Source organism: Platalea leucorodia (assembly GCF_965183815.1).
Source record: "Platalea leucorodia genome assembly, chromosome: 3".
In the NCBI taxonomy this organism is placed as follows: domain Eukaryota; kingdom Metazoa; phylum Chordata; class Aves; order Pelecaniformes; family Threskiornithidae; genus Platalea; species Platalea leucorodia.
This window is the reverse complement of record NC_138825.1, coordinates 14,538,487-14,817,227: the sequence shown is the minus strand read 5'-3', so window position 1 is coordinate 14,817,227 and position 278,741 is coordinate 14,538,487. Positions and strand designations below refer to the sequence as shown.

Sequence of the window (278,741 nt, the reverse complement as noted above, 5' to 3'; positions counted from 1 at the left end):
GGGCAGCGTGCGGCGGCAGCCTGGGGGCTCAGCTCTGCTCCATGGTGCTCCCCTCGGTCCCCGAGGAGGGAGCCCTGGGCTTGGCGTGCGCAGCTCTCCCAGGAGAGCGTCCGACCGTCCTGTTTCTGGAGCCTGGCTGCATCTCCTCCCCTCCCCCTGCTGCAGTGTGGTTGGCTGCTGAGCGCCTGGTGCCTGCGCTTCTGCTAGAACCGGAGGGCAGCGCGGCAGACGCCGTGGGAGCCGTGCATCGCCGCCGCGGCCTGCGCTTCTCCGCGGTGCTGGGGCCTCCAGGAGTGCCAACGCTGGACAGGCCACTGCAGGCAGCCAGGTACCACTCCTCTGCGGTGCGGGGTGGGGGAGGATTCCCATCCGGTGACTGGGACGGGCAGGGTGCCCAGCCTCTCGGTAACAAAGGACCGCTTTGAAGTGCAATTTTGGGCAGAGCTGATGAAAACTTTTCTCCTTGGGGAGCTTACAGTTAGCCAGGTGGGCAGAGAATTTCTCTGGCATGATACTGAGGAGCGATGAAGGGGTTTCTCTGGCTTGCTTGTCCCAAGGATACGCAGCGGGCGTGCCTCCTGCTGCCAGACAAAGCCGGAGGAACGATGACGGAGGCAGCTCCCAGCATACAGCAATGGCTCTCAAACTTTCAGAGCCTTGTTTCCCCTAAAACCTTCCTCCCATTAGTAAACTGCTTACTAAGCTGTTCCGAAGCAGAGGTGCACCCTACCGAAGGTGGGGGGGCAGGGGGGGCAATTGCTGGTAAGCTTCTGGGAGGGAGAGGATGCGGCTGGGAGGAGGTGTCTGAAGAAGGGCTGGGGGATGGCGTTGCAGCAGAATGCTCTGGCCAGGCAGCCGGGAGACATTTGCACAATGGTGGGAGGCAGCAGCGCATTACCAGCAGCCGCAGGCTTCCCTGTGCCTCGCATAGCTGGCATCTGGCACTCTCTTGCGGCTCCATGGGAGGGTCTCCTCTAGTGCCCTTGGTCTCCCGTCTCCCATGCCACCTTGGAGACATGGAAGGCACCCGCCTCTGCGTGAGAGGAAGGAGGGTGGTGTTCAGCACACATCGGGTCAAAGATCTGGCCAGCTCAGACACAGGGTAAATAAACATGGCTGAGCTTTGCTGTAATTGGCAGAAGGAGCAGGAAGCGCGTGTTCTCTCATCTGCTGTTTTGGAGGAATGTCCAGGTAGGAACAACAGCATTAACCCCAAATACCAAAATGGCTCTCAGGGCACAAAGGACACGTGGCAGGATTTTGACCTTGGCAGAGTTGCTGGATAAAGGCTTGATTCTCTAGGAAAGAGCGATGTAGCTCCTCAAAGAACTCCAGCTGGCGGGCAGAGCCAGAGGTAAAACAGATCCTTTGCTTATTATGCAGGTAGAGCTTTGTCTCTGTGAATTTGGCTGCCTTGTTACGGTTTACGAGACCCGTTTGCTTCTGGAAATAAAACCCCAGTCTTGCTGCCTGCAGTCAGCTGGTCTTTGCAGCTGCCCCAGGTACGCCGTGGAGGGAGTGGGGGCACTCCTGAGCCCTTCAGGCTACACAGAGTGGCTCCGGGGCACTTGCTGGTCCCAGCTGCGCCCTGGCCATCTCCCGAACTCCTGAGGCACATCCAGTGCATAGCCCTCACATTAGACAGATGCCTCCAGAGGCACTGGCTCCTGGGAATTATTCTGCCTGCTTTAATACTACTTCATGCTGTCAGGGCAAGGTAATGGCTCTCACTCTGTCTTTTATAGAGCAGAGACTCCCAATCAGATTCTGAAGCTAGGAAGAGATGCTTGTCCTGGCTTTGTTCCAGCTGCTTAGCTCTTTTCTCCACTAGCCTGGAAACAGGTTTTAATGGTGTTCCACTGTAGTCCCAGGCACGGCAGATGCAGAATGGATTTGGTGAGCCACTGCAGACATGAGCAAGAGTTTAAAAACAAGGTCTTATCAGCTGATCTGGAGGTGCTAGCACAAGCTTGCTGGTGGGGGTAGTGAAGACTGCTGTTCTGGTTCCAACGGCCTGCTGAAAGGTGCGTGTTTCCCTGGCCAGCTGGGGTTGTAAACAGCATGAACTGCAATAAGGAGCAAAATGGTTTTCTACTAATGGCACATGTCGGTGCTGTTTTTTGGGGTTGGGGGCTTTTTTGGGTTGGTTGGTTGTTTTGTTGGTTTTTTAACCCTTGTTGCCTCCAATGTCTGTATTCTTTGATCTCTAATGAATCGGTCTTGAAAGGAATAAGTGATCTGATACAAAGACAACCAGACGATCTCCTCTGTCTTCCTCAGGGCACATATGCTTATTGGAATTGGATTGTGCTTTGGTAACACAGGAATTGCTTGCTCTGGTCAACCAGAACAAACCCTGGTAGCTTTTGACTTGCCATTTCCAGCTGTGGGCTGGAAAGCGGGAGGGGAATGGGAAGCTCCCAGGTCCTTCCTGTCATGATGTGAACCTGAGTCACTGTGGCCAAGTCCCTGTAAAGCCAGCTCACCGCCTTGCCCTAGGTTTCAGGAAGGTTACCCTACGGTGCGTTTTCTGTTAGAGATTGTAGGTGGTGGAAAGCTGAAGCTTCTGGGACAGAGAGGAATGTTTAGTGCTGAAGTGAAAGAGCATGAAGGGAGCCTCCCATCTCCCTGCCAGAGAGCCCTTCCACTTGAGCTGCAGATCTAGCTCCTTAGTCCTAGTTAAAAGCCTCTGGGGCTCTTGCAGCCTGCTGGTTAGCACAGACTTTCCCGACACAGGATTTCTGGTATCTAGAAAAACCCCTGGAGCTTCACACTCAGCTAGAGCTGGCATGTGTCAGCTGCTGCTGAAAGAAGCAATCCTGGCCTGGATCCGTGTCCAGGGGATAGGGAGGGCTGGGCTGTTTCCAACAGCACAGTCAACTTGTGCTGAGTTACACATGACTCTCAAGCTTGGGGAAGGTGGTTGGGTGAAACCTTTCCGGGCTTGGAGGTTGGCTTTAAAGCCATCCGAGGGGGTGCCTGGATAGTAAGGAGAGTCCTGGTTTTTGGGCATGGGAGAATGTGGATGAGACAGCTCCTTGCCTCCACTCCCTCCTCTGCTGCTGGAGGTGGATTGCATTGCCTCTCTTGCTCTGGGACAGACAGACCCTGTCCCCATGGAGCCCTGCTGAAAGGAGGCTTGTGCTACATTCCCTTCCTCTGGGCCTAGGGTGAGTTTCTAGTGCTGTGGTGCCTGGCCCATTTGTCCTGAAGTGGTGTTCAGCAAAGGCAAATGTAATAAGGAGTTTATCTAAGGAATTCAGATGAGAATTTTGTTTTCTTTTCTTTTTTTTTTTTTTTTTTTTTTCTCTTCCACATGAGGATGGTTAAGCCATGGGACGGGGGTCTGAAGAGCTTGTGGGATCTCCATTTTGGGAGATACTCAACCCTTGACTAGATGCAGATACCCAATCAGATACCTGCTTTGAGTGAGGGGATGGACCAGAGACCTCTAAGAGACCTCTAGGCATCCTTTCCAAGTAATACAACAGCCAGACTCTTTTATTAGGGAGGAAGTTGCAAGGCAACAGTCTCTCTATGGTACTTGAAGCCATCTGTGTGTTGGTTTGACTCTCTAGACAGTCTGCAGTGCAAGAAAGGTCCAGGCTGGAGGCTGGGGTTGGGAAAGAACTTTGGGCAGAAGATGGGGCTCTAGGTGCCCCCTTTTTTGGCAGTAGGGTGGAGAAACTCATGAGCCAGAGACAAATGGTGGCAGAGGACCTCATGCACGTCAGAGTTTGAGTGACATCTTTTGGCTTTGGGATTGCAGCTCGGAGATATGCTGGGTATGAACTCCCAGGGTGCTGACCCCTCACTGATATCTCTGTGCGTTCTTAGTGGCTCTAGGGAGCATGAGATGTACCAGGCATTTCTGGCAATGGTAACAAGCATCACAGAGACCATTCCTGCTCTGTGCCTCACGTGAACCTCAGCAGGAACGTGTCCCAGGATGGAGCTGTATACTGCAATTATTCCAACAGTTCTTACTTTTGGGAGTCCAGCACTTGCCCTCTAATTTCTGGCTCTTACTCATGTTGCAGTTCTTAACGTGAAGCTGACTGCACACCCATCTGTCCCTTCATTTGCAAAACATCCTTCTCTTGCCTTTGTTTCCAAAGCCTTAACATGTGTGTGTGCAGCTGCTCTTAGCTGTGAAGTTCTTGGGCACCATACAGAGCTGATTATGTTTCTTGTTTTACCCATACTGAAGTGGCTCTGGAAATGCTGACTGTCGGGTGTGCAGCTCAGCAGCACCAGTTTGTCCCTTTTCCGTGGCCCTTTTACTGGTGATCCTGAGCACAGTGGCTCTTCTGGCAGTGATGTGGCAGTGTGCAAGTTTCCTGGCAGTGTCAATATGTCCTGGCTGTGCAGGGGAAGCCTCGGAGCCTCTGTGCAGCTGACTGTAGTCTCCTACAGTCTCTGCTTGCTTTCTGACACTATGGTATCAAAATAAGGAGAAAACTTGTGTTCATGACATAGCCTCTGCGATGGTTGCAACCTTGGCACTCTGTTTGATTTTTACTGCTTTTATTTTATTTTTCAGCATCCAAGGTATTAGGTCTAGGTTTTGTTGCAGTATCCCTTAGGAGCGGAGACTCAGCTGTATATTGGTGATCTTGCTTCTGGCTTCGTTGGAGGTCAAACAGTCTTTCCAGAGACCCTTTATTCTGTTGTTTAACAGTAATGAGCTGGCAGAGGTCCAAAGAAAAAAAACAAACAAACCCTCCTTGCTTTTATCAAGTTGTTTTGCTTCCCAAATACATAACCTTACTGTTTCTCCAGGTAGCAAAAGCATGTCTCACAGTATGAGACTGGGATAATTATTGTGAAAATAAGACTTTAAGCCCTGTGTTTCCATTTCTAAATGCTACCATTGCTATCTATCTCCCAAACACTCATTCTTGCTGTGGGTCAGACTTACTCTTTTCCACAGGAAGATCTTTTTCTGGAACCCAGCTCTTTTTCTGCAAATACCATATCATTAGATCACCTTCTCCTACAGAAGAGTTTGCTGCTAAAAATCTGTGCCCACTTCTATATAGAAAATGCTGGCAGGCTACCTGCGGTTTGAAGGAAGCTGCAATTATTGTCTTGACAGTATCACTTGTGCAAGTTGTGACGGTACCCTGTTTCTCACATATACTTGGTCCAGGAACATGCAGAGAGACAGTGAAGTGAACTGAATTTGTTGAGGCATGTGTAGACCTGAAGTCTCTGTCCTGTTGTAGTTGACTCCTGATTTCCCTGGTGCTTATTTATTTTTTGCTCTCTGTAGTCTTCTAGCGTTAGGCATCATAATCTAAGCTTTAAGATTCACTTGGACCCATTTAGTCTGTCATCCTTGTTTCTGTCGTGGCAGCTGTTGTGGGTTTAAGATAGAAGCAGTGAAGCTTCCAGCTCTTTCCTCCTAAAGCTCTTGCATGTGGGAGCATTTTTTAGAGGCAGAAAAGTGGGCTGCTGAAATTGCTGATGCTCAGTGATTTCCCGGTTATGCACTTGAATACGGGAGGAAGGTTTCTGCCTGCCAGGATGTGCTAGCTGATGGATTCCCAGCTGACTGCTGCAAATGCCACAAAGCTCAGTGCATGCATGTTCCTCGCCTGTCTTCCCGCAGCACTCCTCCAAATGGGAGCAGGGGAGGGGAGATGAGATGGGTGTTGCCGGAAAGCCAGGTTATTCTAGGAGCTCGCTGTGAATAGGGAAGACATGCCAACTAGAGCAGAAACATGCTGGTGGAGACCTGGGCTGTGACACCTGCAGAGCTGTGAGGAATGCAGCAGGATAAACTAGGAGCTGGGCACTCCAGCTCCTGAGGAACTCGTTGGAAAAGCATTCTGCCTTCCTATTCCAGTCTGAGCCTCCCCCTGCCAAAGGCAAATGATGATGTCTCCCCTCCTCTCCGCAGGAACCTCCGAGTGTGTTTTCTGCCTGAATAAGGGACACTCAGTGCCCTTTACTGAATGTGTGGGAGTAGGAAGAGTGCTTATACAGCAGCCTCAGCCTGCCTGACCTTGGCGTCGGTTGCCGTAGAGCGTGCTTCCTCTCTAGAGGGCTGGGCACTGAGCGTGGACCTGCCAGCGCTGGGGAGAGCTAGAAATAAGGCTCTGTAGGGAAGAACTGTCGCTTTGGAGGGATAATAAGTCAGCTCCTACCAGTATTTGTTGGTTTTCTTTGCTGTGCAAGAGCTGTGCAGCATTTAAGCGGCTGCTGTGCAGCATTTAAGCGGCTTCTCTGCAGTCTTCTCTTTGTTTTCTTGTTGGTACTCGAAAGTGAACAGCCTGTGTGCTGTTCTCAGGATTTGCACCCTGTGTCCAGCCTGGACAATCCCCTGTCCACCCTTGAACACTGGAAGCATGTTGGTACCTAGCAGAGCTGTGCTTCTAGGATGCCATCTGAGGGGAGAAGGACTAGGGTTGTGCAGAGGCGTTTGCACAGCCAGTGAGAGAAGAGGAGCCTGTATTGGTATGCCTTGAGGATCTGAGGATGTAGATGCAGGGTAGGATGAGTCTGATGTGCGATGGGTCAGGATGTTTTGATTATTTTTTATTATTTTCAGTCTGAAATCTTTCCAGTTCTGAAAAACAAGTTGATCGTGGGGACTGTGAAATGCTCAAAGCTTTTTCTGCTGGAAGGGCTGAAGAAAGACAGGATGTTGCTGTAGTAGAGGCACTGGTGGTTTAACACACAGCTCAGCGATTTCTCAGTTGAGGAGTAGTTCTGTGAACAGTGGAATTAATGAGGCTTATTTCCTATGGATCTGGGTCTTGTCTGACTCTGTTATCGAGCAAGGTGCAAGCTCTGGTGGCTTTTAATCAAGATGTGTAACGTGTTCTTCTTCCCAATGTGTTTGTATTGTACTTTTTAAAGATGGCAGCAAGATCTCTGTATGGACATAAGTAATGCTTCCATGAAAACTGTTGGCATTTCACAGCTGACCCGGTACAGAGAGGGACAGATGAAGAGGCACTTGTGCTGCACAGCTGTGTGAGCCTTAGGGCAGAGCTCTAGTTTTGTTGAATGCTGGGTGTGAGGCTGCTCCTGTGGATCTCCTTGTGTCCCAAGCATTGCCTATGCTCCAGAGGACTCCCATCTCCTGATTTCCCTGTTTCTGAGTCTGGGGCTGTGTTTCCTTACGAGCTGAAACCAGTGACAGGGCCATTTCACCCTTTAGCCGTTGTTACCTCAGCTTCTGTGGAAGCAGGTAAGTGCCTGTTGAGCCTTCCTGGGAGGCTGTCTGGACCCATTTCGGAGCAGGACAACAGTGCTTTGCCAGACGTGGCAGCGCTAGCGGCCTTTGGGCTGCCAGCCTCTTCCTCTGGAGCTGGGAATTGTTGCACATCTCTTCCTGAATTGTGCTCCCCCACAGAAGTCTGCCTTGGGCAGGGCTTCTCTTGTTGCTTTAGCACTCAGTCACTCCCCCAGGTGTGTTATAAAGGTGGGAAAAAGAATAACCAGGGGAACTGTGGACCAGAACGCTTAGCTGCCAGTTCCTGGAGAATCAGTTTGGAAGACGGGATGCGAGTGGCAGCCAGCTCTCAACAGACCTATTATTTTCTTCGAAACAGTAGTCTATGCCCTCTCTCTTGATCTTAGCAAGGTTTTCCATGCCATTCTTATCATATGGTCTTCTCTAAAGCAAACTGGGAAATGTCACGGTCCAGATGACTTTGCGGTGTAAAATGCACAAGGCACAGGGTAACTGCATATGGAGCATGGCAGATACCCAAAAGTGAAGGATAGAGTGAAGTGTGGCTCAGGGTTGGTGCTGATGCTGAATCACGAAGTGAATGTGAAGTCAGCATCGTGACTCTGGGGTGGGTGGGGGAGGACTCAGCTCAAAGGTATGAACAGGAACCCAGTCTTCAAGAGACATGAAGTGTTTCTGCCCTGCTGAGGTTCAGTAAGGTCTCCGCTGCGTGTCGAGAGCTTGCTGCCCTTCCTGAGGGATGGATGTGTATCACTGGAACAGAAACCAAAGAGGACCTGAGAGGAGAGCTCAGGCCTATAAAAGAACTCAAGGAACTTCTGGAAGAGTGAGGCTAAGGAGGAGGAAATGGGTGGGTATAATGAGATGTGTGTACTTACAGCAACTGCCCCAGCACTGTTCGCCATCTTCACTTTCAGTGCTGCAGCGAGGAAGAAAATGGACCCTTCTATTGCTCAGGGCCCACTCCCAGGCAGGGATAGTGGTAGCTGAGCTGGGGGATCGCCCTGAGCCCCACTGGGCAGAGCACACAGCTGGGGAAGAGAAGAGCCCCACCAAGAAGAGGAGCTCTGTTCTCCCCGTTCCTGTACCTGGGGCAGCATTTCTGCTTGCTCAGTAAACCAGGCACAAGGCTGCTGCTGAACAAAGAGCTCAAACCACGCAGAGGTGGGTCCTGCAGGAGGACAAAGACAAATCTGTTGGCAGCTTTTCCCCTACCTCCTCCTGCCTGGTGCCTGGGCAGTTTGCCAGCTCCCTGATGGCAAGGCCCTGGGTGCTCCGGTCGCAGTGCCTCCTTGCCGCCTCCTGCCAGCTCTGGGTGGGCGGCAAGGAGGTGCTGCTGGGAAGGTGCTGCCTGCGCAGGGCATGGCAGCTGCCTGCCTTCGGCCCCGAAGGAGACTGGCCCTGGAGTGACCGATAGCGAGGTGGGTGGTGGCTTTCCTGCCCTCCATGAGTAATGTGAAGAGGCTGCTGGGGTGGCCCAGCTCGGGGGAGGCTGAGAGAGGGTTAGGTGAGTGAGTCGTGGAGCAGCCAGGGTACTGTCAACCTGCTGTAAGAGGTCTTGCCTGCTTCTTATGTCTCTCGCCCTCTTGCCTGCTGTGTTTCCCTAGCTCCTGGATTTTCTATGCAGGGATCTTGCAGCCACGCTGGCACTGTGGGTTGTAGCACTCGGTGTCCCTGTGCAAAGGCAGTAGCTTGGTACTCTCCTGTTGTATATCTGGGGGGAACGGGACAGGGAAGGAGTACAGAGTCCTTACACCATCCTGAGCAGTCCTTGGGCTGGCAGCAGGGTGAATGGAGCTGGAAAAGCTGTTAGTGTTTCAAGCTGACACCCGCGCAAGGGTGTAGCTGTAGTGTAACTGTAGCAGTTGGTGTACCTAAGCTTTCCCACACAGGCTGATTCAGTTCACGTGGGCGGTGCTATGTCCCTTATCGCAGCAATGGCCGCTCTGCGCCGGGGCCGGGCTTGTCAGGGCGTACTCTTCTGGTCAGGGAATTTTTTGTTTGGCCCAGTAAGGCCACTGATGCCTCCCTGTCCGAGGGATGCTCTTCCAGGAGATTTTCCATTTAGGAAGCAGAAAGCTTTGAGCTGGCATCCCTCCACTTTCTATTCCCTTTCTTCTGCAGTCAGAAGAGGTGTTGAGCTCTGACAGCCTCCTTGCAGCAGTGGCCTGTGGGCAGGAGGTGTATGCATTGCAACCCCAGCTGCCAACTACAAATCTCTGCTCTTAAATGGAAGCTAAATCAGCTTTCCCTGCTGCTGGGAGCGTGGGAGTGTTGGAGGTCAGCACTGATTCTAGCCTTTTTGTCTCCTGTCCACGTGTGCCACCTGCACTGGTTGCCAGCGCTCTGTGCCACAAAAGCGGAGACACGTGCCCTGACAGCTGCCTGCTGCCAAAGAGAGAGGGGAAGACGAAGGGGAAGGACTTAGAGTGGGCAACCAGTTGAACGCTGTCTCCGGCTGTTTGAAGGAGGCCGTGACACTTGTGTCTGGTTGTGGCTCTCTGAAACAGCACCGAGGCGCTCAGGTTTTCTCTCTCTCTCTCTGTGTAGGGCTGCAGGAGCAGGACTATGTCCACCATGGTGTACCCAAGGGAGGAGAAACTGGACAAGCTGAGCCAAGAGGAGATCATTTCCAACACCAAGCTGGTGATGCAAGGGCTGGAGGCACTCAAGAATGAACACAACTCCATCCTGCACAGCTTGCTGGAGACCATCAAGTGCCTGAAGAAAGATGAAGAAGCCAATCTCGTGCACGAGAAATCCAACCTGCTCCGCAAGTCAGTGGAGATGATTGAACTGGGGCTCGGAGAAGCTCAGGTGAGAGTGGTGGGTGACCCCCTAGGTGTTACCCAGGATGGACGGGAAGGTGGGCATGTGGCCATTCCCCATAAGCTGCAGGGGCAGCAAGGGGCTGAGGGTGGGCCCTAAGCGTGCGTGTGAGGGAGATACAAGATTGTGGTAGTTACTGACTGGGACTCTTGACAAGGTGATGATGGCACTGTCCAACCACCTGAATGCTGTGGAGTCAGAGAAGCAGAAGCTGCGCGCTCAGGTGCGGAGACTGTGCCAGGAGAACCAGTGGCTGCGTGACGAGCTTGCCAACACCCAGCAGAAGCTGCAGCGCAGTGAACAAACTGTGGCTCAGCTGGAGGAGGAGAAGAAACACCTTGAGTTCATGAACCAGCTGAAGAAGTATGATGAGGATGTCTCACCTTCGGTATGCCCTAATCCTGTCAAGCAGCCACCTTTGAGGGTGGGGGAGGTTGGACCAGCAGGATTGCCTAGGTGTGATAGTATTGCCCTGGATTTTGCCCCTTCCCAGCTACAGTGCACAGCAATGCCTGTAACTAAAGGGAGCCTGCATGGGGCTGAGTCTCTGCAAGAACATGGAGCAGCATGCCAGGATGTGCTGGGGAAATTTGGCTTTATTAGTTTTGGTGTGTGTGGGGAAGATGCTGGCAGAGACAAAAGGGGAAGTTGGGGGTGTTGGTGGGCTGCAGCAGGGAGGAGAGTTTGGCATCTGACTCAGCCCAGGCTGCTGCTGTCTCCTCTGAGAACCAACAGTATTGTGATTCCCATCCTCTCAGGAGGAGAAGGAGGGCGACTCCACCAAGGACTCTCTGGATGATCTGTTCCCGAATGAGGAGGAGGAGCATGGTCCTGGATGTAAGTGTTTGCTCATGCATGGTTGCTCGCTGTCTCTGTTCAAGCCTGCTGTGCCAACTGTGCCCCTGTTTATTCCTCTGTGCCTGCAGTGCCCCACCAGCACAGCAGTGCAGTGGCAGCTGCCCAGCAGGGAGGCTATGAGATTCCCGCACGTTTGCGCACCCTCCACAACCTTGTCATCCAGTACGCCTCACAGGGACGCTATGAGGTGGCTGTGCCGCTCTGCAAGCAGGCGCTGGAGGACCTGGAGAAGACATCAGGCCACGATCACCCTGATGTGGCCACCATGCTCAACATCCTGGCACTAGTGTACAGGTGAGCATGGTGAGGAGGGCAGGACTGGGTCAGGACAACTTTCTGCCTCTCCTGTTTACCAGGACAGCACATTCTGGTGACAGGGAGCTCCCCAGCTTCCAGTGGTTTGCATTTCAAGAAGGTTTTGGCACAGAGAAGGTATTTGGACTGCCAAACTCCCTGATATAACTAGGGAGACTGGCTAAGGTAGGGAGGAATGGAGAAATGAAAGGGCTGTGGGGACTGGATCTGCATGGAAGGATGACCGTTGTTCACAGTTCTGCTTGCTATGGGCTGTGGTGTCCAAATCCTGAATAACTGGTTGGCTTTGCACTGCAGGGATCAGAATAAATACAAAGAGGCAGCACACCTCTTGAATGATGCTCTCTCCATCCGTGAGAAGACTCTGGGCAAAGACCACCCAGCGGTGAGTGTCTTCCTCTTTCAGTCACTCCCCTTGACCTGTGGGCGGCACTGGGGATAGAACGGTGCCCTTATGGTGTGTCCGCAGCCGGACTACCAAGGACAGCAGTGTGCTCTGTGATGTGAGGGGTGCTGTTCACATGGTGTGGGGCTCTGTTTTACTGCTTCGATATTTCCTGCTGTCTTGTTCAGTATGGCCTGCCAGGAGCTGGCTTCTCCTGGATCCTGCGATGTAGGCAGGGTAGCCTTCTGCCTCTGGACCTCCTTCTCTTCAGAAGCAGCTGTACTGCAGGCATGAAGGAAATGAGACAGTCACTTACTGCTGCTTGCACCCCTTGTTTGGTCCCACTGGATTCTGCTTCGTTTCATGGAGAAGCTTATGTCTCTGCAGGTGGCAGCAACTTTGAACAATCTGGCTGTTCTCTACGGCAAGAGAGGGAAGTACAAAGAAGCAGAGCCACTGTGTAAGCGAGCCCTGGAGATCCGTGAGAAGGTACTGGTATCCCACGCTCTCCTTCCTTCCAGCTCTCCCTGAGGGTTTTCCCCCGTTACCTCACTGCACCTGGGAGATCCAGGACCTACCTAGTCTCTTCAGCTGCTGATTCTGCCACCACCTTTCCTGTCTCTCCAGTGTTTGCACCCTTAGAGAGGCCTGCCAGGAGGTGGAAGCTGGAATTTCTCCTCTCCACCTCCCTAGTCCTTGGCTCCTGTCTGACATAGGCATGTCCTGGAGGGACTACAGTGTCTACTAACTCCAGGAGTCCACTGCAGTCTTTAAGTGTTGACTTTTTGTGGCTTCTCTTCTTTTGTTTACCCAGGTCCTAGGCAAAGACCATCCTGATGTGGCCAAGCAGCTGAACAATCTAGCCCTGCTGTGCCAGAACCAGGGCAAATATGACGAGGTGGAGTACTATTACTGCCGGGCCCTGGAGATCTATGAGAGCTGCCTGGGTCCTGATGACCCCAACGTGGCCAAGACCAAGAACAACCTGGTAAGACCCTGGGGAGAGGCCATGTGGGGATGGGGAGTGGTGCCATGGGAAAGGTGATCGTTGCCTGGTGCTTGGAAGATGCAGAGAGATAGCTGCAAGAGGGGGGCAGAGTTAATCTGTGTTGCCCAGTGGGGCTGGAGCTGTTTTCTTGGTTGCAGGCCTCCTGTTACCTGAAGCAAGGCAAATACAAAGATGCAGAGGTGCTGTATAAGGAGATCCTGACCCGTGCTCACGTGAAGGAGTTTGGCTCTGTGGATGGTTTGTACAGCAGAAGCTATTGGGGCTGGGGAAGGGTGAGCAGTTTGGTCTCCTGGCTCCCAGCCCAGGCTTGGCTGGTTCTGGTATCCCCCTGGCAGACGGATGGGATGCCTTGCGGGGCCCCTGCTTTGGGCAGCCCTTGAGACACTGCCATTCTAGTGTGTTATACTGCTCCACCTCTTCTCTCAGAAGGGGTCTTGGAGAGCTCTGGCTGTCAGTCTTTACCAGGTTGGGAATAGTTGTGGCTAAAAGGGGGAATAGCAAGTGGTACAATCATTCCCAGGCATAGGCTGAAGTCTCTCCTGTGCACCTGGCAGAGGTATTCCCCCATGGGAGGACTTGTTCCTTCCTTCCCCTGTCCTGCCCTTGCAATGGCGGTTGCCATTCTTTGGGCTCTGGCCTAGGGAGCAGGGGGGATCTTGAAGCCTTGTCATTTACATCTGGTGAGCTGCTGGCTCTGGGGGCAGAGTGCTGGGCTGTGCAGGAGGCAGAGCTCCTGTGGAAGTGGCAGAGCAACAGGGTGAGGTGAGCGGAGCTGTCTTGCATTCTTCCCCACACAGATGAACACAAGCCAATCTGGATGCACGCGGAGGAGAGAGAGGAGATGAGCAAGGTGAGTCTGAGCTGGTGGTGCTGCCTGTTGATAGCAGCAAGAGCCCTGGGAGGGGAAGGAGATCCAGGGGTTTTGATCCTCTCTTATCACAGCCAGACCTTCCTTCCTGCAGTCTGAAGAGCTGCCATGGCCACGGATGAAGGCCAGAAGCGGTCTGGAGACTGGGGAGAGAGCATGGCTGCTCCTTGGGGCAGCAGGGAGGGAAGGCCCATCAGAGAGCTTGATGCTTTTCCTGGGGCAGGGGGTTGTTCAGCCTCTCAGCTATGGCTGCATGCTCCCTCTTTTTGCTTTAGTGATCCCTCTAGGGCACGCAGATGATGGAAGATGGCAGATGGCAGAGGGTTGTGCTGCACGGCCTTGGCACTCTGTTCCAAAGAGCTGCTAGTACCCAAAGCACAACCCACTTCTGAAGCAGCCCTAAGGCTGCCTGGGGAAAAATGGAGGTCAAGAAGAAACTGCTGCTGTCACCTTGCTTAGGAAACAGAGCCAAACCTCCTGAAAAAGATCTCTGCACAGGGCAGGCCCTAGCTGTTCTGTGTCCTAGCTGGCCTCTGAAAGAGGATAGACATGATTGTGTTTGCCTTGGACTAGGCTGAGAGGCAAAGAAGCTGTTGCTCCTGTTGCCCAGGCCCTGCTCTGTGCTCAGCTGATAAATGCAGCAGAGTCCTGTCTCTGCTTTTCCCAAGCCGAAGACCTCACCTGCTTTTTGGCAGGTGGGCGAAGCAGTTGAATCAGGCTCTGGTCTAGTCCTCTAGCTGCAGTGGGAGCAGACACTGGCTCTCTCCTTTTCCTTTGCCCTCAGAGCCAGCCCCATCCCTACATGGGCACAGACAGCAGGCTGGCAGGCTTGGCTTAGTGACTTATCCGTCTTGCACTGCTCCGGCTCTGCTGCAAAGAAATTACACTTGCTGCGGCACTGTCCTATGCAGGACAAATCAAAGTTGGAGACCAGGCTCCCCTTGCCCCCTCTGGGATTGAGACACTTCTGATGGTATCTTTGGAGAATTAAGAGGTCAAAAGTAGATAGTTGTAGTGTGGAGCTATGCTCCAGATAACGCAAGCTTTGCTACTAGGCAAAAGAACAGGCTCAGGGACCTACAGTTGGAGTGAGATTCGTTTTACAGCCTGGGGCGAGGGCTGAGCCTCTTTCCCTGCCCCTGGGGCTCCTGTCCCCCGGGCGGCTGTGCATGGCCCCCGTGGCATGGTTGGCATGGCCTTCCTGGGCAGGCGGCGGTAACCACACACCTGCTTGTACTGCTGGCCCAGGGGCTGGGGCTGCTGCACTCTGTGCTGTGTTTCCACATCTCCTATTATAAAGCATCAACCCCCTCTTGCAGAGCTTCACTTCTTTTTTCCCTCACCCCTCTTTCCCTCTGCTCTCAGTGGCAGCAGGGGGAGGCCAGCTCGTGCCAGCAGCAGGGCCTTGGGCACAGCTGGCAGCCCTGGCCTGCAAGGCTCTTTCTGCCCCAGGGGATTTGACACCTTTTCCTTCAGGTTCAGCCACCTTCTTAGGGCTGCCTCTACGCAAACTTCAGAGGTGTTTTGAGTCCTGAGCTCTCCTGTCCCTGGGGCCTGCCCAGGCTGTGTAGGCTTTGGCACAAGGAAACCCACGTGTGTCTATGGCTCAGGGAGACTCCAGCATGTGGGGTAAAGATCTGAGAAGTGCTGTGGGACTGAGCTGGGTGCTCCCTGCCCCTGTGGGTGCAGAGCCAGTGGCATGGCACACCCCCAAGTGCTCGCCATGCACCAGGGTGCACGGCGTGTGGACAGGCAGCCCTGCTCCTGCAGCAGTGGCCATTCCTGCCTGCAGGCGCCATGGTCCCTACTGACCCAGGGCAATGCTGGCTAGCAGCTAGTGCCCTGCAGGGTGCGTTGTCCTGGCCCTAGATCTTTCTCCTTGGGCATCAAGCTCTGCCTCCTCTCTTGTTGCTCTGGCCAGCAGCTTCTTTGCCCCTGTCTGATTCCTTTGCTAGCCATGGCTGAGGGGTTTAGTGCCCATGCTGCCTGGCATGCCTGTGGGGTTTTTGTCGGTTGGGGTTTTTTTGTCTCCCTTTTGCATGCTGGGGAGGGTGGGATGTTGTGTCCTCCAGAGTGCCCTGAGGATGGGCTGTGTTGTCCCTGCTGCCTTTGGTACCATGGAAGGGGCAAGGAGATGGGATTATGCCCCTTGCTGGGGTGAGGACATCACTTCTACCTGTAGACCAAATCTGTTGCAGCAAATGGGCTTTCAGCTTTCCCTCCAGGAACCTGCTGGGCTTCTTCACCACATTTGCACTTTGTGTTTCCAAAAGCTGGGCTGGTGTGGGAGTGCAGCCTGGAGCCTGACCCTGGCGCCAGTGGCGCACAGGCCAGAGAACGGCAGTAGGCATGGGGCTAACAGCTCTCATCTCTCCTTACCCTGTAGAGCAAGCACAGAGACAGTGCTCCCTACGCTGAGTATGGCGGCTGGTACAAGGCCTGTAAGGTTAGCAGGTAAGAAATGGTTTGTGGGCAGCTGTGGGCTCTGGAGGGGGTGGCCCCAGGGCTCCTGCTCACCTTCCATCTATTGCTACAGCCCGACTGTGAACACCACTCTGAGGAACCTGGGTGCGCTGTACCGACGCCAGGGCAAGCTAGAGGCAGCTGAGACCTTGGAGGAGTGTGCAGTTCGCTCTCGGCGGCAGGTAACCCCAGAGGGACCTTCCCTGGTGGAGGGGGCATTGTGGGGCTTGGGGTGGCAGGTCGTGGCACGGCATTTGGCTTGGGGTGTGGTGAGGGACTCTGCTGGGCCTTGCAGCCTCTGACATCTTTGGTTTACATTCCCACGACACCAGAGCACCTTGGTGGTTGGGGTTGCATTTGTGCAGGGGTATATACGTGTGAGGTTGTGCACGTGTGCACGGATGGAGCAGATGTCAGTGTGTGTACATGTGAGGAAGAAGGCATGGCTCTTTGAGTGCAGAAATACTGCAGCTGGGTTAGGGCAGGTTACCGGGCTTTGTCAGCTACTGAGGACCTCTGCACTCACTGGGATGTTTTCTTCCCACTAATTTTTTTGTCTAGGGAACACACTAGGGATTTCTTAAGAGTGCCTCTCACCCTAAACTCCTCTCAATCCTCAAACAGTAAAGCAGGAGCTGTAAGCACCTAGCACAAAGACTGAAGGCAGCAGAAACCTTCACACACCAAAATGTGAAGGAAAAAAAGCTGTCAGCTTTGGAGCAGCAAGCCCTTGTCTCCCAGGGTGGTTTATGGCTTGGTGGGGAGCTCACTGAGCTGGGAAGCCAAACAGGGACTGCTAAGTGCAGGATGGCATTTGGCTCCATCCTTCTTGGGCTGGAGAGTTTTGGCTGTGATGGGGCAATGGCCAAGAGAGGGGACGGGACCAAGCACAGTGATGGCACAGCAGATTGGTAGAGGGAAAGAACACAGAAGGGCAAAAGATGGTGCTTCCTTATCCCTTTCTGCTTGCAGGGCATTGACCCGATCAACCAGACGAAGGTGGTGGAGATCCTGAAGGAGAGTGATGGCACAGAGAGACGTCGGAGCCTGGGGGGCAGCGTCAAGTACGAGAATGCCACAGACGGTAGCGAGGAAGTGAGTATGGGCGTGGAATGGAGCGGGGTAAGTACAAGACACCATCAAGAATGGCCTCAGCCGGCTGCCAGAGGGAAGGGACAGCCTGGCTCAGGGCTGTCCCCGCGTGGCCTGTCGTGGCATCCTTGTCTGCCTCCATTCGTTCCCTGCACACTTCCTTCCCTTCTTTCTTGGCATGAGCCAGCCAGCCCACAAAGGTGCGTGTCTGGGCCTGGCTTCTGGTATACAGGCCAGATATTCCCCACTGAGGAGTCCTGCTTCCAGGGGGCTGCCAGGCCCCGGCAGTGCACAGCATGAGCTGGTCCTGGTCTGCCCTTAATCTTGGCCTTGCAACCTTATTAACATCTCTCCCTGCTGCTCCCCTCTTGAGGCCCTGGCTGAGAGCATCGGCCCCATCTCAGGCCCACGCAGCCTCTGTGAGCAACTTGGCTGCCTGTCCCGCACTGCGCCACAGGTTGATGCTGAGCCTGGGGAAGGTTGTGTGTGTGTATGAGCCTGGTGTGTCTGTGACTGAGTGACTGCAGGGCATGGGAATAGTCCGCAGCCAGCGTCTTTGCTGTCTCCCTCTCCTGGTCTCATGCCCTCTGTGGGCTCTGGCCAAGCAGAGGTGGTAAAAGGCAGGTCTTTGCGGGATGCCAGGCTGGGCTGACCAGTGGTGGTGAAAGAGGCTGGTGTTAGCTGAGGCACAGACAGGGCGACCTGAGCCTGTCTAGGCTGGCTCTGAGACTGAGGGGCACTTTGGTCACTAGCGCTGAGTGTGGAGGAAGGTAGTGGTCCAGGTCTGGGACAGGTGCCTTTTGTCTCCTGCAAGGAGGAGAATGGAGAAGAGGCATCAAGTGAGCATGGTGCTGGTGGGTGCTTGGCTCGAGGGCTGCTAGAGCTGTTAATGCTTACTGTTCCTACTGCGAACTCTAGTTGAGAGCGTAGTATAGCTGGGTACCCAGGGGTTGTTGGGCACAGGCGACACACTGAGCACGTGGAGTCCTTCGCTCCCCCCTCATGTCTGCTGTCACTAACCCTTCCCCACCTGGCTCTGCTCCATCCCCACCCGCATGAGCTCCCTCCCTTCCTCCTTCCTCTTCCCTGTTGCCATGACAGCCCCTCAACACCCAAGCCTGAAGCCTGCTGGCTCTCTTGATTGTGGATTGTACCCAGGAGGTGGCTGGAGGGGACCTGGGGAGCAGACCTTTGAGGGGACCCGGCAGCTCTGCCAGATGCAGGGCTGTCCTTTGTCCCAGCTCTTGGCATCAGGAATGAAGGGGGTCCTAGCCCTGGCAAGGCACCAACCCTGGGCCCTTGCAATCCCTCTTAGTAGAGGGGCTAGACAAGCACAGAGGGAGGGCTGCAGGTTTGGATTAGCATCACCTGGTCCCTGTCCTGGCTGGTGTCTCTCTGCGGTTCCTCCTGGCTGTGGTTGCTGTTGGTGATCGCTTTGCACTGGTGATGGTCTGGGAGACCTTCCTTGACAGTCTCTGAGCTGATCATCCCAAGGCAAGCAGGCAATGCCGCCCTTTCCCCCAGCCTGACCCAGCCAAGGGGGATATGGTCCCTGCTCATATGACCAAACCCAAGGGGCTTGGCAGGGCTTCCCTGGCCCAGCCAGCTGTAGAGAGAGGGTTTGAGGGCTAACCCAGCACCCTGGGGGACACGGGGGCTGCCACGTGATGCTCGGTGCCTTTTCCACCCTGCTGCATGCATAGCCAGCCTCCTCTCCCCAGCCAGCAGCCCTGCACTGGGCTGCAGCTCCCCCAGGAAGAAGGCTGAGGCAGCTCCCGCTGCTCCTGTCTCTCACCGCCAGTTGTTCCCTGTGCTGGTCTAGAGACCTCGGACGTGCTGCCTCAGGGCAGTCTCTGCCGCCATCCCTTAGCTGTCAGCTGCTGCAGGCAGGGCCACGGGAGCCCCCAGGGTGCCAGCAGCCTCTGTGCCCAGCTGCCAAGGGCAGCTCTTGGAAGCACCCCAGGGCCTGGACCAGCTGCTTGCTGCCCAGGTAACTGGGCTGGGAGAGCCAGGGTCTGGTCCGTGAGAGCAGGGACGTCACCAGCTCATTGGTACTGATGCCTTGGCAGGCACCCCATGCCCAAGGCCCAGGAGCAGGGATCACTCAGAGCAGGAGGCCCAGGCTGTTCCTCCCAGCCTGCTAGAGCGCGCTGGCAAAGACGTGAGCCCGCTGTTTCAGCCTCACAAGACTCCCCCCCTGCCCAGATGTGGCCCGTTGTCTCTGCATGCAGCCTGGGCCCTGCCCCACCTGCTCCCTGGGTGACCTACAACCTCACGGCCTTGTAAATTGTGTCTTTCTCCTCTCTGTGCACTAGGCTTAAATGCCTCCCGAGACTCCCTCTTTCCCCTCCACCGCAATCACCTGGATGTTTGTGTTGTATCTTCCGACTTTTCCTCCACACCATCCCTCCTTCCTCGGCAAGAACTCCACGCCAGTCCCCCAACCCTCCCGGCGCGCGAGGGCACCGCGACGCCTGCAGAGGAGTCCCTGGCCACGTGGCCCAAGCTCCAGTCCCGTGGCCCGCAAGAGCAGGAAGAATCTGCGAGGAGCTGCCCGCTCCCCCAGGCCAGGGCGACGGACCACCGTCCCCTTGCGTGCCCCCACCCCCAGCCTGCCCTTGCACATCCCTGGGGACCAGGCCTGCGGGGGATTGTCTTCACTCCAGGCGTGCCGACTCCACCATCATTAGACATCCTCAACCCTCCTAGCTTGTTCCCTCCATCTCTGCAGAGGCCAGGACGGAGGCACGAAGATGGGGGGGCTGTTTTGGGACAGAGAGGCCTGGCCTTGGCAGGGCTGTCGTGTGCCCAGTTGCTTTTCTTCCCTGTAGGCTTAGCTGTTGTTAGTGCCCCGTAGCAAACCTGCGCTGGCCACCGGTGAGCTGGGCTCTCCCTGCAGCACAGGGCAGTCCCTGTCTTGCTAATCCTCCTCCCTGCTGAGCTCTGCAACCCAGGGGCAGCATGTGGGTCTCTCTGCAGGGGCACAGGACTGTAGGGTGGCCCATAGCTACTGTACATCCGAGACAAGGAGAGGGCTTGACAACCAAGGACCATGCATGGAACAGGGAACTGCCAGGACAGATGTGTTTGGTTGAAACCTCCTGACCTGATGCTGTAGCCAAGTTCCTTAAGGGGTGAATTGGCTCCCCAGTGCTGCAGGGTCCCCACGTGTGGCTGCTGGGAGTGGGAGAGGTGGGGGCGAAGCTGTTCACTGTTCCTTGAAGGTGGAGGAAGGGTAGGAGGAAAGCAGAACTTTTCTGCAAGGGGCCAGGCCCCAGGCCATTAGAAGTGGCTGAGATGGGGAATGAGCTGTTTTGGAGCAGAGTGGTTGGGAGAAAAAGGAGGTGCAAAGAAGGATGCGAGGAAAGGAAGAGCTGGGGCTTGGGGTGCTCTGAGCACGTGGGGGCAGATGGGATGGCTGGAGGGAGGTTTCCACAGGAGGAGAAGGGGCCAGGTTGCTCATGGAGGAGGGCAATTCTTGAACACAGGACCTGGCTTGCCAAGTGTGGTCCCTGGGGCTGTGACTCACCGTCTGGCTGTCCCTAGCCAAGCGGGTGAGAAATCTGTGACCCTGTTACTGCTAGGAAGACAGCGCTGACGCTGGGCGCGTGTGGGGGTGGCTCCGTGCCTCTGATGGGACTCCAAGCCTGCACGGGGTCTGGCGCTGTCGGTCACTACTGGGAAAGGGGATGTTTCCCAGGGCCAGACCACCACTGCCTTGAGCCTCACACCCTTGAGTGCACACCCTCATCCCGCCTCCCATAGGCAATGAACCTCCCTGGCCCTCCTATCTGGGAGGAAAGCTGGGGAGGCTGCAGCCAGCAGGACAGAGCCCAGAGGCCAGCGCAGGACACGCTCCCCCCCCCCCCCCCCTTATTTATTTAGCTAGATAGTTTCTCTCATGCTAGTCATCTGGCAGGTTGTGATACTAAATGTGCTTGTGTCTGTCTGGGCCTGGCTTTCCCGTGGTGGTGCAGAGGCCTTGGGGCACGTGCATGCTGCTCCCCTGGGAGCTTGTGCTTGCTGAAAGGAGGTTTGTCCTCAGGACCATGGGGTGTGGAGCCCAGGGCTGAATGCTCTAGGGCTGCGCTTTCGCTGTCTCTCTCTCCCAGCGCTGCTCCATGTTCCTGGAGAGTGGCAAGTCCCCAGTGCAGGGTGCATTCAGGCCTCAGTGCCACCTGCCCCTGTGCTTTGCCATGTCCTGGTGCTGTAACAACCGTACCTCTGATTAAAGGTAGACAGACCCGAACTGCTGCCCTGTGCTTCTTTCCACGCTGTGTAGGCCAGCCGTCGGTCAGCCCTGGGGTGGCGGGTGCAAACGCTGCTGGAGCTGGTGTGGGGGTGCTTGGTGTCTGTGTGCGTGCAGGGGGGGCGTGCTGCCCCCAGGGCACCTCTCCTAGGCTGAGCGTTGGAGATGAGGGACCCAACTCCACCGTGCCTCTCCCTAACCTCCAAACTGGGGTTGCTACTAACCTCAGTTCTGTAGCCATGTGTGGCAGGGCTGCCCTGGGGCATCTGAGCTTGGGCTTTCCCCAACAGGTGTTTCCATTAGCCAGAGAAATACCCCATTGCGTCCCCCAGTGCTGAGCTCCACGTGCTGCCGAATCCTGCCCGAGTCCTCTGCCTCCACGCAGCAGGCAGGGTGGGAGTATGCAGCAGAGAGCAGCTCAGTGGCAGAGCTGCTTCTTTTTCTTTGAGTGCTCTCATCCTGGTGGGTGCAATGGGGTGGGGGCTCTGCGGTAAACCAAGCCCCATAAATGTTCCGAGTTAAAAATAACCCTGCAGAAAAGGGAGTGGGGAGAGAAGGGAGGCTATTTTTAACGCAGCATGCAGCAGCATTTGGTTCTGGTGTTGGTCTGCAGTCAGCCTGTATCACTGCAGCTGGGGAAATGTGGCTCCATCCTCCAGCTCTGTCCCCAGAGCATACTTACTGGCCGGATCCTGCTGCCCTTGTACCATGGTCCTGCTCCCCTGCCCCAGCTGTGTTCCCTTCTCCACCCCTGGCTTGTGTGCCCTGGCAAAAGGAACAGTGCGTGGCACAGCAGTACCCTGCAGGGAGGGTGGTGACCCAGTGCAAGTCTGGTGGGGAGGCAAAAGACACCCCAACCCTGTCTTTGCTAGTGCCACGTACTGATGGCCAGCTCCTCTAAAACCTGCCCAGGATGCCTGGCTCAGGAGCTGAATCATTTACCTTGCTAATACTTGTGGTGCTCTCTGCATTCCTGGTGAGTGGGTCCCTTGCAGCAACAGCACATGGCTCCCATCATCTCCTGATGAGAAAGTGAAGAGGTTCAATGCGCTTGGCTTATCCAAGAAGGGATGAGATGAATACCAGGAGAAAGGTTTGCTGGTTGGAAAAGTCCTGTTCAGCTGTTGGAGAGGGGTATAGGGCTGGATCAGCTTTGGGTAATCGGAGCAGGGAAGTGTTGGAAAAGCCTTCCCCAGGGCCACAACCCATAGGGGTCAGCACAAGGGGGTGACTGGCCTAAGGCAGAGGCCCTGCTTACCTGCAGAGCTGCATGGACAGCCCTGGGGAAATCGCTGCTGCCAGCCTGGGCCGCAGGGCATTTTGATCATTTGGAGTGGTACAAAGGGGCTCCCACGCATGCTCGTAAGGAGCAAAGGGCTTTTGCCGTTGCCTTACCTCCATTTCTTCCACCCTGATGTGCCAGGGGCCATTGGGATCAGGACCAGGGAGGAGTGCTGTTATCAGGCAATCAGAACAAAAGTAGCTCCACATCAGCAGTGGTGCCACAGCCTTGTGTAATGAGCATGCCTGGCCACAGGGGAAGAGCTTGGTGCCATGATAGCACAGTGGCATGAGATGGTGTCATGCTGGCAGCCTGTGCCTTGCATGCATGTGGAGCTAAAAGCAGGAGATGGGCTAGAGCCTGTCGAGGGCTGAGAGTGCCTTTTCGAGTACTGGGGACTTTTGGGGGCATGTGGGAAGCAACAGGCTGGAGAACAAGATTTAGGACTGGTTTTGGTCTTTGGAAAAAGCAGGTAGCCGTAAAGAAACCCCTGCAAAGTGCCACCCCGGGGCAGCTAGTGGGGCTGGGTGCAGCTAAAGTTGGGGGGCTGAGGAGAGTGGTGGCTGCTTGGCAGCACAGTGTTGGTGCAGCCAAATGAATGAATCCCAGATGGAGCTGCTTGAATTGCTCAGCAGGCTCAAAGCTAATCGTCTTCGGGGTGTTAGAGGTGGGACAAGGCTGTGTGTGCGTGTGAACTGGTCTTGTCTGACATGAGTGAGCCTGCAGGCCCAGCATGCAGGACCAGGATGTGCATCAGGACGAGTGCTGGATGGAGAGGAGGAATAGCAATGGCATGGTGAGGAAGGGCAAGGGGAGGGGGATGATATTCTCCAGCCAGCAGCAAATGAGGAGGGAGTCCTTGAAATGAATGTCCCAGCAGCATGTCCTGGCCTGACAAAGGTACCCCCAAGCTTGGGGCTCCCATCAGGGCTTGGTGCTTCCCTGGCCACTGGGACCTGCTTGGTAGCTGCTGCCTGAGGTGTCGCAGGTGATGGAGCTATGCCATGTTCGAGCAGGGCTGTGGGGATGCCAGTGCCATATGTGCTGGTGGCCTGGTGCAGGTCAGCAGCCTGGCTGGGTGTTGGGCTTGCACCGGGCAGGAGAGAGGATCAGTCTGGATGAGCCAGGCCGTGGTGGTGGGGGTCCCTGACTCCGTGGTCATCATGTCCTGTGGAGAACCAGGGTGAGGGGGAGCCATGTAGTGAGCAGTAAGCCTGCTCTGGGCCAGGGCTAAATCCTCAGCGTGAGCAAGAGGGTGTTTGGAGCCAAGCCGAGTTCCTGGCCACTCGTCTGCAGCATGCCAGAGCCCGATCGGTGCCACTCAGCCGCCACCCCGGCTTGTGTCTCTGTGTCCAGGATGGCAGTGGCACCCTCCAGCGCAGCAGCTCCCTGGGGAAAATCCGGGAGGTGATACGGAGGAGCAGTGAGATGTTGGTCAAAAAACTGCAGGGCAATGGTCCCCTGGAGCCCAGGAACACCAGGTAGGGAAGGGACCAGGGCTGCGAGGGCCAGGCGGGGTGCAGGGCGGGTGAGGGCCCTGCCACCTTGGGGGTTGGGGTCTGGCCAGGCTCAAGATCACACCTGCTCTCCTCTGCTTTCTTGTAGCATGAAACGAGCTGCGTCATTAAATTACCTGCACAAGTCTAGTGATGCTTCGTTTGAGGTAAGCACCGGGTGGGTGGCAGGGCTAGTGCAGGCATGGGTGCTGGGGTGGGGGCTGAGTGGCCACAGCTGGCTACGGGGGCTGTGGCCAGTGACACAGGGGCACAGCAGGCCACACATGCAGTGCCCGAGACCCTACCGGAGGCGTTCATCCATGCAGACGTACTCTGCTGCTGTGCGGGGCTGCAGCTACTCTGCCCTCCCGAGGCGGGTGGCCTGGGCCAGTGCCCCCACTGCAGCCCCTCTTCTGAGATCATAGCTCCAAAACTGAAGGTGTTGCCTCCCAGTAACCACCTCCCCACCTGCTGAGCTCAGCAAGCCCTCCAGCCGCAGAATGGGAGCAGGGAGGGCAGAGGTGGCACCTAGTGTGGCTGGTAACAGCGACGGGGGGGTCCCGGCTTGCAAGGCGAGGGGTGCAGGAGGCGGGTTGGCAGCTTCGGGGCGTGGCTGTGGACTGCAGGTACCGGTCCTCACGGGCCGTGTATTTTCCAGGGCACCCAAGGCCTCCGCGCAGAGAGCAGAGGCCTCAGCGCCAGCAGCATGGACCTGTCCTCCCACAGCACCCTGCTCTCCTCCAACTGACCGGCCTGCAGGTGCCCCCCAGCATCTGCCCGCTCCGCTGCCGGCGCACCACCGCTTTGCGCTGCACCGGGCAGCGCCCGCCGCCCTCCCCACCTCCACCGCTCCCTTTTCCCTGTCACCGGCTCTTATGCCACCGTCTGCCCGTCCAGCCTGGGGTCCCGGGGAGGGGAGGGGGGGGGGGGGTCCCACGGGCACCGGGAAGGCCCCTAGCTAGTTTGGGAATCCGCAGCCCGCACGCATGCTCCTCGGCCGCCCGCCCAGGGCCGGCAGCTTGGGCGGCAGCACGCTGGGCAGCAGCCGCACACGCTAGGCAGGTAGGAACGCCCGGCCGGCGGGAGCGAGGCGGCCTCGCACGCCGGGGGGCGGCACCCCCGGGCCGGGGCAGCGGCGGGAGGGCCCCGGGCCGGCGGGGAGCGCGGGCGGGCGGCGGCCGTGCGTGGGTTCACCCCCGGTTGGTTGATGGCTGTACTTTATTTTATTAAATAAAACCGACCCTAGAAGCGACCGCGCCTCGGACCGTGGGGGGGGGGCGGGGGGGACGGGGCGGGGGAGCCGACGGCGACACGCAAGCGGGCAGCCGGGCGCGCGCTGGGGGCGGCCTCGTGACGCCATCGTGACGCCACGCCGGGGCGGGGCGCCGCGCTGCCCGCCGCGCCGCCGGCTTCCGGGTGCGCGGCGGAGGGCGGGCGGCCATGGCGCGCATCACCCTGGAGGACCTGGACGGGCTGGGCGAGGAGGCCGCCGGCGGCGGCGGCGGGGAGGATGGCGGCGAGGGCGAGGAGGAGGAGGAGGAGCGGGGCCGGTTGTTCGCCCACTGGGAGGCGGTGGCCAGCACGCACCGAGTGAGCCTGCCCCGAGGTGAGCGCCGAGCCGCGCCGGGGGGGCCCTCCCGGGGCTGACGGCGCCCTGCGAGCCGGCCTCGGCCTCCGCCTCGCAGCGGGGTTGGGCGGGCCGGGCCCGGTGCGCGGCGGGACTCCCTCTGCCCCCAGCCTGGGCGAGCCTCGCCTCTCCTGTGCTTTGCCTTGCAGACATGGCGGGACCCATCGTCCAGATGACCCGGCACAACCAGGCCCGCGAGCCCGTCCCCTACGTCAGCCTCTCGCAGCGCGAGAAGGTGAGGCCCCCTCCTCGCCGCACACCCCGCTTTTCGTCCCCCGCCAGCCTGGGGAGCTCGCCGACGTCGGCTTGCCTACGCCGGCCTTGCAGAGGTGTCCGCAGAAGCGCAGCAGCCAGGATGGCCGCTCTGGACCGGTGCAGCGTTCTGCCGTTCCTGCGTCTCCTCCTATGCCGCGTCGCGGCAACGCTCAACTTCCCAGCCTTTATTTTAACATTAGTGCTTTCTCTGGTCTCCTGGCTTCCAGCTGCCTCCTTTACCGACCTATCCCCTGCTGGGGTGGGCACATCCAAGAGCGTGAATTTTCAGTCCAGAGCCTGCTCCCGGCCTTGCTTAAAACACCTTGTTGCATAGCTCAAAGCCCTGCCGGGTTTGTATTTGTGCTCGTTATGCGGCTGCTGGATGAGCTGGCACAAGATAAGGATGCTCCTGTGGGGAGCACAGGGCCTGTGGCCCTGGCTGTTAGACATGAACATGTGTTGTCGTTTGTAACAACTGCCAAGCCAAATGTGGTAGCTTCTGCGTGAAGATCTCCGGTTCTTGCTGCCTAAGTCGCACACCTCTCATCTCTCACGCTAAAGGGTGCTTCTGAGCTTTGAGAAATAACTGTGAAGGAGTGCTTGTCAGACCGGTTCCTGTGTCTCTGCAGGCTTGGTTGGGCTTGCTACCAAGAAGACATCTGTCAATTGTCCTCTATATGAGGAGAGCTTAACCAGTTTCTTCTGGGCTGAGGTCCAGCACTCCTGCCTGTAAAACACGTCTGAGCCTGTGGGTTGTGCAGCTCTGAACCGGGGCGTCACCACACCCCCTCTTCCCCTGTTCTTCTGGGTCCCAGGGACTTAGTCTGGGCTCTTCCCTACCTCTGCTGCTCCCAGTCAGCAACGGGGCTCCGAGACGTTGTGGGGCCTGAAGATCTTTTGTTGCTATTGGCATCCTCTCTGTGCCTGCGGAGGATTCTTGGAGTTTGGCTCTGGGGCTGGGTGAGGAGACAGGAGCCGCTTCCTGGCATTAGTGCTGAGGGGTCTCTGGAGCTGGGGCCCTTAAGGACACGCTTCCCAGGCTCAGGCAGGTCGGTAGGTAGTATTTGGTTGCTCCTTCTGAGCTATCAGCGCTGCAAGCCCTCATCCTCTTGGAGGCAAGTGAATTGCTCTGTCAGTACTTGTACTGTCAGTACGAGCCTTGCTCTGTCGTACTCAGTCAAATTCCCCAGCTCACATCGCAGGGACCTGTTGCCACTGGGTCTGCGTGAAGCATCTTCATTCTTTCTCTTGGTCAAGTCTCATCTTCTAGAGTGGTGGTGCTTCATATAAGGATCAGGCTGTGGAAGGACCAGACACCATGCCTTGCTGGGTTGATAGGTTTATTTGCAGATGGCGTGGCAGATGAGATTTGCAAATAGTCTAGAGGGACTGGCAGTTTCCTTGCTTGGAAAGTGTTCTTGCTCTGCTTTGCTTGGTGGGACTGTAGCAGGCATGGCCCCATCTGGAGGGTGGCCTGCAGCGTTTTGGGGCACTCTTCTTCCTGGCACCCCACTGATGCACATGAGCGGCCCAGAGGCCTTCCTTCTGCCTTTGGTTTGGCTTTCTGAGTAGAGACCTGATTTGGGTGGAGGCACAAGGAGGCTGCACTCAGCGTTGGGGCTGGTCACAACTTCCTGGCTCACTCACTGCCAGCACAGCTGTGGAGCACAGAAGTTGGGACAGGTGCCCTGGGCTCCGTGGAACAAGGTCGTCTCATGACCACTTCAATCTGGCTGAAGAACAAGCTGAGAGCAGGAAGATGGGTGCTGGCTACAACGTCCCAGCCCCTCTTTATGCGGTACCTGGCGTTATAACCATGCCATGAGCTGAACTATGAGCAGATCCAGATGCAATTTCCCCACTGCACCTGCCCCACTTCTGTGTTGGGCTTGTCCAGAAGACTGGGCATCTGTGATGGAAATAGAGATTCTGACCCATCCCACAGAGCTGTCCCCTCTGCACCAGCTAAGTTCATGTCTCTTCTTCCTCCTGTCACGTCTTGGTATGTGAGAAGGATCTGAGAGGAGTTTTGTTCGAACCTCCACAGCTCCTCTGGGTGCTAGAGCTCTTCTGCCAGACTTTTCCTTCTGCTGGGCAGGAGGGTTTTTGCTTGTTATTCTCTGTGCACACAGTGATCTGGGGAAAAGGCACTGCACCTAAGAATCACGTCAACCTTACTGGAGGCCTTTGGGTGCCTGGAATCAGGAACATCCTTGTGAGTAGGCAGAACAGCGACTGGAGAGGAGCAGAAAGTCCTGTGCCCCCTGCTGAGGATGTGCTGCATTCCTTGTGCATGCCAGGAGCCTCCAAGTCTCCCTGCACCCTGTCCCCTGTCTGTGCTTTTCCTTTCGCTGACTTTTGCCCGGTGCCGTTAAATGTCCTTGTCTGAGGTGCGTGTGATGCCAGTTCCCCTCGCCTTCTCCGGCCTCCCCTGCCAATTCCTGACTAGCAGGGAGGTCTCATTTTGGCAGGGTCCTGTCTCCCCGCTTCCTGCCTGTCAGTGTTGGTTTTTGCCACCCAAGTGCTGCAGTGTTGTCAGCGTGCTTAACTCTGACCTGGCTTGTCTGTGGCCTGTTTCAGTGCGAGGAAGCAGCCTACGAGGAGCGGTGGTACCCAGCTGGGAAGTGGGCGTGTGTCACCAAGGGGGAGCCCATGTATGAGCAGAGCATCTCCATGAGCTTCATGAAGCTCATGCGCTACATCTGCAAGGAGAACTCTGTAGGTGTGTGCAGGCAGGGGCTGGAAGGGGCTGGCAGGCTGCGCAGCGGGAGGGCCCTGCCACTGTTCGTCTGGAGTGGGGAGGAGGGCTGACGCCACTGACCCAGCCATCTCACTGTGCCCACTGCCTTCCTGCCTCCTTCCAGGTTGCTATCTGGGCATGACAGTCCCAGTGCTCAACGAAATCCACTTGACCAAGGAGGGGACCGAGCTGGAGCGTGAGGTCGTAACTGCCTATTATCTCCCGGGAGAGTTCCAGCAAAACCCCCCTGTTCCCACGGACCCCGAAATCCACATCACTGAGAGGGCACCACTCTGGGTTATAACCAGGTGACCCCAGCACCAGAGGTGTTTCCTCAGCTCAGCAGAGGTGTATGAACTCCCTGCACGGCTGCTGTGGTTCCTTGGGCAGAGGGATGGGAGCCCTGGCTGTGGGAAGGGGGAATGTGCTGGCTCTGTTGCTTACGTTGCTCCCTTTGCTGTAGGGTTTTCTATGGGATGACCACTGAGGAGACGATTCTGCGAGAGATCAGTCTCTTCTGGGAGCTCTTGGGCTCCACAGACACTGTGCTCCGGGAAACCTACATCGTGGCTGCTTATGAAAATCCCAGCATCCCTCAGCGCCGCAATGAGATCTGGTTCATCTGCCGAGCAGAGTGAGTCCCCTCCGTGACCGCAAACCGTCCTGTGACTGGACCTGGTGTAGATGGCAGTTCTGACCCAAAGGAGACGAATGCACATCCTGACCCACCGTTCACCCACAAAATGACAGACCGGGAGACTGCGGGGTGGGTTTGCTCTCTGCCCTGCAAGGGCCCAGCCAGGGGAAAACCTGTCTGGTCTGCACTTCGCCTGCCCCCGCAGGGGCCAGCTGAGGCTGGAGATGGCACCGGGGAGAGTCTCTGCAGCAGGCTCCTGGTGGGAAGCACCTGGTGGGGGCTCATGTATGGCAGTAACTGTGCGGGCCTGTGCAATGTGCTAGCCTGGCCTGGGCTTCTCTCAGCTCTGCGCTGGGGTTGCAGAGCTGTGCCAGGCATGCTCGTGGGGCTTGTGGTTGGCAGAGTCACAAGCTGACGGTGTCTAGAAGGCAAATGACTGTGTACGAGTTGTGAGACTCTGTCTGGGCTCTGGCCTGCTTCCTGTGAGAATGGCTGCCTGTCCCGAACAGAGGCACTGAAGTACTGCTACAGGGACAGTGGGGTTCGAAGGAGGAAAGGGCTCGCCACAAGCGAGATGTGGATCTGGAACGTTTCCTGCCGGGGTGGCTCTCTTTGGACTGTTGGGTGCCTCCCTGGCTGTCAGTCACCATCCCTCAGCCAGGACCGGGGCGCTGGCAGCCTTCATCCATCAGTTGTGGGTGCTGTTTTGTGGACCTGCTGCAAGCTGAGAGGGACAGGTCCTGACAGCAGCAGCAGCGGCGGCACCGCTGTGTGTTGTGTTGTGCATTGATCAGCGAGTTTCACATCCATGAATACTGTCATGCTTTCCTGGGGGAAGCTGGCAGTGCCAACAGTAAATAAACCCAGCTCAAACCACTGCAGCTGCCGATCACTGGTGGTGGGGATGGGGGGTGCCCAGGTTGACTCGGGAAGAGCCTTGCTCTCCTTCCTCAAGATGCTCCAGGCTGCAAAGCTGTGGCTAATCAGAAGGGCTCTAATGTTTGCCCAGGTTACGGCCTTGTGCTCAGGCAGGCACACCCTCTGCTTCGCTGCACAGGGTGCTTACGTTGCTGCTACAAACAACTGTGGCCACACTCTCCTGCAGGTAAGGTGGTTTTCTGTTGGATGGGGTCTGCTCTAGCCTCATTTTGCCCCTGTGTGAACGTTGGCTCCTTTGACTGTACTGCACATGGGCACCTGATCTTGGGGGCTGAGAATTCGAATGTGACTGCACATTGTGCTGGTTGGCTGCAGGAACTGGTGTGCTTTTGCAAGGATGTGCTTAACTGGCTCGGTGTGGGACTTCTGACTGCTTCTGACCCAGTTCCCTAGGATTTTCCTCCTGCTGTAACTGGAGGTGTGCGGTGTGGCTCACCTCCTGCTGCTCAGACTCTGGCCCTTTGGCCCTACAATGCAGCCGGAGCGGGGGAAGGCCAGGGCCAGCTCTGTGGTCTCATTGCCCTCGCAGTGCAGGTGGCTTCTGCCACGCCATTCTCCAGTCAGATGCTGTTCGCTGCCCTGTCTGGGCTGGCTGGCAGCGACGGCTCCTGGCTGCCCAGCCTGCGGCTGTGGGGAGAGCAGGGCCAAGCACGTTACGCCCTCCTCTTCAAGGGAGCGAGGTAGCTTCAGGCAGAGTCCAGGCAAGCACAGCAAGAGCCGGCGGTGGTTTCCTGGGTATCTGGTGGTGCGGTTCTTGTCCCTGGGGCACTAAAGGCAGGCAGGGCCGGGGAGGTGCTGTGACCGCCTGCAGCTCTGAGGGCTGATGTGGCAAGCGCTCCTCAGATAAGAGTGGCGATGCCTGGATCAGCAGCGCTGTGCTCACTTCCCTCCTGGGGAAGGAGAAGCAATTGCCTTGTGGGAGGCTGGGATCAGGTGGCTCAGCATCAGTGGGAGAACAAAGTCAGCCAGAGTGTGTGGGGCAGAGACCCTCTTACTACACATCAGCTGCTTTTCTTGCTTGCCCTCAGCTTGCAGGTGGAAGTAAAAGTTGCTTTCTAGAGCTTGCTGAACAGGCTACCGCTTCCTCTGAGGCTGCTTGGTCCCCAACCACAACCAGAACAGCTTTCGGTGACAGGAAGCGGTGGCTTCCCTATGGGAGAGGACTGGTCTGAGGCTACCGGCAAAGCCGCGCGGCCGCGTGCCCTGCCGGGGCGGCTCCGTGGTCTCCCAGGCCCTGCCGGCGGTGGCGAGGGAAGGGGCTTCTGGTGCGGCTCCGGGCTGGCACGGCCATGCAGGGCAGCAGGCGCGCCCCGATCCTGCGCCACAGGTTTTGCTGAGTCAAGGCTTCAGCATCCTCTGTGATCCATCCAGCAGCACTCTCGGGGATGCTGCGGGCTGTCTGATGGCGAGCCTTCCACGCGGTACCAAAAGCAGCCAGCGTTTTGGAGCTTCGGCAAACCGGCTGGAAAACTGGTGGAACGCAGCAGGGCCGCGGCGGGCGTTCGGGCGGGCCGGGAGGCCTCCGGCCTGCGCCGTGCGGGGGGCCGGCCGGCTTGCGCCGCTGCACCCCGGCTTTCTGGGCGAACGTGGAGGAGCAGCGAGGAGCAGGCAGCGCGTTGGGAGGAGCAGGCAGCGCGTTGCAGAGGAGCAGCGAGGAGCAGGCAGCGCGTTGCGGTGCTGCAGCTGCGTGCCCAGCCCTCTGCCCGCCGCGGGGTGCAGAGCTGCCGGCTGCCCCTGCGGGGTGCGGAGGGGGCTCCCGCCCCCGGTTGAACGGCCGAGACCGTCGCGGGAGCGGGGAGCCCGGCGGCGGGAGGGGAGCTCGGCCGCCTCCCCGCCGCCCCGGACCCGCCGTGCCCCGCCGCCGCGGCGGGGGGCTGAGCCGGGCGCTGCCCGCGGGCCCCCGCTCCCCCCGGCCCCGCCCGGTTTCCGGTGGCCGCCCCGCCCCCGGAAGCCCCTCCCGGCGGCGGCGGCGGCAGGCGGGGCGGCGGCATGGCCACGGGACGGGGCGCGCACTGACCGGCGCGGCGGGGAGCGGCGCGGAGGATGGCGGCGGTGCGGGCGCTGCTGGTGCTGGGTGAGTGCGGGCCGGGCCGGGCGCCGCAGCCTCCCCCCGCCCCGGGGATGCGGGTCCCGGTGCCCGGCGGCGGGGCTTCGCGCCCCCCCCCTCCCCGGCGCGCTGGGGGGCGGAGGGGCTCCGCGGCCGCCGCCCCATCCTGGTCCGGGCCCCCCGGGTTCCCCTGAGCCCGGCGGTGATGATGGAGCCCGCAGCCGCGGGGGCGGAGCAGGGGTTTCGCGGGGCCCCGTCGCTTCGACCCCGGAGGGCGGCCGCGCCCCCGCCTCGCCGAGCCCCGCCGCGCCGCGGGAGTCGCGGAGCGCCTGGCCGCGGCTCCCCCTCCCCGGCGTGCGCCGGCTCGCCCTGCCCGCCCCTGCCGAAACGAAGCGGGATGCAAATGCGCCAGGCGTTCGCCGCCTGGGAGGGGGACGGACAGGCGCTCCCGGAGCCCCCTCTCGCCGGGCTCGGCCCCGTCTCGCCGCCTCCCCCGGCCCCGGGGCTAGGAGACAGCAGCGAGGCTGTTTGCGTGCAGCGGTGGGTGGTTTTCCCATGAAATCTGAGCAGATCAAAGCTCGGAGGCAAAAAAAAAAAAAAATCACACAGCGGGCTCCCCCCCCCCCCCCCCGTAGAAATTGGCCTCCCGAGCGCTGAGGGGGTTTTGTCCCTTGCTGAGCGCGCTGGGATGAGCCGTCCCCGCTGTGCCAGCCCGGTGCTGCGCAGGGTGCCAGCCGGCCTCCCTGCCCCTTCCCGGCTCCGCCGTCCTCGGCAGAGGCTGGGGGGCGGCCGGTTGGTTTTCCTGGCTGCTGCTTTTCACGGTGTTCGACCGCAGCCGCAAGGCCCCAGCCCGCCTTCCCTCCCTCTGCTCCGTGGTGCTTCTCCCTGCTGGCTTCCTAGCGCCATTTTCCTTGCCTGAGGAGCCCAGGGTTTTGGCTGTGGCACGAGAACCACGGGGGCTGTGAGCGGGTTTCCATCCTGGCTTTGAAGGGTCCCACGTCCGTCCCACGCCACGCCGCCTTGTTTCTCGCCCCCTTCGGCTGGAAACCCTGCATGCAGGGTCCTGGACATCGCCAGTACCCGCCTGTGGTCCCTTCTGGCGTCACCGTGCACAATTGTATGGTTTGTAGTTTCTGCTGCAAAACCAAGAGCAATCTTAGTCTAGCACCTGGGGACGATACTGCCTCTGAGGGGAAGGTATTTATAGCGCTGCTGCTTTTCACGTGTCTGGAGCTGTGGCTGAGCCCTGCTGCCAGGCTGCAAGTAATGTCCAATTTACAGCTGATAAGCACGAAAAGCAGCACTTATTTAGCTGATTAGCACCGTAATTGCCGATTGCCTTGGCAGCCTTCTGGGAAGGCTGTTTCTGGAGCGGGAGTGCACGCTTTGCTTGGGCTCTGGTTTGGAGCCACGGGGCCCTGAGGACCTGCTGCAGCGTTTGCCTACCTGCCAGCCTGCTGCCAGCGGCAGCTGGGATGTGCAGGCCTGCCCGTGAGGGCTCTCCGCCGCCTCTCCTGCCGTCACGCTCCCCTCTCCAGTTGCTGGAGTTTCTCTACTGCTCCAAGCACGTACTCTCCTCCTTGTTTCTCCTGCTTGGCAGGACCACGTCCTACAGCACTGGGAGGAACGTGCTGCCGTCTGGCTCACGGACACTGTAAAAAAATCTCAGACACCAGCAATGTGGCTGAAACGTAGTTTGATGTCTAGGTTTTACGGGCCAGTGGTAAGTTTTGCAGGTTGCGGGGCAGCGTCTCCCATTGCCTGTGGATGCTGTTTGGAGAGAGGGCTGGGGAAAGACCTGTGAAGTGTGGGGTATCCACGCCTCACGCGGGTCCTGTCTCTGATCCTCCTTTGCCACGTATATGTTCCAGGAGTGCTCGGTGCCTGAACTGCTGGTCCCATTCCTCCATTTCCGTTGCTCAGCAAAGCTGTGATCTTTCTGGCAATGACACTGCAGCGTGCCAGATGTGTGCTGGCTTCTGCTGGAACATGTGGTTGAAATGCTAGCGGAGGAAATATTTGCTGAGTCAACTCTTCTTTAAAGCTAAAAACCCCAAAAGGTCTATTTTGTTCTGGAAGTGCCTCCATGTCCTGTGCTGAGCTGTATGTTTCTGTGTGGCGGTGCTTTTCTTGTGCTCGCTAGCAAGCCTGTTCCTGAAGAAGAAAAATCTCTGAAAACAGGAATGATCAGATAGGATCGGAGAATTTCTCTTGGCTTTAAATAAATTTCCGATAGTACGACTTGGGTGACTTTCACTCTTTGAGCTGAAGCTGCCATCTGTTTTCCAGCAGCTCCGAGTCCTCTGCAGCCAAACCAAGTACTATGATAGTTCATCTGAGTGAGCATCCCTTCAGCAGCTGAAAAGCTGTGCTGCTCAGCACATTTTTGGGCTGTTTTGGGGCAAAGCGGTGACAAGCCAATACCATTGTTTTCTTATGAAGCATGCGATCCCCCTTGGGACTTAGCTGTGCTCAGGCAGTGCTCCGGGCAGGCTGTAACCCCGACGTGGCAGGAGCTTCAAAGGCACGGCGACTCCATAGTCATGGCCATAGGCACGTCTTTGTCTGCACAGTGGGTCCTGGACTACTGAGAGCTGGCACCGACCAGAGGGTTGTCATGTTCTGCATCCTTTAAAGATGTTCTCTGATCTCTTAATTGATCTGGAATGAGACCGTCTTCTAAAGGCACATGGGCAGATGTTTAAACTGCAGCGAGCACCTGTATTTAGTTGCGTGCTGGGCGATGAATGCTCTTGCTGATGGGAGCGTGTTTCCTCCCGGTCTGCTGAAGCCCTCTTGCTCAAGGGAGGTGGGTGGATGGCACCGCACATCTGTGTGTTGCTCGGATGGATAGGTCTCATCTTGTTTGACCAAAGGCTAGTCCATGTTGCATCCAAGCAGGCATACGTGTCTGGGGAGGGCAGCCTGCACTTTCTCCAGAGGCCACAGAGCCCAAGGGGAATGGAGGGAAGAAGGTAGGAAAGGACTGGGAAGAGAAGAGCCTGGCTTTGGGGCAGCGGGCAAGAACGCAAGGGCCAGTCTGTCTGTAAGCGATAAGGCACTTAAAAAAGATCTGAAGGCTGTGAGGCCTGGTTACAGGTATTTACTAGGGGAACTTTACACTAATATTTTTCTTCCCTTCATTGCAATTCATCTGCTATTTGAGCTGCAAAGATCAAAGCTGTCTTCCAGCAAGCACACGTGGACTTAAGTAAATAGCTGGACCTACACCTCTCTCCAGTGAATAAACACTCTTTCCTCTCTGAACATTTTCAAGCATAGCTCTCAGGCCTGGAATGCAAAATATTTCACATTAGCAGTGGGTGTTTCCACTGCTTTCGATATTTGGGAACTTGGAACAAATGCTTATTTAGCAGTAGACAGACCTGGGTACAAACGTGCTCTTTGTGAAGGCAGTTGCTGCTGCGGTGTTTGCAGGGAAATTCCCCTGAGATCAGAGGACATGCGATTGTTTGTCCAGACCCCAAGGAAACAGGACTCGTTCTCCTACCATGAGTGGCGGTCTCATGGGCTGGGACAGGCAGCTCTTTGGAGGGCAGTGAGGCTGACAAGACGCTTGGCAGATGCACAGGAACATCCTCCTTGATGAGGATTTAAGTTGCATGGGCTGTTAACATTGGATTTGAGGGGGTTTGCAAAAGCCATGAACTAGCACAGTGGATTTTGCTGTGTAAGTGAGAGAGGCAGCTGTACCAATTCACCTCCCCAGGCCCCTGGTGAACGCCTTTGGCATGGAGATACCTCCTGGAGAAAGCTGGTCATGCCCGAGGTGGGAGAAGGGCTAGTGTAGTGTCTTTTACCTTTACAAGAAATCGGCTGTGTCTTGGGGGAGAGGGGGAAGGGAGATGAAGAAATGACGATTTGACAATTGGTAACACGTTGGTTCTTGGGCATCAGCCTGCACGTCAGCATGGCAGAGGTGCCACGCTGGGTGGCCTGTTTCCATGTCCTGCTCCTTGCCTGGAGGACGTTGGGAGGTGGCATCCAAGAGCTGCTTGCAAATGCCTTTAGTCTGCTAGAAAAGCAGATGTTATATTGCGCAGTGGGGTTAAAGGGCTGTGCTGTGAATGTAGCATACCTTCTGTGCCACCTTGCCTGGAAGAAGCAATCCCACTGCTGAGCATGGGAAGGATTTGTCCTCTGAGAGAGACCTGACAGGGAGCAGATAGGGTTGCTGCAGGTTTTCAGGCTCTTCATGTAGCTGCCTGCTAGAGCAGGGGCTGTTCCCTGCGCTTTGTCGTGGTTGGGAGGCTCTGCATGTGGTTCATGTCTTGTTCCTGAGGTCCTTGTGGGCTTTCGGCAGTCCAGATACATTGTACATCTCTTGCCTCGTAGGGAGGCTGTTCAGAGGGAGTGCGAGTAAGGTGGGGGACCCTGGGGTCTTTTAGAAGCTGTTCGCTCACTCCCTAATGCCAAAGCTATTGAACCACAGCATAAGCAAGCAAGCACATGGCTTTTTGATTCTGGAGGATGTGGCCTGGGCACGGTCCTGCTCTTTCACCTCCTCCATCCTACCCGACCCTGTCAGGATCTGCTGTGCTGGTTGTGTTGATGAGCTGTCAGCTCTCTGTCTCTCCTCTTCCTTGCCTGTTGCTGGGGGATCTGATCCAGGGGCTGCATTCCTGCATTGCTGGCGGGTGCTGTGTGAGGGAGCAGTGTCCCATCGCCTCTCAAGTCGCACAGTGCCAGCAAATCCGCGTTGCATTGTAATGGGAACTGTTGCTATTGCTGTTTGGTTTAGACTGGACAGCTGGTGTCCCTAAACAAAAAAAGGCCAGACTGAAGGATCATCATGAGGAAGACCATCTCCTGCTTCACTCTTCCTGTGCCTTCTGAACGTAGCATTGTGCAGGCAGTGGGAAAGAAGAGAGGCTTGCAAGGCATGGCTTCATATGGATGTAGGTTAGTTTGGGAACTAGACCAGAGTGCAACAGAGGCTTTGCAGGATGCTCACGAGTGTCTGCAGTCTCAAGGAAGAATAGTTGTCTGGGGTTTCTTCTGGATATTCTCCTCCACGGGAGATGGGCGCAGGCTGGTTATAGTGAAGCTCCTCTGGGCTCTTGAGGTTGGAGACACATTCAGTGCGTTAAGCAGCTGCAGCTCTCCGGGTCCAGGCTGTGTGTCTGGGTGCTGCTTGAGTTCAGGTTGAAGAGTCCTGTCCAAAGGTTTGTCCCATGTTTCCTCTTGCCTCTGCCTGCTTTGGCACGTTGCAGCACGGTGAGGATGGACCCACGCCACCCTGTCAAGGCAGCAACTCCATTTCGGGTCATTCCTTTGTTCTGGGGAAATGCTTGGCAGCAAGCGCTGTTCTCCTGTGTTTACCTGTGTCTCCTTTTAATCTGTGCAGTCCCTGCCGAGTAGCTGTGGAAGATCTTCAAGCCAAACACAAGTGGTCTTTGTTTCAAAGCATCAATTTGTGTTGGCAGCCAGGTCTGCAGCGCATGTGCTTTTCATTGACTGCTGCTCCAGCTCTGTTCCTCACTCTTGCCAGTTTTTTTTTAAATTTAATACAAAAATGTTTTTCCTGAGCTTAAAAGGCTGAGCCGTACAGTACTTCTAGTCTTAATTTAAGCCTTGCCTTTTTCGGGGAAGCAATCTCTGTCTGTACACAGAACAGACTGCTTTCCTCTCCTCTGAGAGGTAACTAATACGTGCTGTCTGATCAGCAAAGAGAGAGGTGAGGGGGACTTCAGAGTGGTTTGCAGGCTTCTGAAAGCCTGGTCTGTGTGCCTGGAATGAGGAGTTTTGGTGTGCCGGCCCAGCTCGGGCCGTTCCAGGGCCTGCTTGTCTTAGAGCACTTTGGGAAGGTTGATGGGTAGGTGCTTTTGTTGATACTCTTTGCAGACTGTTACTGCCTGGGGCTGCTCCTTTGATTTGGTCAGCTTTCAAAAATCCATCCTCTATTCTCCGATTTTGACCCTCTGAAGTCGTTCTGCAAGGACTTCTCTTGAAAACGCATTTTAATCTTTAAAAATACTAGGTGGCATCCAGGGAAGGCCCAGGTCCCTACTTAAAATGTTCCTGTTGATAGTGAACAGATGGATGCTGGGGTGTCCAGGTGCCCCCGAGAGCAGAAATGAAAACTAGCCAGATCCAACCGCAGGAGAATTCAGACTGGGACTTGCCAGGGTGGAACGTCGCAGTGATGAGTATTCGTGAACTCCCTGTCCCCTTGCACAGCGGGTGCGCGCAAATTGTGTGTCTGGTGAGGAGGCATGGCTGTTTTTAACCGATGATTCCTCGTGTGAGATGGAGCTTGCCGGTGGGATACCAATGGCCTGTCTTCTCCTTGTCAAATTGAGCTCTGATTTGAATGGAGCAGGGAGGAAGTTTGGCATTTGTGGACTGGGGTGTGCACAGGGCACCTGAATGTGTGTGAATTGAATCCACCGCTGTCAGATGGTCTGGACCTCTGTGAGGTTGGGATGTCTTGGGTCGGTGTTCATATTGTGCAGGATGATGGATGAGGAAAACTGATACGAGCAGACTCCTGTCTGGAAGGTGGCGTGGCGCATTTGATTTTGGGTGCGTGAGCCCTCCCGCTCTGGAAAACGAGATGTTGCAGGCTGGGAGAAAGCGATGATGCACGCAGGGTTGCTGCCTGTGCTGGGAGCTGGTGCAGGAAGGGGTTGGGGTTTAAGTGAGTGATTATTAGAAGTCTACTTGTATTTCAGCCCCTGGTTGACATAGGTTCAGTTCCTAGATGACTTCTGTCCCGGAGGACAAGAGTGTCTGTGAGTGCTTTGCACTCAGACATCAGTGGTAATGACAGATACTTGTTTTCAGGGTAGCTCTAAGGTGACAGGCTTTATAACTTTTCCTCTCCTGCAATGCTGTTGAGAGATGAAGTTTGTCCCAGCATCAGGATTTTACACCTGGGTGCAGCTTGGGCCGCCCTGAAAAGCAGCCAAGCCAGCGCCCTACTGCCGTCGATATGGGCACGCCGGCGAGTTGGCTCCGTCCTCCGTCACCCCAAGCCAGAGGGCTCTGTCCCCAGAGCCACAGCACGGGGAGGCCAAGCCCTGCTCCAGCTGCAGAGGGGAGGCTTATGTGCCTCTGGGCAGCTCTGTGTAGGGTTGTTCTTGCTGTCGAACGTGATGCTGGCACAAGATAGGCACAGTATTGCTTAAGACCAACTATAAACGCTCTCCTCATTACGGTTGCTTGTTGGCCTCTTTAGGAGCACAAAGGAAGCCTTTGATTCCAAAACATATAGTGACTCTCCAAATGGTTAAAGGCAGGACAAGCAGCGGCTTGCAAGTGCTTTATTGCTCTCCACGCAGCATGCTTTGGTGTGTGTCCTGGCTCTGCTGGGGAGGCCCATCACTTGCATGGCACAGAGCTGCTCTGTGGTGTTGGCTCTGTTGAAGTCGCTGGCAGTGTCTGTGTCAGCGGGAAGCTTTCATGGGAGGAAAGCTTTCCCAGCAAAGACAAGATCAGAGAAGATAAAACCAGACAGTCTTGTAGGGTACCACATAGGGCAGTGCATCCAGCTCTCCTGAACCATCCACGGGAGCATAGATGGGTTTGTGGAGGACGAGTCGTTCAGTTGCCTCTGCAGCTGCCCTGCCAACACTGAAAGCCTCCTCCAGCAGTTGAAGAATTGTGCAAATCGTCAAAGAAAAGAAAGAGCTTCCTGTGAGTTACTTGGCGTTCTTCTTTGTCCCTGTCCCTCCACGCTGCCTGCTGTGAACACTGGGAGCCTGGGAGACGTCTGAGAGCACCTGGCAGGTGCTACAGGAGCAGCCAGTTCCTGGGCTGAGCCTCCTTCTGTTGCAGTGAGATGGCTGGATGTCAGCCGATGGTCTTGAGATCACCCTTCCCTCCGGCCAGGTTTGAACAGATGTTTACCCACCATATTCCAAGCAAAAGCCGAGCTACGAAGGCAACACGTGTGATTTTTTTCTCTGCTGAGTTAGCTCCTGATGGCTCTCCCTGCATGTTGTGTGTGCTTGCAGCCTTCAGATGCATAAATGGAGGAGCTGCTTGCTGGGTCCTCACCTGGCGCAGCAGCATTGACCCTTCTGCCCGGGTCCTGCCTCTGTCTTGCTGCCTTGTTGCTCTGGCCCGGGTGCAGCTGTTCCTTTTCCAGTTGTGCCTCCTGTCTCCCCTCTCCCTGGTTCCTCTCCTGTATCCAGACCCCAGCCGTGGCATGCCACACGTCCCTTCTCGGGCTTTCCTGTTGCTCGGCCTGTCTCCGGTGCCTGGCTGTGAGCACTGCTGTTTTGCCAGGTGTGGCTGTGGCTTCCTCAGCCCATCTTGAGATCGCTCTTGCCTCCTTGAGCCAGGCCCCCAGTTCACAACAGGTGGTGAGAAATCGGAGCAGAGCTGGGGCAGGGCTGCTGAGATGTTCAGGTGGTTCTTGGAAATCAGAGGCTTTTTTGATAGGAATTCTTCCACTCAGCTAAGGAAAAGTCTTGAAACCATGTGGCCTGAAGCAGAAAACACTGATCTGAATGGTTAATATTTTGACAAGAAAATAAGCGCCCAGGAAACAAGAGTGTCGTGCTGGGCATCCTTCAGTGTCACACTGTTCCTGTGGCCTTGCTGGGGTTTGGCCCTGCCTCTCACTGGCTGGAGATGGTCTCCTGCACGGCTGCCGTGCAGGCAAAAACATGCCGTGGGTTTGATGGAGCAATGCATTTTACCTGGATTGCCGAGTGGCCACGGTGAGCAGCCAGGCACCTGCAGATGTCTCAGCACTTCTTACTCTCCAGGACCTGGTTGTTGGGTGTCTGTTGCCACTGTTTCTGTGCTTCCTTGGCATTTGGTTGCTTAGGATGTCCTGGTGCTCTTCCACTGGTGGATTAGTGACCATCCAATAAGAATTATTTGTTCTCCAGATACATTGGGAATCAGCTATCCTGCCACTATTGAGAAAAGCACTTGTTTTTCAAGGAGATTTGGTTAGTATGAATTTCTGTCTTTTTGAGCCTGTTATACCTGAGCTTTTCCTTAATTTGTCACTGGGGCTTTGCCTTAGATCTATCTGTAGCAAGCATTCTGCCTAGTTATTGATTTGTAAAAGTATTCCAGAAAGTGCTCTGCTTGCGTGTTCTTCCCACTCAGTGACTTTTCTCCATTTTTAGCTGAGAGGTAATGTAGCAATGTCTCATAGAGAAGCTACCTTTTAATTAATATTGCATGAGCAGAGGAAATATTAGCTTCTCTGTCTACTTTCCTATTTTTGTGGCTTTTAATATAGATTCATTAATGGCTCTAATGAAAATAAACAAGGAACTGTTCCTTTCTGTGCCCTCTTTGCTTTTAGAGGTGATACTGCAGGTCCAGCCTCCCCGGTGATGTTTCCCCCAGGAGGCAGGGCCGGGGCTGTAGCTGGGCAGCAGTGCTGCCCTGCACAACCATAAACGGTGATTGTGAAATGGGGCTGGTCTTCAGCTTTCCAGCAATGAAAAGAGAAGGAGCGGGGTGAAATCTGCAGACCTGTAGGGCGTAGTTGGAGACGGATACGGGGAGTTGTGGATGGTGCTTTGTAGCCAGGAGGAAGACAGTGCCACATAGACTGAAAATGGATGTGCAATGCAGAGTAGGCAGTATTAACTAGTGTCCCTGAAACACTCATGAGGGGTGACACAGAAATGATACGAACCCAGAGAGAACCCCTGGGCAACCAGTCCCTCCTCTGCAAGCTTCAGATGCAGGGAGGTCAAAACCCAGCAGCGTAGAGCCCATATAAATAGGAGAGGCACCAATGCAGCTAGTGGAGTGAGGCCTATTTCAGGTGTCTCCTCAATGCCTTTTGGCAGCTCCACTTGTCTCTGGCACTGCTGGATGCATGGGGCAGTTTTTAGCTTGCAGCACCGTGGTGGCTGCTAGGAAAAGCTGGTGTGTGTTGTTGGGAGCACCTTTCCTGGGAGCTTCTTCCCTTCCTATGGGAGGGGAGCAAACAGGTCAAACCTGCAGTAAACCAAGTGGCGAAGCAGGATGCTCCGGAGGCTCACTCACCTCAAGCTGGACCCACGGTGCAGCCTTGCTCTGTGGAGAGTACGGCTGCAGGATTGCCCCTGATGTGGTGCTGCATGTGGCATCCCCCGGCCTCTGTGCCATCCCCTTGCTCCTGGGAAGGCAGAGTGGCTGGATGTGTGCTTGTGGGTGGGCCGTGCCGAGGCAGCTGCATGCAGGGGTGCAGAACTGAACCCCTGCAGCAGTTGCCACGGCATGGGTGTTGCTTTCAAGGCTGTGGCACTGGATGAACCGTTTCTCCCATGAGCTATAAGCTGTCTGGAGAGCTTGACCAGCTGGATCTTCCTGGCTTCGTGGCAAATCCATCTGAGTCTCTACAGGCAGATAATTAAGGGAAACTTAGCTGTAAATATACCGCCATGACCTGGAGAGAGATTTAAAATATTTATCCCAGAGCAGGGCTTGCGAGATAAATAAGCTCCCTGTCTGCTTCCTTGCACGCAAAGCTCAGGAGTGCAGCTGTCCCTTTGTCCCCAGCTCTCAGACTCCTCCTTGGCGCTGGAGGCTTGTTTATGGGTGGCCTTGAAGTCCCCGTGGATAGTATGAACTTATAGCTATCAGCAAAATGGAGAGGGGCATGCCAAGGGTATTTGCGCTGGTGTGGATGTGAGTTCTTGTCTGCACCCTCTCTCCCCCCGTCGCCCCCCCCCAGCTGCTGTCCCTGCTCTGTTGCTCTCAGGGTGTTTGTGGAGCTTGCTGGTGAACCATGTCTGGGTTGGGGTCTGCTGGGTAAAGTTGTAACCCTCCCACCTGGCCCCCTCAGAAAGCAAGATCTACAAGACATCCTGACCAAGCACATCCAAGAGCCAGCACAGGTTTAGGTGGTACTGGGGAGGTTTTCCTCCTTCCAGTGGGTTTGGTGGCAGCATGCAGAGAAGCAGCTCACTCAAGCAGCTTCAGTGCCAAATCTGCTTCATTCTCCAAGAAACAGTCCTGGGAGAGCAAGGAAGGCTTGCTGGCAGGAGTGCGCCATGCCCAGCGCCGCCTTGGCTCGGGTGCTGATCCGACGGCCTCGCTGCACGGAGAGGAGCCGGCTCTGAGCAGCAGCCTCGTCTTCTCTGACGGTGCGCTGATGAAGCGGCTGGCTTTGCTCGGAGGCCTCGTGCGCGCGCTGCTTCGCTTCGCGCTGCTTCCCTTGCCCTGGCCTCCTCCCCCCCTCCCCCCACCTCCCTCTTTTGTCTCTGCAGCCTGAGTTTCCATTCTCTGGGCTGGCTGGGGCTCCTGTTTGCTGAAGGGAAGCGCCAGGCAGCTTTATGGAGCTTGCTCTGTGTTTTCCCATCATCTCCTGGAACGGCGTTTCAGCTCGAACAGGAAAAACGTGAAGCCCTGGCCAGGGGCTCCCTCCACACACGCAGCGCTGCTGTGGAGGAATCCCTCTTGGCTGGGCTTGGGATGGCAGGAGCAACGTCAGCCGTCGGCCCTCAGCCTGAGTGAAGGGGCGTGAGGACGTAGCGGTGAGTGCTGGTGTGATGGCTGGAGGTGCTGGCCCCAGCTGCCACGGGATGAGTTCTCAGCCGCACGGACCTTGTGGGTGAAGCAACGCAGCCTCATTGCTGCAGGGTCTCGCCTCCAGCCCCAGACCAAGGAGCGCTGAGCCCTGAGCCGGCTCTGTCGCAGCTCTTCCCCGCTGGCAGGACCTACCTGGCTGTTCAACACCGCCTGGGCTCTCCTCTGCCACCAGAGGGGTTTTGCTTCGTAAAGACCTTTGCTTTCTCGCATGCCCCTTGCTTAAATTATGGGGGAAGCATGGTCCTTCGAGGCCGCTGCACTGGGAGCATGCAGCTCACCCTGGCTCCATTTGGCACCCATCTGCCATGTTTCCTTTTGTGGGAGAAAAGTGCAATACCTTTGTTGTGTCGGCCGGAGAGCTCGGCCTCCAGATCAGCTGCGTCTCCAGCCTGCCCTGCGCTGCCAGTAGCACACGTCAGCTATAAATCAGTGTTTCTGAGGAAGCCAGAGAATTGCTCAAGGGCTCTGAGCAAGCCTGGGAGAGTCGGTTGGCAGGACCGGTGGGTGCAGCAAGCTGTCGCTGGTGCTGAGTCACCCTTGAAGCATTTCTGTTTCTCACTGGGGCTTGGCAACGCAGCTGGTGATGTCTGCTTGGGAGCCTTTGGCTGACGCACCATTAAAGATGGTTTAATTGAGCCAGCAGGATTCCCAGCTCCTGTACTGGGCTTGTGGCCTTCCTCGTTCCTCTGTCTCTGTTTATCTGCCACCAAGATATTGTCCTGGCCTTCCTGGGGGTCCCATGGCCACCACTGCCTGCACTGCTCAGCAAGCAGGTGCGGTCCTACCTGCCAGACCAAAGCAAGATTTCTTCTCTGCAAGCCAGAGGCCGTGTGGTGCAGACAGCTGCCAGCATGTGCCTGTGCCCTGAGGATTTGGGCAGGAGAAGCTCTGGTCTGGCTGCAAACTCTGCCCTGTCCCCCTCCCAGCTGTACCACCCTGGCACTGCACTCATGGCTTGGGCTGATTCTCCGGGGTGGGGGCTCAGGAGGGGTACGTGGGCTTCTCTTAGGAGCCTGGGACCACCTGGTTGCCTCAGTGGCCCAAGAGAATGGCATCCTTTCCCTGGAACCAGGCGTGTGTGTCCCCCCAGGGATGCCCATGCCTCCGCTTGCAGCGGATGCCAGGAGCACAGGCTCAGCCCTGTTGTAGAGCATGGCTCAGAGCGGTGTCGACCTGCTCCCAGGACAGACAGGGGCCTCCTGCAGGGCCAAGGCCAGTTGTTCTGGTTCAGCAGCCCCAGCTGTTGGGGGAGCCCAGGAGCTTGGCTACCACTGGGACTTCCCTGCCCTGCTCTAGCTTTCCTCTGTTTGAGCAAGGTGCTGAGATGTCAGGAGAGACTGTGGGGCAAAGGTACAGCTAACAGTTCAGCCCAGACATATCCTCCATACCTTAAAGACACCACTAGCGAATCCCTCAGCCTTGGAGACAAGCTGCACAGCATGGTGGCTGTCCCACCAGCCCGAGTAAGCCTGCAGTGGGGTGTTGGTTGGCAGCAGCCCTGCTCTGCTCGGGAATGGGGAGGAACCTCCTGTAACGTTCCCATTGCTCTGTGGCTGCAGAGTAGCACCCTTGTTGCTGTTCTTGCTCATTGCCAGAGCAGCAGCTAGCTCGTGCTGTGGGACATGCCCTGGCCCTCGCTCCCTACCACTGCCCTGTCCCTGACTGCAGAGATTATCATGTCATGCTCTTCTCTTGTCCTGCTGCCTGGCTTTGAGCACACAAGAAAGCAGGGTCTCTGCTTGCTGCCAGTGCAAAGATGAAGGCAGGGAGCTGCGGAGGATAGAGGCTGCAGAGCTCCTATGGCAGAGTTACGAAACTGAGCGTGGGATGGTCTTGGAGGAACCAAGCCCGAGGGGTGTGTGGCTGGGCAGGGGGCTGGGTTTCACAGGGTCTGTGTTGGGGAAGCGGGATGGGAAGCGGGATGGGCAGCGTGAGGAACAGAGGCTGGGAAGCCCCAAACTCGCTTGAACTGGGTGGGTGAGCGAGGTCAGTGCCAGGGTAGCCTGGCTATCCTGGCATGTGCCGGCAGCCATTGGGAGTCTGCAGCTGGGTACCTGGGCTCACTGTCCTTGTGCTGAGCCTTTTTCTCAGTTATACTGGCTTTTCTCCTGCGACACATGTGTGAGCAGTTCCTGCCTGCTTTGGGACTGGGGCTGTGTGCGATGGAGGCTGCAGGCACCTCCCCGCTGCGTGTGGCAGCGAGCTCTTCCCATGGCCAGCTGCACCCCAGCGCGTTACTGCAAGCACTGCCTCAGCGTTTTCTCCAGAAATTGATTTACAGTGTTCAAATCCAAGTGGCTTTGTTCTGGTTTCTTGCGATAATTGCTCAGAAATTGGGCTTAGCCGTTCCCAAGTATGGGATCCTGGGCCTGGAAGGGCAGGGAGAGTTGCTAACCACGGGGGAGAGAATCCCGCACAGCTTGCAGCCTCTCTGAACATTTCTGGGGATGCTAATGGGAATTGTGCTAAGTGGTTGCGGCTTTTCTTTTTTTAATTCTAAAGCTTGTTTTGAAGGGCAGAGTTGGCTTCTCAAGGATTGCTTGGAGCCTGTGTTTAAAAGCACCTCTCCATGCAGAGGGGAGTGGAGAGAGGTGCTGTGGGCCACCAGGGGCGAGCTCAGGCTGCAGTCCCGTTGCAGAGCAGTTGTCACTCACTGATAAGCCAGCAGCCATGATGTTTCCAGACAAGGGCTTGCATCTGCTGTACCTCATAGGGCTCCTGGTGGGGTCCATGAGGGTGGCCAGGGTCTGGGCAGATGTAATCTTGCATTGGCACACAGGGATGGACGTGAGGAAAGAATGGACGAGCTCTGCAGTTTCTATTTGGGACCCAAGCAAAACAGCCAAGTACTGTGGGATAAGCAGATGCCCCCAGCTGTTACAGGATGGGGATGCCTCTGTGCCTACTTTCATCCTGGGTTGCTTCTCCTCTGGATCAGTAAATCCCACCTGGAAGGTTGCATATCTGGGTGCTTTGCAATTGAAACTTTGCTCATGGATGCAAATGGCTGCGCTACAGACCGATTTGACGTGGCCCTCTGTGGAGCATGTGGAGAAGAACTAGATGCAGGGCCTGCGTGGTGGCGTGATAACTGGCGTGAAGTGGTGGTGTCCAGGCATCGTGTCTCCTGCAAGTCTGGAGCAAACCGCCACGAAAGGGAGGGGCTGGGTGGTCGTCTCAGCAGATCCACACTCTCAGAGCAGGGCTGTTGGATCCAGGTGTGTGGTACAACTGTAGGGGCATAGAGACGGCGTTTTCCTAAGTCCCTCATCGTCTTGATCCACCCCAGTGCAACCATGCTGTGTTTATCCCAGACCTGGAGCTCCTAGGTGCTGGTGCAGTTCCTCCCGGCTCATGAAGCCAAAGCCACTCTAGCTGAGCATTTCTTGGAAGCGCTGTTTTGTACCCATCCAGTTGTGCTGGGTACTCGAATAGGAATGACTTTTTTCCTGGATGCAGAGTGAGTTTTTGGTTTTACTTTAACTGGAATGGGAAACGACATAGTTTTAAAAGGCTTATATGATGGGTGCCCAAAGACTTTCCAGATGTTGGGCTTGATCAGACCAAGCCTGCCGTGTTCAGAGCTCTTTGCCTGCATCAAACCATTTCCATCTGGCCTGGTGGGAGAGAGTGGTTTATTGCAACTCTACCCGTCTGAGAGGCTTTCTCAATTCGAACCTCTTGCACAGAGGAACATGCTGGCTGGAAATCATTTGGAGATGCAGATCTCTCTGGGTGTTTGGCTTGGCTGCTGTTTCCGCGGTATCTGCTAAGCACTGGAATAGGCTGTGTGTGGAGCAGGCGTGCTCTGAGCAGCTGCTTTATGTGGCTATAGGGACCGACCCGTGAGGCAGGGGGGTTGCTTGTGTTATTAAGCATTCATGATATTTCTTACCTGCTTCTACAGCTTCAGCTGGTGCAAATGAGCCTTTTGGCTCTGTGTTTGTGACCAGGAGGGGAGGAAAAGCTGACCCATGTGTTGTTCCCAGTCCTGGCATGCCAAAAATCTGCTTTTATAGGAGCATGTTCATAATGAACTGTGCCAGGAAACACATGGCTTGCTGGAGCCATGAATGGGAGGTCTGTATGGGGCCCTGTGCTCACCGAGAGCCTCGCGAGGACAAAGAGCAGATGCTGGCGTGCGTTACTTGCTCTGTGGCAGCCTGCATCCTCTGGGCTGCAGCGGATGGGAGCAGGAGGTGGGATCAAGGTACTGAGTCCTTGGCTGGTCCAGTGACAGCAGAGAGGGCAGGACAAGAGGCCAGGCGATTGGTTTTACTGCGTGCTGCTCTTTGTGGCTCCCCTGGCCTGGGGAGGGCTGGCTTGCCTCTCTGCAGACGTGGCTGTTTGCAGCGGAGGCTGGGTTGGAAGGAGCCTGGGTGCTGCAGGCAAGCAAAGAAGTGCTGCTGACAGCTGGGCATGACGATTGTGGATGGGGAAGAGAGGGAAAAGAAGGGATGTGTGGAGTCCATTGGGGCCCAGATGTCATAGGGACAACGGGGCTGTGCATGCTGTGCCTGGCTGCAGCAGGAAGGAAAGGCTGTCAGGTGAGAGTTGCAGCCCTGAGCATTAGCAGCGCTTCGGTGTCTGGAACGTCGCTCCCTTGTAGGAGCTGCTGCCAAGCCTGCATGGGCTAAGCTGCTGGTGAGGAGTGCACAGCCAGCACATGAGGAGTTAAACCTGCCTGCAGTCAGTGGAGCCTTGTTCTCATGGGGGGCTCAGTGCTTCCTGTGGGCCAGCAAGCTCAGGATGCTCCCGCCCCGGTGATTTGATTGCCCAGCCTTCGGAAGCAAGCCGGGGCTTGAACCCAGAGTCTGCTGCTCTTTGATCCAAGAGTGGCTAAAAGCAAAGCCCCAGCATTGGAGCCATTCCCGAGGACTTGGCAACAGAAGGAATTGCTGCTTGCAGACAATGATGTTTAATAAATCGCTCCTAAAGACAAGACCTGCTTGATAACGCTTTCTGGGAATGCGTTATTGAAACCTGTGAGAGTCCAGGACCCCAAACCCTAACATGATCCCTGCTGTGCCTTTTGTGGCCTTGGGATGGAGCACAGGTCATGGTCTTTTCTGAAAATATGCCTATGGTTGTCTCTGACACCAGACTTCTGCTGTGGCCCGATGTCTTTCCCAGAGAACATGGCGATAAATCAGTCCCGTGTTTGGGGCTGTCTGTGTCTATCCCGTGTTGAGCTCCTTTGGACTTGGGACCTGAGTGTGAGCTTCTCGGTCCCTTCTGCTGGGGTTTGATGCTCTTTTCCTTCACGGGCTGCCTTTCTTGTGGCCCTTAGCTCTGCTCCTGGGCTTGCAGGGAGCCAGGTGGTCTTTGTAGCTGTGGCCTAGGTTGTTGGTTTTGCTTGGGGTTAGCAGCAGCTAAGCATGCTGCTGAGGAATGCAATGTCAGCTTTAAAGCAATGCTCTGCCTGTGTCTTCCTTGCCTTGTTATAGGTCTGGGGAACTGGGAGCAAGTGCTGCAGAGTGATAGGAGTCCAGAGTACGTTAGCTCATCCAAACCTTCCTTTTCCCTTAGTGATTCCTCATCAAAGAGGAATAGCCTGTGTTGCTGCTGGGTTGATTGCAGAGGCTTTGTTTCCTCAATGGTCTGAACAATGGCAGTGGCAGAAGCATAAAGGTCATAGAGTAGATATGGTGGGGTGGTAATACATCCGCAGTGGATTCCCAGGTGGCAAAAAGCTATCACTGCCACCTTGCTTTGCTGAGGTTTGTTAATTAGCTGACACATCCAGAGTTGGTCGCTTGGTAGAATAGTGGTGAAAGTGTCTCTTAATCCTGCTCTTTCAGTCTGAGGCTGAAGGGCTGCAGCCTGGGGATGGACTTGGGCTACTCCTGCTGCCCACCTCAACGTAGTGCGGGGGCCTAGGGCATCTCTGGCCAGGTCACCCTCCTCTCTCCCAGCTGTATCCCCAGCCTCCTCTCTGCAGGAAAGTGCACTGTGTGGTTGCTGGAAGGTACCCAGGGCCTTCCCTGGGTGAGCTGCTGTGCTCCTTGCCCCTTGAGTGTTGCAAAGGGCCCTGCAGTTTTGGGGAGCCAGGGAGAGCAGGCTCCCCACCTGTGTGCTGCAGCAGGGCCTTCCTAGGGAAGATGGCATCTTTGCTAACTATTAAAGAACACGGATAGGGAACAAATGTTTAGCAGTGTCTTACCAAGCTCTCCGTCTAGTTAGGTGCTGAGCTGGTGGTGTAAATACATCCAGCTCCCACCTCAGGGCTGAGACTTGCAAGCAGTTGTGCATCCCCAGGGCTCCACAGTGGAGCTGGGGCAGCTGTGAGCTCCCGTGCTCTGGCTTGGGAGGATTTGAGGTCCTCTCTGCTTTGAGAGGCAGGAACAGATGCTGGCCGGCCACGTCCTCTGCCAGAAGAACTCCTTGGGGGAGCTGGCTGTGACAGTTTTTGCAGCTAGCTCCTTGCATTGCGTCCTGGTACCTGTGGGTCTTCGTTTTGTTTGTTTCCTGTAAGCCAGCTGTCCCCCTCCACAGCTGGGGCAGATCCGCGGCCGCCTGCTGGCAGGGGAGAAGAGGAGGAGAATGGTTCCCCTTTGGAGAGGAAGGATGCAGTTTGGGTGCTCAGGGCTTTGCTTGCCCTAATCTGCTGTTCCAGATGCAGAGCATTAAAGGAGCTGGCTTGCACATCTGGCTGAGCTGGGCCAGGGTGAACTTTGCTGAAGTGTCCCTGGAAGCAAGTCTGCAGAATAACGCTGCTGGGGCCTGGCTGGAGAGTGGGGCTGGGCTACAAGCTGCAGAAGCCCCGCAGTGCTGGGCTTGCTTTCCAAACCAGGAAAACTTAAACTTGCACAAAGCCCTCTCCCAAACCCCATTCCCATGCTTTTAATTCCTTGTTTGGTTGCAAGCAGCTTTGGGATTACTCATATCCTTGCATCAGCTGTGGTGTCTCAAGAGGTTGGTAACCTAGGCTCTTTTGGGTACAGAGTGAAATGGATCCTTTCCTTTTCCCTTTCTGTCCCATCCAGAGCTCTTTTAGCTCGGTGACGAGGTGCCCAGGAGCTGGGCACTGGGCATGCCTGGGGGTGGGTGGCTTGGGGTTGAGGGGGAGCATGGATCTCCCACGGGGCTGGGGATATGGAGCGCTGCAGCGTGCTTCTGGCTCTGCTGGCACCGCAGCCATGGCAAACGCCTGCCAAGGCTAGCCATCGCCTGCTGAGATCTGTGCCACCTTTCTGTCCTCCACAACTGCCGCTCGGTGCAAGTGCCCCGGGCAGGCAGGGGGCCGCCATGCTGCGGCACACGCCACCACCAGCCAACTTGCCTGTTGCTTCCCCAGCGTGGCTGTAGGTGAGTGAGACGGCTGCGGCAGCAGCAGGGATTGGGGGCTGTGCAGCAGCTGAAGGCCTTGTGGTTGAGGCTGCATTCCCAAGTGATGTCGTTAGGCAAGGAGACAATGATTTTTGGATTGCTTCAAGATGTAGGCGACTCGGCCTGTCAGGCGGGGCAGGAGATGTGCTGCCTGGTCTCCCCAGCTTCCACAGTTGCTCTGCGGCTCTGCTCTGGGCTACTGGAGTGTCCCCAGGCGAGCGCTCGTGTGGGACTGGCACTGATGCATTAAGCAACGGATGGCAAACCCGGCTTGGGTCGAGGCCTGGCTTGTAATGCTGCGCCATGCCCTTGCAGCCTGAAAGAAGAGCATGAAGGTTTGGGGGCTTGCTGCCGTGTCAGGGACTCACCAGGCAGCATCCATGGTGCTCTCAGGCCTCTGGTATGGTGCAGAAGGTGGGCTGGGTGCTTTCACTGCCAGGCCTGGCCAGGCTGTGCCAGGGTCCCAGACTCTCTCGTTGGCTGCAGCCCTAAATATAGCCTTAGAGATGGCTGATCCCCCAGGGGTGAGTCCTGCCACCCCATGCATTTTCTGGCTGTGCCTCCATGATTACAAAGCCCAGGACCCCACGAGGGTCTGCAGTCCATGAGGTTCGCTGCCTGTTGCATGGCTATCTCCACGGCACAGCACGGGAGGACAGTATCCAGCCTCAGAGGTGAGCACTGAGACGCACAGCTGGGTGGTTTGCTGCCACCTCCTTCCCCAAGAGCCCTGCAATGTCTCTGAACAGGGATGTGGGATCCCCCAAAACTTCAGCCCCAGTTTCACAGTGCTAGACCCCAGCTCTGCCATGGCTCAGATCCTTATTACTTTTTTGGTGCATTTTCTTACAGCTCTGGCTGATGAAAACAGCAACACTGATGTCTCTCACTTTTCTAGCTCTGGAGAACGGCCCCAGACCAAAGCCATTCCCAGGCTGTGCTGCAGTCTGCTGCCAAATCGCTGCAGTAATGTTGGCTACCATGGGGCTGGGTCTCTGTTGCCAGAGGTGTAAAGAGCCCTTTGCTCCCTGGCAAGCTCATAGGATTGAAAACTCTCTCTGCAGAGCTTCAGGCAGCAGTAACTAACTTCATAGGAGTGCTCACAAAGTCTGTCCTTTGATGCGGCTTTGCTGGTTTTGTCACCCTGAAATGCTCTGTCTGTGCTCAGCCCACTGTGGCCTTTGGAGGAGGCTGCAATGGCTGAGTCCTGGGGACATCCCAAGCCGAAAAAGTGAATTGAGATACACTTGGTAGAAATTCAGGCTGGCAACGCAGGTGTTAGTGTGAGTGTTTTTCCTGGGAAGCTGCTATTTGCCTCCTTAAATAAATGAAATGAATTTTGAGCAGGGGGATACCTCTGCATGAAGGATGCTGTGTTCCTGCATTCATATCTTTGCCATGAGAATGCTCTCAGAGCCGGGATGTGATCTGAGCCTCCTCTTCTCTCTGTCCTGTGTGTCCTGCTGGTGCCTGTTCCCTCCCTGCAGATGATTTACTCTGTGGTGTGTGGGAATGATACCCTGGGGACCTGTAGGTACCAGTGCGACTTCCCTACACAGTTCACTTAACCTTCATCTATTACCTCAACAGGAGGGTTTTGCATTTCAATTAAATATCCTCTGGGTAAAACACCACTGGGTGTTTTCAAGTGTGCTGCATTTCAAATGTGTTTTATCTAATCTGGCTGAAGCTTTCCTGAAAAGCTTTCTGTAGCCACAGTTGAAATGGTTTTAGGCCAGAAACATGTGTTGAGGGTTTCTTTTTCTCCCAGCCAGGGGTGGCTTGTGTCACACACATATGCAGAGAGCGGGTGTTTGCCAGCGCACACATTTGGGATTGCTGCTTGGCATTGGCTTTGTGGAACTGTGGCTGGCCCAGCTGTGTTACTAGGGGAGAGCTCTGCACTGGCTTGGGCTTGCTAAGCTGACTTCCAACAAACTTGGTGTTGCTGGGTATTTTTTGGGATGGCTTTTGCTAAGGGAAGAAAAAGAGTCATTTTGCTTCTTTCAGCAGCTCCTCGCAATGCAACCCAGCGCAGATGAGCTCATGAAATCACAGCAGAATCGTGCTGTTGTGAAGGTGTCCGGTCAGACTGAGCAGGGGCCGCCTTTGCTCCCCACCAGGTTCTGCAAGAGCTGTCTCATCTGCCAGCTTGGGCAGTTCTGGCAGCCTCCAATGGCTAAGCCATGTGTGACCGTGGCTCTGCCACACAGTGGTGCCAGGAGGTCCTCTAGCTGGGTGAGTGGAACAAGCAGAGGCATTTTGTTCTTCATTCAGTACAGGTGGTGATGTCTGTTGGCTTTATACAGGTTTTACCCAAACTCTGGCGTAATGGCATCCCACACAGCCCTCTGCTTGGACAGCTTTCTTGAGCCTCTGTCCCAAAAGCCCAGATGAGGTGGAGGGGATGCGTGCACCCTGCTGGCTGCAGACATTTCCTGGACCAGGGCTGTGCAACTTTTATGGGCAAGTGCAGCACTTCCCGTCTCCAAACACGGGGCCCTGGTGCTCTGGATTTAGAGTACTATGAAAAGCTGTGTCCAGATCTGGGCTTCTGATGTCTTCCACCCCAAAACATCTGGACCACATCTAGCTGCTACCAGTCTTTCCTTGCCGCCCAAATCTGATATACGGTTGGGACAATGGTTTCTAGCATGTGCAGCCAGTCCATCCATGGCACCTTGGATGCTATTGTCAAAACAAAACACGAGTTTATGGCTCTTACTGAACTTTAAAACTTATTTATCCCAGTTTGCTTTGGCACTTGTGCTCACGAGACGTTCATCACAGGGATCTTGCTTGAGCTGAAATGGTTGTGTCCGTTTACCCAGGATGGAAGATAAGGACATAGTTTCTCCTGTTTCACAGGGGAGCTGGATCCCAGTGTTTCCTGATACCTTCTAAAATTCCTGCTTCCCTTGTGGAGCTTGTGCCAAGCCTTCATCATGTCCACTGTCCACAGAGCCACGTCCTCCTGCCTAGACATGGGGGATGCTGAGGCAGCAGGGTGCATGTGATGAGGCTGCTGAAGCTCTCAGCTGACCAGCGCTGAGTGAAATGCTGGCAGTGATGGCGAAAGCAGTTCTGCTGCTGTTTAGTGTTATACTGCTGTATCATGTCTTGATACCCTAATGGCCTACACCTTTGGAGAGAGATGCTTCATCACTAACTCCAGCACTAGCGTGACTAGTAGATTCTGAAAGGTTTTGGGATGCTGAGACCCGAAGAGGAGAACCAATCCGTCTCTTTCATGAGCTCTCCTGATGCACACTGCCACCTTGCACGTGTTTTGTACCATACAGGTATGGTTTGATGGACATGTGCCTTGGTGTCGTGAAGCATATCTGTGCAAAAGGACAGACCCAGCTCCTGTAGGTTCAAACCTGAGTGGATTTAACTGTCCTGTTCCCATTTATTCCTGTCTGTCTGTCCCAGCAGCCTGTTTTGGCATGTGCTTGGCTCCTGATACTCTGGAGCTGTTGTGCTATTGAGTGCAGAGCTGTGTTTGCGTGGGGTTGGGTGGTTGCTACCCTGCTGAGTGGTCTTGGTGAGACAGATCTGATGTGTGGAGGACTAGATGCGTGTACCTATGTAAGAACATGTTCCCACATATTGTGTCGCCTTGGGGCACGTGTTCATCTTGTGGTGTTCATGAGACAACTGTCACAGACTGACGGATAGTTCCTGCCTTTTGGGGAGGTGCATGGTAGCTGACGATGGAAACTTCACTGGACATGCTGACCCTTGGAGCACAGCGTGCTGATGGGGCTTAGCTCAATACGAGAGCCAGGAGATAGGACTTCAGGCAGTGTCTGCAGCTCTGTCATTGAGGCCACAGGGGTCAGTCTGTGGCTACTCCTGGTGACCTTAAATGCTGTGAGTGCAGTTGACAAGTGATGTCCGCGCAGGAGCTGTGGGACTTAACCTGGCTGGGGACAGTCCCCTGGTGATGTTGCCTGCGCAGTGGCACAGTTGGGTGCTGAAGGTAGAAAGCCAGGCTGCAACGAGGTCCTCATCCTAGACCCTGTGGTATGTCGTTGTGCACTGCTGTTCCTGTGACCCCCCAATTCGTTGCTGCCCCCTTCCCGGTGGCTGAAAATTAGAATTGAACCCACAGTCCCATCTTGGAAAGGCTGCAGGCAGGAAAGACTTCTGGGCTCTCGACTACTGTCTCCTCTGCCCCAGTGTCTTTGGGAAGAGGCTTCTGTGGTTTTCACAACGGGAGGACTTTGCTGCTCTCTGTGTGGGCTGTGGGGAAAGGGTGTTAGCAGACACAGGCTGACACTGCCCCTGCTCCTGGCTGACGTGTGCTTGGAGCGGGGAGACTGGAGCCTCATCCTGGGGAGCAGCAGTGCTGGATGAGCACCTGTGTCTACGCCTCGCTGCCACTGTGAGCAGGAGAGCTCAGGCTAGCTGTGCTGGAAATGTGTCACTGGCACTGGGGTGCCCATGAGTGGCTGCAGGCGGGAGAGGCTTTGCTTGGTGCTTGCACTACGCGGCAGGCTCCAAAGGCTTTCCAGCATGGAAAGGGCTCTTGAGGCTTTCTGGAATGTGGTGATCTAGATGCCCCCTTTGAAACATCCTCTGCAGAATAGGATCCCTTACCTCTAGGTGACTAAGCTGTCCTGTCAAATAATGTCCCTTTACCAGGCTTTTATACAAACACGAGGCAGGAGGATGTGGCTGAGCCTCCAAAGAGGAACTGCCCTTCAGCTGGGCTTGGATCCTGTTCGTGTAACTCGTCCAGGCAACCACTTTCTGAAGCCATTTTCCTTGCAGTGGTGGGAACGCACTGTTTTGACCACTTTTTTGTTTGCCTTCATTGGAGACTGCTTCTAAGATGCTCGAAATCTGCCTGGCTTGGCCTCTTTCCCTGCAGAGCATGGTGCTGGGAATAGAGTCCAACAGCAATCGGCGTGTGCTGAATTGCCCTTTGTCTGCTTTCCTTTCTGCGGCCAGCTGGTAACCGGAGCAGAGCGCCTGCATGGCTGGCTGCGGCCAGGCAGCAGCCAGATTTAGGAATACGCTAGCACGGTCCCTCGGCAGCCACGTCAGGCAATGCCTAGGGAAGTGCTGGCTGCTCTGTCCCCAGGACCCTGAGCTCTTGGGTGGGGGTTAGTGTGTGGAGGAGGATTCTTCAGCTTTTCCACCGCTGCAGAGAGATGCTTCCAGCCTTCCAGAGCCACCCCACGGCCGCTGTCAGACCCTGGGGTCAACCATTGCAATTTCTTGTTTCCGCTCCTACTTGCAAGTGGGCTGAGTCCCCAGCGCAAGCTTGGGCTGTCGCTGCTGCATCCTCTTGTGCTGTGCTCCAGCAGCTGCTGTGTTTATTCCCGAGGGCAATCCTTGTTCTAGACCAGTTTTTTTGTGGGTAATTTCTAAGGATGTGGAGGTGAAACGGAGACATGATCCCAAGGAGAGAAGCTTTGAGGAAAGCCTAGAAACAAGTCTATGGGTGTTTCTGATCTGGGGCAATCTTGATGGATGGCTGGGACTTAGGATGCATCCCAAAAAACAGGTCAAGAGGAGCTCAAAGAAATATCTGAACTTCCCAGGAAGCTGCTTGTTCTCCCATGTTTTGGTGACTGACTTCCCGGCTCACACACTGCGAGACACCTCTCTGTTCAGGCTAGAAGTGCAGCATTCAGCAGTGGGTCACGGGAGCTCCCTCCTAACACCCCCGGCCCCAGGGAGCAGAGGGCTCTCCTTGGCTTGTGGCAGGCTCAGGCATCCTTGTTCCAGTGATTGTTGGAGAGACAGCCTTAAAGCGGCTGCACTGGAATCTGAGCACAGATCTGTAAACTCCCTCATCGGGGATTGCTTTTGGCAGCTGTGCTTTGGGGTGTGTTTCTCCTAACAACGGCGGTTTCGGCTGTCTGGAGACCCTTGAGAGCAGCACATGCTTGCCTACTCCCTTCTCCCCATCCCCATGCTCTAAACATGCCCTCCTTTTTCTGTCTTGCAGCTGTGGGGACTCGGGCAATGATCCTTTTCACCAAGGAGCCGTACTCCCAGGATGCTCTGCATGGCCGCAGCGCCATCCTCCGCTGCGAGGTGCAGGAGCCAGCGGATGTGGAGTTTGAATGGCTGCAGAATGGGCTCCCCGTTCAGGACACAGAGCAGCGCTTCAAGGAAGGCAGCAACCTCCAGTTTGCTGCTGTCGATCGGCACCGGGATGCCGGGGACTTCCAGTGTGTAGCGAGGAACTTGCTCACTGGGGAGGAGGCCCGCACAGCCAATGCATCTTTCAATATCAAGTGTGAGTGTGGGGCGAGGGCAGCCAGGCATATGCCGCAGCCTGGTGCTGCCCACCGTGGCCAGGGCAAAGCACTCTTTTGGGAGGGCCTGAGACTGGAAACAGCTTTGCCAGGCTGCCTGCTAATCTGTGTGTGGGTGGTGGTCAGACAGGGATCGGACAGCATGAACTGTGCAAGTAGGATTCCTCTCCAGCTGGCATGTCCTTCGTGCCCTCTAGGCCTCTTGTATCTCCTGATGTCCCCAAGGCTGTCAGAGATGCTTTCTCCTGCCGCCCTCCCCATTTGTGTATATGAAACAGGGATGTCTCTGCACCAAGTGTGTCCTGAGCACTGCAGATCCTTTCATAGCCCCTCTTATCCCTCAGAGAACAGCTGCACGGGGCAAAGTGGGATGTTTGCAGGGTGGGTGTCCCTTTACTCCATGCTGGCTTGAGGGCTTATGTGTCTCTAAGCATGCTTGTGCCCTTGCTGCCTGTTCTGGTTATTAAGAGGTCGGCATCCGCCTGGGCTCAGTAGGTTTGAAGAGCCAGCTGTGTTGATATTCTTTGATCCCACAGGGATTGAGACAGGCAGTGTGGTGCTGAAGCAGCCGGCCAGCGTAGCTGAGATCCAGCCCTCCTCCACAGTGGTGCTGCGGTGTCACATCGACGGCCACCCGCGGTAAGGGTTGCCTCCTGAGGAGTGGACCCTGCCAGGGGTCCCCCTGCACCTTTGCTGCGTGCTCTTCCCCTCTGTCTCTCTCTCCTCTCTCCTGCGAGGATTCAGTAGAGTCTAGGGAAGGCGAAAGGCAGGATTGAGCCTGTGGCTGAGCACCGGGGGAGAAGGCAAACGGCTTCCTCAGAGCCGCGTAGCAAGGAGCACAGTAAGGACGGGCTGTCACAGTCCAGTCGCTGAGCTGCTTGGTGTGCTGCGGTCACTCTCCGTTGCTTTCCAGTCGTGTGCCGTCCACTTGGCTGCATGTCTCATGGCTTCGTGTCTGTGTTGGGGCCAGCAGTGGGGATGGAGAGCCCGGGAAATGGGCCATCTCTGGGCTGTCTCCTCTGCACACATGCTCTCTGGGGAGCCCTGCCGGTGCCCTGCATCCGGTCACCCTTTCACCCCTATCTTGCAGCCCCACATGGCAGTGGTTTTGGGATGGTACCCCCCTCCCTGATGGCCGCAGCACCTATTCTGTCAGCAACAAGGAGCGAACGCTGACCCTGCAGAGTGCCAGCCCCGATGACAACGGTCTGTACTACTGCTGTGCCCGCAGTGCCGTCGGCTTTGTCTGCAGCCAGAACAACTTCACGCTGAATATCATCGGTGAGTTGTGTCCCAGCTGCTCAGCTGGGGGCTGGGGCTCAGCTGTTTTACTGCTCTGCTAACAGCCTCCCCTCTGCTGCAGGGCGGGAGCCAGGCTGCAGGGGAGGTGTCAGGCTGGTGTGACTTTCTCTGTGCAAAGCCTCCGGGTAGAGACAGGCCTGACACACCTGGCCGGGTTTGAACCCTACCCTGTCTACAGGTGTTAGTTTGCCCCTGCATCTTTCTGGAGCAGGTCTATCCTGTCGCTTCTGGTTCTGGAGCACCAGGGTCCTCCCTCCTTCAACAAGGTTTGGACCCTGGAGGCTGTAGGTGCTGCTGGTTTTGCTAATACCAGTGCCACCGCGGTGCTGCATGGGTGAGATGCCACGTTGGCCTTTGGAGGCAAGGCCCAGGGAGGGCAGGAGATGTTGGCCTTAGAGAGTTATTTGGAACTGGAGAAGGGAATTTGCAGTCTGGTGACAGGTTTGATCTGTTTGCTAGGAGCTCAGGGTGCTCAGGGCCTTGCTGGAAGCAGAAGGGGCTTTCCCCAGAGCAGCTACCGCATGCAGTCCTGGGCTCTTGCTGCGTAACTACAGCCGTGCTGGCATGTCTGCCTCCTTCAGGCTCGCAGGGTGCGCCCAGCTCTTTTTTGAGTTTCCCCCAGAGCACTGGTGAAGGGACACCATGGACCACTCTGCTATTCTCATCCTCCTGTGGTCTCTGCCATTGCAGATGAGAGCTTTCCTCAGGCGGTGATCGTCCCGCAGGACCTCATCGTGACCAAGAACGAAGAGGCCATGTTTGACTGCCAGTTTGCAGCCGTGCCCCCTCCCACACAGGAGTGGCTCTTTGAAGACAGCCCCATCACCAACAAATCCAAGTAACAGGGACCCCGGTGATGTGGGCAGGGCTGGGAGGAGAGGGGGCACCGTGTTCTAGAAGCAAAAGAGAGAAGCTGTGCCCAAGGGCAAGCATTCAACATCAGGCTGGCCATTGGGATTGGTTTCTCAGATTGGCTGGCTTGGGTTTAGCAGGGCCTTGGTACTTGTGCATGGCCTTTATCTGCATAGGACTCAGCAAGCAGTTAGTCCTCTAATGAGTCTGTGGGGCTGTCAGTCCTAGATGCCCACGCATGATGATCTCCAGAGTTGGGGATGTCTCCCAGCCCCAGACGTCCGTGTGTGACGATTTTGTGGAGCCAGGGACAGCTCAAGCCCCAGATACCCACTTAGGACAATTCCCAGATTCAGGGACGTGTCCCAGTACTAGATACCCACAGGTGGTGATCACCAGACTCAGGGACGTCTCCCAGCCCCCAACATCTGCACAGCAGTCACCGGGTCCATGGCTATCTTGCACCTCCAGATACCAGTGCATGGTGATCCCCAGAGCCAGGAATGTTTCTGAGCCCCAGACACCTATGCATGGGGCAATCCCCAGAGCTGGGGACATTTCCCAGCCCAGGCTGCCCGTGGAGAGTGATCCTGGAGCCTGGGATGTCTCTCAGCCAGACTGTGCAAGGCCAGTGGTGCTGTCTGGGTGCCAGATGCCCGGTGGCCTGGCAGCTCCCGGGCGCCACCTTGTGCTCCCTACCCCCTTTCCTGGCTGTGCCAGCTTTCAGAGCTGGCCCAGTTTGGTGATGCATCTTTTGGTGGGAGCCAGCTCTTCTCCAAGAAAGAGACTTCTGTTAGCTCATTTCCTCCATGAAGCATGTGTCCCACCATCTCCTTGTTTATGTGCGCTGCTCCTTCTGCACTGTGAAGCTTTGACTCGGCACAAAGTCTCCCTCTTGGTTCCATGGGCTCATGTAGGGCATCACGGGGCTGTGGCTCTGGCCCATGTCCTGCAGAGATGCCCACTGAGCCCTGCCTCTCCCCACATGCCCAGGACCACCGTGTTTGCCAATGGCTCCCTGCTGATCACCCAGGTGAGGGCTCGCAGCACCGGTGTCTATAAGTGCATTGGCCGTGGGCAGAGGGGGAAAGCTCTTGTGCTGAAGGCGACTCTGCGGCTAGCAGGTGAGGTCCTGGGGCTGGTGGCAGGGCGGGCAGTGTGTCCCAGAGTTGCAGTGTCACTCTGGAGCTATGTGACAATATAGCGATAGGTCATTACATGGAGAACTGCTTGGTTCATCTGTGAAATGGCTCATCCTTGCTGCCTGGATGAGGGGAGCAAACATAGCTTGTGCGCTCTCTCCCTTGGCTGGTGCCTCCCATGGGAATGATGATGCTGGTGGGTTGGCTACATGTTCCTGCCCTGTTTGAGCCCTGTTGTCTATTGCTCCTCTCAGAGATCGAAGAAATGGCACCCTTCTCCCCGAAGGTGTTGACGGCGAACCAGGGGCACCGTGTGGCCTGCATTGCCCCGCGAGGCGTACCCACGCCCCAGGTCTGGTGGGAGAGGAACCAGGAACGAGTTCCCACTACTGGCAGGGTGCACCAAGAGGCAGAGCAGCTCATTTTCACCAGTATCACTGAGTCCGATGCGGGGACCTACACGTGCCATGCTGCCAACAAGGCTGGAGAGAAGAAACAGGATCTGAGCATCACTGTGGCTAGTAGGCAGCTTTCGGAGAAGGGCTGGGAGCAGAGAAAGGGGCTGGATGGGGGGTTGGGGTGAGCTGGGGTGGGATGGGACATCACCTCACTCATACAGAGAGGCACATCTCTCACAGCTGGGCTGCAGGGCCCCATGGCTGGCTGCACACTGCCTGTCTGGTCTGTGCTGGTGCTGGCCAGAGGGGTGGTGAGCAGCCCTGTGTAACCCCTTACCTCTGTGCCCAGCGGTACCCAAGTGGGTGGAGATGCCCAAGGACAGCCAGCTGGAGGAGAGCAAGCCAGGATACCTGCACTGCCTCAGCAAGGCCTCCCTGAAACCCACTGTCACCTGGTACCGCAACGGTGTCTCCATCTCTGAGGTGAGGTGATGGGGCAAGCCCCTGCCACTCATGGGTACTTCTGCCGGGCACCTGCTCAGCTCCTTCCTCTGCTGCTGCAGTTTCTTGCCTTGCTCCTAGGCCCAGCATCCCTCTCGCCCCCACTCTGGCCATGTTCGTAGCAGCATCTCCATCCTGCTGGTATATGGGTGCACAACTGGCTGTCCCTAGCCACTTGGCTGGCAGCCAGCCCTGTGCTTTTGGGGCAGTGACAAGAGAGATGTCTGTCAGAGAGATGTCACTGCAGCTTGGCTCAGTTCTCCATGTGGGTCTCAGCGGGGCTGTGTCTATCTGAGGCATGGTGTGGGCGTGTGGAGCGTCAGGAGTGCCACAAGCAAGGTCTGAGCCCAGGGCTGGTGACATTGTCATTTCTGCCCCGCTCCCTCCCTCCCTCTGGGCAGGACTCACGGTTTGAGATCTCTGAGAACGGGACGCTGCGCATCAACAACGTGGAGGTATACGATGGGACCATGTACAAGTGCGTGAGCAGCACGCCAGCGGGCAGCATCGAGGGATACGCACGGGTACACGTGCTAGGTATGCTGACAAGCACTCCGCATCCTCCCCCTGCGGGGAGCTCTTTTGCCTGGCAGGGTGCAGGCGTGATAACCCTCAGCTCCGTGTCTCCTGCAGCTGAGGGGGCCTAACAGCACATCTGTCTTTTGCAGAGAAGCTGAAGTTCACCCCGCCGCCCCAGCCGCTGCAGTGCATGGAGTTTGATAAGGAGGTTACAGTGTCCTGCTCAGCCACAGGCCGGGAAAAACCTACCATCCAGTGGACTAAAACAGGTAAGGGGGCTTGGATGCAATACGTCTCCTTCTGAGCTGAGACCTCAGGAACTTTATATTGGCCCACATGCAACATGGGCGAAGCCGCGGTGCTGCGGCTGCCTGGGAAGCCGCCATGTGGCACACTGCTTCATGCATGACTGCTGCATCCCTCTTCTTGCGTCCTGCAGATGGGAGCAGCCTGCCATCCCACGTCAGCCACAATGCTGGCATCTTGTCCTTCCACAAGGTGAGCAGGAGCGACTCAGGGAACTACACATGCATCGCCTCCAACAGCCCGCAGGGCGAGATCCGTGCGACCGTGCAGCTCGTGGTAGCAGGTGAGGGCTCTACAGCAGGCAGGTGGGTTTCCTGCTGTGCTGGAGTTGCAGTGGGTCTGCCTGGGTGGCACCCAACTGGCATGTCCCTGCAGAGAGAGAAATGTCTGGCCTGACCCTGAGCTCTGCCCTGTGGCACTTGAGTGTCTGGTTTGTCAGTGCTTTGCGTACAGCCTGAGAGGGCATGTGCCACTGTGCCAGTGCTGGCCCTGCTCCCTTGTGGGAGCTCAGCACCGTTCCCAGGAGCTGACAGCATTTGTGTTGGCCTCTCTGCCTTCAGTTTACGTCACCTTCAAGCTAGAGCCAGAGCCCACGACAGTGTACCAGGGGCACACAGCCATGTTCCAGTGCCAGGCAGAGGGGGACCCCGTGCCGCACATCCAGTGGAAAGGGAAGGACAAGATTTTGGATCCCGGCAAGCTCCTGCCAAGGTACACAGCCTCCACTCCAAACTGAAATGTGGCGCAGCACGGTGCTCCCCATGCCTACCCAGCATGCGGGTGCTGATGGTGTGGTCTCGGGTTCCCAGCTTGGGGGGGCACACAGTCAGTTGTCTCCCTGTCCCAGGGCCTGGACTCTCCTTTCCCCAGGGTTACCCTTTCTGCCGCAGCCTGCCAAGCTGCAGTTGAGCTGCAACCATTTGTTGTTGAACATTACACAGCCTGAGATTCAAGATGATTGCACTGGGGACATGGGGCTGAGGCTGAGGCATCCTGGGCAGATGGGGCTGCAGGTGCCCCGAGCCTGCCTCTGCCCTCTGCTGCTTGCAAAGGGCTCTATGTGGTTGGCAGGATTCAGATCATGCCCAATGGCTCCCTGGTGATTTATGACGTCACCACCGAGGACTCTGGAAAATACACCTGTATCGCCGGCAACAGCTGCAACATCAAGCACCGTGAGGCCTTTCTATATGTCGTAGGTAAGGGAGGTGCCCAACATCAGGACCTGGCCTCCTGGTATCCCCGGCAGCTCTAGGCCCTGCTTCTGGCCCCACCAGTGGGTGCTGTGTGCCAGGTCATGCCTGCTAGGGAGTCACGGCAGCATCCCTGTCGGGATGCAGCGCAGCGTGCTGTGAGCTGTGCCCGGCATTCTGTGGCTGGACAAGGAGGCAGCCACGGGCGGGGCGGGGGGGGGAGAGCGCTTTTCTCATTCCTCCAGCGCATTCCTGAGCTGGATTTGGGAAATTCCTCTGCACCCTCATGGGTTTGGTGCTCTCTGCCCCACAGACAAGCCGGCAGCGGAAGAGGATGAGGGACCTGGCAGCCACACACCCTACAAGATGATCCAGACCATTGGGCTTTCGGTGGGAGCAGCCGTTGCCTACATTATTATCGTGCTGGGGCTGATGTTCTACTGTAAGAAGCGAAGAAAAGCCAAGAGGCTGAAGAAGCACCCAGAGGGCGAGGAGCCCGAAATGGAGTGTCTGAACGGTGAGGCCAGCACCCCTGGGGGTGGGGCTTCACTGCCAGCCCCTTACTCCTGGGCTGGAAGGGCTGAGGAGCAGGGAGCTCCCAGGGAACAGGGGATTCCTCCTTACCCTTGGAGTCTCTTGCTCTTGGTTTTGGTTATGGCTGGTGGCAGAGACCTGCTGCCAGGTGAGAAATAGGCAAGTTAGTGTGAAACCTGCATCCCAGCCCCACGCTGTGGCTGTCTCTGCTGAGTTATGTATCAGTCCTGCTTTCCAGCACCTATACATGGCATCACATATACCCTTTGCCAAGGGGAGGGGAGCATCCCTATTGCAATGTAACGAGATAGTAGTACTCTGCCAGCCTGTTCAAATCGCAATTCGGCAGCTCCTGGTGCTGGAGGGAAGACTTTTCACTGAACAGCCCTGAAATCTGCTGTGAACTCACCCTGTTATCTCTGAAACCCATATAAGCTTTGAGCATCTGCAGCATCCTCCAGCAAGGACTTCTGGATCATAACAGGTTATCTAAAAACTGTCTCTTTGCTTTTCAAGCTTGTCACCTATCAGCTCTGCGCTGGAACACACAGCTCTTCTGTATGTCTGATTGTTCCTGCGAGTGCCTTTTCTGGTTGCACTATTGCCTTTCTGAGGTGGGGAGCCCCAGGCAGGACTTGGTGCATCCAGCTTTGCAGAGTGACGCAGCTGTGCTGTGTCCTGTTCCCAGCCATGCCACCGGCTTCAGTTCCCTGTCCGCAGAGCTCGCTCTAGAGAGAGAGCAGGCAGCTCAGGGCTGAGCCCACCACTGCGGATGGGACATCGGGGTTGCTTTCCCCAGGCCTCGCGTTGTCTCTCTGGCTGCACCTCCTGTGCTCAGCGTCCCTCTGCAGCTGGCCACAGCTGGCCTGTACCTTTGCTGCTAGCTAAGTTGGCGGTTTTGGCAAACAGCTGCCAGCAGCTCCCCTTCAGTGCTGGCAGCATGTTGTACTACCTTGGTTCCTCCCTTCTCTGTGTCCGTTGGAGGATGTTCCCTCCTGTCCTGTGGCAGCTGAGCTGCTTTTTAACAGCTGTTTCCATGAGACCCTGCAAAGAGACTAAACTGGATCCCCATCGTGCATGAGCTACATGATTCCTTCAGTGAACCCAGGAGATCTCTGGGGCATCATTTTCATGCTTCAGCTCTTTCTCCTGACGTCATGGTTGTCGTCGCATCACTGATACCAGTGAGGACTTGTAAGTGATGGCGTGCAGTTGAGCTTGCTGCCCTTATAATTCCCTGGATCTCCCCCTGCACCACTGTAAATGCAGACATCGTGCTTCCCCCTCCCAGTTCTCCAGCACACAGCCAAGTCCTGATCGTGTGGGGGTTGCTGTGAGGTTCTGGCAAAACATCACCGCTGGGTTTGTCTCCTGTTTTTCCTCTTGTATTGGTACTGTGAACAGAGCCAAACCTCCAGAAGAGAAGTCTGGCTGTGGGGAACCTCCTGGGAGCAGGGATGCAGGAGCATCTCTGCAGCTTTGTGCTCTGCTGCTGTCACCACTGTGAGCTCTTCCTCTGGACAAGTAGCAGGCAGCTCACCTGTGCCAATAGGCTCTGGCCAGCATCCTCTTCTTGGCAAAGGATTTGTTTTAATCTTTTTTGAGGTGGTCTCAGATTTTTATTTTGGCCTATCTTTATTATATTTTTCTTTTTATTCTGCCAGAGTTTGCCTCTTCTTATCCCCTTCATTTGGAACCAGTTTAGCTGTCAGAGAGATGCATCCTCACTGCTACAAGCAGACCCAGCTGCCCAGATGTCTACACTCCTTTTTGGTACTTCCATAGCCTCTCTGGAGAAGTGGTTTGTGTTTGCTGTCAGCTCCAGTGGAGTCACCCCCTTCACCATGGTCTTCAAAGATTTGGCTCTTCTTCCTTTTGATGTGGTCCCTCTTTAGCTGGGTGACCTGAAGTATCTCGGCACCTACAAGTACTCCCTGGCTGGCCACCAGCTGACTTTTCCAGTACCCTCAGGATCCAGACAGATTTGACCTTCCTATGGATTTGCAGTGGATCCTTCCTATGGATTTCCTATGGATCAATGCACTCCTAACAAGTCAGTCACCTTCCAAGGTCACGTCCTTGGTGTGCCACATCCTCTGTAACAAGGGTGCTTGCTCTCAGTGTCCCTCTGTCTGACTGTGCTGCTTTTTTTGGGTGAACATAGACATCGCATTTGGGGAGATTAACGGCTGTGGGGACTGAGGGGAGCATTTGATTTCTGTGTTGGCATGTGCTAATTTCTCCAGGGCAGCATGGCTGTGTCTCTTTCTCCAGGAGATGCTCAGGTGTTACAGGCAGGTGGGCAAAGCAGGCAGCTCCTCTACAATTGGTTCCCCTCTCTGGACTGCTGGATACATAAATTAAACTTCCCGTTCATTTTTGCGGTCCCTTTGTTATCAACTATCTTGTCAAAGCTCCATGAAACATGGGGATGTCTGTTCTCAAAAGTGTCTGTCGTTGCTGCCCGCTGGTGCTGTCTCTCAGTGGCAGCGTACTCATGCTGCAGCCTTCGGTATATTCTTGGCACAGTTACAGCAGTCGTCTAGTATTATCCTCTTGGCTTCAAGCTTGTAGTCTTGAGACACTATCCGTCATGAGTGCAGACAGCACAGGGCCAAACAGTGTTGCTAATAATTAGCATAAAACCGGGGAGAGCGTAAGTAGCATCGAGCTTTGATTTATAGGGTAGATGGTGTTTTTTCACTATGGTCTTCTGCAAATGTTACTCCAGCATGTGAGAGAGGACAGCTGTCAGTAGCCATGGCTCTTAAGTCAGCATATCTGAGTCTTCACAGCTCCAAACCTACCTGTGACAAAGCCGCGGTCCCTGTCATTGTGGCCAGACCTGCTCAGGATGTGCTGGCGGGCTGGTACCTCTCTTGTACGCATGCATTGTAAGCATGCATGTACACACGCTGCTGTACAATACCCCTTGATGGAAATTACGGGCAGTGGGATTCCTGTTGCAGTTACCTCCTGTTGGGTCAAGTCTTAATTTCGTGATTAAGTCCTTTTGCATGGCCAGGTGTTTCCTTAACACTTGCTCCTGGACTAGCTGAAACGGAGCATGCACAGTAATGCAGGGTGATGCTGCACATGTGTCAGCCACCTTAGCTCAGTGCTGTGCCCTGCCTTACATTCAAACTCCTACCTTCAGCTTACGGAAAGTACCGCTGCCTAGTGACAAGTCTGATCCAAGCAGTAAATGCATTCAAAATCAATGTTTACTATCTATACAGCTATCTATACAGTCTTTCCCTCACAAGCTGCCTGTAAAATGCAGGGTTCTCTGCTTTCTTAAGGCAATAATGTTTTGTCCTGTTCACTGGCTTCTGTTTGTGCCAGGGGAATTTCTAGTGGAGTTCCTGAGCAGAAAGCTTGCTGGGGTTGATTGCAAGGACAGTGCTTCCTAGCACTGCTTTAACCCAGGCAGTAAAGGAAACTCCAGGCTGATCTGGTCTGACAGGTTCAAGATTACCAAGGACATGAGCATCGCTGGCTCGCTGGGAAGTGAGCAGGAGCACGGGGGTCAGGCTGCAGCAGCCGATGCCAGATAGACTTGAGAGCCTCTTGGGCATCAAGAGGCTGCGGTTACAGTGAGCAGGGGTCCTCTCTGCTCTGTCTCTTCCTCGCACATCTGATCATCTGCTGCTGTTCTGCGGAGTTTTGTCAATGGTAGTTTGGATGTAGCCACCCCTTTGGGTGACTGAGTGGCGTGGGATGGACAAGGCCAGATGGGGCTGGTTGGCTCTGGGACCAAAGCCATTGCTCAGCATCTGATTTCAAGGGTGGCAGCAGGGCTGCCAGAGATGGGGCCAGACGTGAGCCCAGAGGGAACAACTGTGTGGAGGCCGCTCCGTTGCCTGGAGCTAGACATCAAGCTGGGGTGCTTGGAGCCAGTTGTGGGTGCTTGGAGTGTCAGCCCCAGAAGGGGCTGATCCCCAGCACGACATTCCCTGCACAGCCTGGCAGGATGCTGAAGCCGTTTCTGCTTCCCTTGCAGGTGGTGCTTTGCTGCAGAATGGGCAGATGACAGCAGAGATCCAGGAAGAAGTGGCCTTGACCAACCTGGGCAGCAGCTCTGGGGCCAGCAAGCGGCACAGTGCTGCTGACAAGATGCACTTTCCGCGTTCCAACCTGCAGACAATCACAACCCTGGGTATGCTGGGCCACCCTGGCCCTGACCCCGCTCCAGCAGGAAACCTGTGGCTGAAACCCCAGCATGTCCTAGCCAGAAAACTGGATGTGCTGGGGTACAGAGGGCCCTGCAGGTGCTGGGCTGTCAAATACATATGTTGTCCTAATGTATGCTGTCTTCCCATGTGCTGCTGTACACTTCCAGGCAGGGGGGAGTTTGGTGAAGTGTTCCTGGCCAAGGCAAAAGGCGTAGAGGATGGCGAGGGTGAAGCACTGGTCCTGGTGAAGAGCCTGCAGACGAGGGATGAGCAGCTGCAGCTGGACTTCCGCCGAGAGGCAGAGATGTTTGGCAAGCTGAACCACTCCAATGTGGTGCGGCTGCTGGGGCTGTGCCGCGAGGCAGAGCCACACTACATGGTCCTGGAGTACGTGGACTTGGTAAGGGCCCTGCCAGCAGTCCCTGCAGTGAGGAGGAGGAGGGGTGGATGGTGGGCACAGGGCCTGCAAGTGTGACATGGTCCAGGCTGGCAGCACAGAGCAAGCAAGGTGTAGGGAGACCAGGCTGAGCTTGCCACTGTTCGCAACGTGTGGAAGAGTCTCAAGGAGAATGGGGGTCTCCTGAAAGACCTGGACGTGACTTCATCCTCTTCTGCATCCTCCTGATTTCTGGTTTATGTCCAGGACTCAACTGAATAAGTTAAGCTGTGGCACTCCATGCTGCAGAATGCGTGTGAATGCTAAGGGCTGCTCTGAGGAGCCTGGAGCTCATGGGAGAGAAATCAGTTTGGGGCATGAAAAATCTCCTGGAAACATCAGGCCTGCTTGCCCTGATCTTAGCCAGTTGAGGCCCAGAAGTGAGATACTGGCCTGCCCTACAGGGCAGGGACCAGGAGGACAGGTGGGGACTATGGCCTGGGAGATGAGGATCCATGGGGCTCTCAGTGGGCCTGCCAGATCTGGGCACTGCAGGGACCGATGTGGCTGGCAGCATGGAGAGGTGCTGCCTCTGAGTTGCTGTCTGTCTCCCAGGGGGACCTGAAGCAGTTCCTGAGGATCTCCAAGAGCAAAGATGAGTCTCTGAAGCCACAGCCCCTCACTACCAAACATAAGGTGATAGCACAGCTTTGGAAGTGCTGTGGGGCTGGGGACCCTGAGGAGGGCAGCCAGTGCTGACATCTCTCTGGGGTCAGGTGTCTCTCTGCACACAGGTGGCCCTGGGCATGGAGCATCTCTCCAATGGCAGGTTCGTGCACCGGGACTTGGCAGCCAGGAACTGCCTGGTCAGTGCCCAGCGGCAGGTCAAGGTCTCATCCCTGAGCCTCAGCAAGGACGTGTACAACAGGTCAGCCGGGAGCCTGGCAGGGGAATGGGAGGGGATGGGATGGCGCCAGTCTCATTGCCTGCCTGTCCTGCCTGCAGCGAGTACTACCACTTCCGCCAGGCCTGGATCCCGCTGCGCTGGATGCCACCTGAAGCCGTGCTGGAGGACGAGTTCTCCACTAAGTCAGACGTGTGGTCCTTTGGGGTGCTCATGTGGGAGGTCTTCATGCATGGGGAGATGCCCTACACCCCACTGGCAGACGATGAGGTGCTAGCAGGTACGTGGAGTGCCTTGTGCTGTCCCTGGCATTGTAGTCTACTTCCTTTTCTTTGTGGTAGAGGGGGCCAGCCGGGCTGTGTGATGTCCCCCCTCTTGACATGGTGCTGGTCTGGCTGGGGAAGCTGTTCCAGCCCACGTGGAGAGATGCTGCCCTCCTTGCACCCCGCAGAGAGGATCGCACCTCTTCCCAACGGCCCTTTGGACTTTTCTTTCACGCCAGGTCTGCAGTCAGGAAAGACGAAGCTCCCGCACCCTGAAGGCTGCCCTTCCCGCCTCGCCAAGCTGATGCAACGCTGCTGGGCCCCCAGCCCTAAGGATCGACCCTCCTTCAGCGAGCTTGCCACCGCCCTCGGGGACAGCCCAGCTGACAGCAAAGCCTGAGCATCCCGGCCCTTGCTGGGGAAGGATGCGGCGGGGTGGACAGGGGTCTGTAGGTGCCTGGGGAGCCCCTGGCACTCCTGCGGCCCCCGCTGAGCCCGACCCCAATGCGCCAGCGAGCAGCTCGGCACCAGCAGCTGCTGGACTCAAAGCACAAGCCAGTGTACCCCAGCCCCTCCACCCCTCTCCTCCACGGTTCCCAAAAGACAGCCCTTGCTGCCTCTTGCTCTCCACCTGCCCAGCCCGGCGCCCTTGGGCTGCTGGCATAGATGGAGCGCAGCTCCCCCTCACCCAGCGAGAGCTGGGCTCCAGCGCCAGGCTCTCCGTCCCTGCTCGCCACGTGCATATCTGCCAGCCTGGCCTGGCCTCTCTCTCCGTCCGTCTGTGCTAGGCATGCCTGCCTCTCCCGCGCCCCACGGGTACAGGCCAGCCAGCAGGAACACAAAGTGCCTGGCATATGAAGGAGCTCACTACCTTTCCCAAGTACCCTGTGCCTTTTTTTGTACGACTCGGGGCAGCGCCCCCTTTCTCCCTCTTCCTCTTCCAGAGCGCTGACTCCTCCCTACCATAGTATTTCTGTTACTGGAACGCAGCCTAGAGTGGGTTAGTTTGTTTGCTTGAGCGGAGGGTACGGCAGCCAAGAAGGGTTGGGTTTTGTTGGGTTTTCGTGTGCTGCTCTCAATAAAGAAGGCTTTTTTTTTTTGTTTTTTTGGTCTTTGTAAGACGCTGCTGTCAGATGGCTGTTGGACTGTTTTCCTCCACATGGTTCCTGGGAAGGGCTGGGGGCTGATTCCTCAGGCATCTGTCTCCTGTGTTTAACCCTTTTGCCCCCTTCCCAGCTGGATCTGAGATGCAGTTCCCAGCCTGTCGTGCCCCGAGGGAGCGCTTTGCCTCAGGGCTTTTTTGTCTCTCTGGGCAGTCATGGGTTGTTCTGCAAGAGGGACATGTGTCTCAAGAGAAAATGTCCCTCTTGGACTCCCTGCAAGCAAGAGCTTATGGACACATTGGCTGGCTCCCCCCGCCCCAATTCAGGTAGCCAAGCTTTTGTGGCAACTTTTCTCCTTTGTAATTGGGTTTGTGCACCCACCCCTGCAGCAACTTTGCAGCTGGCACGGCGTTGTGCTTTTGAACGGGAGATTTCAGCTGCTGCTTCTTACAGGGCTGAGGAGCTAGCAGGGCCAGGCCTGGATGTGGGGGGACTCCTGCTGTCACACGTGGACTGCAGCCCTCTCCCGTGCGCCAATGGCCCTGAGCAATGGCAGGGTCCTGGCAGTCTCATCCTGGGGAAGGAGGGGTGGGCAGATGTTATACAAGTAAGCCCCAGTCCCCACAGCATGAACGTGAGCCAAGCCAGCACGGGGTAGGCCTTTTCCCTTGGAGCCAGAGCGGGACCCTGGGTTTGGCCAAGCTGCAGACCAGCAGTTTTGCTTGCTGCACAGCTCTGGGTTGGGGGCTTGTAGAGAAAGATCTGAGCTTTTCCAGGAGGCCTACTGGGGCTGGACTTGAGGTGAAGGGCACAAGCTGCACAAGGGAAATTCATACTGGGTATTAGGAAAAATGCTTCCCCCCCAAAATTCGTAAAGGTCTGAGACAGTTCCAGAGAAGCTGTGGGATCTCCATTGTCAGAGATCATAGAATCATGGAACCGTTTGGGTTGGAAGGGACCTTAAAGACCATCTGGTTCCAACCCCCCTGCCATGGGCAGGGACACCTTCCACTAGACCAGGTTGCTCAAAGCCCCATCCAACCTGGCCTTGAACACTTCCAGGGAGGGGGCATCCACAGCTCCTCTGGGCAACCTGTTCCAGAGCCTCACCACCCTCATAAGTGAAAAACTTCTTCCTTATATCTAATCTAAATCTCTTTCAGTTTAAAGCCATTACCCCTTGTGCTATCACTATGTGCCCTCGTAAAAAGTCCCTCTCCAGCTTTCTTGTAGGCCCCCTTCAGGTACTGGAAGGCTGCTATAAGGTCTTCCCGGAGCCTTCTCTTCTCCAGGCTGAACAACCCCAACCCTGGACCAGATAAGCTCTCAACAACCCAATCTAGTTGGCTCTGCTTTATGCAGGGATGGACCAGAAATGTCCAGGATCCCCTTCCCACCTCTGCTACCCAGAGAGGCTATGCAGATGCTGGAGGGTAAAGAGGGCTCATTTCTTGGAATGTGCTAGCTGGCTCTGAGCTTAGATTTGGGCCAGGGCTTGGGGATGGGGTCAGCTGGGCCTGTCTGGGCACAAGCAAGTTTGCTGGCTATAGAGCAGAGCTATCAAAAATGTTTGTCCCTTTTCTGACCCTCATGATGTGTCTTGCAGCTAGGAGCTGTGGAGTCTCCCCAAGCCAGCACCTCTTGGTGAGCTAAGATGTGGCTGTGGCTGGCTGTTGGGCCCCTCTCTCCTCCCTAGACCTGGTGCTCCTTTGCAGAGCAGGCTTGGCAGCAGGTTATCACCAACCTTGAACCCTTGCTGCATCCATGACCCTTCTCCAGATGGCCTGGCCACAGCCTGGGGCTGGTGGCATTGTGCACACTGGGAGGAGCTGTTATGGGCAGAGGTCTCAGCATGTGCCTTCTCTCCCCCTTGCAGCTCCACGTCTCTCTCGTCGCTGCTTCCAGTCTTTCCCAGGGTGTACACAACCCTTTTGAACTGTGCAAGTGCCATAGCACTGCTGCATGCATGCTCTCCAACTTGCAAGTGACCTCTCACATGCATTTGCTGTTGTTTGATGTCCTTTTTTTCCACCCCTCCCATCCATCCCATTCCTGTGGACTTTCCTGCCTGCTGCCCTATGTCTCAGGCATCCTGCCTGATTCCTGCTGCCAAGTCACTAATGAATGTGCCTTGTCTTGCCTGTGCGTCCCCGTGGTATTCTTTACCTCTAGAGGACATCTTGCCCCAGAAATACTCCCAGCTGGTTCTGCAGCTGCTTCCTTGGGCACTTGTGGATAGATCATATCGGAGCATGTCACTCGATCCTTCTAGCTGGACTAGCATTCCTACGCTGCAGCATCTCATCTCATCCCTCAGCAGGGGCTACCTACTCCATCCTGGTCATTGGTGCTCTTCCTTCGAGGCTGTCTGGGAGGTGAGGGGCAGGTAAGGGCAGTTGTACACTGTCAGCCGACAGACAGGCCAGCGAGTGACCTTGAGTCTCTGCCCCAGGTGAAGGCCACCTGCATATTGGACACAATGAATGATCCCTTCTCCTCCCACCTTGCTGCCCCATGTTGGACATGACGGGCAGAGTAGCAGGGCTATTGCTGTGCTCGCTTAAAATGCTCCTGGGTGGGCTGGAGGTGGAGTCAGGCACCATCACTTGTGGCAGCCTAGCCAAGCAGTATCTCTGTGATGCCATGGCTAGCGACAGAGATGCCAGGGACTTCTGGAGTGACATCCTTGCTCTGCCAGCCTCATGCGTGCAGGAATCTCTGTGTACTGGGAGGGAACAACATAACTGCGGTGAGCTGTGAGCAGTGGCAGGATGGGGTACTCAGCTTTATCCCCCACATCCCGGGGACTCAAGTGCCTGTTTACGCAGTCAAGACCTGGTGACTACAGGGAGCACCCAAATGGAAAGGCACCAAAGCTAGGACAAACTCCAGACCCAAAGGGTGCAGAAAGATGGGGGTTGGGATTGTGTATTTTTGGGAGTGATGTCATGAAAAAGTTCTGTATCCTTGGGGATGGGACAGATGTTGGCCAAACTAATTGGAAACAGTGAGCTGAGCAAATGCAGTCCCAGCTAAATGCGGTGGAGGAGAGCAGGAAATCAGAGCCCCCGCAGGATAATGGGAGGACTTGGGCAGCTTACAGAGGTGGGATCCAATTGCCTCAGCCCAAATTGAAGGAACATCTTAAAAAAAAAAAATTGAGAAAGGAAGATAACCTGTGGTATCCAGGGCCAGAAAGAACAGCACAGCTCCATCAGAGCAAAGGTCCACCTAATGGGCCATCAGCTGTGGCTGAAATTGAATATTTACTGAACAGTGGATACAAGGGGATAGCGAGCAGGTATGCACTGTCCCAGCTAACAACTCCCTAAAGCATAAGGACTTCTAAACCAGGCATTTCCAGCAGTCCTTCATGTTTTCTCTTGCCAGAAAGTTATCCAAGTTCCCCTTACAACTCTGCACGCTTTGAGCACCCCAAGGCAATGAGTGCGCGGATCCACTATGCAGCTTGAAGAAGCGCTTTTTGGTTTGCTCTCATTTCATCTGCTGCCCAGTGGCTCTCAGGCAGCTGTGTCAGGCACCTGTGGGGGAACTAATGGGCCTTAATTGTCCTAAGCAGCCTCACCTGGAACCTTCCACTCTTGAGCTGCATTTAAGCTCAAGCCTGGAGCTTCAATGTTGTTTTGAGCAATCTTGTAGGTGTTCCTGTTTTGGCCTTGCCTCTAGCCCTGTCTTCTAGGCATATATTGTAGCCTTATTACCTAGTCCTGATTTTGGCCCCATCTCCTCACCAGGTGGATACTGGACTTGGTGGATGGCTTGCTCTGTGGATGGACCGTGTTACCAACACCTGTCTCTGCTCTGCTCAGGTACTATGGGACTATACCTGTTGGTGAGGGCGTGGGGTCACCCTTAGATACTGGCTAGTCACCCCTCACGGAGCAACCCTACTCATGCTGTTTCCTGATATCATGTATGAAGGGCAGAAGCATCCCTCTGCTGACCAAAAAAAGCACATTAAGAAAGGCCCTAACCTCATTTTACACGTGTAGCAGTACCTGCAATCTAGTTGTTACCGCTCATAGAAGAGATCTGGCTGTTAAAAGAGCATCTACCTGTACTCAGCAGCAGTCAGTGAAGCAGCTGAAGTATCAATGGTAAGAAGATCAGTAACAGGATGGAAACCGTCACAGCCCCAGTGTTGAGTGCAGAAGGTGTTTAATAGTTCCCCAGTTGAAATACGGATGCAGAGCTGGAAAAGGATGAGAAAGGGCTTGTTGCAACGACCTAGAGGAGGGATGCAAGGGGGACGTGGAGGGCTGGGGTAATGCTGGGGGCATCTGGCAGTAGGGCCCGCGCTACAGGGGAGCTGGCACAGGCAGCAGCTTTTCTGGAGGGATCCTTGGGGGTAATCGGGTAGGAGGCTTTTATGGCATAGTGCCAAGTGCTGTGCCCACAGCTATGTAAGGAGAGGGTTAGAAATGTGAATTTTATGACTGGGGGGCTATAAATGAGAACAGTCCTGATGATGATGAAATGGGACTGTCAAGTGGCCAAAATCCTGGTTTAAGCTGCTTTCAACTGCCACTGGCTGCTGGCTTGGTTAGGGAGGTCCAGTGTTGCTGGAAACTTGTGTCCTGTGGGTGATGATGGCCTGGGGACAGGGCTTGGCTCTACAGCATTCATCTGGCTGCCTTGGTGAGAGATTAGCATCCCAGGATGCTCAGAGGCAGACTGATGCTCTAGTCCATTCAGGGCACAAGTGGGACAAGCGTCTTGGAAAGCATCCCCAAGATGAGGCTAGGGAGGGAGAGGATGGCAGCAGAAGGGATGAGCCAGCCCAAAATGAGCCAGCTCTCACCTCTTGCTTGTGCAGGCTCTCCTGCAGCCTGGGAAGCAAAAGGCGTCCCGGTGGCCCTGCAATCAAAAGGCCCAGGGGGAGGGGGAAGGAGGGAGCGTGTAGCAGCCCCGTGGGCAAGAGGAACCCCCATCCCGGTACCCGCAGTGGTTGCACACTTGCGCTGAGCAGGCGAACCAGCCTGGCTGTGGCTGTCAGATTCACGTGCCAGTTGCCCTCAGCCAAACTGGTTCCTCCAGCCACGCAGAGGGTCTCGCTGACCCTCCCTCAGCCTGGCGCGACGGGGCGAGGCCTCGGTCTCACCTGTGCCAGGTGTAGTTTGCGCGCAGCTCGAAGGGAGGGTGGCCAGGGCATGTGATGGGAGGCATGTGAGTCCCAGCAGCCCTGCTGGGAGCTAAAAATGGCATGTGTGCTCACTGGAGGAGCATGGCTGGCGGGGAGGAGGGGGAGGCAGCGGTGGCGGCGAGGGGGGTGTTTCGTTTTGCGGTTACTCCCTTGCTCTGTAGGAGGTTGGCCCTAGGGAGTGGGAGACAGCTGTGAAGGCTGGTGGCAAGCATGCACGTCCTCTGAGTGATGAGGCAGATATGGAAAGGGCTTGTGCAAGCTGCAGAACCCTCCCTGGGGTGCCCAGGAGGCAAAACGGGTCTGTGGCAGGGCTGGTGCTGGCAGAGGCGAGGTCTCGCCCTGGGTTGCCGTTCCTGTTTGTAGGACGGGGTGTGGGAGAGCCCTTTTCTCGGCCAACAATGTGGCTCTGTCTGTCCTCGCAGCTTCGAGCTCTGGGGCTGCGTGGTGCCTCCTGCACCCTTGCTGACCCACGTGCAGCCTGCCTGGCACCCAGCTGTCCTGCCTGCGCCGGCCGCCCCCCTCCTGCGCAGGCCCTGCCTCGCGCCCGAGCAGAGGACGTGGCCTGTGCCACCCGCTAGGAACCCTCTGAGCTGGTCCTGAGGCCAGCCCGGCCATCTCCCAGGGGACAGGCGTACCGGCGGTCTGTCCTACCCTCGGATGGCTGTGGTACGGGACCCAATTCTCTCCTCCTGTGGACCCAAAGGTAGCTGTGGCCCATCCTGTTAAACGGAGCCCCTTTTTCTTCTGACCGGTGGCCAACTCGTGCTTGGGCAATGTGTGTTTTGGTCGTACCCGCCCAGTCCTGCGCCCTGCACACCCTCGAGCCCATGTGGCCCCCAGACCCTCCCAGTGCCCCTGCAGCCCCCCCTCCTCACCCTAGGCAGGCCCTGCGGCCACCGGAGACAAGCGGGCGGCAGCCTTGTCGCCTGCGGGGCGCGGGAACAGCCGGGGTGGAGGGTTGCCTGGTGGCACCACTGGGAGTCGGGCAGGTAGGCGGTGGTGGCGGCGGTGCGGAGCTCATCCCGCCTGCACCCGGAGGACGGCGAGGCCGGGGCTGAGGGCAGGGCGGGGGGTCTCAGCCGCGTGGTGCGTGCCCCCTGCGGGGACGCGGGTGCCGGGAGCCGCCAGCGGCAACGGGGGAGCGAGGGCTGGAGGAGCGGGCGTCTCCGCCGGGCCGCCCCGTCCGCGGCGGCGTAACGCCCCCGGTGCGCCTCGCCGCCGGCCGACCGGCCCGCCCCGTCCGTGCGCCTGGGCGCGCTGCCCCTTTAAGAGCCTCCCTGCGTGTTTCAATCTGGGAGTGACGCGAGCGCAGTCGGAACGTATGCAAATCAAACGCCAGCCGCCGGCCAATGGGCGCCGGCGCTTGGCGGCCGCTGGCCAATGGGGTGGCGCCTCCCGGCGGGGCGCCGGCTCGCCCCATATAAGGAGCGCCTTCGCCATAAAAGGCAACATTGTATCGCTTTATATGGGGGCGGCGCGGCGCGGCGGGGGCGGCGGCGGAGCGGGGCCGTGAGCGCGGAGCGGGCGGCGGGGCCATGGCGGGGCCGGCCTGACCCGACCCGACCCGCGCTCGCCGCCGCGATGTTGCCGAGCCAGGCCGGGGCCGGGAACGGCGCCGCCGCCGCGCTGGCCCGCGGCTCGGGGCTGGGCCGGTCGTCGGTGCCGGCGCCGCGTGGGGCGAACGGCGGCGGGGCGGCGGCGGCGGCGGCGGGGCCGCCCGGGGGCCGCCTGGAGCGGGAGGCGCTGTACAGCGGCAGCGAGGGCGACTCGGAGTCGGCCGAGGAGGAGGAGCTGGGCGGCGAGCGGCGCGGCGTGAAGCGTGGCCTGGCCGAGGCGGCAGCGGCGGCGGCGGCGGCGGGGCCCGCGGCGGGAGCGGCGGCGGCCGCCTACGGCGTCGGCGGGGGCGGCGGGGCCGTGAGCGGCGCCAAGCCCGGGAAGAAGACGCGGGGCCGGGTGAAGATCAAGATGGAGTTCATCGACAACAAGCTGCGGCGCTACACCACCTTCAGCAAGAGGAAGACCGGCATCATGAAGAAGGTGCGGCCCCGGGGCTCCGGCCGGCGCGGGGGCGGGGGGCGGCCGGGGGCGGCGGCTGGCACCCGCCCGTCCCCGGCCCATGGCCCCCGGGCGCTGCGCGGCCGGGCCGAGCGGGGAGCCGGCCGGCGGGGCCGTGCCCGGAAACGGCGGCGGCTTCCCGGTCCCGCGGGGGGGTGGCCCGGCACCAGCTCCTTCCGGGGGGCTGCGTGGGAGCCGCCGGCGGGGCCGGTCCCCGGCCTCCGCGGAGCTCCGGGCAGGGACCCGGGGCAGCCGGGCAGGGCGGTCGCGGTCGCGCGGCCCCGGGACCGGGGGATGCCGGCTGCGCCCGCCCGTCCCCAGCCGGCCGGTGCGGCCCGTCCCGGTGCAGCCTCCAGCCCCCGGCCGCAGCTGTCCGGCGCCCCGGGAGCCCTCGGGGCCGCTCTCCGCGAGTCGGTGCCGGCTGCTGCCCCGGTCCTGCGGCACGGCTGGGCTGCCCCGGCCCGCCGAGGCCCCCGCAGGGCTGGCTCCCTCGGCCGCGGAAGGGGCCAGCGCCGCGGCTCAGTCGGTCCAGAGTCCTCTCCGTGGTTCCTGGTGGCTGGAGCCGTTGTGCAAAGGCAGATCAGGAACTTGGGGGATTTTGCGTGCAGTTGGATGCTGCTGGCTCATCTGCATCCCTGACGGTGCTCGTAGCGTCCTCTGAACAACCGGGCAGCGCTGCATCCCGGCTGAGCTGGGCTTCGCGCGCCCTGGGAAGGCGGGAATGGTTGTGCGGTGCCGCTGGGCTCGTCCTGGCTGCGCGGGATGCAGAATGAGGCCATCCTCTCTGTGGCAGCTTGTGCGAGACCACCGAGTGTGCCGTGATGGCATACGAAGAGTGTTCTACCTAGCCCCGCAGGTCAATCCTGGAGGATGGTAGCCTTACTGCAGGGGTCTTTGAGTGCAGCTCTGGACTGTGAAGACTGAGAGGGGAATCTGGGTCCCAGCCCAGCTGGGGTGTCGGTGAGGGGAAAGAGGTAGCAGAGACACGTGGGCTGAGTAGCATCCTCTCACATGGCTCAGCAGAGGTAGACGTGTCTGGAAAAGCAGGTGGGATTTCCAGAATGGGGACAGCCCAGTGTCCCCGTCTCCTTAGGCTACTCTCCTGAGGGGACTGCTCTTTTCTTGCGGCCTCTTGGCATGCACATCCCCTAAGGGCATGCTAAAGGAGATGGGGACACAGCATGGGGCACCCCAACCTGCAGGGAACCAACCTTGAGTTGGTTTTAGATGCCACAGCTCCTCTGGGGTGACAGGGAGCCGGAGCTGGTGTGACCAAAAGGAGGACCGTGCTGGGAGCGCAGGGACGTGTCGGGGACTCTTGTCCTGCACTGTATGTGTCCCTGCTGCCTGTGACCCCCTGCTCTTCCCTTGTGCTGCTGGCAGGCCTACGAGCTTTCCACGCTGACCGGCACTCAAGTCCTGCTGCTGGTGGCCAGTGAGACGGGCCATGTGTACACGTTTGCCACGCGGAAGCTGCAGCCCATGATCACCAGCGAGACGGGGAAGGCGTTGATCCAGACGTGCCTCAATTCCCCAGACTCGCCCCCGCGCTCGGACCCAACCACTGACCAGCGCATGAGCGCCACGGGCTTTGAGGAGACGGACCTCACCTACCAGGTGTCTGAGTCAGATAGCAGCGGGGAGACCAAGGTAATGTTCCTGTGCTCGGCCGCACACCTGGGCGGCATGGGCTGTGCCCGTGGGGCTGTGCTGGGAGCCCTGATCATCCCCAGCCCTCCTTGAATAGTAGCTTGGGAAGCTGAGGACGGGTCCCCTTTTGCTGCGACTCCAGCGAGCCTGTGCCCTGGCCTCTCAGGGCTGGCTCCTTCGCTTGGCTGGCAGTAGTGGTGATTCGGAGAGGGAGGGAGGCGGGTGGCAGGTGTCCTGGCCCTGGCCTTTGCAGCGGGGCTCCCCGCTGGCCCAGCCCACCCCCCTGGCCAGCTCTCAGCGCTGTTATCTCTCCCCGGGCGTCTCCATGCTCTTGCACTCATTGATAAAAATTTGATTCTGCCTCCATGGCCTTATAAGGCCTGGTTTCCCTCGCCAGAGTCCCTGGCAGGGCCCCTCACATTCCTTATAAGCTGCAGCTGTCTCTTGCTTTGGTGCTGTTTTGGAAGGGGGCAGGGAGGACATGGGGAATGGAAACATTTGGCTGGACGGACCGTTTCTGCTCCCTGCCTGGCGTCCCTGCCGGTGCTGGCCCTTGCCTGCCAGTGTTACTTGTGGCCTCTCACCCAGGGTGCTGCAGAGGGCATGTCCGTGGGTGCAGAGTCAGGCAACGACCCTTTTCTGCTGGGAGTGCCCTGTCTTGCCCCTGCATCCCGTGGTGCTGTTCCTCGGAGCTGTTGCGAGAAAGCTGGCTCCCGTATCTCCGCTGCTTCCTTTGCAGGCTGGTGCTTGGGTCCGCAAGCGCTTGGAGGTGGGAGGTGGGGGAGTTTGTGGTGCAAGGCTGGAACGAGATGCTGAACTGGGGGTTGTGCCGCAGCTTCCCGGGCCCGTGTGGAGTGCCGTTGGGTGCTGCGAGTTGCTGCAGCTTTGCTGTACCTGTGCTCGTGGCATGGGTACTGGGCTTGCTGCAAAAGCGTCCTCCCAGATGAACTGTGGTGTTGCTCTAGGAGCCTTCCAGCCAGCTGTACGCAAGCCACAGCAGCATCCTTGCCATACAGTAGCCGCTAAATGTTAAGCAGACAGAACCTGGAGAAGGGTGTTTGAGATCTCTGTGCTGTAATCCCAAAGGCAGCGAGTGCAGCCCTGAGACGTGCCCAGCACGTTGTCTGGGGCTGCCGGGGTGTTCAGCTGCGTGTTTGTGTCCTGTGGCAGCCCAACAGCTCTGGTCACAGTGCTGCTGGGTACCCGGCAGCCACGATTCCTCCATGCCCTCTTCGCCACGTGTGTGCAGTGCTGCACCAAGCAAAAACTTGTCACTGCTGAGCCCTGAGAAATATCAGCAGTCCCAGACATCCCTGCAGGCAGAGGAGCTGTGGTGGGCCAAGGTGTTGCTGGCTGGAGAGCTCTGTGCTGGAGCCCAGAAGAGTCCCTGGGAAGGCTCCCTGCTGATGGGAGCCCAGCAACAGTCCTGGCTGTCCCAGCCTGGCGTGACTCCCCTGGGTGCCTCTGGTTCCTAGTGTCAGCTGTGCCAGCCCTTGCCAGCAGGCAGAGGAGCCCACTGTCGCCAGCAATTTCTCCCTTGTGCAGCCTGTGTTTGTAAGGACTTGTGTCTCTTGGCCTTCTCCTGGATGAAAAGGCAAGTCCTGTGGGCATTTTGTAATGAGTCAAATTACCTGTGCCTGGAGTAATTCGGAGGCGTGGGAAGCGCCGTGCATGGCAGCTGACCTGTCCCTGGCGTGGGGCTTGTCCACATCATGTCCCTTAAAATTTTCTTTGGAAATACGGCTACGTGGCTCCAAAGGAAGCGTGCTCTGGGGGTGCAGTTACTCTGCAGAGATCTTCTTAACACAGCTTCTCTCTGCCCACTTTTTGATGCAGCCCCCACTTAGTGCCCTGCAAGCTCCATCCCAGTACCCATGAGTGGTAATGCTTGGTGTGGGGTGCCTTGTGGCCCCAGCCAGCATTTGGTGTGGGGCTGGAGGAGCCCTGTGGCCCTGTCTTCTGCTTGGCGTTCTGGCTAAACCAACACCTGGCCTGCTAAGGGTTCTCATCACAGCAAGCCCTGGGGCTGGGGACAGTCCCCACCCTGACCCTCCCCAGTTCTGCTGTGCCTTCTGCAAGGATGGAAGCCTGGTTTGGTGCTCTGGCAGAGATCAGCCCAGTTCAGATAGACCAAGAAGCCCTCTGAGGACGAAGGGAGCCTGTGGATGGGCCATGCTGGGTGGCTGGCGTCCTTGCCGAGGGGTGGGTGGTATGCAGGGCTGGGTTACAGGTGCCTCATTAGAGGAGGTGGCAGGAAATTAAGTGCCTGGACTGTCACGTCCAGCCACATCGGATGCTCTGAGAGGGCTGGGCAGTCGCTCCCTGGCCTTCCTGTGAACTCTGCTTCCTGGACCTCTGTATGGACAAAACCTGCTTGTGTTCAGCTGCTGCAGCAGAGGAGGGAGCAATGCAGCCAGGCTGTTACCTGCAGTCAGCATCGTGCTGGTATTCCTTTGCGCTACAGCCAGCAGCAGTGATGAGATCCTCCTGCTGTGCCAAACCCAAGCTCCCTGCCATGGAGCTGAGCTCGGACTGCAGCTGGGACCGGGGCATGCTATGCTTTCAAGACAGCAGCTATACTCTCACAATGATACTGTCGTGCATTGACCTGTCTGACCTTTTGTGGGCCCCAAAGGGCACACTTCCCTCATGTAATCTTCTGGGTGGGGTTATGTGGGAGAGGGGATTTTGGAGGGAGCTCAGGGGCTCTAGACTGGGGTGAGAACATGGGAGTAGCCCTGATCTGATCATCTCTTTTTGGGGTGAGGGAAAGGTGGGACTTTCTGCCCCATCTGGAATACAGACCAGGTGTTGAAGGCCAGATGGGGATTTCCCATGTACCTCCAAGACCGGTTGTCCTGCAACATCTGCATAATAATGCTGGCTGGGGGCTCTGGGCCATGCTGAGCAGCATTGTCCCAGGCAGCCCCCAGAAGCTGTGGAGTGGGATTGTTTCTGTCCCCAAGACCCTACTACGGTCTGGGATGGGCATCAGGTGGCCTGGGCCATGCCCTGTGATCCACTCATGCTCTATAGCATTTATCAAGTATGCAGAGTGGCGTGGGTCTGTGCAGACATCTCCTGCTGCTGTGCTGCACCTCTCTGCTGCATGTTGATTCCCCAGGCACTGCTCTGCAAACTGAAGTTTGCAGTGAGCTATGGTGGGGAATGGATGTGCAGCTGGATCAGGAAGGGAAGGGCCTTCAGGGCTGCTGTGTTGCCTCAGGGCTTGTCCATGGCCCCTTGGGTAGTCTCTGCTGAAGGTGACCCATGACTTGGCTCCTGTTGAAGGCTGGCCTCGAGCATGTAGTCTAGGCTTTGCAGGGTGCTGGGGGGAGCGGAGATGCCCAGGGGCTCTGAGGCATCCCAGGCAGGCATGGGGAGAAGGCAATGGGTGTCCAATCCCAAAGTGTCTCCCACCTCTCTTTCTGTACTGGGAGCTATTGCTGCAGCCCAAGAGAAACAGCAAAGATGGGAGGAATCTGAGTCTCACCTGTGGCAGAGTAGGGAGGGCAGAGATGGGGCGTGCATGGTTTGAGCCTGCCAGCACAGCATCCTTCCCAAGCACCTTTGCTCTGATCATACTGAGGTTTGCCCTTGTGCTTCTAGGGAGCCCTGGGAATCGCCCGAGTAGGGTGCCGTAAATCTTTTGGGATGCCTCCTCCAGCCCTGAGAGTAGGGAATGTGGGGGGATGCTAAGTGCCCTGGCTGCTTGGGGACTATATCTCAGGGGTGTGTGGCTTCAGGGTTATGCCTGGGGATGAGGGAGCCTGGCTTTTCCAGCTGGGAGCAGGACCCGCCCCGCCCTGCTCTGCTATGGCTCCCATGGCCTAGTGGGTTGGGGGGAGCTCTGCCCCATCACCCACGTGGGGAGGGTGCCCACAGCCTCCACGTCCCATGTGGGCTGGCAGGAGTTTGTGGTTGAGCTAATGGAAAGTGCCTCTGCTGGGCTCCGCTCTGTTATCACGTGCCTCTTCTAATTCGGACTTCAGGGACTGCGGTGCCAAGGCGGAGGGGCGTTACTCTCCTCCCTCCCCAGGCCCTGGGGCACGGCTGAGTGCCCAGGATTGGCTCCCCCTGTCCAAAATGGGCTGCCTTCCCTTTTTTAGCTGTTCGTTGAGCTGTGAATTCCTCGTTCCTGGCAGCTTGACAAGCTGGGAACAAGGCTTAGCACGTGGGAGAGCTGGGCCCACCAGCCTTCAGCGGGAGGGGTGGGAGTGTGGCAGCCTTAACTCTTCCCAGGCGTGCCGGCAGCCGTGGCAGGGCACGGGGACAGCAGGTCCCGTGTGGCGGGTGGCATGGTCTCCTGTGGAGCAGTGTATTTGCAGTCTGCGCTTGGCCAGCTGAGCAGGGCAGGAGAGGAGCCACGGAGACCGTGGGTATCCAGAAGGGGATTTGGGGGAAGGAGGTGTGTTAGGTAAAGTGTGACTGCCAGGGGCAGGATCATGCTGGGCTTGGTTGGTTCCTGCAGGTCCAAGCCACATCCATCCACATGCTTTGTGGCTGCAGAAACTGGGGTGTTATAATGCCCTGCAGCATGGCATACATGTTCCTCCTTCCCAGACCTAGGAGGCCAGCCTCTTGGGCTAGCATTGGCCCAGCGCAGGGCCCTTTCTCTCCTGGTGCTCAGCTTCCCTGGTGATGCTGTGCTCAGACAGGCATAGAGCTCTGACGCTCCTTGCACGACAGTGGTGTATGCTGGCTGTAGCTAACGTGCAGGGTCCCTTGGAAGCATTTGCCTCATGCCCATCTCTTGCTAGCGGACTGGCAAATGGGTGCTTCCCCTGGCCGGGTTCTCCCCTTTGCTCCAGGAGGTTTGTGGAGGCATTCCCCAGGGCCTGCCAAAGCAGCTGTCAGGGCTGGGTTTGGGCCTCCCTGGTGTCCGGGTTTGGCCTTACTCACCTCTCCCTTGCTGCTTTCGGTGTACAGCTGCCTTTAAGAGCCAGTTCTCGGCTTGTTCTTGGCCATGTGTTTCCTGCCGTAAGGGAAGTGGTGTGTGTTCCTGACAGGAGACAGTGTGTTTGCCTTTACGTCTGTCCCTGCAAGGACTGCTTTTGCCTGTTGTGTGCCAAGAAGAGGCTGCTCTCTTCCTAGAGGCTATGGGGACTCTTGGGGAGGGGAAGGGTTGCTTCGTCCCCGGGTGTCTTGCAGGGAAGTCTCTCAGGGGACCTGTGTGGCCCTGGGCTTGTATCCAAGGTTTACGCTGAGCTCTTTCCAGCTCTCCTCATGTTTGTACAAGCAACTCCTCTCTGCTACCCTGGCTCTGCTCCATGTGCTGGCAGCAGGCTATGGGGGTATGGTTTAGCACGAGGATGCAACCTATGGAGCCTGGGTTGGTCTCATGGGCACATGTTGACCAGATCCAAGGGCTGGTCTGAATTGTCACAATCTCTCCTTCCCCAGGACGCACTGAAACCAGCGTTCACTGTCACCAACCTGCCGGGGACAACATCCACCATCCAGACAGCCCCCACCACCTCAACCTCCATGCAGGTCAGCAGTGGCCCGTCATTCCCCATCACTAATTACCTGGCGCCAGTGTCTGCCAGCATCAGCCCCAATGCCGTCACCAGTGCCAACGGGACAGTGCTGAAGACTACTGGAGCCAGTGCAGTGACATCTGGGGGCCTCATGCCAATACCCACCAGCTTCACCCTCATGTCAGGTCAGTGCCTTTAGGGGCTGAGGGCTGCATCCGTCCGTCTCTGCACCTGGAGTGTGTGGCTGCCCTCTCCAGAGGAGAGGAGGCCTAGTGGCAGGAGGAGGCAGAGTGGTTGCTGCTGTAGGGTGAACCTGGCTGGGATTCCTTGCTCCAGCCCAGCCAGGCCAGTGACTGGAGAAGGGTCATGTAGCGACTGTTTCCTTAGAGTGCCGCTAGCTGGCCCTGCGGCTGGGAAGGGCATGGTGGTAGGGAGCTGAGCTGGGACCCCAGGGCAGCACCGAGAAGCCTGGAGGGAGTGAAAGGAGCTGGTGGTGACAAAGCCTTTCTTTCTCCCTCCTTTCGGCAGGTGCTTCCCTTTCTCCGGGGACCCCTACCATTCCTCTCACTCAGTTACAGCCGCACTCCCTGGCTCTTTCCAGCCAGCAGGGCCAGGTGGTCACGGGTACGGCTGGACAGCTGCAGCAGGCACAACAGACAGTCTTCCGCTTCCCTGCCAGAGCTGGAGGGCAGATCGTGTCGCTGACAGGTCAGCACTCGCTTCTCCTCCGCTTGCTTGAGGTGGGGGGATGGAGGCGTCTGTGGGGGTCCTGGTCAGGGAGCTGACCCCCAGCTGAGGTGGGAGTGCAGAGGAGGCAGAGCACAGGGCACCCTGGCTGTGACTGAAGGGGAGATATGGGAAGACAGGGCAGAGAATGCTTGGCATAGGCAGGAGCAGCATCCTGGGGGATACAGACCAAAGGAAGCGGCGGGTTGTCAGTCTCCTGCCCCAGGGTTTGCCCTGCAACTAGCAAACGCAGAGGAGACAGGTCCCTGGTGCAGCTGTGCTGAGGCTGAACTGTGCTGCTAGGAGGACTGATGGAAGGACTGAGGGAAGGAGCTCAGATGCCCAGTGGATGTTTTTTTGAGTGCTGGCATTTGGCTCTGAGCAGCTGCCCTTGGTTTTGTATTTGGATCTGCAGTTAGTCACTGAACCACGGTGCAGAGGATAGATTAGGAGAGACCAGAGCCGAGCAGGGAGCAGTGCTGCTGTGCTGCCTTGTGTGCATTGTCCTTTGCAGGAATCTCTGAGTCAAGGCTCTCCAGGTGTCATGCTGGGGCTAGACAAGCTCCTGGATAGAGTTTCAGAGCAGGGCTAGGCTCTCTGTTTTGGGGGCAGCCATCATCTGAGGACCAGCACTGAGAGAGAGAGTATTTCTTGTGTCCTGCCTGTTTGTGCCCAAGTCGATGAGTCTTGATAGCCTGCGTGCTTTCTTGGAGCCCTTATGGCTCCCGTGGGCCCTGGCAGACAGCGTGACCCCATGCGAGGGAACTGGATTTCCCTTTGATCTGGAGGAGCCAAGAGAATAACAGACGTGTGTCTCTGTGGTGTGGTGCATGGGGAGATGCCCAGTCTGAGCGAGGTGGCCGGTGATTCCTGCTCTCTGGCATCCCTTGCTCTTCCCTCTGGAGACAGGACCTGAGCCTGAGGGGAGCTTTCTGTGCCGAGCTCCATCTCTGGAGCTGAAGAGCTTTGCAGCGAGTGGGCTCAGCCGGAGGCTGTGTGGCCGTGTCCCCGCAGCTCTGGGATGCACACCTTGTGGCCCAGGGGTCTGTAATCCCTGTGTAGAGCACTGTGATATCTTGAGATCGCAAGCTGAGTGAGACAGCTGTTCCCCGAGTGCCCTGTGGAGGATGGAGCTGGGCTCCAGAGTGTGAAGGCAGCGGGGCCCAGCTGGCCTGGGCATTTGGGCTCTCGCAGTTGTGCTCGGTGCGGTGAGATGATCCTTGCAGGGCTGGCTGAGCATGGGCAGTGCTGGGGGCATGTGCTGGGCCCTCTCCTCCCAACATCTTCTGTGCTGTGTCTTGGCGGAGCCAGGAATGGTGAGGAGGGCCCCAGACATTCCTGAACCATGCCTGGGAGCTGGACAAAAGCTGCTGTGGCCTTTCCTTTTCTCTCTGGAACCCTGTGGGCCAGCTAACCCCTCCTTGGCCCCTGTGTGCCAGGAAACAGCAGGTTTTCGCCTGCTCTTTGGGGCAGGGCCTGGTTTCTGCCACGTGCTGCTCTTGGCTAGCCTTCCCCAGCGCAGTGCAGAGCCACGCTGTGGAGCCGTGTGCGGCCAGAGAAGGACTGGGGGGCTTTCACATGGCCCAGAGTGCTGGTATCCCTGCTGAGCCACAGGCTCATGGGCTCCTCTCTCTCCCCAGGTGGTACCATGGCTCAGCAGGTCCCAGTCCAGGCGATCCAGGTGCACCAGGCACCGCAGCAAACGTCTCCCTCTAGTGACAGCAGCACTGACCTTACCCAGACCTCTTCCAGCGGAACAGGTAATTGGGACGTTACGGTAACCACGTTCTGTCTTCCTAACCACTGCTGATAACAACCCACGCTAACAGACCTCATGCCTGCTCCCTGCCCAGGATCTGTCTTCAGACCAACTCTATCCCAGTCTTTCTGACAGTTTCCCGGGTGTATTTATCCCTGTTGCCAGCCCCTGTGCTACGCTGTATCTAGGTAGATGCTGCCATGCGTAGGGCACCTTACAAGGGATTTCGGAGCCTCTCCAGATATATCATCTGCTCTTACTTGCAGTGTGGAGTTGGGAACAGGTTGTCCAGTTCTCAGGTGGTTTCTTAGTGAGCATTGGCTCACATCTACTTGAGATTTTTACTGTATATGCAGAGGACACCTCTGTTGCCAGCAAAATCTGAGTTCAGGTGCCTGGATGCAGGCTGAATCCAGTTCAACAGCTTTATTAAAGCTTCATCAGGAAACTTGTATCTCAAGTTGAATTCAGTCCTGGGATATTTGGCTACTGTGCTTTTCTGCCCTCTCATACTCACTCATGAAAGGAGAGGTTTGAGCTCTCCTGCCTGTTCCCTGGGGCTTTTCCCCAAGAGCTTGGGAGAACAAGACGGGTTCTCCATGCACCTGCTGCTTCAGGACAGCATGCCAAGGGTGGCTGAGGGAGGGGTGCTGAGCAGGCGTTTGAGTGTAGCAGACTCCTTTCGTGTGGCTCACGTGTAGTCTGTCCTGGTGCCAGTGACCCTCCCAGCGACCATCATGACGTCGTCTGTGCCAACCACTGTGGGTGGCCACATGATGTACCCCAGCCCACATGCGGTGATGTACGCGCCCACACCTGGCCTTGCGGACGGTGGACTTGCAGTCCTCAACGCTTTCTCGCAGGCGCCCTCAGCGATGCAGGTGTCCCACGGCCAGGTCCAGGATCAGGGTAAGACAGCTGTCTGGGTCAGTGCTCCCTTAAGTGCTCTGACACCCTGATTTTTCTTGTCTCGCATGTATTTGTGCTGTATATTAATTTCAAAGAATTTTCTTCTAAGCAGTCCTAGTGGCTGTACAAAGGCCCGGCAAGGGTGATGCTCGATGCGCGCATTTAGATTGCCCCATTCTCCTGTGCAAAGGATTGCTTGAGCCGCTTGCTGGGGAAGAAGGGTGAGGGTTGCTGGGATGGGTGGCATATGGGGCAGGCAGTAGAGGGAGCTAGGAGGCTCTGGAGAGGACGTGTGGTTGCATGAGGGGGCAAAGCAGCATGAAGCGGGCAAGACTTGGATTGAGGGCTTGTGCCTGCTTCTCCCAGCATTTGGAAAACTAGCACATGCGGCTTTCTACTGGGATGCCTCTATGCATGCGAACAGGCATCTTCATCTTTGTGAAGCTCCATGGAGCTCGGAGAAAGGACCCGTGGGGGAGCACTCTTTGAGGGACGGTGTCATTTGTGCTCTCTCTCTGTGGCAGGTGGCGTTCCCCAAGTGTTCCTGACAGCCCCATCAGGCACCGTTCAGATCCCAGTCTCAGCTGTCCAGCTTCACCAGGTAGGCGCAGAGTGGTACTCGCAGGTGTTCGGGGGGTGTCCTTGCTCTGTCCCTGCCTGCACGTCCTTTGTGGGTCTGGGCAGACCCAGGCCCTTGGCTAGGGCCAGTCCTCAGGTCTGGGAAATCTGTCAGTGCCACCCACTCTTGGGTGAGGAAGTCTTGCCCTCCTTGGACAGGTGCCCAGAAAGGACAGTGCCACTCTGGCTGCTGGCACACATGGTCTCAGGGCATGCTGTACCCCAGTGCTTCCTCCTCCCTTTTCTCTCTAGATGGCTGTCATCGGGCAGCAGAGCAGCAGTGGCAGCAGCCTGACGGAGCTGCAGGTGGTCAACTTGGACACCTCACACAGCGCCAAGAGTGACTGAGAGGCCTCTGCTGCTGGCCTTGTGCTGTCCCTGGCTTGTCATGCCAGTGCCGGGGCTGGCGGCAATTCCTTCTCGTACAGACTGCACCAGTTATTTATTGTTGCCTTTTCACGTTTCCTTCATCCACACATGCACACACACACACACACGCACCCACCCACCCACACACACACATACACACAGGCATGCGCGTGGGGCTGCAGGACCCACCTAGGGTGGAGCTGTGCTGGGGCCGTGCAGGGCTTGGGGGCGTTTGGATGCTGCAATAGCTGTGCTTGTCTCACGCCAGCCAAAGAAACTTGTCTCTTGAGGGGAGGACTGCTCTGCGCTGTAAATAAATACTGCGGGCCATTCCCAGCTGGAGGCTCTGGCTCCTTCTGGGCGCTCCGAGTCACCTTGCCCATGAGTGTTTGCTCTGCGTGAGGCTCGGCTCAGACCCAGAGCCGTCCTGCAGGCGCAGCTCGGAGCGGAGCGGGCCGAGGCTGTGCTGCTGGCCTCAGCAATGTGCCTTTGTGGGGGTGACAGGTCCTGGCCGCAGCAACTCGCCCTGGGCTCTGGACAGGGGAGAGTGGCCAGCTTGCATGTGCATCTCTGGTTGGGCCTGCGCGCCCTCCCTCTGGAGGGCAGGGCACAGCCTGTGGCCCGTGGCCCCGTCCTCCTCGTATGCACTACAGTGAGCCCTCTGCCCTCAGTGCCTCCTCGCTGGGCTGCCTGGCAGATTTGCAGCCTGCCTGGCTCTGCCCCGGTGGCTGCCCTCGCACAGCTGAGGCAGTCGGTGGATGCCCAGGAGCACGACGATGCCCTGGAGAGCTCCTGGGGGGCTCTGTGGCCGGCCCAGCCCCACACTCTCTTCTCAGCCCTCGCACTGCTTGCGGACTCCGTACACCCAGGGGAACGTGGCCGGGTCTTTCCTGCATCCCCCTGCAGCTCCAGCCAGCGCTTTCTAAATTTCTGTGTCTGATGCAAGGTGGAGAAACAACTCAAGTGTCAAAGGGAAGAGCCCATGGGGCACTGAGCTGCTGGGCAGGTGGCAGGCTCTTCCTACGAGCACCAGGGTGACCTGCAGGCCATGCTGCGCTGTGGAGGAGCAGCTGTGATGCCTGTGCAGGCTCAGGAAGGCCGGGGGAGAAGGGCTGGAGCATGCTTGGTCCTGCATGGGAGTTGCTGTGAATGGCTCTGCTACCTAGCCCTGTCCCTGGAGGGAGAGTGAGCAAGTGAGAGAAGCTGCTGAATCCTTAGGGGAAGAAGCGGCTACTGTAACTTTTTTTTTTTTTTTTTAAGTTAAAGACAAAAGAAGCCTTGGAGAAAAAAGAAAAAAAAAAAAAAAGAAAAAAAAAAAAAGAAAATGACTTTATTTTTCTAAGTGTTAAACTCAGTATTTATGTAATTCTTTAAGGAATAAAAGTTTGGCTCCTGTACAGTTTTCATGGGGTTTGTACCAGGGGGATGGGAGAGGGGTGGGTGGGCATGGAGGCAGGAAAGGGGCCTTGCTTTTGAGTTTGTATTGTAATCTTGGACATGTTCCCTCAGCATTAGCGTTTAAGCTGCGCTCTCCACCCACCAGCATGTGCCAGGGATCAAGCTGAACCAAGTGGGATGCTTGTTTCCCACTGAGCTGTACTGAGGACTCCATACCCATCATTTTGGGCTTACCGGGCAGAAGGCAAGTGAAACAGTGGCTAGTCTCTAAAAGTGGGAAACCCATCCTTCAGGAGCAAGGGGCTTGCAGTGTGCCTGGGAGCCAGAGATGGGCTGGGTTTTCTGATGGCTGCCCTGTTCACCTCTGGTCCTGGGACCTGCAGTTGTTCTGTCACTGCTCTTGGTGTGGAGCAATGCTACCTGTGACTGCCTAAGGGATATGGGCATCCCCACTCCTCCCTGGATGGCGAGCAGCCAGCGGTGCTGATCCCTGCTCACTGTGCAGGTAGCATCTCCTGAACTCCTCGCTGATGCTCTGGGCTGTAGTTCCCCCTCTACAGCCGTTCCTTAGCGCACAGATGTGGATGGGTCCCCTCCAAGCCCCCTGTGCAAAGAGCTCCCAGAATGGTTCTTCAGCCCTCGGTCTGTTATGCGGCCTGGGAAGGGCTCGTGGGGAGCAGGGTGGCCCATCTGGTGAGGGTGACGTTTCGTGCTGCCTCCCCTTAGTACCCTTGCTCTAAGAGTGAGGCGTACTCCGCAGCTCGGAGCACATGGGAGTGCTGTGCCATGTCCCATTGCTAGGCGTACGAAAGCTGCTCAGTGACGCTTCCAAAACAAGGCTGGGTACCTCGGAGTTCGTCCAGGGAGAAAGATGGGGTTGGAGTTTGCATTGTCCTTTGCCCCAGCACATCACTGTGGCCTGGCTTTGCTCCGCTTTGCTTGTGCCAGCACTGTGGAGCAGAGCTGCTGGGCCGGGATGGCAGGAGCGCCCCTGCTCGCTACAGGGTGTCTGACTGCATCCCCTCCCTGGCTCCCCAAAGGCAACTGCTGGTTAAACGCTAATGGTGTATTTTATTTAAGTGCAGACTTGTAAGAACACTTGTGTATCAGGGATGAAATGGCATTTATTGTGTGGTGACATTTTTAGTTCATTTTACTGGTTTGAGGGTTGTGTGTGTGTGTGCGTGTGTGCGCGTGTGTACGCATAAGTGTGTGTGGGATTATTTTTTTTTTCCCTCCAGTTTCCAGGGTTGTGTTTCTGGAAGGATGTGGAAGTAATCACAGTACTATGTACAGAGCTTTCTTTTGTATTAAAAAAAACTTACTCTTTCAATAAATGTTATCATTTTGTGCACAGATTTGGGATCTTGGCCGTGCTTTGCGGGAAGGGATGACACATGCACCTTAGGGCCAATGAATGGGGATCAGAGGCCGGCTCCTGCACCAGTTTGTGTACTGCGGAGGGTGGGGGGCTGTCTGGCCATGATGTGGCAAAGAGGGGCTCTTTGCAGAAGTCTCTGTCCCCACTGCCTCCTGCACAGGTGAGACCTGACCAGCTGGACTTGTACTCTGGGAGTCCCAGAGCCAGCGGGTGGGCCAGAGGGGGCCCGCGGTGGACAGCAGGGCTGTGAGGGCTGTCCCTTCTGAAAGCTCGGGAACGGTGCTGGTGAGCAGGGCATGGTGTCGAGTCAAGAGAAATAAAAACCAGGAATGAGGAGGAACGGGGACTTCTGAAAAAGAAAAGAATTGTTCTAATTCATGGGTGTTAACAGGGAGGAGCAGGAGGACCTCACGCAAGAGTTGGAACAGGGAGGACAAACAGCCCACGTTGCTTATGGAGTAGCTAGGCAATCACGAAGGCCTAGGAAGAGGAATTTTTGCCATTGCCATCAAAGAAAAGATGATCCCTAGGCCCAGCCCCAGGTGCATTATATATATTGATAAACTACCCCAAACCAAAGGAGGACAGAGATACTTTTTAGTAGTGACAGGTATTTCCAGGGTAGATAAAAGTTTTGTATGAAGATGCTGCTGTTAAGGTAGTGTTTATGTGACATGGGACTTGACAGATAACTGATGCTGGCCAAGGCCCTGTCATCATGGGAGATGTCATCGCAGCTGGTGTCTCAGAGCATCCAGACATGGTGGTTGGTACGTGCAGTACCATCCCCGGGCCTCTGGACAAGGAGAAAGAACAAACTGGGCTTTAAAATAAACCAGTTGGAAGGCTGCAGGCAGAACAGCTTCCTCTGACATTGACAGGCATCTGATCCAGGTCTCAAATGAAAATGAGGTTGTTTCCCCTCCCCTCTTCCAAGTCCATTACTTTTAAGGATGGAGCTCAACTTTATGAGGCCCAACACCAAGACTGTTAAATTCCCTGCAGAAAACTGCTATGAGAAGATACGGCAATATTCAAAGTGCAAACTGGAGAGGCATTACTTAAACTCAGGTCAAAGGCAGATGCCCGTAGGCTCCTAGAAGCCAGCTCAAGGGCACATGGGGGCTCAGTAAAGTGCCTAAAGGTCGGAAAGAAACCAAAGGGAGAAGGGCTCGTTAGAATCATCAGTGCTGCTGGGTCAACAGTATGCCAGCTAAAAATGCAACTACTAGCCACTACATAGCATCAGGTCCTGGAGCAGACACCAGTGTAACATAAGGAAAGCTTAGCACTGATAAAAGTCTGTGCAGTGGAGGGACTGCACTATTCCTCACAGTACAATTTGGAGAAAGTATAGCTCAGTGTAGCAGGAGAGAAGGATTGTACTGAAAGTGCTTAGGAGCAAAACACAGCTGAAATGGCATTTTCCCCATCGGGAGGGGAGGTGCTTCACTTTTATGGGTTACACCACAGCCAGCCCCATGTTCAGCATGCCTACACGTGCCATGTCTCGTGGTTCAGCACCACAGAACCCGTATCAGCACAAGTAACCCCATGTTACTTGTGCTCAGGGATCTGTGTATGACATGTAAGACTCCTAACATGGAGCAAGATACCACAGACATAATCTTTATTTTTAGGAGAAATGACTGACTAAGTATGGTATCAAGACCATCAGAGCCAAGACAGGGCATATGAATACCACAGAAAACCTTTCAGTGTCACAAAGAAGATGCCTGTGTCTTATCCGGCCACTGCCATTTATTGTTGGTGACAATTTTGGCTATGGGATGCTGCCAGCTGATGTTACCAGCCAGGCTGCATTTCACACTGCAAAGCATTATCACCACCTCATGTTTGTGACATTAAACACAGTAGCGTTGCAGGTGCAGTACATGCACAAAATAACAGCTGCCAAGAACAGAAGAAAATAGCAATAGTGGTAACAGCTTTTATGTAGTTGTGTGGCATTTAGGAAGTTATTTTCCCCTTCATTAGTGCAAAGATACTGTGTTTATCTCTACAGGAGATGAAGGGACTTGTAAAGGCAAAGCATGATATAACTAAATACCAGGTAGATCCTCTAAATTTTAACAATGCCTTGGGAGTTAATGGGGAAGGAAAATGACGTGTTAATGGAAAACACAGAGCTTTCAAGAGCATCCACGGGATTCTGGAAAGAGAGCATCAATAGCATCAACAGAGGTTACATGTGCTAATGGAGAAATCAAGAGGCTGGCTTGGAAACACAAACATTTACAGTGCACCATGGGTGCCACAGCTTTAGGGGATGGTCCCCACGGGCTGACGCAGCACTGCACTGATTTATCCAGCCTATAGTTATTTGTGATTATATTGTTTGCATTAATTGCTGATTGCTATTGTAAAACATGGAAATTGTCTAATCAGTTGCATTAGTACCAAGGGTAGAAATGAGGTTGGGCACACACGTGACGTTGCTCCAGGATCAAATATGAAAGCAGACTCTCATCTGCTCAGCCTTTGATTTCCACATTTGTTTATAATTTAAAACAAACATTAACAGACCGATAGAAACCTGCACCTACTGGATCGCAGCTAGCCGCTGTGAGGCCTGCCAAGGAAGGGAAATATGGGCAAAGGCTAGGAATTTAGATTTAACGGTATGGGCATTACAGATCAGCGCAAGACCAGAGCAGGAAAGGAACTGGAGACAGGCCAAACTTGTGCGTAACCGGCTTCGGTTGCCTCTCTGGCAACGCTGAGAACGGGGCAGCCCCAGGCCGCCAAGCCTGCCGAGAGCGAGGCGAGGCGAGGCGGGCCGAGGGAGGCCGGGGCGCGGGCCTGAAGTCACCCCAGAACCCCAAGCCTGAAGCTGCTGCGCCGTCATTTCTGGTTAACGCCGCGTTTGCGATAACGTTAGTGCTGACGTTACCTGCTTTTGGCCTGCCTTCCGCCTGCCCTGCACCGGTCCTTAACAAAGCCCGTTAACCCCGGAGAAACCTTACCAACGCCCCGCCAACCCAAGCGCCTTCACCTCCCGCAGCCGCAGCCTCCAGCTCCCGACCTCAGTTTTTTCTCGCGCCTAATACCAGCTGGGAGAATCAGGAGATATTCTGATTTTTCACGTTTTTCACGTTCTTCTGTCGGGGGGCAGGCAGCAGCCCTGTGACAGACGCTTGGGGCGCGCCACCGCACAGAGCCCTCCCCCCCCCCCGCCCTCAGGAGCCAGCCCAGGCCCGCCTCCCCCGGCCCCGCTCGCCACCCGCCTGCGGCCCGGCTGGGTGCTGCCGGGCAGCACCGGGGCTTGCGGGGCCCGACCGAAACGCCGAGAACGGCGGGAGGCGGCCGAGCCGCGGCGCCAGCGGAGCGCAGGGGCGGAGCGCGCAACCGCCCCTCCCGCGAGGTCTCGTAGCCCTCGCCGCCACCCGTAGTGGGCGTGGCCTGCGCGCCCGTGCGTCTGGGGGACCCGGAAGCGGAGTGCGCCGCTGCTTCCGGTCCCCTCCCCTGGCGGCGGCGGAGGAGGGAGCGGGCGGGCCGGTGCCGCTTCGCGCCGCCCTTGGTGGAGGCCGCGAGTCTCGGCTGCTTCGTCGCCCCGGGGCCATTAACGGTGCGGGAGGGGAACTGAAACGGCGGCGGGTGGGGACGGGACCTCCCGAGGGGGCCGACGCGTGAGGCGCCGCCTCCTTCTCCGTGTCGGGGCAGATCCAGGGGGTGAGCCGCCTCCCCGGGCCGCCTTGTCCCCCGCCCCGCTGCGGCAGGCCTCGCAAGAGACCGGGAGGCGGAGCAGGGGCTCGCTGAGGTGTCTGGAAGGGCCCGGAAGAAAACCCGTCTTTCCCTCGGCGGTCATTGCCCGGGCAAACCGTTTGTAGCGGCCCTGCTGCTTTCCGTGTGCAGGCGGGGCTCGGGCCCTGCCCTCCCGGGGCTGCGGTGGGGTGCTCGGCCTGCCCGCGCTGGGCTGCCCCACTGAACCGGGTGCCGCGGTGCTGTGTGGGCTCGGCATCGTAGCTGGCCTATGCATTTGCCACAACTCTGAAACTGACTGTTAGCGCATGGGTTTAAGCAGCCGAGCAATGCAGCTGTGGCTCTAGTGTGCCTCATTCGTCATACGTGCTGCAGCTACTTCTTCAGGTGCCCTAAATCCAAATTCTCCCCTACCTAGCTACAAATCCTTTTGGGCCCCTTCTGATAGCTCTGCTCTAAAGAGGTTTTTTCATGCTAAATGCGATGGTGTGGGGATGGGGTGAAATTATCAAACAAAATAATGCTTCACAGAGGCTTGTTTTACTATGGGTTTTGTTTTATGTGAACCTCTTGGGGTAGGGGTTTTTTGTGCACTGTACAAGCACAGTTAGGGAAAGCAATTGTTTGGCTTACGGTGTGGCATCTAAACACTGTTACAAAGCACAAGAGAATGACTTGGTCCTTCTATTACAGAGAGACTGCAAGAAGATTCCCAGCTGGCTTGCTGCAAACTCCAGGGAAGACACAGTTGAAGGTAGGTATGAATTTCTCAGGAGTTCAGGCTTCTTGTCTCTGCACCTGGAAAACATCTTTAACGTGCCTATTATCATCTTTGATGGTCAGCATCTTCTTCAGTTGTGCATGGATTGACTATTTTCTATGTTTGTTAACTCATTTTTTAAGAATGACTTGTGTTACCATCAGCTGAACAGCATGTTGCTTCACTGCTTCTCTTGCTAGTATGTGTAAGTGACAACAGGAGGGCCTGTTCATGTGTTTCCACTACCACCTGCCTGAGCTCCTCTGAGAACCTTCTTATCAGACTCTGCTCTGGCATCCTTTGTAGTAATGAAGTCAGTCTGTTGTGTGTGGTGTCTACAGTTGGCCAGCTGATTGCTGGCACTCAGACAGCAAATTATTTGTATGGGGTTTGCATGGCAAGGTTTTGGTAGCAAGGGGGCTACAGGAGTGGCTTCTTTGAGAAGCTGCTAGAAGCTTCCCCCATGTCTGATAGAGCCAAAGCCAGCCGGCTCCAAGGCGCACCCGCTGCTGGCCAAGGCTGCGCCAATCAGTGATGGTGATAGCACCTCTGTAATAACATATTTAAGAAGGGGAAAAAAACCCAAACCCCTGTGCAACCGCAGTCAGAGAGAGGAGTGAGAACATGTGAGAGAAACAACTCTGCAGACACCAAGGTCAGTGAAGAAGGACGGGGAGGAGGTGCTCCTGGTGCCAGAGCAGAGATTCTCCTGCAGCCCCTGGTGAAGCCCATGGCAAGGCAGGCCGTCCCCCTGCAGCCTGTGGAGGTCGACAGTGGAGCAGAGATCCACGTGCAGCCCCTGGAGGACCCCGCGCCAGAGCAGGTGGATGCACCTGAAGGAGGCTGTGACCCCGCAGGGGACCCACGCTGGAGCAGTCTGTTCCTGAAGGACTGCACCCCGTGGAAGAGACCCACACTGGAGCAGCTTGGGAAGAACTGCAGCCTGTGGGAAGGGCTCACGATGGAGAAGTTCATTGAGGACTGTCTCCCGTGAGAGGGATCCCATGCTGGAGCAGGGGAAGAGTGTGAGGAGTCCTGCCCCTGAGGAGGAAGGAATGGCAGAAACAACGTGTGATGAACTGACCACAACCTCCGTTCCCTGTCCCCCTGTGCCACTGTGGGGGAGGAGGTAGAGAAATGGGGAGTAAAGTTAAACCTGGGAAGAAGGGAGGGGTGGGGGGAAGGTGTTTTAAGATTTAGTTTTTATTTTCTCATTACCTTACTCTGATTTGATTGGTAATAAATTAAACTAATTTTATCAAGTTGAGTCTCTCTTGCCCGTGATGGTAATTGGTGAGTGATCTCTCCCTGCCCTTATCTCAACCCATGAGCCTTCCATTATATTTTCTCTCCCCTGTCCAGCTGAGGAGGGGAGCGATAGAGCGGCTTTGGTGGGCACCTGGCATCCAGCCAGAGTCAACTCACCACATTATTTCTTGCTCCTCTTTGCATAAATGAAAGCAGAGAAGTGTCATGGCTTCTTTGTAGTCCTAAGATACGCAGAACAATCAGGCAGCAGAGAGTAGCAAACTTTTCATTCTGTTGAATTTGCCCATTGACTAAACGTTTTAAAGGCAAAGAATATCCGAGAGGAGGCCAAGAAGGGAATACTGAGTACTTTTAGAAAGTGACCTGATTTGATATACATGAACTTGATCTGAGAAATTGCTGGTTATTTTCTTTAGGGCCTGGTGACTCAAGTTAGGTTCGGCTCCACAGTGAGAGAGAATGTGCCTGAAGCCTTGAGCTCTAGCTAAACTTGCAGTCTAAACAGATATAAATGGTAAATAACAACAGGGAGCACAGAAGTGCAAAAGCACCAACTTGCACAGGGCCATGTTGTGGACAGTGGCAGAGATGAGAACAGGACCGAGATCTCCTGTCGTTATTTGCTGTCTTATGAGAGGATCTGAATGGGCCTATTTTGCCTTGGGCTTTTTGAGTAGACCCTCCTTCTGTTGTGTGCAAGTAATGTTGGGAACAGGGTTTGTATATGAAACACTGGCTCATTTTCTTGGAGGGGGGAGGTGAGCTTCTGCAAAATGGGATTTCCTTCAGAGCTTTATCCTGGGTGAGGATCTCAGGATCAAAAGCTGTGCCTCAGCCACTTCTACTGTCAAGCAACTGAGGTGCTTGCTCGTGCTTTCCTTGGCATGCAGCTCAGAAATAAAGGCTTGCCTCTGCTTCCCCTCTGTCTCTGCAGGCACATTTCCTGTCATGGTGAACGAGAGGCATAATGGCAACCTGCTCGTGCACCTGGGACCCAAACTGCAGGCCTACCCGGAGGAGCTGATCCGGCAGCGGCGGGGCCACGATGGCCAGCCTGAGTACCTGATCCAGTGGAGTGTTGTCAGCTTGGAAGAGAGAGCAGTGGGAGGCAGCGGTGCCTCCTCTGCAGAGACCAAGCCGGAGAACATCTTGATGTGGATGTCTGCAGAAGAGGTCTGTGCCAGCTGCCCGGCGCTGCTGGGCCAGAGGAAGCTGGAAGGGCAGTGGGTGAAAGAGGAGAAGGCAGCCAGCCCGTTCGCCGCAGATGTCCCGCTGGAGGAAGCCTCGCTGCTGGAGATGAAGGCTGATGTCAGGAGCCTGGTGCAGCGAGCTGGCCGGCAGATGGCCGAGGCCGGGGCCCCCGAGTCCTCCATCCTCAACACCATCCACGTGCTGAGCGCGTACGCCAGCATTGGCTCGCTGGCGGGTGCCTTCAAGGAGACGGGAGCCCTCGACTTGCTGATGAAGATGCTGTGCCACAAGGAGAAGCAAATCCGCCGCAGTGCCGGCAAGATGCTGAGGGCCCTGGCTTCGCATGATGCAGGTGGGGGCTGCTACTGCTCAGTGGCACTGAGGAGGTGCTGCTGGGCAGCCGAGGGGTGCCAGTCCTTCTGTGGGCGTGGGATGCCGGGGAAGCAGCGTGTCTTGGGGCTTGTTGGCAAAAGGGGAAGAATCAGACTGGAGCTTCCAAGCAGCTCCTCGGTTGTAGTTGTCTGGGGTGCTCTAAGGCTTGGGAGCTCTTTCCCCTGTAAGGTTCCTGACCTGGGATGCTGATTAACTGTTAGGAGGACTTATGCCAAGGGGCTTGGCAGAGTGTTGGGGTGTCTCTGCTGCATGCTGTCAATTAGAAAGGCTCTGGTCTGTTCTTGGCAGGGAGCCTTTCCTCAGGCCCTGCTGGGTAGAGGCCAGTCCTCACCCAGTCCCCTCATTTGAGAGGAGCTGCCGTGGCTCGGAAGTGCCTGATGAGGCTGGGGTGCACCTGGGAGGTGGCTGGTGGTGGTGTGTCCCACAAGAGATCTTTCTCTGTCCTAGTGCCCAAGTTCACGTGGCTCTCCAGTGGGGAAGATGGGGGGCTGCTTCAGGTTAAAACTTAACTTTTTTATCTTCCCTGGAACCCTGTTCTGGAGTCAGTTATTTGGGGTTGCTGTGTTGGGGGAATCTTGCAGCTTTAGGGGTGGAAAAAATGCAGTGTTATTTGGTGGAGCACAATGTTGCCAATCCAGATTAAAGGACAGAACATGGTTCTGGGTTATGCTGAGCAGCAAAGCTGTTCCTTGCCTGCGAGTCCATCTCGCACGGGGAGGGTGGGGTGAGGGTTATCTTTATGGGCCCTGAAGGGTTTCTGTTGTTGTTGCAGGGGGCCGGGCCTATGTCCTGCTGTCCCTGAGCCAGCAGGATGGCATTGAGCAGCATGTAGACTTTGACAGTCGCTACACCTTGCTGGAGCTGTTTGCTGAGATGATGTCTTCTGAAGAGCAGTGCATGTCCTTTGAGGGGATTCACCTTCCCCAGGTAGCGGCAGGCCCTGCCAGCCCTGGGCCTGTGGGCTTTAGGGGTCAGGAGGGGTGAGAGTGGGGGGCCAGAGCTGGTGTGCCTGTTTGGGAGAGGAGGGTAGTCGGCAGCGGGCAGCTGAGCAGGGCTGGGTATTGGGAGAGCTGGGACAGGATCTGGGCCTGGCTTGAGGCTGGAGGGAGGTGGAGAGGCACCTGGAGAGTCTTATCTCTGAGGAGGGAGACTAGGGTGGGCTGAGAGGTCTGTGCTGCTGCATGCTGGTCCGGAGCTATCCCGGGGGCCTGGCTGTGGATGAGCTGGGGGCTCAGAGAGAGCTGGGGGCTGGAGGCGCTCTGCAGGCTAGAGTCTGACAGCCGTGCTTGTTGCAGATCCCTGGGAAGCTGCTGTTTGTCCTGGTGAAGCGCTACCTGTGTGTCACTTCTCTCATGGACAAGCTCAGCAGTGGCGTGGAGCAGGGAGGAGAGCAGCAGGACTGCACTGTGCCCGGCCCGCTCGCTGAGGAGAGGAGCCGTGTGAAGCAGGAGTTTGATTTCAGCATGGCTATGGCAAATCTCATCTTGGAGCTGGTGCACGTGATGGGCTGGGACCACAGCCACAAGCCAGAGCTGCTGCCCCAACAGGAGCTGCGGCCTCGCACCACCCACTCCATCTTTCAGCGCAAGACCCCAGCCTGCACTGCTGCCCAAATGCCTGTGCTCACTTCAAATCATGGTCCCCACAAAAAGCAAGGTCGTGCCTTCCTGACCCCGTCAGACTTCACAGACCGCAGTGGCTATGTGGAGTACTTACAGGCAAACCTGGTGCGTGGCATGAAGGTGCGCTTGCTGGAGGACTGTGGTGATGTTAGAGCTGGGGAGGAAGGCGAGTTTCTTCAGAGCACTAATAGCACGCGCACGGTGCAGGTAGGTCACTAGTGGAAGCAGTCTGGCTGGGATGGCAGAGGAGGGGAGTGAGGGGTGACTGATGATTTCCTAATGATGTCTTCATGTGCAGAACGTTGGAATAGGCATATCACAATTAGGACACTGTCTACATCTCTCCTAGCAAAGAAGTCACCTTTCAGAGCTGGAAATGCAGGTCCTGAGGAAAGCTAGTCTGGTTTAGCATGTGCTGTCCTGCTGAGGTTTCTTAGCCTCTAAACCAGGTGGCTGTATTCTGCCTCCCAGGAATGGTCCCTAGCCCTGGTTTGATTTTGGGGGTGGTTTGGTAACAAGCTAGCTGGCACAAAGGAGTAACACAGCAAAAGGTGCTTGAGCAGGGTCTTAAGCCTTGGTATGTGAGTGACAGTACTTGTGGCATACTGTTGTTCTCACTGGGTTGGACACAGCCTACATAGCTGTTTCTTTTGATCTGTGAGTATATGCCAGGATCTGTTTCCTTTTAAAAATGCCCTTTGGGTGAGTAGACATTAAATGAGAGTTTATGTTGAAGAGAGCTGTTAGAGCTGCACATTTGCAGTTGAGTTGCTAAGTTTGTGCCAGAGATCAGGGAAGAGGTCTCAATATTTGAGGAGGGGGAGGAATCATAGAATAGTTTAGGTTGGAAGGGACCTTTAAAGGTCATCTAGTCCAACCTCCCTGCAATGAGCAGGGACATCTTCAACTAGATCAGGTTGCTCAGAGCCACGTCCAACCTGACCTTGAGTTTCCAGGGATGGGGCATCTGCCACCTCTCTGGGCAACCTGTTCCAGTCTTTCACCACCCTCGTTTTAAAGAGTTTCTTCCTTATATCTAGTCTGAATCTACCCTCTTTCAGTTTAAAACCACTACCCCTTGCCCTGTTGCAACAGGCCCTACTAAAGAGTCTGTCCCCATCTTTCTTAAAAGCCCCTTTAAGTATTGAAAGGCCACAATAAGGTCTCTCTGGAGCCTTCTCTTCTCCAGGCTGAACAAACACCAACTCTCTCAGCCTTTCCTCATAGCAGAGGTGTTCCATCCCTCTGATCGTTTTTGTGGCCCTCCTCTGGACCTGCTCCAACAGGTCCCTGTCTTTCCTGTGCTGAGGGCTCCAGCGCTGGACGCAGTACTCCAGGTGGGTTCTCACCAGAGCGGAGTAGAGGAGCAGAATCACCTCCCTTGACCTGCTGGCCATGCTTCTTTTGATGTGGCCCAGGATATGGTTGGCTTTCTGGACTGCAAGCACACATTGCCAGCTCATGTCCAGCTTTTCATCCACCAGTACCTGCAAGTCCTTCTCTGCAGAGTTGTGCTCAATCCCTTCATCCCCCAGCTTGTATTGATGCCGGGGGTTGTCCCAACCCAGGTGCAGGACCTTACACTTGGTCTTGTTGAACCTCACAAGGTTCACATGGGCCCACTTCTTAAGCTTGTCCAGGTCCATCTGGATGGCATCCCATGGGGTGTCAGCTTCACCACTCAGCTTGGTGTCATCTGCAAACTTGCTGAGGGTGCATTTGATCCCACTGTCTATGTCATTGATGAAGATATTAAACAGTACTGGTCCCAGTACAGACCCCCTGAGGGACACCACCTGTCACTGATCTCCATCTGGACATTGAGCCGTTGACCACTACCCTCTGGATGCGACTATCGAGCCAATTCCTTATCCACTGAATAGTCCATCCATCAAATCCATATCTCACCAATTTAGAGAGAAGGATGTTGTGGAGGACCATGTCAAAGGCCTTACAGAAGTCCAGATAGATGACATCAGTAGCTCTTCCCTTGTCCACTGATGCAGTCACTCCATCATAGAAGGCCACTAGGTTGGTCAGGCAAGATTTGCCCTTGGTGAAGCCATGCTGGCTGTCTCGAATCAGCTCCCTGTCCTCCATGTGCCTTAACATAGCTTCTAGGAGGATCTGTTCCATGATCTTCCCAGGCTCAGAGGTGAGGCTGATGGGTCAGTAGTTCCCAGGGTCCTCCTTTCCCACCCATTTAAAAATGGGTGCCATGTTTCCCTTTTTCCAGTCACTGGGGACTTCACCTGACTGCCATGACTTTTCAGATATCGTGGAGAGTGGCTTGGCAACTACATTAGCCAATTCCCTCAGGACTCTGTGATGCATCTCATCAGGTCCCATAGACTTATGTATGTTCAGGTTCCTCAGGTGGTCTCGAACCCAATCTTCTCTTACAGTGGGAGGGATTTTGCTCTCCCAGGCCCTGCCTTGAGGTCCATCCAGTCGAGAGGTGTGGGAAGAGAGATTACCAGTGAAGACAAGGCAAAAAAGTTGCCTTCTCCTCGTCTGTTGTTACCGGTTTGCCAGTCTTGTTCATCGGGGGGTACGCTTTCTTTGACCTTCCTTATCTGGCTGACATACCTACAGAGGCCCTTCTTATTAATCTTTGCATCCCTTGCCAGGTTCAGCTCCAGCTGCGCCTTGGCCTTCCTGACCCCATTCCTACACTACCAGGCAGCATCCTTATACTCTTCCCAGGATACCTGTCCCTGCTTCCACTGCCTGTGCATTCCATTTCCTTCTTGCCCTTTAGTTTGGCCAGGAGGTCCTGACTCAGCCATGCCAGTCTCTTGCCTTCCTTTCCTGATTTCTTACACTTGGGGATCGAGAGCTCTTGTGCTCTATGGAAAGCATCCTTAAAGGTCTGCTAGCTCTGTTCTGCTCCCTTGTCCCTGAGGGCAGTTTCCCAAGGAGTCCCATTGACTAACACCTTGAACAGCTGGAATTTTGCTTTCCTAAAATTCAAGGTCCTGACTTTACTCTTTGCCTGTCCCATATCCCACAGGACTGTGAACTCCACCAGTGCATGATCACTGCAGCCCAGGCTGCCTCCGATCTTAATGTCTGCGATTAGCTCACTTGCGTTGGTGACCAAGAGGTCCAGTAACGTATCTCCTCTGGTAGGGCTGTCTATTACCTGGCTTCAATGCACTTTAGAAGTCTCCTGGATTGCCTGCAGCTCACTGTGCTACTTTTCTAGCAGATGTCAGGGTGGCTGAAGTCTTCCAGCAGGATGAGAGCCTGCGAGTGCAATCCCTCCTGTAGCTGGAGTAAGAAGGCTTTGTCAATAGGCTCCCCTTGATCGGGCAGCCTGTAGTAAACACCAAGCACAAGGTTCACTTTCTTGGCTTGATCTCTAATTCTTGGCCTAAGGCATTCAGCTCTTGCCACTACCAGAACATCCTGCTAGTGCATGGATCAGTGCTGGAGCAGCAGGGCTTGGACTCAGGCCTGGGGGCGGGAGAGCGTTTGAGTGCTGTTCCAGCCTTTTTGTGATCATGGGAAGGTGTTTTCTCCTGCTTAGACCTTTTTCTTGAGACTTTCTTCTCAGTCCTGAAGGCTGGGCATATTAAGTGAGAGCTGAGCTTTTGTTTTGACTATGTATGCAGTGGGGAGCTGGTGGGCTTTCTGTGTTACTCTAATCTTTGTATGGCTATTTCTGCAGGCTGTCTGCTGATCTTGCACTTTGGCCATGCTTTTGAGCTTCCCAAACACTGCAGCTACAGGCACGATTTCTGTTCTTTTAAAAATCAAGCTTTAGCTGGCTGTCATCCATAGATAGAGGGTTGTCTCTGCTCATGTCCTCTTCTCAGTCCAGCATTGTGTTGGCTGCAAACAGAGCTATAATTCAGTTCATGAAATCTTTAGTAAATTGAGATAGTAACCAGTAAAATGAGAAACTGTAACCACTGCACACGTTAGTGTGTGCAATTGTGGGTTTGGTTTGGGTTTGTTTTGTTTTCTCTCCCCCAAGTAATTTGCAAAAGTGCATACTCTGGTTTTGCAGATGATAAATGGGGAGAGTGAGGCCACTTCAGCTGGTCATATATGTCCTTCAGGTGCCACTTCAGCCTACGCTCAAAGGCTTCCCTACTTCAGGCTGATTTCTGTGGGTATGGACGGCTTGCGAATAGACTTAAGTGCCATGCTAGTGCAAAGCTCTGTTTTGCTGATATTCAAAAATCAATAGCTGAAAAGCCTCACTCTGGTATCTGTAGAAATGCATGACTTCCTAATGCTCTTTCCAAATCTCTCTTGCTGTAACTTAAAGTTCATTACCAGCCTTTCCAGAAGGGAGGTAGAGAATTTGACGTTACCTTCTGTATGTTTGAAGGCCATGTTCTTTAAATCTACTGTCAGCTTTTGTTAAAAATGAGATTCTCTAGCCTTCTTGGACTACAGCCCATTTTATTTTGTGTAATGCCATTGTTTTAATTTACAGCCAAATAAAAACTAGCCAATTAAGAACATTGAACACTGACTTATTTCTTTTCTCCTATTGTCTCTCTTTGCTTTCTTGTGCACAGGGTAATTGTGTGAATATTCTTTTGGTTTTTTTCCTTAGCCACTTGCAGACTGCTTCTTCCTTCTAGTACTCTCCTGTTTATTCAGTGAGAACTGGTTTTAGGATTAATTTTTCCAGTCACCTTCCAGTAACTTTAACTTACTCAGGTCCAAGCTTCTTAACTGCCTTCTGGTTTTGGAGCACTTCTTGCAGATATAATTTAAACCAGCAGCTTAAAATGCTCTGAAATGTGCATGTGCAAGACGGACGCTTCCAGCCTTATCTGCTTGTTTGGTGGTCGATATTACCAGTATGTGCTTGTATTGGGAGGGCATAACTGTTAGGGCAGCATGTGCTGTGCAAATATGGCTTGCCTGTCTTATTTGCACTTTCTTCTAGTCCCATTTTTTCCCCTTCATACTCCTAAGTTCTTGGGTTCTGTTGAGCAGATTTCTTGCCCACAGTTCCTCTACTTAATCACTTTCTTCGCTGGTTTAATAATTTACTGTTTGATGCTCTGTGCTTACTGAACTTGACAATTGAAAAAGATTTTTTTTTTTTTTAATCTAGAAAATCAGTTACTTCAGCAAAGAAAGCTAATGCATCAATCTGTTAGAATTGAAACTTGAAGCAGGTTTACCTGTTAATTCAAATTTATTGTTTATCTTGAACACCTTTAGTTGTTCTTTCCACTAAAATATGCTTTAAAGGTTTGCATACTACTGAAGCCAAAGTAGTGAAGCTGTAGTGATGATTTATTTAATCTTTTTTTTTTTTCTCAAATTAGAAGCACTGGCTTTAGTGTTCATCAGTCACACAGAAACACCACTGAATAACCTAAATCCTTCCCACTTTCCAACTGTGCTTCTGGCAGATGACTTGGCATGTCTTTTGTCCCTCTCCTCTCCGCAAAAAGAGAATTTTGCTTCTCTCTGTTGTAGCAACTTCTGGATTTGTATCCCTCTACCCGTTATCAGTTTCCTTTGCTTTCTTTTGTTGTTTACTCAATATTAAAGTAAAATACTCTTCTAGTTTTGGACCATGCATAGATGGTTTTTCATTGCAGGCCCCCTCAAGTGAATAACTGCTTTGCATCTTATTTTTAAGTGGTTGATAAACCTTTGGTCTTTTATAACCCAGTCTGTAAAGATAAAGTGCAAAGGAATATGTTTCCTACTGATTCTCTCTTTGTCCTTATGCTCCTTCATTTCTAAGATCTGCATTTTTCTAAAACTCTGTTTTCTATTTCTTACAAGCTTGTACTTGCTTTTACTCTTAATGTAGCTGGGCACTTGGAAAGAGCACCAAGATCCTGTCACATTTTCCTCCTGTTGCCTGTGATATAAATTTCAGAGGGTTTTTTTTACTCACTGTTGAGCTGAAGTGTACTGTTAACTTCCATTCCCTTTGTCCAGTTGGTCCCTTGGGTTCCTTCTGTCTATTTTTCTATTTAATTAGGTTGAATGAACTTGCAATTGCTCCATCCAGAATTATTTTCAATAACAGTCTTCTGTAAGGCTGACACTACTGGCAAAACCAGATCTAAATGGTAATAAATATTCAGCGAAGAAGTTTGTTGGCTGTTATGTTTGGAAGTACCTAATTTCTGCTGCTATTAGTGTTCCTCGCCCTCCAGTCTGTCTAGGAAGTTGGGAATGTACATGGGAATGTCTTTGGGGGTGTTAATTTTTACCCTGCTCTTTATGTTCATATCCATGTATGTGTCTGTAGCAGTCCCCCAGAGTTATGTGAGAAACTTGTGAGTCAAACCATTCAATGAGGGCTTTTTTCCACAGGGAGATACCAGGAATCTGACATCTCAAAATCATCTTTGTAATGATAGCTCTTGGTGTCATCTCTTGCTTTTCTGGACCTTTGCCATCAGTCTCTCTTTGAAGGGAAACTTGATTTTTATCTCTGTTCCTCTTTCTTATGTGTCACACTTGCTTTGTATTGACAGTTTATCTGCTGGTGACTAGTGAGTTCAAGTTACAAAAACTACCTCTCCCTGGTCTTTGTTAAAATTTTGATCCTTTCCTTTTCAATTAGTTCTGCTTTTGCAGCTCAGCCTGCCTGAGGCTTGCTGTCAGTCTTCTGTGTGCAAAATGCAAATTCATGTGCATTTTTGATTGGGGCCAGTCCATCATGAGTCTCTCTCTTACCTCCTCTCATCTTTTCTTTGTTGCTCTGTTTTCTGTTGCTTTCTTTGCCTCTCCAAAGAAAAAGTTTCACTGTTGTGTCTGGTCCTTCAGTCATATCTTTCCATGACTCCTTTGAGATGATATTTGGTACATAACTAGTTTAGGTCAGGGATTGCTGACTAATTGCTGTTATGTGTAGAGTTTAACTCAATTTCCTTCCAAATAGTACTTTTTGAAAGTTTTTCAGTATCTAATCTCTTTAGCTCTCCAGCACAATGGAGTCCTAGTAGCATTGGTGTAACTCCAAAAGAGCTGAGCGAATTGGGCAACCCCTATATTTTTCTGCTGTTTTTTTTTTTAAGTTATTGGCATGTTGTACTTGCTGTTGCTGGGTCCTCCTTCTGCTTGGAAGGTTAAATGTAAGACTACCATATGGGAAGGCATAAAAAAATCCTTTTGATTTTGAGAGGCAACTTGGACAAAGCACAGGAAACAATTGCCTTCTTTGAGACATGCTTGTCAAGAGCCCAAAACCTGAGAGGGCTGGTGAAGGACCAAGGTGTTAAAGTATAACCAATAGAAGGTGACGTCAGAGTAGGAAAAATAGTTTTCTTTACATTTGCATTCACCAAGTGGTTTTTGCCTCAACACCCTTTATATACAGTTCATTTGCCTCGAGGTAGTGTCAGTTAAGTTCTTCCTTTTTATGCTTTTCCCAAGGCACCTGCTGATGGGCACTTTTGGAAAGGGCATGCTTAACTAGGTGCGCTCCTGTCACTGCTGCTGTGCTAGATGAGATCTGTAGTGGCTGCAGGCAAAGTTGGTGGTTTTTTTTAGTAAAGATCCAGGTGTAACCAGGGGAACGAGTTAATAAAGATGGTATGCTTAAAAATTAGACAATGTGTGTGTTGAAATCTGTACGTGAATTAGGTGGTCTTCTACTTGAACAGTGCTTGCTGTCTCCATGCATTTGGGAAATGGGAGGACAAATGTAGCATGAGGATTGAATGAGTGAGCAAATCTGATCATCTAGATCTGTTTCACGCACAGGTTTTGTGGCAGTCAACAGGTCGGACCTACTGGATGCCTTGGCACATGTTGGAGATTATTGGCTTTGGAGACCAGTGGGAAGATCCTGCTGCTCAGGAAAAAGAATATAGTCTGATAGAGAGCTTTAATCTAGACACAGGTGAGATTATGTGCTGCATGTGTGTGGCTGTATCATCTCTTTCTGATTCTGCTGTGGCGTATTTTTGGGTGGTGAACTTTATACGGCTAAGCGTATAGCAACTGGCGGGTTGGATTCAGAAAGCACTATGAGCTTTTAGTTTGTATGACCGTGTAGAGCTGGTTAAGTAATTACATGGCTTGTGGTTGCATGGAATGTTTTTGAATCCTAGACTTCTGTCATGATATAATAAAAGTCATGGTATAAAAAGCATAAAATTTGATTTAAACTGTGACTGTCAAAAATGTGTGTTTGAATTAACTGAACAAACTGCCAAAATAAGAATGTAGAATCTCTCTGAGATGAAGCTGCTTTAGGCACCCTCAGATCCCCTTAAATAAGTGATGTGGATTTTTAAAAGCATTAACATGCCAACAATTTGTTTCACTTCATACCACTCAGTTTTGGGCAAGGTGAGCATTAAATGGACTGTTTTCATAAGACATCTGCAGAATCTCCTAGAATCCTTTGACATTGCCCTTGTACTGGGAGAAAAGGGAAAATCCAGGCTTCAGATACCCCTTTCCTGTTCAGTGTCTGACATGACTCTGGCCAGGGAAACCTGTTAAAGTAATTCTTTTATCATGCCCGTGATCTTGTAGGACATCTTTTGGGTAGAGTGATTTGGATTTAACTGCTGCAAGAGACAGAATATACATAAGATCAGCAGCTGGGGTCTCCTCCCAGCATGTTCCCCTTCTCCCGCTGCCCTCCTGTCACCTCCCTTTCCCACAGCAGGCTGTGGGACGGCAGGGATCTCTTCTGCCCAGATGGTCCACATGAGCTCTTTCCCTGGGGAACGGGGTTGTGCAGCAGGGGATGGGGGAACTGGCAGAGCTGACAGTGCCCTTCCTTGCTCTGCTCTCCTGCAGTTGCACAGCCGTTTTTCTGCAAGCCCTTTGGGGGGCTGTACTCCCTGCCTTACCTGGGGGAGCAGCCGGCCAAGGCTGCAGAGGCCCTGAGCCGTGCCGAGTGGTGGGAGCTGCTCTTCTTCGTGAAGAAGCTGGAAGCGCAGGAGCAGAAAGAGATCACCTGTCTCATCCAGCAGGACCAGGGAGGGCAGGTATGGGCCAGAGCCTGCAGCGGGGACACGGGAGGGAGGGAGCGAGGGAGAACATTAGGGAAGGGACCGGGCCCGGAGGAGGAGACGGCAAGTGTGAGCTGTGCAGGGAGAGTCTGAACGGGGCAGAAATGGGACTGAAATGGGAGGGTGAGCGGGGGACGGCGAAAGCGTGGGGAGCTGGGCACAGGAAAAGGGTGAGGAGAGGCGAGAGGAAACGCAGCCTGCCAAGACCCTGTCAGAGTGACTGTGTCCAGCGAGGTTTGGGTAGGCGAGGCAAGGCCATGGGGTGATTCTGCTGGTTGCGGTTGGGTGGTGGGTGCAGGTGGGAGGTCTGGTGGTAGTTGGGTTGGGGACAGCCAGGGGAGGGTGGCACGGGGGAATGGCCCTGGGGGCCTCCGGCAGTGCAGCCTTTCTGTCCGTTCTGGCCCTGGCTGTCACAAGGGGCGCGGGGTCTGTGGCAAGTCCGTGAGGGTTAACTTGACCCCATCTGTCCAGCTGTCGGAGGTGGATGAAGAAGCCCTGATCCAGCTGTCGGTACCTGTGGAGCTGGCCCAGAAGGTGCTGCAGGTCTTGGAGAAGCGGTGCCAGGGCAGCACTCAGCGTGACCTGCGCGGCTCCCACATCTACGTCAAATACTTCCTCGGTAAGGAGGCCGAGCAGGATGGCAGGGGGAGCACCGCGGTGTCCTCAGGGGATGCCGGCTGCAGGAGCACCGGCCCTGAAGCCCCGAAGGCCAAGGCAGCGAAGGAAGACCTTTCTGCAGCTGCAGTGCTGCCCCAAGACCCCGCTGCGGCAGCGAAGTTGGATTCCCAGCTGTTCAGCGAGCTCCTTGAGAGGGAAGGGCTGTTCTTCCCAGAGGTGACGGAGGAGCAGATGAAAGGTAATGGCCTACTAGGCGCTGGGGCACACGCACGGTGCTGGAGGCGGCTCCATTGCCTCGATGGAGGAAGGCTCTGGGCAGGGCATGGGAGGCGAGGCACCCGGAGGTTGCCTGGGGAGGGGGGGCCTGTGGGTGCTGGGTCTGTGGGTGCATGGCACCCTGGGAGTTGCTGGGGGTGTGCTGCTGGCCTGACACCCGTGTCCCTGCCTCCCTCCCGCCAGTGCTGGGCAGCTCCGAGGGGGTGAGCGAGGGGGGCTCGCTGGCCAAGGTTGCAGCCGTGGTGGACGCGATCCAGAGCAGCAGCTCAGAGGTGGGGCTGCGCTTAGCTGGGCTCAAGCACATCATGAAGATCCTGGAGGAGGAGGCTGAGCCTGATCAGCAAGTCAGCAAAGCCCAGGGCAGGCTGGGGACCAGGAGTGTTGGGTGAGCTATGGGGTGCTGTGCACCCCTCCCGCTGGCTGGGGAGGGCCGTGTCGGCAGGGTGGGGGCCAGTACTGGAGGTGGGAGTGTGGGAGGTGGCGGTGGGAGTGCAAAGGCTGGTATGTCCCTGGGTGCTCGGCAAGAAGAGGGGTGGATCTTGTGTCCCTTTGTCGCAGTAAGTCTCATTCCTGGGGCTGACCCAGCTGCCATAGAGCCATGTGGGCAGGGAGGAGGTGGCTGGCAGGGCCTGGGGTGCCGGCGTGCCAGCGGCAGTGCCAGGAGGCTCCTCCTGAGGTGTCCTTTCGCATGCAGGGAGAAGCTGGTGAAGGTGGCAGTGGAGCTGCTGAGCACTGAGGTGGCAGAGAAGGCCCTGGTGGCGGTGACGCTGCGGCTGCTGGCCGTGCTCATGGCGAAGTATGACTGGCGCGTGCTGTTTGCTACGGAGGGCGGCGTGCGGGCTGTGCTGGCCTGCATGCAGCAGCACGCCTCCTCCGCCCTGGTGCAGCAGGCTGGCCTGGCGGTGAGTGTGGCAGAGGGGATGCTGTAGGTGGGCGGGCAGGGTGCGGGCTCGCCCAGGCGTGGCAGAGATGCCCGCTGCCCTCCTGACGGCTGTTGACCTTGCAGGCCCTGAAGGTGCTGGTGGGAGCTGTGGCCAGCGAGCCAGGAGGTGCCGGTGGGAAGCCCTTGCCCCTGAACCATGCTGATGCGCAGATGATGCGGGAGATCTTTGCCAGCATCGGCTCTGCCTCCAGCGAGGGCTCGGCAAACCTGCTGAGTGCCATCCCTGCAGCCATGAGCACCATGCAGAGGGTCCCAGGGTAGGGGCAGAGCAAGGACAGCGGGTGGGGGTGGGGGGACTCTCGGGGCGGGGGGGGAGGGGCAGGCAAGGCAGGTGGCTTGTGGGTGCAGGGGAGGCTCCGTGCTTGAGGGAGGAAGGTGGCCACATCGCTCTGTCCCTGCAGGGGCTCCTCAGGCGTGCAGAACGGCTTGCTGGTGGTGAACATGCTGATCGACAGCCACCGGGGCCTGGCGGAGCAGCTGGCAAGCTGCGATCTCCCCACGGTGCTGCAGAGCTGCTGGTGGGACGGGCAGAGCACCGGCTGCCCTCACGCGATGCTGGCCCTGAGCGTGATCAACCGCCTCGCGGAGCACCGGCTACCCACGGGCCCGAAGACGGCAGGTAGCGTGCCGCCTGCACCGCCTGCCGTGCCACGGCCCCACGGATGCAGCGGGCAGGGCTGCCTCGCCTGGCAGGGCAGAGCACCCCGCTGGCGCCTCTCAAGCGAATGCCTGGGCTGGGCCCATGTGTCCTTGTCGTGGCAGGCAGAGAGGCCCCGCTGGACCTGAGGGACGTGCGGACGCTTCTGGGCGGCCTGGGGGACGGCGTCTTGTCCAAGGACGTGGTGGTGGCCCTGGAGCGGCAGCTCTGTGGTGAAGGCCCCATCCCCTCTGGCGAGGCGGCCCAGCTGCTGCAGGACCAGAGGTGCTTCAGGCTGCTGCTGCGCAGCTTTGAGCTGCTGGGGGCGGAGAAGGCCGTGAGCCTGAGCATCCTCAGGTGGGTGCAGGGGGATTTGGTGGGGGTCTGGGGCCTCCGCAGCAGGTGTGTGAGTGCTGGTGGTGATGTTGGGGGGATGTGGCGCATGTTTGTGGGTCCTGGTGGGGCTGTTCTTCTTCACCGGCACAGAGGCAGGTGCACCCCAGCACCTATGCGGGTGCTGATTGGGGTGTCCTGGGGCGCAGGGCCACGTGGGGACAGAGCGGCACGTGCCTGGGTGCTGGTGGGGACACGCGGGGGCAGCGCAGCACGTGCCCCGGTGCTGTTGGGCTGTCCGAGGTGCCTGGGGAGCCTTGGCTCGCAGTCCCTGTGGGGTGCTGGCCTTCCCAGTGGGGCAGGGAAGCAGGGCTGCCTCTGGCACCGCTGTCTGTGTGCCCCGGCGTGAGTGGGCCCCCTCCATCACTCAGGGTCCTGAACAAGTTCCTGGACGGTTACCAGGAGGATGTGCTGCCCTGGCACGAGTGTGTGGAGCCCTGTTTGTCCTCCCTGAGTGCCCACAGCAGCGACCGGGAGGTGAGGGGGCCCCGGGACTCCTGGCGAGCAGGGGCGGCTTTGCTGGCTGTGCCGTGCATCGGCCGGGCCTGGCATTGGTGAAGCGGGGTCCCTGCCTGCAGCAGCCCGGCCTTGTTGTGGCCCAAGTGTTGGGAGAGTTGGGGAACGACTGGCCCGGCCGTGGCCGCGTCCCGGTGGCAGGCGTGCCAGCCGGGCTCTCGCAGGCGCTGCTGCGGTGTTGGGGCGGAGGGGATGGAGCGTGGCAGCACCCAGCTGCTGGGGCCTGGCGGGTGGCCGGCGCCAGCCCGGCCGCTCACGGCTGCCCGCTCAGCAGGTGGTGCAGGAGGTCGTTGGCTTCCTGCACCGCCTGGCCACCGCCAGCAAGGACTGCGCGGTGGTGATGTGCCGCGTGGGCACCCGCGAGGCTCTGTCCAAAGCCCTGGCCAAGCACAGCACGGCCCCGTCGCTGGCGCCAGCCCTGCTCGACCTGGTGATTGACTGCGAGAAGTACGCCAGTCTCTACAAGAAGCTGACGACCAGCATCTTGGCTGGCTGCATCCAGGTGGGCGGGGAGGTGTGGCTGCGCTGGGGCTCTGGGTCTTGGGGCCCTGCAGCTGTGCCCTGCACCGAGGGGCAGCCTTCTGCTCTCTGCCTGCCGCAGCCCTGCGGTGAGCGAGGGGAGCAGGACCCAGGGCCCCCGGTAAGAGCCTCGCCCCATCCCGTAGCTGGTCCTGGGGCTGATTGAGGAGCACCGCCGGAGCCACCGGCCCATCAGCATCCCCTTCTTTGACGTCTTTCTACGCAACCTGTGTCGAGGTGAGCGTGGGGAGCGGGAGCTGGAGCCCTGTGTCTGGCATGTGCTGGCCTGGGGGCTGGAGGCTCCGTGTGCTCTCCCCGCAGGCTCCAGCGTGGAGGTGAGGGAGGACAAGTGTTGGGAGAAGGTGCAGGTCTCCTCCAACCCGCACCGGGCCAGCAAGCTCACGGACGGGAACCCCAAGACGTACTGGGAGTCGAACGGCAGCACCGGCTCCCACTTCATCACTGTCCACATGCAGTGTGGTGTGGTGGTCAGGTGGGGCTGGGCCGGGAGGGCCAGCGGCTGCGCGGGGAGGAGAGGGCTTTGGGGACCTGTGCGAGCCCTGCCCCAGTGGTCCCCGTCCTGGGGGTTGCTGGGTGCGGACAGCGGCGCGTGGGGCTGGCAGGGGCCAGGGCAGGGAGGAGGGGACTGGTGGGCAGCACGGTGTTTGCTGCGCTGCAGGGAGATGAGCATGCTGGTGGCCAGCGAGGACTCCAGCTACATGCCGGCCCGTGTGGTGGTGCTGGGGGGAGACAGCCCTGCCACCGTCAGGACTGAGCTCAACGCGGTGAGTCTCGCACGGGCTGCTCAGGCCGTGGGGCCCCACGGGAGCGGTGGGCTGGTCCTTGCTGTGCCCCGTGAAGGTCTCGCCCTGGTGCCGGGGCCTTGGGGGTTCCCCGCGGGGAGGTGGGAATGGCCGGAGCTGTGCTGCGGGAGCCTCCTCCTGGCTGTAGGTAGCAGGCGCTGGAGATTTGGGCATGGGCAGCCCTGCAGCCCAGTCTGCAGCAGTGCTGGGGCTGTGAGCCAGAGGTGGGACCCTGGCAGGGGGTGCCCTGTGGCTGCGTGGGCTGCTGGGGGGGGACAGCGGCCATGGCTTTAATGGGGGTGGCCAGGGGAGCCTGCAGGGTGGCTGGCGCTCGCTGCCTGGCGTGCTGAGGGCTCGCTGTGTGCCTGCAGGTGACCGTCCTGCCCTCGGACAGCAAAGTGATCCTGCTGGAGAACATGACCCGCTTCTGGCCCGTCATCCAGATCCGGGTGAAGCGGTGCCAGCAGGTAGGGGAGCAGGGGGCCGGGCCAGGGAGCGGGCAGCGTGGGGCGTCAGGGCTGAGGAGCTGAGGGTTGTGCTCTCCCGTAGGGCGGCATTGACACACGTGTGCGTGGCATCGAGGTGCTGGGTCCCAAGCCCACTTTCTGGCCCATCTTCAGGGAGCAGCTGTGCCGGCGGACGTTCCTCTCCTGCACCGCTCGGGCTCACGCCTGGTGCCAGGAGATCTGCCGGGACCGGGGGCAACTGCTGCAGCTCTTTGGCAGGTGAGTTGTCTCCTGGCTGCGCCATCGCGTCCCCGCTGTCCCAGGGCCTGGGGAACGGTGCTGGCAGCCCGCGAGGGGCCTGCAGGGCCAGGAGAGGAGCAAGCGGGTGTCCCACCTGGACAGGGAGGGTCCCTTGCTCCTCCCTGGCCACGAGTGGTCCCAGAGGGCCAGGGCCACCTTGGGGTCCCCCAGGTTTAAGCTGGGCATGGCTAGCGCACCACAGAGGTGCCCCGCAGGGGCTGGTGTGTCCTGACCTGGTGGAGATCGGTCAGGAGCAGGCAGGATCTGGGTGCCGCACAGCCCCCGAGTTTGGCGGGGGCTGCAAGGGCCCCAGGGCCCAGTGCAGGCAGGGTCTGGGGGCAGCGAGGGGCCCTGGCTGCTGGGGGCGAGTGGGGCTGCTGAGCCGTTGTGCCTGGCAAGGGGCAGGGCAGGGAGCAAGTGCCGTGCTCTGCTTTCCTGGGGGAGTCCCGGCGGCCGGTGCCCAGCACCCCCGTGTGCTGCCTGGTCGCTGTTGCAGGCTGAACCGGGCGCTGCGGCATGAGCAGGGCTTTGCCGACCGCTTCCTTCCTGACGATGAGGCGGCCCGGGCCTTGGGCAGGACGTGCTGGGAGGCCCTGGTGAACCCCTTGGTGCAGAGCATCACCAGCCCAGGTAGCCCGCGCTCTCCCGGGCCTGTCCGCGCCATGCCCCAGGCTGAGGCACCCCGCTCTGAGTCTGGTTGGCCTTGCAGACCCCCATGGCGTCAGCCCCCTGGCCTGGCTGCTGAGCGAGTACCTGGAGAGCATGGAGCCGCCCCACCGCGCCACGAGCCGCGGTGCTGTCTTTGGTTCCCGTGTGCGGCGCCTGACCCAGCTCCTGGTGCACGTGGACCCCGAGGGCCCAGAGCCAGAGGAGGCAAGAGCAGCTGGTGAGCGAGGGGCTGCTCTCCCGTGGGGCTGGCAGGACTGGCAGGACAGTGGTCCAGAGTGCCAGGCTGCGGCCATGGGGATCTGCTGGGGAGCTCTGGGGAGGGCCCTGTGGCACAGGAGGCTCGCGAGCCGGGGAAGGCTCATGGCTGTGCCCCCGCAGTGGCCATACCTCCCCGGCATCTCCTCTGCCCTGTGACCCCAGGGAGAGGGGGAGGCTGCTGGCGGTCAGTGTGCGGAGCCTGCCCACGGAGCCGTGCTGAGCCCGAGGTTGTCCCTTGGTAGGCGGGAAGGAGGGGAAGAACAAGGAGGTGCCGGCCAGGGCTGTGAAGGCGGTGGCGGAGAAGTCGAGCAGCCTGTGGAGCATCTCGCAGTGCTGGCGTGGCGTGGTGCAGCAGCAGGTAGAGCTTGGAGGGCCGGGCGTGGGGGCCGGAGAGGGCGTGTGGGACCCCGCAGCGGGCGGGCGTAGCGGGGAGCGGGGCCTGGTGGTGCCCTGGGAGCGTGGGGAGGGTGCGGGGCTGTACCTGGCCTCCGCTGAGTCCGAAAGGGTGTGGGGACGGCCCTGCCACGCTTGCCACCCTGGCAGGGCTGAGGCGTCAGCCTGGCCCTGCGCCCAGGCTGGTGCTGCAGGCTGGGAGACGGGTACAGTGTCGGGCTACTTGTTCCCTGCTGGGCTGCTGCTGCGCTTCTGTCCTGCCCCCGCAGCCCCTGCCCAGCCCTCGGGGCTGCGCTCCCGCCTGGCTGCAAGCTCTCAGTAGCCCACGGCAGCACCGGGGCCTCTGGTCAGCCCCTGGCCGGGACCTGGGCAGTTGGTGGTGGCAGAGTGAGGCCAGGGCTGTGGACATTCCTGGAGCCATGGGTGCATCCCGCTATGGGGCTCACCCCTCTCGTGCTGCATCCCGCAGGTGCAGCAGTTCCTGGAGGCGGTGGGGCAGGCGCCGGACCTTGTGGAGCGATACTGCGGGCTGTACAAGCGGCTGCGTGGCGCCACGGAGGAGCTCTTTGGGCAGCAGGCTGCCTTTGTGCTGGCCCTGGGCCAGGGCTTTGCGGGTGCTTTGCTGCAGCTCTCCTTCCTCACCACCCTGCACGTGAGTGGAGGGAGTGTGGCACCAGTGCCGGGGTCCTGGGCACAGGTTGGGGAGGCTGCCCTGGCCCATGGCCTCGGGGCGAGCTCCGGGTGGGCGGTGCGGTGGCCCTGGACGGTGCCCAGCTGCGGGTGTGCAGCGCTTGTCATGGAGTGGCCCCAGCCCCAGTGTGCTCGGGCCTCAGGCTGGTGCCTGGGCGCCCTTTGCCCCTGCCCGAGAGCCCCAGGGTTTCACAGCTGCTCCCCCCAGGGACATTCCCCCAGCCCGGCCCCGCGGGCACCCTGTGAGCCCCCTCCGCAGCCAGCCCTGTCCCTCTGCAGGTGAGCGAGCAGTTTGCCCGCTACCTTGATGGGCAGATCCAGGAGCTCCACGGGGCTGCGGGCAGCGCAGGGCCGCTGCAGCGGCTGCAGCAGATCCTGGAGCCCTTTGTCGTCTTCAGTGGCCTGGAGCTCGCCCACGCCTTCGAGCACTTCTACCGGTGAGGGGTGCCATGTCTCCACGGGACCAGAGGGCCTGGTGCGGGGTGGTGTGGCGTGGCGGGGGAGGTGCAGGCGGCGCTGAGACCATGGCCGAGCCTGCCCTGGTGTGGCAGTGGTGCTCCCGCTTTGCTTTTCCCGGCTCTGGCGTGGGGAGGGAAAGGCTGTGAGGGGCCCGTGGGCGCTGCCAGTCTGCGGAGGCACATTCCCTGCTGGCGGCAGGGAGGGGAGGCGGGCGCTGCCAGGGCCGTGCGGCTTGGGGTGAGGCCAGGGCCGGGGCCGTCTCTGTCTCCTGGCGGGTGGCTGATGGCCACGGGGCTCGGGCCGGCCCCTGACCTGACGCTGGCGGCTGTGGCAGGCACTACCTGGGGGACCGGCTCCTGGCGCAAGGGCCGTCTTGGCTGGAAGGAGCCATCGTGGAGCAGATTGGGCTGTGCTTCCCCAGCCGCTTCCCCCAAGAGATGCTGCGCAACTTGGCCGAGTCGGAGGAGCTCCAGCAGCAGTTTTACCTCTTCCGGCTGCAGGAGCAGGACAAGCGGCTGCTGGAGCTGGACGCGGACCTGGACGAGGTGAGCATGTGGGTGGGGAGGCTGGGGACCGCCTGCGTTCCTCACAGGGACCCTGGGGCCTGTCCTGAGCCGCCCGCGTGTCCATGTGCCCAGGCACCGGGGACGGCCTCGGTGACAGATGTGCCGGAGGTGAAGGTGCTGGCCCTGTCCCCACGCTGCTGGCCCGTTTCCCCGTCCTGCTACATGGATGAACCTGGGAGGTTTTTCTCGGCGGCCCTGAGCTCCCCCCTGGATGAGTTTGCCGTCTTCTGCAGGCGGAGTGAGTGCCGCGGCAGTGGGTGCATGCGGGGGTCTCGCCGGTGCCCAGGCCCTGCACAGCAGCTCGGGCGGGAGTGGTGGGAGTGCTGGGGCGAGCTGGGAGCGCCCGGCAGGGCTCGCCCCCGGCCCTTGCGCTGATGCCGTCTCTGGCAGGCCAGAGCCAGCTGGGCTGGGAGTGCACGAAGCCCCGGCGGCTGCAGTGGACGTGGCTGGGCCATGCCGAGCTGCAGTTTGGAGACTGCGTCCTCCACGTGTCCACGCTGCAGATGTACATCCTGCTGTGCTTCAACAGCGCCGAGGTAGGAGCTGGGGCCGCGGTGTGGTGAGGGAAGCAGCGGCTGCTGGAGCGTGGCAGGGCCATGCCCTCCCTTCCGGTGGGGTCTGCAGTGGTGTTTGGGGCACAGCCCCGCCGTGTTGGGCTGTGCCTGCGGCTGGAGGGTCTCGGCTGGCCATTCCCCTCCATGCCCTCCTGCAGGAGGTGGCTGTGGAGGCCCTGCTGCAGGCTACGGGGCTCCCTGCTGACCTGGTGCACCACGCGCTGGCACCGCTGACCGGCGGCGAGGGCGTCCTGGTGCGGAGCTGCACGCCGGGAGGTGAGTGTGGGGCTGGGGCACCCCGGGGAGGTGCTGGTCTGAGCCGCAAGTGGGTGTGGGGGTAGGGGTGCTTGTGGGGCGCTTGTAGGGGAAGCGAGTGGGCTGGGGTGAGTCTGTCCGTGGGTGCTGGGGGCGTAGGTCTGTGTGTCGGGTTGGGGCCTGAGGCCACGTGTGGGGCTGGGGGTGGTGTGTGGGGCTGGGGCTTGGGGCCGTGCGTGAGGTGTGGGTCAGCGTGGGTGGTCGGGTCTCAGGTCCGTGTGGGGGGGTGGGGAGCGGGGCCAGGGGTTGTGCGTGTGGCTGTTGCTTGGGGCCATGTGTGGGGGAGAGGGATGGGGCTGGCAGCAGCGGGAGGCCCAGGGTTGGGTCCTACAGCCACATGCGTGTCCTGGGGCTCCTCCAGGGCCCAGCTTGGGGCTTGGCTGACCCTGGGCCGGGTGCTAGCTCCAGGTGCGCTGCAGCTGAACCGGGCAGCCCTGGCCCGTGCCTCTGGCCGCCACCTGAGGCTGCTGCCCCAGCAGAGGTACCTGCGGGCGGAGAGGGCTGAGGTCAGCGCCCTGGAAAGGAAGAGGAACGTCCTCTGCTGCCTCATCACCCGCATCCTCAAGGTGGAGAAGCAGCTCCACATTGACAACCTGGTGTTTAGGGTATGGAGGGCTTGAGGGGCAGAGAGGGGCCGCCTGGGTGCTGTGCGGCGCTGCAATGTGGGGCTCCCTTGCTGCTGTAGGTGATTGATGCCTGTCAGAAGGGCGAGTTGGGTCCAGGGCTGCAATTCCTGAGCTTCTGCTGCCACAGCGTGGACGTGCTGTCCTGTGTCCTGCACCTGCTGAACCAGGGCTACCTCCGGCGCCAGGAGGAGAGGCCTCATGTCTTGGAATACATCTCTGCTGAGCCCACAACACCTGTCGGGGGCCAGGCACAGATGGTTTTCCAGAGCAGGCCACCAGAGGTGTCTCCGGATGAGGACAGCATAGACTGCCTGTCTTGGTAGGAATGCATGTCACCAGGTGTGGAGGGGTGTGCATCTCCACCCTGTATGGACATGACACATTTCTCCATATCAGGTTGAATCCTGGCACAGGCAGGTCGGAGGATTTTCTCATGGCAATGCTGCAGATGCCAATGGGGCAGACACTTAGTCCAGAGGAGGCGAAGCTGCTCATGAACCAGACAGTACAGCAGGTCCAGGATACTCTGAGCATCCCGGATGATGTTGCTCAGCACCTCCTCATGCACTGCAGGTGGAATGTGGATTTCCTGATCCAGTGCTATGTGGAGAACCGTGAGAACCTGCTCATCTCCTCAGGGCTGCAAGTGCAGGATGCCCAGCCCCCCCCGAGTCCAGGAACCCACTGCCCAGTCTGTGTGAACCAGCTGTGTCCTACTGAGAAGCCACCAACCCTCTGCTGCATGCACTACTGCTGCAAGGTGAAGGTCCTGCAGTCTGTCTCCTGTAACTTGGTAGGGAATTGCTGCTGCCTAGTTGGTGGCAGTTGGTTGGCTTTGTCTGAAGCTGTTATCAGGTGATTTTCATAGAGCTCATACATTCTCTTTTCTCAGCTCCCTTGTTTGTTGTGATCCTTCAGCTCCTGATTAGTCTGTTCCCATTTCGTGCATTTTGAGTACTTATCCACGGCTTGTGGTGGTTTTTGTTCACCTTCTGCTGGGTGGGGTGCACTTCCAGGGTCCCATTACCCAGGTGGTGCAGCTCCTGCTTAGCTCTGATCTCTTCTCCTCTGCCTTCACAGCCCTGTTGGAGTGAGTATCTCACGACTCGCATTGAACAGAACATGGTTGTCAACTGCACGTGTCCCATATCTGAGTGCCGTGCGCAGCCAACTACAGCCTTCATTTGTTCCATCGTTTCCTCCGAGGAGATTATAGCCAAGGTGAAGTAGGAGAGGTGGTTACTGGGTGTCCAAGCTCTGTTTCATTTTGGTCAGCACTAGCAGATAATCTTGCTGCTCCTTTTCCCCTTCTCTTTACTAAGACTGTCAGTGTGATAATTGAGGCAGACCAGGTTTCTGCCCAGCGATGTCTGTTGTCTCTGATCATGGTCAATACCAGCTATTCAGGAAAGCATAATATCAGCAAAAGAGCACAGTGGTATTTCCTCTAAACATGTCTCCAGCAAACAACATTTCAGGTGCATGTTGCATTGAGGACCAGGTGAGTGCTGTGGTAGCATCTCATGACAAGTATCCTCTCTCTGCTGGTGTGCTGGAAGCAATTGTAAAATCTAGGACAAATGAAGAGAAAACGCTTGAGCAATTTCATTTTATTGCTGCATCAATGACCCCAACGTCCTTTCTCTTCCATCAGTCTCTGGCTTTGAGCATCTCAGGTTTTTGTGAATATGACAGAAGTTACCACATCAGACTTAATCTTCACTCTAAGTCTGTGTGGGTCTACAGACATCTCTAAACCAGGCTTCCTGAGCTCTGCTCACATTAGTCCCCAGTCAGCAGGGGGCAGCAGGAGCTGCTTGTTCTGAGGCAGAAGCTTCTTTCTCTCCCTGCTCTTTCAGTTTTTAGTTATCACTTAGAGCTGAATGCCCTCCCCACCTAATGGCAGAGCTGTGGCTGTCGCATGACAGACTCTTTTTGTTAATTGCTGGACAGAGCAGGTGTCTCATCTGTTTTCCACCGCTCTGTGGTCTCCACCAGCTACTGCTTCTCCAAAAATATTCTCTTCCTCTTCCGGCTTGTTACTGTCATTATGATCCTGTGTGAACAGTCATAAGGAGAAATGAACAGTAGTCATAAGGACTGTTCTGTCTTATAATTTTTCTTTACGCTTGCAAACTGGGAACCAAAATGGGCAAGGCTACAGAAAAACATTTCCTTCAATGTATCTCTTGTATCTTGTTTTCTATAAGAAGTGCTTGGAGAATTAGTGCATGTATCTGGGCAGTTAGTTCTCACTGGCTTTGCAAATCCTGTAGTCACACCTGTCTGAGAGCAGGATTTAATATCCTGTTGCTATGGCTATTTTATAAAAAAATATCATTGCAGGTCAACATAAATTGCAGCCAAGTTTAACAAGTTGCTCTTATGTTCTCACTGAAATGTTATCTCTTTCCCTTTTTGCTCAGCAAGTGGTATGGCTGGAGCATTAATGCCTCTTGCAGAGTCACACATACAGTCATAGAATAATTTAGGTTGCAGTAATCTGTGGAGATCCAACCCTGTGTTCAAAATTGCCAGATTATTGTGTGAGACCTGACGCTGAAGTTAAAACACACTGCTCCAGGTTCAGTCTTCTCTGCATCTTACATTTAGGTAGCTCTAGGCAGTGGTAAGATCCCCCTCTGCTGCCTTCTCCATATGCTGAACAAACCCAGCTCTCTCAGCCTCCCCTCATACATCGTGTGCTCCAGCCCCTGACTGTCTTGGTGGCCTATGGATGACTTTCTCTAGTCTGTTAATGTCTGTCTTGTATTTGGGAGCCCAAACTGTTCCCAGTATCCAGTTGACACCAGTGCCAAATAGCTGTGAGAAATCCCTTCCCTTGCCTGCTGGCTGCACTCTTGCCTAATACAAGAGTATTTGAGTTTAAACTTTTCATGCTTGTATTTCTACAAAACATAAACCCTGTCATGTTTCTGAAAGAGGTTTTCTCTGACCTTGTTTCCCTCAAGTTCCTTGAGAGTCTGTTTTTCAGAGGTGGTCTTTGATTCTGCCCCAGGGATTCTTTGCTGGGAATCATGCCATAGGCTCCATACTTGGATTAACTCCAGCGTATGCAAACGTTCCTCTAAGATCTGTTGGTCAGTGTCATGTGGTACTTGGCAACTTCTTGATTGTACCTGGGTAGTTTTCTTCCCAGACTTTCATTGGACACTTGTTCCCTCTCCTTTTAGGCTTCCTGAGAGCAGCTCTTTCTCTTATGGTTCCAGTAGTTGCATCTCTGTCTCCTCCTCACCAAGAAAACAGGATAGAGCAAAACTCCAGACATCACATGTTGTGAAATTCAGCCTCTGTGAAGGCTGTGATTTGGTGCTGTCTGTTGACTCAAGTACCCATTTATCTCTCTGGGTACTGGTGTCTGGGCAGAAATGATTGCATTGCTTATCAACAGGATGACAACAGACACAGATGTTGACTCTCTTTGAGAAGAATGAAGTGGTTTTGTTGAGACTTTGCCTCCATGAAGCATTTTGCTGTGATGCAGCCTGACGTCCTTGCAGCCAGTCAGTGCATGCTCTTTGGTTTACGTTGTCGGAGAGAGAGAAATGAATGAGAGCCCTGTCTGAGCCCTTCGGTGTTCAGGGCTTGCGCCTTCTCTCTCTAATGCTTGTTGTGACCTGTATTGTCCTTTCTGTGCCGGGTGGCTTTAGAGCAGCTCTCCAGGTATGCAAAAATCTCTGCAGGAGGGCTGTGAAGACTACAGGATTTCTTCTGAACTTCCTCTAGCTTTGTGTATGTTTGCATAGTCCTTATGCTATAGTAACTGAGCATAGAAAGCTAAGCTACTATTTGCAGTATAGTTGCATCCCTGGGTCCCTACCTGAACAGTCCCTTATTGATAACCAATTTGCGTTGTCCTCTGCAGTAATGTCTAGGGGCTGTGGGCAAAGCAAGTCTCCTTCCCCTTTGCACATCATGTAACTAAGCAAAAGTTTGCTGAGGAACTTTAAAATCAGAAAAAGTTAAAAAGAGCACCTGATAGCTTTCTATGGTGAGATGATTGGCTTGATGGATGAGGGGAGATGTTGTTTATCTCAGCTTTAGGAAGGCTTTCTACACCATCATCCACAACATCCTTGTAGAAAAAAACTGATGAAGTACAAGCTGGATGAGTGGACAGTGAGGTGGCCTGCTGAGCTCAAAGGAAAGCAGCCCTGCGGAAAAAAAAAAAAAAAGAGATCATGGTGGACAACAAGTTGAACATAAGCCAGCAGTGTGCCCTTGTGGCTAAGAAGGTCCGCTAGCATCTTAGGTGGAATTAGGAAGAGCATTGACAGCAGGCTGAGGAAGGTGATCCTTCCCCTCTACCCAGTGCTGGTGAGACCACATCTGGAGTACTGTGTCCATTTCTGGGCTCACGAGTACAAGAAAGACATGGACATACAGGGGAGAATCCAGCGAAAGGCCACAAAGATGATTTAGGTTTTGGAACACCGCTAGGAGAAGCTGAGAGAGCTGGCTTTGTTTAGCCTGGAGAAGAGAAGGCTCAGGGACGGATCTTATCAACGTGTGTAAATACACAAATGGGATTAAGGAGCCAGATTCTTGGTGATATCCAGTGAAAGGATAAGAGGCAGTGGGCACTAATTTAAATACAAGGAATTCCATTTAAACATAAGAATTTCTTTTTTTAACAGTAAGGGTAAGGGGACATTGGAACAGTTTGGGCAGAAAGGCTTGTAGTCTCTATCTTTGGGTATGCTCAAAACCCAACTGGACATGGTCCTGAGCAGCCCTGCTTTGAGCTGGAGCGGTTGGACTAGTTTTTATCTCCAGAAGTGCCTTCCAACCTCAGCTGTTCTGTGATTATATGAAACAGCCGCCAGATCTGATACAAGGGGTGGGGAATTTACACAAAGGGTATGAAAGAGTAAACTAACTTAGTGCTGTTTTATTATGAGCGGTTTTTCAGTCAGATGTAGAGCCCAGAGGCACCAGACCCCGTTGTAAGGCCTGACCGTGCAGCTTCTCTGCCTTAAATCTCCTTCCTGTCTTCTTATTACAGTATGAAAAGGCCCTCCTCAGAGGCTATGTCGAGTGTTGCTCCAACCTGACATGGTGCACCAACCCTCAGGGCTGTGATCAGATCCTCCTTAAGGATGGACTTGGTTACGGGGCAGCCTGTTCCAAGTGCTCCTGGATATCCTGCTTCAACTGCAACTTCCCAGAGGTAAGGCTGAGCTGAATCACGGGCAATACTGTCTTGGGTTTGGCACACACCGTTCCGCTTTTGTGTGGTTGACTGGCTCTCTCTTTCAGGCCCATTATCCTGCCAGCTGCAGCCACATGTCTCAGTGGGTGGATGATGATGGGTACTATGAGGGAATGACAAGTGAAGCCCAAAGCAAACATCTGGCTAAGCTCATTTCGAAGCACTGCCCAAGCTGCCAGGCTCAGATAGAGAAAAATGAGGGGTGCCTGCAGTGAGTATCTATTTTTGTTTGCTACTGGAGACAGGAGAGGGTGAAGACATACAGTTAGGTCCATTGTGTCTTTTTTTTTTTTTTTGGCTGTGGAGTAAGAGTTAAAAGGTCTGTTTTATAGTTTTAGAGGAATGAGTGACTGCTTTTAATTCCTAGGAAAAGCAAAATGTTCCCCAGCATTCAGAGTTAAATCCATTGATAGCATCCAACTCATTTTGCAGTACCTTTTTAGAGCGCACACTTGTCTGCTTTCAGAATCTGCTTTAGACATATAGAGGTGCAGGTTAGGGGAGTGGATATCTCAGCAACATTTTTTTTCTTTCACACTCACCTATTCCTGTTACTTAAGTAATTTTCTTTTAACTGTCTCTTTTGAATTGGCTTGGATCTTTGGCAGCTTTTTACATGATAGGGGAGTTACCTTCAGCTTTGAAGCGAGGGCTTAGGAGTCACCATTTGTTTCTTTCTTGCACTGGCACAGTGCCCAGCTGGGATTTGTCCGCACGTGTTGTGTGTGGCCCTAGGGCTGTGCAGTGCCTTTCTGCACTGTGGAGTACTGCATTACTGAGGGAAGAGGTGAGGTGTGCTCATGTGGATCTTGCTTCAAACTGTGGAATGCTTAGTTCACCCTTCAAGTACTTGGTAAGTTGGTACTGTGAGCTCGTGCTGCCAATTTACCCAGCTCATTTTTGGAGACACAGTGACTGGTTTTAAGCATCATCTGCTTCCAGCAAAGGCTTTAAAAAATACATGCAGGGAAATGCACAGTACTGAGTGAATGGGAGTGACTGGGTCGCACGCTCCAGCCCTGTGATGCAGGGGAGCGCTGGGAGGAACTGTCTGCAAGTGGCTGTTAGCACTGAGTGATTCCCATTGTTCTTCTCCTACCATGCAGTATGACATGTGCAAAGTGTAATCATGGCTTCTGTTGGCGTTGCCTCAAGCCCTGGAGGCCGACTCATAAGGATTACTACAACTGCTCTGCTATGGTGAGTGGTTTGCTATATCCCAGTGGCTCATGCTTGTGTTCAGATGCATCTGGCCTCTCAGAGAGAGGGCAAGGATCTCCGCTTGTGCCCTTTACTCTGGACTTTGTGCACTTGCCAGTAATATTGATAGTATCGTCAAAGTCTGTATGTGTGGTAGCCATTTCCAGGCAACCCTGGTACTTGAGGGAAATTACTACAGGTTACTTCTGCCTTTCCTTTCAGGTGAGTAAAGCAGCTTGGCAGGAGAAGCGTTTTCAGGATTACAATGAGAGATGCACCTTTCATCATCATGCAAGGGTAAGGCCTCCTCCTTCCTTTGCAGATGCTGGCTCTGTTGCCTTAGCCTTGGTGAGCAGGACAGTTTCTGTTGTGTCTCAGTGTATTTCCCCTGAAGCTGAGAAGCAGGCTTTGGATCCAGGTGGAGATGCCTGGTCATTTCACCCTTGCTCTGACGTAATGGGTAGTTCTTGGCCTGCTTTCTTCTACCAAGTCTGTTGTGGAAACTGAACACCTAACTTGTGGTGTTTACATGCTCAAACTGATGCAGTACTCGGAAGCAATGGCAACTGAAGGCTGAATTCTGTCATGAGCTGAGGTACTGTAAAAAGTTGAAGTGATGGCACAGTAGAGATGTCATAGTTGGATGCAGTAAATGCTCTCCTGCTACCTGCATCTCCTGGGATGGCACTTCAGGATGTTTAACAGTTATCTGTGTGGAAGGTGCTATTTTTTCAATCTTGTGGAGTTTGACATTGACTTTTTTTTTCCCTCCTGTGGTTATTGCAGGAATTTGCTGTGAGTCTGAGGAACAGGGTTTCTTCCATCAGTGAGATGCCAAAAATTAGGACTTTGACCTTTGTTCTTGATGCCTGCAAAGTGCTAGAACAGGCACGGAAGGTAAGGCTGGATAACAGGCTGGCTGAGGTTTAGGCCTAATTCTGTTGGTGTGGTTTATGCGCTCCTTAAAGTGAGGAGACGCCAACCTTGCTCTACTCCAAAGAAGGGGAGACAGAAAAACCTTGAGGGGAGAAATAGCATCAAGACAGGGGAGGAGCTCATGTCTGCCTTTCCCTGCTCTCACTCTGAGTTGGGCTCTGTGTGCAGTGTTCCTCACAGTCGGGTCACAGGATTTGGAGCTTAGCTCAAGTTGGCACCATGGAATCAGCACAAGGATCTAGATTTAGGGTTTGCATATACTGGGTTTGGTCCATTCCCATTTGAAATGCCCCAGTGGTGGTACTTACCTTTTGAAAGTTCTCCTGATGCTGTGTTACAGTTAGGAAGTCCCTCTTGATGCTCGTGTTATGATTTTCCTTTCTTAACTTCATTTTGTGAGCCATAGGTGTTTTGGGAGCACTGAGTTACCTACTGCATGCCCTGATAGCCACATTACGAAGGGTTTGCAGTGCAGCCACTGGATGTGTGCAGTAAGCCTGTGACAGCATAGGCCTACAACGTCTTCTGTCTCCTGAAACACAGGAAGGAGGTGGGAATTGCCTTTGCAATATACCTTGTTTGTGCAGGCAGACTTGATTTTGAGAGAGGCATGTGGAACAAGGGTGTCTGACCCTGTTTTGTCTTTTCAGTGTGGTAGCCCCCGTGTTTGCTAGGATTCATATCACTGTTACTTACTGCTGCTGGCTTTTCTGGCCCATTTCTTTAAATGGAAACAGTGGTCTTGTTTCTTCCTGGGTGCCTGGATGGCTTTAGGGGTCATTCATTCATAATAGGAGTTTGTCACTTGTTGAAATGCCTTTGTCTTGGTGCTGTATAGCACCATGCCTGCTTCCCTTTGGGCTCAGTTCTCTCAGTTCATTGCCACTTGAGTTCAGCCTGGGCTGCCCAGCAATGTGTAGATTCTCTTTTGACTCTGCCTGCTGGTCAGTCACACTTGTTAGGCATTTACAGTCTGTGTTCTTGTGGTGTTTTGCAGGTGGGAACAATCAGCTATTTCAGATTTCAGTACAAAATAATTACACATTAATTTCCAGTCCTACGAGTAGCTCTAGGTAGCGTGCTGTCACTTGGCATAATGGTTCACTGGGCTATCGCCACAGACCAGAAGCACTGCCAGGCTTCTCTCAGCCATTGATACGTAATGAAGTCTGGAAGGGTTTGATGCTACTTTCTTCTTGCCCACTCTGAAGCCGAAGGAGGATGCTTACAGCATGATCTGTACTGCTCCAGGTGCTGGCCTACTCCTGTGTGTACAGCTACTATAACCAGGACACTGAGAGCATGGATATTGTGGAACAGCAGACTGAGAGCCTAGAGCTGCACACTAATGCTCTGCAGATCCTTCTGGGTAAGTCCCACAGCCTCTCCCAAGCAGAGACTAGCATTCCCAGCTGTCTGGTTCAAAGGATGGCAGCTCTGTAGTGGGACAATAACATACACACCAGCACCCAGCTGGTCTCTCTCACTTCGCCCAGCCCATTTTTGCCGCCTTGATGTAATTTCTGGGAAGTCCACTGAAGCAGTTTGGCTGCCAGTGGAGACTGATGCAGTAAGGAGCAACACGTTCCCTTCTGAAAGAGAAATTTATGTGCACAGAAGACCTAAGTAGCTGTGACTGGCTTCCTAATCAGAGCCAAGAGACTCGGTCTCTGCTTAAGAGTGTGGGAAGCAGTGTAACTTTGTTGGTCTTGAATTGCAGAGGAAACCCTGCTGCAGTACCAGGACCTGGCCTCTTCTCTTCAGCTTCTGAAAGCAGAGCATTTCAGTGCTGGTTTGGAGTTGGTACACCAGATCAAGGAGCGTCTCTTTGCAATTCTCTGGCACTCCACACAGGTGAAGTCCCCATGCCCATTAGTGGCTTGTCTTGCTCTGGGCTACTTTGATCTTGGGCAAACCTAGAAAGGGGCTTGATCAGCTGAGGGGATAGACTCTCGGTGCTGTGTGTATGTAGGGAGGGGGTTGCAGCACAAAATACACCCCAAATCACATATTGTCTCTCTTTTCTGGCTGTTCTTCCATGCTAGCAGGATTTCCATGTTGGGCTCCAGACTTTGGCAGATCATGGTCAGAGAAAGGTGAAACACTCAAATGTGCCTACTTCAGCCCCTGCCTGTATAGGGTGAGTTTTCTTAGTGGGGTAACAAGGAAAGGTGGGCAGGTGCAGACAAAAAGCAGTTGACCAGAGTTTTCTCCTGTGCTTGCTGACATACAAAAGAGTTAATAACAGATCCTGATTACTTGCATCCTGTGTTATGGTTTGAGATAACAATGTAAGTGACATAGTGGTGTAGGGAGACCAGCAAAACCTCCGCTTGGTATGCAGCTATGGTTGAGAAAGCTCCATCACTGGCAGACCCAGTTATGGAAGTTGCTCTCCCTGCACTCTTGGGTTTCTGTGGAGAGTCACACTCTTTCTTCAAAGGTGCATCAGAGATCTAGGAGGTGTCTAGATGAGAGAAGCAAGAATAAGAACATACATGGGGGAGATGGAAGGGCCTGACATTTATTTTAAGAAAGGAATGGAGAAGAAGTGACACAGCTGTAAAATAGTGTGTTGAGAGATGAAATGGATGGTTTGTCGTTTCCCTGTCCTAGAGTACTGAGCTGGCAGGTGTTAAGTATGATAGGAAGGTGATGAGTTTGAAACAAAGTCCATTCCTGTATGACATGCTGTTTAAACCAGGAAACATAATTAGCATCTGCTATCCCAGTGTGACCAATCCCCTCTGACAGCTGCTGTGTTTCCAGGAGCTGAACAGGGTCCTGAGTGTTGCAAAAAAAAATGACAACTGAGTCAAGAGACACTCTGTTTCAGAGCAGGGTTTCTGGCCTCCTTGGAATGAGGCTGTGACACCAGAGCTGGTGGCAGGCTGCAGCTTGTTGGCTCTCTGACACAGCCCTGTGCTGCATGCATGGATAAGGACATTTAATCACCTTCTCCTAGGTGCACCTGCATGGCTGCTGTGTCCCTGAGGCACGGCTTTGGAGGGGGATGCTGAGGTGATGGTAGCAGGGAGGATGAGGGTGGTGTGGGGCTGAGTTGTGGTTGCTGGTCACAGCTGGGGCTCTGCTCTGATGCTCTCCTCCTCAATAGGCCAAAGCGTACCATCTTGTGTGACTCCCCCAACACAGACGAAGGTGGCAAAGAGGCTGAAGATGAGGAGTATGAACCGCAGTGGCAGGAAGACTATGATGATGATGATGATGACCTTGATGAAGACAACTTTCTCTTCGATGACGACTCAGATAACCTTGATTGTGACTCCTACTTTGATGATGATGATGCCTATGACTAGAAGTGGGCTGTCAGCCAGCCTGCCAGCCTGGACCTCTGCCTCTACTTGGTCTCGACCCATTTATATTAGTGTCTTTCCTCAAAGACAGTGAGGAGCTCTCAGGCAGAACAAAGAAACTTTTCCTCTGGGGGCTACTTGCTCAGTGACCCCTCTTTAACACACAGAAACATTGCTCTGGACAGATGGGCTATGTTACTGTGGCCACCTCTCTCAGAAAGACATCTCCTCACCTTTCTCCCTTGTCTCCATTTCTGCCCATAGCTATCTAATTGAGTTAGAAAGTCACAGTCCAATGTGAGGACTGCTTGCCACCTGTTAAAGGCCTGTTCAGTGTCCTTGGGCGTGCTCTCCCCAGGGACTGGGCACAGGTGAGTGTGGCACGTGTCCTAGCATGGCACTGTCTAATCCAGCCAGTGTCTAGAAATACTGTAAAGCGATGTGTTTACACTCAAGTCAAAGCCTCCCATCTGGCGCTGGTGGGATTCCCTCCACAGCCGCAGATGGATGTGGTTCAGTGCATTCCTCTAGTTGGGGACAGCTTTTTTGCTGTTTGTTGGAGTTGTTGTCTTCTCTGCTATGAAGCAGGATGGGCTGCTATGAGTGGCACAAGTTTGCAGGACTGTTTTTAAGTGTATAAATGTATGCACGCGCACACACACTATATGATATATATATATATAGATATATATATATGCAGAGGTTGTTCAGATAAGACTTTATCTTTGCAAAAAAGAAAACCCTGATAAACAAGGGCTGAAAAAAGTTCTGTTTAAAAAAGAAACAGTTTTCTTCTAGCACAAGCCTCCTTGTTGTCTCTGGGGAATATGGGTGTGAAGGGGGAGCAGGACATTCTCAAGTGAGGAGGATGTGACCTGGATGTGCTCATCCTAGGAGTTAGCTGTGAAATTGGCGTGGGTTTGGGATCCTCACCCAGGCCACGCAGTCTGCCCTGCAAAGTGGTTTTTCCTTCCTGGGCAGTTCAGGGAACAGTAAGAGGGATGGGGAGGAAGGAGGGCAGGGGACTGGACGGCACAGAGAGATGGGGCTGGTGTTTCTGGGAGCAGGTGCAAGACAGAATGCCTGCATGTTGATGAAGGTGGTAATATCTGGTGCCCAGCAGGAGGCAGATGTGGGCCTGCTACTGGGGCTTGAAGGGTGATGTAGAGATTTGTGGGATTGTTGTGGAGATACAGGGCTCTCCTCAGGCCTTGGGTATCATCTGGGAGGGATGTGGGGTTGTTAGGGGATGCTGGGCAGGGGATAACTGCCAGGGGCAGACCAGGGAGAGAGGACTGATTTTTCCAGTCCCCCGCACCCCCTTGCATGGGGTTCAGCCAGAGTCTGTCATGGTGGAAGTCCCAGCCCCGCTCCCCCTATGTGGCAAATGGGTTCCCCACCCCACAACCAGACAGTGACACCTCTCTGGGCCTTCTCCTCAGGGCCACGACGGGGAGAGGTGTGGTGGGGATGCCCAGACAGCCTCTTCCCCAGTGTGACCAGTCCTTGCAGCAACAGCCTGAATTCCCCAGGACGCTGGGGGACAGAGCAGAACATCCTAGACACCCGAGTTCCTCCTGTGGAGACTCATGCCTGGAGTTCCTCACCCACTGTCTCCTGAATGCCTGCTTAAAACCCAAAAAGTCAGAAGGATCACAAGGCCCTGCTTTCATGGGCAATATTTGTACTGAAAATCAAGATTAAGCCTTGATCATCTGCTCCGTGGGAGGTTTCTGTCCTGATCACACATAAATTACACATTCCTTTTCTGGGCTAAGTAAGGTGGCCTGTACATCTAGGTAAAGCAAAGCCAGTTAATTTTGTAGGCAGGTAAGGTTATGTAGTGTAATTACCAAGTTCCCTTTTATTCCCTACCTACTGTCCCTTCTACCTCCATTACTTCCAAAGAGCATCCGTTTCCCTAGATCATGACTACCCATAAATGTAATTTATTTACAGTCAAATAAGTTTGCACGTAACTTGCAAAGATATGTACAATATCTACAGATGTGCTACCTGCCCACCTTCCTCCTTTTACATTCTTCCCTTCCCACCTCCTTTCCTTCCCCTTCCTCCCTTCCTTACTTCCCTCCATCCTCACTGCGCTTTCTTCCTTCCTTCTTCCTTTCTTTTTTCCTTCTATCCTTCCTTTATTTCTTTCTACTTTCCTTCCTACTTCCTCCTTTCTTTATTGCCCTCTGTCTTCACTTTACGTACTTATTTATATACTTCAATTCCCTTTTTCCTGCCTTCTCAACTTTCTGCTTTCCTCTATTCTTCCTTACCCACTTCCCTGCCTTCCTGACTTCTTTCCTTAATTACCATCTTTTCTTCTCTCACTACTTTCCTCAGTCCTTCTTTCCTTGATCCTTCTTGCCTTCCTCTCTACCTGCCTGAACTGCTCTCCTTCCTTCTCACCTTCCTGCCTGCCTTCCTCACTACCTGCCTGCCTGCTTTCCTTCCTTAATTCCTTCTCTCCTGCCTGCCTTCTTTCTTTTACTTTTCTTCCTTCCTTTCATTCCACCCATCATCCCTTCCCCATGCCTTCCTCTTCCCCTCACCTTCCTGCCTTCTTTCTTTCCTTCCCCCATTCCCCCTTCCTTATTTCCCTGTCTTCAGTTTCCTTCCTTCCTTCCTTCCTTTTTTCATTCCTTCTTCCTTCCAGTGTTTCCCCATTATCTCCTTTCTTCCCCATTATTTCCTACAGTTTTCCCCTTCTTTGCCCCCCTCTTCTTCCCCCCCCCCCCCTTTCTTTTCTTTCCCCCTTTCTTCCCCTGGTGTGGGTCTGCAGCCTTGAGGGCTCGTGTGCCCAGGTGCTGGCAGCTGGGGAGGCCCCCAGGGACCTGTGCCCATCGGCGGGGGCGCTGGCAGCATACCTACCTGCATCCGTGTGTCCCACTGACAATTCTTTATCCTGATTGGCCAACGAGAGAAACAGGATGAGGCCATTGGTGCTGCTTGGTTTTGCGTGAGCGGAGTGTTTCTGTCTGTGTTGATGTGCACGGCTGGCCGTGTATTATTTCTGCTCGTGTTTTACACTCATCCGTGTGCCTACACAGAATACACGCTCAGCCTCACTACTGGTTGGACCTGGGGGCACGGAGCTGCGGCAGCCTCGTCTCTGTTGGGCTATCAGATTTGGCTTCACCTAACACACGGAGGACAGAAGCAAGGGCAGATTACCTGGGAGGTTTACAAAGACCTTACATTGCCCACACATGTAGGAGGGGACTTATGAAAGTCGAAGCTCACTTTCCACTGGTAAGATTTGCCCTCAGGCCTCCCAGGTCCCCAGGCCTGTAGAGTGAAGCAGTACCCACAGCAGTGGAAGACAGAATTAGGGACCACCCAAGTCCATTAGGCAAGCGTAAGTCGATGGTACCAGGTGGGATGCATCCGAGAGTACTGAAAGAGCTGGCAGATGCCATGAGGCCACTCTTCATCATCCTTAAGAGGTCATGGCAATCGGGGGATGCTCCCAGTGACTGGAAAAAGGCAGACAGTATATCCGTTGTCAAGAAGGACAATCCAGGAAAGGAGAGGCCTCACCTCAGTCCTTGGGAAAAATATGGAACTGCATTTTGGCTGCACCAAATAGCCAACTCCTCTGAGGACATTATAAAATTGATAGTTCACCGAGAAGGTATTGAGAATTGATTTAGAAAGTTGCGGATTGCTCCAGGAGGAAGAGAAGAGAAAGTTCCATCAATGTGGGACCCAAAAGCAGTCATGGTGATTGCAGAAGCAGTTTGTGGTGAGACCCTAGTCTCAGAATGGAAGATTTCCACTCCAAATGTCATCTTTCTGAGACCTAGTGACTGGAGGAAGGAAGAATTTTTTTACATTGGACTAGGCTGCTGTGTAAGGGCCATGGAATCGCCAGATTTGAAAAGGACAAAATTAGTAACAACTGGAGTGAATGTTATAGGGGCATTCCCCACAAGAAGCTCCTTAGTGCCTTACCATTAAGACTGAACATCTACCCCACGAGGGAATTTCTAGCACGGGCTAGACAGGAAATTCAACTTAAGATCTACCGCCATTGTCAAGCTGAGAGTGAGTTCCTCACGTATTTGTGGGTATTGCCCTGCAGATCAGGAAGCCAGGATCAAAAGACATACTCAACAGTGTGTTCTACTGGCTGAAGAAACTCAAAGGAAGGATTGGCAAAATTTTAACAAGCCGCTCCTAAGCGATCACCAAAATGATCCTTCAGGAGTCCCCGCAGAGAGGACTGTGTTACACATGCACCAAAGCACTCAGCATCGTGTCCAACCCCATGCTGGTGGGGCTGGGGGATGCCTGCCCAGCAGACTGTGCTCCTTAGTCCCGGGATACTGAGAGCCTCAGGGATCGCAGTCCCAAGGATACTGGTGAGGCACATAGCCACGTGCAAAGCAGGGTGCTCTGGCCCATTGTACAAGCGGGGCTCAGGGACCCTTCCACAAAACACCGTGCCCAGCACTGGTGTATTGGTGGGGCACTTAGGCTATTGAAAATGCCACCTCCCCTGGCAAGGAAGTTAGGGTTAGGAATAAATTTACAGTTCGGGTTAGGAATTAGGGTCATTAGGTTTAGGATTAGTGTTAGGGTTAGGTTGCAATTAGGATTAGGATTAAGTTTTAGGGTTGGTGCTGTGGTTAGGGTGCTATTAGCGTTAGGGCTTTGGTTACGGTTTAGGGTTAGGGGGTTTAGGGTTAGGGTTATAGCCATTAGGATTAGTGTTAGTGTTAGGGATTAAAGTGAGATTAAGTGGTAAGGGTTAGTGTTATGGTTTGGGATAGGGATAGGGTTAGAGTTATTCATCACCCTCACCCAGATACTAATCCCAGCTAGAGCCCAGGTCCAAACCCAACACCCATCAGCTAGGCCTCACATTGAAAGCGGCCAGGACCAATAGCTTTTGTAAGCCCTCACCTTCCCTTTGTAGTCCCTTTGTGTATGGTTTAGTTTAAGGGACATTAGGTTTAGGGGTTAGGGTTAGAGATAGGATTATGGACAGGGTTAGGGTTTGTGTTATCCCTCACCCTCTCTTGGACACTAACCCTAGGGGGTTAGGGTTAGAGATAGGATTATGGACAGGGTTAGGGTTTGTGTTATCCCTCACCCTCTCTTGGACACTAACCCTAGACAGAGCTAGGTCCAAAACAGACAATCACAACCTAGTAAGACTACTATTAAGGTTTAGGGGTTTTTTGTTCATGAGGTTATCCTTGATAGTTTTAGAACTTTGGTTGTGTTGAGGGCGAGGACTATTGTGGCAGTTATTAGGAAGTACAAGTACAGAGTTAGTAGAAGAAGTTTGGGGCTGCAGATAATAATTATGGATATTCAGCCTAAGTGGGAGATGGATAAGAAGGCAAAGATTTTTCGAATGTGTGTTTGGTTTAGTCCTATTCAGTGTCCTAGGGCTGCTGAAGCAACGGCTATGGTGGTTAATAGTGTTGGGTTGAGTGAGTTAGGAAGAGAATAGTGATTGTGGAGGGGGGGAATTTAATTATTATTGATAGTAGTAGAGCAGTGATTAGGGATGAGCCTTGGAGTACTTCTGGGAATCAGAAATGGAATGGGACTAGTACTAGTTTGATTGCAATTGCTATTGTCAGTAGGAGGCAGGATGTTGTGTGGCTTAGTTGGGTAATGTCTCATTGGCCTGTGGTTCAAGCATTGGTTATGCTTGAAAAGAGGACTAATGCTGAGGCGGCTGCTTGTAGTAGGAAGTATTTGATTGTGGCTTCAATGGCTTGTGGGTGGTGGGATTTGGAGATGAGGGGAATGATAGCGAGGGTGTTAATTTCTAGTCCCGATCAGGCTGTGATTCAGCGGTTGCTTGAAATTGTAATGGTTGTTCCTAGGAGTAAGCTTAGGGAGGAGATTCATTCTGCATGTGGGTTCATTAGTAGGGAAAGGGGTTAAACCATCATTTTCAGGGAATGGGACTGATAGCTTTTTAGCTGACCCTACTAGAAAATAATATAGAGAAAGTATGGAGAGTTTTGAGCTCTTCTGTCTAGGTTCCATTTCTACTTTTCTAAATCTTTCTTAGGAAGTGAGAGGGCTGGTATAGCTCTGTGTTCACCTTACCATAGTGATCCTTTATGTTCAGGCGCATTTCCTTAAGTAATGAGGCAGGCCTGCATAGCAGATTGGTACGCTGGTGTGCCAAAGGCATAGTGCTGATGTCAGTGGCAGGAGGTTATTCCAGAGGAGGTGTATGAGTTGGCTGTAGAGCAATCGTGGACAGGAAGCGCATATTCCTAAGAAGCCTGAGGAAAGGAGCAGGACTTTTGTAGCCAAGGCCACTGGAAATAGTTCAGGTCGGGAGGAGGTTTAGTGAACTTGGGTTTAGGAATAGGATAGTAGCTAGTGTACTAATCAGTATGATATTTGCATATCAAGCTGAGAAGAACAGGGTGACTGGTCCTGCAGCACACTCTGTATTGAAGCCTTATAGTAGCTCGGATTCACCTTACAAATAGGCTCCTTAATGAATAATTTTACTCTCTTTGCTACTGGCCGTAATAATCTGAAGGGACCTACAATGTTCAGGCCTTTTCAGACTTGTATGTAACTTAGGATTTTTCATTCTAGTAATGTTAAGAAGGCTACAGCAATTAGAATTGGGGTAGCGTAGGACAGGGATATGATAAGATATTTTAAAGTAGAGGATCAGGTCATGAGTAGGTGTGGTGGGGAAAGAGGGGAACTAGGGAGAAGATTTGAACCTCTGGGTAAAGGGCTTAAGCCTTTTGCATTTGCTGAGCTTGGCCATGCTAGCAGACCTTTTCTAGGACAAGGGACGGTATGGGTGCTCTCTTGGTAGTTTAGTTGAGCTTGTTATTTAGAGGGAGGCATGCTTGTACTATTGGCCTCGCTTTTCCAGTCCTTTTGTACTAGGGAAAGTTCATCATAGAAACTGACCTGGATTGCTCCAGTCTGAACTCAGCTCACATAAGACTGGTAACCATTGAACAAACGAACCCTTAATAGCAGCTGCACCTTTAGGTCGTAAACTTCCTTGTCTATATGGGCTCTTGGAGGAGATTGCGCTGTTATCCCTGGGTAGCTTGGTCCATTGGTCAACTACAGTGGGTCTGGTCACTATTAGTACTTTGAGGGATTGCTCTTGGTTAAGAGGTGTGGTCTCATTTTTGCAGGATTTGTTTTTCTACAAGGTCGCCCCAACCAAAAAATGCAGGCCAGCATTTTGGGGTGGAGGGGGATAGTGAACCTGGTGGGCTTGAGCTTGTGTGTAATGGCTGCTGATTTTTAGGTTCCACAGGGTCTCCTCATCTTTATATATTCCTGCTTTTTCATGGGAAGATCAAGTTCACTGGTTATCTGTAAGAGACAGTTAGGGTTAGGGCAGGCATCACCTTCAATACTTGGTCAGCTGAAGGCTATGTTTTTGGTAAACAGTCGGGCCTTGAGTTTGCCTAGTTCCTTTTACAGATTTTAATCTTTCTAATAGACACTCCTGAGTTGGGTTAACAGGGTGGGTTTAATATCGAATCCTGTTAAAATTGAGATATTATTCGTAATCTGTTAATAATGTTAATGATGTAAGCTTGTGCTTGAGAGGGGGAGGCCCCTAGTTACTCATTTTAGTATTAATTCTCCTATTATTATAGGTTGGCCTGTTGGTGATAAGGGAGTCTTATTGTTCCTGGACTTCTGGTGTGGAGCTTTGAAACACTCTTTGTGGGTGGCTGCTTAAAGGCCTACGGTGTGGGGACTGAGAGTTGAGTAGTTATCTGCTAGGGGAGATTGTGTTCTTTTCTAAAGGAGCTGCATCCCCTTTAAATTGCTGGTGATTTACTACACGGGGCCTAGATTGAATGTCTGTGGAGGAAAATTGAGAGAGGACTTAGACTCATTGCACAGGCAAGCAGCTATCACCCAGCGTGATTGGCTTTTCACTTCTACTAACAAGTCATCCCATTCTTTTGCAACAGAGACGGGTTCGCTCAGTGATAGCTGCTTGTAAGTAGCTCGCTTGGGTTTTCAGATGGCAAGCTTAAGTTCATTTTGTTGTTCTTGCTAAATCATGATGCAAGAGGTACAAGGGTTTATCTTTGCTATTTATTGCTTGCGTTTTCATTACTATTTCATCATTGCCTTACAATACAAATCTCTATTGCACCAAGGGCCTCTTCTATTGCCTATACTAAGTGGAAAGAAAGTTTTAGTTTGGTGATCATTTCTAGTTGTGGTTTGGCTGGGCTAGAGTTGGGCTTCAAGAGGGTCTGGTGGGTAGCAGACATCTTTCAGGTGTAAGCTGAAGGCTTTCAGGTTATAGCTATGTCTTGATATGCTAAGTACACCTTCCAGGACACTTATGTTGTTACAACTTACTTCACCTTCAGCTGATGGGCACGTTAGCTATAGGGTTTTACGGCTTGTGAGGCACATGGTGGGCTGTATGTATGTGCCCCAGGGCCATTTTAAGGCGGCTCTATTGTCCTGCTTTACTGCTAATCCATCTTCTAGGGATGATTTCACATCTCTCTCGGTAGGTTTTCTGTTTTAGAAAATGTAGCCCATTTCTTCTGTCTCATAAGCTGTACCTTGACCTGCCTTGTTAGTGGGGTTGAGGCTATTATTTTTACTGTCATGCTCTAAGGGGAGGTGAGCTGGAGACAGAGGTATGTAGTCTGTCCTGGCGAGGGACGGCTGGGTGGATAGTTAGCAATTCTAGAACAGGCTCTTCTATGTACGTTTGGGGCACCACCAAGTCCTTAGAGTTTTAAGAGTTTGCGTTCGTATTTCTTAGGCAGATACTTTGGCAAAATATCAAGATTTAGGGCTAGGCATAGTGGGGTATGTAATCTCAGTTTCTGTGTTAGCTTTCGTGGGGTTTAATTAATCATGGATGCTAAGATCATCTTGAGGATGGCTTTAGGTGCGTCTTAGGCTTATGACAGGTCAGTTACATTTTGATCTTAGTTGCCTTGATAACATTATCACTCTTTACACCATATTATAGTCAGTTTGGGTCTCGTGTGTGACTGCGGTGGCTGGCACAAGATTTACCAACCCTAGGTGTTGTTACAAGTCAAATTTACACTTATTGCTTAATGTTAGTTACTGCTGAGTACCCATGGGGGTGTAGCTAAGCAAGGCATCTTGGGCTACGACTTAGGTGTGCTGGTGCCTGCTCCTTTTGCCTTAACAAGGCGATCAAGGGCATTTACGCCGCACTGCAGATAGTTACCTGTATATGTCTAGGAAGAATTAACATTAAAGTTAGGACGATGTCTTTTGTCCTTGGCTGTTAGTGGCGACCATCTTGGCAGCTTCAGTGCCATGGACACGTCAGTGCTACAGGAACAGTTGTTTGTTTGTTTCTTCTTTGCTTTTAGTTGTTTGTTTGTTGCTTGATTTTTTTTCTTGTTTGTTGTTTGTTTTTATGTTGTTTGTTGATTGTTCATTGCTTTGTTGTTTGTGCATGTGTAGGGCAGTTTCTTTAAGTTGTGGTGCACTGTGTACAAAATGTGTATTTAATTTATTAATGTGATTCCAGTGCTGATGATGTGTGAAAAAAGTGTAAATAAAATGTGTGTTAACAACACAGTGAATATTTGGTTGAAAGTTACCGGTGGTGGTTAGGATTTTAGAGAAAGTGTGAAAGTAAGAAATTATGTCCTGCAAGCATTCACTAAATACATGCATCTGATCGCTGATGCGCTTGTCTGGAACTCAAGCCTTTTTCACAAGGTCATGGCCCAAACAAAGCTCCAGGTAAGGCATTGCCCTATCTGGGCAGACATAAGGTACTGCTGCATGGTTAACCTACACTCATCTGGTTAATAAAACACACCACTAGGATCGCTTTTTGTAACTACTGTTCCTGAAATACAGCCAAAGCACATTCAGTTGTCAGGTATTACAGCCCCAAGGCCTGTTTCTGCAAAACCGTTTCATAAAAGCTGATGAATAAGGTAGCTGGTTACTCTTCACTTCATAGAATACAGCTAATTACACGTTATTGCATTTCTTTTAAATTATTTCTCCCGCTTGAGATCATTATATATATATATACTGGATACCAATGTAACGTACATACTTACTATTCCCTGCGCCACGCTGAGGCGGAGCACTCCGAAAAAGCCCTGGGGTGGACTGCTCCCAAAAAGCCCCAGGGTGGAGCGCCCATTTCACCCGGGAGCTGCTCCTCTGCTCCTCTGGTCACTCTCACCTTGCCCTCGCTGTTCGCCTGCTACCCAAGAGATAAGCAAGCAGCACCAAGTCCACATCTGCGGCAGCACAGAAGGCTCAGCCGAGCTCCCCAGGCTGAAGCTAGAAGACATTCAGACAGCAGAGACTCAGCAGACGGACAGAAGGGTTTGGACTGTATGTCCCTGCTTTCCATCTATAGCTTGCATAGAACTCGACAGTATGTTTACTGCCTACACTCAGAAGAGTCTGGCTGAGGTTTTTGCATCTGTGAATGGGACATAAACAAGAGAGTATGCATTTTACATGGAAACAAAAAAGCCTCACCTTGCTTAGCTGAAGCTTTCTTCATTTCATTTACATTATCTGTAAGCTGCGTATATTCTACATACAGAACAAGCCCTGCGTTGCCTGAGTGAGGCAATTTCTGTCCAGATATAAAATTCACACAGCTAGGACACCATCTAGATATCTTTATATGCATAGAATATATACAGAAAACATGCAGCAAGTATAAACAGAATAAATAGGGATAGATGTATAGAGATACATGTAAATACATGTCTTTCGAGAATACACCCCCCCACACACACGGTCTATACAGAACATCCACAGCCAGGAAGAAAAGCCTCAGCTGATCTCATCTCGCTGAGGCTTTTTTCCTCTCTCTAGTCAGAAGATGATACATTATCTACGCATAAAAAAGTATATGGACACAGGAAGCACAACCATGTTTTTCTCTCCGTACATGCACTCTCTACACGAACACATACATAGACCATACAGAATAGGCATACTAACTGACATACAATAAGCCCTTACTGATTTATGAAGATAATCTCTACTTTATTTATCTGAAACGCCTTGCGATAATGACTACATAGCAGGAGCTATGAGAGTCATGAGAGACAAAAATCCAGCCTACCACTATCTTTTACAGACTCTGTCCTGTGCTACATTTTTGTAGGCAAATACATCAGTCAGCGTGCATCTTCAAAATGCCTGTCATTTTGCCGAAAATTGATCTGTTTCCAGGATTGTTTTCCTGGAACATGCTGAACCTCAGAAGTAACTCTCACACAAATATTTAGATAATTCAGGAAATGTCAGAGTGGGGTAGCACTGAGAATGAGACCTGGGACTTTTTTTAGGCTGTTCCCAAGCTCCATTGCTTTTTTCCTACTCTAGTAACATCACTTCATCTTTCTTTTCTGTACTTCAAAATATGAAATACAACATAGCTTTTTTTTTTCTCTAACAGCCTAAGGCATTGCTATAGGGATATAAGCCATCTTCAGCTCTTGAAGTATTAGCAAATTAGATTTGGATATAATTCATAATTTATGTTGTTTGCATAGTGAACCATACTTAATCCTGGTATGCATTATCACTGCATCTTGCTAAACCTCTGAAAGATTTATAATCATGAAGATGTTATTCATTTGGGATAGTTGGTAATGGTTTTTATTGTGCACTAAATCCAAATCACAGCAGTGTTATAGGTGAATTTCACTTAAAATCTGTGCCTGCTTTCCCAGGAAAGGAGGGAGAGGACAGGAACGTTAAGGAAGATATATAACACCCACTCCAGGAGGAAAGTACGAGCCTTTTAATTTCAGGATTTTAGAAGTTGTTCCCTCTTTTTGGATGTGATTCATTTATGCAATATTAAAAGCAATAGAAAATGTGTTGCAGAAAATGCCCTCGCAAAAAGGCACAAAATACTTACTTAACTGTAGTCGTAGTTTTGTATTGAGATGCTGTGCTGAATCCTACAGTTTTGGTAATTTGGTAAATAAACAGGGGCATAAACACTTCTCCATATTCGCGTTCTTGGTATACTCCTCCTGCAAAGATCCATCCTGAATTCCTGCAGCACGTGTCTACATCTTGTTATGAATAGTGGGAATGGTTTTGCTTTCTTTGACAGTCTTTCTCATCTCATTTTTTGACTTCCATTAGAATGCTTAGTGCAAGGATTCAAAATCTGGAGCTGCAAGCTTCAAAGTTCTGATAAACTTCCAAAGATGGGGATAAAGAAGGAAATCTTGGACAAGAGTTTTGTCAATAGCTCCTAAAAGGCTTGCATGTTTAAAGTTAACACAGAGATGTACTTGTATTTAAATATCTGTGAGCATCATAATTCAAGAAGGGTACCTGATCAGCATTTCTGGCAAAAGTTCTGGTCTTTACTTTCTTGGTTTTGGTGTCGTGGGCACACTTGGGCCAGTTTACTGAGTGAGCTGAGGTTACTGTTGGAGCTATCTCTTACAGCCCATGGAATTGCTGAAGTTTCGCATGAAACTGTTAAGATAAACTATTATTACGACTGTCCCAGACTGTCCCTTTAGCACCTCAAGGAGCCTGCAGAGCAGAGGTGTAAGCACCACTGCATGAAAGGAGACCTAGGTGAGCTGCAGTTAGGGTCAGCTCCCGAACCTTGTAAAGGCTGGCTGTCCGTCATTCACAGCTTGGTTCAGTGCTAACCATTCCAGGTAGCAGCGGATTATAAAAAAAAGTTCTTCTTTTTCATTCTGATAAAATATCTGGCCATCTGCTACTGAATCTGGGTAAAATCATAACATTTTGGATTATACAGCAGTTGAACTGCAATGGATTGTATTTCAAGAGGGGCAATCACTGAGAAGTCAGGCATTAAAACTTCAGTCTTTTCAAATTAATGGGAAAATCTCAGAGGCTTTCACCACATAGGGCACTTACATTTGTTGGACAATAGGCAATGAGCAGAAATTAAAGAATATGAAATCCTGTATGAACACAAGAAAACACTTTTTTTACTGTGACAGTGGTCAGAGACTGGCGCAGGTTGCCCAGAGAAGTTGTGGAGTCTCCACCCACGGAGGCACTCAAAACTCAACTGGAGACAGTCCGGGGCAGCCTGCTCCAGATCAACTTGCTTGAGCAGGGGGTTGGACAGATGGTCTCAGAAGGTCTGTTCCGACCCCAGGGACTGTGATTCTCTGTTGTCTGGACTTTTTTCCGTTAAATAGAGTGTCACCCAGATCTGTAGTTAAGTAGTTACAAGGCAAAATTTGTGCTTTTCCTGCCCTATCTTGCTATCTGTCTGTGTACTTCCATTTCACTTATAATGTGTTCCTAGAAATAAAAATATAAAAAAGTAGCATTTAACAATCACTATTCAATTAAAAATGCCGTTTAACTTCGAGTCATAGTGATGTTGTACTCAGCATGTGTAGCCATACAATCTTTTCTACTTCTTGCTGGTGAATTTGTCAAGTGATGAGTGAATGAGCCTTGGGGTAGGATGTCCAGTCTGAACACATTAGTCTTTGAAGGTTTTAGGACTATTAGGATTTTTAGGAGAGGTGGGTGGAGCAGACTGTACTGGCCTTAAATTGGTTGTGAGTACTGAGCAGGTGCTGGTGGTTTTTTTTAATCAGCGTTGGAGCTGGTGATAGTTAACAAAAAAGGAGACAAGGGAAATGATGCTGGGCATTTGGGAATATTACAATTAGAGCTAAACAAGCCGAACAGATCAGAGAGGAAATGCAGGTCTTTTAGCTGCAAATTATGTCTAGCTGTTAAAAATGTCTAGCTGTTAACACGTAATGCTCTTCCTGCTGATTTTTTTTATTGTCTGGTGTGTGAGGATTAGATTCCCAGGACACTTAATGTCCAGAAACTTATTCTAGGGGACACCCTGTGCAAGCAAGGAGTGGTGGCTAGTTAATTCATTAGTGTAAAAATAACAGATAAGTCTATCCATATTGCTATTCTACTTCCATATCTGCCTGTATTCTAAAGGCAGAGTTGCTTTGGTTGTTTTAAAAACAAAACATAAAAGCTCTGATTTAGTTTACATTATGGACATCTTTTACAGATCTTTTGTCACTCACTCCTCCTCTCCAGTATGACAGTGTGGGACTAATAGCGTCTGACTCTGGTATATATATGTGTGTACGTGCTTTACTTGAAAAACAGATGAGTTGGTATATAAGTTCTCCAAGAGGATTGTCTTAGAGGTAATTCTGGAAATGTACTTCACCTTTGTGACTGCAGAAGGATGCAATGATAGGACTTTGTTTTATCTTGGGAAGGCTGATAAAATATTGGAAAGCCGTGTTTTACTGATGCATTTATCCAACAACATTGTAACTTGTATTTGTATGTCTTTTGTTCATTCTCTGTACCAAATTTCTGCAAGCAGTGGGAAAAATAATAGAACTGTTGTCCCCGATGTTCAGGAACAACAGTACAGAATGCAAAAACCAAGTTAGAGAATGTGCTAACTTGAATAGATCCTATGGCATGCATAGAGATTCATTGTTCTTTCTATCTGCTAGTTGGTACTTCTACCTCTTATGTTGAAACCCTTTTTAAAATAGTGCTATGTATTCTAAGGCAAAGCCACATTTTTTGGTTGTTTAAAAAACCCCCTGTTTCTGTTGTTTAACAGAAAACTTGAATTTGGAGGTAGCAATCTGACTTGACTGATCCCTAAAATAAATTGGTGTACTTCATTTTAAAAGCAGGACCATGCAGAGGTGAGAGTGATGAGAAGACTGGTGAGCTCAGTGTAATGTGTCTCTCTTTCTGCTGCGACTTATTTAGCAGTACTTTATCACCCACATTCCGAGACTGCACCTTTTCTGGGGGACAGATAATTAAGAAGAAGGGTATGCCAAAGACCATTTAACCCCGTTACAAATGCAGGACGTAATCAGAGTACCCCATGCTCCCATCCTGCAATCAGTCATAACGTTACTTGTGCAGTGAGGATGGGAAGATTCATGCTTCCATTCCTGGGAATATTCAGATAGTTAAATATGTGGGTCATGTCAGGTGCGTAAGAATACTGAAATTAGGAAAGGAGCTACACCTGTAGATTAAATAATTGGTTGTAGAACAAAAAAATGTTCTGAGGATGGATTGAGTGAAGTAAGTTGATAACAAGGGATGGAGCATCTTGCCTATGACCATAAGTTGTCCATATATTTGTTTCTTTTGTGCCTCCTTAAAGTATTTCAATTAATAATAAGCAATCTCTTGATGTGGCCATGTTTATTGATAAGTGGAAATCAGAAATTGTCTCAGGGGTGCAGAGCAAATTGCAAGTGAAGAGGAACAGCAAAAGCCCAGGTTCCCTGAGTAACTTAAACCTGATGAGGATGGCATTAACTTGAGCATTAGATTCTTAAGCAGCTCAATATTTGGCAAAGAGCAGATACACACTGGACAATTACTTGCACTTCTGGAAGGCTTTACATCTGCTTTTTAAAACAACACCTTGGCAATAAAAAGGGAGGAAGCACTTGAGCACATGTCATCTTTCCCACATGTAAGCACATGGTGTGAATGCTTCACTTCTGTTCCACACATGATAGGAGCCAACCCTGACATTCAAATCCAATGGTATGCAACATTTATTTCCCGCGAAATTTTAATCTCTCTCTTCTGCCTTTCTTATATGTGGACTTCATAATTTTATTTGGGGCAAAACAATTTCTGCGATCTTTTCTAACACAGAGTCTAACAAATACAGTCGTGGCAGTTTTTGACCCTATTCCTTTGTCTCATTTACTTTTGCTTTTCCTCCTCTTTGCCTTTCATTTTGGGCTTACACAAAGATGCTACTGCTGATTTTTTTTACACAAAAGTGTTTCTGGATAATAATTCTGTATGCACTGAGCCCTCCTGCATATTTTACCACTGGGATCTGCTTTAATTTCACGACTGTTGCTATGCAGCTGTGTAGATTTGCTTACTTGACCTGCCAGCACAGGGAGTTGTTAAAGACTCGGCCTCCATGGGTACTGGAGGATGGGGGTGTGCATGGCAGGGAGATGAACATGCACATCTTGCCCTCCAGGAGTGAGGACACTGTGTCCGTGTTCAAGCCCGTGCTGTCCTCAAAGGATCTGGCATGCTTACAAACTGCTGGACTCTGCCTCTGTTGAAAATGGAGATCACCTGAGCCATCGCTCTCTACAGCTGCCTGACAGGAGGTTGTAGTGAGGCGGCGGTTGGTCTCTTCTCCCAAGTAACAAGCGATAGGATGAGAGGAAACGGCCTCAAGCTGCGCCAGGGGAGGTTTAGATAGGATATTAGGAAAAAATTCTTCACCAAAACCATAGTCAGGCACTGGACCAGGCTGCCCAGGGAAGTGGTTGAGTCCCCATCCCCGGAGGTATTTAAAAGACGGGTAGATGTGGTGCTTAGGGACATGGTATAATGGTGGACTTGGCAGTGCTGGGTTAACGGTTGGACCTGATGATCTTCAAGGTCTTTTCCAACCTAAACGATTCTATGATTCTATGACTGAGCAGCTCGTTTAGCCTCTGTAGAGGAAGAGAGCGAGCAGCAAGGTGGTGTTCTCAAGGCACTCGCCGTGAGAATGCCGTTTGTGGGAGAGCCTCCTCCTAGACCCTGTCCCTGACGAGCAGCTTGCTTAAGACCCCCTGTGTGGTGCAAGCTGCCTGGAGCTCTTGGAAAGGACTCCTTGCTCTTGTCAGGCTGTTTCTCCATCCCTGTGCTTGGCCTATGGAAGCTGCTCTCGGCACTGACGCCGGGAGATCTGAGGCCTTCTGTAAAAGCTCTGAGTTCATCTAGTGGCTCTGGTTTTCCCAGGCTGTGCGTGAAGCATGGCTTTGTCGAGCCTCAGATGGGGGTCTCTTGTTCTCATCCAGATTTTTGCTCTGAAACCATTCAAGTGCTGAGGACTGGGATTTTTCAGAAGGATCCTGTTTCTCTTTGGGCTTTGTGGGGAGGGATTGCAGTCATGCAAGGCCTGTTGGGGAGCTCAGTCTTCTTTAGAGATGCTCTCTGTGGGACAGGAGGACAATGTCTTTGAGCTGCCTGTATTTCTGGAAGGACTACCCACATCTGCCTTCCATCTCAAATGCCCCTTAGTGGCACTTTTTTTTTTTTTTTTTTTTAAAAAGGTGTATGTGCGTAGCTGAATGCTTGTATAGAGTGAATCGTATTCTCCTGCTTAGAATGAATGGGTTTATGATGAAAAATATCTATTCAAAGTTACAAAACTTGGTTCCCTCAAAGATTCAAGTGCTTGCTGATGGATTCTCAGCTGACAAAGTCCCCTCCCAGCTTGCTTACGTAGTAAACCCTCTTATAAGTAATGTTCATGTTATCTAGTGTGATTTCTTCCCATTAATCAGAATTGTCTAAAGCGTGTATTTTTGTTCTTAAAAGCTAGGATCATGGAAATATCTTCTGTGCCTGGTTTAAGTGAGTTAAAGCTATGATGGCTTGTAGTGTTCTTTTTTGCTCTTTGAGAGGGAGCTGAACGTGCCCGTCTCGCCCTGCAGGAGCGAGGATGCCGTGTGCGGGTTCAAGGCCGTGCTGTCCTCACAGCTTGCGCCCCGGAGCTGAGGCTGGAGGGGCATCACCCTGCGAAGGTTTGGTGTGCTGTGGCAGTGGGCACTGGGAGGTCTGGAAGGCCACCAGCGCTGGGAGGTCTGGTGGATGGCGGTGGGGTGGAAGCGGCTGTTGGGGGGTCCGCCATGTGCATAGCCCAGCCCCCCCGCGTGCTTCAGAACGCCTGGGTCCCGGTGGCGGTTGTGGAACGGTCCCTGCCAGTTGGGCCAACGGACGCGGCGCAGCCAGCAGATGCCCTTGGAGCTCCTCTGTCTGGCATCAGTCCCTTGGTAGCTGTGATTCAGGAGAGGTGAGATTTGAATCTGTAGGTCTCCTGAGAGGACCTTGCGGAGCTGTGGGCTGCGGCTGGGGACTGGCTCTGTGTCTCTGCTCCAGAGCCTGGTGCCATCGCTCGTAGGAAGTGGAAGAGCTTTAACGGGTGAATCTGCCCTTTCCCTTCTTCGGGGGGCTACGGGAGCTGTTTTGGAGGTGAGGGAGATGGAGGTTGACCGTCTTGAGCCAAATGGGCTAGAGCAGGGATGGACTGTCATTTCCCTGACCTCAGTGGTGTATCTGTAAGGTAGTTGGAATCGTCTCCGCCTGCACAAGTGGACTAAGGTCCTATGTTGTTTGAAAGGAGACAGACTGAATAAAATCCATGACTGTAGTGCGCGGTCTTTCTGACCAAATATGTAAGCGTTTCTTTTAGGATAAGATAAACAGTGCCTTGAATTCACTGGTTATACTGACTAACTCTCCTTTGCCTACAAATGGGCCCAAGGTTGGCTCGGACACGGGTGTCTACACTAGAGACATCCACGTTTGGTCAGATGAATCCCACCCCAGTCTCCTGTGTTCCTCATCAGGTCTCTGACAGCTCTGCTGTTAGCCCTTGCCGAGGCCAAGTACAGTCTCTGCCTCTCTTATTTCTCCCTGGTTTATTTTGGTTTGTTTTGTTTTTAACAGAAAGGAAAGTCCGTCCTAAACATTGAGTTGCAGAAGAACGTTTGTGTTGGAGGCTTGTGCTTGGATCTTCAAGTAGGTCTAATGAGATGCCTTTTCCTCTTCTGTCCATCCCTGACAAGCTTAGGCACTCTCTGTTTGTCCTGTTTCTGAGGACCGCTGCCCAAGGCGCCTGGCATTGCACAGGGAGATTCTGTCGCTCATGTCGCACCATGACTTCTGTTAGCCAGCAGGAGTGCAGTATTTTCAGGACATAAGCTAAGTGAATTGCACTGAAGTGAAAGAAGTGCTCTCTAACTTCTGAGAGATAAACTGTAGTCTAATCAGAATAGACAGATTTGGAGCAAAAGACGCTTAAAAAGTAAGGTAAAAATGATTAGCATAGCGCTATTATTTTTTGTTTGGATTTCATATGTTTTAGATTTAAAGTTTGAATTTCAACAAATTCAGCTGGATTGATGTGGAAAACATGTTCCCATAGCCAAGTATGTCTTTCAAAGGCGAATAAGCAAAGTGTAGCAGCCACAAAGACTGTTTTGGCTTGACAGTGTTTTGTGTTTTTGGAACCCAAATCTACAGGTTCCTGTTGAATGAAAGTGGCCTGGGAAAGTGACCTTTTAATTCTGTGTCACAAATGTTATGGTCCACTCCCTTCTAAAGAATTCTTGCTGATGTTACTCAGTAGAGGCTTAGGCAATTAGGAGTTGGGCTGTGGCCTCTAAAGGCCACAGAATTCTATAATTCTATTCTATAACAGCAATTCTATAATCATAGAATTGTTTTGGCTGGCAAAGACCTTTAAGATCATCAAGTCCAACCTTAAACCTAGCCCTGCCAAGTCCACCACTAAACCACGTATCGCTGTTTGTTCAGCAGACTCTCGGGTTGCAGCAAGTGCCCAGACGTCACGGCGCAAATGGAGGATCCAAAACAGAAGTCATCAAGTTACAAAGGAGGAATGGGCAAGTAAAAGGCGAAAGCCTGAATCCCCTCTGTCCCAAAGAAGGACCTGCTCAGCTCTAGGCTGGCGGCACGGGCCACCTGCAATTCAGGGTCTCGGGCACAAATCTTCTGCACTTAGGCACTTGTCTCCTTCCTCACAAAGAGAAAAAAACAAATAAAAGGAGATCCCTGTTGGTTAGTTCAGTAAAGGGAAAAGAAACTTGTACTTAGCTCTGTTTGCCTGCCTCTTTTGGAGGATGGACTTGAGCCCGAAGGAGAAGAGTGGCCTAATAGCAGGCTGCTGAGCAGGCTGAGGGGATGCAGGGAGTCTGCTCCCCGGGAAGCTGTTCTGCTTGGTGTAATTTAGTACCTGTCTTCCTGGGGGTTTGAAGCCCAGTTCCCAGCAGGCACACCATAACTCCTTTCTTTCTCTCTCTGTCTGTGGCCCATGAATTGTATCGTCACCGCTCCAGGTTTACAGAAAGTGGGACGGCCACCGTTCAAGGGAGATTGTCGCCTCGGGACGCCTGCAACGTCGAGCTTAGCCTTGCACTTGGTCCGTGGGAGAGCCGCGGCTCTAACTGCCAATCTGCGTGAGTAGGGGATGCGGATATGGGACTTTTGCAGGGAGCGCCTGAGCCTCTAGGCTGTTGGAGAGGCCGAGACCTGTGCCAGCCAATTCATCTTTTAGCTGCAAATGCCTTTTGCTCGAGCTGCAGGTCTGCTGGGGGTTGTGGGGACGTGCTCCTGCAAAGATGGCTGAGTTCCTGGCGTAGGAAGGGCACTGGGGTTTAGAGGTCAGCGTTGAGGCAGGTGTGGAAGATGGCATGCGATGTGATCTTTAGTCAAAAAAATTTCTTTCTGTAGACTCAAGCAGGTTTTTTCCTCTCCTCTGCTAGTCCGGTATGGAATATGAGTCAAAAAAAGAGAAACTGATGCTGTACACACTGCACACTCTTAAGTATTTGTTTCAAAATGGTGTGAGGTCAGGCTAGAACATGCTTTGCAATTTGTGTATTTGCTGCAGCAAATTTTCTGCTCTTCCTAGCTGTTTTCTGTGGTTTTCAGCCCACTGCACCTCCACAGAAAAAATACGGAGCATATGAATGAGGCCACTCTGAATCTTCCCTTAGGAGTTTGGGTTTTTTTGGTGCTCTGCTTTTAAATTAAATAAATTCAGTGGTCTCTGAACTTTGGTTTTTGGTGACCAAATTACCCACCGCAAAGTTTTTGTTTCCCTCAGAGTGATTACTGTTAATACTTTTGGAGCAGTATTGAGTGCATACGTCTGTATGTTCCTTCTCTTTCTATATCTGGTTTTATATGTAGGCATAGAAAGCTGAGGGCATGTCTTGATCTTAGTCATGCAAATCTCACTTGTTTGATTTCACTGTGGTATGAGGGCATCGGGTAAGTTGGTGGTTACTGGGCTCCAAAGTGGAAGCTCGACCATAAACTACTGAGCGGGTCTTTGCAGATCGCGGTGGCCTTTTGGACATTTGGCCTGTTGAAACAGTGGTCTTTTGCTGGCTTTTCTGTACCTAGATACCTAAATCCTGGGGAAGCTGTGTTTTAGGTGCCTTCACTCTGTTTTGGTTCTCATTTGGCATTCCGATGCTGAGCTCAGGAAGAGCATAGGAGAAGGGAGAAATGCACGTCCAGTCCCTGTTCCAATAAGTAATAACCCACCATGAAGAAAAGAAAATAACAGCCAGCATCTGGCAGAGCCACTAGATGGAGGTTGCCCGACTTTGCCCAAAAGTGTAGACTGTCGAGCCTGGTGTTGCCGAGCGTGTTGGGTGCAGGGGCTGGGCAGGGTCTCCTGATGGAGGCGGGAGCTGTGGGAAATTCAGGCCTGTTTGGATTCCGCCCTGTAGCAGGGGGTGATGAAGAGAGGCAGCATCCTAAACTGGGTGGATTTACAGAGGAGCTGGAGAGGGTGTGGATCAGCTGAGAGGACGGGAACCCCGTCTCCTCACCCGGTTCTTACTGCTGGATGCGGTGCGTGTCCCAGTGGTGTGATGGGGAGATGCTGTGCAGCCTCCTCCCAGTTGAAAGCTAAACCTGGCCCTGCAAGTGCCAGGTGGATCCTTTCCCCAGGCAAGCAGACAGCAGAAGAGAGCTTTCCTTGGGCTGCTTTTGTGTGGCCCCTGATGTCTTTGGTGTAGCGTGAAAGACCCATCCCGGTCTTGAGAGAGGAGCCAGGCACCGAGCTGTTCAGCGCTTTTAAAGCCGACCTGCTTCTCGGGATGCTCAGAAACAGGAGTTTCACGGAGCTGAGAAGCTTTGCTGATTGAGACCGGGGCTTCCCGAGGGAGGTGGCAGCTAGGGAGAGTGCTACTTCCAAAATTCCCCCCTTGGAGCTGGGGACCTGGCATCCTTTCCTAAACCCAGCCTCCAGCCACTGCAGGGTGGGCATCGCTTCCCCAGGGAGCTGGCAATATGTTGCCTTTCATGTGACATAACAGAAGAGTAACCCTACTTTATAACGGCCTGTCTTAGATATACCGTTACGAAGAATGTATTTAAAGGAAATGGAAATTCTGCAGGGTTTGTTTCTTATTTTATTGGTATTCCAAGCCTTATCTTGCTTCCACGCTGAGGTGCTTCATTACAGGTCTCCTGTTCCTCCCTTCTGAAATTCTGTCGGGAATAGCAAGCTGTTGGCTTTCGAAATTTGGGCACTCGACAGGCTGTGAGCGTTGCTAGAGTTGGCAGAATACAGTGTGACCGCAAACCCTCTAAGGATGAACAGGCTGCAAAAGCCCAGGCTTCACATCTGTCATTAGTGTTTCTTAATGATAAGAGTGCAATTGGGGGAAAAAAGCAGTCATAACTTGAAATGCGTTGCCCTCAGACCTGCCTTGGCTTTGTTACTATCAAAAATATAGTTTAGGCAACCAATCAATATACTGGCTAGGGTATTGCTGTTCTTGTCAGTAGATGACACTTGAACTCTCTTCGTTTTTTGCAATTATTTCAAGGTGTGTGTTGCAGTAAATATACTTGATTAGCTTCTGACCAATTTTGCCTTTCATCCTGGGACTATTGCAGGGTTGTTTAATTAGTTACCTCCCAGCTATGTTTGTCGTTGCAGTGTTTTCTCCTCCCTGTTGAAAACAGGCCAAACTGATTTGAAATGTTTTATGCCTGTTATAATGAAAACCATATGTCTTACATTAAGGGTGACTGTGCAAAAGCTTTCAGCTGCATCAGGTATAGCGTGAGACTCGATGCATTTGCATACATGCTGTGAAGGCGTGCCTGCACGGTTCGTTGCTGTGCCCCAGCCTCTCTCCTCCTTGCGCACTGGGAGCAGCTTTAGGAGATGTGTTGAAGGGGCCTCTGAAAGGCCTTTGTTAAATTCTGCCACCACCGTGATGGGTGGGCTGGGGTGTTTTCCTAGTCTGTGATGCAGCTGGCTCCCTTTCTGTGTGCTGCTAAGTCATCCCTGCCAAAGGGGACATTTTCCAGCTCCTAAAAGTGCTTCTGACCAGCCTGTCCCTTTCCCTTCAAGCAGACCAAATAGCGCTGCCAGGGCTACGAAAAATCTCCTGAGGTGCCACTCGGTGCTTCCTTAGAAACGATACTTGTCCCTTGGTGGATTTACAGATGCATTTTAGAAAACCGTCGTAGGGAAGTTGAGTGTCATGTTCTACAACTCTCTGTATTTCCTCCAGTCTCAATGTTTCTAATGAGGTTGGTGTAGCAAAGTAGCATCCTTGCGTCTCTGTTGGAAAGAGCCTTTTGTTTTGCCCTTGAAATGGGTCATTTTTAAGGGTGTTATCTGAAGAAAAGCCTGAGATGTTAAAGCAAGACTTCATCACTTGTTGGCAGCTTTGCTTTCTTGCGCTTGTCAGTGCACGTGAGCAGTGTGGTTTTCTTTCCTATATGGCTTGTGGTGTACAAAACAATCTTGCAGGAACAACCCCATAGTAAATAAGAATGGAACTGGAGACGTAGCTGTGAGTTAATGGTTTTAACATAACTTAAAGGGCATCTCTTAAAAATACAGGTCCTTTCAATAGTGGGCATTACAACTGAATTCTCTGAACTTTTCCAGCTGCTTCCAATGGCTTTGCTGGAACTTCCTATGCAGCCAGGCCCTCTCTCTTCCCCTGGGGTCTCGAAATAAAGCCATCCACAGAGACAGTGTGCCACTTTTTCCTCTAGTTGCTGCACGGGAGTGGTGAACCTCTATGTTCGTGTTTTGGTCTCTTTGCCGTAGAACAGGATGCTTTTGAAGGCAAGGAAGCGCAGCAAATATAAGTGCTTTCCATTCTGAGGACAAGCTGTCTCTGTCAGCCCTGGTTTAGTTACAGCTCTGTTTCACTGGGGGACTATATGCAAAACCTGGCATCAAGACTGATAGACACACACACACACACATATATATATATGTAAAGGGGTCATGTTTATGGAGTCAGAAGATAGGGAAGTTCTGTGGTTTATATACTTTGGTGCTTGTCCTCAGGGATGTTTGAAAATTCATGCAACTGCTGAAATTCACACGGGATGGAAAAAGGCAGGATTCATTGTGATTCATTGTTATTTTGAAAACAGTCTTTGAGGTATCACTTCCATCATGTTTTTACTCTTCCCTTTTCCTTTCCAGGGAGCAAAGCCGATGTCAGCTCTTCAAGCAGCACGGGTGGTATTTCAGCGCCTCAAGTCCATGCATCTGCTGCTGGAAGCAAAAGATCTTCTTTTTCTCACAAGTAAGCACAGCAGTTTTTCCTGCATAGCTCAAGCGTTGCTAGTGCAAAACCTGTCAATGCGCCAGGTCAGCCGACTGGTATTTTTTTGTTGTTTCTTCCTAACAAGTATGGGGGATCCAGTCCGGTATGCCAGAAAAGGCATGGGCTGGAGTGGAGGAGGAGACAAGTGGGTGTCCGTTAGGTAACAGGAGGGCTTCTAACCAGTGAGCCTTCACCTTTTGGTCTTATCCCTGTTTTCTCTTTGTAATAACCTGTCAGCTCGGCATGTACTTTTCCAGGTCATGACCTTATTTTCTGTAGGAAGAAGCAGACAATATTGCCTGTGGCGCTTTCCTCTTCAACACCCTTGCCCAACTTTTATAGAACTAAAACTAGATGCAAATGAAAAAAATGATCACAGTCACCTATGGAAATGAACCTTTCCTGAAAGATGCTCTCTCTGTCTCAGCAGAAAGCAGTCTTAGCAAACCTCCACGGATGGGAATCTATCCGCAGGCCTGGAAGGGAAAGGCTGAAGCGTGGTTCTTTTGGCACTGGTCCAGGCTGCCGTCCTCTCCTTATTTCCTGGAGTCAGAGGTTCAGGGAACGGGGATGACCTGATGGAGTCACTGGGAACCGTGCTGTCCAGACAGAACCGTGAAAATGGCCGAGGTTTCCCTAGATGATGTGATTCAGAGTGAGAGCCCCGCAGTCAGTGCAAGAATGTGCAGTGACTGATGACTTTGGGACTTTCTTGCTTCCCGGCCACTCACAGTTATCTGTCTGTCTTAGTGTTTAGACAACTTGGTGTGTAAAATAAGACACACATAAGGGGTTGCGTGATGAGGATCGCGCAACGTGCTTTAACCATGTTGGTTCCCCTCCAGCCGTGGCCCCGATGGTCGGAATATTGGATCCTTCTGCTACAAGTCCAGAGCCAGCCCACCTGCTTCCCGCGGAAAGGACCCTTTGTCATCGGTGTGCAAAACCCAGCCGAGTCCTGCTAACATCCGTCAGAATTATGGGGCTTCTTCAGCCAGCAGCAGCAGCTCGGGCTCATACAGGTGCACGCTCGCTCGCTCAACTCAGCAGCCAAGCCTGTTAGATACACACCTAAAGCGAGATAGGATGAATCCTGGTTTCAGGGTGCTCAGCTTCGTAACTGAGGTGTGGAGCTGAGCTCGGTCCGTACGCTGCCTCACCTGGCCGTGCCTGCAGCTGGGTGCCCTTGCCCGTGGCCTGGCCGCCTGCTCTTGGGCACAGCACCCGTTTTGGGTGAGGGGATGGCTGGGTATTTCAAAGCGCCATGTCTCATTTGATGGAATGGCACGGAAAACAAGGCCAACAAATAGTACATTTTGCAGTGTAGCCGCAAATGAGCCGTTGCCTCAGGTACTTTGCTTTGCCAGAGGCAGTCCCTTGTGCGGACACTGAGGAGCCCCAAATGAGTCAAGCTTTGTATCCGTCTGTGGGATGTTTTTCATTTTGGCAGGGCTGAAGAACCGTAGGAGGGATGTTATGTGGTGGTTTGGTTTGTTTATTTTCTGTACAGGCGATCAGGGAGATCTCTTTCTTGTGGTGACAATCCCAGCATCAAGCCAGAAAATCCAGGGCGGCGTTTGACTCCTTTGCAGCAGAAAGAAGTTACAGTACAGCGTTTGAAAACAAAGCTGAAGGAATCTGAGAGCAAGCGTCAAGAAAGGTACCTTTCACTTCGGAGATCAGAGTTAGAAAGATTTATTGAGGAGCACTGAGGAGTGGGAATCCTGAACGTTTCTCCTCATTTCTTGAGCACATCAAGTTGTCATTAAGAAATCTGAATTGTGATCAGTCTGATTAGGTTGGTTTCAGGTATTTCAGGTTTCATAGTGTGCGCAGTGACTACGTACCGTGCAGTTTAGTTATGAATACGGCTGTCTCTTTTCCCTTTTTTGAACTTTCCCAATTGAATATTTTTCAAGGATAATTTTTTACCTGTCTGATTTAGCACTGAGACCTTTTAGACATAAACCAGTTTCTACCTGCAAGCATGTATTACCTTAGTCTCCTGTTGTGCCTCACTCGGTGAAATATGACTACAAATGTCCCCCTTCTCCCCTAACGAAAGAAACGCTCTCACACCGACCAGTGTGCCCACTTGTGTTTTTGTCGGCACTTGGATATTGCATGTTTCCCGCTAGCCCTTTGTATGGAGGCTAAGCAAAGAAGTGACCCTGTGCATTAGACAGCAAGAGCTGTCGTCTCTTTTCCTAATGCTGCCCTTGGAGAGCCGGCTCTCCAGCACACACGAGGCAAGTGGGCCCACAGGGGTGTTTGAATGGAGCCCCAAGGCAGAGTCCCAGGGACCCCTTGGTGCAGCTCGGGGCAGCCCGACCTCTGCATCGGCGAGGGCTGGATCTCTCCCTCTCCCTCTCCCCCCTTGCTTGCAAGTCAAGGCAGCAGCCTCTGGCTCCGTGCTGGGCTGGGTGGGTGCAAAGCAAGGCAGTGCCTGCAGCCCCGAGCCGTCCTGCTGTGCGAGGCCAGCGCTGGCTCTGGCTGTCCGTGAGGAGCTGCTGGAGGGCACGGGGGATGCCTCCAGGCGGCTGTTTCTCATTTGCTCCAGGGTGAGGCGGTAGGGGAGATGTTAAGCGCTGTGCTGCTTGGACCTAAGCTGGAGGCCACCACTTGCACCTCCAAACGTGCAGGATGCCAGCACAGCCCACAGGGCTGCTGGCTGTGTGGTGAGGTGGGTGACCCCAGTTAGCAAGCAGCTGGCGTGTCTTGGCAGCCGGCTTACACCTCTGGCCGCTCTCTCAGGGGCGGCAGCAAACGGTGCCTGCAGGAATGTGCTTCCTTCTTGGAGCACCTCTGCCGCACAGCCATGCCAGTGCGGTGGAGCCTCACCTTGACTCTTGAACTGCCCAGTCAGCACAAGCGTTACAACCTTTTTATTTTGCTCCAGGGAAAGAGAAATAGAGGAGCTGAAGGCTCAGCTGGGACAGATGCAGGAAGAGTGGCTTGAAGAAGAGTGTAATCGTGTGGAGATGGAGCTGGCCTTCTTGGAAGCAAGAAGGGAAATGAAAGAGCTCCAGCGGGTTATTGAAAGCATGAAAAAGAGCTTGGCTGAGAAAGACAAAACAATTCAGCAATACTTCATCGGCATAAGCACTGAAAACAAGAAGCTGGAGTCTTTGCTGCAGAGGATGGAGATGGCTCGGAACAGCTCTGAGAGAGAGGAGCAGTGCCTGGAGTACACGTGTGCCTCCGAGGGGAAGCCGTCAGCGCTGCATGCCGTGGTGCCGGGCAGCCACGTCACAGAGGACCAGGCTCGGGAGGAGGTGGCAGATAGTGGGCTGCTGCTTAATGAGGAGGAGGAGAAAATCAGCAACGTGATGGTGGAACAGGCCGTCCAGACGGATGCGGTGCCACATAGCCTGGATGTGGAGCAGCTCATTCAAACCATCTTCCGCGCTCAAGGTGCCTGTCCTCTAAGCCCACCTTCATCACCGAATTCCCTGGGTGAATTTTCTCTGGGAAGCTTCGGTGATTCTGGTATCCTAGTGGACTTAACTCCGGGGGATCCAAGCTCTGCCATCCTTTTGTCTCCTCTGGAGTCTCTGTGCAGGAAGGGGGAGCACGGAGTTAATGAAAACCGTTTTGTGAAAGACCTTGATTTTCCAGAACCTCGTGATGCTGCAGCCTGTGGGTATGTCAGTTCTTTCTCTCAGGCGGGACTAAGGAGGAGATACTAGAGCAGCAGTCTCCTCGGAGATCTTCTGGCTGTAGCAGCCCCGTTTGTACCAACTCTCCTGTGGGCTTTCAGTGCTGACAGAGGAGGAAGAGATCCCGTTTCCAGTGTGGGAGCATTGCTTTGTGGTTGCGGCCTGGTCTACCATTTTGCTTTTGACTCTTTGACTTGTGCTATAAATCGGTTCAAAAACATGTTCCTTGTTTCAAAATTAAAAAGCTGAACCCTGTAGTTCCACAAGATGTGTGCTGCTGCAGCCAGGAAGGCCAATGGGATGCTGGGTTGCATCAAAAAGGGCATCACCAGCAGAGATAAAGAAGTCATTATCCCACTGTACTCAGCACTTGTCAGGCCACACCTGGAATACTGTGTACAGTTCTGGTCCCTGCTATACAAAAAGGATGTGGACAGGCCGGTGGGGGGTCCAGAGAAGGGCCACCGAGAGGATCAAAGGTCTGGGAATCCTGACATATGAGTACAGGCTGAGAGAGCTGGGTTTGTTGAGCCTTGAGAAAAGAAGCCTTAGCGGTGATCTCATCACCATGTACCATCATTTAAAGGATAGTTACAAGGAAGATGGAGACTCCCTTTTTACAAGGAGTCACGTGGTGAGGACAAGGGGTAATGGGTACAAGTTGCGCTTAGGGAGATTCCGATTGGACTTGAGAGGAAAATTTTTCACAATGAGAACAGTCAACCATTGGAATAATCTGCCCAGGGAAGTGGTTGACTCTGCTACACTGGTCACTTTTAAGACTCAGCTGGACAGGGTGCTGGGCCATCTCATCTAGACTGTGCTCTTGCCTAGAAAGGTTGGACCAGATGATCCTTGAGGTCTCTTCTAACCTGGTATTCTATGATTCTATGTTTTTAACTGGTGTTTTTAACAACACTGCTGTATATATATGATTGGGTGTCTTGAAACCTGTTACAATGATAAGTGTAGGCATGGGTACACTTTGAATATTAATGTTTTTTGAGAGTCTTAATGGAACCTGATAGTCGTTCAAGCCCTTTGAAATACTAGGTATAAATGTATTGTGTATTGCGAGTGTTTTCTTGTAGCAAAGCTGTAAAAAATAGCCCGTCCCAGCTGAGCTATCGGGCCCCGGCAGAGCTGGAGGAGGCACTGTGTCAGGGCGTAAGCTCTGCCTCCAGAAGCTCCTAACTCCTCATTCCTGCACTGCCAGAGAGGATCAGTCTCCTGGCACGTAACAGACGTCCAGAAGGCCTTGTTTAATCCGGCCCAGAGTCCTGCAGTCTCGGCGTGCCCACTGAGATGCCACCGTGAGCATCAAACCGCCAATTCCCCGTGTCCAACCCTTGAGAGCTGTGCATAGATCAGAGGAGGGCAACACCAACCAACAGATGCAATGGTGGGGTTTGTCTGGCTCCACCCGGCCTTGCCACAACACCTCTGGCCTTGTGTGAGCCAGGGCAGAAGAGGTCAGGTGAAGGCAGACACTGCCATGCCTTGCTCTGCGGCTTTTGGGCAGAAGGGGGCTATCAGGAAGCCACAAGGGAGAGGGACGAATTGGCCAGCAGGCAGGGAGCATTTGGGGACCTCAGGAGTGTGATAGGCACCGATGCTCACAGAGGCGACTGAGAGACCTTTCGCATCCCTACAATGCCTGCATCCTGAATTACTTGTGTTTGCAACAAAGACTCAGGAGGGTTCGTTAAGCGTGATTTTACGGAAGAGAAATGGAAGGGACAAGTTGATGTAACATAGTCCGCAAGAGTTCACAAAGATGGCTGTGAGCGCATCTTGTTTTCTCTGCCAGTAACTTCCTCGTCCATGCTCTCCTGCTTTCTGGGGTTCCTGTAGGCCAGCTGGCTTGCCTTATGACGCTATTGCAGTACCTAGTTGCCCCAAGGCCACTTTCAAAAGCTTTTTCTTTGAAGTACACGGACACAAGGGCCAAAATTAATAGCTTGGGGGGGGGGGGGGGGGTTAATGTCAATTTTACCCAACCATGGAATTCCATCATTCCGAGATATCTCCTCTTGGGACTGGAACACATTACAGAAGATGCCTTATCCCTACTTCCACGTATGTCTGTTCAAGGTCAAGACAGCATTATTTTCTACCCGATGTTACCAACTTTATTACCATTTTGGATTTCTCTTTTACATCCACTATTGTTTGTGATGGTGATGTGTGTTTGTGAGTGGTGGTGAAATGGAGCGTAATTTAGAGGAAAAAGTGATCTTCAGTTCTAGGAGAGACATCCACCTGCAACTACACGGGTTTCTTTTGCAGCAAGCAGGCAACAAAACAGCACAAACCTACACTTACTTTTAAAATTTCAATAGACCGAACTCATTTCAAACCATCTTTTGGGCAGGCTCCCTTTAGCAGCAGTGGTTTTAAACATGCTGCTTAAGACGTGAGGTGCTCACACCAGAATAATGTCAAAGTTGCTTCCTGCCCTTGGAAATCTTTCTGTCCGCTCAGCTCTCATAAGGCATTTAACTATGCTCAGCGAGAGGTGACAAGCTTCTAGCGCATTCCTGATAAAAGTCCTTGCTCTGATCTCTACCCAAAATTCAGCTTGCTTCCAAGCCTCCACCTTTCCGCCTCCCTCCTGCAAGGACGTGGACAGCTCAAGGTGCCCTTTGTAAGAAGAGGCCTGAAGAACCATGAGAAATGCTCCAGTCCCAGACTTTGGGGGACTGGCCTTTGTTCCCCAGTCCACAGAGGATATGCCAGTTGTTGCTACAAACACACCATCTTAATTTTTTCCCCATCTAATATTTGGCTTTACTCTTAGTCACATCTCACCTGGATCCCACTGGTGCTGTAGGGAGGAGCTAGGGGAGGACCATCAGCCTCCAAACAGTTCAATAGAAACTCCTATCCTTTTTTTTCCGAGTTGAGAAAATGTTCCTACCCACACCCATACCGCACTGGCAAGTCTTGCCTCAAAGCGTGCAGGTGGGGAGGACGAGCAGCGCATAGGCTAAGGGTCAAGTAGCAGGTGTCTGCTTGAATTCAGGCTTAGAGGATAGCGTAGGAACCAAGCCAGCTCCTTCCCGGGCTGAAGCAATGCCTGTGGATAATCCCATTACACATTTTTCTTTCTAACCCATGAACGAAAAAGCCTTTCTTTAATATTCAGCTGAAGAGGTACCCAACATGCCCCTAAGCTGCTGAAAATGCTGAGGCACAGGCACTGCCCACCTCCCCACCAGAGATTCACCTGCACCCTTACTTATGTCTACCCTCTCACAAGGCAGCTCTTAACTTTGGATTACTTTTACTCCTTTCTCCTTCCTTTCTCCCCATATCAACTACCTCTCCTAAATCCCAACCTCTAGAAACATGCTAAAATGAAAGCACTGGTTTATTCATGTCCTACGGGAGCAGAACAAGTGAGCATCTTCCTCCAAAACCCTTCAGACAAATGAACACAGGGCAGTGCATACACCAACAACTCTAGCACAGGAAAAAGACAAAACAGATAGCAATGCATGGGTTTTTAGCATAGAATCATAGAATCATAGAATCGTTAAGGTTGGAAAAGACCCTTAAGATCATCGAGTCCAACCGTTAACCTATCACTGCCAAGTCCACCACTAAACCATGTCCTCAAGCACCACGTACACGATACAAGAGCACCGTACCCTTACTGGCACGATGTCAGCACACGGTAGAGGAGATGGTAGCAATTCCTAGAGCAACTGTGCTCAAGTACGGGCAGGGAGCTGGAGGGCAGAACAGGAAAACAGTGCGAGGATGCAGCAGGAGAGGGGAAAGTAATGCAGGAGGGCTGACATGCAAGAAGGCGGCAGCACCGAATGGTTTTTAAAACAGCCAAAGGCTCAAAAAGCACATGCAATTTCATGATGTATTCAGAGGCTTTGTTTCTAACTTTTTGTTCACTAGCCAATGTTTTGTTACTTTTAATAAATAATATTTCTTTGCATCTATTTTACATTGTCTCAGAAATAGCAACAGTAAGCACTAAACTAATCATATTTAAAAGATGAGCTGCAGCTTCCAACAGGTTTTACCTTAAACAGGCAAGAGATATTAGGTTTCCCTGCCCTGTGTCAGCAATAGTGAAAGAATTATGACTTGTACCTCCTCGCTTCATCAGTGCGGTTAAAAGGACAGCCACATGGTTATTAAAGCTTATTCACAGACTTTCTCCTTGTCTCCCATCCACCATCAGATACTTTAGAGGTGTCTACTATGAGCATCCATTCTACTCCAGCCAGAACACTTGTGCAGAAAATATGCACAAAAGTGCATGTTGTTGCCTTCTAAAACAGTTTAAATTTTAACATTTCTCAGTTACTTCTTTCATATCTGAAAATTGCTGTCAAAGCAGTTGACTTGTGCAAGATTTTAAGCAACGTGACAAGCATAGTAAATATTTTAAAAAACTTTTCCCCATGACTAAGGCCGTTAAAGGTAATTCTTCCTGTCTTGCTTGCTCAATTACTTCTCTTTTAAGCAGAACTTGTGTCAGAATCTGCTTACAACTTAGTTAAAAATTCTGTTTTTCTAGGCAGCTCCCCAGCCCTTCCCATTCTTTTACAACATCACTGTTCCCTGCGTGCCCAGGGAACAAGTCTCAGGCACAGAATTTGCTCTCTTCCCTCATCTGTTGCAAGATAAGAAATCCATACAGCCCATGAATTCAGGGATAATAGCATCGACACAGCAGACGATGGAGAAGGTATTCACTGAAGCTCTGAGCTGCACGTAGGAACCACATGGACTCCCCTCCTCCCACACACCTTTCCTTCCAGCAGACAGTAACTTTTCTTCTTCATTAAAGCGCTGTTGTCTTCTACTGCATCTTTACCTTGCACACTTTTCCGAGAGGAATTCCACTGGACATACAGACAGTAAGTGTACAAAAATGGAATTTGAGAAGTGCTGAAGTGAGAACTTTCACATGAGCTTTATTAACAGGAGGGCACAATTTTTTTCAGTTATACTACCTACGCAACGAGGATAAGGTGTGACGAATTTTTTTTTTCCTAACTGTAGGAAGTAGAAGAATTTCTGCTAGAAATACAAATTTACCAATACAAGTACGTGATTAAATCGCTCCCCTACGTTCACACATCAGCCTTCACAAGAAAGGACACACCACTGTTGTGTAGCGATGCCCAAGCTGGCAACCGCTGCAGTGTTGTCATGGGCATGGTAGCACAGGAGGCTGCAAGTGACAAAGTGACAAGAAATCCACTTTAGTGGTCAGCCGTACCTTGTGCTCTGCCATAGCGTACTCTATCAGGAGCACACTTAGAGTTGCAGGTCATCCGTAACGAGTCATTTTCTTCTGCACAGGTCAATATGATCTCCCATGGAAAACTGTGAAGCCTTTATACGTGCTTTTATAAAAAGGCAAAAACAGACATTCTTTATCAGGCAGGAAGCAAAGGGTTCTTTAAAACTGTTTAATTACATGTTTCAGGCAAGCACAGACAATGCAGCAGATTTCCCACCACTGAATATTTACATTCTTTTCTCTAGGCTTGAACTGTTCATTGAGTGTCTTTCAGTCAACATCCTTGCTCAGTTGCTTTTGCTGCTAAGAAGGGTGCTGGAAGAGAAGTATTGCAGGAAACATCATTCCATCAAGGCATGATTTTCTGTGGGTTTTTTCTCCTTTAAGAACCACCTGCTAGTAGTTCAAGATAGTCTGGGAGAATCCTGCCTTCCGAGATGCCATCGAGAATGCATTGAAACCAAGCAGTGTGTTGAAGTCCTAGAAATACTTACATCCATACCAATATGAATGTTGTAGAGCTGAAATTCTGTTTTGCACTGGCACTGCCACTGATGCCTGGTTTCTGTTAGGACAGTTTTACACCAGTTTTTTTGTTCTTTTTTCATTAGCCTTTGGGCCTCTTTCTCCATTTTCTTTCATCGGTGTGCTGCTGCTCTTTTTTTCTGCTTTCTGCTATCTTCTGTTGTCTGTAATTAAAGAAAACAGGAATTGCTAAAAAACAGGGGTCCAATTTTCAGCACAGTCGTACTTTAAGCTCCTGTCAATAAACAGGTTATTATAACTAATAAAAAGAGAACCTCAGCCTACTGTAGTTAGGCTCAGAACGGTTATTCTTTCATTGTGCTGAAATTCCTCAGATTAATCTAGTCTTAGGCAGTATATTTGTCCAAATATTTTACATTCTCAAAGCCACTCAATTCTCAAAGATTCAGAGTAAGTGAATCAGGGAGAGTGCAGGACAGTTAAAAGACCTAAAGCTATTTAGACAAATCTATCTAATGCTTCGAGGAACAAAATTATCCATCTTTTCCAATTCAGACCAAAACAATTTGACTTGTCTAGGACACTGACTTGTGTCCCCCCTTTCCCTCAGCAGAGGCATCAGTAGCTATCCTCTTTGTACTGCAAGTACTACAAACATTTTCCTCCTGATCAGATGAGATGATAACTTCTAATATTCCCTTTCACGTCTTCAGGGTTGGTGTTGTACTCTATTGTTCAGTGCAAATATCAACAATAGCCTTTAAGGAAATAAAAAAAATAATTTTAAAATCTTCGGTTGTGTATCCTTTTAGCATTATTTCTTATCACTGCTATAAAACCCCAGACGTCATTATCTGCTAGCTCAGGGAATCTGCCTACAGAAATAGGTTTCCAATTTCAACACATATATAGCTGACTAGAGTGAAGGAAAGATATCAACCCCAAAATCCACTCATTCCCCCACTTCAGCAAGAACAGGGCACTGAGCGATCCATACTCCAAGTGGCACATCGCAGCTCTCCCTGCATTGCATAAGGAGTAATAGAATGGTGTAAGGAGGTCACTCCTGCTTTGGATTCAGCTCATTTGGTATGAAAAACTTGTCAAATTGCTTGCAAGAGCACTTAAAAATGAAGCTTCATTAATTTGAAAAGGTGAAATTCAGCACAGATTCGGTAAGAATAAAGAATTGCTTCTGAAAAGAGAATAAAGAATTCTAATTGACAAGGCAGTAAGCAGCTAACTTTCAACATATCTAAATTACCTGTGCACATCCACTCCAGTGTGTAAAGCAGACAGAATTAAAAACTATCATCACCTGAAGCAACTTTCTCTGACAGATTCCAACAGTGGAAAAACTGGACACACAAAACTTAGAAATATTTGAGGTACAAAGACTACACATTGTCTTTGCATTGGACAGGAGACGGACTGCACTTCATCAATAACTTCATGGCTTCCCTGGATTGATTATTAATGGCTAGAAGTTTCCCTATACTCTATTAAGCTGCTCTGCTGTCTGTCATGGAAGAATGAAATTAGTCGTTCGCATCAGGAGCTACCTCCCAGGTTAACAGAAGTCCCAACTTTCTTTTTGAGCTCATGACCCCGCTATTCTACACTCCACCAGAAGGCCGGAGAGGTGACAGTGCTGCCAGTCCAGCATACGCAGGGTAATAATATTTGCCACTTTACAGGCACAGATTTTCTTAGACTCCCCACCGCTCTGGACTGATGCAGAAGGGAAGAAGCTCCGTGTACACTAGCCGGCGTATGGAGCCAGGGGAGCTCCACGAAGCCGTGGGAGGTCTTAAGCAGTGCTGCTATTCACTTGCAGTCCCGACGGGAGGAAAGCCATAGCAGACCATGTTTCTTCTCCCCCCATAAGCTGCACGACACAGAATTCCTCTGCACAGAGAAGTGGTTTCCATGCCCTCTGCTGGCTGAGTCATTTTGTTGGACTTCAGTAGCATCCAAATGAGAGGAGACCTTCACATTACCTCAGACAGAGGAACTGAAGTCACCGAAAAAGAAATACAAGTAGCTTACCACAAAGTGATTACCTTTTCACTTCTCTTTTACTTGGTCATTATTGCAAACACTGATCTCTATTCCAAACTTCCTGTGTGGATTCAACATCAAGTTACTACCTTTCAGGCTTGGAAAGGTTTCATTTCTCAATAAAGAGGCTCCTGTGACGAACTGCAGCAATACCTGATGCCCTTTTTCTGGGTTCCAAAGCAAGGAGTTCAGCAGAGTTTGGATGGAAAGATGCCAGGTGTTTAAGCCAGGGAAGTATTCATTCCTGCATCAGCCTTGCTTTGCATTCCTAACACAACTTACGTCCAGAAAAACCTAACTCATTGGTTAGCAGAACGCTAATCATCAGCAGCACACTCTTAGCAGACCTTCTTATTCCAGCATGTTTTTACTTACTGTATACCTTCTGAATAACTGTAAGAAGAATGATTTCATACTGCTGTTTTACTTAAACACAATTAAAAATGCACAAAAAAACACGTTCACACGCTAGACATTTTATACATAGCTGCTTATTAAACCAAGGAGCATTTAGCTTAAATGTTCCAGCTGGGGAAAAAAAAAAAAAATCATTGGTCTTAGAAAGTCTAAAGGTGCAGACAGGTATCTACAATTTGCAGAAGAAACCAAGTTCTAACTAACTTCAATTAACTGAAAATCCAACTTACGGGAAAATCCTGCTTATTGTCCACTATGCTGATTCATCACTGACTGGAAAATTTGGATGCATCCCAGCCCAGAACCTGCTGGGGAGTGGGGAAGAAGCAGACTACAGGAACGTCTCAGGCACCGGTAGCCTGCGCCTCAGCACTGCCTTCCAGCAGGCTTTGATTGCCAGGAAGCCATATTTGGCTTCCTCTACATGCTTATTTCAGCTGTTACACATGCATTTGAAGCCACCAGAGAGAAGGCCACAGGATAGACTCTTCCCTGCTACTCAACAGGCCACAGCCCATTTTTGCAGGATTGATCAGCACTCCATTACTACACAAAAACTATCCCAGTCTAAGACACTTCTGAATACTAACTGAGCACCAGCAGGTACCCAGACACAGCTAGCGAAGGGAGATCCTTACTTTTTCTGCACATTCATTTCATTCTCAATAAGCACTGCTGGACTACAGTCAGCATTAAGACTCTGGAGGGTTAGGGGGACTTTGTCCCCCATTTAGCAGTCTGAAATCTGCAGATCATTTTGTAGACCGAGAGGCAGTCTTCTAGCATTAAGCTGAGACTCCAGGTCAGTTCCTTACTACAGTCTGTTGAAAACAGAGCCAGGCCTATCACGTACTATCCTTAAGTTTTATGCTAAATGTCAGATGTTAATTACACCACAGATGTTGACAAATGGAGTTTGTGGGAAAACTCCACCGCTATCACCCCACCAGAGATCTCTCTCACTAAGTATTCTAGAGCATGAACCTGGCAATTGGCAGACAAAACACCTTGGACCATCCTGGGAACAGCCACTACACCAATTTTACACTCCACAAATAAGCCGGCATATGCACACACCAGATTATTTTTAGTAGCTAATTTGTGTGAGACAAGTCCCTGCTTCGGAAAGCATATGTCAAAAAACCCATGTAGACTTCAGGCAGGCAGAGGGCCATTCAGTGTTGTGATGGGGTTGGAGTCTGACTCCTACCTCTTGAGAGCCTGATGGTGTGCATCTGAATATGCTCCACCTCTGTCCTTCCATGTATACTGCTCATTTTATACTTTCATATTTCATCCTGCTTCTTTTACTCCGGTGCTTTGTGTTGCCCAGTTGTTCCAGAAGGATGTTGTGACTCTCCTGTTAGCAACGATTCTGACGGGGCGGTGAGCCCTTGCACCTCGCTGGTCCAGCTGCCCGAGTCAGAACGGTGGTTGTGCTTGTCAACGGAGAGAGGTGAGATCCTCCAGACAGCGGCTCAGAGTAGTGGGATGACTGGAGGAAGCCTAAATTGGTCTGTCCTTCTGACTCATCCTCCAGAGGAGCCTCCTTCTCTCCATTTAAGACAGAAAGAGCCTTAGCAGGTGGAAGCTAGGTGATCTCTTCCCTTTGGCGTCTGTCAGCAACTTTCATTAATGCATAAAACGCCCCGCAGTTACAAGACCAGTCACGCAAAGAAGACCAAAGCAACACTTAGGGGGTCAAAAAATGTGGGGGATACAAGCAGAACAGGAGATGATCCTGCAACATTCTGAATTTCTGAATTCATTGCATGTCTATTCCGGGTGGCGGCGGCGTGGGCTGTGCCGCTGCCTGCATGGGGCCCCATGGGTCAGGTCTGGGTCTGCGTCTGGGTGGGAAGGGACCCCTAAGGCCTGTCTGGTGCCGCCCCTACCGTGGGCAGGGACATCTGCCCCTTGGCCAGGCCATGTCCCCTCGCCACCCATGGTGAGCTGGGGTCTGCGCTGCCCACCTCCCTGCGGAGGGGCGAGCGGGTGTGAGGGGCTGCGGGGCTGCTGGCAGCGCTCGCCCAAAACACCCTCCTGGGGGGGTCTGGTTGCGGGTTTCCCCCGGTGGCGGACGGCGTCTCAGGAAAGGTCTTCTTCAGCACAGCGGCGGAGCGGGGCGAGCTGAGGCAACGCGGCTCTGGAGAGCAACCGCGGCGGCTGCTGAAGAAACGCCCCCGCTTGCGGGTGCTGGAGATACTGGTAGGGCCCTGGCTGCTGCCCTCGGGGCACCCTCGGGGTGCTCACGGGGGGCTGAGCGACGGGAAGCCCCTGTGCAGGTCCTGGTGGTAGAGTTAATATTGGATGTGTCTGATGTATTTCCTACAGCTGTGGGTGTAATTGACAGGAATCAACTCTGAAGTGTCCTTCGGCTGGAGCTGCACGGCTAGAAGGCGCGTCCCCTGGGTGGTGGATAGGGGATCCCTCTCTGGAGGGTGCACCGGATAAAATTCAAGAAGGTGCCGCGAACCAACGCAGCCTAAGGGAAGGCCACCCTGACAGAAAAACCACTGGCCCTCCAAGTCATGGGGGCTGGGCAGGAGGCCAACTACCTCCTCCCGGAAAAAAAATAAAAAGTTGCAGAAACGACGAGCATCAACTCAGAGATGGAGAAAATCAGTAATGAAGTGAGGAGGAGGAGATGGAAATGGATCGGTCATGTCTTGAGGAAAAAACCAACAGAAGACTGCGCTGTGGCCCTTGGGACTCCAGAGCACGCAGCCGTAGACCGATCGAAGTGGAAGAACGATGTTCACGCCTTGTGTGCCTCCTGGCACTGAGAGAATTCAGATTCAGAACTCTGAAGTGTCCTTCACCCAGATCTGTTTCCAATTCTTTTTTTTGTGCTGAAGAAATCTTACCAGCGTGTGTTCTGCTGGCACTGTACATGCATGTGTAACACCACCCCCACCACCCCCGAAAAGAAAAACCAAAACCCCACCCCATCCTGAACTTTTCTGGGTGGCTGTACCATTATCTTACATTGATTTTTTTTCTTTTTTTTTTTTCCTTTTTTTTTCTGTCTACAGACTTCCATTCTCAAACAGTATATCAAAACAGCAGGACTGCAGTCAACAGTTGCATGGGCCATGGCATCTCTGGCTGAAATAATTTTAAGTGAACGTTCATGGCAAAGATGTAGGGTCCCAAATGAAGTGGGGGTTGCTGCTCATTAGAGCTGGAGCTGGAAGCTTTGAAGAAGTGGGGTGATTTAATACCCCATGCTCTAATGCATGTGACCAGGGTTTGCCTTATCTGGGATCAGAGTGCACTGTCACCTGCTGTTCAACCAGATGCCTGGTGTCATCCCAGGTCCTTCTCAGGAGAGGTGTTTTTCCTTGGATGGATATATGTCTAAATGGCAAGGGTTTTTTTCACTGTCCAGGCTTCAAACCTTGGTTGCGGTTATTCTCCCAAGGGAAAACAGAAGCAAGTGTGATGTTTTCCACAGATTAATTTGGTACCATTATCCGCCTGCAGTCCACTCATAATTTGTTTCCCTCAATGTCACCTCAAGGCTGGATGCAGCAATGCATTGTCTTTACTGAAATTATCCATGGTTTTTACCATATTCTCTTAAAAGCAAGTTTGGCCTGGTAAACCAGTGATTATTTTTACCTATGTTGGATTCAGTGGGAATATGTAGGTGATCTGTACATCCCTGAGCAAGCTTTGTCCCGGGAGAGGAGTCTGTCTTGCTTGGGATGCAATAACCCTTTTGTTTCTGTAGGCGGATGCCTTTGTGCTGGATCCCATGTGTGGGCTAGGAGTGATACTGCTGGAAGCTGCCAAAGAGTGCCCTGTGAGCATCACAGTCACCATAGGCAGGACCTTTGCAAGATGGCATGTAGTTGCACCAAGAAAAAAATCTGTCCCACAGTTACACCAAAGTCCATTATTGGAAAGCTGGAATCAACCTGATCTTTCTAGATAGTTAAAAGCATTTTAGTGCAATCATTCTTCCACAGGAATGTGAAAATCCTACATACTTGCGCAGGCGGGTGCTGGGAGCCCTGTATTTATACCGCAGGGTTTGTGTGAGGCAACCGTGGACTTTTAAAACTGTCTGGGCTTATCCTGGGTTCGGAGGTGTCAATGCGACAGTACAGTCTCAGTATTAGAGGCAGCGTGGCTGTTAGCTGGGGTCTTGCTGTTAGGACATAGCCTCAATATTTCTGTAAGTTACAAGTGTCTTGAGCAGACCAGAGCATGAAAGGGGTGAAGACAGCACATACTTCCCCCATTCCTCTGTCCTCTGGGTCTGTATATTGCTCTGTGTAATGGTACGAGATGTCGCAGGAAGAGATTTGTCTTGGAAGACATTTAGATTTTATAAAATAAACACATCTGCTTGTCAACTAAATGACTTTTCTCTTTTTGTCTGAACAGGAAGCCTGGGGGGTGCTGATATAAGTGATTCACTTACTTATAGAGGGTGCAGACGTGAATATTAGGACTGCAGGCTTGATGGATAAGATTGAGTTACTTAAAGCTTCTGTGAAAGGTATGTCTGTAGGCTTTCCAAGTGAGACATGTTTGAAGCTTTTTGTGGTTCTGGGATTATACGGGTGGTGTACGTTCTCTTGAGGTGGTGTGTAGTAGAGCTAACTCTCAACAAATAGCTGAGTAGTGATTCTGTAGTGCTAGCGAATGGGTAATTATTTGTTGTCCCCTCCCCACCCCTGGGAACTTCAGCAAGAATAAACTCAGCAGAAGACAATGAAAATAATAATTGTCAGACGTGGGCAGGAGTTGTCTGTGTCAAAGTTAAATGTGTGAATACCACAAAGAGTACATACCATGTGAGAGTTTTTTGTGTCTTACGGGAACACAGCAATCCAGATAAAATGTTGCTTGTAACTTAAATGTACCAAATGAGTAATAGTGGGGACTCATTAAGCTCAGTGTTGAATTGTTAATGTTTCGCAGCAGAAGTATTTTAAATGCTGATGCCTTTTTCCTGGAGAGGGAATCTGTTTGACGTCAGTTCATGAGCTAGTCTGGGGAGAAGGTAATAATTTTATGACCTTATTCTGGACCTCAAAGCCTGAGTCTAAATTAGTCTTATATGAAATTCATGACAGACAAAAGCTGGGTGTTTTTCCCTGTGCATGGGTGATGAAGTATGCTTTTTTTTTTTTCCCTTGCAATATCTATTTCTTAGAAGAATGGTAGGAAATATTACTATTTATTTTTTATAAGAATATATATAGCTTTATTTCTTCCTTAAAAGCTGTGATTGGCCTTGGCTTCTAGGATAATGGAAGGTACTTTGATATAAAGCTTTTCTAATACTGAACAAGTAATTGGTGTCTTTGTCACTGGTCAGAAGCTGTTTTTTCTGCATGTTTTGAGAAGGACTGTAGGTTACTTGTCCTTCCATTTAGAGATAAAATTATAGTGCTGCAAGTGTGGCTCCAAGGATGGTCCAAGAGCGATCTCCAGCTACTTCTGCAGAGGCTGGCATAGAATCACAGCAGGGTTTAGGTGGGAAGGGACTGCTGGAGGTCCTTAGTCCTGTCATCTGCTCGGAGAGGGGCTACCCCAGAGCTGGGTCAGGTTGCTCAGGGCCTTGTCCAGTCGAGTTTTGAGCATCCTGAGGGATGGAGAACCCTTTCCCATGCTGGCAACGCTCTGGCCAGCACAGCCTGGTATGTGGCCAGCCTTCGTCACCACAAGGGTGCAGTGCTGCCTCATGGTCAAGAAAACTGACTGTTCCCAGGATGCAGAAACTCTGGGGAGACAGTTCAAAGACACTAGCTCCGACAGAATCCAAGTGATTCTGGCTGTAACCAGATTCTTGGGGGGGGGGGAAAGGGGAAAGGGGGATGGAGACGAATTTAACACATGGTTCCTTGCCATTCATACATGTGCATCTGGACATCTGCGCTAAGTGCTTGCAGGCTTAGCTCTTCTTTTCCATTTTGCTTGTAAAGATGTACTGTGTGTTGAGAAGCCTCAGTTAGTTTGGAACCATGCAGTCCCCTGTTTGGAGAGTCGTGCTATTGGGGCAAGCATATCACCAGTAACAGTGAATCTATGAGCTAAACCACACTCAGGCATTTGACTCTTCCCAGGTTGGTGGCTTTGTAGTGCCATTTGTGAGAATAAGTACAGAAGGAGCTATGAATCTGAGTGCATAACCTGCAAAAGCTCTGGCAGACAGTTTTGTAAGGTGAATGAGGGCTGCTGTTCATTTTTCACGTAGTCAGATGTAAAGACCTGCCTTTATTCTGCTGCATTGCTGCTGCCTTCAGAAAGCTTTAACACTGTGATTTTGGATATTCCGTTTGGGAAGAAGTTCAAGATCACAAAAGACATACAGCTCCTTCCAGATATGATCCAGGAAATGAAGAGGTACGTGTGGCCTTTGACGTGCTTGGGGTTTGGTGTAAATGTCATGGTGGTTTGCGATTCTAAGCGTTCAGCCAGCTTCAGGTTTGCTTTATTCCAAACATTCTCCAGCTCTGTAATCTGATCCTGTGGAGGCTGTGAAAGTCCGAGTCCTTTACTTGTCCCTTAAAGGCTGTTGTGTCTTGTCTTGCAAGCTGTGAAAGTGCTGATGGCAGCACAAGCTGACAAGGAATAAGCTTGTTGTCTGAGCCATGCTCATGAATAGTTTTTTACAAGGCACGATGGTGACAGAAGGGAGAAAGAGGAGAGAATGACCTAGACAAAGTTAAAGCATGGTCAGGCAAATAAAGCAATAATCCTTTCTTGGTTGAGGTCTGCTTGTATGAAAATGATAGGCTTTCCTTTTGGGTTCACAACCCAGCTTTTATCAGCCTGCCTTGGCAGGAAGGCTCTCAGACCAGAAAATGGTGGTATGCATTTTCCTTTCTGTTAGCGTGTACTGGAATATCCAGCTAACCACCTGGTCTGCTTTTAGATGCCTCCTTTCATCTCTCACCCTGCCATTTTGCGGCAGAGTTGAGCCAAGCTGATAGTGGGCTGCTTCTAACAGGCAGTTCAAACCATCTGCCCCTTTATTTCTTTTCTTGGCTGAAAACAAGCCCTTTCTGCAGGATTGGTCTTCAACGGGTGCTGATCTCGCTCACCCAATGCAGGAATGTGGTGGGAAGATGGTGAGGAAGGTGAGGCAGCTCCACAGAATGGCAGGATAATCTTATGTCAGCTTGCGCTGAGCATCCCTCCCTTTGGCTGTGCCTCTCTTCTGGTTTCATTTGCTCTGTTGGGCCATCCTAAGCAAAATATTTCTTTGGGAAGGTGGAGGGGAGGAAGGGACCATTACCATGAGAGCTCCACCAGTAAGACTGTTCAATCCACTTGCTGTGAACAGAGCCAGGACAGTTTTTTCTTTCCCCTCTTTCAAGGCCAAGTGTAATGTTTCCTTATGTACTAAGAAAAATGGATTGCAAACAGTGGTTAATTTTCCTGTTTCCTGAGTTTGAAAGTCATTAAGGATCAGTGGAACATGGAAAGGACAGACCTTTCAAAGTTTCCAAAGGGAAAGGCCAGCTTCAGAATTTTGCCTTACCAACCTGAAAAGCTCTTGCTGCCCTGGGAAGCTGTTCCTTTGCAGACTGGTGGGAGGTTCGTGCAACCCAAAAATGGGGTTTGAAAGTGACACTGCCCTCGATCCTTGGAAGAATACCAAGAGTGAAAAAACTGCCTCCATATTCCTTGCTAACCCAATGGAAAGAACTCTTGAGGTTGGAAATGTTTGGGAGTTAGGATAGGTTCCAGTTCTCCCATTTAGGAAGAGTTATGAAGATAGGGAATTTAAATTCCATTTGGAGATGTAGGTTACTGGGTTGAACCATGACCCTTAACATGCTTATGTGTTCTATCAAATGCAGCTGGCATCTGAAGCGTCAGCAGTGTTGAGTTCTGCACAGATAAAAGAATGCCAGGCAGGATGAACACCTCACCTTTATTTTTCCTGCAATTGCCAGAGTAATTCATGTTGGAGGCACTATTGTATTGCTGCTGAGCCAAGATCTCCATAAGCGCATGGATGGCATCACCAAGTGTCCTGAAAATGACTCTCCTAATGCCATTTCTGATGGCAGAAGTGAAACCGCCACTACAAAAGCCCTGACTATTGATGGGAATTCTTCCTCCTTGGTGAATGGTGTTGAAGAATCCTTTCTTAGCAGCAGACAGACACGTTTTGGGTCTCTGGTGCCAGATGGCATCTGTGGAGTTAGTCTTGGAAAGATGGATACTTTCAATGCAACAAATACAGAAAGATCTCTTCTGCTGGCAATCGGTAGCTTTCTTGCACTATGCCTAAGTGAACTTGAATCCTGATACACTTGAAAAGCAGCATGGCAGTGATCTGATGGAACTCTGCTGATCCGAACAAACCCTGTGCCGGTTGTTAGCTCACCTCATTTTCTTTGGATGTCCTAAGGCATTGCTTTTCTCTCTTTGGTTTTTAGGAGAGGTAGAAGATGCCTACTAGTGTTTCAAATGTTTTTACTGTAATATGTTGTGATGAGACAAGAGTTCTCAAATCCTTGTTTAGGCAAAGCCTCTCAGTGTTGGGAGGAGTTTCTTCAGGAGAGAAAGACTTCATTTGCAGAACTGCAAAAACGAATGTGGTAATATTAAATGTAAATGGATTTTCACTTTCAGCAATATTTTTAGGAAGCACATCTTGTCTGAAGAAGTCTCCAGCTCTTTTTGAAGGCTGGATGTATGCTTTACCATGTGCCTTGTAGTATTACTTTAAAGCTTGTTTCTGATGAGTTTGAAACGTCGCTATTGAGATCTCTTGGAGTGGAAAATAAACTATGTTCTGTGTTAATTCTTTGCAACATTTGCATATATCTAATGGGTATGCTTTAGCTTTTTAGGGTGAAGAGACTTGTTTCCATCTAAAATAATGCTTTTCCTCACTTGGTAATGTTACTCCAAGGGCACAATGTGGAAGATGGAAAAAATTGCCAAATTGATGAACAATTAATGGTGACTTCTACCTGCGAAGAAGCACATGGAAAAATTCTCCTGAGAAGAGAGAGGTCTTAGCAGTTCTTTTAGTCTATGCAAAAGGTATTTGGAGGGGGAGGATGATCTAATTCAAGGCTTTCCCATGGCTGCTGAGCTGACAGGGAAGTATTTTTATAGAGAATTACTGCAGATTGCTTTCAGATGCTATTTCGGACAAGCATTTGCGACTTGGCAAGCTGGGATGGACTCGTGCATTGTGTTCCTCTGCTGTGATTAGTATGGAGATACGATTAGTAGTGTGTCTGGGGTCTGGGTTTTTTTTTTTTGCTTTTGTTTTTTTTTCCTTGATTCTGACAAGGTGCTTTGGCTAAGTAAGGGAAGAGACTTTTATTTTAAAGCTAATTGTATTTCAAGAGACTAAAAATTACTGTTGTTGAAAACTGCTTGTGGAGACCCCCCAACTTCATACAATGCTGAGGTGTCTTTTCAACACAGTTGTCATCCCTGTGGGAAGGGGCCTCTGGTGGCCTCCAGCCTCCCCGTTGGAGCCAATGCTAGATCACGTCAGCTAGGGCTTTGTCTAGCCAAGCCTTAAACCTCCAAGGATGGAGATCCCTGCCTCTCTGGGTATGTGTCCCAGGGGACACCACCCTCCTGGGGGAGAAGCTTTCCTTATGTGTGAGCCTCCCGAGCTGCAATCTGTGGCTGTTGTCCCTCGCTGCATTGTCTGAAGCTGCAGGCGTTTGCCTCTCTCACGTCTATAACTGCCTTTCAAGCAGTCACAGGCTCCTGGTAGATGCCCCCTCTGCCTCCTCTTCACCAGACTACCCAAGCCCAGCTCCCTCCCCTCACAGGCACTGTGCTCCAGGCCCCTAACCATTTTTGCATCCTCTGCTGACCCCTCTCCTCTTTTCCCACATTCCTCCTCTACTGGAGGACCTAACACGGGACACAAATCATCGTGAGGCCTCGCCAGCCTTGAAGAGAGTGGTTAAAAACTGCTCTTCTGGCTCTGCTAGCCATGTGGCTCCTAGTGTAGCCAGTTTGTCTTACCTGCAATGGGAACATGCTTCTGGCTAATGGTCAGTCCGTTGTCTGCTGTAACCCCAAGCCCTTCTCAGCAGGGCTGCCGCCCAGCTTGAATCGCCCAGCCCGGCCGAATGCACGGGGCTGTGTCACCCCACGCACAGAGCTCTACTCATCTCCTCCTTCAACATGGCAAGGTGCTACTTGTCATGCTGACTAAGGCCCCTCTGGGCAGAGGTTCTGCCATTCATTATGGTAGCCATCCCCCCAGTTTAGTGTCACCCATGGCTATTTGTGCTCTTCACCCAAGGTGGAACCAAGTTAAACCTTCTTGGTGTTATATCAGATGTATAAACCATCTGGAGAGAGTATTTCTGCCTTGATCTGTGTTATGACAAGACACCCACATAAACAGGTACAAGCTGACTCCAACAGGACCCAACGGTTTGCTGAGAAACACTGCTCTGTGCTCCGCGGTGAAGCCAAGCACAGAAATCCAGGCCCCAAAGCTGTGCTTAGTGCTGCTGTTGGTTTCTCCTGCCATTACTTCCTGGCATCTTGATTGCTCCCAGATCAATTAATTGATCAGTTGAGTTTTAGTCTACTTTGTATGATTGTGTTTCTTAGCCTAATTTGGCACTGACTTTTTCTGCTGTCATTTAATTGATGGCTATTGCATTAAGGCAATACTTCTCTGTTCCACCACCCTTGGTTCTCACCTCCCCTTCCTTCCTCTCCCACCCTTTTGCCCTGCAACCAATCTTTCTCTCACATCTCCCTTCTCTTCCCAGCCCTATGCTCACAATATTCTGTATCTGACCCTTTCCCCCCCACCATTCCCTTTTGTGTTCCTCTTGTACCATCCACCCTTACTGCAGAACTGGCTTTTCTGATCGCTCTGCTCTGTCAGCAGTGTCTGCTCTGTTCCTGACAGAGCCTGTGCCCTCTGCAAGGCAGCCTGGGGGACCTTCCAGGGGCCTGGCCAACTCTTTCCCTGTGCCCAGCAGGTATGAAACACTGCTCTGGCAATGAATGTATGGATGCTGTGCATCAGGGGCAACACTGGCTTTTAGGAGATGGCAGAGGATCATAGCTTTGGATGAGTTGTGACATGCATCAACATAGCACCGATGTCTCTCTGTCCGACAGATCAGCATGGCGCTCTCATCTGTTAACTCATGTCCCTGCCATTAAGCACTGGAAAATGCAAAGCCGCTCCCCTTCGAGCATCTCCCCATCCCTCTGTTGCCATGGGTGGCTTCTTGGCCCAAGTAGGAGAGATTCTCTGGAGCTCTAACCCCAGCATGCTGCACTGCCCTGTAGGGATGCTTGGTGCAAGCACTGTCCAGGCTACAACCCTCCTGGTTTATGAGCTTTCTCTGCCTTGCGGGAGACACCATTTCCAAGCCATGAAATTGCAGTTGACACAAATGCTTTTGACAGAGGCAGGCATTTTACTACAGACACTGTAGCTTGACAAATGCCTCATAACCAGAGACCATCCAGGAATGGACAGGAGTAATTTAATCCTTCTCACAGTGCAGCTCGGGTGCTCAGAATGGAAATCTTAGTTATTTATAAATTATACAGGAACTTCATATACAAAGGATACACAAAGAGACACGGGTATACACTGATTTAAAAGAAAAATATCTGTTTGGGCATTTTGGGAGGAGAGGGGCACCAAAGCCTTCCTTTAGGGTCAAGTGTGCAAGGTGCTGAATTAAAACATTACAAATGATGCCCTGAGGAAGGGGGTATAATTCTGACTAGTATTCATTTGGCAACAGTGACTTTTCCTTAATTTCTTTATGTACAGATCCTTGAGAAATAGAAATGTCCCTGAATTCTTACAGCAACTTTCCTCACCCTTTTACCTTCCAGTGCAAGTATCTTCCTCTGCATGGACTTGGCATGCTGAACTGAAGCATCTGATCCTGAGCCATCGCTGTCCTCTGAGAGCTGTCTCCTTTTCAAATCTCTCTGCTGGGCAGCATGGGAGAACAGCTTGCTGAACCGGTAAAACGTGATGATCAGATTTTGAAGAATCAGACTTTTGTGCTTGGAATCCTGAGTTTAGTTTTCTCTTCACTTCTGCTTCTTCGAGTAAGTCCTGAAAAATACTGTTCAGCCATCACTGAAGGGTGTTGGTGGCAGGTGGGCAGTCATACAGAGGAGTCTCTGGTGGACTTCAGCTGCATAATGTTGCCCCTGCTAACAAATGGGTAAGCTGTGAAAAGACACCCAGCCGCCACTGTAAATCCCAGACTGCAGCAAGCACAAAATACAGTGGCCGTATCCATGTTCTACACCATTGGGAAGATTATAGACGTATGTGGGGAGGTGGTTTAGGTCATATGATATGCTGGCTGCATAAGTGCACAGAGATATAGTGCAAAATATTCCTGTAAATGAAATAATCGCATTATTTTGAGATGAAGCATAGCATGAATAACAAAATAAATGTTAGGCCTTACTAATCAAATAACTTGCACCCAGCTTTGTTGGTATAAGTTATCTTGGGTAGCACACAGGTGATAATTACCGGCATTCATAAAGTTTTCATGTATTACCCAGTTATGCAAGGTTAAGCCCTAGCTCTGCAGTTGTGAACTTCCTCCAGCAAACTTCTTGGTTGCTACTTTTAAGAATAAGAAAGTCTGCTCTGCGACTTCAGTCGTGCCTGCCCTTCAAACAGAGCAAGGTAGCCAAAGCCTCCATCTGTGATCAGATCTGACCCACCAGACGCAATCACGTCGTGCAAGCTGGCATTGTGATGCCGAACCCCTTCTGGGGGAGCAGAGCCTGCTGCACGCCTCAGAGCAGCCAGGGGAAACTGTTTTGCGTGTGCTGCATGTAATCTGATCTGGAGGTTATAGACCAGGTAATCTACCCCCACGGGTGGCCCTCCGCATTCCTCTGCAGGGGAACCCGTCAGGCTAAGCCGCTCCCCAGCTCTCTGCTGAAACCCTTCTCCCAGCCTAGGGTTTCTGTTGGGTCACTTTTCCTTAAGCGTTTTTCATCAGGCTATGTTTTTCATTAAGCAGCTAAATTAGCCATGCACAATGAGGCTTTCCTCAGGCCTGTGCTTTCCAACTGTATTAAAAAATTATAGCTCTGCTGTGTGTTACAGCTGCTCAAATCAAAATATTTCCTCCCGGCACAAGAGAAGGTGTTGTGCTTAGCCCCGTGAGTTTGGATGGTTCAAACTCATGCTGGCTTCGTGTTCATGGATTTTACCTTCCTCCCACTCTAAAGAACCTCTAATTTTATGACTAAACCTTTTTTTTTTTTTTTTTTTTAAAGTATTCCCCTTTCCTACTTCAGTGTTAAAAGAAATATTTAGTCTACCATCAAGGACTGCAAACTGCCGCAAGGGACCATTCTGTTCTGGAAAAGAGAGAGAGCGCTTCGTATGTAAAGAGGAGGGAGCGGTTGTTTTAGCCCCGTGGTCCTTTCCTGCTGCTGCATGAGACCTAGAGCATTTTTCACAGGTTTTTTGTTTCTAATTATTGGTTATTCCACTTGTATGAGTAAGCGACTCACTTCATGCAAGGCACAGTAACTGGAGATCAGAAGGAAAAGTGTGCTCTACTTACTGGCAGCACACGCTGCCTACCCAAGGGAAACCTGGTGAAGCCTTCATCCGTAATTAGCATGCTAGAATGACGCGTTACCTGTCGTCAGGAACAGCAGACCTGCAACATGCTGGGTGGGGCTTCCCTCCCAAAAAAAGCTGACTGCTGCCACGATGCACCCACAGAGAAGAGCAGCAGCAGCCATGCCCAGGAATCCGGCTGTGATCTTTCTCAAGTCTGTTTCCACCAAACCCAAGAAATAAAGAGTGGGTGTTACCACGGACAAGCCTTCCGCTGCAGGAGAAAGTGGAGGGACACCTAGAAATAGCTGGCCCATGCCAGGCAGACCCACAGTAGGAGTAATCCCAGACCTATGAGTGAGTACCTGCAAGTAGAAAGTTATCCTGTAGCAGAGCTGCTACAAACCAGTGGTTTTGAAGTTGTGCTATAAACTTACCACTTTCATATGAACTATATAATCATACAGCTTCAGCCATATGACCTTCAGGATGTGGGTACAGCATGGATTTATGCAGACACACCGTGATACACTCTCTGTTCTCTACTTCCTTCTGGAGTTTAAATTTAACGTAACTTGGATGGACAGAAACACTCCGGTTTCTAAATGCCAGGGAGTTTCCATGCAGACAGGTTCTGCCATAATTGTTTAGCACGTGGCTTCTGTCGTCCGCTTCTGACACGTCTCCTGCTGGACCTTTTCCAGCGACACCAGAACGCAGCTTTTCAAGCTGGTGCCTGCAGACCCCTGGAGAGGCGAGGGGAGAGGTGATCTGCCTGTGAAAGGTGGCTAAGAGCAGGGTACATTGAACAAGCTTAAAAACCCTTGTGTGTGGTGTTCACGCTTTCCTGGACAAACTGTAGCGGCCTGCAAGTAAAAATGAGGGTGAAAATTGATGATGGCTGGGTCCTGGTGGGATCCTGCCTCCTCAGCCCCCTCCTCTGCAAACTGGTGTCTTATTGCTGCATTTTTCACGTGAAAGGGAGAGCACAAGCTATGGGCCTCGCCAGGGAGGAGTGGGCCATGCTGAACACTTAAGGGAGCAGATGCCATTCATCCTGGTGGATCATCTTGGCAGGTTGAAGGCGAAGTTGCGCAAGCGTACTGGCTGGGAAAAGTGGTACTTGATAGCAGCGCATCTCTGAGTGATGCCTGCCGGAGAGGAAGGCAAGGCGTTCCCATACCAGGTGACCAAAACCAGCACCGGTCTCCCTTCCCAGCGCTGGGAATTACCCCCCTTTCCCACAACTAGTCCTTGTCAACTGCCCTCCTTCTCCCATCCTTTTACCATTTGCTCAGCTCCTGCCCACTCTTTCTCTTCTAAATAATCAGCTCTGCCCAGCTTCTCCCAGTACCAGCACCCATGTCCTGGATCATCAGGAGACCACCAATGGCCAGCAGCACTCGTAAAACATTACCTATTACACGGGAACCTGACTTCTTCCCTCCCCCTTGCCCTTTCCAAAAGGATACTGCTTCTCTCTGAAAGACACAGATGAGTCTTTCCACACGGAGATGTAGAAACATGAGGAAATGCTTACTACTGGGCTGCCGAGCAAAGGCAATCAGTTTTTTTCCTCTCACACTAAACTCGTGCCTCTCCTGGCAAAGACAAAACCTTCCCAGAAAAGGCCTGTGCTGCAGCAGGAGAAACAATGCTCTGACTAATGCAAAATCGCAGGCAGGAACCCTGCCTGCTGGGAACTGGCTATTGCTAACTTCTCCCAAGCAGCCTGTGCTGGCCGGTGGCAGCGCTGGCTGAGCCACGGAACTTGCAGGGGAGAGGGAAGGAGGGGGGAGACAGGCTAGACCTCACGCAGGCTTTATTTTTCGCAAGAGGGAAGGGGGAAAAAAAAAAGGAAAAAGCAGTGCGGGTGTCTGGCTGGATTCCAGTTCCCATATGCTGCACCACCGATTGGTATCCCCAAAGGGCCACTGTCTGGCAAACGCCACAAAGACATGCCCTACCTCGCCCCTGCAGCCATCGCTGCCCTGGGACATCATTTCCCTAAAAAAAGGCATTTTTGCCTTCTGCATTCTTCACCGAGCAAATGCCAGCATGAGCTGTCACTGGTACCTTGCTCCTCGGCATGACACCATGGAGGTGGCTGCTTTAAAAGGCAGTCTTGGGCCATGCAGCCGCTTACAGATAAACTAGGCATGCAGTGCAAAGGGTCTCATCCTGTGGGGGTGCCCCTCCTTGAGCCAGGGTGCGGGGTGCTTGGGAGAGTGGAGCTGGGCTCGCTCAGCTGAATGGGAAGCAACCAGCAAAAGGCACCCCAGAACAGACGGAAGTCGATGTGGGATGCCACAAGGAAGTGGTACCCAAGAGATGCTGGCTGCGGTCAGGAGAGGACGGGGGGACAGACAGCTGCTCTGGGGAGGCGTTAAAGAGGAAGAGAGTAGGGAAGAAGCCAAGTCTTCAGACTGTCAATGTCATGCTGGAAAGATTTATTTTCTTTTTTCTGTGAAGCACAATGTAAAAGCCTCATGTTTGAGGAGAGGGGAAAAATGTCCAGGCTGCACTGCTGCTTTTTTATACTCTTAGAGTCATCCCTAAAAGTTTGAGGCTTAGCTCTCCTCCGTGGACATCAGAAGTGACTGCAACAGGAGTATACCAGTATGGGACTTGTGTATGTGGGCCTCCCACATCTGGAGCCAACTGGGCCCTCTAAATTTAAACTTTCCTTCATACGCTTTCTTTGGGGCACAGCTTAAGACCACAACCAACCTGCCCTGGAACTGACACAAACCACAGCTCTTCACCTGACCAAGGCAGCCTTCGGCATTCCAGAAAACACTTTCCTGCCTCCATATCTGATCCCACCGGGCTCAAGCAGGTGCTCTGCGGCCCCTGTAAGGACACCCTCCCTCTCGTAGAGGCTCCAGTCCCATAAACAACAGGGACAGGCTGGCCCCAGGCCACACCTTCCCTCCGCAGCACCAGCAGATGCAGCGCCTTGCCCTTTCATCTGGCATGGAAAGATGCTGGAGGGGTGGGAAGAGGTCTCCAGCCACGGCAAATTGCACTGGCGTCACCTGGCTGGAGCCAGCTGGAGCCTGCCAATGCATGCCGGCTGAGGAGCCAGCACTCCTGCTTCAAGCAGTGGCCAGGATTTAGGGCTGTAGAGCATGAAGTGGCATTTCGGATCTAAGCAGCAGCAGCAGGATGGATGGATTGTGAGCGCAGCTGGAAATAACAAGGCATCCAGCCTCAGCAAGGTATTTTCTGTGGCTGTGAGGTGCCACTGACTACAGCTGGGGCTTGTGATCCCTGGAGGCACAGCAGTCAAATGTCACAGTGAATCCCCTACCATCACCAGAAGAACTCTTAAAGCAAGAGCAGTGGCTGAACTGTCACAAAAATGCTTAACACCCAAATGCAGTTTTACTGAATTCGTTTGACCTTTCTGAGTGGTGCAGGAGCCCAGCCTGCCTCCCTGCAGCATACAACTCGGCTGTCCTACCAGAGCCATGTCTAAGGAATAGGAGGAAGAAGAGAAAGCGGGAGAAGTCGCCCCAAGGCTTGGGGAACCAAATGATGCCTGATACCTATTTGATCTGACCTGTTCCTGAAGACAGTGGAGGGCACATCTCTCAGCTCCATCTGTCTGTCTTACCAAGGAGAAGGGACACAGATACTCCTGCAGAAACCCGTGGGTGTTTTTGCAAGAACAGAGGAAGCACAGGCAGCTGCCATGGGTAGAAAGCAGGATTTAAGGGGAAAAATAACCCTGCTTGCTTCATTCATAACCATTTCTACCCAAGAAGAACTTGGCAAGGACATAACATGGGAACAACTATAACCCATTTCCCCTCTAGTGAGACAAAAATGAAGACTGAGAGGCAAGAGCAGGCGGGTGACGAGGTTATCGGTGCTCCCCAGCAGGATGTCCGTTAGCCTTTCCGGACAGAGCTCAAACTCCCTGGCATTTCCTTCCGTAACTCATTCAGAGCTGCTGCTACTCCCGAACTTGTCACAGGGCCCAGTTCCCTTGGATCGGCTCTCGGAGCATCTGTGGCAGCCCCGTCCAGCTAATATACGCCTGCCGCCTGTCCTGGCTCTTCCGCAGCAAAAAGCAGCACAGTGCGCCCCAAAAACCTCGGTCATAGGCCAGGAAAAATCACAGCAGCCTGAATCCGATTCTGGAAGGTTTGAGACCATTTTACTTGTGAGAGCAAAAGTCATAAAAATGAAGCCAAGGACAGGGATGCACAGCCCAGGGTGGCTGGAGGGACAAATACACAGACAGACACTATGCGATTTCACAGCCATCATTGCTGCACCTGCCAGAGCTCAACCCCCTCAGCTCCTTCTTTGCTCTGATAATCACGCATTGAAATGGGGCCATGCCCAGCTCCCTGTCCCCACGCACCTTCTCAGTGGAGAGGAGGGTCCCCCATGCCAACATCCTTGTCAAGGCACACAGGGGCGGAAAACAGACGGTGGCTCTTTGTGCCCAAAGTCCCCCCTTGTCCCACTCTCTTTATTTCACCCATGAGTCACTGGCAGCAGGAGCGTGGTGGGAAAAGCCATGCCTGGTTCACGGGCACAGAGCCCAAGAGGTGCCCTAGGACCACACACCGCAGAGTCACACTCCAGGAGTTGCACATCTGGAGAGAAGGGTTCCCACAGCTGCCTGGCACTTGCTCCCCGCACAGAGGGTGGGGGCACAGCCAGGGATGGAGGCAAGCAGCCACATACCTCCTCCACGCTGGAAACCCACGTGCCAAGATGGGAGCAGAAGCGGAACTGGCAGTGCTGGTGTAAGAGGAGAGGGGGCCACACTTTATCCCGCAGGCGCACGCACAACACTCCAAAAAGCCAGAAAATAAGGAGAAGCAGTCCTGCGGACGAGGGGAAGACTAATGTTGCCCAGCCAGGGTGCATGGGATGGGCGTGCACAGCGGCTCCGCCAGCGGTGCAGGCGACTGGCAGGTGCACAGCTCGGTGCACATGTGGGGACATCCATAACGCGTGGTTCCCACGCCCCGCTGGGGAAAGAGGGATATCCCACAGGAGCCGGTGAGGGCCCCAGGAGCTCCCGCGGGAGCTGGCACTGGAGGCAGCGGGCCCCTGGGCAATGCTGGGATCCCAGCGGGGTCCCAGTTTTGTGCACTGGGGCAGGGAGCGCCAGGACAGTGCCCTGTCCTAAGCTGGAGACCAGGGTCGGGGCGCCGGGGAGAGGGGAGGCGGTCCCCGGTGCACCGGGCCAGCATGGGGGGTCCTTGGCCCCGGGTGCTGGAGGGGCCCCCAGCTGCAGGCACAGGGGCGCGTGAATTTGCGAGTCCTCGGCTGCATACGGGGGCTCCGGGGATGGATGGCGGTTCCCGTGCCAAGGGGCTGGCTCTGGGGGTGCCGGCTGCACGCTGGGGTGCTGTCTTTGGGGCGGGGGGGGGGATGCCGGTGAACGTGCACGGGGCTGGCTTTTCGGGTCCCCGGCTGGACGCACAGGGGCTGAACCCGGGGGGTCCCCGAGCCGGCAGCGCCGCCCACCCCTGCGGACGAGGCTGTCGAGGCGGGAGTCGATGCCCAGGTGGCAGCAGCTCCGCCACAGCCCGGCGTGCGCGGCCAAGACCGGCGGGGCGCAGCCCGCAGGCGGCGGCGCCGGCGGGCGGGAGGAAGGGGCGGCCGCCGGGCGCCCTCGCAAGCGCTGCCGGTGCCGCCGCGGGCCGGTCTCGCACAAGCTGGGGCACGGCCCCGGGGCCGGGCGGGGGAACCGGGGGGACCGGGCACGGACCCGGGCGGTGCAGCGCGGCTGGCGCATGCGCAGGAGAGGCCGCCCCGCCCGGTGCCGGCCCGCGCAGGCGCAAGGGCCGCGGCGGGGGAGCGGGGCGGGGCGGCGCCCCTTGCGCCTGCGCGGTGCGGGGGCCCGGCGCCATGTTGCCGGAGCGGGCCGGGGGGAGGCGGTGAGCGCTCCGGTGTCGGGTTCCCTCCCCCTCTCCTCACCCTCCCCTCCCCCGGCCCAGGGGGCCGCGGCCGAGCGGGGCCTCTCCCGGCACCATGAGCGGCGGCGGCGGCGGGCGGGTGTGCGACCTGTCCCGGCGCAACCCCCAGGAAGACTTCGAGCTCATCCAGCGCATCGGCAGCGGCACCTACGGCGACGTCTACAAGGTAGGCGCAGCACCGCGGTCCGGGGCGGGGGGGGTCATCTCTCCCCCTCTCCCACGGTGGTGGCTTCCGTTGCCAAGCAACCGGGTCATACCCCCCCCCCCCAAAATCTGAGGGGGGCTTCTGTTGCCAAGCAACACCCCGCCCCCCCGCCCCCCGCCCCCCGCCTTGAGGGGTCACCCGCCCCCGTCCCCCCCCCCAGCGGGGTCTGCCCCGCCGCACCGGCCGCGCTCCTGGTGGGGACGGGTGGGCACCGGCCTGGCCTGGCCGCCTCCGGCTCCCCTGCGGCGTGGCCAGCCCGTGCGAGGGGGCGACTCCCGGGGGCCGCCTCGGCGCTTGGGGAGGCCCGGGCCCTGCTGCGGGCGCGGGGCTGGCGGTGCGGGACCGCCGCGCTCTCCCGCCTTCCTGCGGCCGCGGAGCCGCCCCGGGGCCGGCTCTTGCCGCTGCTGGGGGCCGGCTCGGGCGTCTGTTTCACGGGCGGAGCCGGGGGGTCGGCTCCCCTCCGGAGGGAGCCGGGGGGGTGCGGGAAGGGCGCGCTTGCTCGCTCGTTTCCAGCCCGAATGTCACTTTAAATCGCGTGCCTGCAGGCGAGCAGGGCTGTTTATTCGGCTGCTGCTCCCGTCGCTGTCTTGGGTGGAAATACCAGTGTTTTGTGCTTGTGTCGCTGTAAAACGGGAGGCTGACCAGTCGGAGGGCAAACTGGGGCGTCAGGAAGGGTGTCCTTAAGATCGGAGTCTTTCACGATCCCGTCCTCACTTCGGAAACGTAGGGAAAGCAAAGGTAAAGCAACAGCAGCCAAACATAACTTTGGCTTTTTGGGCTTTGTGGCGTGCTTTGACATTTTTCTCTGTCCTGCAACCGATGTTGTTCGTCGTGTATCCAGCTGAGCTCTGGCCCGCCGGGCTGGGGCAGCCTGCCCCTCGGGTGGGAGGACACCGGTGGCTGCCCGCTCCCCTCGGGTGGCGGAGCGGCGGGGGGCCGAGGTTCGTCGTGTGCAGCCTCTTGGAAGCATCGCTTTAACCGTGCGCTTTCCAAGTTTCTGCTGGTCTGCGTTTGTCATCACAGGGTGGGCGTGCGTGTTTAAGAAAACTCGTGTTGGTAGGCAGGGCTGTAGGGAAACACTTAGAGCCATTCCACAATCTGAGGTGCACAAAACTGGTGCTGATGCTGCATTTGACTCTAAGTGAATGTGCCCAGAATGAAGTCTTGTTTTGGGTTGGGGCGATTTTGGTTTAATCTCAGCTCCCTTAAATGTTATGGAAGTTTCGGGACATAAATCCTCTTGTTACTGGGCTCTTAGTGTGTTAACTCCCTGCTTTATTAATTGTTCAATTGAAAAGGTTTTTTGTGTTGTTTTCCCCACCTTGCGAGCTTTCTTTGAGTGTTTGTGTGCAATGCTGATCTTTTAATTATCCAAGTCTACTTGCCTTATTCTCTGGGTTTTTTTTGTTTTTCTGCAAACTATTATCTTGATCTGCTCAGCTCTATTTCTGTTGCAGTTTTTAACTGGCATATTGACTATGTGATACCTTATCAATCAAATTTTTTTCAGTGCTCTGTACATGATTTCGATGGGTGTGAATTAGCCAAGTCACACCATGTTTACCAGTTAATTTTAAGGATGTTACTTCCAACCGTAGAGTGAATATTTACATTTGCAATACCACTATGCATCTGAAACCTGTTAATTTTCATTGGATTTGTCAAGGTTTTCTTGATGATTATTGTATTTACATTGCAGTAACCTTCAGTTCAGTGCCCTGTGAGTGGCCAGTGTTTAGCACTGCTTGTGACTTTTTGTTTGAGGCACAGAAATTCTCTCCTCCCTCAGAGTGGATTTGTTGATGTTTGCAGTCTGTCTGTGACAGCTGAGATAGAAGGTGATATATCAGGACCAGGATACACTCGGCTGCTATTAAAATTATATATTTATTCCAGATGAGAGAGAGGTAAGTGCCTTTTGATTAGGTTGTGGACAGTGTAGGGAAAATGAGATGTGCTTTTCTCTTGGATGGATTATTGCCTGTTTCATTTTGAGGCACGGTCTTGCCCAAGGCGCCTTCAAAGTGGAGTATGAAAGTAGCCCAAAAGTAGTAATGAAAGCTGGTTACTTCTAATGCGATGAAGAGGAAGTAATACAGTCCTATGTGTCATCCACACGTGAGCTTACTAGGGCTTTATCTTAAATTTGTGAGGGGTTTCATAAAGCCTCTTTCATTTGCTTCATCCTGTTGTCTGTAGGTGAACTTTGTGGTTGATGAAATAATTGTGTGAAGTTGAGATTAGCCGTGTGAAGATGAAGTCCTGCCACTGATGAGCATCAGCAGAGTGGATCCAAGCACTGCATGTACTTGGACAGCTTTAAACTATTCTTTGTAAATTGTGGTTTTTCCCCCTTAGCAGGGAGAGCCATGTAGGGAGGTTTTTCTGCTGTTAGTAGGTAGGGATTATTGCCTTAATAAGATGACAATCTTGTTATGTTGACATTCTTGCTAAATGCTGACCTTTCTGTAACCTGCTTTCCTGGCAAAGTGTTGAGGAGCTGAAAGCAGAACAGACTGGCATCTACTTCCTTGCTCTGTTTTAGTTGAACTGAGCTACAACAGGGCATGGGTTAAATGTTTGACTTGTTTAAAAAAATAAATTATATATTAAAAAAAAAAAAAAAAGAGGCAGAGTCTCTACTCCAAAGATTTCTGAATTTGAAGTAAAAGCCCATGGTGCAGACTGAACTAATGAGACTCGAAGGGAATGAGGATATGGGTCAGATTGATACTATCCTGCTGCTATGAGTCCTGCTGTTTAGCTGGTACCTGGAAAGGCGCTAATGCACTGCAAGTACAGTTTTTTGTCTCAAACTAATATTTTGTAATTATCTGCCCTCCCACTGAAGTTCAGCTTTCGAAGAGGCCTTGCAGAAGATGATAATGAATTCATCACAAGAAAGGTAATGGGTGACTTGTTCATGCCATTAGCTCTCTATCAAATATGCACAGTCAACAATCATGGGTCTCTTCTAATTAGTACTGGTGCAAGTTGGTTGTCGGAGATGAGGCTTCATCTGGGTTGCTTAGTTCTTAATGTATCCCAGGGACATAACACTGTTTTCCGTGAGGGTCTGAAAGAGAGATGATGTTTGGGTTTTTAGAATTTTTTTTCATTGAAGCTATGTTGCCATGATAGATAGCTCAAATGTTAATATTACAAAGTTCTCATTAGAAGTTTAAGTAAATCTGTTCCCTTGTCCAGAGAGGTCTCCTCTCAAGACTGCTAAAGTTAATGGTGAAATCGAGTTATTACTTTGTTGGATGGTTGATGAATCTGTAACAAAACACAGACAGATGATGTGCTAATAGTGGGTTTTTTTGGAGTTGAATTTTCTTGAGTGTTGCATATCACATTTTCATTTGCATGGTTTTGTTTTCTATGTCTCAGTAAACTTACTTGTCAAGTAATTTAGCTTCATCTAAAGTCTAGTTTAAAGACTGATAGGAAGATTGCTTTTCTGATTGCAGTTACATGTCAGGAAAATTCTTGAATTTCACCTTCTGTTTCTGTCAAATATTCTTCTCAAAAATGACATCTGCTAGGAAGGGTGAAAATTAGTTATCCTGTTGTACAAGTAATTTGTCTTCTGTGTTTCTGTGTTTTACTGTTGCAAAGAATTTAATTGTGTAGGGTGGTCAGCAAAGTGTAAAAGAGGAGTTACAGGTTTTTGGTTGTGAAAAAGAGACACTGTCCTGTTCTGCTCAGTTTCAGGAAATATTCCTAGAGTTAAATGAGGTGGTTGCTTAATTTAGTTTGCTCTGTGTTTACTCCATCTCTCATTTAGAAAGACTTCTCTGTCTCTTGGTATGAAATTGCCATTCTAATTGTCCCTGTTCCCAGGCCCTCTGTAATTTATGCCAGTCTTTTAGGGTTTGGCTTACAAGTGCTGCACGCGATATTCTGACAGAGACAATAATAATAATGCTATAATGTTCCTGTTTGCCCCCATCCTGATACCTTTTTCTTTGCTAGTAACTGCACATAGCTTTGAAGTATATTCTGAGGTGATTGTAGGTCCATTTCTTTTGTTCATATGATTAATTTATATCACAGCATATCTTGGGGGAAAAAGAAGACATTGCTTTGGCTTAATAAAGGTTGAACTTCATTTGCCTCCTCACAGGTCATTCATCTAGTGTGGGTGGACCCCTCCAAAGGTTTTCAGCATCTCACTAAAAGAAAAGCCCTTCTTTTACTTTCCCCTTTACTGAAATTCAAATAGTTGTGATAATAAGTGAGATTATTGTTCCTGCAAAGGTATCAGTTATACCATGTCTGCCTTATTTTGGTTCTTTTCGTCATTTATGGCTTCAGCTAGTTAATAAATGAAGACACAGAACTTGGTAGGGTGCGCTTTTCTTGATGTCTCATTTTAAAAAAGAAAAAGCCTGATGTTCTGCTCCCCAGCCCTTTGGCATGGGCGTTGGTTTTGGTGAGGGAAGTCAGGTATCTACCAGCTCAGCTGCTTCATGTTGAAACTCTCAGATTCTGTGGGTATCTCTAGGGAACACCTGGTGACTGTTTCTCCTTTCTGCTGTCAGCTGTGTTTCGGAGTCTCTGGTTTCTGGTAGCACTCCTGTGTGTTGCTGGAAGAGAATGTGTCCAGAACAGATGAATCTGAATTTTGATGCACTCCCATTTTGCAGAACCCTACGCACAAAGCTCTTCTCTCCGCGTGTGTGCCCTTGCTTTTCTTTCCTGGGGTGATCCAGTAAGGCATCAATTCTTCTACAGCTTTGATGCTTCTGAAATATTAAAACCGTGCCTTTTAGTTGTGTGCTTTTTGATAGGCATTTTAGTCTTCCTTTCTCCTTGATTGACCTTACAGCTGTTGAAGCTCCTTTTGACTTTGCTAGAAATAAATGTCTATGTTTTGAAGGCTCTGTATTTCAGCTTTAATTGTCTTTTGAAGCTTGTCAGGCAGGCAGAGAAGGGTGGATGTTTTGCCATCCTGTTTTTTAATGCGCTGAGTAAGTACTACAGGGCTTAGTTTCTGTGACTGTGGTTTCCTTAACCAACAATCCATGCCTTGTGTAGGGATTTTTGTTTGCCTTAGTTTCAGATCTTTTTGTTTAACATCACCTTTATCAAAGCATTGCTTTCTAAAATTGTAGCTGTCACATTTTGGTGTCAAGCCTCCTACCAGAATGTGGAACCTAATTATTTTTACTGTAATTCTTAGTAGTTCAATTCCTGTTAATTACAGCTGTAACTTCGTAGGATGGGCTGAACTGACGTTACAGCTCACTGTCGCCCGAGAGGGGCGATTCCCTGCCCTGCTCCTGGCTGTCTTGCCGCTTGCCTCGTGTCAGCTCTGGCGCACAGCGTGATGCCTGGGCCAGTGCGGTTAGTTAACATGGCAGAACACTAATCAAAAAAAGGGAGGCGGGTGGGTTTCTGCTGGCTTGGAGAGTTGAATCCGCTCCTGGGGCAGTCGTGTGGGTTTGAGAGAGGCTGAAGGGGAGGACTGTAGGGCTGGAAGCAAGGGGGCTGGGAAGCCGTTTGGGTGCGTTTTCCTGAAGAGCGGAGCTAATCCAGGTCAGGAATCCTGTCTGTGCCCTGGGACCAGTTATCCCGTGAAGGAGCAACTTGTTTAGAAATCGCTTATCTGCATTTTGTTCAACAATTCACATAGGAAGTAGTCAAAACCAGAAGTGCCCTGTTGTTACTGTCTTAGGCTTTGCTTTTTGGCCTAGTTTTTGTTGCAGCATTATATGCTTTATATTACCAGCTTCCATTTGAAGGACAAATATAAACTTGGCGAGAGATTTACCTCCTTGGATCTTGGATTTTATGTCTGTACTGGTTCAGCTGCACAGACCTCTCCTCATGAATCTACTGTTGTGGCATATATTAAGGGCAGTGCTAAATACTGGCCTTCCTCGTCCTTCTTTCCCTTCCTTTTCAGACGCACACCATGCGCATCTTTTGCTTGGCTGATGTTTCCCAAATAGAGCCCATCTGAGTACTACCCCACTACATTGCTCTTTCCTTCTCGTTTTCAGAGTAATAAGGTCTTTCCACTTGTGAAGCATTTTGGTTAATGAGTTTTTGTATAATGCAATAACAACAAAACCTGGATTTTTCTGGCTTTTATTTCTAGTGGGTGGCAGTTTCTTATATAGCATTTTGACCTGATATCCTACTGTTGTCACAGAGACAGTAGCAATTATTTCCCATTTAATTAGGTAGTGCTTCTGCAGCTTAACTTAGTGGTCGGTGGATTTTTTTAAACTCCTCGCCAGGTATGGCGATCTAGGTCTCTGGAAGAGTATTGCTCTTTTAGCCTCTGGTAGAATGAGGATCTCCATATGGTTTTCCAGAGCAGACATTGTATAAATGCTGTACACATTTAGTAAAGTGACTGCATGTAGATGCAGGCATTGTAGGCCAGTTTTTGCTTCTGGAAAACCTGTGTAATGCATTCCCATTGACATAGTGAAATCTGCATGTGAAGGAATTAATTGCAGGCTCCTGCTCATGGAAACAGGGATGGGAGGAAAAGCTCTTGGCTATTGCTGTTATCTCATCATCAGAAAGGCTGGGAGTTAGAGCACTTACAGCGCAACAAAAAATGAACATGTGTTTTCTTACATGAACCTCTCTGAAATTTTTGGTAGCATTTGCCAAATCAAAAATACTTGTTTGAAATTTTTCTTCAGCCAGCTACTCCTTATTGATGCTCTAATCTCAAAACCCATAAGTAATTGGCAACTTTAGTGTGATTATGCTAAATGAAAGCATAAGGCAGTGTCCTCAACATACGGAGCTATTGTATGGTATGTACACAAGCACCCTCAAAGAAAGAGTCAGAGGCAGCTCCAACCCGTGTTGAAAAGGATGCGGTACTTCGGTCTTTTTCCGTCTCTCATTCATGTGAGCTTAGGCAAGGAATTTTTTCACAACTGATGAGTTCAAAGGTATTTGGTGAGATCTAGTAAAACCTGTGAGGGGTACCGAATCCTCATCCTTATCCTTTGCAAGGAACTCTTGTGTCACTACAATCAGAATAATCTCTTTTATATATACTCAGATTAACAAAGGCAATTCATATTCTTACTTGTGACAACACCTTCAATGCTGATAACCCAAATGGAATAGGATGCAAAGTGATTCAGATTGTCTACTTCAAGTCATGTTTTCTTAAGTAACAATTCATGCCCTTAAGGAGTTGGTAGCCTGCTGTTCCTGAAGGCATTGGTGACCTGCATTAAATCAGATTTTTTTCCTCCTTTTTGGCTTTCATGAGCCCCGGCTGATATTGGTCCAGAGAACAGCCAGCTGGCCAAAGAGTCCCACTGCTGCTGGTGTTGAAGAAAGGAAGTAATGCTTAAGCTGAAGGTGAAAAGACACAACGCTTGTTCTTTCCTGCCCATGATTTTGAACAGTTCTTTTGAGAACACGACATCGAAGAAGAGATCCCTTTGCGATGGGAGCGGGCGAAATCAGCCACGAGGTGTGGAGAGCGCAGGTTTCACAACGCTGCCTGCTGCTCGGACTCTATTCCTTTGGCTGGGATTTTGCATATCCTGCTCCAGATGTAGACAGACAAATCTACAGATACTATTGATAGTTTTTTGGCATCACCATCGCATAAGACTTTGTGACCAGTATCCTCATGTGTTTTAATCAGACTTGTTCTGAATTTGTCACTAGCTCCTACCCACCTTCTATCTTGCTTTAGTTGCCATAGCACTCTGCAGAGCATAGTGATCTATGGAGCCATACTCAGAGAAACAAATTCCTGACAGCTGGACACAGTATTGTTAAAAATACATAAAATTAAAAAAAAATGACCAAACACTTTTTTGCTAGACTACCAATGTCTCCAAAGCCTGTGAAATTTTTCCATCTTGGCTTGCATGTCCTAGCTGCATGCAGGATGCAGAACTTCAGGATCTCATCACTTGTATCTACCACAGTTGTGTCTCATTGATTATCTTGCCTAGTACAAGTTGCCCCAAAACAGGTCTTTAAGTTTTACTAAGACTCCCTGATGATGTTAGGTCTTCGTTAAAGCTTCAGTAATTTTTCTTGTTAATCTTGGAGGTTAAAAAATGCTGACCTTTGATTCATGAACATCTTGCTTCTGTGTTTGTTTCTCGTTGGGAAAAGAAATACGGAATAAAAATCCTAGCTCATGCTTCAGTGGTGCCACTTTCTCATGTGTTGCCTTCATTCTCTGGTACAGATAAAAGGAACGCCTATTTTTGCTGTTAATGTTTTTAGTGTCTTTGTTCCACCATACAGTGATGAGACCCTGCTGCCATCAGTGGGGTGAGCAAATAATGACTTACAGGGAAGACTGCCAGAGAAAACTTATTTTTTTAACTGTTTTTTTCCACAATCTATCAAGTTTGGACTACTCTCTGACTTCTATAGGATTCCCACTGGTCTCAGATCTATCCACAAGCATCAGCTTGGAAATTATTTGCAAATGCCAGTACTCCCAGCATTGCAGAAGAGCATTGCCACACCAAGGAGCAGTGAGAGGTTTGAGATCAGCCGTGCTAGGGTAGATCTCTAGGTAGCCATGCCGGGGTAGATCTCTAGATGCAGGAATACACACTGCATTTATTTCCAGACTTTTATTGCTGGCTATTTTTTATAGTCTTAATGTTTTTTTTCCCTCCACTTGTGGTTCCACAACCAGCTCTCAAGCTGCCATGTTAAGAATTGATACCTTGCAGTATTTGGTGAGTCTCATGGCCAGTCAATAAAAGGTGTGAGCCCTTGAGCTCCTGAAGTGGCTTAAATGAGACCATTAGCCACTGTAAAGGTGGGCACCTATCTGCATCATTAAATTCTGTAATTCTGGCCTTTTTTTGACTTGAAGGTGGATGAGGAAAAAAGCAAAATCAGCACTGGTCTCACCTTTTGTGCCCTGTGTAGGGGGTAGAGCGGGCACTGCATTCAGTGCAGCGCTGGTCCAGCACAGTACAGCTCCGGGTACCGGGCCTCCCCTGGGGAGAGGAGAGGCTGTAGCTGAGCATCCTTCAGGAGCTGCTGCTCCAGCGCTGGGGAGCAGCTTTGCAGGGGCACAGAAGTGTCCTGCAAGTATGGGGCAAATGGCTCCCTGGTTTTCAGTTAGTAGTCAAATGCAACAGTTCTAGAAGATAAATCATTATTATCGTAATTTATGTTGCTTCTTAATGGCTTTTTAAAAATTTAGCTTCCTTCGTTGCTCAGTAGAATGTAGGCTTTAGCATGACAGAGCCCCATACAAAATGGAGTTAAGCTGCTGAGTAATTGCTGCTGAAGTTGGCTACAGAGCTGCTGTGTATACGAGGGGAATGCTTTCAAACTCCTTTGTTGCTGGCTTGTTTTCTTTGCACCCTTGCAGCAAGGGGAGGATGCTGTCGCCGGCGGAGAGTAAGGACCAAGGGGCATGTAGTGAAACGAGCAGGACGCGTTGCATCGCTCTCGTGGGAGTCTTGGAGGCAGTCACATACGCTGCAGGGTGCAGCCCTTGATGCTCCCTGGGCCCTGCTTGTCTGCTGTGAGATCCGCGTATAACTGCTTCGCAGTCAGTATCTCGGTGGTTGGTTTGTTTATGGATTTTAATATGGAAGTACAGCACAGTCGAGGACTTGCGTAATGTAAGATTGTTGTGTGGCAGCACAAGGCTTCCTGAGCATACTTAAAGCTTCAGATCTTGGTACAAATTAGCTGCCTGGTGGTTTTTTTTTTGAGATAGCTTGCTGTGTTGTTAGAAAATAAATCCAGGATGAGAAGTTTTGTTGGAAGAGTGTTTCCTACAAATGTGGACTGGAGAAGAGCACGCTAGCTGCAGAATTCTTACTGTTTGGTTCACTGTCATTAAACACAGACGTGGATTATTTTAAATAAGTGTTTTGGGTATAACAGAACTCAATAATGATACTTATCAAATGAAAATATATGTGGTAACCCCGATTTCAAAAAAAAAAAAAAAAAGGCATGGTGTATTTGGGAAAAAAATTCTAACCTTGCATGAAATGTAAATATACAAGATGTTTTAATTTATTGGCTCCTCCTGACATTTTTGCTTCAAAAAAAAAAAAAAAAACCAACAAGCGGTTTCACTGTTTTAGACCTTTGTATATCTCAGTTGCTCTTTGACTCTGTGTTGTCAGAGAATGTCGAGTTGAGAATGCAGAGTTGGTTGCTGTGTTTTGCTCTCTAAATATTCTTCTTTTTTTTTTTTTTTGTAGGCTCGAAATGTCAACACGGGTGAGCTAGCAGCGATTAAAGTAATAAAACTAGAACCAGGTAAGTGTTTCTTAACTGAAATAGGCCACGAAAATGAAACGTTTTCATGCTTAAAAAACAATTGTACAAAATCAATTAAGTCCACTTATTGAAAGAAGGTTGCCTTTTAGTGTAGGACAAAATACACTGTTCTAAAAAATAACGTGCATGACAAGCAAGATGTGAGGGGAAAAAATGTAACTGGAGAACAGTTAAAGGAAAGATGATTAAAATTTCAACCAGAGTTGTGTTTTTCTGTCCTAAGTAATATGTTTTCAACCCATGTGATAGAAAAAAAACTGTATAGAACAGAAGAAATGAGGAAGACAGCAAGGCAGAAAAGAACTCACCTGGAAAAAGCGTTGAGGGAGAAATAAAAAGAAGGAGGGGTGTAATAATAGGTGAGCATTAGTATCCAGGAATTGAGTACATTTCCTGAAATTCTCTTGGAGACTCTGATTAGGACATCATTGTATGCTAGATTTATGCTTGAACTGTGCTTGCGTTGTGATTTCACAAAGTATGTATGGCCTGCAGATCAGTTATCAGCCTGCAACTGTCGTTCTGTTAATATGGCTAGACTTGTTGAACAAGAGTACAGTAATCTGGGAAGTAAAATGTCCAGAATTTTTGTTTAACTTGTAACTGTTGGTGTTCCATTTCAAGATTTAATGTTGCCGTGTGAGCAGGTTAATATTTTAACTACTGCCTGGTTTGATTCTTAAGGTCTATGCAGGCAGGAAGGGAAAGAAGTTGCTACTTTCTTCCATTTCTTCTCTTACAATTCTGGAAGTGATTAGAAAATTTGTGTTTATGTAATGCATGCACATTTAAAAAAAAAAAAAATCAAGACAGGTCAGTATGTTAGTATGTAGTTCCAAAAGTGTATGTTCATCACGCTTATTTGTACTCAAAGTCCTGGTCTCGGATTATCTTGTCTAGTTCTGCTGCTTTGGCTTTTTATGTCACTTCTCATTGCTGGAGTACTTGGCTGTGCGTGACGTGGGTTACCAGTCCAGCTAAGACAAGCAGCCGTGCTGTCCCTATGGAACTGTAAACGTAAAACAGGGAAGGAGACTTGTGTAGTGGGGAAAGAACCATAGGACTCAGCAGACTCAGTTCATGTCAACCTTTTAAGATAATGCAACTTTCTACTTAGCTGACGACTTCCACTCTCAAAACTATGAAGTGACTTGGTTAAAAAGTGTTGTATGGGTAGTGCTGAGTAGGACTCAGAGGACCATGTTGTGTGTGTTATCTGAGCTGTGGACAGAGCCTGGTTATGCACCGCAGCTGGAGTAACTTGCCTTCATGCTGTGCTGATGGTGGTAACAACTGGCATCTTGCAGCCGAATCCAGTAGTTTTGGCAGCCTTTGGATACCTGAGTGGTGCACAGAAAATGCGCTCTATCTACTCTCTGTTTGCTCAGCTAGCTCAGTTTCTCTCTGTAGTTGTCGCTTCCAGTTGCGGTAGAGGCTTGACTCACAGCTTCAGATGGGCAGGGTCCACATTCCAGAACTGTGGCAACGGCTTTCTTTGCAAGTTTTGCAGATCGGGGGAGAGCGTGAAGATTAAGGGCTAATAATGTTTAGGCACTTACTCCAAAGCTTATGCTTCTTTAATATTTTGGATGCAATGAAAACACTGGTCAAATCCTGGAGGAATTGTGTCCTTTCATGGAGATGCCCGTCTGTATGTGAAAATAATTTCTTGTTTGTTCTTCAGCGTTCGCGTTTAAAGGTCTAGCCAGGATACAGCAAGCCATCAGCAGTACACCACAGATACTAGACAGTCTGTTGTGACATTAAACTTGCACCTTGTGGTTTGAAATTTGCTTTCAGTTAAATAAAATACACGTGACTATCGGATTTCTGGTTAAAAAGTACCAAATGGTTAGATCACCACTATGTTGATGTGTTGGGAGGAACTTAAAACATATTTTCTTAGGTAATAGCTTGGCCAGTTCTGTTGGAATTTGTTGTGTTACATTTGAAATTTATTAACAGCCATATTTGAGAAGTGATTTTGGGTTGCGACAATTGATAAATATGAGCTTAGTGTCTATATTCAACTCTTTAGACAGTAGCTTTTGAGTTATGCTGAAGTGTGCTACAGCAGTACACTAAAAGGAGAGTTTTGACATACTTTGAATTTTCCTGTTTTTTCAACTTGCTTATAGAATCTCTTAAATTATTCATGAAGTTAAATGGTTATTTTAGGCCTTCAGGCTTCTTTTACCTGTGAAGTCCTTAAGTTAGTAAGAATGAGTTGTTTTTTGTGAACTGTGTGTGTCTAGTAACTAAACAAACTTCAGAAGAACTTCTTTGGAAATAACATACCAGGCTAGCTATAATTTGCCCTTATAACTTAAAAAAATTCAGAGGAGACCCAGTGTAAGATACTGAACTGCAAAAGAGCATTTGACATGTATTTCTCCCCCCCCCCCCCAAAGAAAAAAAAAAAAAAAAAAAAGGCTGTTGAATATCTGTTACCAACATTCTCTTACATCTTGATGTCTTTCTCGCCTTCCCTCTTTAACTTACCTACAAAACCCCTGCACAACACCCCCGAAACAAAAATGCCTTTGGGAAACTTGTTGGGTTTTCAGTTTCATACAGGATTTTGTCAGTGTACACATCTGGTAAGAACCTTTTATAGAAAGACAGGGACAACTGAGATACGAAATAGTAAGACTCAGATTTATGCCACATCTATGTCAGTGTTTTATCTGGACATAAGCTATGCAGAGTCCATAAATTTATGTGCTTACTGAGTTTACTGAAAAGTTGCAGCACCAGTGTACTATTGAATGTTTTTTGCTCAGGAAGGTGAACTAATGGGTGTTGGACATGTGGCCAAAAATAGCAAACTTTTTTGGGTTTCTAAGAACCTTGGCTATTGGTAGGGCATATGCAGATGGAGACAGTGGGTTCTTGGGGAAAATAAAGACTTTAGAAAGAGCTATGGCCAATATCATAAAAGGTATCAGCAGATGTGAGGTCCACCTGGTCCAGAATGAAACTTCTTAAGAATATAGTTACTTATTGCTAAACCCTTGCTAATAAGTATTGATTTACAGGTGCTTTATATGTCTGTGAAACTGGCAGATAATCAGTTTTAGTTACTCAAAATGTTTATTTTATAAACATGTACTGAAAGTCTAGTTGAAATGTGAGTATGATTATTCATTCTTCTGCTTTTCAGGAGAAGATTTTGCTGTTGTGCAGCAGGAAATCATTATGATGAAAGACTGTAAACATGCAAACATCGTTGCTTATTTTGGCAGCTATCTCAGGTACAGTTTGTTTCTTTTGCTCACTGAAAAATACCTCTCTATCTCCTTGTAAAGGACAGGTCTATAAGGCAAAACATAATTTACCAAATAATATCCACTTGTATATTAAAATCTGTTCTGTTTACCACAGTGTCTCTCTATAAATAATGTTCCTTGTAGCAAAATCTTTCAGTGACCATGTAGTCATGTTTCCTTGGAAATGAGTTGTCGTTTAAAAGCTTTGAATTTAATACATAAATGGAAAATTAAGCAGAAGTATGACACGTATGAAGAAAGGGTCTGTGTATATAGTATCGTTTGAATCTGTTTCAGTAAAATGTCTCTTAAATTTGCAAAACTTTGGGAAGTATAAATATTGCATAATACAGATAGAGTTCTCAGAAATGTTCTGACTTAATTTTACATGCCAACACCAGTTGTCTGAGAACTCAAAATTGAATGTTATGGGGAAATAAGGAGGAAAAAAATTGTTGGTTTTTTCCTTGCTTAAGAGTAGTAGTAGTGCTATGTTAAGCTTTAAGGACAATTTCATACTGAAGTACCTAAGAGTATAAACTGTGCAGCCTTTAAAAAGCGCACTGGTGATTTGTGTTTTGGATTTGTTTTGAAATCTAAAAATGATTAATATTTTAGCTCTTTTATCTTTGCTTTTCTCTGTTGAGCTGCAGAGTTGTTTAGGGCACTTAATGTAGTATGTGTAAATTGTTCTGTCTCATTATCCTTTTGTGTAATTCCTTTTGTAAGGTATTATGCTTACTTGTTACAAGTACAGTAAACTCATACTCCATACAAAGTCTCAGTATTGAGAAAATTGATGGCTAGCATCTAATAACATTTGCTATTTATAATTCTTTTTAACATATCCTGACAAATGTTTTATGCTAGATATAGCAATTGCTTGATATTCAAGGACCAGACCTTTTAATACTGGATTTTGTGAACCTAATGTCGTAATGTTATGTATATCATGCCATGTAATAGCTTTAAAAAGACTCTGAAAAGTCATGATGCTCTTTATGGCAGAGGCTTCTCATTCCTTTCAGGTATTCCCATTATCTTCTATCTGCTTGAGGACAATAGAGGTGGGACATGGTAGCTCTGCGTGTTGTGAAGGTTTCTAGACCCTATTCATAATGGGAAGATGCCAAGTTGAGTTACTCATACGTGTACTGGACCTCAGCACCTTCAGCTGAAATTTTCCATAATGGCTATCTACTGCAGCCAAAAGCTTTTCAGCAATATAGGCCAAGTGCTTTTGGATTGGGGGTGGGAAGATAGAGGTGGTATTTTCACATGGAAAATCTTGGTACATGAGAGCCTTTCAACAAAATATTACTATCTTTGAGGCAGGAGCATATGACAGAATTTCGCTCTTGTATTTGAAAGTGCATGTTTTCCTTTTAAAAATCTTTCAAATTTGACCAAGTTATCTTCTGAAATACTGCATTTCTTTTACTTCTATTCTGGATCCACTAGAGCTTGGGAAATCCCAGTTACTGTTTCTTTTCTAGCCAGCAGTGTCTGGTTTGCTGCGTGTTTGCAGTGCTACAGAAGAGCTAAGACGTGCTCGCTGGCTTGCTTGGCCATTGTTGAGCGTTCCTTGTTTTGCTCTGGGCTGAGCTGGGACAGGACGTTGAAATGGCAGGTTTGGAGCGCCTAGTGGTGCTCTTAGTGACCTTGACGCTGAACCTCTGCATAGTTGGAGCAAACTGAAATCAGACAAGTTGAGTGTGCCAGAACTTAGGAGGCAGTGTTGGCGAAGAGAGAAAGTCCTGGCAATAAATGCTAGAGAAGGAGATGTCTCATGCAGAAGCTCATCTGACTAATGCTGTCCCGAGGAGTTTCATCTCCCTGCCTCTTGTATTCAGTATCCTGAATAGCCCTGGATGCTTGCTGAAACCATGTTTTATCACTGGTGGGGTTCATTGCATCTTTCTCAGTATGAATATCTTGTTAGCTTTTGTCTGATGAGTGAAAGTATTGCATGCTGACAGATGCGATTCAAATCCATAGAATCTGTGTTTTGAATGATGTTCACTTTATATTCACTTTTCAAAGGTCTGTAGTGGAAAAGCTGGTCATATTAGTACTTCACAGACATAGTTTAGTGTGGAGCATGAAGGAAGTTTCCAAGAGCAAATGTATTTTCAGAATAAGATTAAGTGGAAATGCGCTGAAAGTGTGAGAACGAAGAGGAAAGCATGCAGTCGACTAGCAGTCGACTAGCCCATTAGCCATCCGCACGCTACACTGAACGAGGCTGGGAGTGTGTGATTGTGTACTGCTTGCATTATCATGTATACATGTGCAGGAAGGGATCAAAGTCTGAAGATTAAAATCAACAAGCCATGCTGTTCTGGCATCCCATATCTTGAAGGGTGCTTGTCTTGGCAGCCTGAATGCTTTTTTCAGGCTGGTCTGTGAGCTGCATTATGCACAAGCTTGTGCGGGTGTGCATACAGATAGAGCGTGTGTACATGTAGGGACTTCGTATTCCAAACTAGGAGTGTCTGCACTTCAGTTTTGAATGTTTGAGGTTAATTTGAAGGTTAACCTAAGTTGTGCGTTAGTTCTATTCTGTGCAGTACTGGCAGGCTTTTTCTTGTGCATGAACAGTCAATTCTTAATACTGTTACATACCACGAAGTCATGATAAAATTTTATTGAGAATTTGTGGAGTTACTAGTCTGTTTGACAGCGGCTTACAGATTGTCAGGTGGTAAAGTTGTCAAGGGATCTTGTGATCTCCTAAAGGCAGTATTTGGAAGCTCCATGTTATGTTGACTAAGCTTCTTAAATGGATGTTGCATATTCTGAAAGTTGTGTGGCTAGGACCATATAGTGTCCCATCTTCCTGTCGTGCCTCCTTAATCTTCTTCCCTGCCTCAAAGCCTACCTTTGTTTGGGAAGAGAGCACCTTTTTGTATGTTAAGGTGTCCTCCACTGCACGTGATTACTTTATTTGTACCTGTCTGCCATACGGGGAAGGAAGTTGTGTGGACGTTTTTCTTGATGCGTGACATTAAGTCTGGCGTGCTCCAGAAACCTGAAAGTCATTGTTGTAAACCTTTTCAGAAGACAAATTTAGAAGAAAGAAGTAAGTGAGGAATGGCAGAGGGGAGGGCTGGGGCTCTGCAGTCCTGTTGAAGTTACCCTGAGCTGTTTTTCTAACATAGGAACTTCTGACCAAGAATGCGAGGGTTCCATTTGTGTTTGTTTCTGGAGGTGGGATTATTTGCATTGTAGAAGCACTGACAAATGTATCCAGTTGTCTTACCAGCTGCTTCTTTTAACTAGTCATAGTGGGAACAGATTGCTTAGTATAGCTAATAAAAAGCTGTTTTTATGACTTTTTAAGATTTCATGTGAAAACAGACTATGAACAAATATTATTGTTGCATTCAACTTTCTTTAAAATTTTTAGGTTGAAATGGTACCTCTTCTCATGATGCTGTATTCAGGCTGGGGATGCTTTTACTTTAAAGAGCAGTTTTCCTCTTGTCTCAGGGTATCAAAATAAACCTTTGTAGACCCAGAATTAAATTTTGGCAAATATAGTACATATTTTGGCACTCTCTTGTGCTCTTGCTTGGTCCTCTCCCCTTTCTTTGGTGCAGTGCTTCTCTTTTGTTTGGGCAATCGAATGGCTGTCTTTGAGGCCTCTCATTGTCTGACCTTCTGTTTTCCGAGTATCTTTCAATGCTAAAAACAATAAGAAAAATAACATCATCCTATACGTGGCACTTATCTGCATATTGTTCCCCATGCATTTCTTCTGTTTACATATGGATTTTTCAAGCAGTCAGATTTCTGCCTTGCTGTTAGCCTAGGTGTTAAGTTGCAGGCGCTAAAAGGTACTGTTGATCCTGCCTCTCTTTTGTTTGCTGCACTCGCCATATGCTCTGCAGAAACAGACAACTCTGTACCCTGTTACTGTTGATTACATGGATCTTCACCTGTCTCAAAGCACTTAGGCACAGTAATAAAAGGCTAGATGAGAATTAGTAATGCAATCTCCTCTTTTGATCCTCTTTTTTTCCTGGTTTTTTTTTTCTGTTTTTTTCCTTTTCTGTAGGGTTTTTCCACATTGGGAAGTTAATGCTCAGTAAGCGGTGTGAATTTACAGCACTTACCTACTTCGTGTCTCTTACTTTGCGGGTGGTCCGCTGCTGTCCCAAGGCTGCTGGGGTTGTCCTGGATTTTTCCCACTTCCACACTGTTGGCATCAAACGGGATGCAGCCCCATGGGAAAGAGTGGCTTTCATGAGCCCAGTGCCCCCAAAAGTGTCCTGCCTGAGTCCTGCATCACTGTGGGGAATAAACAAGGGGCTTGCAGATGTCTGTCTCTTCAGTGCTTCTTTCTCACTTATGTTCCCCTGCTGCCACTGCTAATTCTCTTTTCTTTCACAGGTAGTCACATTGCTTCTGTGTCTGACTTTGATCAGTTATTTCAGTGGAAAGCCTTCATATTATTTCAAGCAATGCTTTAACCCCTAGAAATGTATGGAGTTAACAGTTGCTTAAAACCTCTGTAATACCTGAACAATACCTTTCCTACCACTAGAGGAAGCAGCCAGGGTGTAGCTTTGAAGACCGTGTGGACTATGGATGTAAAAGGGGAGGAGATCCAAGCAAGACAGTTCTTCCTTAGAACAGCAGCTATTCTATCTGTTACCTGCTGGTGAGAAATACTTGCAATTTGCAGCTCAGGCTATAAGCTCAGCACTACACCATTGCCTTGCAAAACACTTCCAGAATTGTTGGCATTGCCCACGGGAGTGTTTCAGCTATTCTAGCAGAGCCTTATGAATGCAAGAAACCCAAGACCAAGGGTCATGGGCAAGGTACAGAGCAATCATCAGTCTTTCCATTGGTTGTCCTGTGTCCCAGTCTGCCCTAAGGTGGCTGTATGCGATTTTTCTTTCCTGCGTGTTTTGATGACGAGGAATGACTAGGCAAGTCCCAGATTTTCCGCTCTCCAAAATGCCTTTCTGCGGCTGCAGGTGGTACATCTGTCTTAACAGTGGAAATTACTAAGTGAAAATAGAATTTAGTGTCCATAGTAGAAGATACTTGTGAATCCTTCGGCCCATTGCCTATTCTGGGAAAGCGCCTTTTATGGAGATATAGTGAGTCAAACTGAATTGATTCCCTTAGTAAGAGGAATCTAAAGAACTTCCCTCTGACCCCTGCCACCAAAAATATCCATAGGTATTTCTGAGGAAAGAGACTTCATCTGAGAAGGCACTTACCCACAGTATGGGCTCCACTCTGCCTAGCTTTGACTAAAGCACTAGAGTTTCACTCCATTTGTTTTGAAAGAAATTGAGTTGAGAGATATCTCTAGGGCTTTTTGGTTTGGGTTAGTTTCTTTTTTTTGTTTGTGTTAATTCCTCTGCTCTTAAACTGGAGAAGTAAAAATGAGGAAGAAATAAGAACCCACATCTGTTTTCTCTCTACTCTCAGTAAAAATATATTTCATTTTCATAGTAGATCTTGAACAAAAATCAGTGTGCACATTTCACTAATACTGTTTCTATTAGTCCAATAAACCCTGCAATATTTTGGGTATTTCATTAGTTACTTTTTTGACAGTGAAATATCACATAAAGATTAAATCATATTTGTTATTCAATTCATACTTTTCATAATATACAGCTTGTTATGTTGTACTTTATAATGTTTGAGTCCCCTGACATCTTTTATAGGTGCTGTTTTCAAATCTGACAGCTAATGAATGGTTTTGTTCACTTTTTAGACGAGACAAGCTATGGATTTGCATGGAGTTTTGTGGAGGTGGCTCTCTACAGGATATTTATCATGGTATGTCAAGACTGTAATTCCTTAAAATCTAAGTGAAGCTTATTTTCAAAAATGGAGATGATTACAGTGTTTTGGAATCAGAGAGGAGGGATCCTAAATTTAGTATCCGTAATAATCCATTGAAGGTCAATTTTAGCTTATGTATTTACATAATTGGTTGGGTTTGGTTTTCTTAAACAAAATTAGCTATAGTGGGGTTTTTTTATGCAGCAGAAGTTATTTCCTTCCTTCAGTAGCTCGTATACCCATCGCTACTTTTCAAAGGCTGTAAAATTAGACAATATTGTATTGTAAAAATGAAAAAATGTCTATCCTGATGTGCTGTCTTACTTCGTAGCCATTTTGTTTGAGCTTTTGAACTTTGTTTTAGTATAATCTATACCACTGCCTACAGATACCTAGATAAGTGGATTGATTAGCATGGATGCTCTTGTTCTTTGTAAACAGTGATCTTTTGTATGTTTGTATAGCAGTAGTGCCAGAAGAGTCTTTTTTTTTTTCTTTTTTTTCTTTTTTTTTTTTAAACACTGGATGTATGACACGTGAAAAGCAAAGGTGGCCTATATATTTGCTTTTGGCTTAGGTGCAATGAGTGGTCAAAGAAACAAGGGGCGTGTGTGAATCTATTGCATAAAGAGAGGATCGGTCAATTGATTGCTAGTTTTCAAGAGACAAAAATCAGTTTTGAGGGATTTTATTGCCCTGGAATTAAGACTTGCTTAGGAAAGGAGTATGCCATAAGTGAGTAATGACTCTGTTGTTCTCAGGTGATGTTTTCCAGACAGGAAATCCGTCCATATTCTGAATTGTGAAGATTTTACATGTTAGAACCTTCACATCCTTCTCTTGTGCATAAACAGCTTGTATACCTTTTTACATTTAACTTGGGTGCAATTCAAACAAGGCATCAATTCACAAGTTCACACCATGCTCATGGCATAGTCATTTGAGCATGGCCTTGTTGATCCTTTACGTCTTTGCTGGTGTTGATAAAAGCATCGTGTCTAATAGGCTTTGTTATGTGGAACACCTGTAGAGTAGGAAATGAGCTCATGCCACATAAATGCCTGAACAGATGTCGTACAGGAGCAGTTTCCTGTTGCAGCTGATTTTTGGCTTCTCTGCTGGTAGTTAGCGTGGAAGGTTTTTTTCTGATCTTAATTACGTTCCAGAGGGTCTTATTCCAATGGAACTATAGGCCTCTGTAATCTGAAGTCATTTAAGTTAATCAGATTTAAATTTCTCAAACATCCATGCCTAGAAATACGTCCTCTGGGTGCTAATATATTTAGTTTTATGCAGGTTTGTAGCTTTTCTTTCAGAAAAAGGAAGATAGATCTAGACTTGTTTTGAAGGTATATATTGCATGATACTAGTTTATATTATGGTCATGGGTTTTGCAGAAGTTAAGCAGTTAGATGCTTAAATCTTGTTTCATTTTTAACTCCCTAGTCCTTCAGTTTCCTTTGAGAAACCCCATCCAACTTTTCTATTTGTTTTCTCTGCAAAACCTGAGTGAGGACTGCATTTCCTGGTCTTAAAACCCTTTAATTTCAGGCTCAAAGTCCAGTGACTGGGGACAAGTCACAGGCCATGCCTTGCTTGCTGTTCAGTGTTTGGCTTACATATTTGTTCAGAATTTAGCTGTTTTCCTTTAAAGAGACCTGAGTGAAGTGGGACACTGGAGGGAGAGGAAGACTCCTCCTTCTCTTGGCAAGCTGCTGAGCCTGCTCAGAGGGAGGGTTTGAGGAGGTGCATGGTGTGGCAGGCCCAGGAGCAACGGTGCTGGTAGCTCATGCAGACAAGGGTTGAGAAGCTGCAGAGAGCAGTTCATGGCTGCAGGGAAGAGAGAGCAGGTTGCATGGCAGCGGGAAGGTCGGAAGGAGAGAGCAGGTCACAAAGGGTAGAAGGAGCTTCTTAGGGCTCAAAGGGGACTGAGCAGAGTTTGTCACAGCTCTGAGTCACTGGGTTGGAAGTCCAGCCCTGCATAGAAGGACACAGCGGGTTTGTGCAAGGGAAAGAGTTGTGCTTAAATCACTGCTTCTGTTTCTTTTTCCTCTTAATTACTTTGAGATTTATATATGGAGGGACTTAGTAGTTTCCATTCCAATGGGACTAGACATTTTTGAGTTTAAAAAATGTTTGGTGGTCTTCAGGATGTTCCATCTGGGGGAAAGTCTAAGCACATTTTCTTTGAGACTTGTAGTATAAGATCCTATCAGTGTGAATGGAAGTAATTGCGGTATGGGTTTGGAATGGGCAGTATCTTACCTGATTTTGAGAATTTTTTTTTTCTCTTCCATTTCAGTGACTGGACCACTTTCAGAACAGCAGATTGCCTATGTTAGCAGAGAAACACTACAGGTAGTGTGTTCTCAGGTTCTTGTGGTTGATTTTTAATGTATAAGTATTAAATGTGTGGTGCCATGGAAGTACGGTGTTTGGATAGCTTAGCATTTTTCTCAGACTTTTGGGAGGTCCCGTATTATAGCCTAGAACTGATTTGTGTAATTGCATAACCTCAAATTATCCTGGGTCATTTGAAGAAAACTGTCATCATCTTTGTGCTGTTTTGTTTGTTTTTTTTTAAAAGGGGGGAAGCAGCATATTTACTAATCCATATTTGCGGTACAAATTAGTTATTGCAAGTTTGAAGGAAAATGTAAATATTCAGTTTTGCATATCTGATAGTTGATCTGTGCCAATAAGAAAAAAAAAATTGCCTGTGTACTTGAGATGTTCAAGTTAAGGTCACCAGCCTCTCCTCATGGGTATGCTAGCTTTCCTCTTTCTTTCCTAAATTAAAGGTTCAGTTCACCAATAAAACTTAATCAGAAACGGCTTTTTTGGTGGATGTCTTGCTTCCATGTGAGAGAGCAGTTCTTGGCTTCTAGTGAATGCAAATCTGTTGAATGCCATCAGTTGAGAGCTGCTGCCTCTCTGAAACACTCTCTCAAGATAGCTCTGTCCCTGAGCCAGCTCCCTTGCATGCCACTTACCATCTCCCTATGCTATGCCAGAGATTGCTGACTTCTGACTTACAGGACGTGGCTTTTTTTTTTTTTCCCGTACAGTGAAGTCTTATGTGACATCTGGGAGTGTTTTGGGTTTTGAATCTTTAGACCCTTTTATACTTATAGAATCATAGAATGGTTTGGGTTGGAAGGGACCTTTAAAGGTCATCTAGTCCATCCCCCCCTGCAATGGGCAGGGACATCTTCAACTAGATCAGTTTGCTCAGAGCTCCATCCAGCCTGTCCTTGAATGTTTCCAGGGATGGGGCATCTGACACCTCTCTGGGCAACCCATTCCAGTGTTTCACCACCCTCACTGTGAAAAATTTCTTCCTTTTATCTCGTCTAAACCTACCCTCTTTCAGTTTAAAACCACTACCCCTTGTCCTATTGCAACAAGCCCTACTAAAGAGTCTGTCCCCATCTTTCTTATAAGCCCCCTTTAAGGATTGAAAGGCCACAATAAGGTCTCCTGGGAGCCTTCTCTTCTCCAGGCTGAACAAACCCCAACTCTCCCAGCCTTTCCTCATAGTGGAGGTGTTCCATCCCTCTGATCGTTTTTGTGGCCTCCTCTGGACCTGCTCCAACAGGTCCATGTCCTTCCTATGCTGAGGACTCCAGAGATGGATGCAGTACTCCAGGTGGGGTCTCCCCAGAGCAGAGTAGAGGGGCAGAATCACCTCCCTCGACCTGCTGGCCACGCTTCTTTTGATGCAGCCCAGGGTATGGTTGGCTTTCTGGGCTGTGAGAGCACATTGCCAGCTCATGTCCAGCTTTTCATCCACCAGTACCTACAAGTCCTTCTCTGCAGGGTTGCTCTCAATCCCTTCATTCCCCAGCCTGTATTCATACTGGGGGTTGCCTCGACCCTCATGAGGTTCACAGGGGCCCACTTCTCAAGATTGTCTAGTTCCCTCTGGATGGCATCCCATCCCTCAGGCATGTCAACCCCACCGCTTAGCTTGGTGTTATCTGTAAACTTGCTGAGGGTGCACTTGATCCCGCCATCTGTGTCATTGATGAAGATATTAAACAGTACTGGTCCTAATACCGACCCCTGAGGGACACCACTTGTCACTGATGTCCATCCAGACATTGAAAACAATCCTAATTCACTTTTGCAATCAACTCCGTGATGTCTTGCATGAGCTGGCAAAAAAAATTGCTGTGTTGACATGGGTATCTCCCGTGAAAATGTATTCTTTATGGAGGTTCGTGACTGCAGAGTGAGGAAGATGTTTACACGTCGTTTTACCCCGGAAGAGAATTTTAGAGATAAGCTTGGAGTGTCAAAAGTGACATGCTCTGTCATTTGTCACGCAGGGATTTGGTTTCATAGAATTCTTCCAGAATTTAAACTTAATGTTTCTAACTCATGTTGAGTCCTAAAATGGTTTGGTACTGTCATCAAGACCCAGAAAGACAGCCTAATGCTTCTGCAGAAATCCATATATTAGAGTTGAACTCTTGCATTAGACCTGAAGCGCTGCCTGCTAGCATGCTTCTAAACTTAATTGAAGTGTGTAATGATACAGGAGATAACTGCACCTAGGTATCCAGTGATCTGACTGCTGAATAGAAGGCCGTTAGGCAATTTAAAAGTAATTAACTTGGTCTAAAAAGGTGACAGTTACCATGTCCAGAAGAAAACTTGGTCAGGGAATGCTTTTCTTACAATGCATGTGGTAACAGGTATTCTTTCCATTTATCCTGTGTTTTAGATATTATGCTACTACATATATTGAATTTGCAAATGCAGTTTGGATACACAGAAATATAAGAATGTTTTTCAGTCAGTGAGTCATTTAGATGATTGAATTGCATCCTAAATATGCCTGGTAATTAAAGAAGAAATTTATATAAAATGAAAAATATTGGACTAAATTATTGTCTAAATATTTTATGCAGGGACTATATTATCTTCACAGTAAAGGAAAAATGCACAGAGATATAAAGGTAAGTAAAAACTAAAGGGAATTGTGTTTTTAAAATAGGCTACATCACCTCTGATGGGTCTTTACTGTTATTTATCAGTTTCGAGGATATTTTTAAGTATGTAGGGTTTTTCTATCTATTAGAATAAAATAAAATTTTCTGCCCAAGGGAAGGAAAAAAAATCTTTCTTTAATGCATGCATGGAAATAGTTTGTTCTTTTAATTGGAGCCAAACATACTATTTATTTAGACCAGTGCTGTAAAATGTAGACATCGGCTAGTGTCCAGAGCAGCATGTGTTCAGATGGCTGTAAGGGTGTCCTCTGTGCAAAAGGAAAGGTTTGGTCTTTCTTACACCTTTCCAAGAAGCTTGACGTACGCTTCTCTTTGAACCAGCTAGTGAGCAGAGCTGTTGCTTTGGCTTCTTGCTGCCTGTCTTGGTGAGCAGATTGCAGGGCAGTGGCTGCTGTTCTGCATGGTTCTTGGAGACTACTTCTGTCCCCTCCCTTGCATGCTAAAATTAGAGAGGGTACTGCAAATCAAGCTCTTAACACTGACTTATTTAAACCTTCATCTCAACAAAGCTGTATCAAAGGGGGCTTGTTCAGACTCTTACGCTCTCTGTTATAGTTTCCTTCTGGTGCTTCCTGTTGGCTTTTTGTCCCTGAAGTTTTACTACCTACTCTTTGCCTTTCCAAACTCTTCCTTGCTCAGACTGCAGCTTAACCTTGGCAGGCTTCCTCCTGGAAATCTGACAGTAAATTATCATATTCCTTTGTGTTGTGTGTGGGGGTTGGTTTTGTTTGGTTGGGTTTTTTTCAGACTAGGGATGCAGTGTATGTCGTAGCTTCAACTGTAGATGCCTTGATGTAGCCTGATTCCAAGTTGTTCTCATGGACTGCAGAAGGATATTTGGGTTTTGAGCAATCATAAAAATAATTTCTGAATGAAAGATTACTTTGGACACAAAAATTAAACGTTTTTAATTATACTTCATAGAATGAAAAATGATGCTTGTAAGGATACAGTGCATAGATACTTGTTTCTAAACAGAACTGTGCTGATAAAAATGCTTACAGTGCTTATGTTGAGATTTAAAAAAAAAAAAAAGCTGTTCTCATGAGCATGGAAAAATACTATCTTCATCTGCAGATCTCCTGACTGTTGAATTATGTTTGCTTCCCTCAGTAGCTAAATTATGTATTTAGAGTATTTGTCCTGTTTGTCTTGAAAGGTGAACGAGGTTAAGGGCATGTTAACTGGACTGTCACACTATTTACCAAGCTCCATTTATAAGGCTCATTACCTATACTTGTGCGACCTTTGCCAAAGTAAGCTGCATTTTACTGCAGGCCTGATTTTTCCTTCTCTGTGAAAAAGCCGTAATCTGTAAAAACATAGTTTTTTGGAGGCCCATCTGTGCTGCCTTTCCATCTAGTTCATGGGTAGTGCTGACATTTGGAGCTGTGTTTAGCCAGCTCCAGCCTTCGCTCAACTCAACCTGTACTTGGTTTCTGTCTTCAGATCAGGTTTGTTCTCAGTCCTTTTATGTCATAATTGTATGGTACCGACTACTGATTTGAGTTAGTTTTGATTGTTGAACTGGAGTGGTACATATAGCCACAGAACAGGGAATTCTTCAAATCTAGCATTAAAAGAATCTCTGTTGCATTAAGGACGGAAATAATTTTGCTAAACACTTGAATATCAAGGCAGGTCCTTGTCCTTAAGGCTATAATTATAATTACCATGGCTCTCAAACAAGACAAAACCAGCTCCTACATATGAAAAGAAAATCAAATTATTTCCGCTTTGACCTTTAGAGTTCCTGTTTCCTTTCAGTCAGTGTAAATAGAAAGCAGTAAGAATTCTATCAGCATAGGCAAATCATCATATTCTGCTTTTTGAGAGGGTTTTGTGTACAGTGGAAACTCTGTAGTACCATAGGCTAAAGAGTACTAAACTAAAAAATTAATGAGAAACCTTGTATATCTGAGTTTCTTTATATAACAGAATGGCACCTTGCTATTTCACAAACATTTCCTTGGTAAGGCTGCAGATTTCTTGAACACACAGTCCTTGGTTTGTCTTTGGCCCCTAGTTTGCCATAAGATCTCACATAGTTTTTTTTAATATGGTATTGGAGGAATCTGCATGTTTTAATTCAAGTATGATTACTTTTTTTTCAGGGAGCAAACATTCTTTTAACAGATAATGGACATGTAAAATTAGGTGAGTTAATACAACTTAGTGTTGTTAACAGTTTTTTATGTGCTGTAAGAAGCAGTCTTCTGTATTCTGTTTAATGATGTAATGGTTCATGTAAGGAATTAGTGAATATCAGAATTCTTTTTCTCTTGCTGGTATTATCTAACTGCACCATCCAGTTAGTGTCTGAGGAGTAATTGGAGTAGTTTTGGAACACTGAGGTAAAAGACTTTCTGATGTTTTAAGGGGGAGGTAAATATCAAATCACAGGTTTTTATAAGTTTTTAGTAAAATGTACTATGCACAGTGCTTAAGTGTGAAATGTACCTTGAAAGGTTATCTGAAAGAATATTTTGGATAATACTAAATTAATATTTTATCGTACTAAAACACTGCATGCAACTGTTAGGACTTCTGTGCTAGCCTGTTCTTTCTTGTGTTGATGAGGGGCATGTTTGTGTGTAGCCTGTGTATTTTGCAGGTGACTGAGGGAGCTCACTGAGGGTATCTGAGATACACCAAGTTTCCATTATTTGCTTTTATTGTTTATTTTTTGTTAAATATTTCCAGTATATTTAAGAAACTCTTACAGTGGGGAAACCAAACCTGTGTTCATTAACAATTAATTACATCAGATCACTTATGAACTGTCGTTTTGTTTTTGCCTTTTTTTTTTTTTTTAATAGCCGATTTTGGAGTATCTGCACAGATAACAGCTACAATTGCCAAAAGGAAATCATTCATTGGCACCCCATATTGGTAACTCTGTTTTATTTGGCCATTAATATAATAGTAACATATATAATACTGTTGAAAAATTGTGATAAAAGCATACTATGTCACTTTCTGGGTAGACTAATCACTAAGGGCTCTGTCAGGCTTTCTAGTGATCATATCTATATTACTCACGCTAAATCCTGAAATCGCTGAGTATTAGAGAAAATGCCCTAATGCTCTGAAAAATTGAAAGGCTGTGTGCTGCTGTCACTGTTGGCTAATGTATCTCAATTTAGTCAAACTTAAAAACTATCAACATTTTTGCTTGTTTGTAACTCTGATCTTAATTTTTTTTTTCTTCCCTGATTTTCCATTTTATTTTTTTATGTTGCTTCCCCTCCATCCCAGATCCGTCTTTTCTGCAACTCTTCAGTTGATAATGAGTTTCATTTGTTTGTCTCCACAGATTCTTTTGCCACTTGTGAAATGTTTCCTTTAAACCATTTTCTTCCCCGCCCCCCCATTTGCCTAAACTGACTGAATTCAAACGTACGTTTCTGTTCTGTCTGTACTGCATCTTTATTCTTCCCTCGTAAACTATTTTGCATAATTTATCTTTTCTAAAGTTTAGCATTTTATTTTCTCCTCTTTGTACTGGAAGTGTTTCTTCCCTTTTGCCTTGAAGTAAATGACAGACGTTCTTCACTGTAAAATAGCACTTTTGTTGTATGTTTCCCCGAAAGATAATCCAGAATTCTGTTGTCTGACAGCACAGTAGGTATGAGAGAAAAATGTATATAATGAAAAAAACCCCTACATTCAAGTATTCAGTCTTGAAATAGTCAGGCACAGCATTTTTGGCATTCTTCTGCAGTGTAAGTCACTCCCAGGCATGGATTCACTTCCCTTTCTGAATAACACAAACACCCGTCAGTCATGATTGTGTAATTGGTTGGTGTCTCTCTTTCCTAAGATGTCTGGGTGACTTTAGTTCTGGCCTTGTATCACTGTGTAACTTCCAAATTGTGCCAGGCTTCTCAAATGATGTGTCATAACCTTAAACAGTAGCTTTGAAAGCGATACACAGGTGAAATGCTGATGAAAAGCATCAGGTTTTCTTTGCAAAGCTTCTCGGAGATTTGAGAGGAGAAGCAAGGAAGCAAAATTGTTGAGATCATGGAGGAGAAAATTTATTTGGAAACAGGCAGTCTGAGGGTTTTGGTGATCATTAGAGGTGTCTGGGCAGGTGAGGCTATGGTGCTTCGATGGGAGAGAAATGAAGGGCAAAACTGCTGTGCAATGTCTTTAGTTCTAGTAACCCTGCTATTTACCCTTGTGCTCCTCTATCACGTCTTTCTAAAGTTAACCCATGTTCCCCCTCTACCTTGGTAACTCCCTCCTTTTTGATTTAGGGTGATTGTGGGTTTTTTTATGAACTCTCAAATAAATTTATGTAAATACAGTTTAACTGTGCAAACTTGAAATAAGTTGTACCACCAAACCTGATGATGTTTTCAGATCTACAGATAAGGATGCCTGTGTTTAAATAACGCATCATTTGAGATGCTGTCTGCTGCTTTACTGGAGCACTCATTAAGTGACATTCATCTGTCTTACCTATACTGAGTTACATCTCCAGTTCCACTGCTATTTTTCAAGTGATCTGGACTAATAAAGTTCAAAGCTAAAAAATATTAACATGTTTGCCATCCAATATGACTATGTAGGACAATCAAATCCATGATTCGCTTTGGCCATTCAAAACGTGACAATGCCTAGTGAATCATTTTCTTTAGGTATTCCTATTTATGTGTCAGTTATGTTTGTTAATTTTTGCCATCTGAGGATGTGAAACTACTTTGTTAACTTAAATGGGGTCTTCTGACATTACAGTGAGGCAGACTTTACAAACAAGGAGTGCTCTGTGACGAGGTTACAATGAGTCTTCAGGTCTCATGCTTTCAGGATACAAGAAAGCTGACATTTTGTTACCTTTCTTTTTTGTTAGAATTCTTCTTTTCAAAGTCAATTGATCACTGTCTGGGGCAATGTGTGAATTTGGATATTATTTGGATTTTACCATATTTGAATAATTATACCTCATATTCTTTGGTTGTTGAGTGGTAGTTCGTTGTGTGCCTGCAAAAAAATCTGTGACAGATTGGTTTCATCCATTTACTGCTAAATAGCTGTTTTGGAAACTGCCTAGAAGATGATTGAGGAAATCTGCATGTGTGCTTTACATAACTTTTCACACACATGCGTGTGTATATATATACACATCTCTCTCTCCCCCCCCCCCCCATGTGTAAGTGTATATATTGTGTGAGCATACAGTTTGAGAGCTTTAGGGAAAAGAGTAGTAAACTGCTGCGTTCAGAAGAATGTTTAATTTGTGGCGAGAAGTTTACCTAAAAATGTCTTTTACCCTTTAGGATGGCACCAGAAGTTGCTGCAGTAGAAAGAAAAGGTGGCTATAACCAACTCTGTGATCTGTGGGCAGTTGGAATAACTGCTATAGAGCTTGCTGAACTTCAGCCTCCAATGTTTGACCTACATCCAATGAGGTTAGTAAGGGGTTAAAGCTTGGTGTATAAATACGGCTTCCTAAATAATCCATTTGGAGTAGTGGCTATGTGTGCTTGTGGTGTTTAAAGGTACTGCAAGGGTATTTGGTTGTAAGTGTTATGAATGTACCTGATGGAAATTGTAACAACTCTCTTTGGTGCATAAATGGGTAATGTTTTCATCATAGCATCTCTTAAACTGATGGACTTCTTCCTGCCAACTAAATAATGTATTTAATAATTCATCTCATATATGTATTGCAACATAAACCAAAGAAATACTGTTGGGTTTTTTTTTCAGAGCACTTTTTCTAATGACAAAAAGCAACTTCCAGCCTCCTAAATTGAAGGACAAAATGAAATGGTAAGTACTTTTCTGTTTCAGTAGGTAATGATCATGTATTTCACTGGGCAATTGATTCTAATGTTTACCACTTCATTTTACAGGTCCAATAGTTTCCATCATTTTGTGAAAATGGCACTTACAAAAAATCCTAAAAAAAGACCTACAGCTGAAAAGTTACTACAGGTATAAATTTATGTATGGGATTTTTTGTTTTTTAAGTTATAAAATTAAAATATGCTTATTAAAATTAAATGCTTAATGAGTGGTTGGAATTCTGATATGTGTTTTTTCCTTCTGTCTTTCAGCATCCTTTTGTTACCCAACCATTAAATCGAAGTCTTGCTATTGAACTTTTGGATAAAATGAATAATCCTGATCATTCCACTTATCATGATTTTGATGATGATGATCCTGAGGTAGGAATATGTTTTAATCATAGAATCAGATTAAGTTTTTGCTTGCTGACAAAACTAAATGATTATCATTTATTGAGCCACAGAATGTTTTGTGTTCTGGAAATAGTCTCAAGGGTTGCTTTTACTTTTGGTTGTGCTGCTCTGTCACATGTACAGGCACTTACCAAAATTCATTATATTTAGGGGAGAGAAGCTCAAAGAGAAAGAGATGTAAACACTTTAAAATTTTGTTTATTGTTGTCCTTCAGCAATTTTGCAACAGTAAATGTGGACTAATTCTCCAGCCCTGAGTTCTGTCATGTGTTCTGCTTTCTGTTTCTTTCTGGAATTATGTTTCCATTTATCTGCAAAGAAAGCATTCATAAAATTCATTTTATACTTCTGTAGAACTTGTTCTTTTGTTCCTAGTTTACTTTCTTATGAGAAGAAGAGAATGATCCTGTAGTTGTTTTTGTCAAATGGTTTGCTATGTGTTTCTTCCAGATTATATTTTCTGTCCTGGAATACTCTGAAACTTGATTTCACTACGGTTTTGTCAAAGGCAAAGTTTCTGATTTTCTGCTTTAACACCTGGGAAAAAATAGCATGCTTATGTAAGGTGATAACCAGCACAGGACTGAAGTGTTTCATAAATAAGAGAAAACAGATATTCTGTTACTACATCCTGTCTTTGTACATAACTGTACGTTAGTGAAGACTTTCCAAATGTTTACAGTTCCCTAACTGATGATCTCTTTTTGGGGGGAAAAAAAAAAATTAATCCTTTTGACACAAATGCCATTGATTCATTAATTGCATACTTGTATTTTACTTTTTTTATGGATAAACTAGTCTAAAAATGCCTTCAAAGGAAAATAAGCTTAAAAGAAGCAACTACTTTAAGATACTGATTTTCAAATTTTACAAGTTAATTGAGTTTTTACCTTCTGGAACAGCAAATACAAGTTGACATGCACTGAGTCTATCTTACTTATCCTATCCTTGAAATAAAAAAATGTGGAAAGAAGCCAAAGTGAAATAGATCTTTTTTTTTTTTTTTTTTTTTTTTTATTGTAGAGTGCAATGTTCACGTATTTCCTAAATGGGAGGGAAGGAGAGGAAGGCATAAGGATTGAATAGTTGGTACTTCTAAAAGCAATTGCCAATAGTGGAGTACACTTAGTAAATTTTTCTGTTTAAAAAAAATATTTAGGGAAGTTAAACACACAAGAAAACCCTTAATGTGGTTGACTTTCACGTCAGCGTTAAGAGAAAGGTATCTGATTCCTGATGGAGACAGCACTGAGGAACTTGGATCTTCTCCTCACCAGAAGCTCTAAGGATCAGGTGTCCTTTATTTCTCCGTGTGTTCAATGATGATAGAGAGCTCTAAGGCCCGTTAAAGTGATATTTCTGTAGAAACCGGAAAACTGAAGCTTTCATGAGCTGTCATAAGAAGAAAGGTAGCTTTTTTCATTGTGCTTCCTGTGCATGAGCTGCTTGGATCAGAGTAGCTTGCCCTGCGAATCTTCCCTGCTTTCCTGGAAATTGTACTGAAACCCTGATGTGCCCTTCCCCCGTGTCTTTTCAGTAAGAAACTTGACCTTCATTTCGGGCCATTCAGGTGAATAATCTCTCTCCTCTTCTGGTATGGAGTCACTTCAGTTCACATTTTATTGACAGTAATTATTGGTAGCTTTCAAAATAGTGTTCGCTTTTTTTATGTCCCTTCTGACTCAGCATTAAGGAGGCTCTTCTGTTGTCTAGTGTATTACTTATCAGTTATCCCATAATGAAGTGTAGTATCAGGGGAAAAAGCTATGCCTTGTCTGGCGAGAAAACGAAGAGAAAACAACCTCACAGCAGTGATCAGAGAAAATGAATATTTTCATCACTTATAAAGGAGCTAGACTGGCTGACAGTACTGAGGACAAGCAAGCTGCTTTGCATGTCTTTTGATATGCATTTTTTCAGATGTTAGTTCCTTTGTTGTTTATCTTATGTTGCTGAGGGTTTCCTGCTGCATTCGTGGGTTTCTGTGCATAACGATACTTCTCCATCATTGTTCATCACATGGCCTTGAGCTCTCCAGTGAGCTTCAAACACCGTTACCTGTGGTGCTGGATCATTTTCATTGGGTAGACAACTTGGATGTCTCTTTCTAGGATTTCTTCCCTAACCATGTTGCCAGATAATTTTTTCCATTGAGGCATTTAATCCACCTGCAAAATGAGATTGATAGACACTTGGGAAAACATTTTATTTCGTAATAAGCAAGCCTAGAACCAACCTTTGTGAATAAAGCAGATAATAATGAATTATCCAATGCATCTTGAGCAAGGTCTGTATTTCAGATGAAGAATTCTGCCACAGGCAAAGCAGTTGTTGGCATTGTGGTCTTTCCTTTAATGAACCGAAGGGAATAAGAAGTGTACATGCTCCCTTTATACGTGGTTGAACTTGCTTCAGTACCTGCCTGCTCACAGAGGTAGCTGGAGATGTTAATCCAAACTTAGGAATTGACCATTCCTATACTTGTGGCAATCACCTGAATGCGTCCATCAAAAATAGAAAGAAGCAACCTGACATGGTACAACATAACATAGTACAAACAACGCTCGTGAGAATCTTGAGCTTCAGAGGGCTGCCTAGTTTGTTTCGAGTTTTAGTTGTTGTTGGGGTGGTGGTGGTGTTTGTTTTGGGGTTTTGTGGTGGTGGGTTTTGTTTGTTTTGTTTTGGTTTTTTGGAGGCTAGAGAGCTTTCCTGGCTATCAGTGTTCTCTGAAGGCAGTGTACTGCCCACTGTAAGGTTTGGGGATAAGATTGCTCTTGAGATCTGTACTGTGATTAAAATTGTGTCCAAATGGCATTTGTGTCGGGATGTTAACCTACGTTCCTTTGTCCCCTTGCACAGCTTAGATGTCAGCTGTTTGTACCGGTTTGTTGTCAGCATAGGTCTTTCAAGGTGACTTGAGGACTTTGTCCTGTGGTCATGGAGAAGGAGGTGTGAGGGCAGGCTCTGCCTGTTGTGCAGTACAAACATCTCTGGTAGGATGCAAGGAACTCGCACAGTATCACTGCAAAGGCAGAAATACCTCCCACCCCCACTGCAGTTGGGCTCCTGGTGCTGACATTACAGATGTGCACGCATCATGGGCAAGCAGGCAATGCCTCTTAACAAAAGATTATAAATAATCAACCTTTTAGCACTTAGAGTCTTTGAAATACTGAAATAGAAAACCAGATCAAACCTTGAAACACATCCTGAGCTACAGCAAACCGTTTTTAAAGCTCAAAAGAACGCACAATAGACAAACCAGAATTGAGGAAGGGGAGGATTGGCATAAATTACAAGAAACAAAAAGCTGCCTGTGAGATATGTGGGAGAAAAAACATACCCACAATCTGTAATTCTTTCCAGTTTCAAAAAAGACCAAAGTGAACATAAACGGGAGGTGAAACACTATGTACATGTGTTGGATGCTAATATAAAGCAAGGAAGTAGTGTGTAATGAAAAGGGGAGAAGGGAAATAAGGCTTTCAGATAAACATTTGGGGGATAAACGGAGCTGCTGAGCTATTTGTGACTCTGTGGTAGTACAGCAGTTGAAGTTCTCTAACTCTGTCATCGCTTCGTAGTCAAAAGTTGCCAAGTGAAGATTATAATTCGTACATATAAAAGCAAAGCTAACATACCAGCACATCAAATTTCTGACAGTATTGTGTCAGATTGCTTTAATTAAAAATTGTTTTGCTGCCACATACTCAACACAGAAACGTAGCGAACATGCCCTTTTCAGAGATTACTTAGGCTAACATCATGGAGAATTAACTTTTTCTTCTAAAGAGTAAGATTTTATTGCAGCGGACATACTGAGAGCACACTGTTAGGATTTATGTTGCTAGTTTTAGAGCCTGTTTGTATACAGCAGTCAGCTGGTCTTGTACTCTTGTTAAGAAAGAAGAAAGAAGAGAGAAAATCCAATGGGGCAATGAAAAGAAAGCCAAGTCTTAAAGTTCATGTCACCTCATCCTGTAGAGAAGTAAATGGAAATCCAGGGAAAAAATAGAAATGGAACATAAATATGAAGGTGAATTTGTAGAAATGATGGCATCGCTTTTGCCACACAGCACGAGTACCAGGAATACTCCCATCTGTTCAGCTCTGAAGACCTCAGGCTAACTTCTCATCTTTTTAAAGAAACAAACCGATGACTTTTTAGGAATCAGTTTAGGTTAGGAGCTAGGAAAATGATTGGGGTATCTAAACTGAAGGAAATGCTGCCAGTAAGTCAGATTTAGCCTTACTGCTTATTTTGGAAACTACCAATACCCTTAAACTGAAAGGCGTAAAAAGGAAATGTTACCTGAGCAAAGACAAACGCTGGCCAGCATTGTCTTTACTTGCTCAAATCCAGTGTTTGAAAAACCCTTATGTTGAAGTTGAAGACACTCTACAGATAAAATGCCTCCAAATAATTCTAACTTTAATGTACAAAAACATACATGCAATATTTATTTTTAGCTTCCACTTGATTTCTTTCTTTCTTTCTAGATATTATCCTAAAGAAACCTACTAAAAACTAGGTACACAATACTGGGTTTCAAGTGAGTATATTCTGGTATTAAAGTATTTTATTTTTCTCTTCTAGCCTCTTGAAGTGCCTCATAGAATTCATTCAACAAGTAGAAATGTGAGAGAAGAAAAGACACGCTCTGAAATAAACTGTAAGCATGTGTAGTATGACAACATGAAATATTCTTTAAAAAAATCATTGATATTCACTTATTTCAACTGGTATTCTGGGTATCTGACATATGTAGAAACATTTTTAGTGATATATAGGAAAATAAAAACTTATGTTGTTTCACTTATGGATATAGGTTGTAGATGACTGTGCAAAAGAAATATTAGTGTAAAATACTTTAATACACCCTTTGTCAGCACTTCAGCAGATCTCACTGTTGCTTCATCTTTAATTGAAGAGGACGCAACCTGAGTTCTTCTGACACCCGATTAGTATAGCTTCATATGCCACTCCAGCAAGGATATTCGGAGTGATGCCAGATTCTGCTGGGTAACAAAATGGCAGAGGAAGATTTTTCTTCCTTAATTTAGTATCTTCTTGTAGTTTTTGCTTTTGAATTGAAACAGTGGTGTAGAAATCGAGGAGGCTGATCACTGGCCAGTGAAAGCAGAATCCATCCTCCAAATTGTAGTCATTCTTTTGCTTGAATTAAATCAGAGCAATGCTTGGAGCTTTACTTGTCTTGTCTTAAGCTAAGATTGAGGGGAGGAGTGTTAAAGAGTATCTGCCAAAGAGCTGTTCTAGAAGATGTGATTAGCTCTCTCCAAACTTCATTCAAGGCTTTTTAGGCTAGTGAATCTCCCACAAGGACAGATCCAAGAGTGAATTCACACAATGAATGTGTTTTTTCTATAAATGACAGCTGTATTGCTCCTCTAAAGAGGGCACTTCACGGCCTTATTTGCTGAATGGTTTTCCTGATCCGTCTAATGAGTAGGTGGGGCAAATGGTGATTGTGCTGCCTTTGTGATAGAAGAGTACTTCTGTGCCCCTTTAGTTTCTAGCAGGCACAAGTTCGCTATGTGCATGTGTCAGAAGTTTCCGTCAGTGGGGATATGATACACTCATTAAACTGGATTTTTCTTTTTTGTTAGCCTCTGGAGCTAAATTTTGTCTAATTACAGTCCAACTTAAATTTTTGTTTTCCTTTTCTCCTCTCTAGTTGGTCAAGTGAAATTTGATCCACCCTTGAGGAAAGAGACAGAGCCACATCATGAATTTGTGAGTAACATGCAGCATGGGCATACCTCCTTAGCACTACTGAACTCGATAGTGATTTTTCTGACAAGTCCTAACATATCGGTCCTAAATTTTTTGGTGCCATTACACTATATGCAGCAAGACCCATTATTTGTGGGCTTTGCCAGGTGTGATGTACGTGCTAAGCAGCAGCCCTTTGTCTTGTGGGTTTCCTCTTATCCTTTATACCTCATTGCCAAGTATATCATTCCCTTTATTTATAGAGTTATTTTTTTAATTGTAGAATTACTGTCTGTACCCAAATGTTTCTCTCCCTTGTGCTTGTATTGACAACGATTGATAATGGAAATAATAAAATTGAAAGCATGGGAAAGAGGTATGACGCATTTTAAAAAATTGGATTTTTGTGGGGTTGTTATTTTCCCACGCAAACAATCTTCCTGTGGCCCGGCATCACACCTGAGCGACACTGAGTCTGGCAGTTGACATATTCTGTAAAGGCGTATTGCCAATGTTTTCTTCCTCTGGACCCACCAGTACAAGGGTGTGAGAACTCAAGCAGTGAGGGAAAAGGCATCTGTGCTGTCTCACACACACGATTGCAGTAGCTTCCTCTCTTCTGTGGAGACTGTTGCTTTCCAGGTTTGTGCACTTGGGCAGTTTCTTCACATTCCTGGATAAAATAGACACGCCTTTGCTTCCTTACTGCAGACTTCCACGTTCTCTTTGTTTTTCTAAGGCAGGTGTTAGGTGAAAATGTTGGCTTAGTGCATAGGTGGGAGGGACACTGGCTTTACTCTGAGTTGGTTTTGGGTAGGGTGTGCCCAGGAATGTACTTCCTCTTCTATAGTCTACAAACCACACGAGTGGGATTTCTGACGCAGATTTCCTTGTATTGCTCTGTAATTGTACTAAAATCTCCTTCCAGGTGCCTTGTCCTTTGGTAGTGGGTCAGCTGGCTCTGAGTGCATGAGGCTGTATATAATCTTGCTCTTTCTCAGCAACTGGCTGGACAGGTAGCCTGCACTTTCTGTTGCCTGTTCAAGATGGAGAAGAATAGCTTACCAAATCACACGTAGGTCTTAGGCAATTATTTCAGATATGTTATTTAGACCTTGACATAACTGCACAACAACATCATTTAGGAGCCCTGGCTATACAAGTGTTTATGAAATATGGTAATGAAGTCAGTGTTTCTACCATAAACTCATCAGTTAACTCAAAATGATTTTTGAACTGATTCCAAGTTATCCTGGCTTTGCTTCCCTGTTGCATTGTCTAGATTATAAAGAAAACACAATTGGTAGCGTTGTATAGTTCAATTTATAATGCTTTTGTTCCTTAAGGATTTTATTTATTTATACATGCACAGAATCATAATTGCAAAAAGATGTTAATGGAGAAGCTGAAGTTTTAAAAATATTTTTTCCATTTCTTTCTTGTTTTATCAGTCACTGACTATACAAACCAGTTAGTGGACAATTTCATGGGACAGAGAGGTGTTTTCATTTCAGCACCTTAGGAACCTGAGCTGCTAAACATGGGAGAGAGATTTTCTGCAGGGATTAAAGCACAACTTTTGAGAGCAGTTTTTTAGCAGGTGTTGTCAGAAGGGAGGAATTGAGCCTTTTCCTACCTTGTGCATTGGCAATCAGGACCTTTGCACTTTGGAATCTCAGAAACTAGCTGCTCCAAGAATGGACTTGAACGATCCATATTAATTCTGCTGATAAGGAAATCTCTTACTATTGTCTATTCCTGTCAGCTTGTGTATTTGAAACCTGTCCAAAGAGCTTGCCTCATCTCCCTGTCTGTAAGGACGATCCATAAGTGCTTGTTTGGACCTTTCTGAAGAGGGAAATTAACTGCCCCGGTGTTCGTATCAGAATGAAGCATGCAGACCTGATCTGTCCTTTCCAGATGAAACAGAACTATGATTTTGAAAATGATGATGTTGGGTCTAGAGACCAAAGAAAAACCATATTTTGTCATTAGATATAGAACCAATGGACAATTTAAATTGGCATGTCAAATGTAAAGAAGAGATCTAATGAAAGAATGGATGCTCTAGCAAAGAGCCTTAGCACAAAGCAGGCTGAGGAAGAAGTTTGTAACAATCTACACACTCTACTCTCTTAAATGGAAACGGGAGCAAGAGATGCCTGTCTCTTCCTCCAGCAATAACAGTGTGGATCCCTTTTCATTGAAGCAGTTCTTCTGACCCTTTTGCTTCTGTCTCACTAAAGCATGCTTAAACTTTATGCTTATTTACTTATGGGTATGAGTGCACAAGCCAAAGGACTGGACCACTGCAGCATGAGGAGTTATTGTTGGTGCTGCACTGAGATGTTGAACAGGTACATACTTGCCTCTTGCTGGGGCACTTTGTCGCTCATTACCACAGCTCAGGTGACGAACAATAATTTATTATTTTGGTGTGATTTGGTAGTGTTTGTAATGTGACCATACCCTTAGATGTGTTTTACCCCTATCCCCAGAACTGTCTTAACCTGGTTTGAGTTTCAACTAACAACTTCTTTTTAGCAAGAAAACATCCCTTTATGTATACCTGGCTTTCAATCACAATGTAAATAACTTGAGTTTCTTGATCTCTGTCTAATGAACAGCCTGACACTAGCGATTTTTTGGACAATTCAGAAGAAATATACTACACTGCAAGATCTAACCTGGTATTTTTCGTCTTATGCCTTTCTTTGTTGGTGTTAGTTTTGTCTTTGTTTTCCTTTTTCAAAGTTCATGTTTTGTCCTGTTGTACTGGTGTTTTCATCTGTGTAAAAGCCATTCAATATAAGGATTAGTCTATACGTGTATTTCTGTAATGTATGAAGGAATTCTTAGTATGTGCAGTATTGAAAGCATTTAACCCATATTTGTGTTTAGTTAAATCCCTTTTATAGAAGGGGCTCAGTATTATGTACTCATTCTCATTTCTTTATTTAACTGCCTTGCAATGTATAACTTGTTAATTTTTTGGAGGGTGATTAAAAATAGAAGAGACATTCTCTTCATGTTTTGGTCTGGTAGTTCCTTTAAATAGTCCCATGAAAGACTATAAGATTATATAAATGTAAGTCTCTGAATTCTTCAGACAGTAATTATGTTATAGAATGAATATACACTTAATACAAGTAACAGAAAGTGGGGTCATGAGTGTTTTCAATGGCATTTGGCATCGTTTATAGTCTGATACGTTTTCCAAGTTTTCTCTTACTGCACTGCCAAAAAATTTGGTTGTTAGCATTGCAGTGTAAAAATTACTCTAGAAAGTGAGTTTTCTTGTTTCTCTGCTCTTTAGGCACTATGTAGTTAGAAAAGTAATGCTTTTAAATCTTGGACATCTTCATATACTGTTGAAAAAAGATGAAGAAACATTCTGTACTACAAGAGCAGCATTGTTCTGCTAACTTTCTTTGATTTGTGAGGTGTTTAATATAAGTGCACTGAGGGGAAAATGGAAAACTGGGGTGTTTGGGAATGTTTTGTTTTGATTTTTATGTGATGTTTTTTGGTTTGGATTTGTTTGGTTGGTTTTTTTTGCATCAGTTGGCTTGGTGTAACTAGAATCTGCCAATGCCATAGTTACTGAGAGCCGAGACTGTCTTCCCCATTCTTGGAAGGAACCTCCTGTATGCTTGATTATAAAAATGTTTCACAAATTGTTTTGAGATCAGTATCTTAGATTTCTCTGTATGCGGTGGGAACACCTCCGTCCTGTGCAATTGCTGTGGTTTTGGGAGCGTGGTTTTGGTTTTTTGGTTTGCTTTGCTTTGGTTTCATCTTTTCAGTTTAACAGTTTTTAAAATCTGTCTTTTTCAGGTTACTTTCAGTGTTGTCACATATCTTGCTAGCCTAGTATCTGTGGGTCTGAGAAACGAATGAGAACATCTCTCCGAACTGAACTATCCTTTCCCATCCTTCTTTTGCCCCATGCTATTCAGTACATTCTTCAAAATGATTACTATGATAAAGCTTATAAAGTACTATTGTCACAATTGTGAGAGGGTTTTTAAGTCAATCCACAGCACTGTCTGTGTTTCACTGCTGTCTTCACAACATCCTGTGCTCATTGTGAATCAAAGAGGAGAATTCTGATTTGGTGGTAATGCTTCACCCATTTGTGAGACTTTTCCAGTAAGACCTAATCCTTCTGGAAATTAGAAGAAATATGTAGTAGTTGGTTCATTCTTCTGTTGTGGACCAGGACATACTAATCAGACTTCCTCTCTCTGTCTCTCTCCTTCCCCGACTCCCTCCTCCTGCTCTGACAGTATTGGCTTCAGATGTGTTCAGTGAGAATACTCACTCCCAGAGCTCCTGGTGGGTCTCTGCACTCCCCTGGGGTTTCCCTGGCTCAGGAAACTCCCCTGTACTCTGCGATCCACTGCTCCGCTGTGGAACACGTCTGCACCGGAGCCGATCGCCTCTGTGAGTGACTGTTGGTGGCGGTTACGCTGCGTTTGGCAGTGTTGAATGCGTTGATGATAACTTCCTTCTCCAACTGATAGAGGAGCCAATGAGGAGAGGTGCTATGCTGGACCTTGTTCTCACCAACAAGGAGGGGCTGGTGGGGAATGTGAAGCTCAAGGGCAGCCTTGCCTGCAGTGACCATGAAATGGTGGAGTTCAGGATCCTTAGGGCACCAAGGAGGGTGCACAGCGAGCTCACTACCCTGGACTTCAGGAAGGCAGACTTTAGCCTCTTCAGGGGTCTTCTCGGTAGAGTACCGTGGGATAAAGCCCTGGAGGGAAGAGGGGCCCAAGAAGGCTGGTTAATATTCAAGGATAACCTCCTCCAAGCTCAAGAACGATGCATCCCAACAAAGAGGAACTCAGGCAAAAATGCCAGGAGGCCTGCACTGATGAACAAGGAGCTCCTGGACAAACTCAAACACAAAAAGGAAGCCTGCAGAGGGTGAAAGCAAGGACAGATAGCCTGGGAGGAATACAGAGAAATTGTCCGAGCAGCCAGGGATCAGATTAGGAAAGCTAAAGCCCTGATAGAATTAAATCTGGCCAGGAATGTCAAGGGCAACAAGAAAAGCTTCCATAGGTATGTCATTGATAAAAGGAAGACTAAGGAAAATGTGGGCCCTCTCTGGAGGGAAACAGGAGACTTGGTTACCCAGGATATGGAGAAGGCTGAGGTAATCAATGACTTTTTTGCCTCAGCCTTCACTTGCAAGTGCTCAAGCCACACCACCCAAGTTGCAGAAGGCAAAGGCAAGGACTGGGAGAATGAAGAACTGCCCACTGTAGGAGAAGATCAGGTTCCAGACCATCTAAGGAACCTGAAGGTGCAGAAGTCCATGGGACCTGATGAGATGCATCTGCAGGTCCCGAGGAAACTGGCGGATGAAGTTGCTAAGCCACTACCCATTATATTTGAGAAGTTGTGGCAATCCGTTGAAGTTCCCACTGACTGGAAAAGGGGAAACATAACCCCCATTTTTAAAAAGGGAAAAAAGGAGGACCCGGGGAACTACAGGCCAGTCAGCCTCACCTCTGTGCCCGGCAAGATCATGGAGCAGATCCTCCTGGAAACTATGCTAAGGCACATGGAAAATAAGGAGGTGACTGGTGACAGCCAGCATAGCTTCACTAAGGGCAAATCATTCATGACAAATTTTGTGGCCTTCTATGACAGAGTTACAGCATTGGTGGATAAGGGAAGAGCAACTGACGTCATCTGCGTGGACTTGTGCAAAGCATTTGACACTGTCCCGCGTGACATCCTTGTCTCTAAATTGGACAGGCATGGATTTGATGGATGGACCACTCGGTGGATAAGGAATTGGCTGGATGGTCGCACTCAAAAGAGTTGCGGTCAATGGCTCGATGTCCAACTGGAGACCAGTAACGAGTGGCGTTCCTCAGGAGTTGATATTGGGACCAATGTTTAACATCTTTGTCAGCAACACAGGCAGTGGGATTGAGTGCACCCTCAGCAAGTTTGCGGATGACACCAGGCTGTGTGGTGTGGTTGACGCTGGAGGGTTGGGATGCCATCCAGAGGGACCTTGACAGGCTGGAGAGGTGGGCCCATGTGAACCTCATGAAGTTCAGCAAGGCCAAGTGCAAGGTCCCAAGCACAAACACAGGCTCGGCGGAGAATGGATTGAGAGCAGCCCTGATGAGAAGGCGTTGGGGGTGTTGGTTGATGAGAAACTTAACGTGACCCGGCAATGTGTGATTGCAGCCCAGAAAGCCAACTGTATCCTTGGCTGCATCAAAAGAAGCATGGCAAGCAAGTCGAGGGAGGTAATTCTCCCCCTCTACTCTACTCTGGTGAGACTCCACCTGGAGTAGTGTGTTCAGTGTAGGGGCCCCCAACATAAGAAGGACATGGACCTGTTGGAGTGGGTCCAGAGGAAGGCCATGAAGATGATCAGAGGGCTGGAGCACCTCGCCTATGAAGACAGGTTGAGAGAGTTGGGGTTGTTTAGCCTGGAGAAGAGAAGGCTTCAGGGAGACCTTATAGCAGCCTTCCAGTACCTGAAGGGGGGCTACAAGAAAGCTGGAGAGGGACTTTTTACAAGGGCACATAGTGATAGGACAAGGGGTAATGGCTTTAAACTGAAAGAGGGTAGGTTTAGAATAGATACAAGGAAGAAATTCTTCACTATGAGTGTGGGCGAGGCATAGGACAGGTTGCCCGGAGAAGTTACAGCGTTGGTGGATGCCCTGTCCCTGGAAGTGTTCAAGGCCAGGTTGGATGGGTCTCTGAGCAACCTGGTCTAGTGGGAGGTGTCTCTGCGCATGGTAGGGGGGTTGGAACTAGAAGATCTTTAAGGTCCCTTGCAACCCAAACCATTCTATGATTCTATATGTGGATTTTGCAAACATCATCAAGAGGAAAAGATTGTACTTTTTCACAAGCATACCATATCACCCACTACTGTTGGGCTTTTTCCCATGCTGTTCTACTGGTTTTGTAAAATACCTTATAAGCAACAACTCTTTTGCAGAGCTATGTGTTTCTAAGATCCTACAAAAAATTGTCGAAAATAGAGGCATATTTTGGGCAGCATGAGTCATAAAAGGTATACAGTCAAGGTTGAAAGCAAATTTGGCAAGTGAGTGAGAGTATTTTTACCTATCACCTAGCATTTTGCATAGCTGAATGGATCATATGGCAGCTTATGCAGTCACCATGCACATTACCTTTTAAAAATTTGACACCTATGATGTGGTTACCTTTAAAAGTCACTTCTCTCCTTTTCCTCTTCCCCCCCCCTCTGCCTCTGTGCTCCTGAAACAGCTACCTGGATCTGCCAGAAGAATGAAGAAATTCAGTACAGGTCTTGTTTGCAGGGAAAATTCAATGTCCAAACCCCAGTATCTCTTTATGCAAATGGCAAACAGACAAGGACAAGATAGTACTTCTCTTTGATCTTCTACAAATATCCCCCTTTGATTCATATCGAAATAAATAACAATATTTTGCTGTAGGTACAAGGCTCTTCTCTTTTTCAGGATAGATCTTTTTTACTTTTTCTGCAACTAGACAACAAGTTTCTCAGGAGTCTGCTTGGGTACCTTCCATCATTTGAGGTTTTCTTGCACATGCTCCTTCCTGTTATTTCGAGTTCCTCATTTTCCTATTCTGGTCATTTGCGCTGTGTTTTGGCAGCTGTTTTCTGATAGTCTCCTTTGCCTCAGGAGCAGCAGAGGTATGCTGGACTGAAAAAAAAAAAAAAAAAAGTCTTATGTGCACATGAGATTTTACATAGGCTAGACCTCAAACGAATGCTTCTTCAGTATTTTTCACTGTCTTTCTGTGTACTTTAAAAGCAGTTGTTTGGATACAGACTCAAATAAGCAGGAGAGCTGAGCCTTGCATTTGCAGTGTTCTCAGTAAATGGTTTAAATAAAAGTAATTTTCTCTAAAAATATGTACACCTTTGTTCCAGAACAATTTTTAAGTTCTGTGCCATTGATCCTGAGAGAAGCACCTGAAGATCCAATGCCTAACTAAATGTATGACTGTTCATCTTGTATTGCGGCAGCCACCACGATGACAGTCTCAGGAGTCTACATGAGTTGGCACAGTAGGACCAAATTTCTGTCAGTTGAAATGTTTTTCTATAATTAAGCATATGTTCAGAAGTAGTCTCAAGTATATGACATCCTGAGGAAAACTGTGCAACTTCTTTCAGGTTATTTTGTCAACCAAATCAGTTCCCCTTTCGGGTTCCCTGTGTGGCATTGCAAATGGCTGTGTCAGTGTGGTGGAGGGAGGTGCATGGGGTAGAGAGAAGCCAGGAGTAAGGGCTGTTAACTGCATCCACCTCTCAGAGGTGACGTGTTGTACTTATGAGCGGTGGGGTCTGTCAAGGGGAATATGCACGAGAATTTGGCTTCTGGTTGCAGAAGCCCCATTTCTGAGAAACAGAGCTTACTGCTGTTCTGATTCAAAACAAAGGGTCATGTTGAACAAATAAAAATATTTTCATTCAGATTATGCTGATCTGCAATGAAATATTGTGGCAAAAAGTCTTTCTTCCCTTTCATAGTGAGCTGAAAAATAATTCCAGTTCATATACGGTAGACTGAGGCATATACCTTGTTAAGTTATAAATGCCATCAGAGCATCCCCCAAAAAAGATGAGGTGGGAAGGAACCCCTGGAGATCTCTAGCCTACTTCTGCTTAAAACAGGTGCAGCTTCCAAGCTAGATCTGAAGATTACTTTGGGCTTGTCCAGTTGAAGTTTGAGTCCACCTCAGGGTGGAGACAACTGAGCATCTCTAGGCCTTGTCCCAGGGCTGCACTGCTCCCATGGAGAGGAGTTGGTTCCTTATGGCCAGAGTTTGCAGTGCTGGCATTTGTGCCTGTTGCCTCTTGTCCTTTCACTGTGCATCTGAGAAGCTCTTGTCTTCTCTATAATGCCCTGTGGGATAGCTGAAGACAGCAGTTATTTTATCCAGGCTACAAAAGCTCTGTTCTTTCAACCTTTCCTATTGTGCCATTTGCTCCATCACTTGGACAATCTTAGTGGTCTTCTGCTGGCTTCCCTCCAATCTGTCAACATCTTTGTCCTGGGAAGCCCAGAACTGGACACCACATGCAGATGTGGCCTTCCAAGTGCCAAATAGAGGGGTAACACCCTCTGGCTTCACTATGGTTGGCCACCTATATCACAAGTGCATGCTGCTGATGCGTAGTCCCCTTCTTGTCTGCTGGGACCTCCAAACCCTTTTCTGCCTAGTTGCCCCTCTCACCCCCAGCCAGCTTGTCCTCAGCCTCTTCTTGTGTGTGTGGTTGGTCTGTCCTAGCTGCAGGATTTTTCATTTGGCTATGTTAAACCCCTTGGGGTTTTGTTGCCTACTCCACCAGCTTGTTGAGGTTCCTCTGACTAGCAGCCCACTCTTTTTTTTGTTAGATGTTAGAGAGTGGTCTCATAATAATGTTGGCCAGGTACCTCAGCACCTTGGATACATTCCACTTGGTCCTAGTCTGCATCATACTAACTGATTTGTAACACTATAGCTAGTGATTCTTTTTTTTTTCCTTTGTATTGGGGGAAAAATTAAATGTTTCTGCATTGGACTTTGTTTAATTCAGCCTGGAGTATTCAACACACAGTGAAAAGTGTTGAATTCTACTGTTTTAGAAAGTGACAGAGGAGTTGAACAGAAGTTGGATTTGATGTCTCAGGTTCCAACCTACAGTTGTTTTCAGTTGTTACAAACTTAGCATTCATTTTAGAACTTTTTAGCAAATAATTCAGTAAGAGGTTTGCAGTTACCGTGCAATCTGCACTGTTGCATTTACCAGATACATTTATACATTTGGTCCTATTTAAATAATTTGGTCATGGTTGGTTTTTGTTTTGTTTTGGCTGATAAATATACTCTGGGTTTAATAATTTGTAATAGGTTTTGGTAACACTTAATATTAGGAATGCAATGTTTCAGCACAGCTATTCTGTGTTAGTTAATTATTTGTGGCAGAAAGCCTAAAATATTGGTAGGAAAAGATTGAATTAAAGAGATCAACACAGGTAATAGATAACTGCCCAGAAGCCTTTTTCTTTGGTTTAAGTAATTTTTCTCCTCACTACACATGCCTACATATGCTTTTCCTTTGTCACCAGCCATGAAGACTCCTATCCTACTTAGTTGCAATATGTTTTTAGAGTTATGTTAGCTATCAACACCGAATTTCAGAGAGAGTCTGGTCTTGGGATGTGGCTTTTGCTCTTTCTTTTCCTTCCCTGTAGGTTTTGGGTATTTTCTGCCTTGGCAAAAGTAATTGAGAAAATGAGATGTTCAGTTTTATTGCTAGGAGGCAGTTTAAAAATGTGGTGTACAATTGCCTATTGCATCGAGGCCTTACTGTAGCTAGTTAGGGTAGTGATGTTCCATTATATGGGTATGAAATAGCACTGTTTGTGTCAAGTGGACATTTGTAGACAAAATGTATAGAGAACTGAAATACAAGGGGAGAGCGGAACAGTGGTTGTGTAGCAGTAGTGCACGGTAAAACCTCAGTCAGTCTCAGGGAAGAATTATATTTAGCATGTTTAAAAAAAATATATGTATAAGTTGCTATTCCTGATGTGTTAAGCTATCCAAATAAGTTCAAGAATGCACTTTTTAATGAAATAAAGGCATTAAAAGTATAGCATATGCTTTAGGGAATATTAGGCTCTTTTTAAAATTAGCATCCTCTTTTATGAAGCAATGTGATAGGAATTGCTTAATCATTTTACTGAGAGAGGTGTGTGTGCCTTCTTGGAGATGTTAGTAGTCCAACAGTGATTTGTATTCTTTGAAATTCAGAGTTACTTCCCCAGCATTTTGTGGATTTAAAGTCTTAATTTTGTCCCTTCAAATGATCTTGTTTCTCACTAGATTTCAGAACAGCAAATGTAGGAAGTAACTGTGAATTGCTGGTTCACTGTATACATTCAGTTTTGTTTTTTGAAGGACTGAACACCTAAAAATAGATTTCCAGTACAGCTCAGCCCTACAGAACAAATTAGGAACATAAGACTGTCAAAGTTACAGTAACAACGAATTCATCATGAAATTATGTAGAAAATAAGTAGCAGTTTTTGAAATTTAAACTGCAGAAGATACTGTATATTTGATCATTCCTGGGGAATTTGTTTTGTAGCATAACCTTAACACCAAATTTGTCTTTGCTTTGAGGAAATCTTTATACTGTTTTTAGTAATTGATTACTTTGCACATGTGATTTATCTGAACGTACGATTTGCCTTTTTACATGACTTCTTCATTTAATACTACCCAGGCTGTTGAGACGAACTGGTAATTATTCCCTGTATTACCTTTTTTTCCAAAGTAATCATTGCCAGCAAATAGCACTCTGTCTTGTACACAGTTGTGTTGGTTCAGGAATGGGTCACTGGTAACCTGAGGCTGAATGCAGAATAATCTGGGGTTGCATTTTTGATTTAACACCAAGGTTATTGACCTCTTCTCATTCCTGCTGGCTGTAGATCTCGAGATTCTCTTGGAAAATATTTGTCTAGTCACTCAGATTTATTCTGTGTGAATGTTGTCTGATCTAAAAAGAATTTTAATTAACTAATCGGCATTGTATGCTAAATGAAAATGTTAATGTAGATTCATAAAGTTGTTGGGTTACTTTAGGGATGCAGTAGAGGTAACAGCTTTTATTAAGCCATTGTTGCATCATTTAGTAATTAATGCTAATCTGTTCTTCTCAGTGGGAATCCATAAGGGATAAGATTTTTGTTTTGTTGAAAAATACCTTTATGTTTGGCTTTTTAAAAAAATCTAGTTATACTGTTTTTTCTGATAAAGCATAACAGCTCACTGGAGGCTTTGAAGGATACATGCAGTATTTACTGGTGTTTTTGTATCAAATGTGTAGTTAGAAGGTCTATAAAATGATAACTTCTGGATATATTTGGAATAGAGGGTACAAGAAAAAATGTGTTCCACTTTTAAAAAGCTCTCTAGCTCTCAGTATTTATCTGTCAAGAGTGAGTGCAAAAGAAGGAATTTCTCTAGCAATGGATTACTTCACCCCACATTTGTGAGTGAAAACCAGCAATATTTAAAGGGCTTAGAAGAACACCAACAAGCTAGTTAAGGCAAAAAAATTACATATCAGAATCATAGTCAAATAAATGCTAATAGGCAGCACAATAGTAAACTGAATCAAAACAAAGCTTTTGTCCTTTTAAAGCGTTTAAACATGAGTAATTCTGGCAGATGTCATTTTTCATAAAGAAAATTCCAGTAAGGCTTAAAAAGTCTGGTGACAGATGAAGGCTACTTATGTTTTATGGGGGTTTGCCTATTTTCTCTTATTAATTTTCCTGTCATTTCTGTACAATATATATAGCCATACATTGCACACTGTCTAAATTAAAATGGACAGATGTTTTTGGCTTTGCCCAGCATGAGATCTTCCTTTCCCACTTTTGATTAATGTGATTTCGCAACATGTAGAGAAAACCCTTGTCACTTCAAGGTGATAATCTCATATTTCATTATACTGATCTGGCATTATTTTTCTCAACAGCCTCTCAGTCTTTGTTCTGGCATCCTCTTACATAGACTCACACAACCTGTTTAACCTCCTTGTTTGTGAGTCTGGTGTCATCTTCTGTTTCCAGTCTTGTTGTTTTCTGCTCTAGAGCCTGAATCTTCAAAATACCTGTGCTTACGTGTGGAAGTTTTTGAGATTGCATAGAAGTAATATAAGTACTCACAGTAAAGAAAGTTAAATCTGTGTTTCTTTGTGGTGGATTGGAGTACATCAACTGGTGGTGAGGACCAGCAGAAAGGAATTGCCTAGATAAGGTGACAGATATTGGGAGTGATGAAGAGACTGAAATTGCAGAGTGCCTAGGATGGCCTTTCTTGAGGGAAGGAGACTTGCTGAGCTTGTTTGGAGCAAGAAGAAGGAGGAGGAGAGATTGGGGCATAGGAGGAGGATGAAACTGTGAAGAAGGAAGATAAGGACAGCAGAAGGGATCAAAGATACCCACGACCGATGCCTGACCCCTTCCACCTGCTGTCTCGCAGAGCCCAGGACACGTTCCTGGAGAGGCGTAAGGCTTTTCCCTGCCAGCACGGCCACTTGTGAGCCCTTCTTTCCTGTCATCTAACTTTCTAGCTCCACTGACAGATGTCTAGGGGGAAAGTCGGGTGGCCCTCGTGAGTCAGATCCATAGAAGTGGATGGGGTTTGGTGGTTTTGGAGTTTGTTTAATTCTAGAAAAAGATGTGTAATAAAGTTGGTATGAGGATTGAAAAGTCAGTCTCTCCATGGTTCAGGAAATGCCAGCATCAGGCTTGTCTTTGCAATTTTTATTCAACCCTCTGATCTATGCATTCTTTTACATCATGTAATTATCAGTTACATATTGTTTTTTCCATAGTATCTCACTTGTCTTGGGAAAATATGGAAAGTCACTGAAGCAATCAAGTGCTACTGACAGCAGTGGTAGAAACACCTATGTGGAAACTACTGCTTAGCTTTACAGAGCAGAATGGAGGGTGCAGTAAACAACCTGGAACTCCTTGCCGAGCAGAAAACAATATGCATATCTTTGTATTAAAGTGATTGCCCTTCAGTCTGGAACTGAAAGCTGCAGTGGCTTCTGCTTCATCAGCTTGGAGCACTGGCAAATCTAGCGTGAGACTTTTCCTCTGATTTTTAAAAATGCCCTTTTGAGAGATCAGCCCAATGAGTTGTCATCGTCTCATCCAAGCTTACTGCACTTACAGCTTGGATATCTGGGCGTCTTTCTAAAGGATGGCATGCTTTTGACATGGGCTGCAGCTGAAAGAGGCCTGTTTGACAGAAGATGTTGGGAGACCTTTAAAATGCTTCCTGGGAAGGAGCAATGTAGTTCCATTTATCACTAACTTAGGTGGTTGTCCTGGTTTCAGCTGGGATAGAGTTAATTTTCTTCCTAGTAGTTGGTATAGTGCTGTGTTTTGGATTTAGGATGAGAATAATGTTGATAGCAACAACTAAAACATCGGTGTGTTAAGTAGTGCTTACACTAGTCAAGGACTTCTCAGCTTCCCATGCTCTGCCAGCGAGGAGGTGCACAAGAAGCTGGGAGGGGGCACAGCCAGGACGGCTGACCCAGGCTGGCCAAAGGGCTGTTCCATACCGTGTGACGTCATGCTCAGTATATAAACTGGGGCGAGTTGGCCAGGGGGTAGCAATCGCGGCTCGGGGACGGGCTGCGTGTTGGTCAGCGGGTGGTAAGCAGTTGCATCACTTGTTTTTCCTGGGTTTTGTTCCTCTCTCTTTTTTTGTTGCTTTCCTTTTTGTCATCATTTGTATTATTATTATATTTTATTTCAATTATTAAACTGTTCTTACCTCCACCCATGACTTTTCTTACTTTTGCCCTTCCAGTTCTCTCCCTCATCCCACCCAGGGGCAGGGAGGGTGAGCGAGCGGCTGTGTGGTGCTTGGTTGCCAACTGGGGTTAAACCATGACTCTGGTCAATAACTCCGTTCTCCTGGTGAATACACTCAGCATTTTGGGAGCAAATTTATGCTCAGATTTTCTCCTGTTGTGATCTACCTGAAGAAAAAAATACCCTGTGATTATATCAGCATCTTCCTGGCAGATGCAGATTTGATGGTGCTTCAGTATGGTCCCTGTATTCCCATTAGTGCATTAAATTTGTATGCCATACGGCGTCTATTGAATAATAGTGTTGGAGGCCTATTGGCACTTCTTTTTCTAAGTAGCCCATGCTCCATGCTTGCTTGAGTGCTTGACTTTGCTGTTAATACTGTATTTTTCCTTTCAATACGAAGGGTGATCTTAAAGTATGTATGAGAACATATATAGTTAACCTTTAAAATATGTATTGCTATAACCAGAGCTATAAAAACACTTTTACTGTCTTCTCTGCTTATTTCTTTAATGTCCCCATGTGCTAAAGGCATTTCAGGCTCTCTGCCAGAACTACTCCCCATCTGAAACGAATACTATAATGTGTCAGTGATGGATGGCTGGGTTCTCTAAGGGGTCTGGTACATCACAAAGTCCCCCCCCCTTTTTTTTAAATTATTATATTATTTCTGTTGTTGTTTTGTTTCCTTTTCTGCAGCTCACTTTATTTGAGCAAAGGATCTGTGTGTCCAAGGAAGGGGCTAAGGTTGGAGTTTCAAAAGAAATTAGCGATGCAGCAAACTGGCAGAGAGGAGATTTTTGGGTGCAGTGGGCCTGAGAGTGGTGTTAGGGCCCAGGAAGGCCAGAGAAACAAGCTTGTTTGGTAGCTCAGGTGTGGCAGAGGGGATAACAGCAGCATGACACAGGGTATGTGTTTGATGCTCACCTGTTCGTCTTAAAGATTTGTTCTCTTGTATTTATAGGATCTACAGCTAGAATATGGTCATGGTCCTCAGTGTGGCTACTTCTTGGGTGCAAATAAGTGAGTAAGCAACGTTTTTTTTCTGTCTTTAATTCATTCAAGACTGCTTTAATATAGAAATCACAAATGCGTGTTAAACATATTAGCTGAAACAGAAGTAGTAAAATGTCAAGCTTGTTTATATCAGTTACAACTCCAAAGTCACTATTTATTTCTAAAAGAATAGTAATTCCAATGATATAGAATTACAGCACTTTTCATTATTTGGGGCTGTGTTGACCATATTGTCTCTATGGTGCTGTAAGCTTCCTTTTAAGAGCCATTATCTTGGTCTGCTTGTTAACAAACTGTTCTGCATGATAGGTCCCACAGAGCACAATTTTACCCCATCTAGGAACTACCAGTGCTGCTCTCTGACAGTCCTTTATGCCCTTCTTCATGTTGTAGGGCACTAGGAACATTCAATTATAGATGCTTTAAAAAATAAAACTTACCTGTCTCAGCAAAGTCCTTTAACTTCATATTCATATATTTAATAATTTTGTTGTATTAATCGTATGAAATAGTTTTCCATGTAATTCTTCCTTTCCACCTAATTTCTTAATTTACATTTATGCATGTCAGAATTAGGATGCCTAGCTTTGCTTTGCTAAATTAAATCATATTAAAAAATGCAGAAAATCTAAGCATAGGACATGATATTTTTATGCAGTCTTTTAGTTGGGGAAAATAGGAATACTGATATCTTCCAAAATCCTGTTGTTTCTCATCCCTGTGTTTTGCCTGCTATTCCTCCCTGTCTGTGTTTTCAGACAAAGACACAAAAATGAAGAAGTTCAGAATGTTACAAAAATTAACTAGGGAAGAATGACTTTATTCCAATAGTAGTTTAATCCTCCTGTCAGTCTGATTTTTTTTTTTTTTTTTATGATTATGATTTTCTTGGATAGTGTGGATTTGTTTTAAATTGGATCAAGCTAAGACAGTCTTTGTTTTACAGTATAGGAACACAGACCATTGCACTTAATAGCAATACATTAATAAATGCATATGAAAATGTGTTGTGTAAAAAATAAATTAAAAAAAATGCAGCTGTGTTCATTTGTATGTGGATGTTCGATGTATGTTCTGAAAGCCAGCTGAAATAACATGCTTTGGATTATTTACTGATAGAATCATAGGAGCATTTGCCCTGGCTTTTGATAATTAAGTTTGTGTGCCACAATTAAACTATGTTCTTATTCTTATTTAATGCTGAAGGAGTCTCTTAAAATCAGTTGAAGAAGAGCTGCATCAGCGGTAATTCTATTCTTTTTTTTTTTCCTTTTGTGTGTTTCAAAGTCATTTGTGCGTTGATTTCTTACGTCTGTCACAACTAGTTCTTGTTTGTCCCTGTACTTGCTGAGAGGATATGGGAGAGGCTTAGTTGTCTGGATTGCAGCTGTGCTTTAAAGGATAAAAATAATGATAAAAAGCTAAAAGGCAGTAAAATTCTGTGAAAGAGGTAATAGGCCTTGAGCTCAGAATTTTTCACAGTAGCCAAGGTAATTTTAATACAACTCACTCAGCCATAGTACCTTGTTCATTTCCTTAGGGGACATGTGGCACATTTAGAAGATGATGATGATGCAGACGATGATGCTAAACAGTAAGTCCTTTCTTCTTGTAAAAATAAATAAATATATATAAAAGCTGATTCTTGAACAGGTGAAAATTTAAAAAAAAGTTGAGTCATGTTATATGCCTAATAGCTCAGGATTCTTTTTCTTCTATAGCATGTTTAAAGATAGGCATTTAATGCTGTTCCTAGATTACATCACCATAAGTTTTCTTATTCTGCTGATAAACTTGTGATAAATTAGGGGGGGGAGATCTTGTTCCTCGCTTGATACAGTTGTCCTTTTATCTTCTATTTTTGAACAAAATCTTGGTGTAGTTACATTGAGCCAGTAATTCCTCTGACCCCGGTCCTGGTGTCGTCTTTAGAGCTAATGACTGTATATTAAAATAAAGCTCTTTAAAAATACCTAAAATATATACATAACTGTTTTTTCTAGGTGATTGAGTTTGTTCTGTCCACATTCTCAGCTAGGAGGATGCTTGTATGCGTGCTTGGTTTTGGAATAGAGCTGGCTCCCTTACCACAGAGAGAGCAAGGTTATGTGACTGAAAAGGCAGTACCAATAGGCATGTGTTACATCAATTATGCTCATATTAAATTCCACTGGTATAAGTATTCTTGGACTCTTTTTGATTGACAGATGAGAGTTGAAACAATTTAAAGTGCACAGCCAGTATGTGGAAATTTACATTCCTAAACAAATGTGATGTAAAGACCAAAAGAAAAATGCCATTGAGACAGAATTCTTGTTTACCTTCTGTTAATGGATAATTTTGAAAGCTGTTGCTTCATACCAGAAACCCGTAAAACATGTGTTATCTATTGCTGGCATCTATCTCTTACAGAGAACCAAGTATCTCTTCCGCCCCTGAGTTATTTTACTGCTGTTCTTTTATAACAAAGGCAGTGTTTTTTATTGCTGTACTGAGTGTGAGGGACAGCCTCCTTCAAGAAGGGTAAAGCTACCAATAGTGTCTGATGTCAGCTAGGTGACAAGTATGTTAAACTTGCATTGTTTGATGATCAACTTCTCAACTTTTCAAAAATTTTTAGTCAGTTTTTAGCAGGCTTTATTCCCTTGCTAATTCCTTAAGAAAGTCTTCGTATTTCACTATTAAGTGGTTCTTTAAAGGCATGATTGATTACGCAGTTCATCAATAATATGCAGCTCCTGTGTCTTGTCTTTGAGAGGAAGAGGTAGATAACACTACTCATTGATTTGCTCCCCTGCATTTGTACCAAGCTGGAACCTGCTTTGCTCATAGCTGGATAGACCTTGGTGATGATAACTCAGGCTTCCTGCGCTTAGGATGTAACAGCCCCCTGTAGCTCCATACTGCCAGCTCCACTCTGATGGCCTTCAGTGAAGATGCTCTGGATATCTGCACTGCTGCAAGCCAGCTCAGCTTGCTTCCTCCATTCATACTAATCTCTGTATGTTTTTTGTGTACAGCTGTGTGTGTGTGTCTCTGGTCATTTTTGCTTAGTGTTTCTTTTTTCCTCCCCTACTTCTTGATCTGTTTGCAGCCAGTATCATCAACTTCAGTAATGTTCCAGGGCTTGGAACCTCTTGATCCCTGCTGTCTTGAAGTGCTTGCGCTGATTTTGTTGTTCAATGCTTTGAGATCCTTGTTCCTTGCACGAGCTCCATCAGAACTTTTAAACAGCATTGGCTTTAGCTGCTTCTGTTGCTGTCGAGTTTCTGTGGATTTTCTTTTTCCGGTTGAGCAAGAAAGAACCTGATAGCTTCCAGAGATGTTCCAATTCATCTGACCCTAAGGACAGTCACCAATCGTCTTCCAAAAAAGTCCTGGTGTTTTTTTGCTTCTTTCCGTGTTTCATCCTAGGTACTCTTGCCCTACAGAGAGGGCCTGACAATTTCCTATAAGCACAGGGGTAAGCCTTGAATGCCTCAACTTCGGATCAGACAGATTCTGCATCTGTGCCTTTCCTCTTGGTATCTGCTTGAGCCCAATATTGCTGCTGCAATATGTTGGTTCATCAGCTCGGTCTCAGATGTCTTTCTCTGGAGCTCACTGAAGATTCAAGGCTTTTGTTTGATTTGTATTCTGTGAGATGGAGCTGCAATTGAAGAGCACATGTGACATTGGTCACTTCTCCCTTCAGATCCGGAACAAAAACAATGAAGCAGCTGTACACCTTCCAGTCCATGACTCTGAAGCTGGGTGATCCATAGCAGCAGGGAATCCACACACTTCAGGGAACAATATAAAATTATCTCTTCATTTCATAATTTTGATTGGTTTTGATATTTCTTTTTCTCTTGTGCAGCAAAGCTGATGATGCTTGAAATTCCTGGTTATGGAAGCTGTGAAAGTAGAAATTATTGGGGCACTGCCCTGCGTGATCAGCGGTGACAAACTGCACATAAACCTTGCTGTTGAAACCAGGGCACACAGTCCTTTGTACAAACATCTGTCACGTTTATGCCAAGTTGTTGGCTTTTTTTGATTTTTACGTTTGGCTGCCCAGTAACACTGTGATGGCTGTCTGAGATGGAGGGAAGAGTATGAAAGAAAACACAAGTGGAGCTTGCACACACGTGACTGAGGACTTAAGCTTGGTCCCATGTTATGAAGAGAAGATAATTTCCACAACCATAGCAGCTGAAGTGCATGACGCAGGGTAAACCATTCTCAGAAATCCCCTTCTAGCTTCTCTGAAATAAAAGCAACTGATAAGATGCCAGGATAGAAACTCCTGAAAAGAATATGAAGCAAAGCAGACAAGTTGTTGATCTGTAAGCAAGCAAACAGATATCTTACTACTTGGATATTTTCCCAAAACTTTGGAACATAATTTAAAAATAAGGAAAATATTGTGTAAGAATGTCAAGTTTTCACAGCTGTATTCCTAATTTATTTAATGGAAATAATCTTCTGTTCCAAAAGATTAGGAAACAGGACAGCCTAAGAGTTTTCAAAAACATAAAAAAATTAGGACTTTTTAAAAAATGCAGCATATTCTTTAAAATACAGAACCAGCAGAGGAAGAATGTTCCTGATGCTTCAGCTGTCTTGTTTCCTGCTGGTATCTTGTACTGTTGAGCCAAGCTGTTGAATTGTTCTTGCTTTAAAAAGTTCTTTCCCAAGGTTTCTGTGAAAAAAGAAGCTCATGGAAGAAAAAAACCCCCGAACAACCCAGACAGTAGGCTGGCTGTCCATTGCAAATGGATTTTGCTTTCATGTGTAAGGCTGTTCTGAAGAAGTCAGTGGTAACTTTTTCAAGGAATGGTATTCATCAGTTTTCTTGTAACTCCCCTTTGCCCTATATACTTACAGATGGCCCTTTATAAAAGCTCACCGATATCCTACATCTTTCTCCTCTCAACAGAGTAAATATCAGGCCTGCTCTGCATCTCCCTGCTTTTTTCTGCACAAGTATGTGCATCTTCAACACATCAGTTCATGTCCCTTTGTGCTCTCTGGGGAGGATCTGTGATACTTGAGTTTTCGGATAGCATCTGTGGTATGCACAGCAACAACAAAATGTTTGAAAGTATTCATGATGCAGTTATTTGGATATAATAGTGCTGTTGACAAGTTAATGGTGTTTATTTGTATGGCATTTATAAAATCCGGTATCCTCTTGAACACTGCAATGCGAGGTTCAAAGAGCTACACTGGATAACAGTCTGTTTCGTTTCTTTGCTTTGTAGTGCTACTATGAAACCTAAAGTGCCACCTCCTTTACCACCAAAGGTAGGTGAGGGGGATTTTGTTGCCCAGAATAAAAGGACACTTTAAATAAACAAACAAATGCAGAAGTGTCTAAATTGATGGTTCTCTCACTTGAGCCGTGACTTGAAGACTTGAATCAAGTTTTAAGTCAAGGGTATATCCAGGGGGTTGACCTATATGTTCATAGCCTTTAATTGCAAGTCTGCATGAAGTCTTCCACTGTAGGGTATTTGTCAGCGTGGAAGTGCTGTTTCTGACTAATTGCACTTCTGATACTTTGGAAGGAATAAATTGGATAGTTAAAAAATTTAGTGCCACACGTAATTTTTAATAAAGACCTGCCAAATAAAGCATCTGCTTGCTAACTTTTGGTGTCTGAAAGGTGATCTTCAGAGTCATGCCTGGATCAGGTTAGGTTTTGCATGCTGCCACTTGAAGAGTAAGTGAATCTTTTCACACTGAAGTTATCTTAATATAAGCAAAAATAAAAAGAAAAAATACTTTTGTCTGACAGCTAGACAAAAAAAAACACCCAAACTGCAGCTTTGATTACTTACCCTCCTGCACTAACTATCTTTGCATAACTGAGAAGGATTTTACAAGCAGCATTAGTGCAGCCAGTGTCTAAGCAACATTGCCCTTTGTGGTTACATCCCGTATATATTTACACAAGGTTCTGGCCGTATCATTGAATGTTCCCTAGTTTCTACTTAAATATCTGCTTTGGTTATCTGTAGTCATAAACAGTGACATTCCTACATGCCCAATAATTGTTTAATGCATGACTTAAATATAATGATTTTGAATTCATCCTTTGTCAATAACAAGGTTTTCCTTATTGCTATGCATTTCCTTCTAGTTTGTTTTTTGAAAGAAATTTGCATGGCAGAACATGTTGCTTTATCAATTTACTTGTGAAAATTCCAGGATCCAAATATTGCATGTTTTTTTTTTTTTTTCCTCATTGAGAAGTAACACGGATGCTTTGAATCTTTTTTTCATTATGTTTTTATTATTACTATGTCTTTTTCAGCCTAAATCCATCTTTATCCCCCAAGAAACTCATTCTTCTGAAAATGATAATCAAGGGACAATCAAGAGATGCCCAACATCAGAGAGTCCAGCAAAATCTGCATCTCAGGTTCCACCCAGACCGCCACCTCCTCGGTTGCCTCCGCAGAAATCTAATGCTTTAGGTAATAAGAGTGACACCAAGAAGTATACAAATATTTCTTAAATAATCTAATGTGATTTTATTTCTACATCCTCACCTATGCACACATTAAAACATACTGTGGTAATTTTTCTGTGGTGGGCAAGTAACAGAAAGTGCATGAAAGCCAAAACGCATGAAGAAAGTGTGTTTAAACTCTTAAGAGGGTCAAAGGTACCCTCTAGTAAAGTCACTGACACTATTCCTGCTGATGCCATTGGTGACACAATTGCTTTTCTAAGCAACAGGCTTATGTAGTGTATCAGGATTGTCGCAGGGAATAAAAAAGTTTTCCTGTATGTAGGTTTCGGATTCTGTCCCTGTGTGTCAACTGTTGTTGTCATTTGACATGTCAAGAACAGAGTTTTGCTTTCAAAGTTTGCTTTTATACGTAATGAACTGGGTTGGGTAGTATAGCAGGTAATTGTATTTGTTTATTGTTTGCTCAGACTGTTCCTTTTATGCTTTTGTTAAAGGCTAATGCTTTGAGAGTTGTCCTGGACCGGCTTGTTTTAAGCAAGCTTAATTTCTGACTCTTAATTGATACCCTGCTAGCTCTTCCTTGCTACATATTTAGTACCGCAGTTGATGTGTTACAGATTTGACTGTAATGCTTAAGCATCCAGTCCTAAGAAATGCCTCAAGGCTATTTATAAAGAATTGATAATTGAAGCATTACCTATAGCCAAGTTTTTCTTTAGATATGTTAAATACCTTTTTCCTCATAACTGTGACTGCACGCCCTTTTATGCCCACAATAGATTTGTTGTATTAATTACCATAAGCCGTGGACTAAGATTGAATGTGGCTCTATAGATGGTTATATGTGCACATGGAGGAACATGTATGCTTTAGAAATAAATTAGGATATTGGAATATGTTCTGACATAAGTGGAAATTTTGGCCCTTCAAAATTGTTTTTATGCTAGACTACTCTTTGAGTTGAAGATAGAAGAATACATTTTAAAATATGAATCTTTCTAGGTAATGGAGTCACTTCTGTACAATTAAATGGTGAAAGAGAGGGATCACCACATCAACAGAATGAAGCTAGAGACACTAATTTTTCAAGGAAAGAAAAGAAAGAAATACTGGTACGTATTTAAACTTCTAGGTGTTATTTTAAAGTTGTCTCAACTCTTTTACATGCACAATGAAAAGGAGCGGGCACACTCTTGAGTATAGAAGTGATGGTGGATGGCATCTTGTTTACTTTGAATCAAAGCACAGTTTTGCTAGATCGTCTCGTTGTGATACAGTCTTAAGCTGAAGTTTGAGTTGGTGTTTTCATTAGAAACTAACATAATCATGAATATACAAGATTTGCTTGCTTGTATTCACATACTTGAGAGACATGTAATGAGAGCGAGATCCTGCAAGAGAGATGTAATGCGTTGTACTGAGCGATGACTCTTTAAGCAAAAGAGGAAATTAAGGAATGTGCTGCCACCTGATGGCTTGCTGGAGGATTTGGCTGGCCCTGGGAAAGGAGCTGAATCAGGGCTGTTGACAAATGAGTCCTCCTCCTATCCCAGTTGTAGGCATACAGGCTTTTTGGTGTTCAGGGGGAAAAAAGATGGAGAAATGTAGACTGAGGGTTCAGATATGCAAGCTGTTTGCCTGCTGGCCTCTGGAGCTCTGGATTTCAGGGTTTAGCAGCTTGGGTTTAGTGTCAGACTTGAGCTACATATACTCACATAAAGTTGCACTCATGGAGAATGCAGTTTTATACCATGTGTAATCTGATCCAGCTGTGAGCTGAGGAAGGGGAATATTCCTGCATCCCTTTTTCCTCTTCCAAATGAGTTTTTCTATCAAAGCAGCAAATGGCTTCCAGAGTGGTCACTCTACTATGATGCAAAATTGCAAATGTGAGATAGGAGAGAGTGGGACATCTTTAGTTAGATCTGATTAAATGTAACATGAAACTGCAGTCTTTGGGGGCTTTTTTTTAGGATGAGGTTGGGAATGTCACTCTTTTGAGAGAAGTGAAGAGGAAATAGAGCAGAAATATTGTGTGCTTTTTTGTTTTGTTTTAAGGAAGTGCCAGTAATACTGGCAATACTTTGGAAAGTATGATTTCCTGAACTGCTTTGAACTTGGCATTTGAAATTGTGTTTGAAGTTTCCTGTATTACCTGTAAAATACATTTCTTCAGAAGCATGTTTTTACTAGGAGAAATTGCTACAGGAAAGTGGGTCTGGTACTGATTGATAGAGTTTAACTCTGCTTGTAATATTGAACAATTGCTGCAATATTGCTTAAACTTTATTGCTGGATATGGCATTCTTTCAGGCATCATCATAATGTGAAAATGTTGCGCTATAGACCATGCGGACATTCAATGAGGAGATATTAGGGAATCATAGTAGAGGTTTTAATGAAAGAAAATAACACTAGCAGTTTGCAGTGTGTGGTCACTAGAGACCCGTGGTTAGCAAACTCATACAGAATTATGGAAGCGTTGGTTGGAAAGGAGGTCTCCAGCCTAACCTCATGCTTAAAAATGGGACGGTAGCCAAAGCTCAGCCATGGCTTTCAGATCTAGTACATGTGGCACTGGACACAGCAGAATGTCCCAGTAGGTGCCTAGTACCTTCCATTTAGTGTAGTGTAGAAATTTACAGCACAACTCTAATTATTGTCTTAAAAAATCTGCAGGGAGGGTTTTCTATCTATTTCTTATGTAGATACAAGTATTGGCTTTTTATTTTATCTTAATATAATTACACTCAATTATTTATCAAGTGCTTTTAGCAGCATTCTAAAAAAATTTTTTTAGACTTGTATTTTGGTTATGCTGTAGTGTGGGGAGAGAATATGCATGTTCATGCGTATGTGCACGTGAGTGTAAACATACTTTTTAACTTTTATTTTCTAGAAACCAATTAGTAATGGCCTTCCTCCCACACCTAAAGTACACGTGAGTATTACTGAGTCATACAAATGCATGTTGGAAGCAGGATATGTTTTCTTACTAAAGCTGAGAGATTACATTTTTTGAATGTTTGTAGTATTTTTTTTTTAATTATAAAAGCCAGTATCTCTTAAAAATGTTAAGCCACAGGTATGGTATTTCAGAAATCACCCTTGATTTTGTGCTCTTGAAATAAATTTTGGAAGGTTTTTTGTTTGCTTGCTTCATTAAAAAGTGAATGAGAGTTCTGTGACTATTGTCACAGAAGTACTTTCAGCATACTGAAGGTACTTACTGATCTGAGGAGCTGATGCCTCTTGGGAATTGCAAATAGCTCAAAGTTTATATTATGCAGCTCCAGGTTTCAAAACTTCTGAAGATAGGATTCATAGATGCTTTAGGGCTGGAAATAACTGTTGCGGGCATCTATATTCACCTTCATAACATAAAGCAAACTAGAATTTCATTGTAATATCTGTGCGGACCTGACACTGTGCTTTTAGCCAGCACCGCGATCAGAAGAGCCAGTCCTTCCTTCTTCTTGACCGTTTGTTTCTGCCCTCACCACTCTCCTCCTTGTGTGCTGGAGCATGCATTCATGTAGTTGTGCTGTGCACCAAATAGGGGATTAATCTGATTTTAAACTAACCTTTTTACTATGTTACTCCTAAGGCAGATAAGCTTCTTATCTTTGGATAAGAAAATAAAATTGCTACAAGGATGTGTAAGTGCAAATGATATTATTTTCTGCTTCCTACCTGTTTTAGAGAAGCAGGACAGGTTAAGGTAGATGTCACGCTTCTGTTCCTTAGAACTGTAATCCCTTGCATAAATGCACAGGATTGTTCCAGAGCTCTGAATTCTTGATATGTTGAGCTTTGTTTATTGAGGTCAATCCTGTTTTAATAAACTAAATATTAAACTAAATGCATGGCCTAGGAGTGCGCACTTTAAACTAGTGGATGACAGAAATTTGGAAGCACTCCTAGCATTGAAAAGAACCGAATCATCATGGGGAGGGGGAAATAAAATAGAAAGTAGAATAGCTCAAGATGAAGTCATATGCGTTGAACTTTTGCCACAAACCTCAGGGACAGGCCATCAGAGAATGACTGTGAGTTGCTAATATAATGAAGCTGTAAAAAGAGACTGACTAAAATGGGAAAACTTCTGAAGCTGATCAAATGAGTCTTTGGGTATTGGAGTGCTCTGTGCATGTTCATACATCTTTGTAGTGCACTAATTCTCTGTTTCTGCTGGTCCTCAGGTTAGAAACTCTTTCCCTTCTTTTCCCCTTCCCTCATCACCCCCTACCTTTTATGTATAACAAACTTTCTAACCTTCCTGTTAAGTGTTAAAGACTGATTTGGCACTTACATGTTCCTCTGCCTGCTGTCTCCATCAGTTGCCAAATAATGAAAATTAGGGTAAGGAAGGGGTTTTTCTCACAGGTCATTGGGATTACTGGACTTCTTATATTTCTCTATTGTGGAGCATATTTTGCATCCTAACATCACCCGGGAGTCTTATTTAACAAATACTCTGCTGCTGCAAGTAAAACTTTGACAATATTTCAGTCTCTTCTGTTCTTTTTCTGTGGTACATTATTGTTCTGATTCTTGTTTGTTTGGGGTTTTTTTATTTGTGGTTTTTAAGTATGTTGCCAAGTGGTAAGAAGTGTTTTGTGTTCTCACTATCGTCTGAAATAGTTAGATGTTCTGGGGCTCTGTTTAAAATGATATCTGCATGGTTGCCTGTGACTCTAGAGTGTTCAACTTTCTCAATAACCCAGTCTGGTAGTTTGTTTTTCCCTACTATTTTGGGTGGCTTGCAGCGCAGGGAGACCTGTTATATCCTACCAATGAGGGAATGCCCTGCCTGCTGGAATTCCCCCGAGACTTAAATGCCTCCAACGGCAGCAGTCAGATCAAGCAGCCTTGCTTCAGCCTTTTACTTCACGTTTGTGGTTTTCTTTTTTGCCCCACTAGCAACTCGGTTCAATAATTTGTCTGATTCTCAGCTGTATCCTTGAGATTTGTTTGGTGTTTAGAGATGATACCCTCAGGCTCTGTTTGCCCTTCTGAGGCATTTGCAGCAGCATCTTGGCTCTGCAGGCTTCCTGGAGATCAGGGCTGAGAATGGCCAGAGGAAAATGATTAGTCTCTTCTGATTTCCATCTCCTTCTTTCTTATCCAACTTATCACTGCAGAGCTCAGCTAGGTCTTAGCAGTGAGCACAGCTTCCCTCCACTGTGCAGCATCTCTCTTCAGTGCTTGGAAAGGGTCAAGGAGAATTGCATAGCTGGTTACAGGAGCAGCAGAAACACCTAACAGTATTCTAGGGGATCAGAGCTTTGAGTGTTATCTGTATTTTCTGTTGAGTGCCTTTCAGTGCCCTGCGCACTTGGGAAGAGGCTTCCATAAATCCACCCAAAAAATCCCTTTGCTGTTTTTCTTGATATCATCCCTCCTTCAAACTCCTTGCTGCTAAGGGATTTGATAACATGGAAGCTGTCAGTACCTTGAGGTCACTCTGTGTCAATATCTTCTCATATTCCTGCCTCACATATATCTTTTCTCTTACTTCTGTTCTTATGCCTGCAGAAGGACCATCTCATTGTCTAGCAAGCAGCCAGCTCCCTGCCTTGGTACCCAGACTTCTGCAGTGGCACTAGACCCTTTGTCTTTGTGCAACGGGGTCTTTCACATTTTGCTGATTACCTTAATGAATGTGATTCTTCCCTCACATAAGTATATGTGGACAAACTCATGGACTTCATTCTAGCGATGTGAGAGTGAGAGATGTCCGAAGCACAAAGAAGGGTCTAATTTCTGCTGGTTTTCATTTTAAAGGGTTAATTATGAAGTTCTTCTTTTCTTTTCTTATTAAACTAAACTATGGTCAGAAGTGACTGAAATGTGTGCAGACTTTTATTCAGCAACAGGTTAACAAAAAAAAATTGTCCAAATGTTATCACGAGAGCTATTTGGTTAATTCAGTTTATAGATCGATAGTAATTCACAAAATATTAATATAAAGTGAAAACACTGCCATTCTGTAGCTGTATTACAGAGTATGTAGCTTTGCGTAAAGGTGATACCTGCTTATAGTCAGGATGGCAACCCTTACCTATGACTGGTTCTTATGTTTGACCATCATTTGATAAATGGTAACATTTCACTTGACTGATTGTTGTTTACTACTGCATCATTCCTTTTCATCTACAGTACTATCGACCAGTTCTGTTTCCTAACAAAGTAGGACAGGTAATTGTTATGTTGATGTTTGAGGGAAAAGGAGGAAGCCCTGGCTTTTGCTTTTCTGTCGTCTTGAAGCAAATTTACTAAGTATTCTTATAAATGCCTACAAATGCTTGCACTTCACTAGGGGCAAGATGGGGAGATTGATTATATTACACTATGCAAGACATTTACGTAATAGGCAAATTGAGTTTGTTAGGGTTATTCTGAACAAAGTATGGGATCTTCTACCAGAGGTTTCCCTTTGGGAAGCAATCAATATTGAAAATAAGTTAATTCAAAACAACTAATAGAGCATCTGGGACTAAGATTTTGATTGTTGCATGACCTAGAGTTTTATTTTAGATGTGTGAAATACAGCAAGAATAAAGTTTCTCTGTTGAGGCTTTCTAAAGTCACAAAATTCAGGAACCTTTTTCAGGTTTGTCACCTCTGTAGTAAGTATGTGCTTAGACTGTTAATTTAAGAGCTAATTCTGAAATGCTAATTCTGGTATGTTTGTTCCGAAAGGTCTTGCGCACAAAGGAAAAATCACTTTTAAAAAAAAAAAAAAATCTCTTGTTGTCTGGATGAGGTTATTTTCCTCATGGCAAATGAAACGACTCTTAACCTTTTGTTACTACTTTAAGTAAAAATAATCCTATTGGAAATGTTATATTTTAATTTTTCATACGTATATCTTAAATTGTTTTTACTTCTGCAGATGGGTGCTTGCTTTTCAAAGGTTTTCAATGGCTGTCCATTAAAAATTCATTGTGCAACATCATGGATAAATCCAGATACGAGAGGTAGTATGTTACATATATTTTGCCCATTTTGTCCTCTCCTTGGATTTCAAAAGTGCTCAGATGAGCAAGGCTATTCTTTTTAAAATAGACACATTGTAAAATAGGTTTATTTATATAAGCAGAAGTTCTTTAATTATGCTGCTTCTGTCTGAAGTTCAATGTTGTTTTTTAAATTATGTTAAGATATATGGGGCACGGTTTTCAGCTTTGATTAAAAAGAATAAATTACATACCAAAGTTAAAAAAAAAAAAAAAAAAACAAAAAACAAAAACAAACCACCATTTTTTTTTTGTTTTGATTCAAGACTCTTCACAACATTTTAGTCCAAAAAATGCCAATCGTAATTTATTTTTTAAAAAATCTGACTTATGGAGGTCCTAGTTGAGACTGATTTCTCTCATTATTCATTTGATATCCTGCCACCCCCCCATCTTTCTGGTCCTACAGGTTTCTGCAACTCTCTTAATAAAGCACTAAAATTATGCAAAAATAAATAGCTCGATGAAAGGGATAATTAGTAACATTGTACTCACATTGCTTGCAATTTCACCTTTTGATTATAGGCTGTATAGACATGCTACTGAGCCAGTAAGCAAGAAAATATTTAGGTTTTTTAGAAACTGAAATTACAGAAGTCAGTCTTTTGCAGTTGACATCTTCTCAATATGAGATGTCTGTCTTATTCACATGCCTAAATGCAGTCCAGGGTATTAATTATGTTAAAGAAGTGAGGCACCCCCAAAGTACTGAAAAAATGTTCCAGTCAATATTGCTGTTGAAGTACTCCAAAAGAAGGCTATGAATATGTCACAAAATATATGGAAATGTCTAAGTAGGATAATCTATATATGAGGAAATTATTCACATGAATTCTTGCTTATGGTTATATCACTGCTGTTTTTTATTCCAATTGTTAGTCACAAAAAAAAGTCTGATCTTTTCTAATGTCTTAAAACACGCCCATCCACAAATTTAAGCTTCCTTAGCAAGATCAATTTTCCATGCTTTCAAACACCATAACTATTACAGGTTGATTTGTTTCAGTGTGTGTAATTGTTTTAAGTCTTTTTTTGGTAAAGAGCTGCATACTTTTATAAAACACACCTTCCTTAAATCAGGATTTCTACATTTTTTTTTGTTGGTGTTTACAGATCAGTACTTGATATTTGGTGCAGAAGAAGGTATTTACACACTGAACCTCAATGAACTTCATGAAACATCAATGGAGCAGGTATATTTCTGATCTTATATTTTGGAAAAAACCCACGTCTTTGTCACTTTTTTTTTTAGCCACTCAGAATAATGTTGTATAATCCTTGTAAAAATTCTTTACTACAGTTACATAGGCACTAGCTACACTGAGGATTACCTTAAATGTTTACTATTGAGGATACCTTTCAGTCGTGTAAGTTTTTTTGTAGGCTGAACCATGGTTAAATAGGAGATCTGCATATATCAATGTGTTGAACTTCATCGTTGTGCATTGTCCTGCAGTCAAATGATATGTTAAATAGTATGGAATTTCCCTGATGTATTTTGGATGAAAGTTTCTATTTTCTTTAAAGCTTTGTTACAAGATAGAGTATTTGCAACAAACATTGTGTTTCGGTTACAGGGAAGCAAGGAGATCCTTTATACATTAGATTCCATTCTTTTGGTCTTAAAAGCAGCTTTGATGATGAGACTCAGCTTACTGAATCCCAATGAAAACTCTGTCTTTGCAGAATCTTATAAATAGTAATTTTTTTTAGGGGATAGTGGGGAGGGGGAAATGCCAATTACAGGCTTTTCTGTATGGTGTCTTCTCCAGGTCTTTTGTTAATCTCTAAGAGACTTGTTTTCTTTCCTGCCTTCTCCCTAACTTAGGGAGCTATGCATCTGCCATCAAGATGGAGGAATTTGCAAGGACAGCCTTCACACTGTAAGCTGGAGGCACTGGTGTTTGTTCATCTTCCAGGGTCCAGACGTTGTAGATATGTCTGTTGTGTTGAGAAGAAGGCCTAGCTAGCTTGCACTGAGCTCCATGTAACCCATAATCATACTGGTGCCTGAGTTAGCTAGTTTAAACTTAGCTCAGGTACCTCTCTGCTGCTACATTGCAGTTGTAAAACCTACCCTGAAAAATACCACTAATACAATAATTCTTGTAGGCCAGGTAGACCAAGGAAAGTTTTGTTTGATTTTTTTTTTCTTTTGATTTGGTGGCGTTTTGTTTTGTTTTCCCAAATTGGCAAGGAGAACAGGTGTAATGAAACTCATGCTCTCATATCCATCCTTGTTTTCTCTAAGCACCATGTTCTGTAGTGTATTGCCTAGTGAGCTTTTAGGGAAATGTTTTAATAAGCACTTAGAGATGAGAATAGATGCTTGTAAAAACAGCCAGTTGTGTGGAACAGGAGGAATGAGTGACAGGTCAATCAACCTGCAAATTTGGAGTATTGCTGTTCTTCCCTAATTCCAAACCTACTAAGTCACAATATGCTTATGCAGCTACAGAAGGTCAAAGTTGCACATTTAATTTCAGTACAGCCAGGCTGGTAGATTATTACCATGGGATTTTCTTACAGTGTGTCTAGGTTATGAGAAGACTTCAGGAATAGCAGCGCACCCTCTGTGCTAACCATTTATTACATCGTTATTTATGGTAACAGGCAGTAGGGCTTTAATAGCATTTTCAAGTTCTGTTTCACTTCATTGTTTACTCTCTAGGTCTGATACAGTTCAGTGTAAAAGCAAAAGTAGTATCATTGGTTATTTTTCACTACATTCCACTTCACCAATGGACAAAGCAGAAATAACGTACATTTCCAGGAGTTATCACAGCTTCAAGATGAATCTCTGGCTCTTTGGCAGAAAAATCTTTCAATTAATTTACAGATCTCTTCAAATCTTTCTAATAAACCAGTAGTGAGGGTTTTGTTGTTGTTGTTTGGTGGGGTGTTTTTTTTTTTTGTTTTTGTTGTTTTTTTCTTTAAGAGCAACAAAAATGTCCTCCTGAGTGGCCTGTCTAGCCCGATAGTCTGTTTCCTAAAGCGGCAGTAGGAAATGCCCATGAGGTTGGCCACTGTCTGTTGCCCGTTCTCCTCAGACTCCACCACAGTCATTGAATTGGGGATGTTGGAGGGTCCCTGCCTATTTGCTTTTTGTGTCCATTTGTGGACCTGTTGGACATGCATATGTCTAATCTCTCATTTACAGTGTTGATACTTTCCACCTCCATGACTTCTTGTGGCAACAAGCTCCAGAAGTTATGCGGGAGGGGAAAAGTAGTACCATCTTTTTCTAACTTTTTTTTTTTTTTAAAAAGGATGTCTTGTTGGTTTAAGCCCCATCTTTCCAGTAATTGTGGGATTTGACAAATAACAATTCTGCCTTGACCATTTGTCGCATTCCTTGATCATTTAAGTAAAATGTGTAATCATATGCAGACGGAGAGTCACGTCAAGGGCCAGTTTTAATTATTTCAAGAGATTTGGACTATCACAGGCTTTAGAATGGCTATGGTTTGACCATGCTTTGTTTACTGAAGTTTGTGTCGTTAAGCTTTTCTACTTTGAAGGAGAAAGTTTGGTGGTTTTTAAAATTTTTGAAAAAGGATGGATTGATCTTTATAATGATATCTTCTGGGCTAATTATAGTATACTTGGAAACATGAATATAAAATGTGCTAATTGTCTACATGTTAATGTGTATGTTAAATATAGTGTGTGTGCCTAAGATTTACTCTGAATTAACTCTGGAATCCAGGTAAACATTACTTGGCTTAAGCTAATTTCTGCTACAAAAAGCAAGTCAGTATTAGTTTTGTCCTGTCGTCTATGCAGATATTAATTGATCAACTTAATGTGCTCACATTTTGTGTATATCAAACTGAATGCTTTTCTTTCTTTGTTTTTCCTTCCCTTTATCAGCTATTTCCTCGAAGGTGTACATGGTTATATGTCATGAACAATTGCTTGTTATCAATATCTGGTAAGTTACTGGGCTATCTTTGAGTGGGGGTGCTGGTAAACATTTTGTTTCATATTTGAAGTGTGGTTTTGTTTTCTAATTCCCAGGTAAAGCTTCTCAGCTTTATTCCCATAATCTACCAGGACTCTTTGATTATGCAAGGCAAATGCAAAAGTTACCTGTTGCTATTCCAGCACATAAACTCCCTGACCGAATACTTCCCAGGTAAATACACGTATAATATCAGAATATCTTAATTCTGGGAGTCCAGGACATGCTTGTGAAACTCTGGGAATACCAAATAATGTGGAGCTCTGTTCACAGATTGCTACGAATAACTCATACGGGCATTAATCAGAGGGTAGGCCCCTAAATTAACACGAATCAAGATGTGAATATACTCTTATTAGAGAAATGGGTTTTGATACATCTTACCTTCTTGCCACGAAGCCTCTTGTTTCTGGGCGTAGCTCTTTTCAGGTATAGTCTAGTATGGTAAATCCTGGTTGTACTTGATGCTAAACAAAATCTAGGGTCAGTATTGTGTACCTGTGATATTTCAGGCAAATAGAAATGGTGATCTTACATTAATTACTCTGGGCACTATCTTTTTATTTAAAAAAAAAAAAAAAGTGGGGATGTGTAATCTCTTACTGCAGAGGGAGTGGGCTCATGGGTTATTTTAAAGCTGGGAAGAGTAGAACTGGAGTACAGATTTGACACTCATCATTGGCTGGTCATTTTTTGCAGACCAGTGTAGAAGGTACTTTTGCCCTCAAACGCCTACAGCACATTGTGCGTGCAGTCCCTCCAACTTTATGTACTAAGAAGCGCATACAAAATCCCAGAGACTGTGTGCAGTCCTGGCTGCCAAACAAGCCTTAGGAACCCATTCAAATCCAAGAGGAGGAGGAGGCAGTAACACTAATCCAGTTTGCAGAGAAACCTTTGATTCTTAAAGTGCATAGTGAATCGCTGGTTCTTCTCATATAATAGGCATTCTCTTAGGAAATTGTATTATAGGAGACCTGATTCTCTGCTACCTTTGGTTCTATTAACAGCCTATTAACATTTAATTCTTGGATTCAGGAAAGGCTCCTCGTTCAGTCATCTGCAAACATAATGGTGCAGTGCTTGTCTGAAAATTGTGTTTTTCCTAGAGGCTAAATTCTAATTCTAATTACCTAAGGAATAATTTGTGCTTTGAGTTGTCCTCTGTGTGCCTGCACCACTGTTCTGCTCCTCTCTCTTCCAAACTGATTTTGGCTGGGTGACTTTGGCTTGAGGACTGCATCAGCAGTGGACTAATAACCATAATTATCATAAGGATCATGTGAGGAAAGCCTTCAGACTACATTCAGCCTGGAATGACACCTCAGCAAAGCTGCAGAGGGCTCAGAAAATTTCTTGTGCAGTCATGTCACTTCCCAAGAAAAATGCAGCACAACCTGAATGTGCGAGTGCCAAGCCAAAGGCAGGAGAGATTCATTTAGATAATCCATTTTGCTGTTTTATCCCTTGCTGTAAGGCATCAGGGTAGTAACATTTAGCCAGGTAGAAGTAGTACATTTGAAGTATGTAGAAGAGCATAATTTTCTTTCCTCCCAGACCACAAAGTGTATTCTTCAGCAAGTTCCTGGATACCACGATGATGAGTGCTACATGAAGGATGTAGATATGTTAAAAGCAAAGTGTTCGGTAGAAAAAATGCAAAGCAAAATAGAATTCAAAGTAATTTTTGAGGTTCGTATATTCATCTGCAAAATGATCTAAGCTCAATTTATGATACTCGGTAGGCAAACATTCAGTAGCAGAAAATACATCTGTGATAAGTCTCCTTTCCAGCTTCTTTCCCTTGAGTGCCCTCGATCAGTTCCTTTCAAACCTTCCATGACTTCTTCCAACCAGAATTTGTGACCAGTACTCAGTTTCATGCTGCTCAGTGCTGCTGCATTATCGATCACTTCTGGACAGTTCATTTGAAATGCTATGCATTTTCCCAATTCATAGCTTTGACTGCAGCATCTGTCTATCTATCACTCCACTTATTCCCGTCTTTTCTACAGCATCAAATTAGTTACTTTTACTGTGAAGGCTACTGTGCCCAATCTCCATACTGTCTATTGTCTTCTAGTCTGTACAGAAACACCAATTCCCCCTTCCAGCAAATAGCAACATCTTCCCTGGTTTATCCGATAAATTTTCAAGTAATTGTTTTCATGATTCTGAGGGAGTGTCCCCTGCACATGAGAAGAGGTCTTGCAAATGTGCCTTTCAGTCCTCCTTCAGACCTCCTCTTGAAAGGCATGCTGTGCCGCCTATGAAAAGTTTTGCAAAGTTTAAGCTGTTAAGTTTGCAAGGACTGTGGCCCAGCAAGCTATCCAGTACAGCGTCATTTCCCACACCCCTTGGGTCCACATGTCTTGTCTTCAAGCTATAATGTCCTTGGGACAAGAGTGGACTTTGTGTAGTATCCAGCACAAGATGCAATAAGTTACAGCATTACAAAAAAGAATGATCATCGGAGTACCAATAGACTATCCAGGCATGTGTATAAATACATATAATTAAATAGCAAGAGATAGTGGTAAATGTCGCTTGAAGGTACTGAGGTACCTATTCTTCTCCATTCCTGACTTTTAACTGCATTCATAATGCTGCATAACTGAGCAGCATCTCAGTACTAACAGAGCGATCACCATGTATGTTCTAGGTATATCATTTTGAGAAGAAATACAGATAAATGTATTTTTAGTTTTTCTGGGGGGCAAATATAATTTTCCCACCAACAACTCTCTAAAAAGCGAATTAATTTGATTGTTTTAGTTGATCAATAATTCTGTATTTATATCTTGTAGGAAGTTTGCAGTGTCTACAAAAATTCCTGACACTAAATGGTGTCAGAAGTGTTGTGTTGGTAAGTAAAGATCTGCAGAACAAATGCCAAGAAGCCATACAGATGGTGACAGTATTAAGATTACTGAGTCAGGTTTAGGAAGTAAAGGGAGAAGAGACGCTTGTCATTATTATGAAACTATGCATTTGCAGACAGTGAGCTCGTTCAGGTTAGTCCTTGTGTTTAAGCAGTGAAAACTTTCCCATTTCACACTTTATGTTTACAGGCAATTCTCAAGAAATGCAGAGAAGCAGAATGCATGTCAAATTTAAACCAGCCCTCAGGAAGAACCTAATCTCCATGGATAGAGTGACTTAAAGAAGTTACCATCAGGCTTAAGTAGCATGACTTGCTAGCACAAATTCCAGTTATCAATACTGGATGATAAAAAGCAAGGAGTATTTTCATTTGAGAACAGTGTTGTCTCTGAAGCCTTTATAGTGTGTTCAGAGTGCCAGCTACTGAAGTGTCAAAGCTGCACTGTGTTAAGACAAGTTTTAAAAGGGGGATGGGGCAGATAGATTAAAAAAAAAAACCCACACACACAAAAAAAACCCAAAAAACCCCCAAAACACCCCCCAAAAAAAACCCACAAAAAAACCAAACCAACCCAAACCAAAGCTCTTGTCCCTGGAAATGTTTCACCTGGTGTTCTGTAATCAGATGTTTGGCGTGAGGAGTTGTATTATACACGAGATTTTCAGACACTCAGTGGTAAGCGAGCATCTGTCATTTATCCTGACAAAAATCTCCGTGATATTGCTAAACCATCTGATGTTTGTTATCACTTCTTTGTCCAGCTCACCTGTTAAAACTTGACTTTTTCTGGGATATAAATCCTCTAGGGTGTGGTAGGGTGCTAATGATATGTACTGTGTATATCCAGGCCTTGCCCTAATTAAGGCATTAAGTCAAGCTGTGAATGTTAATGGATGCTGAAGGGAACACCCAAAGGGGTGGAGTGACAGGGATCAGAGTAGGTATGAATGCTGGCTTTGACATGAAAATTAATTTGGAAGTCCATATGTTTTCAGGTCTCTCTTTATGCAATGAGAAACCTGGTGGTGTGCTCCTCTGTAATCTTACAGTATCTATACTAACAGGCACAGAATTTAACAAGAGAGCCCTGGGACTTGGCATTATGGGGGGAGTCTGCTGTCCTGGCATTCAGAGGTAGCTTAGCCTAATAAGCCTGGAGTCCTTCCTCCATGATAGGCATAAGTGATAATTGTGATGGCAACAAGGGCAGCTGCAAAAGGCAGATCCAAGGGGAGAAGTGATAGATTCCCCTCTCCTGCCCTACTTATTACATGCAGCCGGAGCCTGCATTCCTGCTGGCAGCATAAGCATCCCTTGGGGGAAGCGGCAGTGCCACAGGAGGCAGAAAAAAACAAGAAGTTCTGGTCTTGTTTCTCCACCTTACAGGTATTGGTAACTGCACGTTTTGTGGTTTCTGCTGCTGAATTCAGCCTTACTAAGGGTCACGCCAAGCATCATTTGCTGCAGTATGCAGTCAGTTTGACTGATGTTGAGTGAGAACTTGGATTAATGAAATTAAGCTTTGATGTTTAAGGTGCCAAGGGATTGCTAGCTAGTGGATTTCCTTGGCAGTAAGGTAGCATGAGTGTATTTCACTTCTGTAGATAGTACTGGATTGTAGAAGCTCGTTATCTGAACTGTGTTGTTAATTAATTGCCTGATGGCCCACAGTCACTTTACTGCACTTTAAAATCTGGTCTTCAGATATAATTATACAAAGTGCAAAGTAACACTTGTTCGTCTTAATGGATGTGCTGGCAGTGCTTAAGGACTGAAATTTTGTCAATACTGTAGAATTGAAGTTGTGAAACTTCAGATTTCACAGTGCCCAATTTTGCGGCTTTATTGTTCTCTTCCAATTTTTAATTGAGCTCTGACAAACAACAGAAAAGCAGCAGTTGAGTGGAAATAGATGATGTCACTTTAAAAAAAACTTAATTTCCTGCTGACTTAGAAGTGTTCATCAGAAATGTATAGCTCCTGGATTTCAGACTCACTGTGACAGTGCTTGGAAGGCAGCTAAGCAGTTCACAAGTGACAGTGAGTGTTCAGTGCCTGGTGGATAACTGTCTGTGTGTCACAGAAAAAGCCATTCTTTAACAGCTTCTCATGATGATTTGGAGATAGCTTAGGTAAACAAACATGATGGAGCAAGTTACTTCAAATGTGTATGCAGTCAACTATTTTTTTTAAGACTATCTAAAATAGTAAATCCCACCTACCAGTCTAAAAAAAAAAAATTATTTTGAGTTGGAGGGGTGAAACATACCACAGTGCTCTTGTGAGAGTCATGTTTATTATGGCTTATTTGGCACCAGCTACTAGCTGTTCATGCCCGGTGGAAGGGCAGCCTCTGCTCCAGCATGCTCACTGTCACCATTTTCATAATGTGGATGTTGACTTTTCAGCAGCTTCCTTATATAAAAAGATTAGAGTGGTGGTTATTTTCCTAAAGTGTATGGACTGTTATTTACTTGGAAATTGTTTATAATTTGTATTTGCTTAGTACACTAATGTACTCTACCTCTCCTTTTTTGGCAGTGAGGAATCCCTACACGGGCAACAAGTACCTTTGTGGAGCACTACAGTCTAGCATTGTTTTGTTAGAATGGTTTGAACCCATGCAAAAATTTATGTTAATCAAGGTAATATTACGATAAGGTGAAATACTCTCGTGTTCCCTTCTATTTATCTTGTAATGACTTGTTAAGAAATAAGTATTAGCCATTTCTTGAGTTATTAGACTTTTCTCTTGGTTTCTGTTAAATTACGTTGAAAATAGCTATTTAAATGTGTAATATGTCTTAACTGACGCAAAATATTTATAGGAACGTTCTTGTTTTTGTGGTGCACTTCAGTTAAAGAACAAAGCCACGAACGTTGCCTTTTAGTTGCACAGTAAAAAAACTCTGGCTGACAGACTGAGATGTGGCAGAGTGGAGTGATAACATGGGTTAACAGTGGGCTTGTTCCCATACCATAGAGAAGGTAGCCACTTATTCTATGCTTTGTGACACTGGATGTGCCCAGAAATGCTTGTTATCTCCCCGTTGGACACCACCTGAAGAGATGGAGCCAGGGTGGACTCATGTTTATAGAGAGACAGCTGCTATAACTTGATCAGCCTGGGAAACAAGGCTTAGAGACGCCATAGCTGGGGAGAGCAATGACGGGTATAGCACTCTTGTCGTCTGTGGGCAGCTGCACAGCACACACATGATGAAAGTCATCCTATCTTATTTCAACTGCATCAGCATGAAGACTCTCTAAACTTCTTAACTCAGGCTTTTTGTATCTATCAATTACTGTTACCTGAAAAAGTAAACTTAATGTTACAAAATGCATGGCATAAAATTTACCATACAGTTAAAATAGCTAATAGCAACTCAGACTAAACTTGTTTCCCTTCTAATATCTATTTTTGTTTCTTACTCTAGCACATAGATTTTCCTGTACCTTGTCCACTGAGATTGTTTGAAATGCTGGTAGTCCCTGAGCAGGAATTCCCTTTAGTTTGTGTCGGTGTCAGTAGAGGAAGAGACTTCAACCAGGTGGTGAAGTTTGAGACTGTCAACCCAAATTCTACCTCTTCATGGTTTACAGAAACAGGTTTGTGTGCTGTTGTAATTGCATTCAGAAATGTTCTTTGCTCTTCTATTATAGCTGAAACACCAGAAAGGTAGTTGCCTCTGAGGAATGGTTAAATCATTAAGGCTAAATGATCATTGTCAGTTCTCTGTTTAAAAGGGGTATCTGGTTGTACCTGCTTGCACATGCACTTGTTTTTTGGATGTTTCTACTTGTGGAACTGATTGGATTTCTTGAGATTTTGAGTATAGCAAAGGATGGAGTTTTGGTTTCTTGCATTTTCATAAATCAGGCTGTACTTGACTATTACCCACTGTGCTGTTCTGTGCTCTACCCTGGCACCAAGACTTCTGTTTATTTAATAGATTTTAATAGAATAGAACTCTGAGCAATTCCTCTCAACATCACTGTAGGTGTGGTTTGGCTCTTCTGCAATAAGCCAGTGTGGTTAGAAATGGTGTTATCAGCCTCCTGCTGAGAGAGCGTATTTCTATTTTTCCAATGTTTATGGAAAGCGAAAAGGATTAGGACCACTGGTAGCAGGAAACGAAGTACCTGTCCGTCACTGGTCTGGGCACTATGAGTGAGGAGGCCACCATCTGAGCAACAGTAGAAATTCCCTTAAAAAGGAAGTGTGCTAAGAATTACTTTTCTAGAGTTGCAAGATTCCCCCCTAAACCTAGATACAGTAGTGAGCTGACCCCAGTCACAGCTTGCAGGTTTGGAAGCAGTAAATAGCTTTATTACCAGGCATAGAGCCCTTGTTGATCCATGATGAATTTTATATAATAGCCCTGTGCTGGCATATACATGTGTATGAGTCCAGCGGATTGTGTACCGTGGAATTCAGTAAGAAGGATGGTTTCCACTAGGAAGATGCCCGCTGACTTTCTTGCCACTGTAAAGTGCATCAGATTTTGGCACAGTTTAAAGCAAAGTTACAAAAACCAAAGTGATCAGTGGATGGCTGATTAATGCACTTAACTCCTTCAGAGTTAGTGCATTTTATTTTCCAAACTCGTACATCTATTTATGTAACTGTGTGACTTCAGTAGAGTCCGTAAAAGTTGCATGCTGAAGAGAAATTCTTTGACCCATAATGTCCTGTTGTCATTCTTCTCTCAGTATTGTCTGCATCAGTGTGTAAATACAAGAATAGTAATCCCTTCCCGGTTCCTTTTTTTTTTTTGTGGAAAATTTAACATTGCGTTGTGCCTTCCAAAAATACTTCTTTAGCTTCCTTGAATCATTTGTGTGTTCTCGTGTTGTGTCTGTGTTGTTATTTCCTCCTATTTGTTTGACTCTAATTTAAATCCTCATGTTGTTTTGGTTTATTCCTGTCCCCTGCTGGCAGGAAAGCAATAATGCAATGAAACCGATTTTTCAGTGTTTTTTAAATGAGGAAAGTGTGTACCATATGGTCACAAATAGCTTCCATTGAATAGTAGTTTTCATTGTTTGACATTTCACATTTTTTTTGTAAATGTCTGATGAAGATGTTTTAAAAAAAATTAACTGGCAGAGACTTACTGCAGGGGGGTTCTCCCCTTGCCATCCTTCTCCTCTTAGCTTAAGCCAGTGCAATGCATGTTTCCACACCGCATAATGTGGTTGCATAGATGTAATCCTCCAGTCCTTCTGCTGCATGCTTTCATCATGGCTATATCCGCCTTTGGTTAAGATCATGCATTAGAAATTGGTTAAATGTAAATCATAAGTGTATACCTTCCAAGACAAACAGCAAAAAAGAAATGGAGGGACCATCTCAAGGAGCACATTTCTGCCATCATCCTTGAGGAGTTTTTTGCTTCTCAACAGGACCATGGATTTTATTATTTAACTGAAAACTGCTTTTGTATTTTAGGTACCATGCTCTAATTTCTCATCTCTAACAGATTTAATGAGTTTCTCTTTTCCATATGAAAGAATGCCTACAGAATTGCTGGCAGTGATGCTGTATTAGTAAGAGCTGCTTTTTGTGTAATTTTAATGTTAACAAACAAATGGACCAAAACTACACTTCTCTTTTGAGTTGACGTGTCCACTAATCACTTGTGGGTCAGATCCCCCTGTTTGCTGTGATGGAGACTGCTGCAGCTGTAACCCAGAAGAGAGGAAGGTAACCCTTCTCTTAAGAGTTTGGAGAAGGAAATAATCCCCTATTTTTGGAAGATCTGGGGATGGAAAGTCTAAAAATACAAGAATTAAGTACTAATATAAAAGTCCCTAGCACAATTTAGAACTAAAGGGAGAAGAAAAATTGAATGAAACAGCATTCAGGTTTAGTGTGGACAGTCTCATATATCTATCTTTTTTGCAACAGCAATATTAAATGACACCAACAGAGAATAAAGGGAGAACAATGTACGTGTGAGTTTGCTTTTGTGACATGACTCAGAAAAGGCTGGATTAAGTCCATACTTTAATATTACAGCTTCAGTTTTCCTGTCACAGTCAACATGTTGGATAAGTGGACATGCCTCTCTAAGAGAAGAGAAATGTCACTGGTAAGATGATTATTTTAAGTAGATAAAAACACACTAACCCATTAAATTGTCTCAATCTCTAGAACTTCCATTTCAAATTTCATGGTAATTTATGTTATGAACTAACACTGTCATTTTTTTATAGACACTACAGAGACAAGTGTTGTACATGTAACACAGCTGGAGAGAGATACCATTTTGGTGTGTTTGGATTGTAAGTTTTAGTATCAACTAAATATAAACGTATGCATGTACGTGCGTACTGTCTGTCTTCAAATTAAGTCATATATTGAAGATTAATTCTTGCTTGACATATCCTATTTATTTTCTAGGCTGCATAAAAATAGTGAATCTGCAAGGCAGGTTAAAATCCAGCCGCAAACTGTCATCAGAGCTCACGTTTGACTTTCAGATTGAATCAATAGGTAAGTTGGTTTTCATTATCAGTATTGAATATCTGGATAGACTAGAGAGCTGGGCAATCACCAATCATGTGAAATCTAACAAGAGCAAGTGACGGATTCTGCACCTGAGACGAGGCAATCTTGGTTATACATACAAATTGGGGGACGAGAGGCTGGAGGGCAGCCCCGTGGAAAGAGACCTGGGGGTTTGGGTTGATGGCAAGCTGAAGATGAGTCAGCAGTGTGCCCTGGTAGCCAAAAGGGCCAACCGTGTCCTGGGCTGCATCAAGCACAGCATAGCTAGCCGGTCAAGGGAGGTGATTGTCCCACTCTGCACTGCACTGGTGCGGCCCCACCTCGAGTACTGTGTGCGGTTTTGGGCACCTCAATTATAAGAAGGACATCAGACTATTAGAGTGTGTCCAGAGGGGGGCGACCAAGATGGTGAAAGGTCTCGAGGGCAAGACTTATGAGAAGCAGCTGAGGTCATTTTGTTTATCTTAGAGAAGAGAAGGCTGAGGGGTGACCTCATTGCAGTCTACAACTTCCTCAAGGGGGACAGCAGATGGGGAGGTGCTGATCTCCTCTCTCTGGTGACCAGCGATAGGACACATGGAAATGGAATGAAGCTGTGTCAGGGAAAGTTCAGATTGGACATTAGGAAAGGCTCTTCACTGGTGGTTGGTCACTGGAACAGGCTCTCCACAGAAGTGGTTCACCAAGCCTGTCAGAGTTCAAGGAGCATCTGGACAATGGTCTTAGTCATATGGTTTAGTTTTAGGTAGTCTGTGAGGAGCAGGGATTTGGACTTGATGATCCTTATGGGTCCCTTCCAACTTGAGATATTCTATGATTAACTTGTTTACTGTTACAGTACAGAATTAGAGATGCTAGCTGTCAAGTCTTTGGCATTTGAAACACTCTCTCACACATTTCACTTTGTGTGAGAAGGCTCAGTGACAGGTTCAGCACGCTATGTAACGTGCTTCCCTAGGAGCAATTGGAATGGAGTAATAACCCTGGAGTCTTCCCTGATTAGGCCAAATGTCTTGGCAATATGGTGGAGACCTTCAGCCTCTAAAGGAATACCTTAACACAACCTACATAAACTCTGTGAATCACTCATGGCTAACCCATTCTGCATGTGTGTTCACGCAGTCTGTTTTTATAAAGCAGCTCAAAGAGTAGATTATGCGATATGTCACACTTTATGTAAATTTTGTTTTCTTGTGAAGAATCTGAATGAATTAGATTTGTGAAACAGAAAGACAGAATACATTTATTTTGACAATTCTCCAGTGGTTACATACCTGGATTGCGTCACATGCTTCTTCAAAAGAGGGATGAGGAGGGATGTGTGCACAGATGGAGGGTAGCACCAGAAAAGGAGAAACAGTGGGAACAGAAATAATAAGGAGCTGGAGGGAGTTTACTTCTGAGGAGAAGCTTTAAAGTTTCAGGCACTTCAAACATAATGTCCCACAGAGAAGAGGACAAAAAAAAACCGTTGTCATGGAAAAAATTACTTTTATGGCTCCTGTTGGTTAGGAATGGGGGGAAGGAAGGAGTACCTGTACTTGAAGTTGCTCACTGTGGGACCTCTGCAGGTGCTGTAGTCCTCTCTCTGCTCATCACAAACGAGCTCCCGGTGTCTTGTCTAGCCTCATAGTGCCTCCAAAGAGCTCTGCTCTCTTTCCTGCATACCTGCCCAGAGGCAGGATGCTGGATGCAGGTGGGGCAGATTCTTCCTGGGGACCTACACACTTGCCCTCTCTTTCAGGAAGGCCCTACACACATTTCCTTTCACAGGGTTCAAATGCAGGTGTCTGTCACCGCGTTTGTGACAAGGGGAAGGGCTGGGAAGTAGAGGGCTCTGTAAAGCTTTGCGCTGCTACTGCAGAAGGACCATATTAGCCAGCAGTTGCTGGGAAGGTGAAAAATGTCACTGCAGTATCCCTGTAACTTTTCTGCTAAAATTCAATATATGTTTTCTGCTAGTATTAGAATGAGGAGGGGTTTCCCATTCAAAGGAAAGGACATGTTTAGGACTAGACGGGACAGTTTTAGAACTTTTTCTGGTTGGGTGGGAAAATTTTTAAACCCTGCTCATTAAACAAACAAATAAATATATAAATGCAGCTACTTTCGAGGCAGGTTCAGCGATTCCTGTGAGACATTTTGCAGTCCGTGTGGGTGAACGTGATACAGTAAAACATACATGCACAAATTTCAAAATTGCAGTCATATGCTTTTGGTCTTAAAAGCACAAGTTGACATTGTGCCTCAAAACTGATTCCAGTGTTCTTTGTTACCAGTCTGTCTACAAGACAGCGTGTTAGCGTTCTGGAAACATGGCATGCAAGGAAGGAGTTTTAGATCAAATGAGGTAAGTCCTGCATTTTGCTTCAAATACTAGTTTCTAATGTAAGCCAAGTAGAGGATAAATGCATAATGCTGTGGTCTGAAAAAAAGAGTAAAACATTTCAGTAACTTCATAGGTTAGACCTGGAAGCTGAAGTCTCATTCTAAGCATGTTTCATAAGCTACAAACCAATTAGCAAAGCTATACAAGATCCCCTGTCAAGTCTGACATACAAAGCAGAAAGCAACAAGAGCCCAGGCCATGATGCCATAGAAAATATCCAAGCCTAATTCTTGGTAACATTCATCTTCTTCACCTTAAATTGCTTTGAAGAGCAGCGTCAGTCCCATAGCCCCTCACACGTGGATACCAAAATTTGGGCTTTGCCAGTGGTTGCATGAGCCACTGCTGAGGTTAGCTTTTTGTCACAGTGTTGAATGAGTTGCTTGTTGATTTTTTTGTTTTTAGTCTCTTCCATGTTCCCTTGGTTTATGCGTACTTTGAAGATTTTGGTGCCCAGCTTTCACAATAAGTATTTTCCATTCTCAGGAGAAAAATGTCAGATTAACCTAAAGATTTTTTTCCTAAGCTTTCTGTGTAATCCCTTTTTTCAGCCAGTTTCATGTGATTTTTAGACATTGTTTAACCATCGTAAGTACCTTCCCAACTCCTTTTTTTCTTGCTGCAAACCTTGTGCATCTATGTGTTAGTGGAAATGCTGTGCTTTGTAGGATTTTAATGAGTCTTTTAATTTGTTTATTAAAGAATGTTTACAAACTTCACCAGTTGTTTCATTAGTGTCTCATTGGCTGAGAAATTGAGCTCATCATGACTAATTGTATTTTAAGGTACACGTACAGTCACACCATGCCAAGCTTAGATATTCCACATTGTTACACAACTACATTTATTTGCACAAAGCCACGGCTGACCTAATCTGTGCTGACAGTAAGCCTGCTCTTTGTGGGAAGTTGGACCAAAGACTAGAGTCAGACTACTTATTTCCAAGTCTGCAAATGGTTCTTGTGGCATTTGTGCATGCTTGATCCCCAGGCATGATTGTCCTTCTCCCAAGAGCTCATAATGGTGAACTGCAGCACCCTGCTGTTAGCACAGACCATGAGGAGGAGATGATGCCGCTAGGCACTTCTCCAGACTCCTGCTAGCAGCGTTCTGCGAGGCTCAGTGGATTACTCCACCCATTGGCACTTAGTAGCTCTGATCCAGTTGTTAGAGGACATGCCCCAGAGTGCTGCAGCACAAGTGGATGCTTTATATTGTTTATGTAAAGCATAAAGAACACTGTCGTCTTGCTTTGTTATTGTCAAGCCAAAGCCAGCCAAATGAAGAACAGAAGGCGGAACTGAGCTGTTGTCAGAAAGCAAGCCACCCAAAACTTTTTCTCTGTAGAACATATCTAGGGTAAGCTTTCAGGCCTTTTAAAATTCCTTCTCTCTTCTGGCTGTCCTGCTAGTCACAGCTACTAAGAAAAGAAAGAAACTCATTTTCATCTGTAATATGAAAAGCCTGCATTACCAGGCTCAGATCTTGACTGTATTTGTTACTTTTGGAGAATTTTATACTACATAGTATGTAGGAAGCAGTTACATGGGACAAAAACCTAACCAACCTAACTTTGCAGCACATTTGTCTTTCAAGACGTTATTAGTTCAGATTCCCTAATCTAATATCAGTTGGTCTAATTGGGGATGATTTGAGCTACTTGCAAGGTTATTTCCTTCCACAGCCGTGACCTTCCACGGTGGTTTAATTGAGTGGGAAGAATTAAACGGGGAACTGTGTGAATTCTGAGACAAGACGCTCAAAATTTGGGCCAAGATTGTGCAGACTCAGCCCCACAACAAGCAGGAAGTAATTTTCTGAACAACATGGGGAACTTCGTTGTTGTGAATTAAAATTCTCTTGCAAGTTCTCTGTGCCAGAAGTGAATTCACTAAGTCAGCTAACACTACTAGGATCTGGGAAAGAGAGAAGAATCTCTTTTTTCCTCAAGAATGTGAAATGTGGCTGTGTAAAAAAGGAGGTTTGTAAATGGTGCTGCCCATTCACGTGTGACTTGATATCCTTTGGAGTATGCACTGGCTTCGGTTGACTTTATTGATTAACATGATGTTTTCTTTGGTGCTTTGGTATTCATGTGATCATAAAGATGTATCACACAAGTACAATTCACCCACAGTAAACAAAGCTCTATTGCACTAGTCTGAAATGTCAAAATACTATGTTTTCTTTTCACAACGGGCATAAGTACCACAAATTAGATGATGTTTCTCTGTTAAGGTTTTCAGAACATGAACTTACTGCATCATTACTATGATTCAGAATTTCAACAATGCATTTTATGTGTGATTTACCTGACCCGTTTTGGATATCTACTCTAGAGTGAGACAAATTGCACTCTACAGCTATCTATTTCAGTCATGGCTGTAAAGAGAAATGCACCGGTAGCTCAGATGCTGTGCAGTGCTGAGCCCTGCTGTTGTGCTTGCAGTTGCTACCAGAGGAATTCCCATAATGTGGCGGGAATTACAGAAAACTTTTAGATCTCATTTAAAAGTGACAGTTGCATTAAATTCTCTAGCTGATTCAAATCAGCAGTAAATTGGTAACATCAGTCATAGTCAATTCTTTTCTCTAGGTTGATTTTAAAAATAAAATAAAAACGCTTGTGCACTTAACATGACTTGTCTTATTTTTATTGTCTAGGTCACACAAGAAATTTCTGATAATACGAGGATATTCAGGCTTCTGGGATCTGACAGGTATGAAGAGAAGTGAGCGTGGCATGCTGAAATAGAAGAATAATGTGTGTTCCTCCTACCTTGTAAAAGTTCTTTTTGCTTGTTTCTTGTGATTCCTTTTTTAGCCATCTTACTCATTCCTTTGTGCACATGTCTACCTTTCAGCCCTTCAAGTTTACTTCTCTTTCTTAAAAAAAAAAAAAAAAAAAAAAAAAAATCCTTCTAAAAGTGTGTGTGGGCTTCCAGAAGTACTCAGCCGTGCTATCAAGCTCCTATTTGGCTGCAGTCACAATCTCCAGGAGCGTCTTCCTTTTTGTACTGTAATTCTTTTGTGTAACTTGGTGAAATCTTTACTTGCAGATGCTCTGCTGCAGTAGCTCATCAAGATCTACTTCTTAAGACAAATGCAAAAAATACTTAAAAAAATTAAATATCTCACTTTCACCCCCAGAAAGGAACTCTACCAGTTGTCCTCCCAACATAACAGCTCAGGTCTTGTAAGAGCTCTTGATAATTCCCAGCATCGCTGTTCTTTGGCGACTGCTTTGCAGGACACTAACACCGTGTCTGACCCATCAGATACCAGCTTGCCGAGTCAGTAACTGCTATTTTAGGAGTGTCACTGACTTCCTCAACTTTCTCTGCCCTGCTGTCGAACTTTGTACTTCTGTAACAGCCATGAAAACAGCAGATGTTTTGTCTTCTGGGGCGCGCATGCTGACGTGACGGTTTCACCAGTAATGTATTCATATGAAGTGCAAAGATAGGCTTTAATTTTCCTTTTGAGAATTGCCTCTGTCTTATGCCCCTCGCAGTAAAATCACTCTCTTGTGGCATCTTAGAACTACCAAAAAAGCTTCACATCAACCAAAGGCCTTCCCCATATTCTGCTTCTCCAAGCTTGATGCACAGCCCTGTAATTACCCGTAACGTCAACAGCAGTGAATGGTGCTGTGGCTTTATCGACTAGCTGCCAGCAATTTTTGCTGGCTGGGGGTTGAGGATTCTGCCTTATGTGCAATATCTGATAGCTTTTTGGTAATGGGTAGTTTAAGTAATACTCATCTCTGACCTGAGGGTTTTATTCTCTCTGTTCCAGTGAGGTGTGCGTGGAGCTCAGCTTTATTACGTCGTTTCTCTTAGTTGTTGAGAGGCAGCATGGCTCAATTTAAAAACGAGTCTGACTTCGCAATGGAGCATGACATTGCAAATCATTGCCTTGGAAAAACAACGTCCTCTTCCCCAAATACGGTTCCATCTATTTCTGGCTTGCGCTAATAGTCTCCCAAGTCTGAGACAACGTTTAAAGACTTTGCACTGCAATAAACATTAATTCCAGTTTCTTCAGATACTGTTTTGCTTGCAGCTCTGTCATATTTTGTGATTGAGCTGTGAAACCTTTTTCCAGTAACACATGTAATTTCCTAGGTAGTTCATAGGAACTGGGGTTCTGAGAAGCCAAAAAACTGACATCAGTCTGATGAGAGCTTGCGTGTTGCTTTCTCCTGGTAAGGAGGGAATGCCTCATGGCTAGGTTTTCTGAGCGATAGTTTTGAAGCAAGTAACCTCTCCTTGGGTGAATGCACAATAGGTGGGTTTGAACTTCCCACAATCTACCTTCACTTCAGGATGTTTGTGGAGGAGAATTCAGTCATGAACATCCTGGTCCATTTAGTAGTTTTAGCAGTTCTTGCCTGATTAAAAAATCTCAAATAGTTTGTGAAACAGAATTGTGACTGCTGATTTCTCTCCTTTGAAGAGAAGGTCTGATCTAGGACATCCCTTACGGTCTTCGCAGTCGTAATGTAGGTCCAGCTAACCCACTCTCCTGTCTCCAATGCTGACCAAAAGTGGATGGCAAGAAAAGAGTAAGAGAGAGGATTCTGCACTTAGCAATCCTTTTCTTGAGGACTCTCTCAGCCTGCAAATCTTTGTCTCTGGGACTTCCAGAGCTGGAGGAAGTTTCTGTGGATTTAAGTTACATGGGCTCAGGGAAAGACTAGAAACGCTCACAGAAGAGTCAGCTTGGGTCATCTGTCATGTCCAATGGCAAAGGGCAGACTAATGACTTCCAGAACTGGCACCCGATTAATGGTTAGCTTTGCAAAGCTCTGGGGAAGCACAAGCCCAGGCAATAGGGGAGTGATGGACCCTCTTCAGAAGCTCCCACTGGAAGGATGAGAAGCAACAGGCATACATTGCAGCAAGGGAAATTCCAGCTGGATAAAAGAGAGGAAAACATAATGGCGAGGGTAGTTGAGCACTGCAGTAGGAGCCCAGAGAGGCTGTGGGAGATCCTTGGAGACCTTGTCTGGACAAGACCCTGAACTACCTTTGAGATTGGCCTTGCTTTGAGTGTCTTTTGGGCTACAGGTGTCCAGGGAAAGAGAAATGACCACTGGTCAGATGGAACCTGGGAAAGAATATTTACAGTTATATCCAGGGATGTTTTTAAATGAAGGCTTACTTGACATTGTGGCTTTTTTATTTTCAATTTAGGGTCGTGGTGCTGGAGAGCAGGCCGACGGATAACCCAACAGCCAACAGCAACTTATATATCCTGGCAGGGCATGAGAACAGTTACTGAGAACAGCGGGTGGCAGGCAGCTCACCGTGACAAGAGAACACTCCTGCTGCAGCAGCACTCGTGGCTGGCTGAAATTGCACAGAAGCTGCAGTAACCCGACTTCAGTTACTTTATAATTTATTGTGGCATGAGAGGAAGACGAGAATTGTTTGTGGTATGGACACATAAGCGTTACGATACCACAGAAGTGCTTAATTTACTGTTATGTAATCTTTGTACATATGCAGTATTTTTCAGTGAAACTTCTTGCTGAAGACCTACACTGACTTTCTGTAGATAGCGGTCCTCCTGTTAAGTACAAGTGTCTTACCTGTACAGATGTAAAAGTCACTGAGGATGCAAAAATGAGATCGGGGTACTATTTTAAGGACTTCTCATGTGTTTATTATAAAGTGGGATGCTAGCAACAGATATAGTACATTTAACAACACTATTGTATTTTATTATATGTAATTTACTAATACAAATAAATCTTAACTTTTAGAAATTGTAACCAAGGCTGTAATCAGATTACAATCTTGTTTTAATTTTGATGCAACACACTGGTGTTCATGTTTGCACAATGTATTGAGATGTGATGTATTTAGTCACAAAGGTAAGCTGTGACTTTGTGGATATGACTTGGGCTTCAAAGTTCCTTTTTTTTAGTTTAGTTGGGTAGTTTTCTCTGTGAAACAAACCAGTTAAACACCTGTATTTTTATATTTAATTAAAACGATCCTTACGATTACTTCTCTATGCTTGAAAACAATACTTTCTGGATGGGTGTCAGTCCCAGACTAGTGGTACCTGGCTGTAACACTGCAATAGGTGTTTGAATTATTAGTGTATACAATGATAAAAATTAGTATTACTGTTTGTCTTACTAAATAGTTTCACATCACAATGAAAAGGAGCAACATTCCACATTGTGGAAATGGCTCAAAGATGTTGCCATTTTGACTTTTTTTGGCCTTATAACCATTTTCACACTTTTCTTGATTTAGCATGTTAACACATGGCCAAAATAATTTAGTTACTACCTCATTCAAACAATACAATGGTTACTACGCATCACAGGAACTTAGTTTTGATCAGAAGTATTTTTGATTGCTATTTTCCAATGGAGTATGTAAATGCCAAGTTTTAGCAAAATGCACACATTTGACTCCTTTTTTTGTATATGTTCTTTATATTTTATTGTGATAATATACACTAAACCAAACTAAATTTAAAGTGATTTATGGCCTGCATTATTGTTGTGATGGGTAATGCTTTGAAATATGTTACCTAATGTATATAATGTAAAATAAACTTTTTTTAACATGTTGTTGTACAATTAGATTACCACCTGCACTAATTTTCCACATAAGACTAAAATGGAACGTACCGAGTTTTGAATTCTGCTATTAAATGTTTGTGCCAAACACAGAAGCTGGGCATTTCTGAATGTATGAATGGTCAGACCGCTGGAGCTCAACTCAATTTAGGCTAGCAGTTGAGGGCAGGTATTAATCACCCTTTTGGCCTTTACGCAATGGATGTATGTATTTGAGATAAGTCTTTCCAAATTCCAACTTGTTTGATTTTATTTTTTTTTCCCTTCCATCACCTGCTTTTCCACCACTGCTGATTGCAAAGCTGAGGGTTTTTTTCCAGCAGGGCTTTTTTTTCTGCCTGTGGGACTCAAGCTTGCTGCCTCTGCTGGCCCCTTCTCTTCTGTTCCCTTGCACTGAACCTCAGATCTGCCCTGTGGGAGAGGTGGTAATGCAAGCCCCACTGCTGAGAAACCACATTCTCAGAAAAGGTGAGAACTTGCGTGTGTTTCACAGCACGCTTGTGCTGCCGCCCGAGGGGGATTTCCATCCTGCCTCCCGTAGACGACTCCTCGCTTTGACGTGCAAGAAGTAGCTAGATTTTAACCAAGTACGGTATAGCTGATGTGCTATAAACATGCTTCCCGCTGTGGGGTTTCTGCAGCAGCTGTGGCCAAGTGTCTTGCTGTTTGGGGCTGTTGGGCCATTGCTGAATTACAGGCAACAGGAGCTAAGGGATATTGAGTTTTATTCTGGTTGAGCATTTTTGGTACAAGGATGCATGCTGGGATGCAGCTGGGAGAGCTAAAAATAAAGAGGACGGGGTAACGGCATGTGGGAAGAAGGGGAGCATTGTACTGGGGCAGGCTTGTCTCAAATCTATTGGCATAGCCAGGACAGCTTTGCTTTCCACACGCTGCTCTCCACCCTGAAAGACGAGGAGGAAGCGAAGGGTTCCTGCTATTTGAGGTATTGTCCTGTTGCAGGATTTGGGGTCTGTGCCGCAAAACTGCCTCTCCCCCATCCCAAGCTGCTCGGCTCCTTGGCTGGCAGCTGCGCTCAGCTGAGCCCAGGAGCCTGGATGTCTGGTAGAGCAAAAGGCCTCCTTTGCTAGACCTGCAGTTGCCAGGAACTGAAAGTTTCCTCGAGCCATGCTTGGTGGGAGCTTCCACCACCCCCATCCTGACTTCAGATTGGAATTGGTGTGTGGCTGACTGATGGGAGCACACACCAGGAAACCAAACCACAGGCACGATGAGGTTAGAGCCAGTCTTCTGCCTACAGCTAGCTGACACAGCTTCTCTAACAACCTGTGCAAGGGCTCCCCTTTTTCTCTCCTCCCAGCCCCTTCCACTCTGGCTGCTGTCGCTGGCTCTGAGCTAGCGGTCCCAGCTGCTAACAGGCAGAAGTGTGTTGTGATGTGGCCGCGCGATGGGGCACTCACCAACCTGGCAGCAAAGTTTGATCAGTGTGGGGGCTGAGCGTGGGTCTCAGTCCAAACTGAGCTTTCTTAAAGAGAACAAAGAAGCAGGGTTATTCGGGTCCGTTGCAGAAGTGCTCCTGGAAGCTGGGAGGACAGGGGAATGAATGCTGCTTTTATCCCCTTCTTGCACATCTCCCCATGCGGTGCTGCCTGCCCCTGTCAGCAACAGGATCTGGTGACCTGAAAAAGAGGGGGTTCAGATTCAAATTCTGTGTCCCGCTGCCCTTGACTGAAGCCAAGAGCTGTGCAAGGGAAGCACATGTTGCTGGCTGCCCGTTCCTTGCAGCTTTATGACTGGGACCTTGCGATGGGGCTGGGGGAACCCAGCAATGCTGTAATCAGTGATGGGGATGGATGCGTCCCCCAGGCAGGGGGAGTTTCTTACACACCACAGGGTTCAGCTTTAGCAACAGCACAGCTGTTTTTTGAAGGAGTCTACATGAAAAGGGGGGGGCGGAAGCTGGTAAAACGAGGGAACATGCCAAAACCTCTTGCTTCCCTTCAAGGAAACGCTCCAGGTTGATCTAAAATATGGGTTACAGGGACTCATGTTCCAGGCCTGTGTCATCTATTGAGGGGTGCAGAAAGAGCTGGGGGGGGAATATGTCTGGGGAGGGGGACATGGACCCTGGTGGGCTCTCCAAGTCCTCATTGTGGACAGCAATGCTGGGCTCGCTGTCTGCTCAGCATCATCCTCTACAATACAGCTGCACGACTGTTGCTAGAGGTCGTCTTCCCTCCTTGGGCAGCACCCCCTTGGGTGCAGATTTTCCCTTTAGAGCTAATTTAAATCCAACACATTCAAATTCAGGCCCCCCTTGCATTGCTCTGACAGGCAGCCACTCCTAGCAGTGTCTTGCAGGCTGAATACAGGAGTGCATCGTCAGCTCCTGGCAGCCCCTCCTCACATTCCCCACGGCAGCTGCTGGGGGTAAAGGGGTGCTGTGACTCTTTGTAAGCCCCCGTTGCTCAGCCAGCCCTCGGGATGGTATGGAGAAGGGCTGCCATGACCCTCCACCTCGTCCTCCTCCCCCTCCTCCAGCAGCACTGGGGGATCCCGAGTGCCCCCATGCCACCCACAGACATTGTACGCCCCTGTAAAGCCACCACTGCACTGGCTGTGACCTTTGGTTTCTGTTCCTTCTGACAGCAACAGCAGTGAGTCTCATCTCACCTTCGCTTCTCGACACAAGGGCAGGTCACCCCACTGCCTGGCTCCCTGCGCCTCCCCAGGTCACTGAGCTTCCTCTGTCCCCTTGTGATTCAACTCCCCTGTCACTACGTCCCTACGAAAGCAGCCCCCAGCTTTCAACCCTGTGCTCTTCCCTGCCAGACCCTGTACTGTAACGAGCACCCAGACGGCTGCAGTCCCTCCTCCCGGTCCTCAGACACCCTCACCTTGGCGATGTGCACATCCAGACGTGGTAACCACCAGCACCTGTGCCTGACTGCGCTTCACCTGCCTGTGCTCTCCGCCACGGATGGCGGCAAAGCCAGCGGCCTGGGACAGCGACTGCTGGGCAAACAGCGACCTATTGCTCTCGGTTGTGCTCTGCCCTTCAGCGGACCCATGGGACTTTCCCCATCCCACCATACAGGCTGGTTTATCTGCCACAAGCAGTGAAGCAACAGCTCCTCAGACAGCCCTGGAGATAGTTATGTCTTTTTCAGTTGCTTTCCAAGCAAAACTGCGCCCTCCCATGCAGCACACGAAGTGAGCGTGTGTGATCCAGCAGAGGCCAGCGAGGAACCCGGACTGCCCTGTCAGCACCAATAAACCCAGGATGCCCCCAGGCAGGGGGCACTGCAAAAGCACTGAAAGCCAGGAGAGGAAGGCTATCAGCTGGTGCTGGCGGCTCTGGGTGGAGGGAGAGCTCAGGCCCGGACTGTCCTGTGGCCTTCCTGAATGTTTGAACCGACTGAACATAGTGCCTGCAATCTCATGTTACCCAATGCTGTTTTGTTTAAAAGAAAGAGATGCTGCAGACCACTCACTAGTATTTAGGAGTCCTGGCACCTTCATCTGCAAACGGAAGGGCTGGAGAGCAGAGCACTGGTGCAGTTTTACACCCAGTGTTGCACATACTTGGGAGCAGCTGAAGATTTAAACTTCAACAGACTGATTTTCCATCATAAGGCAGCAAGTGCAACAGCTCTGCAGTCTATGGGATTCTGTGATGGTGTCCCTGAACGCACAGGCAGGCTGCTAGACCAAGCAAATAGCTCTGAGACATGAATATTCCTGCCTTTCATCCTTGTTCCAGCACGCTCAAAGCAGAAGTCTGACTCCTTCAGACAGCAGTATCTGTCTGGAGGAAAAACGCCTAAGGCGGAGCTGCGGGGTGAAGACAGCTCTTTCTGAGAGGCTCCATCCATTACCTGCTAAAGTACTGCTCAGCATCTCAAGAACATCTCCTGTCCTCAGAGCGCTTCAGAAATACTAGTTAAGTGAGCCTCCCAATATGCATACCATTCCTGACAGGTGTCTGCCGAAGACTCGAGACTCGGCAGTCTCTGTCCAAGCAATCTGTGCAGGTACTTCACTCTCCTCCCAGCTGGGAAGCTGGGCCTAAATCTTCCTTCCAGTCACCAGCGAAGGTTTTCATACATCCATCTCCCTCCCTGTGCTCCCCAACAGCAGCTCACGATTTCCTCTTCTGGTCCTCGGGCTCTCCCTGGCCCCTTGCCTTGCAAAGCAGGGCACAATGATTTGCTTTTCATCTCCAGCATCGTCCTCCTCCCTCTGCCCTGCCAGGCCACGCAGACCACCATGGACTTTGTCCTGTTTAAACCACTGGGCTTTATTTGCATTCCAGCTTTGCTGTTTCTGGCCT

The 278,741-nt window shown here is 49.1% G+C and overlaps 8 protein-coding genes across 23 annotated transcripts in view; 7 read left to right on the top strand and 1 right to left on the bottom strand.

The window, feature by feature from the left end:
• Positions 1-25,266, top strand: part of KLC4 (kinesin light chain 4) — a 26,743-nt gene extending 1,477 nt beyond the window's left edge. The window contains exons 2-17 of one of the 7 annotated variants that reach the window (XM_082307539.1): positions 166-328; positions 9,758-10,024; positions 10,194-10,424; positions 10,795-10,873; positions 10,963-11,188; positions 11,507-11,594; positions 11,982-12,083; positions 12,409-12,582; positions 12,741-12,840; positions 13,401-13,453; positions 15,858-15,925; positions 16,008-16,116; positions 16,907-17,029; positions 23,914-24,038; positions 24,163-24,220; positions 24,712-25,266. In XM_082307539.1, the coding sequence (XP_082163665.1) occupies positions 9,776-10,024; positions 10,194-10,424; positions 10,795-10,873; positions 10,963-11,188; positions 11,507-11,594; positions 11,982-12,083; positions 12,409-12,582; positions 12,741-12,840; positions 13,401-13,453; positions 15,858-15,925; positions 16,008-16,116; positions 16,907-17,029; positions 23,914-24,038; positions 24,163-24,220; positions 24,712-24,801 (1,875 nt within the window). In that variant the 5' untranslated portion in view covers positions 166-328; positions 9,758-9,775 and the 3' untranslated portion in view covers positions 24,802-25,266. The other 6 variants (XM_082307536.1, XM_082307538.1, XM_082307540.1 and 3 more) reach the window with 6 other exon arrangements.
• Positions 25,267-25,449: 183 nt separating this feature from the next.
• LOC309587927 (heme-binding protein 1-like) lies at positions 25,450-30,299 on the top strand. Its single transcript, XM_082306531.1, has 5 exons — positions 25,450-25,659; positions 25,830-25,915; positions 28,516-28,657; positions 28,800-28,983; positions 29,139-30,299. The coding sequence occupies exons 1-5, from the start codon at positions 25,494-25,496 to the stop codon at positions 29,311-29,313; spliced, it is 753 nt and encodes a 250-aa protein (XP_082162657.1). The 5' UTR covers positions 25,450-25,493; the 3' UTR covers positions 29,314-30,299.
• A 35-nt stretch (positions 30,300-30,334) lies between these two features.
• On the top strand, positions 30,335-70,965 carry PTK7 (protein tyrosine kinase 7 (inactive)). Of its 2 annotated transcripts, XM_082306530.1 has the most exons (20): positions 30,335-30,417; positions 57,107-57,400; positions 57,956-58,058; positions 58,510-58,700; positions 59,412-59,559; positions 60,567-60,697; positions 60,970-61,236; positions 61,463-61,596; positions 62,016-62,151; positions 62,283-62,402; positions 62,573-62,722; positions 63,000-63,150; positions 63,511-63,638; positions 63,946-64,149; positions 68,170-68,325; positions 68,509-68,741; positions 69,333-69,413; positions 69,494-69,645; positions 69,723-69,901; positions 70,124-70,965. In XM_082306530.1, exons 2-20 carry the CDS (start codon positions 57,124-57,126, stop codon positions 70,282-70,284), a joined length of 3,102 nt encoding a protein of 1,033 aa, XP_082162656.1. In that variant the 5' UTR covers positions 30,335-30,417; positions 57,107-57,123; the 3' UTR covers positions 70,285-70,965. The 2 variants fall into 2 exon arrangements, with proteins under 2 accessions (XP_082162656.1, XP_082162655.1); XM_082306529.1 differs by lacking the exons at positions 30,335-30,417; positions 57,107-57,400; positions 57,956-58,058; positions 58,510-58,700; positions 59,412-59,559 and having other exon boundaries at positions 59,572-60,697.
• Positions 70,966-77,717: 6,752 nt separating this feature from the next.
• Positions 77,718-92,473, top strand: SRF (serum response factor). 2 transcript variants are annotated; one of them, XM_082306641.1, is made up of 8 exons: positions 77,718-78,188; positions 79,590-79,856; positions 85,260-85,521; positions 85,865-86,044; positions 87,703-87,822; positions 88,539-88,730; positions 89,255-89,331; positions 89,601-92,473. In XM_082306641.1, exons 1-8 carry the CDS (start codon positions 77,733-77,735, stop codon positions 89,694-89,696), a joined length of 1,650 nt encoding a protein of 549 aa, XP_082162767.1. In that variant the 5' UTR covers positions 77,718-77,732; the 3' UTR covers positions 89,697-92,473. The 2 variants fall into 2 exon arrangements, with proteins under 2 accessions (XP_082162767.1, XP_082162768.1); XM_082306642.1 differs by lacking the exon at positions 85,865-86,044.
• Positions 92,474-96,016: 3,543 nt separating this feature from the next.
• On the top strand, positions 96,017-133,797 carry CUL9 (cullin 9). Of its 2 annotated transcripts, none has more exons than XM_082305264.1 (42): positions 96,017-96,085; positions 96,913-96,973; positions 99,183-99,791; positions 100,605-100,759; positions 101,128-101,661; positions 109,159-109,297; positions 110,209-110,399; positions 110,895-111,279; positions 111,501-111,702; positions 112,012-112,219; positions 112,324-112,517; positions 112,662-112,879; positions 113,023-113,254; positions 113,662-113,767; positions 114,081-114,308; positions 114,472-114,562; positions 114,647-114,818; positions 115,005-115,110; positions 115,500-115,595; positions 115,678-115,853; positions 116,371-116,504; positions 116,584-116,760; positions 117,044-117,159; positions 117,664-117,846; positions 118,164-118,321; positions 118,678-118,888; positions 118,982-119,147; positions 119,300-119,445; positions 119,622-119,739; positions 120,181-120,383; positions 120,464-120,723; positions 120,801-121,164; positions 121,485-121,625; positions 125,431-125,595; positions 125,685-125,848; positions 126,744-126,837; positions 127,060-127,134; positions 127,624-127,734; positions 129,025-129,142; positions 129,494-129,627; positions 129,819-129,913; positions 130,889-133,797. In XM_082305264.1, the coding sequence occupies exons 3-42, from the start codon at positions 99,197-99,199 to the stop codon at positions 131,088-131,090; spliced, it is 7,563 nt and encodes a 2,520-aa protein (XP_082161390.1). In that variant the 5' UTR covers positions 96,017-96,085; positions 96,913-96,973; positions 99,183-99,196; the 3' UTR covers positions 131,091-133,797. The 2 variants fall into 2 exon arrangements, with proteins under 2 accessions (XP_082161390.1, XP_082161391.1); XM_082305265.1 differs by lacking the exon at positions 96,017-96,085 and adding an exon at positions 97,584-98,108 and having other exon boundaries at positions 96,918-96,973; positions 129,822-129,913.
• A 14,968-nt stretch (positions 133,798-148,765) lies between these two features.
• LOC309588279 (syntabulin-like) lies at positions 148,766-159,171 on the top strand (the record flags this gene model as incomplete). Its single annotated transcript, XM_082307331.1, is given in 7 exon segments — positions 148,766-148,929; positions 150,998-151,080; positions 155,140-155,242; positions 156,109-156,285; positions 156,774-156,923; positions 158,163-158,949; positions 158,953-159,171. Coding segments are annotated over 7 exon segments (1,683 nt in total).
• A 20,103-nt stretch (positions 159,172-179,274) lies between these two features.
• TMEM178A (transmembrane protein 178A) lies at positions 179,275-180,892 on the bottom strand (the record flags this gene model as incomplete). Its single annotated transcript, XM_082306361.1, is given in 3 exon segments — positions 179,275-179,401; positions 179,403-179,514; positions 180,787-180,892. Coding segments are annotated over 3 exon segments (345 nt in total).
• Positions 180,893-186,581: 5,689 nt separating this feature from the next.
• MAP4K3 (mitogen-activated protein kinase kinase kinase kinase 3) lies at positions 186,582-273,861 on the top strand. 7 transcript variants are annotated; one of them, XM_082307626.1, is made up of 34 exons: positions 186,582-186,821; positions 197,060-197,117; positions 200,302-200,392; positions 206,151-206,215; positions 208,524-208,579; positions 211,138-211,185; positions 213,354-213,396; positions 214,059-214,131; positions 216,525-216,656; positions 216,958-217,020; positions 217,104-217,185; positions 217,308-217,418; positions 222,049-222,124; positions 223,148-223,206; positions 225,813-225,875; positions 238,555-238,613; positions 239,814-239,852; positions 240,148-240,201; positions 243,854-243,896; positions 244,909-245,071; positions 246,073-246,182; positions 247,970-248,011; positions 251,969-252,053; positions 253,206-253,285; positions 255,966-256,026; positions 256,119-256,230; positions 258,864-258,922; positions 261,482-261,585; positions 262,378-262,549; positions 265,160-265,228; positions 265,347-265,439; positions 267,734-267,804; positions 270,508-270,563; positions 273,042-273,861. In XM_082307626.1, exons 1-34 carry the CDS (start codon positions 186,711-186,713, stop codon positions 273,127-273,129), a joined length of 2,691 nt encoding a protein of 896 aa, XP_082163752.1. In that variant the 5' UTR covers positions 186,582-186,710; the 3' UTR covers positions 273,130-273,861. The 7 variants fall into 7 exon arrangements, 6 of the variants coding, with proteins under 6 accessions (XP_082163752.1, XP_082163751.1, XP_082163754.1 ...); XM_082307625.1 differs by having other exon boundaries at positions 256,113-256,230; XM_082307630.1 differs by lacking the exon at positions 186,582-186,821 and adding an exon at positions 187,514-187,598 and having other exon boundaries at positions 256,113-256,230.
• The last annotated feature ends 4,880 nt before the right edge of the window (positions 273,862-278,741 follow it).

Excerpts from the sequence above, each read along its gene's own strand:
- MAP4K3 (XM_082307625.1), top strand. The coding sequence starts at position 186,711 with ATGAGCGGCGGCGGCGGCGGGCGGGTGTGCGACCTGTCCCGGCGCAAC. Across the intron at positions 217,186-217,307 it reads CAGCTGAAAAGTTACTACAG|CATCCTTTTGTTACCCAACC; the intron begins GTATAAATTTAT and ends TCTGTCTTTCAG. Across the intron at positions 265,440-267,733 it reads CTTTCAGATTGAATCAATAG|TCTGTCTACAAGACAGCGTG; the intron begins GTAAGTTGGTTT and ends CTTTGTTACCAG.
- SRF (XM_082306641.1), top strand. The coding sequence starts at position 77,733 with ATGTTGCCGAGCCAGGCCGGGGCCGGGAACGGCGCCGCCGCCGCGCTG. Across the intron at positions 78,189-79,589 it reads AGACCGGCATCATGAAGAAG|GCCTACGAGCTTTCCACGCT; the intron begins GTGCGGCCCCGG and ends TGCTGCTGGCAG. Across the intron at positions 88,731-89,254 it reads CGGCCAGGTCCAGGATCAGG|GTGGCGTTCCCCAAGTGTTC; the intron begins GTAAGACAGCTG and ends TCTCTGTGGCAG.
- LOC309587927 (XM_082306531.1), top strand. The coding sequence starts at position 25,494 with ATGGCGCGCATCACCCTGGAGGACCTGGACGGGCTGGGCGAGGAGGCC. Across the intron at positions 25,660-25,829 it reads CCGAGTGAGCCTGCCCCGAG|ACATGGCGGGACCCATCGTC; the intron begins GTGAGCGCCGAG and ends TTTGCCTTGCAG. Across the intron at positions 28,658-28,799 it reads CTGCAAGGAGAACTCTGTAG|GTTGCTATCTGGGCATGACA; the intron begins GTGTGTGCAGGC and ends GCCTCCTTCCAG.
- PTK7 (XM_082306529.1), top strand. The coding sequence starts at position 59,812 with ATGATGATCTCCAGAGTTGGGGATGTCTCCCAGCCCCAGACGTCCGTG. Across the intron at positions 63,151-63,510 it reads CCCGGCAAGCTCCTGCCAAG|GATTCAGATCATGCCCAATG; the intron begins GTACACAGCCTC and ends TGTGGTTGGCAG. Across the intron at positions 68,326-68,508 it reads GCAGACAATCACAACCCTGG|GCAGGGGGGAGTTTGGTGAA; the intron begins GTATGCTGGGCC and ends GTACACTTCCAG.
- CUL9 (XM_082305264.1), top strand. The coding sequence starts at position 99,197 with ATGGTGAACGAGAGGCATAATGGCAACCTGCTCGTGCACCTGGGACCC. Across the intron at positions 117,160-117,663 it reads GTGGCGTGGTGCAGCAGCAG|GTGCAGCAGTTCCTGGAGGC; the intron begins GTAGAGCTTGGA and ends TGCATCCCGCAG. Across the intron at positions 129,628-129,818 it reads TTCTCTGGCACTCCACACAG|CAGGATTTCCATGTTGGGCT; the intron begins GTGAAGTCCCCA and ends CTTCCATGCTAG.